The sequence below is a fragment of the Aulonocara sp. 'chitande type north' Nkhata Bay genome, linkage group LG8 (genome assembly GCF_057382095.1).
Source record: "Aulonocara sp. 'chitande type north' Nkhata Bay isolate Kocher_YH1m ecotype deep benthic linkage group LG8, A_spYH_male_GT1.1, whole genome shotgun sequence".
Classification (NCBI taxonomy): Eukaryota; Metazoa; Chordata; class Actinopteri; order Cichliformes; family Cichlidae; genus Aulonocara; species Aulonocara sp. 'chitande type north' Nkhata Bay.
In genome coordinates this window covers 8,194,749-8,465,475 of record NC_141351.1, presented here as the reverse complement: position 1 = coordinate 8,465,475, position 270,727 = coordinate 8,194,749, and the positions used below count along the sequence as shown (strand labels likewise).

The following is a 270,727-nucleotide window of genomic DNA, read 5'->3' as shown; positions in this document are numbered from 1 at the left end:
AATTCTCCGTTGGTGTTCACTTGTTTTTGATGTCCTTGCGGTCCTCGTGGGAGATTACAGAGAGTGTGTGTGCGCACTCAAGTGTAGCTACTGTGTCCTTGTGAACGTATACCTCGGTATTTGTGTGAGTGTGTGCATAAGTGTGTGCATGCATGGTTCACCCCGTGCGTGCAGAGCTGTCCAGAGTGGTGTGCTCAGCAGTCGTGCTCGGCTGCACACTAACACGATGTGACAGGGTAGAAATACCAGTACCGACCGTGCTCTCGCCCACCCACCGTCTCACACACACACACACACACACACACACACACACGATCTCCATCCCGTCACCATCCACTTCCTCCCCCCCTTCCATCTCCCACTTTCTCCACCGCACCGTGCCCGCACCCCATTGGCTGTCTACTTTCGTCACTCCATGTCTTCTGCTCGGAGACAGAACCATGAGCCATCCATGCTTTTCCCTCCCCCTTCATTTCACCTCACCCCCGAAAAACCGCGCTCCCCATTTGGCTGCCTACTAGCAGCATTATGCGGGGCCCTACTCTAATATCAGTGTGTGACATGGTATGAAATGGGACACGTTACGCAATGTCCCATTATGCAATGCAAAATTTTCATGTGTTCATCCACCCACCCTCTTGAGATGGGTCCTTTTTCTCCACTTTGCTTTCGCTCTCTCGTTCTTTCAATATCTCCTTACCGGTTGGTTGGCTTCCTTAACGGTGAACCAAGGTGACAGTCCCAGTAGGGGACAAAACTCATTTGACATTTGCAGTTGTCACAATTTGAACCCTGACCTCTGCTCCTTTGCAGCTGGCGGGCTCAAGCTGATAGGACAAGGAGAAATTTAAATACCATGCGACCATCTTCTCATCTTAGAGTCCCGGTGTCAAAGAACACAGAGACATCTTTCTTATAACCTTCAGGCTATGGCTGATTTATCATGCAGCACCTCGACTCATATTTATACCATTACACATTTTCACGCTTGGATACAGCTGGATAAAAGGCTACTCTCTGGCCACTAAGCAGCTCCACTGGAGCATTTCAGTGCCTTGCTCAAGGACATTTCTGCTTTACTTTTCAAGCTTGGAGTAGGCTCTAACGGGTGTCATTAGAATACACAAAAAGCTAGATTAAGGTCATTTTCTCCCCTCTGATGGTACAGTATGGTACTATACTTACGAAGTCAGGGAAAAACACTCACATAAATAGCTCCTCTCTGACTGGTATACAATTTTTCATCAGTGATTTATTACATCTGTATAAAAATAGAAAAAAAATATTTTCCCTACACCTTTTCCCCAACTTACACACTCCACCCAAACTCCCAATTCGCAAACCCCCACCATGACCGGCCAAAAAGCAAAAGCAGCTCAGGTACCTGCCGACCAGCACAGATACAAATCAATAATGTTTTACAAAAGGAAATACATATATCATCAAGTACGGAAACATCAACAAAATTCATGCGCATGCATGAAATAGCCAAAAAAATAAATTTAAACTCATGTCCATAGGTGGAGATGAGTCAAGATTGCAGGTTTTATTATATATTTCTTGTTTCAGTTTGTCATACTGGAAGCAGCCTCAACAATTTTATATGCTGCAGAAATGTTTCACCTGGATAAGTGCAGTTGTATTATGTAAACCAATCAAAGGAGCTTGCAAAGAAAAGCGTCTGGACTTCTTTAAGTTACTTCTTCAGCTTCTTCAGTTCTAAGGTCAAATGGTGGAGAGTCCCAGATATAAACCTAGTGGGAGTAACCCCCCACAGAGGGACAAAAGGACCCCCTGATGATCCTCTAATCGCCTAAGCCAAGGTGTGAAACTGGGTGTGGGTCCCAGCCAGAGTTTCGGGTGAGCTCATTGTGAAACCTGGCCCCACCTTATCATGCGAATTCCTGAGATCAGATGGCCCAGGATGTGAGTGGGCGTTAAGGCGTCTGGGAAGGGAACTCAAAACTGGATTATAGATGGCAGAGAGTTGGTGTCGTAAACCCCCGCCTCTGTTCAAAGATGGTCGCTCACAGTGGACATAGATGGCTTCTTTCACTCCTCTTTCAAACCATCTGTCCTCTCTGTCCAAAATGTGAACATTGGCGTCCTCGAAAGAGTGTCCTTTATCCTTAAGATGCAGATGGACTGCTGAGTCTTGTCCTGTGGAGGTGGCTCTTCTGTGTTGTGCCATGCGCTTGTGAAGTGGCTGTTTGGTCTCTCCAATGTAGAGGTCTGGGCATTCCTCGCTGCACTGTACAGCATACACTATATTGTTAAGTCTGTGTTTTGGCGTTTTGTCTTTCGGGTGAACTAGTTTTCGTCTGAGCGTGTTGCTGGGTCTGAAATGCACCGGGATGTCATGCTTGGAGAAAACCCTCCTGAGTTTTTCTGATACACCGGCTACATAGGGGATGACAATGTTGTTGCGTCTGTCCTTCTTATCCTCCCTCGCTGGTGTCTGATCTTCTTTTCTGTGCCTCTTTGCTGACTTTAAGAACGCCCATTTAGGATAGCCGCACGTTTTGAGTGCTTCCTTTACATGTGTGTGTCTAAGGTCAGTTCTAAGGTCATTTGACCTTAGAACTGAAGAAGCTTCTCGGATGAGAGGTGAAAAGTCTTCAAGTAACTTAAAGAAGTTCAGACGCTTTTCTTTGCAAGCTCCTTTGACTACGATGACCTGGATGACTGAGAACCTTCACAGACATATGTAAACCAATCATATTTTTTGCTTTTAAAATTGTAATTTGTCAAATAGCTGCAGCTGACAGTATTTTCTACTCACGAACCCCAGTGTGGGTGGGTGTCCCTAACACACCTGTTGTTCAAACCTTCTGTTTGCGAAGGGGAGCCACTAAGAAGAAAGTTAGGTTAAAAGGGAGAGGAGCTAAAAAAGAATTGTTTCAGAGAGAAGATGAACTGAGGGAGGGGGGGTCACACCAAAACCCAGTGTTCATATTTTCAACTGTGAATCATGCAGTGCAACCCCAGAGTCCAAGAATAACAGCAAAAGTGAGCGCAGCAAGTTCAAGATTTTACTGGACTGTGCTTGTGACTGTTTTTTTAAAAGAAAGAGTATCACAGCACAAGATGTTTGGACATCGACCAGTTGGTGGGGGTCTCCAGTCTATCTCTAAACAAAACATAAAGTGTGTGTGTGCAATTCAAACCATATATAGATCACCTCAGGACTGTGATATTATGTCCTCGGTGCCTCATATGACTAACTTTTTCCTTTTGGCAACTAAATCAAAAAGAGTTATGTCAGTATTGTTGCTACTATGATTAATGAGACAATAAGGATCATTTGTGGTAGATTAAGGATTTTGAGAGAATTTAAGATACACAGTGGTGGACTATTGCAGTTTTACAGGCACCTATAGCAAACAAAAGTAAGTGCTTTGCTTGATGTCGGCGAGTAAAAATGGGCACTTTTCACACCACTGCTGATAATAAAGATACTCTGAGAGAGAAGGAAAGGGGGAATTAAGGCCACAGAGGGGACGGCGTTACTCGTCCCTCTTGCTACTTTGACCTTTTATACAAAAGAATCTATATAAAGACTGAACAGCTTCTCTATATTTTTATTCTGCATCATTCTCCAGTTCACCTCTCCTCCTCTTTGTGGGCTTATGTGAACTCTCTCTCTTCCCTCTCTGCCATCTCTCCTCCCCTCTTTCCATCCCGTGTTTTCCTCTATCCTCAGGGAGACAGCTGCATGCACAAGCATTTTGGATCACTGAGCTTCAAGACACCGTTTCTAAAAATTGCTCCATTTTTTTTTTTTTCCACCGAGCATTTTTCTAAAGCGCTGAGCTGATATGATGCTGCGGTTCCTGCCTTGGAATTTGTTCGGTGAGCTAATGGATGAAGTTTTGATGCATTATTGATGCAAAATGATTTCTTTGTGCTTGTCACCGTCCTAAAATCATATTCGGGTTTCAAAAGTGGCTTAAGATGGGCAGCTCTGAGTCGTGCTATCACGTTTTTAGTATGTAAAATTCAAGCGCTAACGGACAGCTTCGCTCTCTCTGTTGCAGATTTATCTACATTAGTGTAAGTTTCACAGCAACGCAGCCCTGAAGGCATCCATCTTGGACGTTCTCCAGTCCACTGAAGGCGTAAGGGCGATGCCTGGTGGAGACTACATTTTGGCTCCCTTCCAGTCCAGTGGGCATGGAGCAGGCCTCAGAGGCTCTTCCCTTTTACACCAGTCTCCCCCCCCTCCTCCCGGTCTCTCTCTCTGCTCCCCACTAACCAATTAGAAGGGATAAATACTTAAGTGGACATGTAAAAGACTGCATGTAGGCTGTGGGAAACAGGAATAAATCAGGATAAAAGGAGTAGCAAAGAAGTGTCATGGGAAAGGAGATTATGGCGAGAAAGGACAGATAGGAAGCGTGTGTGTGTGAAAACAATGAAGCACTGATATAAAAAGCTGAAAATATGACAACGTAGCCGCTTCTGCCCCACTGCGTCTGATTCATCCGTCACACATTCCACACTCGAATGTGTGTTGCCGAATACACAGGCCCGTGATAGATGTTTATGAGCTAATGTCAATTTTCTTCTGTGAATTTACTGTCAGCGGATGATGAATGCACTCAATATCGCTGGTTATTCATCTCATATATTCTCTGAAATGCTCCCATTGCGGCACAGAGTCACAGAGCCACCAATAGGTGTCGTCATTGCCCAGCCTGTTCTCAGGTCAAGCCGGCAGAGAGAAAGGGAGAGAGAGATCGTTCCCTTTCAGACCTATTGTAGCAAGATGTGGGGTAACCGTGCACTGTAGCTCTGTCACGATAAAGACAACAAAGGCAAGCGAGTGTGTCCGCGTAAATTAAAGTGCGCTGATTTATGAATAAATATTTTGCGTGCGGATGCAGAGGCTGCGGTTCTGTCAGTAACACACTGCAGATGAAAGTAGGTGACAGGTTAAGGGCGGTATGTGTACACAGACGCCACGTCATCCACCTTTGTGTGTGAGTGTGTGTTTGTGTTCCTGTCCTTGTGTTGGCCATGCTCCTGTAAGCGACCCACATCAATTCGTAAGGCCTCTGCCCTTTTCCTGAGGCTGCCTGAGAAATGTGATGTGACATGCAGGATGAGTAAGATGGAGTGAGGGGGGAGAGAGGACGAGGAAGAGGAAAAGGGTGATAGGTGAGGATCCAGAAGGTAGATTTTAGGGGACATTTCAAAGCACAAGACTGAGAGATGCACAAAGTCGGGCTGTCAGGGACGCAGACTGACTGCATTCTGACAAACTCCTGCATACTTTAAATAGACAGAGCGAAACAGATTTTTATCAAGTAAATAACCGTGAAGCGAGGTAAACATTAACACTGACAGGACTCCACCGGAGCACTTGAATCAATGCAGAAAGACATTAAAGCATGAATACACTCAACAGCATATTGGTATTACTATTAAGACATGGAAATCTTCAATATCATGTAGTGGGAATTTATCATAACATAGCAGGTTATAATCGACTGTAGTGGATTTTATGGATTACACAGTCTGTCAGTTTATCCACCACTCTGTTCAAAACTCAAATATCCAGTGAATGGCAGTCATGTTAATATTCCAGTGTTTTTGCAGGTTGGGGATTTTCTATCCAGTAGCCCACTCTTGTTCATGACATGCCAAAAAAACTAGCCACAGTTGCTTAAGTTTTGGCTGTACCTTAGCTGTGTCTCAAAATGCATAGTTCCATACCTTTGCTATCATTCTTGAGACTGTAAGTGCATTTTCACCAGCAGGTACCGCTACATGAAGTGTGCTACACCTATCTAAATGGTGCATTCATACGAGTCAAAAACCTGAGTGCGCGCTGTTCTGTATAGACTGTAAATAAAAGATGACTACCGCCACCAGAACATCAACAGTGGCTTAGGGAAGACCCACAGACGGTATAAAACCAGGGGGAAACTGCCAGGTAAGAAAAATGAAGCCAATGTGAAAGTGCCTTCAACATGCATTCCATCTGAAAGCCACCAGATGGCGATAGCTGTGGCTGCAAAAGGACTTGTGGTCCTATGGAAAAATGACTTTCTGACGTCACCTGCGTAAACACATGGTGAAAACGCTAATCTTGAGGCTAAAAAACCATCACACTTTTGCGTAACTTCACCTATTTTTACAATCGCAGGTGTCGCCACCTGCTGGCCATAAGAAAGAATGCAGATTTTATGTAACGTCTGCACCGGCTTTACCTTTTAGATCAACAATCTGTCTGTATTATAGTCTGTGCTGAAACTTTCGTGTCTCGATTATATAGCAGAAGCAACAGGATCACCAACCAATTTTCAGCCAGTAGCAGGAAAATAAATGATCAGCACTGATCATGACAACAGTACCTGCAAGGTAATAGCTACTTAACATCACATACATGTTTTTGTGTGCTGACTTCCTACCTTTACCATAGAGTTATTGAGTATTGATTGATCAGAGCCCTTGCACGTGGTAAATGTTCAAAAAATCCTGCAGCTAGCACAACAATTAGCTAAAACGTAATTTTCTATAAGTGCACAACATCATGTGCTTTTGGAAACTAGAATGTCAAGATTCTTTCTTATACACATGTAAGTACGAAGTGTACTGCTCTACACAGAAGTCTAATGCACGTATCCAGACACAGTTTAGTGCTAATTAGCAAACATTAGCACGGCACATTCATTGTACCGGAATATGAGCTTGAATGTATTGTTATTGTTTTTTATCTCAGTGAGCTGCTGGCCACATCATATTAAGCAACTACAATGGCTTGTGTTGCTGCTGTTTATGTCTGCCTTTAACAGCATCTCTGCACAGTAGGCCACTACCTGGGGGAGGTTGCATCAACTGTACAGGCTCCCTTTTCTGCACTAAACATCAGCAGTTTGTGAGAAGCGTGATGTTAATTAAAAACAAAAATCTGAATTTTACAGCACCGCCAGTGGAAACAATAAAGCCGTGGATATTCATCGGTCTCTGTGGGTTTGAAGTATCTTGTACTGAGCAGACATTTTTGCCTGTATTGGGCAGCAGATGAGAAAGCAATGACAGCGAGAGAGAGAAAATGAGAGAAAGCAAAATCTATTATGTGTGGTAGGCCACCTATGGAGATGAAGACTTCAACTGCTTAGCCCAAAAAATGAAAAAAATCTATGAGATAGAAGGAGGCTGGGTAAAAGAGACACAAGAAGAGACAGGAGGCTAAAATTAAAGGCAGTAAAAGAAGCCAAAATCTCAGGCCCAGAAAGAGAATGCTGCACGTACTGCACATGTGCACGTATGGAAATACCATTGCTACTGAGCCAGCCGATGCAACTCGGAACTTTATTTACAGGCTGGATTGAAAAGTGAATTTACTGTCTATGTAGATTGTGTCTGTCTGTGTGTCTGTCTGTGTGTGTGTGTGTGTGTGTGTGTGTGTGTGTGTGTGTGTGTGTGTGTGTGCGTGGAGATTGATGGGCCTACATGTGAATCCATGTGAATCTACGTGTTGGTGTATGCATGTTCCCCCCCTCCTTTCTTCTGAGTGCTACCAAGATGAGTTTGTTCCATATGTATGTCATCTCCGATCACTCAGTGGAAATGGGGCGGGGTGGCAGTGCATACTCTCCATGCACATTAGTCTATGATGTAGATGGAGATTGTGTATTTCAGAACAGAGGTGATGAAAAAAAAAGGTTCCACTGTTTTGGGAGGAGGTGATAAATTGAGTTGAGAAAGGTGGTTTTTAGGGAGGGAGGGATGGAAACAATATTCTTTTAGTGGTTTCAGCTTCTCTGGAAAGTTATTGGTTTACTGCAAACGCTCATTCCTTCTTCCTTTACTTCCTTTCTTTCTTTCTCCTCTCGCTCCTCTCCATATTTCTCCCTCAGTGTTTCTTTCCCTCTAAAGTTACTCCCCTCCTTCCTTCTCCCTCCGCTCTGCCCCACCCATGTGTACTTTGACACCCAACTCCTGCTCAGCACGGCAGAGGGCTGGCTCCAGCCTACAGTGTCCTAGACCTAAGTCATGTGACGCTGACCTGCTATGTTTTACAAGGCTGCAGGGCAGTGAGGGGGCCTCTGAGGAAAAGGGCTGCGTTCACCAGCGGCAGGAAACAAAGCAAAAGTCGGAGAGGAGAAGGGGAGTGTGTGTCTGTGCGTGTGTGAGTGGGGCGATTGTGTGGGTGGGGGATCAGGAAGCAGTATTTCAAGCGATGGAACTCCGCTATAAAAAGTTTGACATCACGAAGCGTTCAAACGTGCTGCATTGTTGTTGGCCTGAGATGGAAAACCTTTGATCAGAGCAGCTTGATTTTTCTCTTCTTCTTTTTTTCACCTGGTCCACATATATTTCTCAAGTCCAATTGACATGCTAAGATGAGCTCTGGCCTTAATCTCCTCTCTCCTTCACTCCCTATCTCCTTCTCCCTTTCCCCGCATTAAATCTCGCGCATCTGAACCTTTTCTCTCTTCCCTGCCTCTCCAGCTCTCTCATTTATTCCCCCATGAGTTGACCTTCACCATCACTCAGCTCCGCAAAGCCATACGTCTGCTCTCACTTGCTCTGCTGCCTTAATCTACGGCTGTGGATGCAGACGTATCCTGCTGTCCGAGCAACCTACTGCACACAAGTGCACACGTACACATCCAGTCATATGTGCACTCAAAAGGGACTTTGCGCTGTGAAATAAGCACATGAAGGATGACCGTGGATACTTATGAGCATGTATGACTACACAAACGCACACACAGACTCCCTCGCACACATGCATCTGTGTCATTCCTGGGAGACTTTAGCCCATTAAATGAGCACAGCTCGGTCCAGTCTCTCAGATCGCTGCCTTTCCCCCTCTTTGTTCCCCAAATCAGGAACAGCTGTGCTCCTCCACAGTTGTAAGTCACTCACTCAGTGGAAATTTAAAAGCTATTAGCCGAGCCCCTCATTGCTACCCCACCCCGTTGTGTATATGAGTGTGTGCAACTCTTTTTTTTATGTCTCGCTTATCTGGGCGCAGAGACGCAGACACATTTGCCTGCACACTCGTGTGCAAAAGTCAAAACACCCCCTCGGCCCTGCGCGGCGCATTCGAGAAAGCGCTTCTTCGAGTGGCCTCTCTTGTTGAACCTCCGTGCTTTCAAGTAGTCTGAGCAAAGCGCAGACTCATCAGAGGCCGGTGTACTGCGGGATCACGGCGTCATGTGCCTCCCACACCTTGAAAACTTTGCCGTTTTCCAGGCACGAGTAGTTAAGAGGGGAAGGAGGGAGGACGGGGGTCGCATGAGGTCATGTTGTCTTTGAATGTGGAACAACAAAAACAAGGCCCTGCTGAAATAGCTTGCCGCTTGTCCACTTTCTTGGCTTAGCCGAGCGAATTACCGTGCCAGGAAAGAACAACAAGCCCAGAGCCTTTCACGGGAGCGAGCGCTTCAAGCTCGCCGTATAGACGCAGGCACAGCTGCACGCTCGAACACAGCAAGCAGATGTCGGAGGAGACGCAGACAGAGAGATAGAGAGAAGAGGGAAGGAGGAGATAAAGGAAAAAGAAGGGACCGTGACATGGAAAGTAGACTTTCCGATGTCAAAAGTCAAATCTATGGTTCTTTCTGCTGTTTTTCTTTTGTCTCCTCCACCTCCTTGCCTCCCTCCACTATCTCCTGTGGAGATCTCTCATTTCCTGCAGGCCCAATGTTGATTTCATACTGGAGCTCAGGGCTTAGAGTGGGAGTCTGTGAGATGGAGAACATGGAGAGCGTGGGGGTGTTTGGGATCAAGCCAAAAACAACCTTCACCTCCACTTAGCTTTTTTTGCGCGCGTGTGTGTTTTAAGTGAGCAAACATGTAGAGTTTTCTTTTTTGGGGGGGAGAGAAACTTTCAACTTGTTCACACAAGTCAAATAACATTAAGAAAATTTTTTTTGAAATCCCTCTTTATTAAACTAGCATAACAGATATGATACAGTTTTAACCCAGAAGTGCTCACATGACCACTATCTGCCAGATCATGACCTTTGTGGTTGCGAATGACACAGCCTGATAGAGGAAATAGTCTAGGTGAGGGTAAGTGCCAGTTTCTGTGTGGTGTAACTTTGACCTTTTCTAAATTAAGGCAGTTTCCTTTGTCAGCACAAAAGAAAGCATAACGAATCACTTCAGTTTCAGTAATACAAAGAAAAAAAATCATCTCTCAATGGCAGATCATTTGTATCTTATCAGTGGTAACCGAGGAAGAAGTTTCACCACTCTGTCTTGCAGGCATAACACACCAATATGCAATGCACCAATACGCAACACACCAATATGTACGGTTGTACTCACACGCACGGAAGATTGTAACACTCAGATAACTGCGGCACATGGGCAATTTCTGCTCTTCACTTCCTTTCTCTCAATTGTTAGCCTAGATGAGGCCTTCTAGACATGAACAGCTGCAGCCCTCTGCTTTCACTTCCCCTTCTATGAAACCACACATGTATCTGTTACCACAACAAGTTCCCTAAACGTGGCCTCTAATGCCCTCTGTGCCTCCCTCGTGCCAACACATGCACACGTGTGCCTCCGGGTGTACTTACATATATGTATATATAGCAAAACTGACACCACCGTACTTCACGAGGAGGGTGTCCAGCAGGTTATTTTGGCAGTGAGGTTGTCTCTTGTGTTTACTGTTGCAAGCTCGTGATGCTTTCTGACCCCTGGGCAATGGTAAGAATTTTGAAAGAAATCTCCTTTTTTCTTTTTTTTAGAGGTGTTAAGTTGTTTTTGAACTTAGAATGAGGGCGTCACTAACCCTGACTTCCTGTGTGCAGGTCCTTTGGTGGCAGATTTTCACCTCTGTGTGCACAGCCACTGTCTCAATTTGACTAATACATACAAACTCAGTTTGACATACTATCAGTGGCATGGCATCCAAAACACACAGACACACACACACACACACACATATAGCAAGCCAAAAGGAGCAGCATTGCGTGACTGAGGCTTCGCACCTCTCTTTCTCTCTTTCACTCAATGAAAGCATGAAAAAAATCCCTCCCCCGCAGTAATGTGAGAATTGTGTGTGTGTGAGTGTGTGAGCCGCAGCGTATGCGCATGCTTTCAGTGTCTGTCTAGGGCACTGACTAACTATGCCCTTGTTTGGCCTACGTCTTTGTCATTTACATACCCGATGCACTGCATGTGCACACGCATGCAGAAATAGTCTGAGCTCACATCCCCTCTCACACATATTGGCTCCGGGTCTGCCAGCATGCAGCTAGTCAATCAGCATCAGATCAGCAAACCACACCTCACTTTATTATCCTTATCCATATGTGTGTGTGTGTGTTCATTTTTACAGCTCTGTAGACAGTACATTCATTCCAAATACACATTCACATTGTATCCTCAAAACCTGCTCTGCTTTTATTTTTATTTTTTTGTGAATGAACCCACTGACACAATGGCTCAGCTTTTTCATTGTCTCACAGTGTTTTCTCCCGGGAATTTTGGGTAAAGCGATGCAGTGCGAAGGTGTGGGCTGCTAGTAGTGAACAAAAAGCTCTCGGATGAGCTCATTCTCGTGACCGGTCACTCGTGTCATGGAGACGTTCAAGGGCTGATTAGGAAAAAGGACAATATCCAAGAAATGTGTTCCAGTAAGCCGGTCTGTGCGATGTCTGCTGCCAAAACAGCCTCCCATTCTCTTGATCCACTACATCTACAGTATGCGTGGGCTGACAGGCACAGTTTTGTGATGGGAAGGCAGTGGCCAGGTGGCTAATTGAGCTGTTCTCAGGGCAGCCTGTAACAGCGTGCCACTCTGTGCCAAGGTGTTGCCGTTTCCCAGGGCTCAAGAATAGATGCTTTTAGTCTACGTAAAGTGTGTCCAATTACCCTGCCCAATGACACAGAGAAGGCTCACAGTACCGGATGCAAAGCACATTCATCTGGGCTGAAACATGCTGGGTCGAGTGAGTCTATTGTGCCCGATGTGGATTCAAACATCTCCTGTGACTGCAATTGAGTTCAGAAAAAGGAGCCAATAACATATGCATTATCCTACCACACCTGATCATTACCTTGTTGTATTTCCAAATGCTATGCTTAGTTCAATAAAAGCGAGGGTTTTTTTCTTTTTGGTTAGTCATTATAAGCGGTTGCTAGAGGGCAACATCCCTCCATCCATTACTGCATCTTTTTTTCTGCAGAGGGTCACATGAGGCTGGAACAGGTCACATCTGGCATTCATGAAAGGCCTCGCACAACCTCAGCAGCTAACAGTAAGAGGAAGACAGCCAATCAAATCAGCAAATTTCAGATGATCACTTAACCTAACATGCGTGGCTTTGGACTACACCCAGAACTTTCTTGTGTGAGGTGAAAGGTACAAGGTGTGCTATCGTTTTGCTCCGTGTATGTAAAATGATCATTTTCTTTTCTGATTCCTGGTCAGCATGAGCTTTTATAATCCTCCTTCTTTGCTTATAGAGATTTATAAATCATTAGTAATAAGAGCATTTAACTGTTTTGCTCTGTGTACTCCTATAGCTGCTCCAGATATTCAGTTTAGATGTGAATGTGAGTTTTTTCTTGTGAACCTGCATTCAGACCGTCATTTAAATAACCATATTTAATACACATAAGGATGCCAATATGTGTGCTTAGTCATCCTGAATGTAATACTGAGCAATCATAGACATAACAGTACTTGACAGAAAGTTGACTTTTTAGTCGCTCTTTCACAAATGGAGATCGGCCATGTCAACTTCTTCATGCGTCCAAACGCTTAATTTTTGGAAGTGGAAACTAAACATAATGAAAACATGTCGACGTACATTCAGTATTAATAAATACTCGCACTTACAAACCGCAGTGTGCATTTACATATCAAAACAGTCATTTCCAGCCAGTTATGTCTTTGCACATTCACAGTTTTTTTAATAAATATATTCATGTACTTATTTCTTGCAAGCATGCGTAAGTGGGTGAGAGGTGAAGCTGCAGGCAGAGATCCACCGGCTGTGAGGAATCAGTTTCAAGATTGTAAACATCCCCCCCATTAACAAAACCCCTCATGCTTCAGCTTATGGGTGTGCCCCCCCCCGCCCCCGCCACACCACGCCAACCCTCCCGCCCCTTCACCCCCCCCCCCCCCCCCCCCCCTTCCTTTTCGTGTTTCCTGTTGAGCTGGCTAGACTCCTTTGACAGATTTACAACTCCGGGGTCAAAGTTTTCCGACAGCAGCAGATAAATCTTACACCACCAGCCCCCCCCCCCCCCCCCCCCTCCCTGCTTCTCCTTCACCTGATAAAAAGACACTCACTCAAAACAGCCGCCCTGCGCTTCCCCCCACCGCCAGCACACCGCCCACCACCTCTCCCCACATCCTTTCATGTGTAATTTGCCCTTTTTTTTCTCCCACCCCTCCTTTTTTTTCTTTTTTTTTTCTACAGGAAAAAGGCAGCGCACCTTTGTGCATGAACGTGTGTGTGCGAGGGCGCCTGGCTTCATTTGCTCAAAAAGAGGTGTGTGCAAATCCTTTAGCGCATGTGTGTGTGTGTGTGTGTGTGGATGCAGAAGGGTAAGTTCCTTGCAAGTTTTGTGGTTAAGAGAAAGAATGCAGGACATTGTTCTTAAACCATGAAGGCAGGCGTTTCATGTTTCAATTGTCTTTTGGGGGAGGTCTGGTGTTTTGATTTTTTTGGTGGTGGTGGTGGTGGGGTTCCTCTTTGCTTAACTCCTTCTCTTTTCCCGCCATCGGGTTTTTATGTGTTGGCCCTTGTATCATACACACTCTGTTTTGTCTCCTCTCCAGACAGATAAGAGCATGCTTCATTCCACCAGCATGGCAACAGTTCCCTTCCCTCACACATACACTCTCTCCTCCTCGCTCTTATCCCACCCAACTGTAACATTCATTTCTCTTTATTCATCACCCTTTTATCACAATGTCTGTGTCAAACATCTTCCGCTCTGCCAGGGCAGACTGTGGAAAAATGGAGACAAGAAGTGAGACAGAGATACACACAGGTCTAGGGGCCGTGTCTCTCCCACTCCTTTAGTTCCCTCTATGCTCTGATCTCTGCCCCGAGGTCGAAGACAGGATGACCAGAATTTATATTCTATGGCTAAACTTTTCTCTATGTACCGTACTTTACTAATATCTCTTTTGGTATAATGGGATATGTAACTCCCTCCTTTCTTTTTGATAGATCTGCTGCTTGTCAGAAGAAAGTGACTTTAAAACATTCAGTCTGACACAATTCTTCTGTTTCTTAAGACTTCTTAAGAAAAGAAATTAAGCACATTTGTTAATGACCTTAAATTACCTTCAAGCTCCATTTAGCCTTAGCTTTAATCTTGTGTTGTTTTCCTGAGAAAGTGAGGATCCAACTTTTTTTTTTCCCCAAGCACCATGAAAATCAAAATTGATTTTCCTCGAATTTTACCCAGTACAGTAATATCATGTTCTTAGCCTACAACAACAAACGCTCCCCAATCCAATGTTGTGTCAGATCAATGAGCATGATTGATTTGGTGGTGTGCTGACAGTTCTGATCAATGTTAACTTGGATGACAGCCACAGACCGTGCATCACTGTCATTCACAGTATGTGTGTGTATCTTTTATTACTTCCATTATTTTTGAGCTGTTCTATTTTTATGGTGTCATATTATATTTGGCATCAGATTTATTAAGCATATACTGTTTAAAACAAGCCGCAACCTCACAAAGTAACACACGCCGCCAAAAATGAGGACGTCCAAAAAACTGCATTTTCTTTAGTGAGCACTTGGGAGTGACTCCAGAAGACAGTCAGCAAGGACTTAATTGAAAGAAAGTAACTACTTGTTACATTACTTTTCATTACTCTTTAACATGACCTGAAATGAGCTGTGACATAATTATCAGCTAATGATATAAACCCACAGTTCCACAACCCAGTGGAAATCCCTGTCCTAATGAGGACATTAGTATATGATCTTTCTTTTAGTTTTTACTAGTGTTGTCAGCGTTAATCTCGTTAAAATGATGCTAACGCCCCGTGCGTGGGGCTGCACGCCGTCAACGCGTTAGCGTCAACAGTTAGTTCGTTAACAAGTTAGCGCCGTGCAGCCACACGCATGGGGCGATCCACGTTAACTCGCTAACGGAGATTTGTCGCGTTAATACGGTTATGGCGTTAACGTCATTTTAATGAGAGTAACGCTGACAGCACTAGTTTTTACACATGAACATAAGAATAGCAACAAAATTCATAGTTAAAAACCAGCCCATATAAACTTCAAAGCAAGTCATTGTGCTGTACAAACATTTACAGGTATAAATGCAGGCAGCAATGTTGCACGTGTGAATGCTCACCATTGCCTTTGTTGCCTGTCGAAGATCAGGCACTGGCTGCTAGGCTGGGGTTAGCGTGCTTGGTTAGCTTCATGTTAGTGTCACACAGTGGAAATTTGTGTTTTTATGTTTTATCAATCTGTGTATTGGTACATAGTGTTGATTTTATTTGCACGATTTTATTGTGATATTTAAATTGCATGTTTGTTTATTGATATTTATATTGCATGTTTGTTTATTGATATTTATATTGCATGGTTTTATCCTCATATTTACATTATGTATTTTAGTGTTGTTGCACAATATTCTTCTAATCCACTGTGGACTAAGCAGACAATTGTAGGCACCTGTGAGGTGGGGGCGTTCCCCGAGGTGGCCTATCAGCCCGCCAGACTGACCTGTTAAAAGGGATGGTGAGCGCAGAGACAAGAGGAGCGACGCACAAAAGGTGAGCAGGAGAAAACCAAACGCGTGTAAGCCTGCACATGTGTTGGAGGAACTGCTGCCTGACTGTGGGGGGCCACGAGTCATTCGGCGATCCAGTCCCCATGGCAGGAACAGCAACAGTGGGTGGCGATGGCCGCAGTTCACAGCAGGGCAGGGGTGCCCCTCTGCCTGCATCTGGCGGTGCTACGAGGGAGGCTGTGTTCAGGTGTGGAGTGGGGCGGGACTGTGCGGTGACGCGCTGTCAGGAGGAGACATGTCTGCAACAGGAGCCCCCTCCTTGTTCTTCTGGCCGGCGTGGTTTCCACGTATTTTGGAAATTTCATTAGCTTTCTGCTAATACGATGTTGTGCTCCCATCGTATTAGCAGAAAGCTAATGAAATTTCCAAAATACATATAAAAATCAAAAGAGGAAGGATTTTTAATATATCTTTTTGAAAGCCTGGACCTCCCAGAGATTTCTTCCTGTTAAAGGGGAGTTTTTCCTTCTCGCTGTCGCCAAGTGTTTGCTCATAGGTGGTCATTTGATCGTTGAGGTTATCTCTGATATTGTGGGGTGTTTACTTTACAACAAACTAAACTTTATAAAGTGTCTTGAGGCAAGGAAGAAAGAAAGGATCTATGAAATGTAACAAGGGTGGACTGTAGTAAAAGTACCATTTAACTCCAGCTAAAGGATCAGCAGTTCAATGTGGTTGAGTACCATTTAATATCTTGGTCTAATAAACATGCAGTCATAATGCATAATGCAGTCTTACTTGAATATTGTATATTGTATAGCTTTTTTTTGTTATACGTAAAATTGTATTGTATTTATTTAAATTTTTACTTTTTAATTATTTTATTTGCATTTTTCTAATCACTAGGGTTTGAGAGTAACGCAATTTCTATTCTGTGTATGTCCTGCACATGTGGCAGAATTGACAAATAAAGTTGACTTGACTTGACTTGATAATTACGCAGCTATTAGTCTAAAAACAAAGTTTGCTTCCTCTAAAGTAAACACATTTCTGATGCAGTAACGTGAGTAAGCGATGACATGGAGCATGTGATAACTGTGGCTGAACCATATGAATCAACTCAGTCTTGAGAAAAGCAAACGATGTTGAAACAGAACATCTGAAAGAGTGTAAACATTCTCATTGCTGGGACACACCCGGTCCACAGGTCATCCTGTTTCACAAACTGCAAACACACACACACACACACACACACACACACATACACACTCACAGATAGAAATCTATTACTGTGAGGACTCACACTGATATCATGCATTCCTTAACAGAAACTCAAGTCCCAACACTAACACTAATGTAACCATCAAACTGCCTTTGGAGGCTCTATCCCAGACTGAAGTCCAGGAGCAATCTCCTCACTTTCCAAGGTTTGAAAACCCCAAACTGGTCCTCACAAAGATAGACACACACAAACACACATCGCCATCACACACATCACATGCACACACCCACACACACTATCAGATTTGCAGGGAAGCTCATCAAAAATTACAAAACATCACATGCCTTGTGAAACACTCAATGCGCTGCAGCGTACGCTTTGTCAAGCGGTGACCTTGAATACTTAAAAGGCCCCTTGGTGAATGTAACCCCCCCCCCCCTCCCACAGACACACACGCACAAACACAACACACACCACCACCTCCAATAGTCTTCACAGATCACTGCCATGGGAATGAGTGATATGATGGCAGAAGAAGAAGAGAAGGGAAGACTTAACGAGTGACAGAGAGACGAAAAACAGGAGAAAAAAAAGGGAGGAATGGAGATACGGGGACGTGGGGGTGGAGCGGCACCATCTGACTCTCTCCAGGGAAATCTCATCACAGCAGAGCGGGGGGAGGTGACTTTCGACTGGGGGGAAAGATTGGGATGAACAGATCGCGGGGGAGTGGGGGGTGTTTGGGGATTAACAAACGAACAAACCTGTCCTCACTTCTACTCTGCTGTCCCATCATCCTTCTCTGGCATCTGGACGAGCTCTATATTTCTAGCAAAGTCCTCCTGTAACCTCTGTAGAGTTTTTATGGTCAGCGTGTCTTTTCACAAGACCTTTTATTGGATTATAGTTCGCTCCAAAGACTCTCTCCTTTTTCGTTGTTCTGTCCTTCCTCTCTCGATTATGTGCTATGCTAGTCATTTCGCCTCCTATATGTTCCACTCTCCCACATCTTTTTTTTTTTTCCCTCCGTGGCCTAGGCATTCTGTTTGTTCCCATCCTGAGGGATAAGGATGGACAGAGAAGCAAGTAGGACAGAGAGAAAGAGCTAATGTTCTAGTCTGGCTGAATTATTATTTTTTTGGCTTCGCCACCTTGCGTCACTCCGCTGGTGTTAGGTTGGCCATAATATTAAGCGACAGGCCACATGCTTTCCACATGCTTGTGTCCTTAAAACTTGGAAGAAATGTGAGACAACAGAGAGGGAGAAAATATAGAAGGAGGGAGAAATATGCATATAAAAAACAATCAGATGTGCAAATAGTACAATAGGAGATAAGACAGGGTGGGTTAAATTTACGAGGAAACCAAATAAAAAGTAATGACATGCAGCTTTCAAAAACACTGTTGTCTTTGGGTCGACTCCGCCCTCCAGCAGCACAGAGGTCAACTGTTCTATGAGAGATCCGGTGACCTTTGAGAGCAAACTTTGATGTTAACTTTGCATGATTTGTTTGGCTGCTCCACGGCAAACAGAGGGATAGTTGGAAAGGAGGAGAGAGCGAGGGAGAGCGAGGGAGAAAGCAAATGAACTGTACTCCTGAAACTAGGCCAGTCACTGTCTAGAAATGTGGACGTTCCCGTTTCCATCCATTCCCCGGAGTAGCTAGCCTGCCTGCCGTCTGCCTGCCTGCTTGGCCATTTCACCGTCCACTGTGCTGCCTTCACTGAGCTCATGTAGCAGGGTTTTTTTTCAGAGTTTGGGCCATTTCCTGAATTAAAGCTACCAAAACAAAATGTAATTTTCTACAACATATCAGATACAAGTCCACACTCAATAGGTAATTAAAGCTACTTTCGCATGTTTAACCATGAATATTACTATTTTTTTTAAACATTAACACACAGACATGAGTCAAACTGTTGCACTGGTTGACCAGTTCCTTTATCACCACCTGGGACTGTAGCTTATTTTGAGTCAGCTTTTGCTCCAAGTATTACATTCTGCACAGCTGGGGACAGCTGACAAAAGCCGCAAACAAATGCATGATTTAACACCTGTTTGAGTAACATTTGCAAAAACGCTGCTCAAGTGGTCCAGGAAGTTACTAAGCATTAACAAAAAATATGTTTGTGACTTATTTATTTCTGTTTTTTATTATTTAGAAAAATTAAACCTTTGATATTGGTGTTTCATTGAATTTTAGAACATAGCATAATTACAATCACATAAAATAAGCAATTCATTAAACAGAAAAGCCAAAAAGTTGGTTCCAGCTTTTTAAAACATATTCTGGCATTAATGTCTTTGGAATCTGATTTTCTTTAGATGTCTTTTTTTATTTACCTTTGTGATTGACTGACTGACTGATGGGCTAAAGCTGATGTCACACATGAACTCTGGCCAACGTCAAGGAGAATCAGGTCAGGATGTCATCCATCCATCCATATTTCTGACTCCTTATCTAACTGTGGGCTGTGTGTGGGAGGCTTGAGGTTAGCTGAGATGGTGAGAAAGGCAACGTACACGCTGGACAGGTCACTAGTCCATCACAGGGCTAACACAAGGGCGCACACAATCAGATACCTTATCATTCAGACCTACTCCCAAATTAGAATCAACAAGTTACCTAACCTGGGGGCAACCCAATCGGGCACAGAGAGCGTACGTCAACTCCACACGGAAAGGCCCCATCCACTCTGCACCTTCTTCTTCTGCATCCTACACTGTTACATTCCCCGTCACTCTATTCTGGGACTCGTTTTATGTATACGGCTTAAAAGATCCAAGATCAAGTGTCTGATCCAGGATTTGCTGATTCCAGGTTACAGTTGTTTAGTTCTTTGGAGCCACGTGGGAATCACTAATCACTAAACCCTCAAAGACTTAATCGATGTCACTTGGTAGATGAGGGCCAGTGTCAGACAGACAGCATGATCTAAATGGGAAACCATATTATGTTACCTCAATAATACCAAAACATGTTTTTGTACTACTTATTATCAGTGCACTGATCACAGCAAGTTCCTCTCACTTGTGTCAACCACTGTTGGGTGGATTTCTAAAAACAAGGCAGTTTCATATACTCCTGTTTTTATGAAGTAATCCTCCCGTTTAGGTTTTAATCTTACAAGTTTTATCCTGTGAAAACTAATCAAACAACTATCTAACCACAGGATCAAACCACATCTATAAGGTATAGAAGACCTCTGTGATCCTCACAGAGCTTGATTTAGGTGTTGAACTGAAAAGCATTAGGTTGTGCTCATATTGAGCTTCTCTCTCTCACTCTCTGCATGCCTTTTTGCAGCATCTAGAAAGTACATTTCCCCTAATATTCTGGAGACTAATTCTTTGCCCACGATTAGATCAAAAGGTTGGGACCTCTGGCTGGTGCGGACTGTTTCGTAACCCTGCTGCTGCTACCAAACCTCTTATATCACCGCTTATCTTTTTTTTTGAGTTGAGCAACGCCAGCTTGCAGGAGGAACTGGGAGCCATGTGCAGGGAGGATCCAGGCGCAACCATAAAACCGGCGTGCCGACATCTGCCAGCCTATCTTCGCCTTCGTTCCGCCTGGCAGTGCCAGCCCATTAGCATCATGTAGCTCATGGCGCTAATCCAGCCAGGACAATGCGACCTTAATCTTTTCACCTGTAACCCAGCTCCTGACACATCTGGCACATCTCCGGATTCAACAGCAATGTCTGCCTCTGCTGTTCTTATGTGCCCTACAGTGACTATAATAATCCCCTACTGGTTGCACATCACAGCATCACCATGGATTGGCGCTTATTAAACTGCGCTCCCTGATCAGCTCAGGCATGTTGGGGATCAAAACGAAACATGGCGATCTTTAAGAGTGATTAAACGCTCACCGCGTTACCATCCATAAACCCATCCTACCATCAGTCTAAGCTTCACTGCTTACAGATTATGTTTAGATTCAACCTCTTAATGAAGCTTTCTGGTTGCACAAAAAAGGCAGGATTCTGCTGCAGAACATTTTTCCTGCTCATGCAGAACACATCCATCATTTATTTTGCCACATTGCCAGCAACCTCACTGCGAAGGCCGCTTTCCAGTTCTGTTACAGTAGCAATTGTACTAATAAATTATCTGCTGAGAGGGGAAGTTTCTATTTATAAGGTAAATTAGATTGTTGCGCCACCAAACTCCCCCCTGCCCGGCAATGTCCTGCCAGCTTTTGTTCATATACTGTAAATACATCAAGATCCGAAGTACCCATGTGGTTTCATTTTTTTAAAGGGGGTTGGGTTTGAAATGCTCTCCATGTAATGCTGAAAAAGTAGCTTAAAATGCAGCCTTCATTGTAGAGATACACAAGAAACTACACTTCCTCTTCCCTCCCTGCTTGCAACAGACACACAGACAAACCACACTGCCACTGCCAGAGACAAAAGACAACAGGAAAAAGCAAAACTGCCATTTTTGTGATTCATTTCAAGGGCATTAGTAGCGGCACTCTCCTTTGACCATAAAACTCCACAACTGAGCATAGTTTGTTGTTGTTTTTTAAATTAGCTTGACAGTTAATCTTTGTTTTATATTCACGATCATGTTAAAGAGAAAAAAGTCTCATATTTGGGAATACCACTTTCTACCAGTTGGTAAAAGGAACAACTTTTCCTATATTCTATAATGAACTGCAGTCCTTGCAGCCATCATACTGCTGCAGCTCTGTGGCAGCCATTGTGTTTTTTTCTTCCAGAGAGATCAAGGGAAGGAGTTTTCCTTCTCTGCCTCATTTAGATCAGATCAGCAGTAGGTTTCTTGTGGATCACAGGGGGGGCATTTGAGGATTATGGTCACTACTCACAGGCTGTTTCTGTCAGTATCAGTGCACCCACTCTTGTCTTTGCAGGCCTGGGAAAGGCTGCAGGAGTCACAGATGAGCAACATCTGATCCCGAGTGATCATTATAAGTGGGTATCATTTCCCATTTGCGTGCCTGCGTGCGATGAGTCATAGTGACAGTGAGTCAGAGTGCCAATATAGACACTGAAACTAGTGACTGAAATGTCTGAAGCGCCAAGATAATTATCTCAATGTAAAAATATAGCGCTCGAAAGGAAACGGCAGCCCTGAAAACCGCGCCTCTTCATCTTTAACGATCAGCAAACTCGAACCCTTGACTTTTGGAGAATTTTGCAACGAGGGCAGTGAAAGTACGTAATGCGTGATAAAATCTACTCTTAAACCCCCTTTCATCTCATAAACGCAGACCTTCCATTTCTGCTCATCACGCGGGAAAATCTTCTTGTCAAACATATTATAATTTATCTAGTCATAACATTTTTTCGGTGTGTGTTTACGCTATCGTTTTACCTAGAAATCAAGCAGAACTGCGCTCCTATTTGAACTGCATGTGACTGCCTCTTTACACAATCCTCAGGGGCACATTAGTACGATGGTGACTTACACAGGAAACCCAAAAAAGAGATACAGCAGAGGATTTGGGTGGTGATAAATGTCTTAACCTCAAACTTCCGTCGCCAAGCTCGTGTTGTTTTTCTCTTTCGCGATGTGCTTGATGCCCAGATTAGCAGCTGAGGACACATTTGCTTTTCTGCGTAGTTCTCTTCCATTTCTAGGCAAACTCCTCCCAAGAGCCACTGTAGGGTGTGCTTTTAGAAAAGAAAAGAAAAAAAAACAACAAAAAAAACCCTTTATTTACTCTCCAGCAGAGAGTTCACTTTACCCCCTCTGAGACAGCCTCCTGCTCAGCCATGCATTACAACCCCCAGTTCTCATCACTTCCAGGTTTCCTTTGTTGTTTCCCGGTTTTTGTCACAGCATGACATTCTAATCAATAAGCAATTAAAAAAGGCAACGTGGCAGAGGCCTTACATTGCTTATAGTTCCAATGTTCGTTTGGTTCTCTCTCAGGGGCACAATGCACAGGTGAGACCACTGGTGTGTGTGCCTGGCAAGCACGAAAGCTACAAAAGCAGCTCAAAGTCTTTGGTAGCTTTTATATCTGCCACTGCAGGTACGGTATTGGAGCATTTTTTTTATTGACTCTGCTGTCGCATTTGCCATTTTCCTGACATTTCGATGAGTTGCCTATGCAAGCTCCGTGAATAACATTTAAAGTCCCCAGCTTATGATTAAAGGAGGGGAAAAGACGAGCCAGCTCAAGGTCAGTCGATACTCGTAGTAATCTTAACCAGGAAGAGTGGTTGAAGCCACCCATCCTGTGGTTTATGAAGGATTTACGAATAGCGCCTGTGACTGTCACACCGTTTCAAAGCATCTGATGTTTGGCTGCAGCAACCAGAGATGTTTACATCATCATTTAACGCTGTTGCACTGCATCGCCTAACACCCCCCCCCCCCCCACCCCCCCCAATTACAGCTGTGCTTGCCCTAAGATACACACAAACCTGACGAGCATATCGATTGTGTCACTGACGGTTTACACCGTCTTGTCTGCTAGGGTAGTGGGAGTGAGATGTGTTTATAGGGTTTGGGCTTTTTTTCAAGCTCCCGGCATTTTTTTCCCTACTTCTGTTCTTGGCATTGTTTTCGAGCATGTGTGTGGCCTGTTTAATCACACTACTGTCACCTCATTCTTTAGTTCTTTGACCTGATAGCAGGCAGATGCGGCAGATGTCACCCATCAGCCACGTCCAGCCCATTCTACCCGTCACCTCTGATATGATAAACCTGCCCGCCAGCTTTCCTGGAGAGCACAGTGGTGTTATGAGTGGACTGCGTGTGTACGAGTGTGTATTTGTGTGTGTTGCGAATGAAGAAATAGGGCTTTTCATCTTAATCAGCGCTATTTGAAGTTTATTAAAGTTACCATGTATGAAAATCAAGAGCATGTGTGTTTTTGGATTCGACCCTTCCCGAGTTAAAACGAGTAGCACGCTGTGCCTGCGTTTGTTCTGTGTGTGTGTTACAAGCAAGGAAAACACACAAACGTGTGCGTGTGTTTTGCATTAATGCAAAGAAATTAAAAAAAGGAGGAGAGAAAAAAAATCACCATCACTAAAGTCCAAAAACTCCCACTTCTCCCACTTTCTGCCTCTCTCACACCTCTCCCCCTTTCTCTAACACTCTTCCCTTTTTACAGGCTGCCATTTCCACTAAATTAGTGCCCAGGGTTTTAATTGCAGTTTATGAAGCTCATTTATTGGCTCGGGAGTCTGTGTTTGTGTGATGTGGCATCCAGCAAGGCAGGCCAGTCTTATCCAAGCCTCCCTGTGGTTTTTTTGCTTTTCTTTTTTTTTAACCTCCTTCTCTGTTGTTTTCTTTCCCCCCCTCTTCCTTTCTTTTTTCCTTTTTTCTTCTTCTTCTTTTTTTTTTGTTACACCAGAATGTTGTTGGGCTTAACCGTACATGCAGCTGTTTTTATAGAGAATTAGCACTTCTCTACCCAGCACTGGCTGTGTGGCTCCACACTGGAAGTGCTGCCTTTAAATCAGCCCTCCCCTTTAAAACCGCTCAGGCACGTGCCAAGAACCACACATTTAGCATACAGAAGCTAGCGTTCCTTATGAGTGTAATCAAAGCAATAAGCATTGAATTATATTATGCTGTTAAAGCGTAGCAACAAATGTAGTACTTTCTTTAAAACTGATGTACAAGCAGTTGGTCGCAGGACTGTAAATCGTCACAAAAGAGAGCGCTCATTTGTTTCATGGCCTGTGACTAGCTTTCTGTCTTTAAATTTCTGTTTCATATCCCCTTTCTCTTGCTTTCTTCCTCCACATCATCCCCTCTATGGCATTGCAGTGACACCCTGGAGGCTAATTAAGCCTTAATTACATTTGTTGGAATTGATTTGTGATTTAGTCTTTCCTCTGTTGTTCCAGCTCATTGGCCCCCATAGAAAAGTCATTAATGCACCATTATTTTCACGGGCGGTCTAATTAAAGGGACATACTCTCTGGGTTTCTTCTGATGAGATGCTAAGAAGGGGAACATGTTGGCGACTGGCACCCTGGTGATCCAAAATAGAAGACCCAGTGGGAGGGCATGTAACACAACACTATGTGTGAGAATTAAGATGCTGCGTAGACAGAGGTTGCCAGGTAGTCAGTTTGGGAATTCATGTTGCTTGACATGGTGTTATTACAAGACATGGTGGGTTCAGATGCTTCAGAGGTGAAGGTATAAAACTGTGTTTTTAATTAAAGCTCTGCCAGCCTTAACCTCTTAACACTGATCTGCCAGTCTGAATACAGGAAACCCTTGCACTGTAGACTGCATCTGAATCAGTTTTGTCAAGCTACACCTTTGAAACTGCAAGGTTTCACAATTTAACCTTTGTGAATTATTTCTAGGTACTAATACCATCAAAGTAATCGTTGCTTTTTTGAAGGAAATGGCAGAAATACAGTTTCCTACCTTTTCTGTTGATGTACACCTGTTGAAGCGTGCTGCTCACTTATATTGCAGTAAGGGTATAATGAACGCTCCACCTTGAAAGGCACACTCTATAAAAACAACAAGCAGAGCTTAGCGAAACAGCTAGCCCACCTCAGTTATAAACTCTATAAAACAAATAGCTACCACCGCATCACCTGCTGGTTTTTAAAGTTTTGAAGCCCAAGGATTGGCATTTTACCATCGCCATCTTGTTTATAAAAAACGTACGTGATGAGGACTTGCTCATTGGCTAATGGCTTGTTAAATAAGTTGGTAGCCAAAATGCTAAAGATTTAAAGCATGTCTGCAGTGGGTTAATCTTCCATCCTGGATCCTTAAAACAATTTGTGACAGAAAACTATTGGTTGGCAGGAACTGTACAGATAACTTCATTATTATGGCGGTCGCCATCTTGTTTTTGCTTTTCAAACAGCACATGACCATTTTAAACTAGCTAGCTAGTCATCACACTAGCTAGATATCTAGCTAGCCTAGTTAACAAGGTGCCTATATTTACTGAGCTATTGCAGTAGATGCTACAGTTGATTAGAGTATGCTATAGTACAACCAAAAAAAAAAAAAAAACAGGACCAAAAGGCTTTCACCTGTCAAGCAAAGTGGCCACACCCCAATAAAACTGAATGTGATTGGTCTGCAGAGATCAAAACCAAAATGGGTACCAACCTGCTAATTTCTGCTTCTCTAATGGGCATGTTAACAAGTGGGGGTGACCAGCTGATTGTCACAGGTTTTTGACATCCAGCATTTGCGTCGAATTCTTCCTGCATCACACTACACCCTCTGCTCATGAACGGTAACAGCTTTTGATTTCAAGCAATTGAAATGACAGGTACACAAAATACAGCTGTATGACTCACATCATATCGTAAGGCCAATCCCTTCTGGGGAAATTGACCCCAGGCCTATTTGGTCCTAATAGCTGCACTGAGTAAGTGCATAGAGCTGCTTGCAACACAGCATGGCCAAAAAAGCAAAAGCACGTTTGACTCTGTTTCAAAAATAAAAAGCAAAATACGGAGTTGGCAATTGTTTGTGATTCTTTTAAAACATTGGTCTTTCCTTGGGGAGGCTTGTGGGAGGGATGCACAAAAATGGGCGGGGGGTTGCGGTGCATTCACATGTGGAAGCTCAAAGCAGTAACAATCTTTCCCAGCCTGCTCTGGCCTCATATGGCCTATAGTATCCTGCTAAGAGCCTCAAAGCACAGGCCTATTCTTTCTCTATCTCCCGCTCTCTGTCTGACTGCTCCCCTTTCTTCCTTTGCTTGCTCACCAATGTGCTGCCAGAGTGACTGCCTGCCACTCTCCTCTGTCCTCAATTTTAGTGCAATTCTATCAGTTGTCTGCATGTACCCCTTCTGTCTGTTATGATTGTGTATAATGGGCCTCAGTCCAGCGTGCTGGCTGGCAGGCAGACGGGCGTGTTGGACAACTGCTTCACAGTTGGCTGGGCTGGTGAGCGAGGGGGAAGTACAGAGGGAAGGAGCGAGAGCAAAGGAAAGAAAGAGAGAAAAGGGTGGAGGGAGGGAACATCAGAGCTGGAGATAGAGCGAGAACTGGGAAAGGGGTCACTTGAGTTTGTTGCTCATAGGATATCAAGCAGCTCTCTCTCTCTCCACCCCGTTTAGTAGTCTGGCTTTTCTGCTACCTCCCTCTCTATCTCTACCAAAACTGCCATCTTTGGGAGTGTTACTATAACAACAATGTTCTTCATAAAACAATCCAGCAGCCCTGTTTTGAGTCCTGGCTTAATCGCGCAATATAAAACACTGAAGATGAAGTTCAGCCGAAGCATTAAGTAAGCTTAAGCTTGCATTTCTTTTATCTGGCACTGTCAGCGCTCGGTGGAATATATTAAATGACTAAGAGATGTTTATCTTTTTTTTTCCAGGTTACTTTGCAAGAGAAAAGGGCAAAGAATGCATTCTGTTGAGCTTGCACTCGGAAGTTAACTGTATCAGGAGTGTGAATTTTCCCTTCTTAAAGGTGTTTTCCTTTGTTTTGCTTTGTTTTGGTTTTTTGCCAGGTTCCTGTGTTTGCTGAGTTGTCTGGAAAAAAAAAGAAAAGAAAGACAGAAAGAAAGAAAGAAAGAAAAGAAAGCAGCGCTCTCGCATTCTTTATTCTTGGTTAATGCACCATAAGAGAACTTCCATTTTTAGCCTCGCAGCAAATTATATTAAGCTACAGTTCAGTGAGCCCTAATGCTTTGAAAGTAACAAAAATTGACAGAAAAGGATAAGAGTTGCGCGATATTGCTCAGACTTTCTCCTGGCAAGGCGTCTTCTCTGCTTCATCTGGGCCACCAATCGAGAGAAGAATGGGTTAAACCTGTCTGCGGCCCACATCTGGGAATCATTTGAAACATTCCTCAAGGCTTACCACATGTTTTCAGATGGACTAAATCCTGCGAAAGGCTCGCCTGTCAGAGGTTTGCAAAAAAAAAAATTACAAAAAAAAAATCATCTTGTATTTGCCAGGAAGAGAAAAAATGAGACAGAGAAAATTAAAAGGCTTTTCTCTCTCTCTCCAGGTAAGATAAGGTAGGGAGGTGGATGAGTGGGTGGGTGGGTGGGATACCTGTGTTTTTGCTGTGCAAAGGGGAGCTCTCTCCCTGAGTCCTATTGCATGTTGGTGGCATGTTATTTGAACATGTTCTGAGTGAAAGCTGTTTCTTAACAGCCATTTGTAGTTCAAAAGAGGCTTTGAGGCTTGGCTAACTGTTTCCATGCGGCTGATACCATCTACCCTGCACTCTCTCTCTTTTTTTTTTAACCCCCCTCGTTTCCATTTCTTCTTTATTCTTCACAGTCTAGCACCATAAAGTGAACCAACGTGAAAGCCATGCAGCCTTTCAGCACGCCTGTCCAGACACACTTACAGACACGAGTGGCACATCAAGCTTCTGGCGGAGTAGCAGTAGAGTGTTCGAGTGGTGTGATATCTTCATCTTACTGCGATATATCCATAAAGCCTCTTTTATTAAGCCTGATCAAGTAGCCTTAAGCCTCACCCCGAGGTGCTTTTTTATGGTGCCTGCTTGATGGTTTTACCATTATACTCCGCTATGAATGACAAGCTAATAAACAGGAGTTGCAAAGTGATGAATGGATAGGAATGGAAAATTCCAACAAATCTGGTTTTTAAAAGAGGGCAAAAAGGGATACAGTGATTGACCACCGAGCTTTGACATCCTTCACAGTTTTCCAGCTGCAGGCTATCTCCCGAAGTATACCCAAGAAGAACTGCCAGACTGCTTCCCTTTTTCATGCCAGCCTCCTCCTCTCAGGTTGCCTTAGTGCATTAGACACCCCACTGTAATTGCCCACTGACATTTGGAGAGCTGGAAATGTTTCTCTTGGGTGTAGGTGACACCCTACACAGAGGGGGTGTGGGGTCTCTGACACCCTCTTCTTCTTTTTTTTTCTCTTTTTTTTTTTTCTGTGAACCAGGATGTGACATGTGGTATGTGGCCCCACGCTGGGGTTGAGCACATTGATCAGGCTGGCTAATGTTACCACACTTTGCAAATAGCACTGGACTTTCACGCTGGACAGTAAATAGGCAGAAACCGAGCACCTGCTAAAGGGCTCACACGGCGCCTTGTAAAAAGCAACATGAAAGGGACTCTCTGTTATAGTCATGTAACAACAACCATTAACACGGACTGTTTTATATTATTGTTTCTTGGGGGGAAATGGCAGGACTAAGAGTATAAATAACCCTGAGGCCTTCTGAAAGCATCTTAAAGTGTGTCTGACTTAAGTTATTCAGTGGGTGCTAATATTTTGTTGGAGTAAAGGTATAGTCTGATGACCACAGAAGGTTTATTCTGTTAATCAATGAAATGAACATATGGGCTGATAAGCTGTCTGTGTGATAAATAAGTAGTATTCGGCCTTAGCTTTGAAAGCATAGAAATAAAGGGATATTGGCTTCTTTCTGTCTAAATGTAAAATAATTACTTTCTCACATGTAGCAAACATTGGGAGATACTCAGACACATTCTGACTTGCAGTTCGCCTGTGCCAAACATTTACATCCGACTTCACATACAAGTCGGTTGAGTAATGCCTGGAAAGATTCTGTGTTTCAGTGCATATGTGAATCAAAGTGTCTTTACCTCTGTCTGCTATTTAGAGGACTGAAGACTTTTGTTTGCCTTTCCTATTCTGTTTCTGGTGCCTTAAGAGCGCTGCTCTCTGGTGACTCCTAACCCTCAAGAGCTGCTCGAGTTTTGGAGTGAGCTTCTCCAACCTGCATGTGCTGTGTGCGTGCTGTATTTAATCCTTCAAGCCATTGTCAGGCTTGTCTGTTACTCTTTGCTGCTCTTTGAAAAAAGCGAAAGCGGCATTAAAATCTCTGTATTTTTCAGCAATGTCAACATTTTCTGCCTGTAGCTGAACAAAAAGTTAGCGCAAGTGCCTTAAAGGTACTGTCAAGCCAGACAGTATGAGAGCTTTGTATGAGGGCATGTTAAAGGCTGATTAAACGAAGCATGCAGCACACGGCGTTTCACTTTGCTTAACATGTTCTGATGGCTCTACGGTAGATGCGGAAATACAGTCTATATCACTATTACAGAGCAGAGGCTAGCTCTGCTAGACAGCGCTGGACTGGGGAACCGTTAAGATTCAGCTCCAGTAACTTCCATTTTAAAGCTGGCTACAAGCAGAGGATGCAGCTGGGCTAAGGAGACCCTAGAGGCCTCACTATCCAACCTAGAGATATGTAGAGGAAACACAAAGCTTCACAATACAAATCCCCACACTGCAGTTGGGTAAATGAGTCTGAGTCTATCCAGTCTAGATGAACACATGCATGCTGGGGCCAAGTTTCACCTGTCAGGAAGCGGTGAAATAAGACAGCTCCATCTCTACAGCCATTCTCCTATGACAGCAACAACTTCCACCAGAGCATACTTTTAGGATTTGACGACTCCCTCATTCCACGCTTACTCGCATGCCTGCGTGTCCCGTGTCACAACCAGCACCCCCCCCCAGCAATGCATTCCTCACTTGTGTGGTGATGTGTGACAACTGACACAGTTTAGTGACACTCACAGCTTTTGTATAGGAAAGCCTTAAAGGCAGCAGGGGAGAACAAGGAGGATACTGACGCTTGCTCTCTCTCTGTAGCAGTGTCAGTGCTCTGAGGGAAAGATGAAAAGCAACTGAGAAGATACCACAGAGGGAAAATATGTCACTAGCTCTCTTGTGGCCTTTTGCCCAGTCATAAGGGACAAGGGCTTTCACATCTGCCACCTGTCACAAAATGTTGCTTTCTGGGTTGGAAAGCATTCGAATGCAGCCACCATGTCTGAGAGACGGAGGAGGACCTGTCCTTTTTCCTGGAATACAGTTTATGTGTAAAGTGTATACAGACTGGATTACCCAGTCTGTATACACTCACCAGTGCTACAGCTGATGACGGCATATCCACACAAATCTGTTTGCGTTTTGTTCAAGCAGTTAGCCATCGCTTCTGATTACTTTTAACAGTACGCCTTCAAAGACACAGGTAAAAGTAAAACAGTAGTGGTTCTGGGAAGGCAGATCTAAATGTTGGTCCCCACAGTGAACCTTTTTATCGAAGCAAGTGCTTTGTGGTTTTTCTTTGGACATCGATTGCTTTTTCACTCTTTTTCAGTCCAGTCCTTGTACCTGACCATTTTTGGAATGTTGGTTTGTCTGTTTGTTTGTTAACCCACCTAACAGGGACCTGTGAACTATTCAAGCAAAAAAACAAAACAAAGCAAAAATAGTACGTAAAACTCTCTGTAAAACATGGTGGAGGCTGTGTCACAGTTTGGAGTTGCTTTTCAGCCAGTGGAATCGGAGATTCTGTCAAAATTGTTGGAGTTGTGAATGCAGAAATGTACAGTCAGATTTGGATCCACAATGTCATCTGGAAAACATCTGCTTCAGTTTTCAGCACACCAATGGTCCCAAACATACTAGCAATGCAGTAAAAGCATACCTGGATAGAAAAACACATGGAACACTCTCAGCCATAGACTGGCCTCCCCAAAGTCCGGAGCTCAACACTACTGAAGCAGAGAATAGCAATATTGAAGGAGCACAGAGAGTGTAGTAGAATTTAGGTGATCCTACCAAATATGATCAAATTTGTCAGAAAAACACTCAGTTTTTGCTTCATATTCTGTATTTACTTGTATGTTTGCACATGTTGTTGAGTAATCCCTTTATCCATTTCCCAAATTATGGGTGGCTCAAGGCTTTTGCACAGTACCGTATAATATGCATAACAGCTCTTTAAACATAGACAAATGTAAGGTGCGTGTTACAAAATTAAAATGCAGACTAACCGAACACATGGCTGTTAAACAGATGCATAATTATGCTTGAAAGCCACTGACAGCGCGGCCCCTCTTTATGCGCTCAGGTGGAGCATTCCTCTGAGTGGAGGATTAAACAGAAGAAGCCGACTGCCCAAATGCGGTGTGACAAAAGGGAACAGCACAACCTGCGATGGAAGATATTTTAGAGGCTTTAATGGTGTTCTCAGCATGACACCGAGACATAGTCACGCAACGGCGGCGGGATCGTTTAAAATTTTATGCTGATAATACATATTTGAACAAAAATCAGAAAGACTGCACAGCTTTCCCGTCCCACCGCGATGATATGGAATTTTTTAAAGTGTCGAAATCATTTTAAGTTGAAGCTGTTTTGTCAAAAAAAAAAGTAAATAAAATATAATAAAAATTCATGTCTGTACTGTGTGCTTGGTTTCATTGTTTAGATACAGAGAATGATAGAAAACTGTGTTTTTATTTATTTTTAACGGAGCATAAACGAGCTGCAAGAAACGCATTAAAAATGCAACCAAAACAAAGTGAGTGCTCCTTCTTGTTGCCTCGCTTGGTTGCAGCAGCGCGCGGAGCACATCTGGAGAGAAACAGGACATCCACTTTTTCGATGACAGGCCCCATAAGAGAAAGGGGGCGGGGTCAGGGCTGGTGTTGGATTTCACAGCCAGAGAACGTGACTGCCATGGTTGCTTCTGCGAACGTCGTTTCGAACTTGCTTGCTCTCTGAACGCCACTCGCCGACTTCTTACCCGCTGTTTGCCCGGTGGGGGTTAACTCACTCAGCGCTCGTGAGGGCCACCGTTTTTTGGAGATTTTGAGAAGTCGGCGGAAAACTTTCAAAAAAAAAGAAAAGAAAAGAAAAAAGAGAGTACAACCCGCGTTAGAAATACAGCGGCGCGACTGAACTTCCAGCAGCAGTCCGAGGCGAGCAGCAGCGGCAGGAGGAGGAGTCAACAGGTCCCAGGTATTACCATACACTTGTCATTGACAGCTAGACAACATTTGACAGCATGTGTCCAGCTCTCGGGTCTCCTTCGGGGGGTTAGCCAGGCACCGTAGTAACCTGTCCGCTTTACACCTGGAGGACTTTGAACGCGTCACGAGTCGGCACGGTCATTAAATGCACGGGTGTGACAGTTTTTTGTTTGTTTGTTTGTTTTAACGCCGTTCATTGTCAGAAGCGTACTGGACAGCCTGACCATAAAACTCCCTGTCAAGTTGGCGTTCTCATGGCCAATTAAGCAAAAAAAATAAAAAATAAACCATAGGTGTGTTTAACCGAGCGACGTTATAGTGTGCGAATCCGACGCTTCTTAGGTCGGCTAGCATGTCAGAGCTAACGCGTCTTTGCCTAGGTGGAGGTTGGAAAGACACCGGGTCACATTTAAGTGCTGACAGCTTCCTTTACTTAATTAGCAGAGCCGTTTCGGTGTCCACCTAGCTTGGCTGTTGAGAAAGTGGGGATTTACGGATTAAAAGAGGAGGAGGGGAAAACCCTGTAATGTGTGTCTGGATGTCTCTGTTACCCTCTCAGAGAAAAGCTAGTGTTTTTGGCAGCGTCGGGACAGCGGAATGTGGGGAGATAGTATTTCATTTCACATGGTGCGTTATGCACATTTCGCTCACCATTGTTTGGCTGTGGGCTACTTCAGGCTGGAGGTAAACTTTGCTCCAGTGCATAATTAATACCGAGCCACTTCCTCGGTGTGCAGACTAGAGGCACCAGCCACTGCTTGCAATACTTTCAAGGTGCTCTGAAACTGAGCTGCATACCTGCTGACCCGAGAAGGGGGGAAAAAAGTACTGTAACAAAAACAGCCACATGCTTTTTTTCTGTTGCTTTTCTTTATAGCCTTAAGGTACATTGGCAAACTGACAGATATCTCCCCCAATTTGTTAACACTCTCGATTATCTGCTGTCAAGATAATGTGGCGATTTAAGGCGTCTGCATCACCTCAAATTAAATGTCAGGAGTCTTTAAGTATACCCTGCAGCATCAAAATCCTGCAGTGTTGTCTTGTAAAATGTTGTCTTATAAACCACAGATTACAGTGTTCTGTACCCTCTGTTGATAGCGGTACTTTGTAGAGATGTTTCCCTGTGTTTGAATGAACCCTCATTTCCTGTGTAGGATTTGTTGAGTGATTTATTTATTTAAGCTATGACTCTCTAGATCTTCTCTGCTGGCTGCAGAGCAGGGCAGACTGATTGTTTTCAGGGGGAAGCGATCGCAGGGTGGCACTGAAAGGAAAAAAGATACCCGACCTTTCCTGTGACATTCAGAGCAAGATGCATTAGGGTAAGAGTCACTCACTGGGAAATCTGGGGTGTTTGAGGGTTTTCCCACCCTGTCACCTCCTGTCTTGGTGTGATTCACAGTTAAATGCTGTGCCCTCACCACGGTTTGGCAAGGCTTGGCCTGAATACAAGATTATTCTTTCCTACCCAGTAAGCTGTCACTCTGATGAAAATTTTTGATAATAACCTTCAGACATTTTGCATAAAATTGTTGTGTTTGCTGTCTAGCCATCTTGTGGTACCTGATCTGATGTCACGCATGCTCATCATTGTGTTCTAAAAATACAGTTCCCGATAAGCTGCGGGGTTATATGAAAGGCATGATACTGGCACTCGCGAGCAGATCTCATAGTAGTGTTTTAATTGAGCGAGGTTCAGAGAAAGGGTTTCCTGCAGTCACACGCCATTTTCATGCTAGTAAGATTTTAAAGGTTGTTTTTTTTTTTGGGTTTTTTTTTTTTTTTTTGTTCTCAGAAGGTCTATTAAAGATCTAAAGACCTAGTCATACTGCCCACTGTCGCATTTGTTAGTAAAAAAAGTGACAGGAGTGGTTTCTGTGATGCAGTCAGAACTTCTGTGACAAGTGTTGGCGGAAAGCAGCGACTCTTCTCGTGTGAACCGTGCCAGTCAAAGGCCTCGTGTGCCCTAAATGTATCATCATGTCAGCAGAGGCAGTGGCACACTCAGTTTGCCACCTCACCTCCCCCACGCCCTCGGCGTGTCCCTCTGCTTCCTCTATAGTTTGTAGACTCAACTCAAACACTAGAAAGGGTTTTTTTGTCTCTCTCTCTCTCTTTTTGTTGTTGTTGGTTTGGCATGGCAGTGGTGAGTCAGTAGCTCCTTGCTCTATGAGTTTGGTTACATGTGATGACAGTTTTTCTCATCATACATGGAACTAGTGAATTCAGCAGATGATACGTGGTGAGTTATTAACGGTTGTTTGGATTGTTCTTGATGAGAGGAATTTATTTGAAGGTTTGTTTTAGTTTTTGGGGTTTTCTTTTTTTTTTTTGCACAATTCACACATTTATATACTAATATGTATATGTGGTGTAATATTATATCACTATAATAAGGCTTGTGTATTGAATTAATGCATTTTTAGTGACCTCCTTTTGGACTTAAGTATGTTTTTCTTTTCTTCTTTTACCGTTATAAGGATGGCGTCTGCCAGGTGCTTTGATTGTAGTAGTCTTGCTGGCCACAGTAGCCTGCTACCCTGTCGATGATGTGCCAGGCTGACTCACGAGGTTATGACTGTACAGTACGAAGTCAGCATGTGCTGACAGATGAACCAAGTTCACTGCAACTAGAGGTGTCACCCAGTGCTTTTTGAATGGTAAACACCTCTACCCCAGTCGCACCAACGCCCTGTCAGATTTTGATTGCTAGATGTTTTGTTAGTGAAAACCACACAGCAGAAATAAGAGTTCGACTTGCTGTAAATAGGAAAAACTGATGTGAAGATTGGGGTTTGTTTCTTTTTTTGTCTTTTATTTCTTAGAATCTATTTGGTGTGCACAGGTGTTTGACTACTGATGCTGCCGTAAAGAGTAGTAAGCAGCAAACATGCTTCTACAAATGGAGTCCAGTGGAACCGCACAGTGTGGCTTTACACTAATAAAACCAGCCTTGACCCAAATGAAACGGGCCCACGGTCTGTCAGAATAAGTAGAAATAAATTAGGATATTACTGTGGTTTTTCTGTGGTGCCCAATGACGTAGTCGTTGCCTTTGGGACTGGGGCGAGTGTGGGAAAAGCAGGAGAGAAGAAGGGTGGGAGGAGAGTGTAGCTGAAGCCGAGTGGGATTTTTTTTTTTTTTTTTTTTGGAGGGGGAGTGGAGCCGCTGTGATGTGGGAGCTCCGCTCATGTTGGCCGGCGGCAGTTAGACAGGCCTGCTTTTGCATACTGATTCCAATTCTGTAGCTCTCCACATAGCAAACTAGCGTGCCTGGTGCTGCCAGTCACGTGAGGGTTAACTCCCCCTTCCTTTTTATGCTGCCTTCCTTTTATTCCTTTTTTTAATGGCTTTGATGGTATTAAATAATCTTTACGTGTCAGAGTGCACAGCTCCCAGTGTTCATGTTGGGAGAGCAAGAGAGCAATTAGGTCAGAGTGGTAGAATAACTTGGTATCATCTCAGTCTTAAAGCGGCAGGCTGCCTCGCTTCCATTTGTTCTTTATATTCACCTCAACCCTTCGGAGCAACATTTTCAAAGAGGTCCAAGGCCAGCTGGGTTATCAAAGCACTCAGAGAAAGAACTTTGTGTCTCTCTGTTGTATAGTCTCTTAATAAAACGTCCCAGAATGGATCATCGGTTGTTATTTTAGGTTCCTCGCTATGTTAATTTGCCTGAAGAATGAGGCCACGATTGTCTCCTTTTTTTCCTAATGAGGCTGAGCTAAAGACCCATATAACCTATTATCCAGGTTATTGATTTAGAATCTGTTTCGAGCTGCACATTGTTTTGATAGACCTTGAAACCATTGATGTTTTACTGCAGAATTGAAGCGCTGATCCCCTTCCCCACTTCAAGATCACATAAAATAATACTACACTGAGGGGGTTGTATTTATGGTTGACATGGCTTGACTGATCTTTGTTGTAAAGTTTCCCACAGCTTATTTTGCATGTTTGAGATTGCATTTCTACCAGCTGGCATGTGGATGTTTCTGGCCTGTGTCGCAGTGTTTCATTGCACTTGTCACAAAATTTCATACTATTTTCCACACTCATTTTGTACCTTGGCTTTTTGCAGAAGTGTCTCTGCCCAGTCGGACAGTCCCCCAGCGTGACGGCTGACATTTCCAGTGAAAGAGACCTATTGTTGCTTCTTAATCCCCCTCCACCCTCCTCTCCATAAAACAATGGTATCAATTGCTTCCACTGAGTACATCCACAGTTCTGAGTGAGAGACAGCCTGGCTGGGCCTGTTAGCTAGCCTGCCAACCGTCCTCCCAGGCAGCCCGGGCGACCTCTTCATTCCCAGCGATAGCTCGGTGTTTGAGCCCGCAGACTGCTCCTGCACTAATATTACCTCTGCATGTGAACTGGCTCTTGATTGCGACTGCACTGCCACCTTCTAAATGCACAAATAATAGCTCGGGTATATATTTATTTTCCCGCGGAGACGGCGGAGCAGACCGATGGCTTCGACACACCCCCGTCCCCCACCTTCTTAATGAACGGTCTTCATTCTATTTTCCTTCATTTTCCCGAGGACACTGCCATTAACTTTGACAGATGATATGTTCTTTTAGCGAAACGGTGATCCTGAACGCACCGTCACTGGAAATTGGATTTGCACACCCACCCCTTTTGCTCCTTGCGTTTTCTCCATCTCTCCTTTTTCTCTGCTTTTTCTTTCTCTCTCCGTCAGCACTGAGGGACATGCTGTTAATATTCCTTTTAGAGCTACGCTGTACAGCTGAGCTGCCAAGTTAACCTTCTGCTGTCATGAGTCAGACAGCTAGCTAGATAGCCAGTGTCACTTACACAGATGTCTGACCGACCAATCTGTCCTTAAGTGCTTCTTGATAATATGCGTATTTCTCTGTGCCAAGTGTGAATGTGCAGTCAGTCATAGCATTCAGTTTTCATGTCCACTTTGCTGACACCGATGTAATTTGAATGTATTTGTTAGTTAAATATTTCCAAAAAGGTGTGTAAGAGAAAATGCAGATTTAGTCTCATCTTCTGCCTTGATTTGTTACACTGATATTTTAGTTCTTACTTGGAGGATAACGTTTGGCTGGTCTGCTCCCCATTTAAAAAAAACAAACAAACAAACGTCTCTCTAAGTGAGGCGGTTGACAGCTCCCGCGTCCTTCCCGAGAAGTAGCATTGGCTAATGTTAAACCACTGCACAAACCAAGGCATCTTCACACTGATTTTAGTGGAACAAATCCTCTCTATTGTGCCTCCTGTGTGGGCGTATGTGGCCGTCAACAGTGTATTACCCAGATGCCGTGGTTGCAGCTGCTTGCACATTAGCTCAAGTTGCTATAGGCCACATTTATCAGTGTGAGGAGAACAGAGCGGTGGTGAGATAATGGTCCTGAACAAGATGATACCGCGCTCGCTGCTGCTAGCACGAATAGGCAGCTCCTGTAAGTGGCTCGGCACATAGCATCGTTATCGTACTGCTCTGCTGTCTTGGCTTGTGCCCAACGAGTCTGTGAAGCTAGTGAGCCGCTGCTACTTGTTCTGTCTCCCTGGTCTGTCATCTCAATGCAGCCAGCCCCGATGAAGAGCCATCACACCAAATCATCGTCGTGCTGGAACGTTGCAGCACAGAGCCCATTAGATGACAGGATTTCTGCGTTTGCAGCTGGAGAAGGTGATGGAAAGCCAGAAATACCCAAAAAGAATGTAGAAAAGAATTTTTAAAACCAATTACATTTACTTTTCTGTAGCTTTGTTGTGCCCCAATCAATTTTTCCAATAAAAACAGCAAAACAATGTTTATTTTGGCAGTTTAGACATGAACAAACTTGATGTACAGTACAACTAAAGGAGGTGTAGCAGAAATGCACCCTGTCTGTTAAACTAGGCTGTCAGGTTTGCAGATTTCTTTTTCTTTTTTTACCGAGGCACCATAACCTGTGGCCTGAAATGATACACTTTCAGCCAATGAGACTGCGAGACGCTATCGTTAACGGCGGATCCTTTTGATTGGTTTTGTACTTCATTTCATGTCAACATAATTCACTTTTTTTTTTTTTCTTTTTGTGTCGCAGTAATAATTCTGTAATATGGCGCACCACACAGCATATGGCTGCCATTTATGATCAACTGCCTCGGTAAGGAGGTGACTGGAATATGCAAATGGGAGCATGCTAATGGAATAGTAATGTAATGAAGTATGTTGTATATTGCCAGTAATGAGCTCTGGTTATTGAGTGTTGATGGCTTTTTCTCAGCCAGCCTTTGTTGTTACACAAGATGCAGTTTTGGGTTTTTTTTGGTTTGTTGTTCAGGACAAAAACGCACATCATCACCCCAAAAAGCACAAACAAACACCCCCCCACCCCACCAAAAGAATTTTGACAAACACAGCCGGACGTAATTACACATTACTATTTATTTATTTATTTGTTTGTTTTTTATTGATTTGGCATTGTGTGAAAAGCATATTGATAAATATTTGGAGTACTTGCCCGCTGAAACTCTGAAACTAAATTGGGCAGAACTGAGACAGATGCGGTGCAGTAAATTAAACAAGCAATCTTCTCTGTTGGGTGACAGCACAATGGTGATTAGGGTTTCATGTGAGCTGCCCTACATTATTTATGGCTGTGCTGTGGGCTGCCTGCAGTTGAATAGACCCACAGTCCATTGACTGGGCATATTATGGGAGGCTGACTCGAAGCAAGGGGGGGGGAGTTAAAAATGGCTTTATTTCCTCTCGAGGAGGTCCATTTTCATCTCAATGAAGGTGGAAGCCCCAAGCGTGTTGTTTCCAGGCCTTGTGCGTGTAAAGTGTGTTGACTCTGTTCCAGCAGGCTTCTCTGCATCACTCTTCTTCATGTTTCAGAGTGATATCCACAGAACCTCACATTTGTACGTATTCGTAATCTGTCACTGCCTGCTCAATTTTGTTGCCAATTCATACGCTGACTTTTATCATTGAATTCATCCACATCTGTTTGGACCCGAACTTTATAGTTTGGTGCCTTTGCTTTGCATTGTGACATGCATGCTTCTTGTGGCATGGAGGTCTGAACAGGATGTAGACATACTGAGGTTTGAGTGCAGGTTTTAGCCAACTGTTGACCTTTTTAGAGGTGCTTTCCACGTTCAAACACTCTTTTGTTATGGTGAGAGTATATTTACTCATCGCCCACTAGTTACATTCTTGTGCTTGTAAGATCTTATGAGAATCTTGAGGGAATTTCTTCAAATTTAGCACAAAAACTCTGTTTGATTTTTATTTTTTTAAAGGGAAAGTCGCTCTGACCTCCCATCCCATCCCTGTCATTCTTGTCATTTCAATAATTGCAATTAAATCTGGCGTAAACATCTACTTGGTCTCAAGAATAAACTGATTAGTGTTTGGTGGTCAAAGTTCAAGTTCACTGTGACCTCAAATGTTTTTCACAATTTTCTAAGTCATGTGCTTAGTAGTAACTAGTAAATCACTCAAATGCCCAGAGGAAACGGAGGGACCGATGACGTTTTATAACCAAATGTTCATTAAATGTTATTCGGTGCCCTTATAACAGAAGCAGGGATGATTCTAAACTGCAGCTTGACTTGGTTGCCAGAGGCATTCAAGTGTGAGGCTGTAATTCTAGCTGATATCCAAAAGGGGCTTTTGTTAATACTTCACGCTTTATTTGGTAACACTCCTTTGGTTCACTCACTGCAACGCCCTGATAAAGAAAGCTACTTTTGGCTGTTCCCTTATTCACGAGGGATCGCCACAGCGGGGCGCTCCGCATGTTTGATTTGGCACATTTTTACGCCAGATGCCCTTCCTGACGCAACCCCAGAGGGATTTATGTCCCCTCCCGGAATCAAACCACCGGGCTTTCGTTTGCATCGTGATTGTGTAAAGCACTACATTATGAAGACACTTTACTGCAGTGCCCTGTGGTGTTTAGAGCAGAGGTGGGCAATTAGTTTCCCCAAGAGGGTCATGTGAGAAACTGGGACTGTTGTGGACTGCTGCACAAATAAGCTGGATTTAATTCTGCTTGTAAAATTATTGTTGTGGCCCTCCACAACAGTCCCACCCCTGCTTTAGAAAATTAAGGAGGGCAATGGATTGGTGAGATTTAGCATATTTTAAAAAATGGCCTCATTCTTCATCCCACAGATAACTCTGCAACAAACTTAGAATGCTTTAGGTTTGATACACTCACAAACTATTTTTTGAGTTGTGTGTTTTATTCCTGGATTAGGTTATTTGTAAATTAAAGCATTACTACATCTAGGGCTGCTCAATTAATCGAATTTTAATCACGATTACGATCTGGGCTTTCAACGATCATTAAAAATGACTGAGCCGATTATTAGCCCCTCCCTCATTTATCCGCGACACCTTAAAGGCCGGTCCGTGAAAATATTGTCGGGCATAAACCGTCCGTGGCGCAAAAAAGGTTGGAGACCGCTGATTAAGAGGACCCGAGGGAAGCTCGGAAAGCTAAGCAGAAGTTATTTGGAGAGGAGAGTGACTGCTGTTGGTTGAAAAGAGAGTTTAAAAAAAAAACTTCAGTGGTGTTGCACACTATTTTATATTATTTTTTTAAAGTCATTGTTAACCCTTTAAAGCCGGTCAGAGCAGCACGCTCCGTTTTGCGTAACTATTTTTAAATCCCTGTAGAATCTGAACCGTGTAAGCTAGCGCAATAATTTGTTTTGCATATGAAACCGGAGGAGTTGTACTTACATCTGATGCCATCAGCTTGTCCTCGGTCACGGTTTCGTTCCACATATAGCTTTGCAAAAATTGCATAAAAAGCGCTTGCAGGAACAAAAACATAATATTCCAGAAACACGCTTCGCCGTTCCTATCAGCTGTTCGTAACACTTCCCACAGTGAAATGATGCACCTGCTGTTTTCTTTGCAAATTTGCATCATAGGATTGTTTTTTGTTTTTCCTGCAGTATATAAAAATTGCTGTATCTCCAAAATAAAACTATGAAGACACTCAAAATAAATTTCCTGTTGTTGTAAACTATTTTTTGCAACTTTTTTTGTATTTAAAGTTTTGAGGGATAAACCTCTTAAATTTCTCCAAGTAGAAATATATGTAAATGTAACGGAGCCGGAAGGCTGATTTTATTTCCACAGTGTCGTTTTTTAAAGGAAGGAAACCTTCCTCCAAACGGACAGAGCAGTGGAGCCGCCAAGGGAAAGCACACGATTAAAAAACTGTATAATTAAAATATAATTTATTATATTTAAATAGTTAAAAATGCAAAATGAATTAAACCAACCTTGGCCAAGGGGTAACATAATAAAAAGCAATAAAACACAACATCAACAGTCCAGTGGCATCCGCCACGATATAAAAGTCCAAACGGTGCAGAAACCAACAGGATTGTCGCCGTCCTGTCGGCCTCTTCATTCTGATGCCAACTAGAAAAAGGAGAGGGGGCCAGCGGCAGTCACCATTCTTAAATTCCACTGGAGGTTCGTCTTAGACGGGATGAATCGGGACCTACCCCAGATGGGCAGAGCTCCCAACTCCGCCCACCACTGTGTTGTGCTTCACACGCGTAGCCATAGACTCGCCGTCCCGGGGACATAAGGCGCCATCCCGCTGCCTCTCTATCCCCTGCCGTGGGCCTCTCTCGGCGAGGAGCTACCTCCCGTCAACACCAGCACAGACCTCTCCGCTCAGCTCCGATCACTCCCTCCAGTGCGCGGTCGTCCGCGATCTCTGGTCTCGTTCTCCTTTGCCGCACGCCTTAGCCAGCTGCCTATAGCCGGGCCTCTGTGCCGCTCTGCGCGGCCGTCGCCCACACCTGTTACCATGCCATGTCTCTCCTCCTTTCAAGCCTTCTCTCAAGCTTTTTCTCCCCCGCTGCTCTATGGTCTGCCAGGCCCTCTTATTGGCCTCTCTGGGATCTCTCGCAGGTGTGATCAGTTTACTATCAGGTAGGGGCGGAGTCTTTCCAGGACAATTTGACAGTATAACGAAAACATGCAACAACATAACCACTGCACAAAACATGACCAATACATGCAATATAAAAACTAAGTAAATACACTTCATATTAAAATATTAAAAAGGTAAAACAACAAAACATGCAAAACTTAAATAACTTGTCCCTTTCCACCCCGTGACATAAACAAAACAAAAGCGATTTTCAATTTTTTTTGTAGTTTATTGCACTTTTTTGCAATTAATGTAGTTACTATGGACTTAATGCATACATATTAGTAAAATATGGGCTATAACAGTTGTATAGCAACTTGAAATGCTCCCACAAATGGCACTACAGCATGTAAAAAAAATAATATAAGCTCTGGTGGACTTGGTTCTATAGTAGGTCTTAAAGGGTTAAATAAATATCGTCAAATAATCGTGATCTCAATTTCAGTGAAAATAATCGTGATTATCATTTTTGCCATAATCGAGCAGCCCTAACTACATCACTGATAACCGTGAATCTTTCTAGTGCAATACTATGTTTTTCCCCCCATCCAAGCGGCACCTCTTAATAACAACAAGTCTGTTTATTGATAAATGTTCCACAAAGAGACAAATATGTAAAATCCAAAAGAGTGGGGGCAAATCCAGGCACAACAGGATGCTGTTGTTAATACATAAAAAGGATCCACAGAGTCGAGAAAGAAAAATTGCAAAAGAACCCAGGGACGTTGGTGTTGAATGGTTCCTGCTGATACCTTGTGATGTTATGTATTTCTAGCTGCTAACCTAAGACCCCTGCAGCAAACACTAGCTTCAGATGTCAACAAAATGATTGTTGCCACACTCAAGGACTCGAATCATGAGCTAGACTTGACTCAAAGATTGCTTTGTTTGACCTCATAAAAAGGGATATTGCAGTTGTCTTTTCATGTGGAAGTCTTACACAAATTTCATCATGTGCCATTTACACAAACACACTTAATATCTGCATCCCATTTGCATTTGCCAGTTACAGGGTAATGACATCGTGTATGATGGCTCACTGGTATACCCTGCTGGGACTCTTGAAGTTATCATTAATAGTAACACTGTGGCTTTTCCTATCTTGATATGTAAAAGGCTGGCTGTGGAGAAATAAAACCGCTCAGACTGTGAGTTTGAGGAAAAGAGTCAGAAGGAGAGCGCAAACTGTTCACTGTCAAACCATCACTGTCGGCACAGAAGTGACTGTTAAAGTTCAACAGCGAATATGGACAGTGGTGGAAAGCAAGAATGTGAGAAATGATGAGAAAACTACTTGCAGAACACTTGGAACTCTGCCCGTTGTCACACCTTTGCACATGTGAGAAGACTGCCTTTTCACTTTTCTCTGTTTTTGACACTTAACGTTTGGCTGTTTAACTTGATTAATTAACATAACCGTTTAAAGAAATTGCTAAATTATAGTGGAGACAGTAGAATGTATATATAATTTTGTCTTCAGTTGGCAGGTCAGCAGCTCAATTGCTGACAAAGTAGAAACGGGTGTGCACTGCTGCAAGTGTTAGGAAAAGTGAAAAATGGGTTTACGTTGTGTAGTTTTTGTTAGACTCAGAATGGAGTTTCAAAGTCAACCTCGTTGAAAATTGTATATGACAATGGGGTCATTTTTCTCTCTCTCTGACTCTAAAACCTTTTTGGGAGGAACTAAAAATTCCTCTTTTGGAGGAAGAACCCTGTATAAAGATAACAGTAATTATCGTTTTGGTTTCTCTTCATCCCTTGTAGACATGCACTCTTTTGCATTAATCAAAGGTCTCCTGAACGTCAGCTTTGTCTAACAGCAATCTCTTGTAGTATTTAGACATCACTTTAAACAGAGCACTAGCCTGAGCTGCATGCAGTCACATTAACTGATAGGCATGAATGATTGCAGCTGACTCTTGTTTCTGTTGTGCGTCTTTTGTGAGTTCTTCAGTTACCTGAGGGGGAAAAAAGGACTATTGATTTGGATCCCTGTTTCTAATTTGCGATAAGAACAAAACATTTGTTAGGACACGTTTTTGCTTTTCCCACTCTAGCAAAAAGGATGTCTCCCTGAGCCTGATGGGATATCTGTCACTCACTTTAGGGCACACACACACTCAACACACCACTGTTTAAAAATATGGATCCACATCTTCTAGCATGCGAGATACTGGCAGAACAGCAACAGCAGAAAGACGCTTGTATGTCACAATATGTATTTTTACAAAGTTAAAATGATCGGATGATGGAGAAATCCTGGAAATGTCTCCTTACTTTAAAGTTGAAACGCTCGAGAGCTTTGATGGAGAAAGTGTTGCAGTTGACAAGATGTAGTTTGTGTTAGCGTATGAAAATTGCTGTGCGTTGGCGTTGCGGTCTATGAAAATGAACCACCATCCCTAACTTGTATTTTCAATGTGCATTTCTCTTCCAGTAGCCTCATTGTAGATGCTCTGCCCATGCACAAGTTATGAAATGGCCAACAAGAAGGCCATGTTTGTTTTAATCCTGAAATTAGCTGTCATCTCCACTTGATGAATGCCCGTTGCGTGAGTGTGCCCTAATTGTCCATTTGCACAACGTTGTCTTCGTTCTCGGTTGGCCTATGGCCCAGGGTACCCACTACAACTGTTGTCCACTTGTCCAGAGCACCAAAACAATACCAAGCTGCCGTGATCCTTCAGAGAGCCACTGTCGAGGAGCCCCCTGGGGGTGGGGTGCTTTCTGATAGGTCTGTGCCAAATCTAGTCCAACACTCAATTGCTTCTTTGTCATTTTTCTCCATGTGAATGTCATTGTGGTTGAGTTGTGGCTCCATGGATTCCCTGCGTTCAGGACTTAGACAGCGCTCCTTGCTTCCCCCTCAACCACAAGCCCTTCATCGTGGAAACCATTGTTGTCCTATCAAATGAAGCTTGTTTTTCAGCTTCTCTCATGAAGCGTGAAATACAAGCTTTTATATTAGCTTTGGCAGGTATTTAAACTTCTGATCTGATCCAGGCTGTGCTCATTAAATCGTCAGAGTGATGTAATGTTTCAGTGGCGCTACTGTGTGCCAGCATGGCATGTTTTTCCACTTAGGGATTCCAGGATTTGTCTCTGTCATAAACACAGGGCATCTGGTTGCCAGTAGTGTGAGCTTCATTGGAGTTAGGGCATTGAAATGTGAAGAAGAGAAGCTGCCTGGTTTTTCATTTAGCAGCTTGGGTAAGTATGATAAATGTTACTTATCACCTATTGACCCCATGAGGTCAAGCCTTTGCCCTGTCACCCATCATCCTCCTCCTTCCCGCTGTCTTCTAGCTGCCCCTGAAACCCTGTGGATAGCCTTTATCTGCTCAGGCAACATTTTTCTCTCCAATACTGCTTGACCGCCATACAGATACCAAGGCAACACAGCTATTCACTTTCCGTGTTTGCAGTCAAGTGTGAGATGTTTTCCTCCTCCTGATTTATCTTTCCAAAGATATCTATTATTTGTCCTGTGGCCTCTGAAATACATTCATGATTAGATATGCAAAGCCTGAACAGATAGCTCCACTCCCAGTGTTCTCAGCTTTAGTTTTGACCCGCACACACCTAAATCCCTGCCATTTTTGGGACATAGCTGGAGAGATAAGCAAATGGAAGAAAGTGTGAGATTATCATTGAAATAATCTTCTGAAATCAATTCAACTGAAATATCAAGGACAATGGGCTTATGTGCATGCACACATACTCGTGGGGTTTCTGTTTGTTTCATGCTTCCCCCCCCCCCCCCCCCCCCCCACTGGCAGTGTAAAGAATTGCACAGGAGCTTTTGTTCTTTTGAAAATCCACCTGATAATGTTGGGAGCTGGCTCCTTGCCTGAGCTGGTTGGATTTTAAAAAAGACAAAAAGGGAGAAAAAAGCTCTGTCTCCAGTGACCACTCCAGCATTGCACATCCTACATAGTGGCCCAGATTTTTTGCGGTCCCTCAGTAAAACAGCTCTTGTTTTTTGGGGGAGCTTTGGAAGTGGATGGCGAATGTCTATTTCAAAGGGTAACCCTCAGAAGGTGAAAAGTGCAACACAGGTAGGAATAACAATGAGTGCAGCTTAATAACGGCACCATTGTGACGCCAGGCTTTCTGGGTTCACAGATAGGCCATTGCACCATCCTTTCCCCCCCTTCGTGCTTAAACGTTCCACATGAGACTGATTGAGCCGTTTCGTCCTGCTAAGCTGCGTGAAGAGTGCTACTTTTATAATGGAAGAATACTGCTAAATCAAGGCTTGACAAATCTGCTTTCTCCATGTCCTCACATTGAGGGTTGGCGGATTAGGTGCTAATTTTAGTGCCACTTATTTCTTCAGCTGCTTTTAAGAATTAGTTCCAAATAACAGAAAAAAAGTGTGGAGCAAAAAATTGGGAGGGGAGGGAATTGTCTATTGTCAGAGGAAGCAAGGCTGTGGAAAACGGATTGTCTAGTGGCAGTGAGGGCTCTTTGCATAAGAGGTGAAATTTACATACAAATCTCCAGTTACAAAAACAAAAAACTCAATTTGTGGCAGTTGAGTAGAGGGGCAGCTGTTAACAGAAATCTTTGAGGAGTATTTCAGTCCCACCACACTGTGCCTCGAGTGACTCCATGAGATCACAAAGTCAGTTGGTGTTTTGAAAAAAGCCCAGACCATAAAAAATTCAGCACAGCTTTTTTCACCTTCTCTTTCCATAACAGACCCTTAGATCCAGGCTGTGTACGATTAAAGTGTGCGCTGTTAGTTAGAAGTCTGCCGTGCATTTGTTTAGCACTTGGTTGTCACCCTGCAAGTCAGCAGCAGTTAGTTCATCTACAAACAAATGTACTTTTCTGGACTTATTTCACAAATGCCCTGTTAGTTTGAACCTTTCCATCGCGCACTTGTTTGGCTATTGTGTCACATCGTCAATACCAAGCAACCATCAATACCCCACTGGAGGCAGTTGCATTTAAAACAACGGAGGACACAGCATTGGTGTGCATTCAGCACTTTTGAATAGGCGTCAGCTTATTGATTCTCCTTCAAGGTCTGCATCAATTCCTCTCTGCCCGCTCTTTTCTTGTTTGTGACAGCGGAGAGCAAATGCGTTGTGTTGAATTGGGAGGTAAGGGGGTGGGGGCACCCGTAAAAGGTTTGTGGCAGCTTCCACTCAGATCTGCTGCTCTTGGAGAGTAGCCCTTGACGTCGGTGACAGTATTTGGGTGTGATTATGTAATCCATCAGGGTATTACCATAAAGTGGAGTGGGGAGGGCTATCGAGGGGCTAGAAGGTAGCAGTGGCGCTGCTGCTGCTACTGCTGATCATCGTCTAGCAACTGCCCAAGGGCAGGAATGTTTTGTGTGCCGATGTGTCCGACAGGTGGCTAGGAGACGCTAATTGATTAATGATCAGGGTGATATATGAGCCCCTACGGCCAACCTTAACATAAAGGCTCAGAGCACCGGTGTCGCCCTAAATCATTTCCAACCAGGCCAGTAAACCCCAAACAGTTCCCTCATTAGCATATGAAAGACCAATCGGGAGGGAGACTGTGCCTTCTCAGCCCTTTGTAGACCGCCTATTGTCAACATCCTGAGTCTGAATTAACAGGCCAGCATTTTATGCCAGATGAATAATGACAACAAAGATGATTTTATAATAAGGGTCACTCAGCACTAATGAATGGTTAACATCACCACAATCTCAGCCTTTGTTATTGTTTGGACTTTATCCCTCCTTTTTTTTCTGTCTGTGCATGGCTTTGACCTGGGCAGCACTCACCTAAACTGATTTTGCTCATTAGAAGAGTGTTTCCTGCACTGCGTGAGATTTAGGTTCCCTTTATTTCACTACAGTTGGTAAAATATTGATGTGAAACTCGACTGAAGAAATGCGCTGCATTTTCAAAGTGTGTTACAGAAAATCTGAATCCCATATAGAGGTGAAATGATTTGCATTCTTGCTTCATGTGTGTTTTTCTTCTCTGCATCATGGAGTTGACATATTTTCCATTCAAGCAGTGTCAGATTCTTCCTGAATGATTGAACGTTAGTGGAATTCACCTGTCCCCAGATGGTCATATTTTGCACTTGGTGTTCCATATAACGCTGTCAGACTGGATTAGTCTCAATCTCTCTCTCTCACTTCCTCAGTCTCTTCCTCTCTTCCTCTCGGTCTCACTCCCTCTGGTTATTTACCATTCCACAGGGGGCCTTGCGTGACCCTCTTCATTGTTTTCTTTGGATGGCTCTGAAGGACAATAGCAGTCTGGAGCCTTGGCCTGCAATCAGTATGTGTGTGAATCTGCATCTTTCCATTGGGAGTTGTGTCCTCTTGTGTCAACAGAGGTTATGCGATCTATGTGTCACTGAAGGGGCTTTCCACCGCTCAGAGTCAGAGCCTCAAGAACAGGGGGTGTGTGTGTGTGTGTGTGTGTGTGCATAGGCAGCCAGCCGGTGGAATTTTATAGGACCAAGCAAGTTAAAACAACACATTGTGTCTGTTTTAATGTGAGCTCATGACCCTCGCTGCAGGGCTGTCATTCCCAAGTAAGCACACGCTTGGAGACTGCTGGTCGTACTCAAAATCAGAGATTCTATTTGTACTGATAGTCTACGCAGGGGCGATGCTGTCACAGTGAATAAGTGAACATCCAAGGGCCGATGATAATTTTACTCGAGACTTGGACTGCTTCCCATCAAACCTTTTTAAACCTTGAACGGTTGAGCAACCCTGAGCATAGTTACAGTTGCTGAGATGCTGGGCTGTACACTCAGGATGGGTGATCCCACTGAATTATTATTTTAGACTCCTTGCGAGCTCCTGAGCACTCAAGACCTCCTATGTGTGGCGATATCAGCTTTGGTTTGAAACCACGCGTCAACAGTGACGACACCATGTTCTTCTTTGTGTTTAAGGTGAGCGTCTACAGCGACTTGCTTTCACCCATCAGCAAGGATAAAGATGCGATTACCTTGGGCTCATCCTGTCCACTCCACTCTCATCAGTGCAGGCTGGAGGCTCAGACAGACACACACACATACACAAACTCTGTCCTTGTTTCATCTTTCTAGAAATTATGCTGCTCTTCCTCTACAGGACCAGTAGGAACACATGATTTAGATACCATTCATATTCATAAACAGGAAGTAAGGGTGTGTTTAAAAAAACAAAACAAAACAGGAAATGGCACAAGGAGCTTCTGCACAAACCAACTGATGGGTAGAGGGTGGAATGGGTAATGAAACTACTTTTTTGTTATTCACAATCCACCTCAAAATGAATAACATATTTTGATATATGTGTCCATATCCTGTAGTTCTGGAAAGTGTAAGTATTGCATGTAGGGATGTACAGATTTATCACACTTGGGTGATATCTGCGTAGTCATATCAGCCTACAAACAAGATAGCAATCAATAGTGTAAGTGTTGAGCCTTTATCTGTTGTGTTATGTCACCTTTGTGCTCGCTAATTGCTTTTTACACTGCTAAAACATTATTTGGTTAAAACTAAAAAGTCTAAGGTAAAGACAAGTTCATAGGAAAAAACATCTAAAAATGAAGCTGGCTTCGAAATGCTCGTAGTCCTTTCACTTTGCCACATCTTTGACATGTGCACATGCAGGAGGAAGGTGAGCGTGTAGTAAAAGGATGTGAGCAATATTTCTTTGACCATAGAAATTGTAGACAAGCATTTGATGTTAGTTTGTAAATTTGCTTCCTGATTAACCCCAAATTAAGGTGTCTCTGAGAGCCATTTGTAATTGAGTTGTATGCAAATGAAGCCATTCTTTATAATAACCCCAAATCTTTATTTGTGTAAAAAAAATAAATAAATAAATTTTAAAAATTCTATATTTAAAGCTCTGTTGTTTCACTGTCCCTGGTAGCTTGTGATAACAAATTACTGCAAAATTCATTTGCTGCCAATAAAAGGCCACTTCTTCCTCAAGGGATGGTGTTTCCCTGTTTTCTTTAGTTTTTTTCTCCAGCAGTATCTTGACCCTTCTAAAGAGCGACTATTAGCCTGGCTGTCAGAAAAGCTCTGTTGTGCCACAGCTTGCTGTTAACTAAGTGTAAGGAACTTGCTTTCTCACTGTGACAAGTGAAGTGAAATATACCCAAACAGACCACAGTTTTAAATGTCATTGGTTTCTCTTGCTTTTGGAAAACCCTGTCCTGGTCCACAGTTCTACATTTTATTGGAGCCGGATTTGCTACCCCCCCCCCCCCCTTCAGAAAGAGAGAGGATAAGCTCACTGCTTTTGACGTGAGCCAATTTTCTATTCAAATATGATTGACCGTGATTGTGTAGTTTGGCATTTACGTTGCATCCACGAAAGTGCCTTTTAACATTTACTAACCGCCATTCTGTAATTTCCAGCTAGTTGTTTTTGGTTTGAAAACAATACCACAAAGCGTTTTCCATGCTTTCTCCAGCACAAAGGTGCCATTTATCAGATAGCCTAAGTACCATGTGACTCTTTCAATGTAGATCTGTGACTAGACCTGTTAGTAAACACTTGTAATATTTGAGCAGTTTGCATAAACAAAATGGAAGCATTCATACACTTGCTGAAAACCAGAGTCATTAGATCGTTGTCTGTAGCAGCCATTCATCTGCACAGCATCGGCTAAGCTGCTCTACTATGAAAAGATGACACGCCACTTCAGATTTGTCTCTGTCTTGGCAATGAAGGCGCCTCTGTGTCCCTATTTGTGCATCAGGCTGAGGGGATTTCTAGGCCGCCACCTGATTCACATTGCTGTAATTGAGTTGTGGCCATAAGCACTACTGTGCCTGCCTAGGCCCTAGGTAATTCACACACCACAAAAGCACTGTTTTACTCCACTTTTCACATGATGTCTGGGGTACAAATGCAGCAAGTGAGAAAGTACAATCTATTGGAAAAGGGTGGGGAGATCATAGGGAGAACGAGAGGGGGGAAAAAGTGTGTAAGAGTTTTCATGTAGTAAAGCAGCTCTGCGCCAGAAAGCCAGGGAGTCACTGAGTCTGCAGCACGTGGATAAAGGACCACAAAGCTCTTGATTTCAAATCTCTCTCTCTCTCTCTGTTTTTTTTTTTTTTTTTTCTCTCTCTCAGAGCTTAGGAGCCACAATCGATTCAAGGACGGCGAGATTGACGTTTTTGGGGTAAGCCCGAATTTGTCACTGCTTTTGACTCCGGGTAATTTTGGTTTTCCACATTTAACACTTTGTGTGTACCAATTTTTTTCGCACGCATGTCTCTATATAAGCGTTGCTCTTTGCCATATTAATGTCGTGGAGAGGTCGACTCTGTTGTCATTTGTTTTTCCCATGACACATGGTCTGCATTTCGCTGGCTGGGTAAAGTTCAAGCTTGTGGACAGCTGACTTTTTAAAGTCTTTCCAATCATTTTCACACACCCTTGCACAGACTCACACACACACTGTGCGTCTGTTTGGAGGGGGTGCTGTGTCTTGTGCCCTGCGCGCTGCTAGCATTAGGATGAGCACTGTTGCATCAGAGCTGGAGTTGGCAGCGGGGAGATTTGCCCTGTCATATTAAAGTGACAAAGACCAAACACAAACAGCCGTTCATCATTCGCTATATTGGCTTGAAGTGCACAGACCATTGCTGTGTGAATATAGATTCATTTTGGTTCTTTGTATTAGACTGGCAGCTAAATGAATACTGCTATTAGTTTATTCTTATCCCTTCTGTCATTTCATACTGTTTTGACAAATTCTTTTCATCGTAGTGAAAGAATTTTCACTATGATGAAAACAGCAATACTGCGATCTTTCAGCAAATCAAAGATCGCAGTTTGTCCTCCTCAGTCTGGTTTTGTCCTGTTTGTACAGACTTGTTTTACTCCTCTGTCCTGTCCCGTCTTGTCCCATTCTGTCCTGTTTTTAAACCGGCTCTTCCTGGCCTTGGGAGAAAGGTAATCTCTTCCTCTCAGACATGCACCTGCCCTCATACCAGCCTCTGAGCAAAAGCAAACTGAATGCTGTGTGTACCAGTATGCCAGCCAATACCCAGAAAAATGCAGACTCTCTCTGCAGATCACTTCCGTCATGGCATACCCACACAACAGAGATATGCTTTGTGGACAGACGCACACCCACAGAAGACGTCCGTGTGTTGTGTTTTTAGCTTTTGTAAGGTAGACACAAAAAAGGTACAAATTGAAGCTGTTCAGTTTTTTGTTTATTGCCTTCATCATGTTAACTTCATCACATTTTGTGGAAATCACACAGTTAAGCCATTACTCTGTGACTTGGCAGAGGATAGTTGCAGCCATTTTGGACTGGGGTTTTCATCTCAATGTAAAACTATACTGAAGCTCCCCTCCCCTTCCCCCTCTGCTGCCCTCCCTCCCTTCATAATTTAGATCCAGTCTCATAAGTGGGTTGGGAAAAGGCCCCGGCAGTTGATGTGGAACACATGCCTTTAATGATTCACACTCTGTGCGGTAGGTCGGTGGTGGTTGCCGAGCCCGCTGCCTCTCCCTCCGTCTAGAGTAGGAGTCCTGTATTTTTCACAGTGTTGTTCCCTTTTTTTCTTTTTTTTTACTCCATACATGGAAACTTAAGGGAAGTTGAAGTGCATAGCTATACACTGTTATTTACATGTAATGGTTCTTCTTAGTCTCACTCAGAGGCTGGACACAGTTGGATCTGTGTTTACCTGCCAGGCTATAACACTTTCTGTATCTTCTTTTTTTCCTTGTTGATGAAACTTCATGGAGTGAACTGCTGACTCCAGTGGCTCTAATGGTAATTTCTCTCCTGTCATTGTGGTAAATCTGGCTATAAGTTTTGGTGCGATTATGTTGCTGTTCCAATTTTTCACTATCGAATAACCGATCTAAATCGTCGGCTAAACTACTTCGAGCTCAGTTAATGTGTTGTGCTGCCAAGCTCATTTACTGTAAGGCGTTTGACTAGCAAGACATTGCGTGGCATGTTACTTCCTCACCAAGGACAAAATAGCAGAAGTGATGCTCAATACTCCAACCACAGTGACAAATTTGAGCAATTTCACAGCGTTAATCCCATTCAAACAAATGCAGATGCCAGCTTCTGGCTGCACAGTCAAAAGTTAGTGAAACATGCCAGCACGTGGCCATCCAGGCTAACGTAAATGGCTTCCTGGGGTTTTTTGTTGTTGTTTTAAAAATTTCTTTTACTTTCACCCTCTGCTCTCAATCTCAGCCTACATCTTTCCATCCATACTTCCATCTTTTGTACCCCCCCCGCCCCGCCCTAACTCTTCCTGTGTCGCACCATCGTGGGTCCCACATCTAGTTTTGGTGCCTTGTCTCACTACTCCTTTCATCACCTGCTCATGGGAACACACTGCGTCACCTACCACACAGTGGACATTACACATGTATGATACAGAGACAAAAAATAGCTCATTCCTTTTTATCCAGAAAGAAACTTGGTGAGATCTGCCGTGCTTAAATGAAAGTTTCCAACACTTGCTGACCGCGCCGGTCAAATTAGGCTGCTCGTGCGTTGGCTATGTCACTCTAAAGCTCTGTATTAATGTGCTAAAGTGTTGCAGTTATTGATTCACTGGAAGCGGTACATCATATTTTTGTAATGATTTGGGAAAATGTGCATGCGTCGTTGGAAGTCGCAGTGCTCTTTTGCATTAGTGGGAGAGTAATTTCGTTTTAGCTCTTTTTCCCACAAGTGCTTGGATTAATGCCCACGAGTTTACCAATCCTGTTTACTATGTTTTTATGTGGTGGTGCTCAGTTTTTACAATACCCATTATCCACGAGCCTAACAAAGTGCCACTCATAAAGTGTTGCTTTAATGAAACTATGCTTTGTGCTGTTTTATGCACTGTGTTTTGCGAAAATTGGTGTTAATCTGTTTGGGGCTCATAAATTAAGCCTTTTGTTAGAACATGTTTTATGAAGTTTGTTGCTCTCAGAGCTGCTTTTGGAACAACAGATGGAGTGTTTGAAGTGTGTGTGAGCGCTAAAATTGATGAAGAGACCTCCCTGGATTTGAGTATTGCTACAAATCACTACTCGATACTGGATGCAGAAACCCCCAGTCATTCTATGCGAGAGGGCGTAGCTAACAGTACTGAGTAGTCTGCAGTTCCTCTTTGGGGCGCCTCCTGACAGGAACTTGGCAGCAAGGAAACATAAACAAATTCCCTGTGGTGGGCTGGCAGGCTGGGCGGCGCGGTCCCCCCCCCCCCATTACCATACATGCACAGCAAAGCGCAACCCAGCTCAGGCTAGCATGCTCAGCTCAGAACCCACAAGCTGTGAGAAATAGATCTTAAAGGGACAGGTGCTGCTGGCTTTCCATCATAGGGCACAGGGCCACTCTGTATTTGCAGTCTGTTTTCATTGTGTTGTTCTAGACTGACAGCGGTGTGTGTTACTCCTCCTGCACAAACCCCTGACAGATCCAGAAAAACACCTTTCATGCTTAGGGGAGGGGAACTGTAGCCAGGGGTCCCCGAATTTGTGCTGAGTGAGCAAAAAGCCAAAGCAAGGATGATGTAATGATGGCAGCGATGGCGGTTGGGGGAGATCGAAGCGAATGCAGTTGTTGCAATCTGGAATGAAAGAGAGAGGGAACACGATGGCTAAAGTAGTCATAACGTATACCCAAACAGTTGCACAACCAAAAAATGCATTGTGTTGCACATGTTGTATTTATGCATTTGTGTGCAGAAAAAAACTCAGATGTCTGCAGTTTTCTCTTTCTTTTTCACTCACCCTCTTCAAACACAGTAGTGTATTGTGCAGCCTGACCTGGTCCCTGTCCAAAGGCAAAGAGAACCCAGATTGCTGAAACAGAGGGGCCACTAGTAACAGGCTGGCCAGGCTGTAGTTGTTATAGCCCGCTGTGGCCTTCCAAACCAACAGGGACTTCTGGCTGAGGCCAGAAACTGTGTGTGTGTGTGTGTGTGTGTGTGTGTGTGTGTGTGTGTGTACACTTGAGTATTCTTTTTGATCAACCACAGAGGAGGTTTTTGGACAAGACTTGCAGGAGCCGACATGGCACCTCAGCGCAGTTTCAGAAGTACTGGTAAAGGCATTTGCCTGACTTTTAATAGTCCTTCTCCATAACATCATCCAAATGCACTATTTTCAACCGTCCTTTAAGGGCGGTGCTCCTGGAGCAGGCGAGTAGGAGGAGAAGACCCTTCGCCTCCTTCAGTTCTCACTAGGAGGATTAAATGCCTCGGTGGTTTCAGTCATCTGCTTCAGCAGCTCGTCTGTGTGCTCTCACATGTGATTAGCACCTGTAATAATGTGGAATAGTGGCACACTAAAGTACTTCAACAGGCTGGATTTTCTGTCTGTCTTGGGGTGGGCATTAAATGAAATATGTTCAATGTATTCTGCATGGGATATACTAGATGGCTGTATCCTTAACACTAGTACAAAGGGTTTTTGTTTGCAGGTTTGTTTTTTTTAAAAACAGATTCTCTAGTTCTTTCCTGTCGATCTCTCTTTCACACACACAGGCACAAAAAGAAAATCACATTTCCCCTGCATATCTAGGCGAGTGTGTACGTAGCTGGACAGTCGGGCTTTTCCCTCATGTTGAAACATGTGTCAGCGTTTACAACTTTAATGAGATGATTAAGTGAGACTATCATTCTGGTCATGAAAAGAAAAGAAACAAAACAAAACACAAAGAGTGAATTCTAAGAGGTAATCTTATGTTCTCTCCAGAGCTTTTCTCACATAATCTTGGGGCAGTGTCTGCAGAATCAAGTTGGGACACTATCCAAGTTGTCTTTTCTCAGGTGTAGCTCCAGCCACAATCTCACTACTGGAAATGCTCCATTAATGTGCACTGTTGTCACAGATCGGCACAGTCGGACTTCATGTAGAGTTGCTGTGGAACTGTAAGGCTAAAGACTGCTGATTGTCTGTCTCTGACATTTGTGTTTTCACCTCTTAAGTCTGGCTGGTTATGTCTAGAAAAATTCAGAGTTGCATTGCTCAAGTTTGATGTCAGCAAAAAGAAACTATTGTGATTAAGTTGACATGCTAGCTTGAAGTGTCTCACTGATATAGGGAAGCACACCTCTCAGTCTGCGGTCTGTCTGCGTCTTGCTTGCGTGCCAACCACTTCCAGGGCTGAGCTTTTTTAAATTTTTTGTGACTCTGTGCCTGACAAGTGAGAGTGAAAGATAATTATTTATTCTACTCATAAACACCAATGAGCAGCAATGCTCATAAACAGCAGCTCACATGTACAAAGTTAAAACTGTGATTTTTTTTTTTTTTTTTCTTTCAGCACCAAGCTCTGAGAGGACAAGCTCAATTGCACAAGATTTTATAATGATGAATGATGACCTTAGTTTCTTTTGTAATGTTTTAATTAGACCTTTAGACTAACACATGATAGAACCCAGTCAATTGACATTGATTACTGCATTATGTATTTGTTTTAAATGTTGATTAGCGGGACATATTGGTCAGTATTGTGTGCATTTTTTCAAAGTATTCATCCAGACGCTAGAATAAATGCAACAAGGTGGGACGATCGAAGGGGAAAGTCAGGTGTGACTATGACATGTGGTTGACAGGTCACAGCTGAAGTCACATCTGTTTGTGCTCACAGAACATTATTGTAATGCAGCTGAACTGAAAACAAAGCTGTTTTCATTCCAATACCTTCCTGTTTTTGTTGTAATATGACTGATATGAAAGGTCGCCCACTGAAGCTAATGTAAAGCAGCCTTTATATTTTTAGACCCTTTTTCAGACTACTTCTCTTCAGTCCTGATTTTATAACAAAGAAGCTGTCTGATTGAAATCAGCACTGACTCACAGTGTTGGCTGCTCTGCTGCTCTGTTTCACCTGTATTTACAAGCAAAATTACCAAGTTTCTTGTTGTCACCTCATTGATGGTTCATAGTCAGTAGTGTATTTGTAGGACTTATGTGAAATCTGTTTAGTAAAAGTCACAATCAAGTGTGTAGTTTAAAAAAAAAAAAAAAAAAAATGTAGATGCACACTCATTCAGCTGTACATAGCAAACACCGATGGGCCCCTCTGAGCCAGGAAAGACCTTATATCTAAAACTATTTGGGAGTATAAAGTTGTGGTCACAGTGGTTATTTTCAGCTCAGTGAGTGGCAATAATGGCTTAAGCATTAATTTTTTTTTTTTTAAATTTGTACTGCATGCATATCAACCCTTTCCACGAGTAATTTCACCTGCGTGCAATTGCGGTGGGCCAGTTGCACAGCTGAAATGACTGGTAGAGTAAACCTTTATGCAAAATCATTGTGGACTTCTTAAGAACATGTAAAAACAGGAAGTGTCGGCGATTATGTCACTGCCACATATTTTGTGGAAGTAACAATGCTGTCGTTTTCCCCTATTGCTCGCGCGCATTCATGTGCGAGAATAGAACAGTCAGTGCTCTCTGCAAACAGCAGAGCTGGGGGGAGGAGGGGGGGGAGTGGAGGACGAGGAGGGGCTGACAGAAAGTCTTAGGATCAAGCTGTTCCACTGACAGAGCACTGTGCAGGCTGAACTGGTGACAGTGCACTGCACAGGGAGAGACTGTTTAAAGGAATGTGGAGGAAATGGAGAAGATGGCACCAAAAGTGAGTTCAAGTTCCCCCTCCTCCCTCACAGGAAGACTATATGAGAACAGTGAAACTTGGAGATTAAGAAAAGGTCTCTTGGAATAGTTTGGGTGTGCATGCACATGTATAGTATGTAAAGCTCTTCTGTTGTGTGTGCGTATGTCCCAGTACTCACGGGGAGTAAGTACATTCTCACACCGATGAGGTGAAAAAGACAGCATCAAGACCCTCAGATGTATCTTCTCCCCCGTTGCACTCTCTTATGTCCCACTAGGCACATCTCTGTAACGGCCCTTTATCGATCCCAATGCCTCCTTGTTTGCACTCAATCCACATCGATCGGCACCTCGCAGGGTCTCAGAGGGCTGCTACACAGCCTGTTGCCGTGACACACTGTGCGTCTATACTGTGTGTGCATGTGTGTAAAACAGTGCGTGTTTGTTTACTAGAAAAGAAGCCCTGCCTTCATATGTCTGGAGTGCGTAGGGCTGTGAGTGTCCGTCCAGTCTTTCTGTCAAGCCTTCCTGGGCTCTGTTAATGTGGCTGGAGACCTTCAGTAAAATCGCTCCGCTGTAGCATGGAGTGAAGGCCTCGCTGTCATTAAATCGTGAACGATTCAGGGCTCCATGTCCAAAACCTTGCAGCATGAAGACCTAAGCAGCCGGCATAAAAAGACGCACTTAGTAACTCTGCAGTCTTGAAAAAAGAAAGAGATAAAAATGACTCGCATGTTTTTCTTTCTTTCTTTCTTTTTTTAAGAAAACCCTGATTAATCAGTCAAGCCACATGAAAACTTTGCTTGTTATTGTTGCTACTTGATTGATTGAAGTCCTGGATCTGGGTCAAGCACTCCCCCCCACCACACACACACACACACACACACACACACACACACACACACACACACACACACACACACACACACACACACACACACACACCTTTTTCTCTCTCTCTCCTCTCTCCCTTGTTTTTTAACCCTCTCTGCCTTTTTTCTACCTAAATAAGAGCCAACCCCCCACGTCTCTTCCCTTTGTCTCTCATCTGGTCTTCTGTTTTTGTTAAAGGACAGTTGATTAATGGTGCCACAGACAAAGCCCATAGTCTGCTCTCAGCATGGCCTCAGATAGGGCTTCGCTCTAGGTAAACCAAAACACGTGTGCTCCGGACAGCCACTGGAAACCCCCGAGGAGTGAGCGAGAGAATAGGAGGGACCGAAGACTTTAACGACAGCACTCACTGATGTATTGTATACAGTGATGTAGGCCTTTCCTGCACACTCCAGATTTATCGAGATGAAGGAGTTGTGTTTAATATATACAGTCCCGGGCGGACATGTTCTGGGTGTTGCCTTTTACACTGCCTGTCGGTAACTAAGATTTAGTCGCACTACGCTGGCCTCTGTGTGTGTTCATTAAAGTATATACTTATCCTGCTAAGGTCTACCTCCCCTGGTGGGAAAGTGCACGTATTTACTGATCTTAATGTAGCAAAGAGTCATTTCAACACCTGAGTATTGTTTCTTGCCTGCAGGCTCCTCGGGAATGAGTGCTGTGCCCGTGACAGTCTTATAGATGAGAATTGCCTTATTGAATGATAACTGAGCATATTATCCCTGTGACTGCGCTGAGGTTTTTATCGTTAGTTGTCTTCGTAATGGCAGGGCCTGACACTCGGTGTTTGTGCCGCATTGGTATGGTCTAATTGGCTGCGCCTGCTGCCAAAGTTAAACATGTTTTCACTGGAATTATTACCTAGTAGGTATATTGGCTAATAACTCTTATGTGTTCAGTTATACTATATGGTACTGACACACTGAGCAATTCTACTCCATTTATATTCAGACCCTTTTTATACACTGTAAGCCAATAAAGACAAAGCATTCCGCGCTATTGTTTCTTTAATCTTCCTATATATATATATATATATATATATATATTTAGTTGTATTTGCGGCTATTATGGCTTTTGTGGCTCTATAGGTTGTGTTGATGCTGAATTCTGCTTTGCTTCTGAGAATTGCACAGAACAGCATGTGCTCCAAAAAGGCAGGGAGGTTTTACTCAGAAACCAATCGAAGAACTGTGGTAAGTTATCATCCTGTCTTGGCGAGAGTCTGCATTCATAATGACTGGAAACCAAAACATAATTGAAAATAAATTTGTATTAATCAACAAGCCTTATTATAAATTGGCCACGGGCTGATATTAGGCACAGTGATTCAGCTGACTCACAATTTAAGTATGTTGGAAAAAAGCAAAGGTTTAATAACCGTTGGCTATGCGTCAAACACATGTAAGAATAGCTTAGCTGGTCAGCAAGGTCGCTATCCAACAGCAACACCAGCAGCTCTTTGTCAAACTGTGTATACCTTATGTAGAGGAAAGGTGAAGCTCTCCCAATGAGCGTGTAGCCCTCCTCCACTGCTTTTCACCCAGACGATGTACGCATGCCAGCTTCCTGTCTTTTCCAGCTCTCATACAGAATGATCCCAAAGCCTTCCTGTGGGTCTCAGAGGGATTAGCCGTGGCATGTGGACCGCTGGAAGTGGTGACAGGCTGTTCAAGCAGATTTGTTCTATAGAACCAGAAGATTTTTGTCACAGATGAGATGAGCATGTTGGGGCAGTTGGCAAATGCAATATTTACATCCCGTTGGAGACTTGTATGGTATGGGAAGTGGAGAACATGATAAATAAATAAACTGGCGTGTTTTCAGAAGGCTGATGAGAAAATCCATTTTGGACTTTTCACAATAAACACAGGGACTGAGGCAGCGTGTTCCTTTTCCACAAGAAAGTGACTTCACTTTCGTGGGTGTCTCTGGCAGTCCTGCAGTAGAAATGTATTTTTAAACTTTTAAACTAGGTGAATTGAAACTCTGTTCATCCATACTTAGAAGCTTAAGATTTTTTCCTGATAAAAAGAAACTGCAAAGTCAACTAAATTCATGAGTGGCGACCTAAAAGCCACCCCACATCCATTTTTTTTTTTTTTTTTTTACAGAAATAAAGCAGAGTTTATTAAAGTGGTCCAGGTAAAATGCCATCTGTTGAGACTGAAACCTGCTGAGGGGTTCGAATCAGCGCGTTCACCTGTTGTAGGGAATCTGAAGCCAAGTGGCCCATCTTCACTTTATTAGACTGAGCGTCTGTTAGTAATTTATCCTCTGCTTTCTCTGGAAGCAAAACCAAAAGGCTCAGCTGTGGCTGTCTGTCCAGATTTCTTGTCACTGGACATTCAAGCCGTTTCCCATTTTGGACTGCAAGTTATTTACTCACTTACACCCTTCCCCAACACAGCCACACACACCCTGCAATGTGCACCTGCCCGGATGAGCAGATGATGCTGTAGTGCTAGAGGCAAAGTTAGGGAAGCACGGCCGTGTGTGTGTGTGTGGGGGTTTTTTGTTTTGTTTTGGTTTTTTTTTATTTTTCTTTTCTTTTCCCCCCTCCCATCTTTTTGGATTTTTTCCCTCTGTCATTACCTTTTCTGTTACTGTACTAAGACAATGTGTACCCTGTACCAAATGTACTCTTTCTCCCTAGCTCTATCCCCAGGGAGTGCCTGTTCTTTTTATATTTTAGTGAGTTTTTCGCCCCCCCCCCTTCCTGCTCATCATCACTTGCTGCACTATGGTGTTAAATTTGGTTATGTATGCACCCCATGTCTTTGATCTCCCCCTGCACTCCTGCGTTGTGTACATTGCATAACCACCCGCCGCTAGAGGTTCACCTCAACTCCCCCTCCCCCCGATCTCTTTTCTCTCTCACACCCTCGTTCCTCTTTTTTCCTCACGCCCCTTGCTCTCCCCCTCCATCTTCCTCTTTCTTCTTTGGCAGCAATCCAGGTCATCACCTCTTCCCTTCTTCTCCTTTCTATGATCCCGAACCTGGAAAATCAGTTGGTTGCTCTCACTCTCTCTGTGTCTCTTTTTCTCACTCCCTTCTTGCCATTGTTGTTCCACTCCTCTTCCCTCGCTCACCCTTTATTTCCCATCCTCACTCTCTTCCCTCTACTCATTTCACTCTCCCTGCCTCCTGCTCTCCACTCTCCCAGTGGTCTCATTAGGCATGAAGGAGGCTGCCTGTTGTGTGTATGTGTGTTCTCTTAGGCAAAGTCTCACTTGACTGAGCATGCCACTTGTACTAGCGGGGGCCTGGGCTCCATTATTACCACAAAGCTGTCACAAACAGTATATAAAGTAGCCTCCTGTTGCCGAGTTGTGGGTGAACACAGGGCATTCTCCTAACAACAGCAGCTACCACTGCTGTGCCTTGCTGGAACGATAGAGAAGCTGCTTTTTGCTTTAGCAGGCGAAACAGACGTGCATTATACAGATATAGAAAATAGGAAATGTATACAAAATAAATACACACACACACACACCTACACGTCACCTTTCTATTTGGTCGGCACATGCTGCTCCTGAGACTTAAAACCACATACCAAACACATCTGTCTCTTCTGTCTAATGACATCCCACCTATGTGGTCCAACCTTCTGGGATGTCCTCTTCCTCTACTGAGTGAATGATTATATATATATGTGTGTGTGTGTGTCCACCACTGTTTTGCTAGTATCTAGTTACAGGGATGCAGGAATGGGCCTCTGTGCTGCCTTGCTGGCAGGCCTGACCCCAGCAGGTCAACGTCCATTACCACATGAAACCTAAATGTCAAGCACGGCCCCCTGCTGTAGCCATTTGTCTTTCTCTGTAGACCCATCAGCCTAGATACACACAAGCATGCAAAGACGCTCACCTGCTGAAGAATCCTCAAAATGTCTCATTGTAACCATTTCCTTTTCTGTGGCTATATTTAAATACACACTTTGCACATTTCTTTGTATTAAAGGACTGATGCCTAGCAACAGGGGATATTGTTATTACATTGCTTTTGATAATCACCCGGATATAATTTCTTCCTACATGTTTGAAGCGTTGACTGACAGCCTGACAACATCCTGTTTTTTATCCAAGAGCTGTTTAGTTTGACCTTTTCTGAGAATGGAGTGACTTCAGTTGATGATGGACAGTCAATGAACAACACTTTCTTTTTGCTTTAAAAAATATGCAGTTTACATGTTCGTTTTCAGCTTTTAACCATTAAACACGGTAGTCTAAACTAGTGATGTTCCTGAGACATATGGTAGCTTCTTTATGCTGCGCGTAATGTTCAGTTGATTCTTGCCACACCTGCTAAAAAGCAAGGCCAGCAAGTGGCAAAAGTGTCCAAAGCATTAAAGGGAAAAAGCCATTCCTTATTTCTCACTACCTGAGCGATCCATCGACAGTTCTGTTACATCAGGCGAATGATTCATTCGCCATTTGTACGTTTATCTCTGAGGCTGTTAAGCATCAAACACCACCTCATTTGTTCCCATTGAAGTGATTTGAGTTCTTTAACCACCGGTCAGTGAGGAAATAGCATTTTCCCCTGGTACACAGTGATGAGCTCTGTAGCAGTCATTATCAGAAAGCACTCTGGCCAACTCCATCCCCCCCCCCAACACACACACACACACATTAGTGAGCAGCAGCCATCCATTTTTTGCAGATAAAGGACAGAGAGAAAGCTACAGTGACTGTACGTACACACTCGTGCACACATATAAACATATGACTTGTTTACAGGAAGCTGTCAGCCATGCGTCCGTATGATAAATAAACAGAGAAGCATCTACTTTTTAATGATGGCACATACAGGCCTACACGCCGACTATTGATGGAAAGATTGAAAGTGTTCTCAAGGGCCTTTCCAACATGACAAATAGGTCTGGATTTTTTTCCCCCCTCCATTGCCTGCTCTTTTATTTATCTTGTGCAGGAGTTTGAAGATGCAAGCGATGCCAAGCACATTTATAAAGAGCAGTGACCAACAGGGAAAACATTCAGAGCATGAATGAAAAGAATTTGATAATAAACAGAGAGAAAGCCACAAAGAGTAAAAATGTGCTTTCCTTCAGGAGACCAGAGGACATGCACAAAGTATAGTTCAAAATTTAGAAAAAAAAGAGGGTTGTTTTTTAAGGTTTTTGTCAAACCTGAGGCATAACTGCTCACCACCTCCTGCCAATGTCATCTCAGGATACCAAAAACAGCAAAGCCACCTGCATTAGCAGGCTGCCCCTGCCGTGCAGAAGATGCTCCGCTGCTCGCTTTGATAAATGTTTCATTGTTTATGCTCTTTCTTCTGCGTCTCAGTTTCTCTCTCCTCCTCTCCATCCTACATCTAGTCGGGTGAATGTTTTCAGAGACCGGCGGGCTTTCTGTTTTTTCTTTTTTTTTTTTTTTTGTCAAGTGTTGTTTCAGTGTTAGTCGAGCGTTTGATGTCTTTCTCGATTGTTGTTCATCTGCCTCCCTGGGCCGAGATCACAGGCAACATTTATTAATCTGCAGGTTCACACTCACAGCTAAGGGACTGCTAGCAGCAGGTCCACCACATGCCTTCTTTCCTTTTTCTCTTTTTTTCTCTTAAAACTATACACTGCCCCCCCCCACCTTTTTTTTTTTTTTTTTTTAACTATTAGCAAATGACCTACTTCATGAATCTAAACTTAGCTGCACTCAACCCCGAGTCAAGGGAGCGATTTGATTGTGAGTTTAGCTCGTGAAGGGAGGGCGGTGTTATCTGTGCTCCACAAAGACACAGGGTTAATTGATGCACGCCAGTGTCACTGTGGTGATTGCTTGCCTTTTTGCCTTGTTGGCTTTTTAAGTTGATTTTTAACCCCATTATCTGATAAGCCGTATGTGGCAGGTTGGGGAGTATTTGTGTGTGTGTGTGTGTGTGTGTGTGTGTGTGTGTGTGTGTGTGTGTGTGAGAGTCCTAGTTGCCTCACAAAGATGAAGAGCTCTCTCTTTACCTAAGGGGAATGGGGTTTGACAGTACTGTAGCGCCCCCACCCTCCCTCCATCCTTCTATTGAAACCCCCTCCACCCCTCCCCTCACACACCATCCCCCGCTGCTGATAAATGTGTTTTTCTTAAAGGAAGAAGGTGGTTGGTTTAGAGGAGTCTCTTTTAATGTAGCTTTTTTCCCCTGTGTGTGTGTGTGTGTGTGTGTGTGTGTGTGTGTGTGTGTGTGTGTGTGTGTGTGTGTGTGTGTGTGTGCGTGTGCGCACGGGAGGGGGGGTGCTTGCTAATGCAGTGCAGGGCCATACAGCAGGGCTACAGGCAGGCAGACTCGGAGGCAGGCCTGCAACCTCGACCTCAGCATCATTTGTTTGGACGAGGGCCGTCAGCGGCTGTCACGCGGCCCATGATGAAGTGTCAGTCGGTAATTGTCCCCGCGAAGCATCCACATCTCAGGGGGTGATGGTGGAGGGAGGGAGGACGGGAGAGCTGGGAGCTGACAGAGAGAGAAATGACACCCGGGGCTCCTCCCATTCTCTCTCTTTCTCCTTCCTTCCTTCCTATTCACTCCTCTTTTCTTTCTTGGCTTTCTCTGCACTCTACCTAAAGCTGCACCTCATAGGAAGGTCTGCTGTGTGCTTGGCTCAGACCACTGGCACCCATGGAGCTTCGTCTGGGCTCCAGTAGCAACATAATAGATGCATCATATATAGATTTGTGGGAGTATGAACTAAAATCACCCAGAACTGAATGGTGTACCTTTGTGGATACACATTACTGAGAAAGTATATTTTTAAAACCACTCTGCAGCTGCTGCTCATCATTTAGTCTTCCATTAAAAAAAAAAAAGAAAAAAAGTTCTTATCTTTCCCACATTCATCTCCGTATTGCCTTGAGCTTTTAATGGGCCTGATACTTGACTAAGAGGCCTCTTGAAGGCTCTTTGGTGGAAACATTGTTCTCCTTCACTGATCATCTTGAAAATAAGTATATATTTTCTAGCTATTGTCATTTTTGGTAATTAGATTCAGTAGAGGGCTTATATTGATTGTTCAATGTCTCCATGTAATGAAAAGCTTTTACAGGACGTGTACACAGTAGCTATTTATAGTGCAATCCATAATGTGTTGCCTTATGTCATGGGCCCTAATGCACAGCAGCCAGGCTCCTGTGCATAAATTGCCGGCAGAAGTTTGAAGATAGAGCCTTGTATGAGTGCGTCGTGATAGACAAAAGGGAGATGGAGAGGAAGGAGATATTAAAGGACAGACAAAAGCTCTTATGAAAGAAAGAAGGGGCCACAGGAGGAGAGAGGATCCCACGTGGAGAAGATGAATAGAGGCTGCATACTGAAAGATGGGCAAGGCATGTAATGGAAATGCGGAAAGAGGTGAAAAGAGGCGAGAATATGGAGGAAACCACCTTGAGATATGAGCCCTGCATTTCCACTTTCTTCCTTCTCCCATAGGACTTTGAACCACCACCGCTATCATCTCCACCTCTGTGATGGTAGGATGAAAGCTGCGATGTATGGTAGATCAGTGATGGGGTTCCTTATGGAGGAACAAGCAGAGTGAAGAGGAAAGATGAATATAAAGGACAAGGACAACAAAAGCATATGAAGAAAGGAGAGAAGAAGTGTGTGAAGGAGCATGACATAAGAGGGAAAAGTGTCAAATTAATAACAGGGTTTAGAAGGGAGACTCCGTTTTTGGCACCCGGCTTCTTATGACACCCTGAGGACAGCAGGTGAATTATAAGGAGGCAGATGGGAGGCATCCCAGCCTTTTCCCTCTGTCTGTCTGTTGGCTGCAGGTGGAACACAGCCTGCCACTCCTGCTGTCTAAATGAGGAGGTGCTCTCCTCCTTCTCCTCCTCTCCTCTGTGTCTCTCCCTTATACACACTGCTTCTGTCTTTCTTTCCTTTAATGGGGCACTGGCCTGGGGCGCCGAACCTGCTCCCTCTGGAGCAACACACATACAGCGTGCACACACACTGATCATGCATTACAGAGACTCCTGCATGCCCTTGCACATGGTGCGATACACACACACAGAAATGGAGAAGCAGGGGAAACCACAGCCCCCCAAATTATGCCCCAGTCTGCGAGATGATGAATCTGGTTGGTGATTAGTTAGTAGAGGAGGGAGGCACACTGCATAGGCCCTTTAATGGGCCATAATTTGGGAAGATAACTGTATTGTCCTATCTCTCTTGACATTTAAATCTAATCAGACCCTGCTGGTTAGCACTTTGGTCCAAGACAAGAGGGAGCCTGGGAGGGATAAAAGACAGCAGAGAAGCATTGGTCCATAGTGGGTCATTGATCCCTGTAGGGCAAGGCTAAGCAATTAGAAAACAAGACCAAGTGAAACATTATTTCATGCATTCCCTCATTTATGTGTTTATTACTTTTGCTTTGTTTTGTTTAACTATCACCACACAGAACGCTGAATTCAGTATATTCTAAGGGATGTATATAAAGTTCCTTTTCCTTCCATACGCACATGATTATGTGTACACAAGCACCACTAGTGAGCCACTCCAAGGCCTCTTTTGTGCTCTTTATTACCACAGATGAGATGCTCAGTTTGATTAAGACTTCTCTTTTATCCTCTTCATTAGCAGAGGAAAGCCACGGTAGCAGCCGTGGCCCATGTAAAGAGGGGCATGAATTAGAATCCACTTATTCCATAGACTGCCACTAATTCCACTCAATGGCGTTTAATGGCAGGGAGTAATAGGAAAAGGGTGTTTCTAATTGTGTCTTTGGATAGGGCCGCGTGTGCTGAACAGCTGTTTTGGTGAAGTAGGCTCCTCAAAGAGGCCGAAGTCCAGCGACAGCATTGGAGGGCCCGCACAACTCCGTTCGATCGAGCTCACCAGCAATAAATGCTCGTAGACGAGCCAATTTCCTCTGGCGGAGCATCCTGCAGAGTGGAGGAGCTGGGCCTCAGTCAATGAGAACCACCTGGTGCTGAGGGAATGTGATTAGGCTTGGCACTGCTGTGAGCGAAGAGCTGTTTTGTTAAGGCGGATTGAGATGCAGGAAGGGGGGGAATCTCGCCTGAGTTTGGTTTACTGGAGAAATATTGACATTAGGTTTTTGTCAGAGCGAGATCTGAGACACAATGTTGTTTTGTTGGTGCGCAATTAGAGGGAATTATTTTGGTGGCAGCATGTGTTTTACGTTTTGATCTTGGTACCGATTGTCGACTCGGTTGGAGCGTGGGACACGCCACAACAATGGGGTTGTGGGTTCAGAATAGTTGCGCAAGTGGCTAACCATACGGAAGATTAACGCTTTTTTTCTGCACTGATGGGAATTTTATTGCAACCTCAAAAATGTCTGGAAATCCACAGAGAATGGCGATATTCTTTGCATGGCAAGATGTAGCTGTCGCATGGCCCACCCATGCTACAGCTACAACGAATGGCATTCATTGGACTTTGTCACAGTGCATCACTATAACAAATAAGCCTTCAGAATAGCCTTCTTCTATTTAAGCTAGCCTCAGATAGATGATCACAAATTTTCCTTGTGTTGTTGGGTTGTTTATTAGAGGTGGGAATCACCATACAACTCACGATACGATAATATCACAATACGATACGATATTATTGCAATTTTTAAAAATATTTTGCGATATTCAAATTCTGTACATAAAGGTAAACTTTATCAATATTAATTTTATCTAATATCAAAGTCTCACACTCAGTCTTTCTCTCATTTCAGTCAGTTTTATTGTTGACAAACTGAACGGTTTGTATTACAGTCTAGTCCAACTTAACTGAATGCAACCATCTGGTACAATTATAGCTATTCTGAACCATGCAATTTATGAAAACTATGCAGCCCATTCAGCAACTGAAGAATTTGAAAGTAAATTAAAACAAAATATAATTTTACATTAAATAAAAAAAGTTTTAAACTTAATTAAAAATGTCTTAAATTAAAATAAGTAAACTGTCATGTTTATTGCTGCCAAAAAAAAAAGTTAAACACATTTGGACAGTGAAGGAATGTCAGGGTTCTTGCTCAGAAAAAGGGATCAACGTGCTCTGAAGTCAGAGCATGTTCCAGTCCACGAAAAAATTGTTTGTAACAAAATATCGATTTCTGCTGTCGATACATTATTAGCAAACAAAATATCACAATACTACACGGTATCGATTTTTTCCCCCACCCCTATTGTTTATGATCATTAGTGATGACTTAGACCTTACAAGGTTTAATAAAAATTTTCTTGCTGTGGCCAGCTATCATCACATCCCTGAGTTTATCTGGCTTACCTGGAGGTGTGTTCTAAAACAGTCTGCCTGTGTTTCTTGTTTTTGCTGACTTTTTGTTTGTTGTTGTTGTTTTTTTGTTGTTGTTGTTTTTTTGTTTTTTTTAATCATGTGACCATATTCTTAGCTCTCAGCAATAAATTGTGTGACTACTGTGTTATTATTACCCACAGAAATGGCAGCCAAAACTATGAAGAGGGCTGTACCTCCGGGCTGCTGCACCATTCATCTGAAGCCTTGTTCCTTTTGATGCGTATTTAATTTATTTGACCTTTTAATTTAACCAGACATGTCGGACCTTTCCCAAGATTCGGTTTTCACTTGTAAGAAACCGTCGCTGTGTGTGTGTGTGTGTGGTGCGCTTTTTGTGCGCCTTCCCGCAGGGGTTATCACAGTTGAGTGAATGTTGGCTTGCGGACAGTAGCTCTGATCACATTTGATGATGGAAACGCATACCACTGAGGATTGTCTTTGTGTCTCTGTGTGTGTGTGTGTGTGTTTGTGTTTGTGTGTGTGTGTGTGTGTGTGTGTGTGTGTGTATACAAAGCAGATTGTGGAGGTGATGATAGTCCTGCCAGTGTCTGTAGAGGGTATTAATCTCACTGTTTATGCATGTTTGTCTTTTATCTTTTCTTCTGCTGAGTCTTCAGCTCTACATTCCCAGCGTTGATGTTTTTCCACCTCAAACCATTTTTTCCTCTTAATACATCTGTTTGTGTGTTTGTTTTTTAAAGAAATCTCAGTGTCATCCCTTTTTCCTCCATTTTTTTTCTTTATGGCCTGTTCGCTCATCCTCCTCTGCTGTTGCCCTCGTTGCCCCTCTTTCTGTTCATCTTTTAATCTCCACTCATCTCTCCCCAGTCTGGATCTTGGCATTTAGGCCTCTAATTGAGCTGGCATCCCTTGAATACTTCATGGAAAAGAACAACAGAGAATCCCACCATTGTTTTCTGTACCCTGTGTTCAGACACAGAAGGCAGGGCCAGTCTGTCTGAGTAAGAGAGAGAGCATTTACAATGGAGGGGGGGGGCAAATAAAAAAAAATGTAAAGATTTTTCAGTTTCATAAATGTGCATTGCCCGAATTGACTGTCTGTACATTTAGGAGTTGATTGCATGAAGACAGCTGACAATTTTTTACCAATATAAGAGTCAGTGTGACAGAGTAGTTCATGGCATGCAACCATAAATGCACCAGCCTCGAGAATACAGTCAGTCATGATTAAGAAATTAAACCTGGAACTTATCCTCTTACACTTTCTGTCTTGCTTACCCTGAAGAAATCTCCTCCTCCTCCTCTCAGCTGAGCACACCCCTCGTTCCAGAAGAGAGAAATGAAGCACTGGTCTACTCCTTTTTCCAGAATGTGTTTGACAGCTTCTCCAAGCTCTCCACTAACAAATCCCAGCACACACTTGCATGGAGACACACATTCACAAATGTTTTGGAGCAAATCCCGTGTGTGTGTGTGTGTGTGTGTGTGTGTGTGTGTGTGTGTGAGAGAGAAAGGAGAAAGTGAGAAACTAAAAGAGAGTTCGCACAGCAACCTTAATCTATTTCTATCTTCAACTTAGTTTGCTTCTTCAGGTGAGAGGTAGATGAGGAAAGTGTGTGTGAGAGAGAGAGAGGGAGAATGAGAAAGAAGTGTTCTCTAGTTGCAGACTGAAAGAGGACCCACTGCAGGATGCCCTTCAGGCAACTAACACACAGAGAAGAAACTGAAATATGAAACAGTGGCAGCACATACAGTATAAGATAGAGAGCCCACATTCATACACACACTGACAACTACACCAAACTCCCCCTGTGTGTGTGTGTGTGTGTGTGAGTGTGTGTGTGTGTGTGTACATGTCTTTGTTCTGTCTGGCTGTCCTCTTGGCACGTAAATCATAATGGATCTCATTATCCAGCTGGGTCGGCTTGGTGGGGCCTGTCTGGCAGGAGATGATAGCTGGATGGCTGAAGGGCTTCCATAACACATACACGCGCGCACACACACACACACACATACACAGGCACATACTCAGCTTTATCCATATATGCATGCCATTTAGCTTGGATAGCTTCTGTGGGAGCATATATGTTTCATTTTCACTCAAATAACATCAACAGACGGACACACACACAGACACACGCACACGCACGTTTATAGCCCATCCAGACACAATGGACATTAGCGGCTCAGCTTGCCGTCAGACAGAAGGCGAAGTGATGCAGAGCAGAGGGAGGGACGGATGAAAAATGGAACTTATCCTCTTACTCCCTCTCTCTTGTCATCCTCTCCCCACCTTCTTTCACCCCCCTCTTCTTTCCTTCTTTCTTCCTGCTTATATCCTATCCGTCACTTGTTTGGAGGACACAGCAGATGTCGGTTTGTCCCTCGAGGTGAGCGGGCGCTTGTGCTGCCATATTTTTCCTCCTTATCGTGGTACAGTTTCCCACACAGACTGCAAGAGAGGCATGAATCACACGTGCACGCCACGCTGGTTTTGAGTTGGGGAGTGGTGTGTGGGTGGGTGTAGTGGGGGGGGGGTAATAATGTTTTGTTCCAGTAAATCACATGTTTCGTGAGTCTTGTACACAAACGCATACGCACGCTGGTGCCATTTGGTATCCGAGCAGTGCTCAGAGTTATGCTGTGAATACAGGCGGAGCAGTTGGTTGCTCGTAACACGGTTAGGGCCTACACCATTTGTCTGGACATGACCATTACCCAAGCCAATTACTGGCTGGTGTACCGGCGACTCGCCAACAACCTAATGTTTTCCCGTCATGGCTGCCCCCACCGGCCCGAAACCCCTTCCTTTGCAAACACACACACGCAAGCAGAAGGAGGGGGGGTAGAGAGGAAGGATGGAGAGCCTGAGGCAAAAAAACCCCACCCCATCGACTTGACTGACTGATACACCTAATAAACTTTCATTTAAGCTAATGTTCCTCTTTTTTTCCTCCCCTCATCTTCTCACCATCCCTCCCCCTCTCTCTTTTCTTACTTTTTTTTTCTCCTCATTGCTACTCTCCTCCTTTCCTCCTCTGTTTTTCAATTTTTCTGTCTGTGCGCCAGAAGAAGGGCCTCTCCGAGCAATCGATGCAGGCAGTCCACCAACCGGAAGCCCAGTTGGCCGAACAGCACACCACTCAATCAGTCTGAACAGCGACACCCAGGGTTTCTGGCAACCAACTGAGGTAGACGCACTCTCGCTATATATACAGCAGTAGATCCTGAACTGAGCTCATTTGATAAATCATGTACATATCCTGCAACAGCAGTAAATGTCATGCACCAAGTTTTATATATCGAAACGAAGCCAAATGAATCAACAGCAATACATCAAACATTCACACTCATCTCTTAAATAGCGCAGACATGCCAGAGTGTTTTGGAACGGGGACTCTTTGCCACCGCCAGCCCATATATCTTTGAATACTCTAGGTGATATGCTAATTTAACTTTCAGACAAAACAGCTGTTTGTTTTCCTTCTATTTATAGGCTTTGTCTGAGACCACAGCTGGCTCAGTATGTACATGTGTGGTTTTCCCTGTACTGGTTACTGTGTCAGTATGTGTTGACAGTGGACACGCTCTGTACAACCACACTGTTTGTAGTTGCTTTACTTTCACTCGTGTGTGTGTGTGTGTGTGTGTGTGTGTGTGTGTGTGTGACTGAATTGTAAATTTTATGTGAGGTTTCATTGCATTCATGGCATTGTGTATTTTTTGCTAACCTTAATATATGTAAGTGGTGTATTTGTTCTTAGTTAATCTGTTGTAAGTGTGCAGTACAAAGGGGTTTCTGCTCTTTGTCTCAATTTGTGTCGAGTTGGGAAAAGGCAGGAATTTCCCCCCCTTTTTTTTCCCTTAAAAATAGTACCTTGCTCTTTTCTCCATTTGTTTGATTAACGAGAGCTGCATACTCCCATCATAATAAGAAACTATAGCTTTTGCTCACAGAAGTAAGTAGTTATTTTTAGGGCTGCAGTTTATGATTTCATAAGCTCCTTTCAGACACGCGCTCCTTTTCATTCATCTGACAGCATCTCGGCGCATCGGCTTCGTGTCTGTTACAGCTTTTACAGAAAGGAAAAGCTGTGACAAGCATGCTAGTTTTGAACCTGTAGCACATGGTTACCCTTGAGACTTGGTGACCTAAACAGCCTAGCTAAATCTAAATCAGAAATGTAATGTTCTGTGCTTCGATCTGCTGATATTTTATTTAGATTTTCAAATATTTCTTCACCTCAGGTTTTGGATGGATCAGAGCGAATATTATTACTGCCTTAATATAAAGAACAGTAATCACAGCCTTTAATATAAGGACTCAGATATGTCAACAGGATTCCTGGGTGCAGATTGCTGAAACTGTCGGATTGAACGTGAGTGAATGTATGAAGAAGAAGAGAAACTTAAGGGGGAAACATCTTTTCCCTGAAGGAGGAAGAAGTCTCAGGGTTTTATTTGTTTTTATAATGCCTGGCCCTGCATAAAACACCGAGACATGACCACAAGGTTATTAACTGCACGCGTGGCTCAGCTACGGAGTCTATATCGTAGTCTCGTATGATTCAGCTCTTGAGGTTGAATGAAATGTTCCTATTAATGAAGAGGCATGCACAAGTTTAGAACTGAGTGTACTTTTTCTGCATCTTTGGGGAAGTACACATACAGAACTCTCCAAAGTAACTTTTCATGTATGTTGACTTTCCTGTCATTACAGATTAAATTGCCTATAAAACACTACTTAAGAGTAAATTATTTACCTGAGCGAATAAAAAGTCTGCGGCAGCACAGATTAACATGACTCAGCAGTAACAGCTACAGCATGAGTTAGTTTGGGTAGCTGCTTTTGGTCTCACTGCCAAGTTTATTTCATACCTGCAGCTATAGGAATTCATTAGTTTCCAAAGATAGAGTTGCATGCAGTACTTGCACCTGCTGTTCTACTTTAAATCTTAGAGAGTTTAAATTTCAGTGTCAAAAAGGAAACTAGAACAAAATGATTACTGATTAATACCCATCTGAATCTGATAATAACTGTTTATCCAAGATTGTGTAGTTTAATATTGGCTGGAGTATCTAAAAATGTCACATCCTAAGCTTCACTAATTGAAATAATTAAGGCAGTTACGTTAGGTCACTAACCAAAGTAAACCATAGCAGCTCAGTGTCTTCAGATGCCATAGGTATTAACAAGGAGAAGAAGAAGAAACTCCTGTGCACACATGATGTCAGCAGGCAGACAGTGCACTGGTGTTAATGACACTCTCTGGTCTGCTTCTTTCAAGGACCTTCACTAACTCTTGATACATTAGTGTTTTCTCCGCTGAGTGCTTACCAGTGTGAAGTAGAATTGCTTTATTTCCCTCCTTTACCCATTGACCTGCAGGTTCTATCACTTTGTTGTATGCTTTATGTATCCTCTGCTTTCTCTTATTTAAGTGTTTAAAGGGAGCAGAGACTTTACCGCTACTTCTTCAATGTGTGGGTGGTTTTCCTCCAGATTTTGACATCGAGATTTCTGCCTTGCAACCTATACGATTAGCCAAGCCGCATTTCTGCAACATGCACAGACTTCAAGACTTCAAAGAACTCACCCCACCCAGCTCTATATGATGCAGCGCTGCTGTCTCCTCATCCATCCGAAAGTGTAGGCTCGGTATGCTTTGTAGCTGGAGGTGTGCTACTGTAGGCGAGATAGACAGTCTTTGTATTTTTATTTTTTTTTAATAAGTTGGGCAATAACAATAAATCCTACAGGCTAATCACACACTCACCAATAACCCGCCCTCCCCCACTGAATGCAGAGCGATGCAGCATTACTCTGCCGCCGCCTTCAATTACGCCATTCATCATGCATCTTATCTGGCCGCCGGTTTGATTGAGTGTGCAATGGGAGGCACTGCAAACCCTGCATTCTCTATACCTCCGTGTGTGTGTGTTTATGTGTTGGGGGTGTTGACAGGAATGGAAAACTGCATTTGGGGGGGTGTGGGCACATGCGAGTGTATATAGGATTTATTGGGATGTATGATCGTGCGTAGAAATGTGTGAGTGAGAGCACGGCAGATCTACAGAAGTGTATAAATCAAACCGGATGATCGTCCTCCCACTCTGATCCACTCTGTCTCAGCAAGTGCATTCCTCTTTTTTTCCCTTTTTTTTCATTTCTACTGTCCCTTTGCTTCCTTCCATCTCTCTCGGTCCTTTTTTCCCTTCCAGCTCCTCCTCCTCCCCCTCCTCTTCTCCGTCTTCTTCTCTGTAACAGATTTGTCTGGGGGCCCCTGTCTAATCTCCAGCAGTGCCGGGTGTTGGGAGACGGGCGACAAATTTTAATAAGCAACTGGGCGCTGTAATTTAGCGGCCTGGGAGGGAGATTAAGCTGATTGATGCTGGGCTCGCCTAATGGTCCAGCCTACGGCTCCCAGCCCAAATTGGTGGTAATGAAAGTTTTGTGCAAATTGAGATGGAAGAAAATAAGGCATCCTCTCATCTTCCCTCACTCTCTCTCTATCTTCATTCATTCTTTGTATTCCTCTCTCAGTTTCTAGCTCCCTGTTCATTTTCTCCTCTGCTCTCAATCTTTTTGACAAGGTGCGTCTTTCCCTCTGTCTCCCTCCATCAAGCCCTCTCTTTCCTCCCCTCCTTTTATTCTTTATCTGTTTCACTTTCTCTCTTTCAAGCTGTCCTTCATATCCTCCGCCATCATTCATGCCTTCTTGGCTCTTTGTCTTTCTTATCCTCTTTCATGCTCATTGCTTGCTCTGCCTCTTTACCAAAATCGATTTGTCCCTCATCTGCTGTCTCTCTCTCTCTATATTTCGCTCTACGCTGTCAGTAGTTTTTCTCAGGCACGCTTAACTCCGTTCAGTATGTTTTTATTTATTTCACTCACAGGCTCATTTGCTCCCTCCCTCCTCTCTTGGCTGTAGAAGGAGTTTGTGTGCCCTTGTGGTTTGCAGCTGGTGCAGGAGGTGTTGTCTGCATCGCTCCTGTGTTGTCAGGTCAAATTCATCTAGATCTGCAGAGAGTTGTCAGAAGAGGGCCTGATGGCTGTCTAATATTTTCTTTCTTTTTTTTTCCTCCTCTGCTTTTTCTTCTTCGGCCCTCCAAATTACTTACAGCTGGACCGTCACTCTGACGGGCTTCATCTGCCTTGCATTATTAGGCTGTGGAGACACTTTACAGGGTATGGCGAATGTGTGTCTGTGTCCAGCACCTTGTCCTACTGGCAAACTGTGTTTCATTCAATGTGTTTGTCAGATTGTTTTATGATACTTCAGTTCCAAATCATATCAAGCAAATCTCAGTTTAGTTCCGGCAGAACTGGTTGTCTGAGGGTTGAATTTGTTATAAATAAATGCATTTTCTGCTCTCTATTTATATAAGAGTGGTAACGTGTAACAGCGGTTTTGTTTTAAATAGGATTCGAAGCAGTGAGGGTTTCTATGGCATCAGGGATGAAAGAGCCCCCCCCCCCCCCCCCCCCCCCCACAGAAGCAGAAACTTCATAAAGTTAATGTACAAAGATGCAGTGCCACGGATCTCTGTGTTGTGTGGGGAAGGAGCATGGGAGTGAGCTCACTGCACTAAGGATGTTACCTTAAAATGACTTCTGTATGGGTGTTTGTATGAGGCACAGGAAACTAGGGTTTCATAAGTCTTGCATGAGCAAATCAGTGTCCTTACTAAATCTTCAACTTTCTCTGGCCACCACTCCCTTAAGCGAGAGAAACAGAGAGAGGGAGAGAAAACTGTATGCATACTGAATGAAGGGAAGCTGAGAGTGGCCTCGGGGAAAATGAAAACAGCAGCTATTAGCATGAAGTGATGGTGGTGGGTGGGGGGAAGGCAGCGCTAATCCACTGGTACTGGAACACTGCGGTACTGTATGTAGCATTAGATATTTTTGCTGTTATGAAATCCCCCCCTGAGGATGGATGTGATGTTGTAAACTCACACGGGATTTCTGGCCCTCGAGGACTTAAGCGTATGATGTGTTTACATGTACTGCATACGTTTGTGTATAGATGTTTGTGTAATTTATTGAGGTTGTGCAGACATGTGACTACCTGGTTGTGAGGGGAGAAATGAGTATTACCCAACTGGTTGTGAGTAGTTGCTGGAGGTTGATGGCAGTCGCTGGGAAAGTGATTGCTAAAGACCCAGTCACACAGGCCTACAGGCCGGGTCATGACCCCTTGGCTACCACATGTTAGTAAGAAAAATGTGTATTCCTCAACTGTTTGGCAAAAATCTCTGTAATTGCTTTGGTTACTAGCATATTGCTGCAGTTATGGTTTGAATGGCAGACTTGTCTATAAACATTGTCCAGTTACTCTCTGAGTAGGGAAACAAAGACAATTGTGCCTTTTGAAAAACCACAAAACTTTTAATTTGAAGGTAAAGCTTCTCCGTTTTTGGTTTGTGTTGCAGTTTTTTATTGTTTTATCAGAAATAGTGTGATTTCTTTTTTTCTTTTTTTTTTCATTTGTTTTTTTTTCTTTTTTTTACTTATTTTTGCATGTTTCATTTTGATAGTAATTACATTTTAATTATTGTTTAGCACTTTTGTGTCTTTTAAAGCAATATATAAATAAACTTCACTTACTTAATGCCGTAACCAGTAAGGAAATACACATTTTTTTTGCTAACAACTAGTGGCTGTTAGCATGTCCAATATGTTGGACAACTTTTAAGCAATGTGTACACAACATCGCGTGAGAAATCTCAATACACTCACTGATTTCCTTGTGTGCATGTGTGTCTGGGTGTGTGTGGGTGTTAGCCAGTTCCCGTTGCCTAACAATGTAACTAACGACTGTCTCACTTTTCTGTCCCATCTTCTCTTAACTTCTACTCGCTGTATCTTTTTTTTCAAAGGGTGAGGCTGTTGATGTCCTCCTCCTCCTTTCTTGCTGCCCCTTTAAGTTATGGGTCACTCTATCATTAAAAGCATCGCTTCTCTCTAAAGAAGCTCGCGTGTATTATTCAAACTTGATCACGAACCCTCACATCATTAAATAAGGGACCAAGCTGAGTTCTCTCTATCACTCAATGGGAGATAGGTAGGAGGTAATAGCACAACATAGTTTCAGAGTTTCCCTGCATACAGCATGTATGGTGTCAAAGTAAGTATTCCCTCCTTTGTTTTCCTTGAAGGCCCCCTATTAAGTGTATTTCCTAACTCGTGTTGCACAACGAGCACGCTTTAGCAATATCCTGGACAAATACGAACAAGAAGAGCATTTATTTCAAGCCCACTCTGCCCTCCAACCGAGGCTCAGAGAAAAATTTTCAAGGCAACCAGAACGACACTTTGCAGCTACAAAGAAGCAAAGTGGGGCAGCGAAGCCTGTAAATATGTGGCAACTTTCTCTGAAGTTTATCTTGGCAAAGGGCAGCCCTTGTTGATGGCTCGCAGAAGTATGTGGTTGGAATTCCAGACAACACAGTATAATCACCACTTTCCAAGTCTGCCTAAATACAGTGTGGTCAAAGATTAGACATGGCCCACCTCCACAGGAGCTGTTAAGGCTTTTCTAAAGTTCACGCTTGGCTTGCCAGCATGGTTTGTTAAGAGTTGATTGTTAATTTTCCTTTGGGGGACAGAGATAGAGGAAGTTTTGACGGACAACACGAAATGCGGCTTAAACCGTAAACTGACAGGAGTTTTTAGTTCCTGTTTTGCTTTGTACACTGGTTGCTTGTTTTAAAAATTTTGGTGGTTATGCATGCAGTGATTTGGCACCGGTTAGCACTTGCTTTAGTTTTTATGGAGGTCAGTATGTCGTGCTGTTTCTTGGAGAGACTGTAAGACATGGGCATTTTAATAACTACACCCTTGATATAGCAGAAACAATGGGAAATGCAACGCTGCTCCTGCTATTTTCTCTTTTCTTTGCCTCACTGTGTTTAGATTTAGGCACAGTATGTTTGAGGGTTATGACTGCAAATTATCTACCTCCCTCGATGCAGGCTAGTGGAAGGGCAGTAATGCAAGAAACTGAGAGCATATGAACAGTTTCTGTTTGCTGAATGCTCTCCTCCCACCTCATAGTTTCATGGTGGATGATGCTGGGAGGTATTAAATGAGCTGACTGAACGGTTTGAAATGCCCTTTTATAAGATAGTGGGATGTGCCTGATGGTATGGGCTGCAGGGAAGGATTTTCTTTCTTTTTTTGTGGGGGGGGTTCATTTGTTTTCCTGGCTGGTTGCAAAAGATGTGAAGCAAGGTAAGGGAAAATGAGAGGGGGAGGAAAGGAGAAGGGCGAGGTGCTGATGGGAAATAGACGAATGGCGTGCCAGTGTCAGAAGTGGTCATGTGCTGAGGAAAGACTAGGGGAGAATGAGAGGGAGGATGGAAGGAGGGCTTGACTGATTAACCTGTTTACCTCCATGAAAATGCTCCGGGCGCCACTCTGATTAAAGTTCAGTCTTCCATCTATCATCGCCGTGGCCGGCTTGAACCTTCAGAGCTGCCGATACCAAACACTGTCAAAACGATCGAGCCTCCAACCCGCACCACCTCCACACTCCTCCAGCAACAAGCCTATTGCTCTCAGTCAGCAGCATAATTTGCATCTTATACTTGTCACTTCTTCACTTGTCAGTAAACCTTCAGTTAATCTTCTCTCTGTCACTCTTTCTTCCTCACCTGCTGAGTTTGTATGTGTGTCTGCCTTTTTATCTACTCCTTCCAGTGTGCTTCTGAGCTTCTTCCTCTGAAGACTCCCCGGGAATGGTCCTTGTGTGTCTTAGCCCGTTTCCTCCGACGATGTGCTTTCCCAACTCGAGGCTTTTAGCACCTCCAGCATAATACGATTACACCCGTTTGGGGACAGGATATTGTTAACGGCTTTCTATAAATATCCTTTCCAGTCCAGTCACAGTAGCACAGCAGCACTACAAGCGGACCTGATGCAGCGATGGGCAGAGGCGGGGGCTGCACACGGTGTTCTGGCCACTCAAGCACAAATGTTAGCCCTTTAAAAGCTTTTTGCACTGTCCTAAGACCAGACGGAAAAGTAGAAGACAGGGGTTGACAATTAGATTTGAGTATGGGCCATAATGGCTTCCTTGCAAGTGCATACGGGTGCATCGATGCAGTAATGACTGTCTGAAAGAGACTTTATTCTCTACGGAAAAAACAACATCCTCAGCCAAACAACAATAATTTGTTGTAATTTTGATCATCCGAGGAAGAAGGAAGTTGGGTAAAGTTTTGAAATAGCCTCAAAGTAACTCAGAGACCATAATGGGGATAATAAGAGTGAACATCCCATTCAGTAAGATTATTACTAGATTGTTATCTGGCAGTAATTTGGGTTTTTTGATAGTTCAGACCCAAACATGCTTCATCAACATCAGCCTACCCAGCAAAGCTTGTTGGAAAGACGTCGATGATGACTTTTTCGGCCATGTAAACATCTCTGAAGTTTGTTAAAAAGCAGGAAGGAACTCTTCCTTCTCTACAGCATAGCAGCTCAATCCTTGATTATACTTCCCCTGTCCACAAGTCTGCTCTGGTCCATTTGGGTCAAAGTGACAACAATTTCATCTTCAGGTGGTGAGGACAGGGTTTGCACGTATGTCCGCGTCCCTGCCTGTTTTTTTTTTTTTGTTTTTTGTGACCACATGGACTTGCCCATGGAAAATTTCCCTTACAATACACCAACGATGGATGCGCCCCAGGTGGCGAACTTCAAGCGGACTTCAAAGCGGAATAACAGGAATGACTATCCAGCCTTTGGCTCTCTAGCAGTCCGTGTCCATAGCGGTGTATAATCAAGGCTTAAGTCGAGCAGCAGCTTCAAGCCCAGAGCTTCTAGCTTTGAGGTGACATTGTAAACTGCTGCATCCCTCTGATACCTTAGCATATGAAAGTTAATTTTTGACTGTCTGCAGCTTCCACTTTTGAATCAATTTTAAGCTGATTTTTAGCCGTCTTGGATGTGTACAAGCCACGTACAGCTCTAAACACGAATTGGTCCCTGTTTGTAATGAAGTTGGAAAATCTTTCAAATTGTTAATAAAAGCCCCGAAAAGGCAACTTTAAATGTTGAACTTTTTTCATCGTGCATTCCGATATAGAGGGATGTCTTTTTAATGACCAAACATATCTCAGAAAACAACATAAATGAAAGTTTAAGTTTCCAAAAACTGTGCAAAAGGTATAAATATCTAAAATCTCTTTCTTGAAGATATAAGACTCTTTATTCTCTTATTTTTACCAGAGCCAGACTGCTGCTTTCCATCAGAAGAGTTTCCACAAATAATATAAACTCACAATGTTTGAGTTTACAAGAGTAAATATCCCTGCAGGGCATCAGTGATATAGTAAACCCGGTATTGCTTATGAATAATATAAAAAGAAAAACAAACAAATGTTTTTTTATACTAGACCGCATCTCCATACTACCCGTCCTGTGGTGTGGAGTCAGTCACAGTGGTAACTAATATAATATATATATTTTTCATTTTGCTTTAAATTTTTAACTGTTACATTTTCATACTGATTCAGTTAAAATGATGTGATTTTTGGATTGTTTACAATCAGCAGTTTCCCAGTAGATACAGCTTTGTTACAAATACATGAACTGTATTGTTTTTAACTTTTTAAGAGTGTAATTAATGCAAAATTTAGACGTTAAACAAAAGCTGGAAAAAAAAAACACCAAACAGTAACAAACAAATAATAATCCGTCCCAGTTCAGATCCTGTCGTATTCCAAGAAAACCGTGAAAATGGATTCATTCACAGATTGCAGGGAAGTATTAAAGTATTAAAAACCTCGATTTCACTCTCTCCAGTGTTCATGGGCTGCTTTTCCTCTCGCTTCTCTGCAGGATGTGGCGGAAAATTAGGTCAGTGTGTTTGATCGCGCTTTCACCCGTTCCCAGGCAGTCATCCCAACAATTTTATTGTATAAAACACTTCTTTGTTTCCCGCTGCTCATTCTCCGTTTCTTCCCTTCGGCCTCTCTCACGTTCTGTCTCTCCTGCTGTCAGTGAAAATTGACTGAAAACACATGGGCATCAGCTTGCCCAGTTATGCCTCAGCACACAACAATACTTGGCGTTGTTCAAACCAAACAGCAAAATATAAGCAGCTTTCACCAAAACTATGCTTCTTGCTTTGGATTTTCCAAATGCAAATGGTTGCATTTGTTTGGGATTTTTAGCTGCTTGGATTGTATGGGGAGGATTTATTGTATGCATTTCACAAAGATATCAAAGATAGTAGGACATTGTTCTTAATTCTGAGCTGATCAGTGAATATGAGCATGTACATAGAGTGTTCAGAAAACCAGCTTAGAGAGTGTTATTGCTAACCCTGGGGGCAACAGGAAAGGTCTGAGGTGATTTCTCTTCAGCCCAGACAGCCTATATGGTGTTACAGCAGCCGGTGATGGACTGATTTAATCCCACTGATGCTGCTCGTAAGACACAGGAAGAGGCAAAGTTACGCGTGCATGCACACACACACCCACACCAAGTCACCCTTTAGTCATAAATGTGGTCATAATGGAGATTGTGCATGTGTGTTTGTGCGTGAGGGAGACAGAGAGAGGTCAGCAGGGCTAACCAGTCCCCTGGCTGTTCTCAAGGTTAATGTAAGACTGACAGCAGCCACCGTTAGCAACCTTCAGATGGTTTCCACCTCCTATGTGGAGAGATGATTCATCCTGGTGGCAGCAGTGCATTAAGATGTAACCGCTTACTCCCAGGTGTCACTCACCCTTTTAGACAAGAGCCTACATCATAATTTTACATTTCCTATTAACTCGTATTATCTGCGCTCAACCACAATGGTCCATTAAAGGGAATAGATGCTGCCGTTACTGCCTCATTCGCACATGTCACTCAGCTCTTGCTATATGTCGTTATTTCATGTCACGCCACTGTCTGTTAATTGAAATACCACAGGCATTGTCTGTAAGGTCCATTACTGGGGTGGGGGTTAGGGGCGAGAGTCGTTCCTAAGTGTCGGCGCGGCTTTAGGCGCGAGCTCGTTAATTTATGTTTGACTTATAAGTGCACGGAGAGGTGGGGGCGGAGGGGAGGTGGGGGTAAATGTAACCAAGAAGAAATGCGCACCGGCATGTCGAAGTCTCATCCAAGCCATTGAAAACTCATTTACATGTTAATGCAAAGTCATTAAGCAGATGCTCCTATCTAGTGCTGGTTGATGTTTACCGTCTTACTCAAGGACACTTTGGAGAGTTGTGTTGCAGAGTGAATGAAAAGAAAAAGTCTTAAAAGTTTTCAGTTTTCATTGTTTTAAGTTAAAACATTTCGTTTTTTTGTTTTTTGTTAATGATATGTTTTTAATGCAGATTCATTATATCCGATTAGCACAGCAGAAGTTTGTGCAAATTAGCGAGCAGCTTCTGCAAGGCTGAAAAGTGCAAACTGAAATGAATTTTTAAGCTTAACTTAAGAGGGAGTTATTGGTTGGAGGTACTGACGAGGATTAAATCCATGCAGCATGCAGGATTTTGCAAATAGCAGTACCAAATGGGGAAGGTTGGTGGTGATGTTCGTATGAAGAGTGATGATGTTGTTGCCTTGGTGTCAAGCGAATGTCAATCAGTCAATTAGCCAATCAATAGTCATCTTGCGAGCGCCTGAGGACACTGGGGGAAGATCTTCCTGAAACACTTGAATCAATTAGTTTTTCACCTGGGCCACAGGCTGTCACTGGGGTGTGTGATCCACTTATATCCACGTGTTTATGTTCTTTCTTTGATGCAGTTTTACAGCATTCATCCTTATTATGTGGGATTTTGTGAAGAAGTCAGTGCCTCCCTCTATTTTCTTCTTTTTTCTTTTCCACATGCTCGGATGCCAAGGCATCAGTTTGCAGTGCCATGGGAAAAAGAAAAATGATTAAATTCAGTTTTCCCCCTCATTCCTCATCCCTCATCCCTTTCAGTCCTCCTCCTCCTCGTCTCTCCATTTCTCCCTTAATGGAAAGCAGCATTCCTTGGCTGCCGTCAGCAGCTATAGCCATCCACACTATAACGCAGTTAATAGATAGGCCTGGCAGCTTATGGAGTCCATGCATTTTTAAATGTGAGTTTTATGACTCCTGAAGAGGAGGCAAGGAAAGAGAGCCAGGCATATGCTTGATGTTTTTATGTGTGAGAAGGAAAATGGAGGACAGAGGCATTAGAAAAGATTAGTATCATAATCTTGCTCGTGCTCGCTTTCACTGTTTCTCTCTCCTGCAAGGTTGTTTGTATCTGTCGTCTTTATGTTTCTGCATTGTTTGGCGGGGGGAGGGGGGCATTAGTTATATAGCTATACAGTGTGTGCATTTGGGTTGTATATGTTCCTAATCTCGCAGCTTTGAGTGGGCCAAAGGTCATTCTAGAAATGCCATTCTCATTTAGACAGTGTTGGGTTAGTGATGGATGTGTCCTAGAGAGGTCATATCAGGATGACCTGCACTTTATAGGGCTTAATCTGTGTATGGACTGACCCACAAACCCCTGCCTCTACTCTTCTTGTCATATAAGCATGAAAACACATGTGCAAATGCTTTAAGTGATTGCAGTGTGCCCCACATAGTGCAACTGTAGGCCTGGTTGTTTTGCAGATGGCCCTGGTGCTAGGCTATGGAGATTTTCATTTCCCCTCAAGAGGTAAAAACTGCCTGCATGGAGTGTCATTGTGGTATGAAACGTGCACAAAAACACAATGGGCAGCATTGTCATGGAAGGCTGGTGATCCTATACTGTAGCATGCATTTGACATGGAAATTTCAACCCAAGTCTGCACTTTAAACATAAAATGACATCACTAAGTGATCAGTGTAAGGTGAAAAAAGAAAAAAAAAAAAAAGCCGTGCCCTCATTCATTTGAATGGAGCCAGTGTGTCGATGCAGAGGGGCTGCCAACAAAGGGGTCTCGGACAAAATGACTCAGGGTTGTCTGGCACCCGCCCTAACTTTTGCTCCAGTGTAATGTGATGTCATCTGGCAGAGGCTTCTGTAGGCCAGAAAAGCACACATGGATGTTAGATGACTATGTTTGCTATATTTCTTTCTCTCTGTTTACCTTGCAATCACCAGAATGGAAGACAAAGCAGCTGAGGATGAGATTATTGTGCAAGCCTGCCTGTAAGAATTGTCAGACTATTGTGCAATGTTTTAGTGTCTGATAAACCTCCTGCTGGGGTTGCTAGAGTCATGTCGACTTTTCGATACCTTATATAAGGTATAAGATGAGAAAATGTGGTTCATCAGTATTGCTTGCTGTTGGGTTACATAACCTCTCTGGGCTAGTGTTTACAGTTCTCCACTTACATTCTCAGTGCAATCCTGTTCCTAATCTCCCTCCCAGTGTGCAATCAAACCACGCCACACTTGCAAGTTCTCCTGTGACAGCACTTGTCCACATTTCGGTTTTCATGGAAACTGATTTTTGGGTTTTTTTCCCCCCAAACTGGCTATCATTGTGAGTCATGCTTGGTGGTCACCTCTTCTCCTCTGCTCTCTGTTTCACCAGGTGAGTGTGGTAATGTCGGGGAGGGCTGGGGTTGCGGGTAGAACAGATAACAGGAAAAATGGGTGGAGTGAAGGAAACTGCGCTCAATCTGATAACAACTTATTGTCAGTGCAGTCAAAACAATGAAAACGAGTTTTTATCGACGTACTGCTGTTAACTTTAGGGAAACGCTCAGAACTCATAAGTAACTGGTTGTCGGTCAAGATCTGAAGCATTCCAGTCCTGTTTGGCTCAACTTGAGACTCATGAATCGGTTCAAAATCAGCACATTTGAATCATATTTATCTGAGTGTGGTTATTGTTTGGCAACAAGAATAATAGAAGTGTAGCCGCTGCATGTTTTTATGTGACTTTCTTATAAATTATTAATGAAAAATACCTTTATTTATGTGAGCTAATGATGAGCAGCAGCAGCGTGAACAAGTAAACTAGATGCAGATATCTGACCTTGACCTAAAACTCTGGGTTTGCTGATGTGGTATAAAGTCTGATCTGTTATCAGTGGCCTGCACTATGGCCTTTTTTACTGTTTTACTGTAAGTGTGAAAAACAAATGACTATACCCACACACACACGCACAGTTCTAAACACTATGCGGGATCATTCAAGTAATTGAAAAAAGCTGTCTGTAAACAAGACTCAACAAGCCTGGTGGAAATACAGGACACTTAGTTTGGTGAGTCAAACTGGCTTTTTGCCATGCATGCACGTGGACACACACACACACTCGCCTTGTATATGCACACTACTTGATATCAACTAATCGCACACTTTCACAATAGTGACTGCAGCACACAGAAACACACACTCAGACACTCCTGTGCAGAATTGTGGTCACGCATGAGTGCGTTTAATGTCACACATTTGCACATTGGGATAGGAAAGTGTTAATTTGGTCAGAGTCATTTTTACTTGTACTATACTTAAAATGCTGATTATTTTTTACACCTCAACAGACCAGAATTTTTTATTATTTTTTTTAAATAAAATATCTACCTATTAATCCTGGTATTGTCTGCGAAGCTGCTGCAGGAGCAACAGACTGTTAAAGGGGGCACACCCGCTCGGAGGAACAGATCTTGTTTGATCCTCCAGTGGGCAAGCAAGCAGTATAAACAGGAAGGGGCCCTGTGCTTTAGTGCGTCATTTGCTCTCGTGTCATTGGATGTTCTGTGTTGAAATGTGCTGGAGTGTTTCACATAACATTGTTAGCCCGATATCCTGGATAGGTACACTAAGGTGACGGAGACAAAAAAGTACCAGCACAGTGGATTGAAACATCCTCTTGAGGCAGCACAGTGATGCGGATGCCTTGGCGACGGTGCACGTGTCTTTGAAGTGTTTCGACTGTAGATATACTATAGACACGTGTGTATGTCAGCGGGTGGTGGGTGTTGACTGTTCTTCTTCTTCTCAGAAATATAGACTTAATTTGTGTGAAGCCTCTTCCACTACCTGGAACAGGTTTGAAACTAGGCAAAGGAAGCCACTACACTCTCTTGCTCTCATTGTCACATACACGCTAATGTACTTGCTTACACATAGATTTGAGCTCTGCTGCTTTCCCCTTTCCAAAACAGCATTTTGTGTTGTTACCATTCAGCAGAAAAATGCACTCTGCTCTTAAAATGATTCTGACTATACAAATGGCATGACTCACTTATACTCTGAATAGGATCCGGCCAGTTTAATCCAAATTCCCGGAAAGGCTATTCACGGAAATTTATGAAAGCACTGCACTTATCTTAAAAAAATAAAAAAATAAAACACACTATATCTGTGTGTGGCACGGATTTAAAATAGTGTAGTTATTTGTGCGTCCACGTGTCCTTCAAAGAGCGCACGTTTTGTCAGATAAAAGATGCAAGTGACAGAGCTTAGAAGAAGGGATCGGCAGGACAGTTACCACATGGTTTGTGAGGCATGACTGAATGGATGGAAGCAGTGTGCGACTGTTGGGAAAGAATAACATGCACTGCAGACCCCAGACCGCAGGAGGCATGACTCCCTCACCACGAGGAAACCTCAGGGCTTTCTGCTCCGTGTTCTGTTTGCTCTTTCTTCTCTCCTCATTTAGTTGTCCGCATGGTGTCTTCTCCTCTCAGATGCGCAATTGCCATATTGTGTTCTTCCTTCCATTTTTCACTTCCTCTTCCAGTTCTTCTCCCTCTCTGTCTAAATTTACTCACTTCCTGTGTCTCCCACTTCAGAGCACCTTTAGCCGTCCTTCTTGCTCTCTTCGATGGTGTGTTACCCCCACCATCACCACCGCCACACCCCTCTCGCTTGGCTCCCTTCCCTGTTTTCTTCCCAACTCTCCTTCGCTCACCTCTCCACTCTTCATATTTCATATTAGGCAATCCTTTCCATGGAGCCAGCTGTGTAAACAATAGGGACCAACCCTCCATGTTTTCTTAGAACGAGAGAAAAATGGCGGAAAAACCTGGACACAAGGAGCTCGCCACACGCCGTCCACACGGATGATCTATGGCCCTTTGTCTCTCCGACCTCCTTTGAGCTCAAGTGGGATTTTCTGGGCAGCGATGTTGGTTTTTGTGTGTGTGAGGTTTGAGTTTGAAGCGTACAGGACGGTGTTTATGCAGGTATGGGAGCTTTCTGTTACCATAGCCCCTGCAAATATCAACAAAGTTGAAACTACAGTGAGTCACTCAAATGCAAACAGTCGAGTCATCCGCTGATAAATATGCCTGCAGTTTTAGTTTTGACAGCAACTGCGTTCTCGCTGCGTATATTTCAGCGTTCTAATCTTCAGACGCTCACTTCTCCTCTGACTCATGCCTAGTTTTCATATCGATTAACAGAATGTGATGCGAGTTTACGTCGCATGGCCTACCCATATTTAGCAGAAGCACTGGCCCATCTTACTCTTCTATCTATAGCTCCGTAATCTGTCTACACATACTGTCAGCAGCCTATTTTTAAATCAGTGTTCCCAGAAGTTGCCACTGTTCCAGGGATTCAACCCGCTTCATCTTATTTAAAGGGTAGCTTGGCAAGCAACTTTAGTTGTAGGTTTTAGTGACTTTGGTTGACACAGTTAGAGAATGTGTGTGTGTGTGTCTGCATCTGTCAGGGTTTGTCTGTGCGTATGCGAGCTTTGGCTGTGAGTCTGCATGCATACACGCAGGTGGGCAGATGGTCCAGTTCTGCACGGACAGCCACAGCCGCGCTCATTTTGCGTGAAGAAAACAGGCCACCGTCTTACCCTGACAAGCGCTCAGCTCGTCTCTGGGTTTTATTTTTTGGTTTTTTTTCCAGGTGCAGTGCTTGCTGGCATTTGAGATAATTAAAGGCTGACCTTTCTGAGGTGAGGCAGAAATGTCACGCAGCCTGCTCCACTGACAAGTGGATTCACCCCACAGGGAGCCTCGGTCAAAACAGCGGAGGATTCTCACCACCTTTAGAAGTGCACTTAGCACCCTTTAGCTTTCTCGCGCCACACCTTCTGACCATCATCATCGAGAAGTAGCTTCCACCTCCTGCTCACTCTCCCACAATGCATCAGCAAGCTGCGATTCTGACCGTCTCAAAACTATGCAGGTGGAAGAAGCAGCGAGGTGGATGTAATCATTTACCCTTTCAGCTACTGTATATAAAAGTAGCAGTACTCTTCTGTGTGGTGGTTTGGCCAAAAAACATGAATTACTGACGACAGCACTTCAAATAATGCATCACAGGTTTTTTTGGGGGGATTTTGGATGAAAGGGCCACTCATTTAGCATTTTCTGTTTGAATTAAATTCTTTTATTATTTATATAGTATCAAAACGCGTCAGCTTCCTTGCCACCTTCCTTGGACGAGGTGAGAGCACTGTGAGAAAAACTAGAAGCTAGAAACAACAAATAACTTGCAGATCAGAAACTTACAGCTTCAGAGCTTAGCAAACAGGTACCGCATGGGAGAGAAGAAGAGACAAAATTCACGATGTGCAGTAGAGGTATATTAATGCACGATTACAGCTCCCCAGTGGGAAGTCCACCCAAAAGCCCAGCGCTATAACAGCTTAACTAAGGATCAGTATGGCTCAGGGTCACCTGATTGAGCCCTAACTATGTTTTAAGCCTAATCTTAATAGTAGAGAGTTGAGCGGGTTCATGTGTCTTGATCCAAAACTGGGTGCTGGTTCTGCGTGAGAGTAACCTGATAGTTAAAAGCTCTGTATCCTATTGTACTTCCAGGAAGCACGATTTAGCCTGCGCTTTGAGAACAGGGTGTTCTATTGTTATAACAGGTTATTAGAGTAATAGGTAAATGGAAACAGAGCATGTCTCATTACACTTTTGTCCCATTGAAGCCTTTTTATTAGACATTTTAAAGTGCTTTAGAATTAGAAGTAGGGTGATTAGAGCCAGCAGTCTTCCCGGATTATGTTTACACTGGGAACAATCACAGACTTCTTAGTGTGGTCAGAGAAAAAAAAAAGAGAATGTTCTTAAGATACACAGTAAATGAGCAGCCTTCATTAATAATGTAAGTGTGTTAATGTAGGGTCTTTTAAAATGTTCTATCTGAGTTTATTTTGCCAGAATAGACTTGAGAGTGATTCCACGTGTAACCTGTTTCTGTTTACATCATAATCAGCCAGCACCCACCCCTTTCACTGGACCTCACCAAACACGCAGTCTGCTCTTTATGCAAAACCCCTCCCATCTGAGCTGGTCATATACAGTAAATGCAGTGTACTGTAGAAACTCCCCCGGGGCACAAAGATGTGCAAATGGGATTTAGCACTCAGACAAACCTCAATAATCACATGCCACACAGGCTGTACACATGAGCACACACACCGCTCCCTTATACCCACGCACTTGTTGATATATTACATAAGCATGTGTTTTTTCTTGTACACCCCTGTATGTAGTCTTCACTGTCTGAAACAAGCTCTTACAGCTCCTCTCCCTTTTAAGCCAGCTTTCTCCTGATTGGCTGCTCCTCACAAACAGAAGGTTTAAAAAGGAAACTGGAGGGGCTGCTGTGTACACAGCTAGAGCTGTGTGTCTGATATTTTTCCTCTTAACTTCATACAGAGCTTGGAATAGAAAAACTGCCTGTGCTTTGGATTCACAGGAATTGCTGTCGCTGACCTCATTAGTGGAAACTTTAGTTTAATATGAGCATTATCTACAGTAATGGTGTTTATATGACAGCAAGTAAGTGACATTTGAAAAAGTATAATATGTACACAGTCATATCTTCACACATGCTTGTTTGCACTCCCACCTGACGTGCATATCCACCCACGCTGCTATCCTCATGAAAATTTTACTGCATTGTGCTTGAGTGACTTCCGTTACATGTGCCACTGCAAAGCCATACACATTTTTTGTTTAGGCCTTCACTGTTAAACAATGAAGTGCGGTGCTGTAGGGGAAGTACCTAAAGGCGGTTACAAATGTAAAAGCATATATGTAGCAGTATTTCTGTCTGCACGTGCAACAAATCAGCCGCATTTCACTGACATGCATGCAGCAAAGTGTTCAGAAGGTAGCAGGTGTTGTTGCGAGTAATTGAGCTGATGCAGTGTTTATGGCTGTAGAGTATTTGCTTTTGTAACCTGTTCTTTCTATGACTGGTAAAATCCCCACAATGCACTGCATACGTTTAGAATTTAGTTAAAAGAGCACTTACGGTAATCACAGGTTTGTTCTAAGATGGGTTGATCCTTTATAATTATGCTTTGTGTGGCATTATCATAACATGTGGCCCATCTTCACTAAACTCACTGGTATCTTTGCTGTGTCCATGTGCTAAGTCTTGGGGTAAAAAAAGAAAGGAAACAAAAAAATGGTGTCTGTGTTACGCTCTAACTCTGAACTCCTTGAACTTGAATACATCTATGTTTATCCACTCAACAGAATCTCACTATACGTCATGTATTCGCATTGACCATCTCCCTTGGTTGCGTCTCTGTGTTCGCTGTCCGCCCGGACCTCGTGCTGCCATTTGCTGGCTTTTCTGATTAATTCAGTGTTTTCCAACACATCCAATTACATTCTCTCATGACCTCTAACCCTTTCTTCCCTCTGCCTGCTACATGCCAAACATAGTTAAGACCAAGTGACCCAGAATGTTTGTTTATTTTTCCTTCTACTGTAAGTGATCACATACTGTACATTCCCCCTGGAGCTGGCCTCCATGCTAGATCTTGCCTGTGTGCGTTTGAGCATTTTAAAATGAGTTTGGCAGATATGGGCGAGGAAATCTTAGAAAATCTTTAAGAAGATGTACATTAATGGGCTGAGCTCTAGGCCCACAGTCTCTGTGGATTTGTCTTGGCTTTGCTATTGCATTACTGTTTGATGTTAGACTTTTGCACTCTGTCCATAACTGTTTTTATTCCACATCTGTCCACATTTCTGCTGTATTAATGTAGCAGATGGGTGAGTTAATTTTTTTATGTGCCATACAGAAAAATTTGGTTTCAGTCTGAGATCTTGAGCAAATACACAATAAAAGAGCAGAAACTGTACAGCATTAGGCACACGACTGTTCCCCTTCTATCTTCATCATATCGATGACCTCTCTGTGTTAGGCATATCATGCACATAAATCACTGCCTAACCCACCTGCCACAGAGATTCAAGAGCTGCCTGACAGAGGGGTGGAGGAGATCAGATTGGGTGAAGTGGAGCGAATATATGCTCGTATTCAGATGTTTTAAGATGAAGTGTGTGTTATTTAACATGCTAGCCACTGCAAACACAGAGCTCACAGCTGTTTGCGAGAGTTGTGATATGTATGTCGACAGCTTTACCTGACTGTGGTATGTGCACCTCTCACAGCAGATTAGACAGGTTTTCAGGTGAGTCTCAGTTCCTCATGTAGTGGTGTGTGTGTGTGTGTGTTTGTTTGATCTCTTTTCCCTGTGATTGTTCTGTCCTGGCAGAGGGGATTACCCAGGTAGTCAGCTACGTTCTGCCTCCAACTGTTGACGCTTGCAAGTATGCACGGATGAGTGGAAAAATGACTGATTGTATAATGCCTTTGAAACGTTTCAGCTGCGACAATCAGTCTTTGTTTACATGCATCAGAAAATGCTTTTCTTTAGCTCTCAGCATCAGACATGTGGGCTTCGTTCAGGAAACGCTCCAATGCTCACAAACAGCGCAACATGTAAATTGTTTTTGGGATTAGCAAATACGGGGATTTAGATTATTGTTATTAGGGGTTGTTAAGTAACAAAGACAACAAAATTCACTGGTTGTATGTATTGTGTGACTTGTATGGTTAGATATGTCACATATGAGCTGGCTGTTTTGTAGTTTCCTGACCTGAACTTTATTCCCAATTTTGAGAGTAGGATGCTTTCTGTTGTTGGCAGTTTACATTCTCTAAACAGTCCAACCTAACTATGAATCAAAACACAAGTGAGCAGAAGCTTTGGCTGCCTTTAGCTCAGCCTACGCTGTTATTATCCCTGACGAAATGTAACCAAAGCCAGTCATTCTGCAGCCATGTTTATTTACTGTAACATCAGCAAAAAGGAAATGCACAACAGAGTCGGTGCAGGTGAACAGTAACATGAGGTCCTGCTTATCATTTAGTATGACTTTTTATGGCACCCATATGAGGCAGTGTAATGATAATGGTGAATGAAGTGGCCCATTTCCAGTCTATGGGTCTCCCATTGTCCCGGTGAGTTGCAGTTCCTCATTTAAAGTATCGGTTCAACGTTTGTGGCCTCCTTAGTTTATTAGATTAAAAAAATATATGGCATTGCATCACTTCAGTGTGCACTTTCAGCAATGCTGTTGCATTTTACGCGATTGCAGCAAGGTTCAATGCAGAATGTATCAAGCCAGTGTTTCGTAATGCGTATTGTTGTGTTGTAGTCTGAACCAGATGCAATATCCTGATGGAGATTGTTACTATGTGACTCTTAACTATTTTTTTTAGGTCAACAGGGGCTTTAAAAGCAAATAAAACTATACCTAGCTCCCATGGGCTGTAAAGGCTTTCAGGCTCTCATGTGCTCATCTCCTGACCACCATACACACCAGCTCATTGTGACAGAATGACTGCATAGCACTTTGGCCTTGGAAGTCCAAGGCCATGTAGTCTGTAGTGAATAAACTCACATATGTTTGTAAAAATCAAAGAATCACGTGACTAAATATGTTAAGTGAAAAAAACGACTAAATAAAAACTTTCCAATTCTTAAAACTTAAACCCCCTGTTGAGTGTTTAAAACGTTCATGTAACTGTTCATGTTCACAAACCAACTACGTTGTATACAAATACACAGAAGAAGAAACAGCACTTTTATTTGAAGTAAATAGTTGAATCAATCGCCATCTAAATGGCACTAAGATCAAATGTAGTATGATGATGATGATACAGACAGTGGGGGAACATGACAAGTAACATCAGAGTTATCTATACCAAAGTTATATGGTCTATTTTTTCACCTCATTATGTCGTCCCCCCCCCTTTCCTAAATTTGTTATTAATCTGTACATCTGTGCATGCCTCTCCTGTCATATATCCCAGCGCTTTCTGTACACCACACAAGTGGAAACAGGCACACGAACACGTCTGACTTAACCCTTCTCTCTTTACAGGAGTTCATCCATGATGTCGCGGTGTAATTCATGCTAGAGTGCTACATTCCTGCTTCATGCAAAGACACATTCCACATGCTTCTTTTCTTTCTGTGAGGCATCTGTGTGGTTCGAGTTGTTTTACTGCGCCGCATCACATCCACTGACTCATAAAAAGGTCATTATGGTTTAAAAAAACAAAACAAAAAAAGTTTGCTCATTTTATGATGAGCTGTTTGGGATAAATGGCTTTTCTCATATCCCTGTGTATATTGTGATGCTAATGTACCATTCTATGATAATTGTTCTCCGGGTGTGTAGATGTCAGCGCGCTCTTGCCTGCTCACGCTTTCCGTGGTGATTACAGGTCTGTTTGTTCACGTCTCGCTCGTAATTTGGAAGCGAACTCTGCAGCAGGAGTCTCGAGCGGTTCCCAGAAATGCCGCCTTGGGTCTCACCTCTGGCTTCTGCAACTGGTGTAATTAGCAAAGTTTTCTTTTGCGGCACTCTCTTCATTTATGTTTTGGCTCGCCTCCCACAGTATTTGTACTCTGTCACTGTTAATGAGCGAGTGTGTGAGCGCACAAAGCTGAGAGGAGACATCACACACCCACTGCTCGCATCGCAATTTTAACACTCCATTAGATAATTAAGGCGGATGGGGTGTTTTTGTAACGTTTCAGATGAGACATTACCATTAATTAGTGTCAAAAGAAAAGCACTGTTTTGCTCAAACACTTAAGTACAAAGGGAAGTGATCTCTTTACCTTGCCACTGAAGCACTAAATGATCTCCTTTTCTCTCTCTCTCTCCTTTTCTTTTTTTTTTTTCTTAGACAGAGGCTCTGCAACTGCGAACAGGGGGCCCATTCAGGGAGAAGAGCTTTCTCCTGGCATCATGTGATCTGCACTTTTCCTAGGAGCGCTCTGCAGTTGAAGAGTGGAATGACGTCCCCGTGAAAGCATCACAACCACTAGCACCCCCATCACCGCCATTGCCGCTCCTGACTGTTGCCATCAAAGTGCACCTCTTCTTGACTCAACTTGCCTCCTGTCTTTCTCTGCCTTCATCTTCGAGATAAGGAATGGCCGCGTTACTTCCCAACGCCTCTTGCAAATAAGACCGTTTCACAATCCCAGAGAAAGGAAGGATAAAACGCTCCACATTCCTCCTTTATACTTCGGCCCCATTTTTCTTTTTTTATCTTTTGTGTCCTTAGTAACTCAGCCCTTAACACACACACAGACACACTCACCCACATACATTCGCTAAACCCAATAGGATTTTGCGGCCATTTTCAGGGCAACCTTGTGAACCTTAAGGAGATATTTTCTTTTTTCTTTTTTTTGCAAACTTTGCCTGTTGGAATATCTTCTTACCCAGCATCCTTATGGGGGATTAAATCCTTACAGGAATCCATACTGACTCCTGACTGTGGCGCTGTTGCCTCTCAGTGAGGGTTTTTTCTTTACCCCAGTGAGGTCTTTTCGTGACTTGTAGGTGGACTGAGCCATCATGGCTGGGAAGGGCAACCCGGTGCCGGGCCCCCACCTCAACGGCTTCCCCGTGCCCACCTACTCCTACTTCTTCCCCCACATGTTGGGGAGCCTGTCGCCTCCAGCCCTGCCGGGACTGCCTCTCAGTGGATACAGCACCCCCTCACCAGCCAGTGAGTAGAGTTTGAGCAACTTTTCAGTTTTCTCTGCGTTGGTTCGCATTTTGCATGTGGAAGTGTTTGATGCTCTGGCTGTTGTGCAGGTTTTGAGTGACAGGAGGTATGGAGATTTACTTTCCTTTGTGCGTGTGTCCTGGTTTCTCTGCGCCGCTGTGGCTCACAGTTTCCGGTACAGCTCGCCTGCTGTGTGTATTTGCGTACATACTCGTATGCTGGTAAAAAACACTTTCATCTCGTCCTGTTTAGATCATTCTTGTTTGAAAGGTGTGTAAGTGTGTGTTGGTAAACAGACACACACACACACCCACATGCCCATGTCGCCTCCAGCGCTGTCCTTAATTTACAAACCCACACACACGCATTGCAACGTCAACATAGATCACAAGGAAATGAGGCAGGACAGCCAGAAAGGAGCATTGTTCATTTGGGGAACACACATTTGGCAAGTGTTCCGAAAGTAAATCTCGGAAATACTGCCGCAGACAGCGTTCTTCTTATAACTTCTTTATTCAATCCATCAAAAGCTTCAGAGCGAACTGGCAGTGTTGCTTATTAAAGTAGGACTTGGTGGAAAAAGTACTTGTTCAGAAGTAAATTAAAGTGTTAGTGGTTTATTAATTCAGAAAATGGAATGGGAAATATGGTTAATTGTGAACAGTGGTAGGAAATAGAACTTCTAATGTTGAAGATTTTACAATCTTCATCATTTTTTTTTTCTCCAAACTAGTTATGTTATGTTATAGCTGTTTTTTCCACAGCTTTGGATTCAGTATTTGGACTCAGTCAGGCTCAGTCAGGGGGAACAGTGTTGGTGGGTTAGTTAGCGGTTTGTGGGTGTCAGTTAGGATAAGATATTTGTGCATGTGTCCATATGTGCGTGCAGGCTTTTCTGGCATTCAGAGGTTTCTCCTTAGTTTCACCACATTATGGTGGTGCTGTGATTGGCACTGATAGGATGAAGGTCCTGCATTCAAATCTGCTGTTATATTATATTGAAAGCTAGTTCTAATTTGGCAATAGGTGTGAATGCCCTCTGATAGACGGGTCCAGGGTTTATCCCATCTCTCACCCTGTGACAGATAGGATAGCCTCTAGCCAAAGATGCTGGCGTATAACTGCAGGAAGAAATTGTTTGTTTTTTTGGGTAAAAATTGGAACGCAAAGGTTAGCTGTGACTGAACTTTCAATACAATGTGAAAGAAGACTGAAAATGAAGATTGAAAAATGCTAGAATCAGTCACCATATATCATTGGGCAGCCATTGTGTCATTTAATCTTTAAGAATACATCACATTTTTCAAAGGTCATCCAAAGAATTTTCTCAGAGCATACTGAAGTATTTCGACCTTCAGTCTAAGACAAATACGCTGAAATAAAACAAAGTACAGGGAGAGCTGGCAGCTTTCAGAGTCTCACAGTGTTGTTGTTCTTCAGTTATGCTAATCTCCAGTAAAGGTTGAAATGACTGCAGTGGTTTGACAGATTTATCATTTATCTTAAGAAAGTCAGATTTATGCACTCTGTACAGTTTGTATACTTGATCTGCAAAGTAACTTGCAACTACAGATCACAATATTGTGAATTATAGATGATTATAGGTTGGTGGAATTACAAAGGTAATAGATATGTATGGTAAATGGACCACCACCACTGTTTACAGAACAGTAATGCGCTTGGACAATCTCTTAATGTGCTAACGTAGAGGGAGCAACAGAAACAATAACTGAAGCAATGAAGTCGGTCAGTTTGTGTGCATTAGTGTGGACAAAGCTGTCAAACCCTGTGCTCACTCGCACAGGTTCAGAGGGGGTCAGCGTATTGACTTTCTATCTGCTGGAGCTTGTGTTGGCAGTCAGGGTGGAGGGAAGTAAAGAACAGGCCGTGCCCAGCCCAGTCACTCCCACTTCCCCAATACCAGATACCACACCTCACCACATAAACTGGAGCGCTCGTCAGATTCCTCTTTTTTTCTTTTCTTTTTTTTTTTAAAACGCTCTTTGCAAGCGTGCGTGCGTGTGTACATTCCTGCATGTGCGTCTATGCACGTCCGCGTGTGTATCCCTTGTCCCAGTGTTTGCCATGTGGGGCGGCAAGATTTCTTCCGTTTTGCCTGGACAAACATTTCCTGTCAGTAAACACTGGAGAGCCAGGGACACCACAGTTTCCTGACGTGCATGAGTACACATTCGCACATGCACACACGGACAACATAAACACAATCTTTGCCCTTCATGCTGGCTCACTTTCTCACTCGTGCTCTGCCACGCATGTAGATAACTGCAGGCATAATTCACACATGCTCATGCTTTTCTTTCTTTTTCCTTTCCTTCCTTCCTCACCCATGCACACACTCGCGTAGCACACATAAACATCAACACACACACACACACACACACACACACACACACCCACACACCAGCTAAGCTCCCATTCAGTACTGAGCACTGAGGAAAGAAGAGGGGTTGCTGAGGAAGACGGAGAGAGTATTTGGAGCTTGAATGCAGGAGGAGAGGAGGGATTTAGAAACTCTTCACCTAAATGCTAATAATTACACGCATGTATGTTTACACTCATACATGTTTGAGCAAATAATGTGCTTTTTCCCCCTTTTAACTGGAAAGTTGCTTACAGCTGGCCAGATGAATAGCTTTGACCTTGTTAAAATTTTCAAGGTCAAGCTTTGTAGTTGTTAACACAGAGCTCAGTTATGTTTTAAAGCTTCATTATGTTCGCAGCTGGGAATGAACGACAGCTGTAAACAGAATGAAAATCATATCTGATGATTAGCTTGTTTCTAGATCGTCCACAGACATGACTTTGGGGTGCAGGGATTTTTTTTATTAGTGCAAATGCTTAGCTGCTGTTCTTATCACCTTTGTGGCAAATAATTAGCATATTTTATAACATTATTATTTGAATCCTCGTGCATTATTTTCCACACATAGGGTCAGATTGGCCCTTGATTTAAATCAAACACACAAACTGAATTATTAACGTTTGCGACATTGTGGTAATATTGAATGCTGAAAGAAAGCATGCTTATTTTCTGCGCTTGGTATTGAAATGGACTGACTGAACCGGCTAGCCCCGGCCTCCTTTCTCATCTTGTTTCCTAACCAAGACATGTCATTCAGTTAACTCTCCAAAGAGGAGCCCTACTGGTGGTCTAGACCAATTGCAACATTTATGAACAGCAGGCTGGCGGCAGTTCTAGCTCTGCTCTGAAGACCTTTTTGGAAATGTTCTGCCACTCTATCTACAAACTGGAGCAAATGAAGTAGATGGTAATCCTTGCAGAAGAGCAAGGATTGTCGTCGTCAGCTGTAGTCGAAAGATCCTGCAGTTAGAGTCTTTCTGAGAAACTCACTGGATAAGCAGCTGATTAATATCACTCTGCAATGTTTTGTTTCCCAAAGTATTTATGAGTCAATATTTGTAGAAGAACACAGTGTGACGAGAAGCTGATTGCTACCACCTGTTTGCATCCTTAATGTGTTTTTGGTCCAGAAACACCTGCATTTTTCTTTTTGTTCAATTGCGCTCTAATCGCTGATGTAAAAGACCGTCATTAGAAATTCTTGAAATGAATAATGGTGAATAAACAGTCATGAATCCAGGACTTGGCATATGGTTTAAAGCGGAAATCATTTACAATCAAAAGCTTTTCGAGTACTTTCACTTAAAAAAAAAAAAAATTCTGTCTTTTCTTTCTGCTTTCCTCCCTCTCTTCACACTCCTCCGCCTCCCCTTCCTCAGAGTCGGACATCACTGAGAAAGGGGAGGCTAACTCTGCCAGTCAGCTCTGGTCTGTTGTGGGTTTTTTTTTTTAGTAAACCACAACAGGCCAATTATTTGGACCAAGCACAGCAGGAGGGTTAATCTCAGTTTACAGCTCATCTCTCTCTCCCTCTGTCTTCAGATCCTGCCTCCTGGGTTACGTCTTCACATCACATTATCTGAAAATCATCAGGTTAGGTTACGCACTGGAGCAGATCAGTTTCAGATATTGATAATACATTTATAGCCTGCAGCTTTATTAGTTAACGGAATATTATGACTATGGATTGATCCCAGTCACGCAACCAGGAACTTGCACGTTGCTGTATTGAACAGTATGTGCTCATTACATGCACGCTCAAACATAGGCACATACAGCACACCTCTCATTAGTGTTTTTGATTAAATTCCTCTCACTGCAGGCCTGTATGAATATGGAAGTATCCGGCATTAACACCTGCAACTATCGATCCAGTCATTATCATTTAAGCCTTCTGCTGTCTGTCACCAAGCTCACTAACACTGTACTATTACATTAGCGCAGTGTTATGAGTGATTATAATGAATGGAGCCAGCTTCCTACCTGCTGCCGCGATGGACTAATTGGCTTTTCCCCACAGAGCTCTCTTGTTTCAGCAGCCACAGTAATTGCTTGGTACAGGAGCATTTCCTAGGATGGCTAACCCGCACCAGCACCATCTCGTTTGACTTATTAGAGGGTGAAATGGCATTTATGAATGTACTTTGGGGCCAGTAGGAGAAATACTAAAGGATATTTTCAGACCTCAAGGAAGGTTATATGTGTGTGTGTGTGTGTGTGTTTTACCCATCCCATTAAGCAGCCCGTTGCGGAATGTACAAACCACGAGCAAATATGGATATGGTAATACTGGGCTGTGTGTGTTGGTTTCTGGGACAGACAGGTGGTTCCTCTCTGCGATGGTGGTCTGCAGGAATCAGAGGGCCGTGTCAGTGCACTCCATGGGTGGCAAACACAAACGCACACAAGCACACACTTTCACACACACATAGCTTGTGTGGAAGGGATAAGTGTAATGACAGTGAGAATCACCTTTTCTATCAGGTTACCAGGTGCCAGCTATTTAGCTCCTTCGGATAGACACACACAAAGACTCTTACATAGAATCAGTACCTCTGGAGAGCTGCTTGTCATTATTGGAAAGTCATTTGAGGGGTGCCAATACTCTGACGGTGGAGACGCGGGCTTATTAAACATGGTGTGTAAAACACATCCAGCATGTCAGCAAAGCACTTGTTCACCCCAGCTTAATGACCTTGTTAATTAACTGCTCAACACTTGGAGGTTGAAAAATGAGCACAAGGACTATCCTATTCTTAAGTTTTCAAAGAAGCAATAGTCTCTGAAGGTACTTTGGGAGTAGTTAGACTAATTCAGCGGGCTTTATGGGTTATTAATATTACCTTTTTTTTTTTAAAGAAAAAAAGCCATTTTCACTTTGCTTTTGTTGAGTAACAACACATTTAATGTATAACAAACTTTGTGCTACCTTGTAACGTATGATAAATTAGTGATCAATGGCATCTAAATATAGGTTCAATGAGGCGTTATAGGCCTATCCTAGTATCAAGAGCATGCACAAGATCAAAAATATCAATGGCTTTTATTGGCAGCTGCCATAATCTACTACTGATGTTTCTGTATATGATCGTGTGTTAGGGAATTCACCGAATGAGAGTGGCCTCCTTATTGTGTGTATCAAAATGAGCTTCTGGGCTTTGTTCATTAGGATTGCAAGGACAGGAGTGCAACAAAAGAGTGCCCATTTTAGGAGGGAAATAAAGGGCAAAAAGGAGCAAGTGGAGTTTGTTTTGTTTTATTTCTGTCTAAAAAGGAAAAATATGAAAGGCAGGAAATCAGTGTTGCTAGCTTGCACGTGTGCTAGGAGTAAGAGCCACAGGCACACATACTTTTGGCAGCAACCTTGTCTTGTACAACCATCGTGCACCAGAACACCTGCGAGTTTAGCCAACGGGTACGCACTAGGAAACCCATCACCCTCGCTGTTAGTGCGCTTGCCTTTCCATGTGTTCGTCCTTCCTCGCTCCCCCCACCCCCGTTCTTTTTTCTTTTTTTTCTTTTTTTTTTTTTTTCTGGCTCCTGCTCGTCGTCTTTCAAACCCCTCTTCAACATTTCTCTCCCCTCCTTCCATTACACCTTTCTGCACTCCCTTTTCTTTCTTCATACCTGCACTCCACCCTCCTCTTCATTCACCACATTTTTACTCCTATCCCCCTTTCTTCCCACCCTCCTTTTCTCCACCTTAGGACTTGACAGAGCTATCATTACCATGCCACCTATTTACTCGCAGGCTGTTATTTTCCATTTGCTTTGAGCGGACCTGGGGCCAAATCCCTGCCCACAATACTTGATCCTAACCACAGGATTTATCCCCGAGTAGCTTGGCAAGTGCGGTCCACTCCCCAAGCTCCCCCCCTTCTTTTTATTTTCTTGTCCTCTCTCCTTCCTTTTTCTTTTGCTTGCTCTCTTATTCTGTCTTTCTTTCTACAGGTTTTTCTCTTCCACGGTTGCTTATGCAAATACAGGCCCTTCTTTTCAAAGAGCTGTCTACCAGTAATCCGATGGATGGCTCCATTTTCCCAGTGCTGCACACACAGACAAACACACATGGATTGCATACAGTGTTAGGATACAAGGACACATGCTATCTCTCATAAACATTCGCTCCAGTTGCCGCATTCATGCACTCATGCATGCAGATCCACATACGCATACAGTGACACAAGCAGGGAGAACCCCCCTCCTCTGCAGCACGAGTGTTATATTTTGAGTAGCTGTAGTAGGGCCATAACAACTTCAAAACCAGCAGGCTGTCACCAGCAGCCATGCAGCACTCAGTTGGGTAAACACTGGCATAATCTAAATCTCTCTGTGATGCTTTAGTGCAAGGATCTTTATTTCTGCTCTCTTCAAAGGCCCCTGAAGGAAGTCAAGACAAGGGTAAAGAGATAAGAAGTCCCTCTTTTTTCCCCTCCCTCCTTTTTCTCTCTATTCTTCTATCCTTTCCCTCAACCTACTCTTTCAATGACCCCCTTCTCTTTCCTTTTATCTCTCCTCCCCACCCTTTCCACACATGCGCACACATATATCTCTATCTTCTTATGCCCTTTTTGCAAAACGCATAGCGCACAGCCATAATTCACACTGCTGCATACATTCAAATGTCAACGACTCTCTCTCTCACAGGCATCATTCCTCTATTGTCCTTTCATAAGCGGTAGGAATGACGGCATCTGTAAAATATAGGACAGTTACCTAATAGAGGAGACGAGAGAGGGAAGAAAAGGAGAGTGGCAAGGAAAGGTGGCGAGAGGTTGTGCAGGTCTGCCCCGCACCGCTCAGAAAGTGATTGAATTATCAAGCAGGGCTTTTGCTTGTTGTCCAAGAGGGTTTCAGAGGGGAAAGCCCTTTTCTCAGCAGCTAATGCGCTTTTTCAGCCTGGCACAATGGCTAACTGTGTTGTGGAGAGGGGCTAAGAGAGCTCTGTTCGCCCAGAGCTCATGGGGCCACCAGCTCTCTCTTGGCACTTCTCTAAGGGGCCTCTGGCCACACTTAACCTCATGGCTGTCTGCTAGCATTAACACATAACCTCTTCAGAGTGGAAAGATAATGCACTTGTGACAACATTAGCACATTACAGTCCTAAGTGTACCACGGGTTGGCTAATGCAGAATGAATTGTGCTGTCTTTAGATACTCATTAGCATTCCAGAGGTTTGTGGAAACGCATGCTTAATGATCTCTCGACCTTCCGTGTCCTCCTGGGGTGCCAGCAGCTTGTTTTTCCAGTTATGTCCTTTTTAAAAAATGACTTTGACTTATAGATCGCAACCCCTTTTCTGGAGTCAGATACTGGAATAGGAACGCAAGGTAAAAGTTGTCAAGCTGTGACTGCAGCTCTTTTTTTTTTTTTTAAACAGAGAACATTATGACCTGGTGTCATTTCTAATAGTAACAATAAATCACAGGTTATATGTTATTAAAATTAAATTGCACAGTACCTTTTACAGTGTTTACCACATACCACACCCTGTGTCTTTAAGCCCTGTGTTAGGAAAAGAAGCAGATATTCAGGACTGTAATTATTGCTGGTGTATAGAGGGGAAAGAAACACAAGCATATGTGCTCCAGACGGGATTAAAATCAGCGATCAGCACATGCAATATTAAAATCAACAAATCTCTCTTACAGAAATAAATTCCAGCTGCATGAGGCACAGATGTTGGGTGTGAATTCATAAATCCTTCGGGGTCTGCAGGTTATCCAGTAAAATTAAAGGTTGTCTTATATTTGGCCCTTTTTGTTCTCCCTGTTTGGTAAATGGTAAATGGCCTGTATTTATATAGCGCTTTACTAGTCCCTAAGGACCCCAAAGCGCTTTACATATCCAGTCATCCACACACACATTCACACACTGGTGATGGCAAGCTACATTGTAACCACAGCGACCCTGGGGCGCACTGACGGAGGCGAGGCTGCCGGACACTGGCACCATCGGGCCCTCTGACCACCACCAGTAGGCAACGGGTGAAGTGTGTTACCCAAGGACACAACGACCGAGACTGTCCAAGCCGGGGCTCGAACCGGCAACCTTCCGATTACAAGGCGAACTCTTGAGCCACGACCGCCCCATCGTTGAACTCACAGCAAAGAGCTGAGGAGTGCTTCTTCTTTTGAATATGATATTAAATCAAATTCTTTAAGTTAGTTTAACACTGAGCAATCTTTTTTTTTTTTTTTACTGATCAAGCAATTTATATCTAATTCAAACAGAAGATGTTCAGTCACACAGATATTTAAGCGTCGTCTAACCCAACTAATGGGTTTATATTGTAACTCGTTATATAAGACAGTGCAAATTACTTCTAAACCTGCAAATTATGGTGTGATGGGCCATACATTTTTGTGCTGTGGTCTCAATGCTCCATTTTTCGTTCTCATTTTCCTTTTACCTCTCGCTCTTTTGCCTTCATTTTTCATCTCTCTGATCTCTCTTTTCATTCCCTGCGTCGTTTTCTTTTCATCCATAGAAAACAGCTGTTCAGCAGGTAGCCTGTGATTAGTGCTACGAGGCACCTGAAACTTGCCCTGGCGTTTGACAGCCCTTTCAGGCCTCACACTCCTTTTATCATCGTGGTCCAGTCTTCCTTCATTTCACAGAGACATTATGCGAGTGCGCTAAGCGGACGGAGAGGATGTGATTAGTGACACCGCTTTGAAATGGCCTTCTAAACAACTGGTGTGCATTATGCCTTGATTAGTCCCTTAATTTGATCTCATGCAACAAACAGATGTTCGCTCAGTCTCACAGTCATACCAGCCACAAAATTGTCTGCCAGGATTGTAACAGAAGCCTGTTTTGCACAATAACTCTCACTGCCATAACCTAATTATTCTGAGCAATGCCACAAAACATGAACCGGCAACTATAAAACATGCAACACAGGGACACCAGTCAACCCGACATGCAGAGCACTGAGTGGATTAGACTGTGCAGGGTTTTCAGTGCAGTTTGATTTGATGGACTTCCACAGCAGTCACAATGATCAGTTACTGCCAAGTTAAAAATATCAGGTATCAGTTTGGATGGATTGTAGCACTTCTTTTTCTTTTAATCTTCTAATTCTTGCAAACAGGGATGTTTGGTGGCACACGGTTTTATGGATCTTGTCTCTTTTAGTTGTTTAAGCTTGCACAATACACATCTTGACCAAGCACCAACACCACAAAATTACACAAAAGCAGCCAAGTCTTTTAATCAGCTGCTTGGTTTGTGTATACTGTGTGCTGAAGAAAAATCTGAAACAGAGAAACTATGTCCCACAGCAATGCAATCAGGGAAGATTATGGTTTGTCATCTGAAATACTCATCTGAGCATTAGATGCCAAGCAGGCTGTAGTTCAACAGTGATCAGCCTGTTTTATGTTTGTAGAAGTGTTTTTGTCTCATCACACAGCGGTTGGTCATGTGTTCACAAGTAAAATGCTTTCCACCCGCCTTAAAGCATATGATGTGGTGTAAAGATAGAAGCAAAGATGCATAGACTTTTAGTAAACACTTAATTTTCATCCACCGTATAACTCACTTCTCCCTTCGGAATTTACTTTAAAATCCAATTATTAACATATAAATCTCCACACGGACAAGCCCTCGCTTATAAAGCAGAGATTCTGAGACGTCATCACTGCAGCCGGCTTCTCTGGTCTTCTAACCAGGGTCTTCAAAATGTCCCAGAGGCAATCATGTTTTTGAAGCTATAGCACCCAAACTTTGGTATGGCCTGTGAGATCTCTGATTTGTTTTAAACGACTGCTGAAAACACATTAAGCTATTATAGGTTAGCTTAACTCTTAATCTTCTCCCCTGTGTTTTGGGCCGTAGTTTACAACCATTTGCTTGTAAAGAATCATCTTGCGTGTTCAAACATGTACAAGTATACATTTTCAAACATACGGACACATAAATAACGACATAATTTGTGGCTATATTCATATTCTGAAGTTGTAACTCTGTTTTCAAAAGTCCTATACAAATAATAATTTTTAATTCTATTGATGTGTTTTCTATATATGTATAATTGGCTAATATGATATATCAGCCTGTGGTTGTAGCATATGTCTTATAAAAAAAACATTTTAGGATGTGTTAGATCTATAAAGTACAAATTTAAAGTTATGGATATTCCACTTTATGCATTCTTCTTTTGGCCTGTGTTGGTCATCGTCTGCAGGATCACAACAAAGAGAAATAAATTCAAGACAAAAACACTATGATCCTTCACATATGATTTATCCATTCAGTATCAACTATGAATATCTAAAGCAGCACTTCTCAAAGAGAGGGGGCCAATACTCAAAGATAAAGATTTAGAGTGACACTATATACCTGGAGCCCAAGACCTTGCTCTTTGACCTGAAGATGCCTCTAATAGATTCTTTGAAAGAAAGCTCGAGGGCTAAAGAGAAAGATGGTTAGAGGGAGAGAGCGAATGAAGGTAGTGAAGGCTCCCTGCAGGCATCTTAAATCACAGCAGGCCCAGACTTCACCAAGAATCAGGAGCAGATTCACGCTTTCCACAGATGCCCACCGACTCTTTCACATACCTCCAGCAATATACAGGTGGTGCACGATCTGCAATGAGAAAGTATCCCCATGTAGACAAACGTTTAGCTTCCTCATTCTCCAAACCCCTATAAACTGAGCCGCTGTGTTTCAGTTTCTCAGACGCCTGTACAGCGGTGCAGATGCAGTTTTAGTTACATCAGCTGTTTATGAACTTGTGATTGGAATGTAGGTATGACTCTGTTTACTGTAAACACGGAGAAAGCCTGAAACGGAGTGACGGAGAGATCAGGTTGTGCCACAGATGGGTTTTTGCTGATTCAATATTTACTCATCAAACAGAACTATTTCCTGTAAGCACTTCATGTCAGGCCAAAATCACTCTGTCTCTCAGCACCACCTCTCGCTTTATCTCCTTTTCTCCCCCCCACCCTTGGAGCAGGCTTTCATGTCGCTCCCTTTCATCGTTGTAAACTTTTGCGGGATTTGTTTTCCCTCCCCGGTTTGCTTTTGTTTGTCCGTCTTTCCCAGCGTCTTCTTTCTCAAGCATCAGATTCCTTTTCTCCTTTTTTTCCCCCTGACTGTTGCAAACCTTTCACAGCAACTGTCTTTAAAGAAAAAAAAAATAGGACATGCTAATCAAGCCGTGTACACAGAGAGTACACAGTGAGTGAGCTGGTTTGACCTGGGGAATTATGTTGCTTTAAATAATACACTAACTGATGTTCCCACGGGCGTGTGCAAGACAAGTGAGTGTGTTTTAGCATTTGATTAAGTCCGGGAAACGTCCACACCTTTTCTTAATTTTGTGTGTTTGAGTTTGCCTTTCTTTTGTCCCCGTGGGCTTGGCCGCTCATACATGAATGGCGCAAAGACAGCGAGTATTTGAACGTCTTTCTGAAGTGCATTAGCCCTGACAGATGTGCCGTCAAAGCCGGAGTCTCTTTAAAACCTTTTGAAAAATAGCCTTTATGTCAAAAGCAGATCGCTTGGACTTAAAGTACACATGGAAAGTAGTGGCGGAGCTTCGGGGGGGGAAAGGTTTTCAGGGCGATATTTTTAAGTCTTTATCGTGAAGGTAGTCATCTGTCTGTCGACACATTGGCGTGGCTGTTTGAACTGTGTGCCCAGGAGCTGACGTAGTTTTCCCCTGTGTCACCTTTACGTGCACATCTGTCCATTTCTTACTTTACTTCCCACCCGAGATTTGCACATTTGGACCATTCTACTGGAGCCTAATAGACTTCTCCTAAATGGGCCGCGAACAGGAATATTCATTGAGATATCTGAATTACTCACAGACCTCTTCCCCCATATTTTTCTTCCTTTTTTTTTCTGGTTAAGTAACATGCTAATCAGTGACATTTAGAGACGCTGGTAGGTAGATTTGTTACTTATGGTCTAAATTAGGGTAGCAGTTTCCCTCGTCTTCATCTTTTTACAAGTGTTTGCTTTTGTAGGAATTTGCTTGTGTTTCTAACATTTTGGCTCCTTCATTGGACGCCCTTTGTCAGGACTACTTCAAGTGTTGTGTTACAGGACTTTGAGAAGGCAATGGATACACACAGACACACACACACACACAGAAAGGAGAGAGGGAATTTCACTCCTCCTCTCACAGACTTCAAAGCTAGCTGCCCCTTGAGAAACTTCAAACGCCGTGGGGGCCATTAAAAGACAAAAATTATTTTCTGTAAGGTCGTGATTTATTTGATTGAAAAATGAAACCACTAACCCAAAAGACATTATTTTTTCCTTTCCAGGGCCTGCTTTACCAGGCCCAACCTAAATTGCTACCAGGTGGGAATCCTCTTAAGAGCAGAAACGCTCAACCCGAAGAGCCCAGGCTTTCTTGCTTTCTCTTGTCTCCCAGCCTCCACTTTTTCTCCATATCTCATTTTGTGCCTGCCTCTGTCTGTCCCCTTCTCCATTTTTCTTCATTAACGCCAAGCTGATTAAATACACACACACACACACACACTCCAACATGTCTGACTTTATGCTGTTATATTTCTTGTGGTGTAAGTGAAGGCTTAGCCCCGAGCACTAGAAAACAGCACTTCGCGACTATCAGTCATTGAAGAAAAGATAAGAGGTGGAGAAGGAGCCCAGTGAGTCTGGGAGAGATGGAGCAGTGGTGAAATTTAAGCATGTGAGAGAGTGATGGAGTTGAAAGAGGGGTGAAAATATAGGTGAAAAGTTGGATGGAATGAATTAAGGAAGTGGGGGTGTTTGTATAAAATAACGATGGGGACCAACAGAGGGAGAACGTTGTGAATGATAGATGCAAATTTAAAAAACAGGTAGATGAGATAAAATGTGAAATATTGTCCTTGGCCTTTGTGCAGTAAATTTGCAGTTTTGCATGCCACTGGAAGTTTTTATTCAAACTCAAATGTAATCGTACAGCTCGTGCGTCTCCTGGTGCTCATAGATAAATACATCGTTGTGTTCGAACACAAGTGCTTGAGGTTTTCTTTCAGAGTCGTGTCCTTCTTTCTTCATGATTCCTTCCATTTTGACCAAATTCCCGATTCTAGATGATCTGAAGCATCCCCCAGCATAATACTCCCACCACCATGGTTCACTGTGGGGACAGTGTTCTTTGAGTCGTACAGCTCTCCCTTCTTTCTCCAAACGTCTTTGAGGTCAAAGAGGTCTAGTTTTCTCTCATCTGAACAAATGACAGGCTTCCACTATGCATCCTTCTCCAAGTTGTCCTTAGCATACTTCAATCTAGCTTGAAGGTATCTCTTCTGCAAAAGCTGAGGAGGGTTTTTTGGGTTTTTTTGGTCTGCAACCTCGCAGTCCATTCCTGCAGGGTTCTGATGATAGTCTTCTTTGAGACTACAATTCCCGACTTGGCTAAGTCATTCACTGGTGTCTTGGCAGTTGTTCTGGGGTCTTTAGACACGTCTCTCACTAGTTTTCTTTCCAGAGTCTTTGAAATTTTTCACTTCCTACCTCTGCCAGGCTTGTTCTGTACTGTGTGGCTCTCTTTGAATTTCTTGATGAAGTGACAGCTCAAACCCTTGCTGAAGTTTTTATGCTGTGTGTAAATTGGCAGGTAGCCCTCAGTTTTAACTTTAGCATTACGACCTTAAAGCAGCTCGTTGCACAACAGTGGTTTGTGCTATGGCTCAAGAAAAAGGTCAGTTTCTCAGGGGCCTAATAATATTATATGTAATTTTTTTTCTAAAATAATCTTTTTAATAATTTAATATAATATAAAAACGAATATGTCACATTTCATAGTGAGGCTAATACTTGTGTCCTCATCTGCATAGTTGAAGTGTCTTACTATGCTCTGTATGATGTCAGTGAGAGCGGTTATCCTTAATATAGTGTGAGGTGTACAGGTCTGATTGGGAGTCCCACCCACCTGCTGTTTAACTAGCCCTTAAAAACAAGAATGGCTTTTAAGGTTGAGGAGCTAAAATGGCTTGTTTTTAGGCAGTGATCTTAGCGGCTGTAACCAGGCTGTACCATTGGATATCGGCTCAATAAATTTATCTTACTAGTAGATTTTGAGGAAATGCACACTAATCAGTGCAAGCGTGATGCGTAAGTGCATCACACTTGCACGTACTAAATGCATCAGGCTCTTGCCGCAGACGGAAGGGGTGAGAGTTCTTGTTTTCTTTGCGAGGCAGTTGGGGTTTGTGATTTTGTGAATTTTGGTCTTAGCTTTGTTTATGTGCGTACGTTTGTGTGAGAAACATAAAAGGCAAAAAATGTGTTTTTCTTACAGGCTGCCATTTTCACCAGCTGTCTTGCGGCTTGAGCGTTTTGGCCGCTCAGCACATGAATCACTCATTTCGAGTATGCCTGTGTGTTGCTGAGCGTATTTCATCCTTTCATGTGGACGTTCCCACTGTTTATGAGTGTGTTTATGAGTGTGTGTGTGTGTGTGTGTGTGTGTGTGTGCGCCACTGATGAAATTGCATCTCCTCCTCCAACCCCCACCTCCTCTTCTTCTCCCTCTTCCTAATGTTATCTCACTTCCTCTGGGCCTCTGACAAACCCACCAAACAGGGAGAAAATAGAGCGCTTTATTGGGACGCCTGTCAGGACTCCCCCTGGATTTATGGCCAACAGACAGCGTTTATCACTCAGCTGAGAGAGGCAGAGTAAAAAGAGCTGGGGGGGAAGAAGCGGGGAGCGAAAAGAAAAACAGGGTAGAGAAACACTGATCCTGTCCGCTATTTGCATACAGAACCACTCCGACTGACTGGAACCGTTTCTGGAAAAGGGATCATTAAATGATTATGCTGTTAACATCTTGAACACATTCACAGGGCAAAGCAGAGCCACTGAAGATGTTTGTTGAATTTATTATGTAAACTGTTCAAGACTGTTGAAAACTAATTGCACATCTTTGCATGTTTGCAAAGGGCAAAGCCAGTGGAGTAAACATGATTTCCATTGTGTTGATTGATCAACAGCGGATGGTGACAAGGTGCTAAAAGGTAGCGCAGACATGAATGTTTTTGCGTGTAATTAGCATCTGAAGGCTCTTATTATTGCGTCAGAACGCCCGGGGAGACTTTTGCGATTGCATTTTCTTGCTGTTTTAAGTGTTGACTGTGTGTTTACATCTGCAGTTAGGAGTGTCCTTGTGTTGGAGCCCTCCAGGACAACATAGCGGAACAGATTATGTGCTCTTTTATTTTTCCTTCCTCACTGTCTTATTGTTTTATTATTATGACAGCTTTTAACCCTTTAGTTCTGCACTGTTAGAGAGCTAAAGTTAGAAACTTGTCCTCTGTTCTGAATCACTGTTAAATTCAGGATGTAGCCACAAACTTGGCTTTTGATGGGGAAAGTATAATGCCAGTAGAAGAATAGCTGTTAAATTCACTGGTCAATTTGTTCAATATGCTCTCAAGTCATTGGTCTGGGAAGCACTGGTGTAACCTATGAGGAGAAAACTGCCAAATCCATGGAAAAACATCCATCCTATAATAGAAACACATTAAACCACTACTATTAACAGACATGTACTCAGAGCAATGTTGAGGTATCCCAACAAAGACACGCATGGGATCTTTCTTTTAGTGTTTATGCATGAACATAGGGCGGACAACGCAATCAAAGCAATTCCACAGTGATTATACTGAAGAAACATGAACAGGTAGGAACAAAGCCTGCAAGCCTGACTGCTCATCAGTTTGTTACCTGCTGAAGTTCAGGGTCTGGCAGCAGCTTTAATGTTACTTTGGGTCCTTGGCTAGCTTTGCGTTAGCACGCTGTCTGTGCAGATGCGTGCAAAGAGACAAAGTTGTGTTTGCAGTATAATGCAGTCATTTCTGTCCTGGATGCACTTTACCATTGCACATTTATCTCTTTGGGCAATAATAGTCAAAGTAATCTCCATATCTTCGCTGTAGATGACTCACGCCATTTGCCTTCTCCCACACATGAACTGAAGTAGGCTGACTGTAGTGCAAGAATAACTGAAGAACCTTTGTAACACAAGTAACGACGTAATTATAACTAATGTAATTACTGAAATTGGAATAATAAAGGGTTATATTACTGCATTACAGAAAAATGTAGGGTGATTACAGTAGAGTATAGTAACACTGATTCTGAGTCCTCTACAAACTAATTGACAGCAGGTCAATGCAGTCACTGATGTGGCTGCATTTTGTCAAAATATAATATAAACCTACATAATCAATCAAGTGGGGACAACATGCTATTAATTCATAAGAGTGTGCAACTTATAACGTGTGGTGAGGTTGGAGAAGAGTTAGGAAAGTGTGGATAGGTTACCTGACTTGGGCTTTGTGATAACTTGTCAGCTCACAAAGCTGTTGGACGCATGAATGGGAACATCTGCACTGGTGCTCTTTAGTTAAAAATAAACCATATGATGTCAGGTCTCACATCACTGCACTGACTAGTCAGAAGTGGTGGTGGTCAGAGGGCCCGGTGGCGCCAGTGTCCGGCAGCCTCGCCTCTCAGTGCGCCCCAGGGCAGCTGTGGCTACAATGTAGCTTGCCATTGCCAGTGTGTGAATGTGTGTGTGAATGGGTGGATGACTGAATGTAGTGTAAAGCGCTTTGGGGTCCTTAGGGACTAGTAAAGCGCTATACAAATGCAGGCCATTTACCATTTACCTTCAGTGTCTGTGGACAGTTCTTCACTTTAGTTCAACTCAACAAAACAAGAACAAGGGAAGCAAAGCTGTGGTCTTTTTTACAGAGCTGAATTCTCAGAGTGAGGGAGAGACCACTAAAAAAAAAACACAAAACAAAGCAACCAATGATGGATCCGGTTTGCTGTGGCTGATTGAAGTAATCTAGAGATTATGTGCATATTTTTCCTAGTGCCAGGTCGAGCAGTTGGAAAATGGATAAAATTGATTTTCTTTGGTAGACACCAAATGCTAAAATTTTTGTTCATCCAGTTTGTTCTGTTGCAGAAACAAAGCAGGTGTGGAAGGATGGTGCGCTGTCATAAGAACAAACCCGTCTTGACAGGAAGTACAGTCTGTACTCTACATTACAATATTCTCGCTCACTTTTAAGAGTCTTTGTTGAAGAGCAGCACAAACACTCGGTTAACAAGACTAAATTGTTTTTCTTGCAGTAAACACAAAGTTTTTACTATGCTACATGGAACTTGCTACATGACGGTAAACCTAACAGTGCATAGTGGGTCGCACATGAGCACATACAGGTGTACCTGTCATTCTTGTACATGCTAAGTAGCATATAGTGGAGACGCACGTCAGTCCACAGCTACACAAGGGTGCAACATAATGATGCCATTACAGTGATATTGTCGACAACCTGAGGCATGATTGGCAGAATGTATTTATAGAGAAATCTCAGGAGAAAGTTCGCAGCCCTTAATCATCTGCCTCCCTCGAAATTCTCTCACCATCGTCTGTCTCTGTCTGCTGAGAGGATGAATTAGGGTTGACAAAGCCTCTGTACAGGCTTTTAGTGAAGGGGAAAGAAAAGGGAGGGAGGGGGAGAAGTGGGTTAACGGAGTCATTAACACATGATGATTTAAGTGGTTTGATTTAGTGCCGTGCTACATTTTTCTGGCATCTTGGGCTATCCTCCTGTGGATTGGAGAGGAAAGAATTTTCTTTTCCCTTGCAACATCCTTCCTGCCCCCCAGGAGTTCCCCTCAGTGTGCTGCTATGCAGCCTTCTCCTCTTCCTTTTCTAACACGGCTCCTCCTCTTTTATCATCGTCCTTCCACCTTCAATCCAGCCTCTCACTTTCTTTCTCTCTTTCTCCTATCTCCTCCCCAGTGTCCGTGTGTTTTAAGATTTAATGCCCCAAACAAGCTTTCTGTGTCAGCCCACTGAGAGTGTCAGCAGGGGCGCTCTGTTCCCCCTTCTGTTTCTGCTGTGAGAATGGCTCTCAGAGCTGCTTAGACACAGGCATTCACTCATGGGGTGCTTGTGTTTTTGGCGCAAAAATACTCACTCTCAGACAGGCGCTCATGTGGTCTCACTTAAGACTTTTATCACACACACTGGCCCTTAGATGGGTGCCACATCTGGTCCAATCGGTTTGCATCTCATCCCAGCCTAGAAGGCACTGTAGGAGTGTCAGGTGTGTGTGTGTGTGTGTGTGTGTGTGTGTGTGTGTGTGTGTGCGCGTGCGTCAGGCCACATACTGTCCTACCAATCACATTTCACCAATCCAGTGGTCCCTCTTTTCATGAAGGCGGGGTCTGACCTGCCTGGCCATTCAGAATTGGATTATGCAGCATCATGATTAGATTTGACCTTTGATACACACACTCTCACTGTCACTTACACACACACACACACACACACACACACACACACACACACACACACACACACACACACACACACACAAAAGGACACGCATTCACACTCCCATTGTGTCTGTAAGCAACTTTATTACCTACACACACACGCACGCGCACACTCATGCACATACTAGGCTAACACGATCTAGGGGAGGAGGTATAGCACAAATCTCCTTCAACATCTCCTCTTTCTCATTTTCTCTCACATTCTTCTCTTTTCATTTTTATTTTTTTTCCCCTCCCCACAACCCTTAATAAGAAGGAACCCCCCCCCCCCCCATCCCTCCCTCTTTCTACCCTGCGGGCTGTCCCACTTCACTAACGTGGTGAATAATTAATGCCGGCAGGCCGAGTTGATTAAAATAACACATCAGGTCCCCTTCATTGAGAAGACTCATCGCTCCGTCATGATGTTGCTGGTACTGTGGCTGAAACCACATCACAGGAGGGAGTTATTCTTCACATTAACACTGATTGAGATTTTATGGATGGACGGGCATATGTGAAACATTGTGGTTTGCCGGTGTTTGGTTATTTATAGAGGTAGAAAAACGATTTAATAGCGCAAATTCAGTGATTTTTATAATTGATGAACGGTCAAATGGCTTTTTGCGTGATTGTTTATAATACATCTCGTGGGTTTAAAAAGTAAAGCATGGAATCTCCTCTCTTGTCCACTGTCCTTTTGTTCCTCCTTTTATAAAGTTTTCAATTAAAGCAGATGACACAGGTCACAGGTGACACATGATGCATGTTTGTGTTTGCTAACTGCGTCTTTGCTTTTCTACTTGCTGTCTGCTTGGATGCTCTCAACCTGCCTTTTTCGCTGTGGGTCTAATAACTTTTTGTCTGAGTTATCTTTTCACAGAATACAAATAAAAACAAAGTTTTCATGTATTAGTGCGTTCATAGCTTTAATAAGCTGTGTTCACGTTTCAAATGCTGTCTCGTACAGACAGAGGCTGCTTGCGGAGTGTCTGTGTATGTGTGTGACATTACTGAGTGGGTGCTGAAGTGGGCTTGTTTACCATCCTTGGCTGCTCTGAACTGTGAGAGGCTGACTGGCCAAACACTCCTAATGAGCTCCTTCTCAGCTCTCTTACACACACACACACACACACACACACACACACACACACACACACACACACACACACACACACACACACACACACACACACACACACATCTCTGATCCACTCTACTCTAAAGCATCATTGCAGCCACTGGGGGTCATTGTTCCCCAAAGCTCCTTCTCAAACTCTGCTGTTGTTCCAGCGTGTGCGAGTACATGTGCGTGTAGTTGTGCGTGCAGCCCGTGCCGATGTTAGCTCACCACGAGTTCATCACTCGTTTAATACATCACAACAAGTGAGGTTGAGAAACAGCTGAATAAAAGAGGGGGGATTGGGGTTGCTGCTCACTTTCACTGATTTATTCATCTGTGACCTTGTTCTTCATAAAGTACATTTTCGATTCTTGCAAGCAAGCAACTTTACTTTTTATATTCTCGGTGGTGCCTCTTTTTGCTCCCCCCCCCCCCCCCCCCCCTTAGTCTTTGCTTTAAATCGCCCTGCCTTCATCTGTGTGTTTTCTCTCATTGAGATGCAGCAACTCACTGATCTCTTCCCCTCATTACCTATTTTTCTCAGTCTTTCATGCTTCTGTCTTTTGTTCTCCTATTGCTCTCTCTTGCTCTAGTTAGCATTTTCTCTCAGAATTTTATTGGTGCTGGCTCTCTTTGATGTTTTTTTTTTCTTTCTTTCTCCTTCTGTCAATAGATAAAAGTTATCCAAATTTAACCATTTACATTTGAGATTCGCTTTAAGACTCTTGTTGGTTGTTTTCGTCTCCTTAGTGTTAAATTAGCTGTCTTAACTCTGCGACGTACCTGACCCCAAAGGGATTTCACCTCTACAGGTGAGTTGGAAGTCCCTACTAACTATTAATGGGATTTCTGTTTGACCATTAACCTCCAAGGGCGATCCTGCAAAGTACACAGCAAGCCCATGATGACTGCTGGATTAATGCCTGATCCCTGGATATACTAGAGCTTGCTGGGTCTAGAAACCAATCGTGCAACTTCCCCAGTCCTATTTAGTGCAGCGCACGAGGGCACACACACAAACATCCAGATTTGGAGACTCGAGCACACACACTCACACCCGCAAATAGCTGGCGAGGAAGCTAAATGACACCAAGTGACCGCGTGGTGTTTTTACAATCAGCTTTGTCTGGATTGTAGCTCAGACAGTGCCACTCTCCCCCCATCTCTCTCATCACAAAGACCGGCTGTTTTACAAGGGTCTGGCTGTAGTAAAAGCCAAGGGTTGCAGGGGGGCACAGAAGGCTGTCAGGGTGGATGTAAATTACACAAATAAAACCCCACACTGTCACAGAGCTTCCCCCGAGAGAGAGACAGACAGAGACAGAAACAGGGAAGGAGGGGGTAGGATGCTTGCTATAAAGCGGGACAGACGGAAGAGAAGACAGGAAAAGGCAATGGTCAGATTACAGTGTACAACAACTGGCAAAGGTATTTTAAGAAAGAGTTGGAAAAACCTTTTTGGTAACAGTCATTTAGCACTCGGATAGAACTGTGCACGAGCCTCGCCGACACAGTCCCCCACACTTATGACATCCATCTTCCTCTTCTGCTCCATATCACCTCCTCCCATCCTTCCCTTAGCAACCCTCCCTTCCTCGTTGCAGGATTTGGCTCATCTCCTGTGCATTTTGGATAAGAGTTCATTTTTGCTGGATAAAGACATGCAACCGTGAGTGTAGGCACACCGACGAATGTCACGCTTGCACCTCTCCCCGTCGACTTTCGTCTTTGCGCCAGGAGAAGCACTATGACCAGTTGCGTTCAGTAGGAATCTGGGTGTGCTTTGTAACAGGCAGGCATTATTTTGTATCTTGGCAACATTAACAGTAAAAGGAAACCCGATTATAACCTGTTTCCTCTCTTGCTGCTGCATTCACATTAGCCCACCATTCAGCTTCGCACAAACAAACAGAGAAAGGAAAAATGTGTGTTTTGTTAACTTAATGACTTCGTCTAAGAACACCAAAAAGCCCGTTAAGATGATCAACAACTAATCCTCGAAATATATTCCATTTTAAATCATATGTGGAGTAACTCACGATCTGAAACTGTCTTGATTCCACGCAGCAAAAGTGGTCTCGCAATTCAGTGTTCCCGTGATACTTTACAGATTATACGGGATTTATGTTCGGTACGTTGCAGCGTCTGTTTAAATTCGTCTGTTCAGTCCATTAGCTCGCTGATTTGCTTTCCCTGCTGTCTGCCATTTTCCCGCCGTAAGTTTCTTCTTCTCCTCTGTTCACCCTACCCTCGTTCATTTGATAAGCTTCACCGCAAGGAGTCATAAAGTAGTGATTTGAAATAAATTTGGTGGCGAAATTTGCCCAAAGCGGCTGAATGTTTTAATAAAAACCCAGATTTTTTTTAACTCTAATGTGTTAGTAATTGTATCCAAAGAGCAAACTGTTTGACATATTACCCTATCAATATTTTGTCCCACTTCTAATATCTGAGAAAGCTGGATAAAAGGAAAGGGGGAAAAAAAGAAGATGCAATTTCATCTTCATCAATAATCACAGTGACTATTAAAAATTACTGCAAACTCATTTTGTAGATTTTCTTCACAGGATTTCTACTCCTATTCTGCCACAAGTATTAAAAGTAATGTTCTTGTTGCCACACTGTACTTACTGAACCAAAAAAAGAACCCCCGCCCACAACCCCAACTCTTACTTTCTTTTGTTAGCTACTCAGTCGGCGTAACCACCAGGAGCAGCATACGAGGCACAGCTGGATCCTCGGTCGCTGCCAGCCTCGGCCTCTGACGACTGCACAACAAGCTTAGTATGGTCCTGTGACCAGTAAACCTCATGGCAGCAGGGCAGTGGCAGACGGCAAAGCACTTAAGTTGATTATATAGAGATGTACATTGCCTCAGGGAGCTAAGGAGATACTTGTGATGCTCGAGAAGAGAGTAATTGGAGGGAGAAATAAGTTAATATAGGATATGCAGAGTGAAGGAGAAGAGAGGAAGGATCCTGTTAATGTAAGTTCCAAGAATGGAACAAACTGGATAATGAAGCATAATAACAGGCATGTCAACAAATATACAAGTATGTTCAGAAAGGTTGTTCTTATTGAGAATTGTAGGGGTAATTTTGTATGATGGAATAAAAAACATAGATTTACTGGAGAATGTTTTTTCAAATTATACTTGCTTAATAAAAGCTTCAAAAGCCCTTCAACCCAACTGCTCTTACGCTGTATGGGGAGAGAATAAACACAGTGCAGAACGGAACTTAGGAAAATAAAAACCCCCAAACCTTGAGCTCTATAGAAAAGAGACACTTTTATGTTTCTGGCTACAATAGGTCTAATTGTCTTTTATTATTAGATGAGTGAGATTTGAAAAAGTAAAACTCAGTTTTACTTCTGGCCAATCAGAACTGTAAATGGAAGAGTTATAAGAATAACAGTTCTAAAAACGTTCGTCCTTTTCTCTCCCAAATTCGACGGAACTGAAAGGACGCTCAAGTAGTCCTTAAGTGCAGTCATTGTACTTTTGGATGTGCTTTCTAAAAATGGATATTTTTTTTTCTTGCCAAAAAAGTACTATATTTAACAAGCAAAGCTAGTACTGCTTTTGTTACCATGCCAACATTTTTTTCTTTCTTTTTTCTTCAGTCTCAGGTTTCTAATCAACCAAAATACAAACAAGAGTTTTAATCCCACTGATTTTTAGACCATGAGATGTTTGGCTTAAAGAACTGCAGTGACTGCAACATCCATATATCCATATAGCTTAATAATGCTTAAACAGTGCACCGTATTCATTCTGTTGCCTGGTTTTTAAAGCAAGCGATCCAGATCTTCATGTCTTTATGTTGACACTTCATTCTTATCACTTTTTGCTCGAGCAGTTTTAAGCTGGTGGTTGAAAGCGTCAGGTGTTTGCCATTTTGTTTCCTGTTGCCTGTGTAAAAGTGGAGCAAAGTTGAGAGCAGCGTCATGAAGGTGATTTGAGTGTCACATGAATGCCACACTGATCTTTGTCTAATTATTCTTTCATGGGGTTGTTCAGTTGCGTTAGATGGTTTCAAATCAGAAGTGTAATTTGAGTTGAATGTTATTTTAAGTGCATTTATAAAAAGGCATTTTGTTATCTAAAAAATAATAATAATAATGTGTACACACCAGAAATGTCTGAACAGGACTGAAAACAGGAAAAAAAAGAAAGAAATTACAGCAGGGAATAAAATCTGTATCTTTATATATATTATTTATAATTATTATATTAACACCTACAGTTTTAACAGAGCCTTGAGCCTGCGTTCCTTTTCTGTAAACAACAGGTAAGTGGAGTGTGCACTGTGTGCATGCAGGTATGTGGCTGTGAATGGTCGGTGTATGCAATACGGGTGCTTACAGACACAACAAAAGTGTGTGAATGTGTGTCCTTTTGAGTGTGCATGTCTGTCTGTGTGAGTGAGAGCTACATGCGTTTGTGTGTGTGTTAGCCATATTGTGTGGTTGTGCTTTGGAACAACAAAAATACCCTTGATGATGTGTCCCACTCAGCTCTTTTGCCAGATGACTGGGTTTTGGGCACACACAGAGAGGATGGTGTCCATTGTTATCGGTTTGCTGGAATGAACGTGCACCTGCGTGGTGCTGATGGTGGAATTTGCTCCGTGTGTGTGTGTGTGTGTGTGTGTGTGTGTGTGTTAATGGTATGCTTTAACATCTTGCTTTAGTTCGTTTTAAAAACGAAAATAAAATAACCTTTTAATTCATTCATGACTCATTTTAGAGTAATGAAAAAGTTATCAAAATTCCACTGAAGTGGTTTGGAAAACTGATAAAATCTGCTTGGTCTGTGACTTTTGCACATACTCACAAGTATGTGCGTGTTGCTTAGTGGTTGGTGACCTGGCACGCTGAAGTCACCTATTGTTTGCACATATCTATTGATTCAGTCTCTTTAATTATCCACATACACCCGACTTTCTGTCCATTTACATCCTATGTACATCTGCATCCAACTCTTTGTGCGTTCACATGCAAACAGCACGCAGATCATTTGACCATTACTCGGTATCTGAACTGTGGCAGTGACACGTACGTGGCCGTCACTGGTGTCACACTCTGCCAAAGCCATGTTTAGCCCGCGCTGCTCTGGCTGACTGCCTGCATTTAATTGGATTTAAAATCTCCTCACATACAAAATCTTGAATAATCAGGCCCTGTCACAGCTTAAAGACCTTATTATACTAACAGAGCACTTTGCTCTCAGACTGCAGGCTTACTTGTGGCTCCTAGAGTTTTCAAAAGTAGAACTGGAGATAGAGACTTGCAGGGCCCTGTTCTGTGAAACCAGCTCCAAGTTTAGATTTGGTAGACAGACTTACTTCTCTACTTTTAAGAGTAGAATTAAAACTTTTCTTTTTGATAAAGTTTATAAAGTTGGGGCTGGATCAGTTAAACCTGAATCCTCTGCTACTCCTGCTGGAATAGGCTTAGGCTGCCACTCAGTGTGTTATGGGCTTCTTTATACATCTCTTTTCACTCTGTGTGTATACACTACTGCTGTATTTAATTATTAACAATTATTAAATTCTGGCTCTCTCCCATCTGTGCCTTTTGTTCTATCTCTCGCTCCACATCCTGGCCTTCTCCCCCAACCGGTTGAAGCAGATGGCTGCCCCTCCCTGAGCCTGGTTCTGCCAGAGGTTTGTTCCGGTTAAAACGGAGTTTTTCCTTCCCACTGTACCCGCATGCTTGCTGATAGGGTTTCTGTGGTTACTGGGGTTTCATTCTAATATTATCGGATCTTAACTTACAATATAAAATGCCTTGAAGTGACTGTTGTTGTGAATTAATGGTACAAAAGTAATTGAATTGAAGATTAAATTCCGAGGTGTAGCAATTATCTCGGATCCAGGTCTGCAGGGTACTTTGTGCATGTGCGTGTTTAAAATGGAGAAAGAGAGAAGCTAGCTGGTCAACGTGCTTAATCGCTTATGAATTAGTTTTTGTAAATGCATAGAGTATGTGTGGAGTGATATTTAGTTTATAAATTTATGTTTGTATATACGTTTGTGCACCACTTTGTGAAGCTGTGTACATTTTCAGGCATATGGATGCACATACATGCTCTGCGGTGGACTGATCGCGCATACACCTGTCTGATCAAAAGCTCAAACAGGCTTGAGAGCGTGCGTGAGCTCATTTGACTGCTATACGTGTACGGCACTCTCATGCTCCTTCGTACCAACAGGGTTATTTTATGTGAATTTTATTTAGGACAGATGAATGTCAGCAGATCCATTATCCTTTATCTGAACTCCCTAGAGGAGAGGGTGAGATGGGGCGGGATACAGATGGTTCGACGGATAGGACGTTAGTGTCCTGTGACACTCTCGTTAACTGTCACTTTTTGTCCTTTATGAATTATTCACACTATATTTTTTTCTTCACTTCATACTCGCGATCTCCTCCACCATCTACACACTCAGACACACACACACAGAAATATACACATACATATGTGCGGAACTGTCAAAAAACACATTTCTCTGTTTTTTCCCCCCAATACAATAGTTCAGTATAAACAGAAAGCCCCAACTCCATAGGGATATGCTTTTCTCTGCTTGTGTTTTTGTGTTGTTTTGGATTTTACGGTCCCATGTGGATACCAATTTGCATAGTTCTCTGGCTGTGCATAGATAATTCTGGGAATTCAACCACCACAGAGCATATAGAAATGCACTTGCTTGGACTCCTCATAGCCTGAGGCTGGTGCCGCTGTGTGTAATGCTGGTTGATTGAAAAGGGTAACAACGGCACAGTTCACCAAAAAGAGAAATAAGCAAACAATGGCTTCAGTGAATAGTTCCGATTGTTTTTGTTTGTTTGTTTTCTGTTGTTGTCTCACTTCACTTCTCAGACGTTTTCCAGATATTTAACTTTTTGCCTTTTCAAGTCACTGCGGACTAAGAACACTATCATACTGAGGCCTGACCTTGAGAATGGATGTAGCACGAGTGATGCGCAAAGGATTTTGAGCTGTTTATTGGGACATCTCGGGCAGAGAGCTGTGGACACATTGGATAAACACTCATTGACACAAGTGCATTGACAAGTGCTCTTGGAGGCTGGGATATACGTGCAGATGTAGAAACAATAACACTGAACAGTGCGCAACAGTGCAGTATGATAGAAATTGAACCGGAGGATACGCAAATGACACAATGACTAAACCACCGTCAGAGTACATTTGGCAACTCTTACAACACAAACTCTGCTCACGCACAAAAAAATGTGTTTGAGTATTAGAAATATGGATGTCAACCATTTTGAAATAGAGGGAAGTTGCTTGATAGCGGGGAAGTGTAGAAACCATCGGTCTTTACTGTCAGCGCTTGTATCTTTTTGACATCACTTACTATATTTTGCCGTCACCACTGTTGTAACAATTATCAGGACTTGTTTCAAAATCTGTTACAAAATGCTTTCGGGTTATCCACACAGGAGATCACAGCTACACTTTGCCCTGATGAGCCGAGCAGCAACACTTCAGGAATCAGTTTAGTCGTTAAGGGCAGAAGATTGATACCACTGTGGAGAAGCAGGAGGAGGGGAGAGGATGGAGGACATGGAGCGGCACCTCCCATGACAGATGCTTGGTTGAATTAGACCCACCACTCACACAATCCAAAGACATAGCAGCAGTGTGAGATTATTTACTCTGAACTCCTTACCATCTTCAATTGAACAGATATATATTAATATTTTTAAGGGTTAAAATGTGGAAGAGGCAACCGTTAGCATCCAGGCCTCAGAGAGCCATACAGCATCGGTGCATACATAGTTAGATTTAGATACAGATGATCACAGAGGTGGAAAAAAATATAATGAATGATTTTGAAACAGCACAGGTTAATAACAAACTTTTTTTTTTAGGCTTATACCATAAGTTTTTTTACCCCCCCCCCCCCCCCCCCCCTTCATTTATTACTTTATTCAATAAGAACACTTTTCAATCAATCTTGTCTCGATCGTGACCTTTATCTGCTTTAAAAGCTGTATTGATGAAGATAATGTTGCAGACCACGATGCTGTATGGAGAGAAAGGGGAGGGGAAGAGCATGATGAATGATCCGTCCATGGAGAGAGGGAGATAGAAAGAACCGGGCTGTTTGCCAAGTAGGTTAAAGGTTTTGCTGTCGATGTCTGCTCGGTTACATGGAAACTGTTCCAGATAAACACACAAATGTGGAGCGCGCACACCTTTGGTCAAATACAGTCTAGACAACCCAACGCTCGACCGTGTGCTAACAGAAATATACGCCATCTTCTTCTTTTCTTTTTTTTCCCTTCTGTTTTTTTTTTTTTTACATTTCCAACTGATTTATATTAAGTTCAATCTGTATGATTTGTATTTACATGCTACCATATCACCATACCACAATACAAGTCACCAGAGAACCTTTTACACAGACCTTTTGCTCTAAAAATGCGGACGCAGCACGCTCCAAATCAAGCGAGACGCAGCCTGCGCACCATCTCGTCTGGCCCACAATGTCCTGAAAGGAAAGCAAAACAACTGCCCCAAAATCAATAAGATGGAGCATTATGCTACGAGATCCTGAGACGAATGCGTGCAGTGGGTATACTGCTGTTTAACTCGATTTCAGTGTAATGTGCTTCTGCAGTGACCTTGACTGATTTAAAGAAAAAAATGGTGACGTGACACCTACACAGGTCCACACTTTGCATAGTGTGGTCTCCCTACACGTGAAAGACTAAAACCTAAGTAATCTGTGAGAAAGCAAAGATGTACCTAGTTTATTTAACAACAGCAAAGTTGACAAGCGTGCCTGTGATGTCTCTCCAGGTTATACAATAATAACAAAAACCGAATAGAATGAGTGGAATACAGCAAACGAGTTGATCCGGAGAGAGGGTAGCGAAGTGAATATTGACAGGTTCTGGTGGATGATTTTGTTAGCTGCTGATGAGCTCTGACACGACAGGCCTCCCAGCAGCCTCTGGCACTCCTGTTCTCACCTCCACACATGAGCAAGCTCATCTGTGAACTCCCCCTCCACCTTTTTACACATTTAACTATGCCACTTTTTTTTCCCCCGATTAAACATGCAAACACTGATACACACACACCACACACACTGAAGCTCACACACAGACAGATGCACAAGGATCTACACTTTCTTACATCGTCACTGAAGCTTAGCCTTTACTTTTTTTTTGTAAGTCAGGGCTGTTGGCAGCTAAGATGGAAAGACGGGAGACTGCAGAGAGAGAGAAAGAGAGAGAGAAGGGGGGTAGAATAGGGCTCTCCATCATGCTGTCAGTAAGGTGCAGCTTTAGCCTTAGCAAGGAATATAGAGTGTTTTTAAAAGGTGCTGCGAGGTGCAGCAAAGATGAGTCGGATAAATGACTTCTCTTTTTTATTCAAAGAGCCCAGTGAAGCCCACAGGGTTGCTCCGTGTGGGTGGGTGTGTGTGTGTGGGGGGGGGGGGGGGGGGGAGGAAGGGAGGGGAGAAAAGGAGTGTGTGTATGAAGTGGAGAAAGTGTCACAATGTGCATGCTTGAAAATGTGTGCAAAACTCAGACTTGTGTGACGGCCGGCTGATGTTTTTGTTACTTTCTGACATTATAACTTATTATGGGGTTTTTTTTTGTTTTGTTTTCTCTTGGCTGTTGCTCTCCACCCTTTTAAACCACTGACTGGGAAAAGTAATGTAGTGTAGCCGGGGCATGTAAGGTGGAACAATGGCTCAAAAATATTGAATAAGGAGTGAAAGGGAGCTGGGGTTTGAATGACAATGGGTCAGAGCTGGCGGTGAGGACAGATGATGTGGGGTGGGGGGAAGATGGTCCAGATTGATGACAGATCTCTGCTGGTTAAATATTATCAGGCTGCTTTTTTTTCTTTTTTTTTAATCTATCAACACCCCCTCCTCCTGTCCTGGTATCACACAGAGAATAGCAAGATGTGGTCAGCTAATGATCTGCCCTTCTGAGCCATTCACTTTTTGTATTAGCCTATTTACTTACTTTAGAGACACTCCCCCCTCTCTATGGGTTCACAACACAGATGGTTTGGGTAGCCATAGCGACTGCCATTGGATGCCATCAGTCCAAAGCCAGTCTGTGCTCTTCTTCTTCTTCTCCTTTTTTTTTTTTTTTTTTTTTTTAATCACAGGCAGGCCCAACTGCAAAGGCAGCTCATTTCAAGAAAATTTTCTTCAGCGTGAATGAATAGAAAGAAATTAGCAGTGCCTCTACCCTGACTTTCTCACAGATCTGTTCATTTTTTAAAAAAGGTTCCTCTTCTCTATTACGGTCACATTTCACTAGGATTGCAATGATATGCGCAACCGAGTGAAGCAAAAGCACAAAAGTTTCTCTGTGCTGCCAGATGCAAATGCATTTTTTTAAACATATGATAAGCCATGTGATGTTAGTTTTGCTTTCACTAGTTCCCTTTTTTTCCCCCACCTCAATGTTTGTGCACCTAAATGCCAAGGGTAGGACGAGCCAATGTCTGAGGGCAAAAGGTTTTCCACTGATATCTGTTTCACATGCCAGTTGTGTGAGAATGACGCAGCTCTATTCTACTCCCTGGGGCTACGATGAGTAAACCTTTTGACTGCAGTAACAACCCCACATACAGTGAATATCTTTGAAGCTGACCCGTATGTGTACCTCTGGGATTTGTGGCTAAATGTGGCTGCCTTTCATCCAGTTAACTCCTCTGTTTCTTACACATACATACATACACACACACACACACACACACACACACACACACACACACACATATACATATATATATATATATATATATATATATATATATATATATATAAAAATAAAATCAGGGAAAGGAGTATAGCTGCTCCGTCTACTTTCACTGCACCCCATTCTTTTGAAACGCTGATGACTCCCTCTCTGCTCATTGCTCTGCTCACTTCTCATCTAATGTGCCGGAGTCATCCATTCCATTAACCCTCCTCCTTCTTGCCTTCCCAAGTTAGAATGAGGCAGATCCCCAACCCCCCATCCCCTCTTTCTCTCTCCCCCCACCTCTCTGTAAAAGGCAGGCCAGCAGGGGCCGTGGCGGTGATGACGGCAAGGGGCATTTTTCATGCTCTGAGCCGCTCTCCCGAGGGCCTTTGTTGTCCCCACCGGCTCCCAACTTTGCTGGGTAAGCTGAGGATTTCACACGTTTCATCAACATCCAAATTAGATCGGCACTTTTTGAACATTTCATATCATTTGGCAGAGTTGTGCACAGACACCGACATGCATACAAGCATTAGAAAACAGGTTGCAGCGAGAAAGGGTGCCCAGAAGAGAGAGAGGGCAGTCAACTTTTATGAGAGAGCGAGCACAGGATTAGAGCTGTATCGCAAATAACTCCCAGCCCACTCCACACACTGCAGACTGTGGTTTCAGTGAGTGTTGACTACACATTTGGCCTGCAGTTGTCCAACCTTTTGTGCAGGTCGTGGCACACATTCAGCCTTTGTGCAACAAGCACAACAATTGGTGTGCCCTGTCTGTACTGGTGTTAGGGGCACTGCTGAAGCGGAGGTCAGTCACCGAGGCATCATAATGCTTTGGGCTGGGCACAACAAGAATGAGGGCAATCCACTTAAAGTGAACCACTAACCCCCTCCCACCACCACCACCTCCCATATCCCCTCCAGGCCACCACGAGCATCACACTTCTGAATAGAAAACAGGAAATTGGTCCTCTGTAGCACTTCAAATCCTGAAGTGTGAGAGAGAAGGCACCAAGAGGGAGTGGGGAAAATACTTAGATCTCTAAAAGAAAGAGATGAAATGCTTTCAACCAGAAAAGCAGACAGCATGGTCATAATCAAAAACTTGAAAGAGATGCAGAACATGCTTACTTCTCCCCCCCATTTTATCAGCACATCTCTAGTTTTTGAGAGCTCTGATTTAAGACCACGAGATGGAAAACCTGGATTCAGGAAATGCAGACATGGATAAATGAGTGTAGCTTGAGTTGTAATTGCATCAGTAATGTCAGTTTCTGAGTGAGCTTTGGCAGAGCAGAGAGATTATTCTTCCAGCTTCCTGCTTCCTTGCCTTTTGACTCTCCCTCTGCGCTTTCTTGCAAGAGCTCATCTCCTTTCTGTAACTTCCTTATAATATACTTCGCCTGCTTCTCACAGTTTAGTTAATTAGTCAGCAGCTGCAGGTAAAATATGAGTATAGAAGGATGTCATCCAGGAACGTGTATGCAAAAGCAAAAGCAAGGGATGCATTGCAGGGAGCACTGTCAAAATGAGCTAAACATTAAATTTGCAATTAATTTCCAATCTGTGTAATTGATTACTGTAATTAACACAGCCGTCAGCTTTGAGAGTGAAGTTATTGGAACTAGCCGAGGTGGAACTAACCAATGGCAATCAACTAAAGCGCTGGGCTGTAAACATCTGAAGTTTTTCACTTTCGGGAGTCTATGGGGACTGGGACTTGCTTCAACTCTGTTGGCTTCACTTTTCAGCCCTGGAGGTTGATAGCTTGGTAGCAACGTGTCGGGACCAGTCCAGACAATATACCATACGGGTATGATGACTCTGCTGACAGGCGCACATAATTTCAAATCAGGATAATGATTATCAAGTCTCAGTCAAGGTTTGGTTACAGTTTGTTTTCTCTGCAATGGTTTCTCTGTGATTAATCATGGTTAATGTGTGAATAAACACTTTTTTTGTAATTGATAATCAACAAAACTTATAAATTTGCCAACAAAACTTCAGGAGGAATTTGACCATATTTTCTTTCCCCTTGTTTTTCTCATTTTCTTGCTCTCTTTGTTGTTCCTTGTTTCTGTGCTTTATTCTCTCTTCTTCTTGTCCTTTTTTTTCTCTAAATAGAATTAGCCAGTATCCGTCTGAATGCACTAAAACATCTCCCCGTCTCTGACATCTAATGGAGGCCATTCCAAGTCTTGGATGACTGATATTGAGATATCCTTCCTCCAGGGTAACATCCATAGCAATTTTCTCTTGATTTGCTGAGTGATGGACTTGGTGCAAAGCAACATAGACCTAATGATCGTTGAGGAGATGGCTCTCTAACTCAAGGCTGTAGAGTGTGGACAATTACAAGCTATACAATAAGCTACGTCGCTTACCTCTTCTCTCTCTCTCTTTCTCGTTCTCTTCCTCTGCTGAAGTATTTCCAGAATGCCGCCGGCCACGATGGATTTATGAGTCGGCCATACTTTGGTAAACACCGATGGTGGGCAGCTTTGTCCTCCCCCCTCTGTGATATAGTGAAGGTCCCCCATAAAAAATGGGAAAACCAGGTTACGGCCACCATAGAGCTGGGCTGAACAATAAAAGGCTTTATGGGCAGATATATGCCTGTACCATAAATGCTGGAATCTGCTGTCGGAAGGACATTAAAGGGATAATGACTGGGGGGGGCTAAGAGGGTCCTTTTAGAAAAGACACTCTTTCTCACACACACACACACACACACACACACACACACACACACACACACACACAGGATGGCAAAGCACCAAGGCTGAGATCTATAGACCAGTTTAACTTTAGGTCAAGGTTTGTGTGCGTTCATGCGTACGCATGCGTGTGTATGTGTTTCCATTAGATTGACAGAGGGAGGTGGAAGTGATACAGTTGTTCATTGATAACTGGAGCTTGTTCTCACATTGGAGGGTCGGGCCCTTATTACGCACTGGCTCAATGTCAGGGAGCACAGCTGCTGGGTTTGGCTGGTGCTGCCTGTACAGGCTGCACAAAACCAGCTGTGCAAACAAACACACACACGGAAACTGTAAAGGCAGTAAGGGGAACGGAGTGGTAACAGACGGGCCACGGAGGTTCAGGTAGACTTGAAAGCAAACATGCGTAAACCCACACAGGTATGCACGCCAAAGATGTGATTCTAGTTGGAGAGTGACAGGAGGAAGTGGTTGCCAGGGCTATGCTAGTGATAGGGGTGGGGTGGGATTACGGTGCTGATCAGTCGTGGGATAATGCTGACATACAGAGAGCCCGTTTTGTCTCACAGTGTGACAGAGACCTGAACAGACTCGATCACTATCTTGCCGTCTCAAATTAGGACACATTTCAACTCCTTAAAGTGCTTCTTCTCTGAATTCTCCACCGCTGTGCTGCTTTATTAGGCCGCTGGGAAGATTTAAGAAAGATAGAAACCTTTGCCGAGGCTTGCCCCAACTTCTTTATCGTCTGGGCATTAGCCATCTGCTGGCACATGTGCAGGAGTGCTTTGGGGGAGGTGAGCCATGAGTGCCTGTGTTTGTGTAGTAGCCACTAAGGCAGACAGGAACTCTAAAATTAGGCCCAGGCCATTCTAACTGGAACATTTCTGGCCTTATCGTGTCAAGAGATGGCTATTACCCAAGCCGACTGTTGTCTGAGCGATACGGCAGGTCTGGTTGGTTTTTCTTTCTTTATTTATTTTTTTGTTTGTTTTGCCTGTTTAGTGTCTCTAGGCAGCCAGAGCTCAGCAGACTTTTCCATGACATTGAGACAATTTGATTCTGTTTTGATTTGACCATCATGTCCAATAAAGAGCACATTGTGCAGGATGTGTTCGTTAGTCACAGAGGACAGAAATGATCTCCAGAGTGAAGGTAGCAACACAAGAGCCAAGGGCTGATTGCAGATGTAAGTGGATCGTCTCCAGAAACAGAAATTCTCACTCATGCTCTAAAGAAGGATACTGCTGAGTCCACTTTGTGCACTTACACAGGACTTGTGCTCCCCCCCACTATTGCTGTGCGCCATAATCCAAATGACAAAACAACCTATTGTTTGTTCTAACCTGTCTGCCCATCTCCTTGGGGAAGGAATGGCAAGGCGTGCACTTTTTACAGCTTCCTAGTGCCCCTGATTGGACTCAGAAAGAAGGAAAGTGGGGGCAGTAAAAATAGTTTGACACCCTCAAGGTCCAGCCAGCAATCTCCTCTTCTCTCTTAGCCCATAAAACTCTTTGAATTCTCTCCTAAACCCCCCCACCCCCACCCCCCATTTCTCTCTCTATTTCTTCACCAGACTCTCACTTGCAGCTTTGCTTCAGATCAAGGTTGTTATGTTTGCCGCTCGTGGTGTCTCCCTATTATTTTCAGTTGCATAACTCTTTCTGCAAGGCCCCTGCGTCTGAATGCAGCTTTGATCAGGTCCGTGCATCGGTTTGGAGTCGGCACTTCACGCACCCTCACTTTGAAGCCCGAGCGACGAATCTGAGACTGGGTCCTCAGCGTCAACTTAGGGGATCGAGGCACAATCTCATTCTCTCTGGCTTTCCAGTGCCAAAGTACTTTTCCATGTTCTCAGGAGTGTGGCGCTTGTTGATGCTGGAACAAGAATAGCCACTTGAACTGGTGTGTGTTGATGTGGGCTGAAACCTGTGTGTGTGTGTGCGTGCCTCTCGTCCCTCTCCCTCTTTAACTTACCACTCTTACTTCTGCTGTTGTGGTACCAGCCATCAAGTGTATGTCCTGGCTCTTATATTTTGACTTTCATGTGAGAGTGACATATTACATATTATTACTGGGAATAAAAACCAGTCCTAATTTTTCCACTAATGCAGTGTAACACACTCAATTCTCCAACTGTGTACTCAGAGGAGTCCGCTGTTCCAATATCACCTTCTCCTGTGAAAATTGCCACGTATTTACTCTTAGCCACTTGGATATATTCAGTTCTTTTTTTTTCTTTTTTGACTTAATGGAGTTCCTCTTTTCGCTACAAATAAAAAGCTGTGGGAAAAGGACTGTATGTCAGCCTAATCTTGTATTCTCCCCTCTCTTAATAAGTAATGATCAGCAGTCTGTTATCTCTCAGCTTGTTTTATGCAATCATGGGGTATTACCCAGGGATGAATGCTCCCTCTTCAGAGAGGAAAACAGAGCCTGGAAAATTAGCATTTTCTGACAACCATTACTCACTGGGCTAATCCTGTCAAGGAATGTGTGGCTGCGCTATCAATGCAGACGAGGGGTCGCCATGGCCCAGGCCTGCACATCGGCTCTTATCAGGCAGGGTAAACACACTAGGGGCCTGCATTAAATAAGTGTCACAGTCACTGGAGGCGGAGCAAGCCGAGCCCCCCTGCCAGTGTGCAGATAATCCCTTTCAAAAAAAAAAAACAAAAAAAAAACATGCTGGTCAGACCCAGCTGTGGCCTGTGGCTCAGGTGTAGGGAAAGTGGGGGAGGAGAGGTATTGTCTCGGCTGTGGTGTAGGTTACAATACAAGCCACTCAGGGTTTTTTGGCCGTGCTTGTGTTTGCGCAGATACATTTCACAAGATCGGGTATCAGATGTTCACTGTCCACCCAGGCAGTTTTGGAAAAGCTTTGCGTCCACATCGAGATACCAAAACAGCTCGGAAAGTGTCCTCCTATGTTCTCGACTTTGTCAGGGACGTCCCACTGAGTTATGAAACAGGCAGAATTTGCTCTGTGTGTTTCGAACGTTACATTTCTGCTTTTACATTGTTAAGGTTAAAAAAACCCCCCACACAGTTTGTATATTGGTGCCTGGCCTTAATCTCTACTATTATGCATGCACAGACAATTTGGGCCAGCAGCTGTCCTCCAGATCACATGACAATCACAAAATTACAGGCTGGGATTTCTGAAGCACATAAGGGGAAAAAGGCAAAACATGAGAAGTTTGGATGCACTCACGGGGCTACAAACTTCATTGCCACTATATTTTATCAGCACTGATATTAGCGTCAGCTGACTGTTCAAACTGCTTTTATAGTGTGAGTTTTTGCTATGCCTCATGGATGACACAGCTGCAGGGTTTGCTTAATAAGCTGGAACAATGTTACCTGGAATGTTGCGGTATAAAGGCAGCAACTCTGAAAACAACTTCCTGGACTTCTTCTCGCTGTAACTAAACTGTGAGGGAGGAAAGAAAAAGTTAAGCGCCCTGCTACTATGACTGGGTGACTTTGGCACTTTTTATCCTTGTGTGTGCTGTGTGAACCGAGGCGCCTCTCTGGGCAGCACCAGAGGAAAAGTGTAATAGTGTTACACTGGGTATACAAGGTGGGAAACCTTGAATAATGTGGGGATGAGAGCAAGCCAGAGATCCGAGTCAGCCAGTGGGTCACCAGAAGGTGAGGCTGCCTACTTGCCTGGGTTCAGGAAAAGTTCAGCCGCATAGCATTAGGCAAATTAGGGAGACCGCGGCCGGGGGAGAAGAAAATCGGGAGGGTTAGGGACTGATGAGGGGAAAGGGTCAAATTAGTTGGAAGGAGGAGCCCAGTAAAGAGTGAGAACATAAACGGGGACTTCCAGGAAAAAGAAAAAAAGAAACAAGAGAGTTAGATTGTGATATAGCAGCCGCTGTGTGCACAATCACTCTGTAAAGACACGCAAGACTAATTACTGAGCTTATATAACTTAATCATGTCCTCAAATACTATCCTATTTAAAGCCCTCGCTGCTCAGTTTGACGGCGGCCGGCGGGCTCACCCCCCAAAAAGAAACACTCCCGCAGTGCCCGTGTTTCGGGAGAGGGAGATCCGTCGTGACGTCCCTGAAGGGGTTAAAGAAGGGGCGGAGCAACGCATGAAAGGCACCGAGGGGAAGCAGGAGAGAGAGGGGGGGGGGGAGGAGATAGAGAAAGAGCCGAGTGGAGGTGGAGCCAAAGCTCTCAGCTGCTGTGCCTTGTCACATTTCTGCAGAACATGATAGCCGCACGGTTTGGTGTGGGAATGGTTTTAGGCTTCTCTTCCCCGAATACAAAACAAGGCGGCGCTGCGCGTTTTAACGGGAGCCTGGATGTTGGAGAGCAGGGTCTGACGGAGGGAAGCGGCCGCTCGTTGTAGTGCAACAGAGTCTGCGAGGCTGGGGGGAGGAGGAGGAGGAGGGGGGACTGGTTCGTTTTACGGAGCTGACAGGAGTCCACCCACGACGGGCGCAAACGGGACGACGGGCGCAAACGGGACAACCGACCGTAACCCAAAAGGACAAACTGCAACTCTGCGGAATTCCCTCTCCTAATATTTGCGCCTGCAACACATTCCCAAATCTCCCTGCGCTGTCCACGCAGACTTTGGAGATTTGTGTTGTATTTATTTAAAGATTTGTTTGGACTGGGGGTTGGATTTATTCTTTGTCGTGTGGATACAGCCTCATATGTTGCTCTGTTTGAGCAGCGCCGTAAAGACAGACACCTTCTGTTGAAGTTATTCGGCTCGTCCCCGATTTTTTTCTTCTTCTTTTTTCCTTTTATTGTATTTCTGTTGTCGAGTTTCTTACCTCGGACACAACGCAGACTGCTCTTTGAGATTATGTTTTCATATCCGATCAGGCGCATTCGGACACCGATTCATCCATCGGTCTGGTTTTCGATCTTCACATTGCCGTGAGAAGATGCCAAATGTTCCGATGTCCCTGCTGTGTTTGGATTTACCACTTTCCCCTCGATTTTAATGCAGTTTCCCCCCCTCCGTTCGGCACCGCTGCTGGTGGCGAGCTGAAAACCAACCCCTCACAAACAATTCGGGTATTTTGTTTTTGTTTTTTGCCCTCTTGCTAATATTTCCCCCCTGCCGTCGCCCTGCTTCATATGATGTATGAGAGTGTGGACGTTGTGGGACTGAATCCCAGCCCGAACCCGTTTTTAATGATGGATTACTACAACCAGAGCAGAGGATGCTTGATCCCGGAGAAAGGACTGATGCCCGGGGCGCCCCATCCGTACAGCACGTCCATCAGGAACCAGCACTGGAACGGCTCCAATCACTGTAGGTGCTTTTTTTTTTTTTTTTTTTTAAACACCCCCCCCTCCCCTTCATCTCACTAATTGGTGAAGTTGAACCCTCCCTGTTAGTGTGTGTGCATAATAATCACTATATTTCCTATTTTGCGCTTCCCAGCACACGCCGGTCGCATGTGAAACGATCATTTGAAGGCCTTTTTATTCTGGAGTTACCACTTCCATTATTTAAACCCCATAATATGTGCTCAACAGCGCTGCACGTTATCACAATCAGTAAGCCGTCAATGCTGCAACAGGCCTATATATATTTGACCCACTTTCGTCTCTCTCGTTTCTTTCTGAGCGTTCACTCAGGTTTGGGGTTTTTCCCTCCTTCTCTTTCCTGCCAGTCTGTTTGCGCTCTGATCCAGGCCACGCTACCCGAAGCTTTTGCGTTCCTGAAATCTGCACTTAATGCAAACCAGGTTTGTGCAAGCGATGCCAGCGTTAATCAGATCAAACTTTCATGCCAGTGTTATCCCCTGGTCCTCTGGTAATCTGGGAAGCTGTACCCACAGGCCAAAGTTCCTCAGCAGCAGCACCATGGCCTTCACCAGACAACTGTATCTGTTAAATGTTGAAAGCCTTGCACTCATTTATTTATATTTAATAAATAATTTGAAGTGATGTTCTCGCATAACTTTATTTTTAAAAAACAATATTTCAGTTAGTATGATTTTATGTGTAGACTCCTGTGCTAGGTAGTGAGGATAGCAGTCTTTATAAATGACAGGTTTATTGTGCTTTTATATCAGTGAGATTTAGTTTAGATTGATGATACGTTCATGCGTTTGCTGCATGATCTCCTTGGGTCAGTATCCGCCAGCAGCCGTGGGAGATTTAATTTTGCTGATAGCATATCTGCTGCAGATATGAGAGAGAGAGAGTTTTATTGCAGCAACAAAGTATAGCAAGAGCTGCTTCCCATTCTTTACCTCAGTAGAGCCAGGCTGCATAAAGCGTGAGCAGGCCCTTTTTATAAAGGGATAGCTCTGTTGTCTTTCACTGGTGAAGGAGCTAAAAAAAAAAGGCAGGAATCTCCACGGGCTCTTAAGGACCAATTTCCTCCTTGTCTCAAGACTATAGAAACGCACGACAAAGGGAAATTTAGACAGGAATTTCTAATGTTTGGCAGCAACAACAAAAGACAAGCAGCCATAACTATTTTGTACGTGCTGTAATCTTTTCTTCATCTTTCTCATCTCATTATTTGTTTTGAAAAAGATCTCTCCCGAGTAAAGAGGCGAAGCCTGTACATTTTTTTTTTTCTAAACAGATATTCAAAGAGCCTGATAGTATTTATTGAACCGGTCCATTAAAACAGCTCTAGTGGTGGCATTGATTCAAACCATGTGAGCTCGTCTGAGGGGAGACTGTGGGGGTTTGGCCCAGGAAAAGACCTCTGATCCTTTACTCGACTCCACATTGTTTTGCTCAATGGAGGAATTGCAGGGGGAGAGTGAGAGTGTGTGTGGGTGAGGGGTAGCATATCTGCTCTTTGCCTTACTGCTTGAATGTAATAAAAAATTTAGTGCACAACCAGAGAACATTGACGGGAGGGTGTAGAGCAGAGAGGCGCAACATCCGTAAGTGTCATCACGTGGCTCAGAGGCTTATTGGATCATAGGGCTAGAAAACAACCCAGACAACAGCGCGAGATTTCCTCGTCACTCCCCGCTCTCACGCAGGAATCCAAATGAGCCAGATTCAAAAAAATCACAAGACAATCCCATAAACATCTGTTTGCTTTTTTGTTTTTTGAAGTTCACAGAGAGTAGTGTCATGGTATGTTCCTCTGCACTTTTCCTGGTAGGTCTTACCATTTTTCTTTTTCTTTTTACCCCCTCTGTGCTTTTCTTTTTTGGTCCTCTGTTTTTTCAACCCCTCCACATTGGATCTAACTATTCATTACAGGCTTCACAGAAGAGCTTTCTGGCTCTAAGCATGCACTCAGTGACATCTTTGCTAAAGTGAATCTAGCCTAAAACGGCCTTCTGGACCCACTAAGTGAGTGGGTATAAATCCACATCATATGGGTGCTTCATCCCAGTATTATTGGTTCTTTAACAAGGCCATATTATGCTTTTGAGCCTACTCCCTTCCCTTTAGTGATATTAGTGATAGTGATATTCCTTCAAATTGCTTCTTTTGTGCATTTAAACGTTATAAAGTCCAAAGCACACACCAATGGGGTGTAATTAAGTCGTACAGGACTTGCTGTTGCTCAGCTTGGATTTACTGACATTCAGATTTACTCCTCATTTTCTTACTTGTATCACCAATATATATTTGAATTATACCTGTCTAGCTTAAGTCATGGAATCAGCAGCTTCTTCCATTGTTATTCATCTGTTGGAGCCCCTTCATGCACTTCATTAGACATGGCTGTTTTGAATCTGTAATGCTATGGTTAAATGACAGATGATCACATCTCTATAACTGTTTGTTCTAGAGACAATATTAATGATTTTTGGAAAGAAGAGAAGTCAGGTTTTGCCGGGATATTCGGTGTATCACGGTAACACAATTCAGTTGTAAGTACTGCTTTTTGAATACAGACAGAAAAACCAGCCCTGCCTAGATTTTCATATCCCCTCAATCATTTTGGGCTAGAGAGAAAAGAAAGATGAGCATTATTTTGTCATTTTACAGTCAGAATTACACAGCAAGTATGATACTTTGATGATAAAGGGTTAAGGCCTACAACAGCATTCGTAGAGTAGAGGTTATGATACATAACCAATGTTCAGTGCTCTTTTGCCAGGCTAGCTAACTAATCATAGGAGACTGGTCTTTTCCCGAGGGGATCCTTAAAGAGACTGAAAGGTGCAATATGAGAAAGATTATGTTTCCATTTTACATCAGTTGATATAATCCAGCACACTATGAGCCTGTAAAACGAGTTCTTAAAAGATGGTGTGTATTAAGAGGTTTGACTGTTTACATGTAGCCTCTGTTTATCACCAGGTTGCCCAGTCATAGGCATTGTGTGCTGTTTGTATTTTGGTTCTACTTGGAAGAAGGCTCTGAATGGCTCAGGTGAAAAGTGTGTGGCCTTGCAGATTAAATCCACTTGATTTTTCACTGAGTCACAGTCAGAATCCTTACAGCGGTTATAGGCTCATGCACGAAAGAATGCACGCGGCTTTGTTCACATGACTGTCACACACTAAAAACTGGGGATATGGTGGAAAGGGGGGATTGCACGGTAGGCTCAAATGCTCTGCAGCCCATGGGCGTCTTGCTCTTTGGGGTATATTTTTCTCAGGCTGTCTATAGTGTAAAAGAATCAGTCACTGCATAGAGCATATGTGAGATGGAGAGCAAAGCATTCTTTGTCATGTTTGTCTTCTGATGATGAAAGATGATGAAAGTGCGCTTACATGAACAGTATGTGTCTTAATCTGAGTTGTTTGATATTTAGTCCTTAAGTCCTTGTCCCCCCCTTTTTTTTTCTGGCTGTAAGAGCAGTTTTTTGAATTTGCATGTTATTAAGTTTCAGATTTACAGGCAAGTCCATTTAGTTTTTTCTGAGTCTGCAGTATCAGACAGCACCACAAAAAGCACCCGTAATTGTTTGTGTTGTGAAGCAACACTGAAACACGGAAAGTGGGTGATGTGTTTGGACTTTGTGCAGGAGAACAGATTGTGTCAGCCTTACGAAAGAAATGCAAATATCACTTCCTGCACCTTTTCTTTCTATGTGCATTTTTTTTTTTATAGTGCATGCTAGAAACTGGAAAAACATGAACAACAGAAAATAAACGGTGAGTCGGGTCACTAAGCAGAACTGGCTAGAGTACTGTCGGTTTCTGGCACAGAAGTGTGTGTGTGGGGGGGTTCTATCCTACAAGGGGAAGATCATAAAGTACAAATTTTATTTTCTTGGAACAATCAAGGATTTCTTGGCAAAGCTACTTTAATAACATTACAGCTTGTGACTGTTTATATAAGGCAGGAATGCAAATTCCAGGCCTTAGTATTCCTGAATGACCATGCCCTTTATGCGACTGTGGGGTCCCTGAGTCTTATGTTTTTTGCTTGTACACAAATGTGTCTTGGTGCCATCATGAACATCAGGATTTTATTGTGGGGCTTTATTGGTCCGGACTTGATGGGACTGGCAGAAATGATGCACAGCTCTGAGACAAGGTCATCTGTTCTTCTGGAGAAGGAAAGCGTTAGGCAGTCTCCTCATTTTGCCACATCTATCTAAACCCGATCAACCAAAGGTGATTGCGATTTAGTAGCCTGCATACCTGGGACATCACAGAGCGGGGAGATGTGTGTGGGTGAAAGAGTGCAATCTGATTGTCCACTGGAATACGCTTGCTCTCACCTTCAGGGTAACATCAATAACAAATTGTGTCATCAAGGTATGTTTGCAATGGCAGAGGAGTGACCGGAGTTCAGCATTGCTCCTGCCATTCTCCTGGGAAAGGCTGCAGGGCAGCATTTCACAACCTGCCATCACTTGCTCCCAAAAACGGCACCTTGCCACCTACCTGTGGAGCAGTCGTTGCCCTTTTAATGCAATTCAACAGTTACTTACAACAGTCGCTGCAGTAAGTTTACCAAGAGCAACAAAGATGCGTGTTTTTGTTTGTTTAAATGCCCGTTGGCTCAGTCACTCCACAAAGTGTAATGACTGGGTGTGGTCCCTCACCTTGAACAGAGTGGCAGAATAACCGGCTTTTTACTTCCAAACACTGCTATAGCTGGCTCGCAACTTTGATGTTGTCTTGCAGGTGGCGCGACGTAATGCCTTGCTATTGCATATCGAGTACATCACGGGTTCAGCATATTCTTGTCTGGGCATTTCATTTTTTCTTTTCCTTTGTGCACACATGAACGCACGCTCAAACCAACTGATGGGCCTCAGCTTGTTTGCGGAGAGAATTAGCCGGAGGCAAAAGTCAGAGTGTACTGTACACCAGTTTGGTTTGCCGCTAAATCCCCAAACAAGGGTTGGTGTACACTGCAAAGCTGACTTTGATGAACAAAGCAGTGCAGACAGAAAAGATCCAGGCAGTGTCATTGATTCATCAGGGCTTAAAGGAGGCAGCTGATTGCAGCCGTTGCGACAACAGGGCTGTAATCTCGCTATCAATAATTACATTCTCCCTGGTGTCAGCACCGTTACACACACGCACGGGGCTGGGAGGGACATCAAAACTGTTCAGGTTAAAGGGGGATTCTGCCCTCTAAAATATTCATTGCTTCTTCATTTAAATCAATTCTGCTCTTCAGGGGCAGTCAAGCGTCAACTGTCAGAAATTGAGCTGGGCCTGTTGTAATCACTTCTTTACTTATCTCTACAGATGGCTTGTTCGCAATGTGCTCTGCATGGCTAGCTCACCGGCACTGTCTCCCTCTTCCCCTCTCTCTCCCTGCGCTTCCCATCTCTTCCCCATCTCCATGTTTTATCCCCACCCTCCCACAATGGAACACACATAAATTCATCAGGGTATTGAACCACGGACATTTATCATCCCAGAATTCATCTGCGAGGCATTTTCATTCCTAAAGTGTGTCCTTTCTCACACTTTATCTTCCTCCCTGTTTCCCATCTCGTGGTGGCATTCTCCGCATGGCAAGCCTGAGCCGGGCAGTCAGTGTGGCGATTAATCTTTAATGCTTCCCTGCCCTAATTTTTCCTCATATTTTACAAGATTTCCTGCCCTCCAACCTTCTTTTTTTTTCAGCATCCTCTATATATAGAGTGATTACATGGAATGTTGCCTTGTTTCATCAGTTGCAGAGGACCGCTGCATGCCTCTGCCTCTCTTGTGCAGTCAGCCAGGCTCTCTCAGGCCACTAGCTCCAGGCCAGAGCACAGGACTGCTTGCTTCCCACCAGCACACTCATCCTCAGTTTTTGCCTCTGGGGATCTGTGTTAGCATCACATGGATGACAACCGTGCACACCTCAAGTAGTTCACACACAAACGCACACTTGCACATGCACCGCAGTGGAATGCCCGCCTATTTTGAGAGCGGGACAGCGAGAGGGGGGGGGGGAAATAGGTTAGAGGTTAGTGTGCTAAAAATACAAAAGCCTGGCACTTTCACACGAGCGGGACAAAAAAATAGCACCGTGTTGCTGCCGTCTCAGTTGGTGTTGTTAACTGAAAACGAATGCTCTGTCACAGCTCGTGTTTGCGTTGAATGCAAGGGGGGAAAAAAATCCTGAATCAAACCTGCCCTTATTTATCAGCTGCAACAGCATGACTGCCATTGTTTTCACCTAGTGAGTCTGTGTGCTCCCCGGTGACACTTGCTGTAGCAGAGACTGCCTTTTAAAGGCTGTTTTTATAGGGCAGGTGTTCACATGTCCCTTCAGTCTGTGGGCAGAGTTTCTCAACACTGTAGCATTTCAACTGTGCAATATGCAGCCGTGAAACTTTGCACATGTGTATTTGAGATTAGAATGAAGGTCAAGTTCAAACACCTGTGCGATCCGACCCACAAGTGCAGTGTGTAAAGGGTGTGGGAATGATAGCTTTACACCGCCGTCCCACATTGTTTTTAATTTGTAATCTATTTCATAAATCCTCAGGTGACCCATCCTCATCCTCATTTGGGCTGTCAATATAAAATATTTGGTCTGAGAACGCATCTCAGCAGGTGTGATCCCATCACAAAATGTTCCGCAGTTATTTTGTGCACATCAAAACAAAATCCCCTTGGTTTCAACTATGCTTTTATTAAGCCAGCAGGCCAGCTCCTAACATAGCAAACGGTCTCGGTGTTTCTGATGATCTCATTGTAGTTAATAACTGGAGTCTGTTTTCTGGTTTATATTTAACCTGCTATCTCCGTTTCTAACAAGCCCCGCAGGAACATACAGAGTCGGAGGAAGATGAGACCTGTTCATATGTCTTGTCTTGATTTATGAAAGCACCTTTCTAAATAACATCAGATGTCCATGTTGCGTAGCATTTCCTCTGTGGTTCTCTCTCATATCATCCCAGCCAAAGGTCTGCTCAGCATGACTCAGGACTGTCTGGACACCAGTCTCCTCTCTTTCCCACAGCCCCTCTGAATCGCTTCATATTCATTATGTGTCTGGCTGCAGCTCGGCCTCTGACATTTGACTCTTAAAGACCCACCTGGGACCAGGATGAAATAGACTGCCAGCAGTGTGGTCGAGGTGGGAAGGAAGAGTATAGAGCTGGATAGTGATGGATAGGACAGCATGTCCGACTGAAGGGGGCAGACTGGCTCGGGTTACATGCCACTTGTTCCCCCGTAACCACGTTTGATATGTTTGTGCTCTCTGTGAGCCAAGAGATGCATCCTAGCTGAGCGGCTCCAAACCAGTGCGGGTTATGAAAGGTGACGAGTGCAGACTGAAACAACTCGATCCTGTTTGTTACGAGTGGAGTTGCTGTGTTCTCAAAAGGGAGGTGGTATTGTCTTTTTAAAGATACGTCTAACCTTTGCTGTGACCTGCTCTCTCTTATCTGGGCTATTGTTATTGATGTACCCTGGCTGATAGTAAGGAGAGAGCGTTTCTAGGCCCATATCATGTTAATTAAATGGTTATGTCAGATGCCGAGGTCCTTTCTTTGTTCCGGGGAAAAATAATGTGCCGGAATTCCTTGCTGCTTGTTCATTTTGCTGTGAGTGGAGTTAAGTCAACAACCCTCAGGATGACACGCACTCTCTTCTCTGGTTAAAAATCAGACACAAATGATTCTCTTTTCCTTATCCTTTCCTTATTTTTTTTTTCTTCAAAAAAATAGTCCTGTTTTCATGGATATCCTTTCAGTTTAAGGCTGGGCTTACGGGGAAATATGCAGCCATGCAGCTCAGAGGGTGTATTCTGTTATTCCATGAGATTTTTAACAGTAACCTGTAGAAGGCTTTTTATAGTTGGCTGAAAAGATGAAGGAAACGGAGAAAAGTGTATGAAGAAATACATTTGCTCCACTAGGTTTGCCCAAAGATATGATGGAGCTCACTAAATAATTCAGTTGGTGTTCCAGTGTTGGACTTTTGCTTTGTTTTGACCATAGTCTAACAACCTTCAAATAATATTTTCTGTGCTCCCAGTGATAGCATTGTGATCAAAGAGAAGTCCTCTTTGTGCTTTGCCAAGGAGCTCCTACACTTCTGATTTTAGATAGCCCTTCCCCTCCTCTCGGTCTCTGCTTGAGCCCCGGAGCTGACTAATGGAAAAGGTGACAACATTTTGAACTGGAGTTGTCAAGCAGCTCTGCATGGTGCTCTGTTGCAAGTAGTTACCAGTCCCCCCACCCCCTTGTAGCGGCACTGTTCAGTGGCACCGCCGTGACGTGACACCCCGCTTTGCCCTCGCGCCATACGTGGGAAACCTTTGCACAGCGCTGCTGCCACTGTGGCAGTTCCACAATAGAGCCAGATTATTGTGTCTGGGCTGTCAGCACCTCTCAGCTGAAAGAAATTGAGATGGAGGTAAGGGGAGGGAGGAAAAAGAGATCTCAGGCGCAGGGAAAAGGAGGGGGAGGTGGGCAGGGGCTGGCATTTTCAAACAGTAATCTCTGTGGAGCCTTTCAGGGGGTTTAATGTCATTTTTTTTGGTCTCTGGATTTTTGGCCTTTTCTCCTTCTGAACAAAAAGCAGCAGAGAACAAATGGCAAAGGAGGAAGAGGGGCAAACGAGTAAAGGGATAAAACTGGGAGAGGGAAAGAGAAGGGGAGATTCTTGGCACGGTGACTCATCTTATTAGTGTTCTAGTGCGACTGATAGAGACTTGGCCTGCATCCATTAGCTGCCAACAGGCCAGTGTTGGGGAACTGAGTTTGGTACAGAATGACCTATATCCCCGTCCTATTTACCACGTTACAGCACATTACGCCTTATCTTGCCCATCTCTTTAGTCACTAACTTTCTTTCCTTTCATTTAGTTTCAAGTGTCATCATGACACAAAACGCCCTCCTGTGATCTTCCTAATGTGTGCGAGCCAGTTGGCCAGCATTGTCACAATGTTTGTCAAAACTTAGCCATTTCATTTATATTCCTGTTAAAAACTGCTGCAGATAAGTGGAAAATAAAATGTTAATAAAAAACCTGCTAGTACTTTAGAAAAACAACTTTTGCACGCTGTCTAGATGTTTGTCCAAATTTGCTCCCTTTGGCTACAGGCAGGAGTGGCAACACTAATCTTCCCTGTCCTGTCTGAATTATAACGCAGTAACGCAGCGATTAGACACACACCTACACCCTGCTGCAGGGGTAACCAGTTAGGTTGTGAGAGAGAGAGAGGGGGGGGCTTTCCTGGCTGTACGCCGTGCACGTCTTATCAACCTGCAAACCTCCTTGATGGCTGCACATATCCTTGAAGCTAACGAGAGAAAAAGTCAGCTCTCATATACATTCACTAAAACCTTTCATGGCTGTAATCCCCAACTCCAAGAAGAGGTGCATGGGAATCTTGGTCAGCTGACTTTAAAGAGAAGAAGAAGTGAAGGAGGAGCTATCGCAAGGTTAAAGTCTAACCCCCACCCCTTCTCCTAAAGCCTGCTGGGATTCTCCTTGGGCTTGACATACCCAACCCCACCTGCCCTCGCTGCTCAGTGGGACGCTTCATCACAGGCTTCCCCTGAGCTGGCCTACTTGGGTCTGTTTGATCTCATTGTGGAAGAGGCAAGCTTGCTCGTTGCCTGGCAGGCAGAGAGAACTCCTTGATGCTCGGGGTAGAGGAGGTGGAGCAGGCTTCAGTGGAGAGGCTTAATAACTGTATTAACATCACGGGCTCCCCCAGGACGCACACCTACACAGCAGGGGGGGAGGGTGGGCGGGCGGGCAGCTCTGTAAATCTGCTTTCTCTTGCTTTTAAAACTATGGCCTAATTTTCTCTCTGCACTCACTCTCGTTTGAGTTCAGTGTGATTTATAAATGAGTTGATTTTGTTTTGTTTTTTTCTTTTTAAAGCATAAGAATAAACACACAGTATGTTCTACTCATCCTTCGGGCCGTGAATCTTTTTCTTTCTATGCAGCTCTCATCTTCTCATCATCCCTATGCTAAACCACTTCCCCTAATTCTCCACTTCCTCATTTTGTCCTCTCGCCTGTCTTTTATCTAATGATTATGAAACACCCTGCTGCTGCTTTTTATTACTGATTAACATTATTGTTTCTCTGAACATCCCTCTCATCACATTGGAAAAAAATTTGCCATTCAGATATATGATAACAAAGAACGCTGAATTAAAAGTACTGCTGTCTTTCCTCACCTGCGTGCGCCGCTATTCATGACAGTACACCTTATCTCTTTAATTATACATTGGAAACTGTTGAATAATTGACGGGCCCCACTTAGCTTAATGGACAGAGTTAACTGGGAGTGGCATACATTGCTATTGCAGTGGAACTGGGTCGCAGCAAAACGAGACCCAGTCGCCCCCGAGGGTCATAATGAAGCCCAGGTCACAGGGCTGGCAGAGGCAGCAGTTGAATCGGCAAAGGCCAGCTGGGGTTAACTGAACCCTGGGGGGGGGGAAGGACAGGAGGGAGAGGTGGAAGCTTTAACACCAGGCTAATCCAAGCGCTTGGCTTGGAGCACAACTGTACTCATGTTTTCACTTTTAAACTAGTTTGACAATAATGGTGACCTCACAAAACTTATAAACTAGATTGTTTTTTTTTTTGAAAGTCAGTTTCAGTTTTGTTACTGTTTCTTAAAAAAAAGAAGGAAAAAAGGGAAGTTGAGGAAGATGTAGTTACTTGATGTTCTATGATAAAGGCTTCCATTTCTAAGAGGCAATGTCGTCTGACAAAAAACAGTCCCACTGACTGGTGGGCAGCCATATCACAGGAAATGGTGTGTGGTTTATGTGTGTCTGTGCTGTGATCAAATGGTTCCCCCAGGTTATATTGAAAGGTCAGGGATCCATGCAGGAAATTAGTGTCTGCAGAGACAGAGACAGCACCCACAGAGAGGGGAAGAGAAGGGAAGAGCACGACCCATACCCGAGGAAGCTAAACATGTCCTCCATTAAATTCTAGTAACATCCCACTGCACTCCCTTAATGACTCTGCCTGCTGTCAGCAGCCATTTGTCCTAAACACAGAGCAAACCTAATGTCCCAGCGCTATTGACATGCACCTCTGCTTTTGGGTTTTTTGTTTTTTATTGCGATGGCACTGACATCAAATGCAATTGAATGTGCCTCCTGCTGCCTCCCAGTTTTACCCCTCACTCTGCCCACATCTTCGCCGAGGAGCCCCACCGACACTGTGCACCAGACATTTGAATAAAACGCCTGTCATCACTCATCATTAGGGGGCATGAGCAGGAGAAGATTTGGCTGGCTGTGCAGCCTTTAGGGGAACTTTTGTTATAAGCTGCTATCTCGTCTTTGGATTTACTCGCATTGCTTTATGCAGAATGGCTCTGTCAAATGTGCGGCCTCGTCAGGCAATGATATAGGCTCCAAATCTCTGTATATGAAGGATGGGCAGCCGCACTAAATTGCATTTAGCTTGTTTTCCTCTGCGTCTGGCAATTCTGCATATGTCAGCTGTCTCCGAGGGGTCTTTAGGCCACTCTAACCACTTTGCCGATCTAGTAAAAAAAAAAAAGCCCTTGGGTCATAGCATCTTTGACTTCTTTAACAGACTAGTGACAGGATAATGGCACGCCTGCTGCATCATCTTGTCCAGACTCTTGCAGATGCCTCCATTTACATGCACAATGCCCTTTTAACTCTAAAGCTGACATTGGTACTTTTAGCTAATTTATGAAGGGAACCATGGTCATTATGTTTGCAGTCTATGTTAAAGGAATGCACATTAACCTGCTGAGGCTTGAAGGCAGATGTAAGGTTTAACTAGAACCTGTAACTCATGTTGACAAGTAAATGAAGTGACAAACCTAAAAGGATTCTTAATTTTGGGGAGAAATGGCGTGATGAAGAGGTACTTTTTTAAAGCATTTTTTATTGCCTCATAACCAATATTTGCCTTCTGACCTCTGCTGTGTTGTTTTGAAACAGGCCAAAATTAGAAAGTGTGTTTTTCATTTACTTAACTAGCACACAAATGAAATAGTGGATTTTTGCATATATAGATGTAGAGATTTCAATGTTGTAAATTTAAAATTTGGCCCTGCTGAAATTGGCTCAAGTTGTGTGCGCTCGAGGTATTCTGTAGGTTTTGTTGGGTTCTGTTTTCTGCCCTGTGGGTCGCTGCTCGCCCTGAGCACACGCTGTCACCCACTTGAGTCCTGCACACGCTTATTTGCGACCTCAAGCCCACTTCCAATGTCACTATCCTGCTCTGAAGTTGAGAAGATCGGACCCTTGTAATCTATTCCCCTGTGATTGACTATTGTATTCTCCAGAGAGAGGAGGAGGAGAAAGGGAGAACATGGGCTGAGAGAAGCGATTTAACATGACAAAGCCTGTCCCTGGTGATCCTCTCTTCTCTCCAGATCCTCGTGATCCTCTTCTTTTTTCCCCCCTCTTGATCCTTGTCCCCCCTTTTTTATCTACCTCTTCGAGGCCTCTCCTTGTCCACTTTAGCCCTCTAATGCAAATAGCCCTTTTCTCCCTCCCATATTTACGACCCGCTTCCTCCACTGTTGAATATGCGCTTAAGAACGGAGGACTTTGAATGCTGCCAGCCACATTGGATTAGTGAGTGTCAATGGGCAGATAACCTCTCTGTTAGCAAGTGAAGTGCAAACACTAGAGCACAAGTATTCATGAAGGCCTTTTGGCCTTCAAACACCAGGAGAGGCAATGTGTGTGGCACTCCTGCCAATAAAGATGAATAGGGCCCGGTTAATGTGTGTGAACGTAATTCATTTCCTTTATCAAATGCACTTTCCAGCATTTTCTAGTGTGTCGTTGTTTTTAAATGCTAAAGGCAGAAATGTGTTCATGATCTCCACTCTAACTGAAATCATCTGTCTCGCATCACTCAACTGTAATTTTCGAAAAAGACGTGCAGTGTTCACAAACTCACCCTCTCTCTAAACCATTGTTCCTTCCTCCCCAGCACCCGTCTCTCTCCATGATTACTTTAAGGTCACAGGAATATTTCCAGGCCCCTGACCCTCCAACTCTGCTTGTAATGCCACTGACCTTGAGGCTTTTATGGGAATAGAGGGAATTGAAGCTTATGTTGCACTCTTTCTAAGTGGCTCTGCAAAACTGCATCACCCAGATGAGTAAATGCTAACCTTCAAGGCTTTTTTTTTTTTTTTTTTTTTTTTGTCAGACCACACACTGAGTCTGTATTGGGTGGCCCAGGATTAGTATTGTTTTGGCACCCTCCTGGCTCACAGTGTGCATGAGTACAGTTTGTTGTCTTAGGGGGGAAAAAGCCCAAAAACATGTACACAGTCATCTGCTCATGCATAGTTCTATAATTAACCAATGCAGGCACTCTGTAACAGAGAGGCTTAATGTGTCATGAAGTCGTTTTTAAAGTCAGAGTGGTAACATTAAAGAGCAGTTTGCAAAGGGCCGGGGTTTTACTTGCATGTGTTCCTGTTATGATCCGATGATGACCTTGATCTTGAGTTGTACTGAAGTAACCCAGCTGTATGTTACTCCAGAAACGCTGCGTAAATTCCCTTTTATAATGGCTGACAAAGGAAGGTTACACTGTGGTTACACCTTCTGCTTTTTCTTACTTTGAACTAAACGTCTAAAAGCAAACATGCCAGCATGCGGAGCTTTTATCTGGGTCCTGCTTTTGAAATGTTTGTCTCACGTGTCACCATCCTCCCTTGGTCCTGTCGCTCATCTCGTCTTTTTTCTTCAGATGTTCTCTCCTCCCGCTTCCCTGCCTCCCCTCTTCTCTCCCTTAATGTAGGTCAGTCATTATACTCAGCTCTATACAGCTGCTAAATGTGTGTGATCAGCTTTTTAAAGTAACTCCATGTTCAATGGCAGATCCATTGTGGGCATCATGTGGATTAATGGCTCTCTAATCAAGAGCTTATATTCTTGCACTCACTATCACGGAGTCTCCACTATAGTTCGACAGGCTACTAAAATGTGCTGCTTTTCCAGAGCACATCCTGGTATCCTCTGGCTTACAGGGGCTGCCTTTTGCCCCCTTGTGCTCACCACCATGTCCCACACCATCAGCTCATGCCAGATATCTCCAGTCAGCCCGGGGCGAGTGCCAATTCACATAGTCCCAGTGTCAGTCAGCAGGCATGGACAGCTGCTGGGTAGAGTTACACCGCATCACTCGTGGTTGCAAGGGAGCGTTGTTGTCAGGGATCTTGTGGTTCTCTCCAGCTAGATGGCAGTCTTTGGATGCCTTCTGATGTGTTTGTCTTTTTGTTTTTCTTTCAGTTGGGTCCCTAAATGTTGGAGTGTTTTATTGCATTTATGAAATGTGTTTTAGAATTAGCTGTACCAAAAGCCAGCATGTGGCAGCAGCAGCAGCGGGACATAGCAGCTACTGAGGTTAACACGAAGTCTCCGTTAAAAAGTCTAGCACCCGTAGAGCTCACCTTTGCCATATGCTGAATCACTCATTTCTCTGCTCTTTCCCTCCCCCCACGATCCAGTTTGTCCACACATGTTCTCAGTTCGTTCTCCATTTGTGATAGGAAAACCTGGCGTGTTGTTATTTCAGAGTCCTGGCAGCACAGAGTGGGAAGTTTTCTTGGGCCCCTTGGAGAAGGATTTTGGGAACATAATGGGGGCCACTGCGCTGATAAAAACCAGGCCTCGCCTTGACAAGAAGATGCTGGTGTTCACACGCACAGGCTCCAAGACACATACAGAATATGACACAGTATACATGTTTGGAGAGGCAGATCCACATTTACATAAGTGCCAGATACAGTTTGACTGCATTTATAAATATAAACTTATTTGCTGCTTCACATCAGTTGTCTTAAAATGCAGAGATAGTTTTCCAGTGTTAGAACTGGAGCGCTTCCTGGAAATGTGAGCATTTGCTGGTGCACATTTACAATTTCATCGACCCCAAACTTGTAAAGGAGTAAACAAATTTTTTTGTAATGCTAATGCAGTCACGAAAAGGATCATAATTGGTGATGAGTGGTCTCTGGTTAAGATCTAATGACAGAACAAGCAGCGGTCTTTGTGAAAGAACCTTCTGTATCTCCAAAGAACGCTTATCAGATCAGGAGTGCAACCAGGAACATTGTTTTCTTCAAAATTCCCAAAGTTCTGTATCGTAAATTCACCCTATTATTGGCGGTGTCATGTGAATTTCTTTCATCATCTTGTTGTATCTGAGAAACATTTGACTACCTTAAATTTAACCAAAAATGTCTTGTCCCCTTCTCAGAATTGAAATTTAACCCAGCATTCAGACATATTGAGGATATCCAGTGAAAGTTGCACCAGCAGGTGGTCAGAATAGGACTTCCTATGAGAGATCCAAGCATAACATCTGCACTGAGAGCTGTGTTTGCTGCACGAGGATACCTTAAAGGGGACAACCGCCAATTTAAAATCCTTTAACTTTTGCTCTTTTCATACAAGACTTTTTGATTAACTACATTTTTGTTAGTTATTTCCCTTAATAAAGCAGAAAATAAAAGTGCATCTCACTGTTACATTTATGCATGCAGACACTCCTGCTCGTCCAGGTGTGAAGATAAATTACCCATGCTAAACCCAACCTGCTGTTTTCCCCACTCCTGGTCCAAGACAAACATCACCATTTCCTGGTGTTGAGGAGAGATCGTAGTAACAGGCAAGAAAGACTCCCTACTCGGGAACCGCCTTGCCCTTCGGCCTCTGCTCGGGCCCTCATTTATCACTCGCATACGTGTGTGTTTTTCTTGCAGTCTAGATGGGATGGGACTATTTTGGCGGCTTGGGGTGTTTGGGCCCCAATTTGGTGCGTTATCCATCAAAAACAATTTTGTCTTGAGTCAGTGAAGTCTTCAAAACATGGTGCACAATAAAAACTTAAGCTGTCACATCAATTTCTGCTCTCTCTGCAGAATCTGGATATCTGCAATGGTTGCAAAATACTAGTCTGTCATTTCCCTGAAATGTAGACCACAGTGCACTCACTTAAGTGGAAGTGATGTTACATCTGCTGCAGAAAATGATATAATCAGGCTAAACTTGTCAGTTTGAGCTTCCCTTCCTTTGCATTAAGGGCAGTGTGATGTCCGATGCTTTATTTGAAATATATATGTGAATCATGTGACCTTCAAACAGGGCTTGGAATCAGTTGTTGTTGCACAACTCCGGAAATATGTGGTCGCTATTATGCTCAGAAAGCCTGGAGACCCGCTAGTGACAGAGTCCTGTAACTTCACGTGTTCCTCTGTCACTTTGTCCTCCTCTCGTCACCTCGCTCTGCCCCCTCTCTGTACGTTGAGATGGTAGAATGAAGGTTTTACATGCAGCAGCTTAGGTGGAGCACATCCAGGGAAGTAAGGCAATCCCCAATAATCTCCCTAACCCAGCTTCATATGAGCACTGATTGTGAGCAGTCTGCTCGTCTTACCTATGAGTCTTTGTCTTTGCATGTTTAGGTGGCACACTCACATTGTTCAAACTAAGCTGTAATCATGAGCCATTTTGATTTAAAAGATATTGCTCGAAGGAACTTCACATGAGAGCGCAAATGTCTCAATATCTCAGGCTGATCACAGGTTAAATGGTCTTTACACCAACTGCCCCCAGTACAGAGTCCGTGCGATGTCTGATTATGCTGATTTTCTGCTTTAGGGCAGCACAGGTAATTGTCAGGTGATTTCACAGTCAGCAGCCTGTTGTTATCTATGCTTGTAGTGTGAACACATCCAAAGCAGGTTATCTCCTGCTGAGGGCTAAAGCGAATGGACCGCTTGTGTCCTCGCCCCATTCTCCCATCGTTACCAGCAGTTTGTATGAAAACAGCTGTGGAGACATGATTACCATTGCTAGCCCTCCACCAGGAAAACTTCAGTTATATATTGTTGATTATTTTGTGTGTTGACAAGCAGAAATTTGAATATGACTGCTGCTCAAAGCTCTGGGACTCACATTTGGCAAGGATGAACTGGAAAAATTCACTTAGCGGAGGAGGCTTTGCGCTCCACTCCTGCCCGATGTTAACCTCCCCGGGCTCTCCTGTTTGTGAGCGTGTGTTTTCGCTTACGCCTGTCGGCCTCGCCACCAGTTTCCTCCCCCTTCTCCCATCTAATAACTGTTCGCACTCTGTGTTTGAACACAAACACACCCTACTGGTCGTCTCCTTACAGCTGTGTGTGTGTGTGTGTGTGTCCTCAGTAATCTGTGTGAAAGCGGCGAATGGAACCCCAGTCCATTTTCAGCAGAGAGCTGTTATGACGCTTTGTTAGAGAATGGCAGGATTTCCCCGTAAGCAAGGAAGCGGTCCCATTTCCCCCTTCAGTAATTGAAGAGTGCTGACAAATCATTCCTGTACATGTGTAAGTTTTTTTTTTTTTTTTTTTGTCTGTTATGCTTACACGCATTCCTTACATTGAAAAACAGAAATAAAGTCTGAATATTTGGTAAAAGTCAAACACCGTGCATGAATGATGCCCTTCTCTGCTCGCTTGCTGCTCTGTTACAGCGCTTAGGTTGCTGCTTTTCGTTTTTGTGGACAGTCATGATACATTGGCTTACAACTCCCTAGGCTTTCTCTATCCACAGGGCTGTTCCATCGGCCATCCCACCTCATTATTTTAAGCAGACTTCAAAGCGAGTCCTAATGCAGCAGCCTGTGGCATGGTGGTCTGTCTGATGTCTCTTCTCCAGCACACACTGTACAGAAACACAAATGGAAGTCTATATGTCGTACGTAGCGTACAGATGGCCGGCATGTGTCTGTACATGTGCATGTCTGTGTGTCCAGATAATCTAATGGAACCCAGAGAGCGCAATAGTCTGACTGAATAGGGTTCAGCTAAGTGGAGGACCCCGATGAAGCCCTGTCTCTTTCTCCATCCCTTTTTTTTTCTCCTTCCTCTTCTGCAATAGTCTTTACTACAGTTCAGCCAGCCAGCCAACCAGCCAGCCTGCTAATGTACTTAGCTTCTCCCTAATGATGGTGAAATCTCATTAATATGCCTCACAGCTGGCCCCAGTAACCAGTGGGGATGAAGGTAATCAAATCTCAGAGGACTAACCTAGAGCTGAACCTCAAGAACTGCTCGGCAGCACTGGGCCGAGACGGCCTGGTGTCTGGAGGCTTGATAATAGCCAGTGGGGTTTGTGTATGTGTGAGAGCATGTATGCCTCTTGGTCTTGATGCCTTTGAAGTGCTGATGTTAGCCAGGCTATCTTGTGTCAGTATTACATCTAAGGATAGTTTATCATAAGAATAAATTTCATTTCATTCTCGTGCATATTTGTCCATTTAAGTCTAGTGTTGCGGTAATTGCTTATGGAGGATGTGGCTGGGAGGCCTCGGCTTCGCTCTAAGTGCACTTGTGGCTCATGATGTATGCAAAGTGAATTTGAAGAGCAGCATTACAGACCACTCACACTTGAACTTAATTAAATCAAAAATGCTTTGGCTCTGAGTTCGAGAACACCGCACTACATTAAGCTATTAAGACATCTGGGGGTAGCTTGCACGTACGTGCACATTCACATGCACGCACATGTGTATAAGAGTTGTCTGGGAATCAAAGGAGATGTGTAACTAAATTAAATCAAGGTGCTTGGACATACTGGTCATTCAGAATTGGTTTTATTAGATAACTCTGTTCTTTTTGTGTTTGGCTCCTCGCTACAATTTCTAACCAAAGAATGCTTCAAACTTTTCATTGGTAGCCGCCGTTCGTAACTCTCAGACACGGTCACGAGTCAGCGGTCAGACAAAGCTTCCTTTAAGGGAAGTTCTGCAGTTCCAAGTCATCGCCATGTCAAGTTTGGTTTTCGCTGGTTACACCTGGCAGTCTGTGTCGCTTATTCCCGCTGCTGGGACTCGTCTGACAAAATTCCAGGCTGCTGCAGACTTTCATTCACCCTTGTGTCTGCTTAACAACTGTTGCAACCATATGGTTTGTGTTTCAGTTCCCCACCGAAGCACAATAGATTTCTTATCAGTAACTCCTACCGACATCCCCTAAGGTTATTGTCTGCTCTTTGTTGCTCTGCCTTGGTTAAAGGAGTGATACTCTAGCTGAAGTTAACAGCGGTGACTTGGCTCTGGAAGGGGCTCGGATCTGGAAACCTTAAAAGACACACACATCCCCAGTGTTAATGTGTTTCAAGGATATTGAGGGAAGCTCTCCAGGCGAGCGTGAGTCAGTTTTTCCACTGCTTGTGCGTATGATATTTGCAGATCATACAAAAGGCAGGCTTGTAAGATGGGTGGTGTTGATCAGAGCTTGGATGCAGGCTGGTGTTGAATAATGCATGGGTGAGAGCTGCTTAAGGACTAAATAGCTCTGTCCTCTCTTCTGAGCTCCTCTGCCTCGCTGTCCACAGGCCTGCCATTGTTTTGCTCCATGCCTCAGCTTGACAAGGCTCCAGAAGCCAGCCATTGTATTTAATTACAGTCGCCAGCCCTCTCACAGACTCTTATCCCTGTGTCCCAGATTTCCATGGGTGCTCTCATTAAGCGAGTGTACATTCTGTGTGTTTGTTTTCGACTGTTGGGTCTTTTTTAAATGGCCGTTAGAGACCCTTTAGCCTGCTTTAAATGTAAGCATAGATGTGATTTTTGTGTGTGTGTGTGTGTGTGTGTGCTTGTGGGTGGCACATCTGTTTGTCTATGTGTTTCTAATGATGGCAGCTTTAATGTGGATGAATAGTTCTGTGGTCACCCTAATAATGCAGGGCTGTAATCAGTCCACATCAAGAGGCGCAGAAGAGCGCGCAAAACTGTGAATGTTTTTTTTCTTTTCCCTTCTATCCGTAATGAGAAAAGATGCGGTGTTATGTAAGGCCTGCTCTATTTAAGTTTAATTTGTTTGACATGAGTGTGGTGACTACATGGCCCAGTGGCATGGGCAAAGATGGCTCATAATGACACCAATAAAACGGCAATATGCAAACAAAGGGCAGGCCGTCTCCCTGCCCACAATCTGTCGTCCTTGTCATGTTCATTCAGACTGAATCCTTCACGTCCTTCGGACAAAATTACCTCCTGTATTTGTAATTTCTTTTCTGGATATGTCCACACATGTTCTCTTGGATGTATTATTCCTGCCCTCTATTCTCTGTTATGTTTATAATTGGATTGAATGCCTGGATTGAAGTGCAAACAGAAGTTTGTGTAATATAGTTAAGTCTAGGGTGGTGCTTTTTCTTTCCATACCACCTGCCGATTTAGTGCAAATATTTTATTTTTTTCATGGTTGAGCTGCAGCTTGAGTTTTCTCATCTGACGCATAAATCTTTAAAGATGCGGCGATGAGGACACTGATTCCGCTTTCAAGATTAATTTCAGTGATCATTACACAACACTAACTTGTATAACCAAACAGATGCGTTCCCTTTGTATTACCAAAAAAAATGAATGACGAGATATTTGATAACTGAAGCTTAATTCATGATGAAGCGTAGGAGGGTGAATTCAGTGGCCTCACAGTCAGAGCAAAGAAGCTACCCTGATGTCTGGTGGTACATCTTTTTTTTTTTCTTTTTCGATTTTTATTATTTATTTATTTTATTTTTAATTGCTTGCCAGATGGCGCCAGGATGAACCGGCTATGGCAGGGTATTGTAGCGTCTCTTAGTACCCTTTAGGCTCTGCATACACGTTACCTCTTTGATATCAGTGATGATAGATGCTGGTGAGGTTCTGGTCCAGTTAAATCACCTGCTGCTCTGGATAAGATTCCAGTTTGATGCTTTCTGTAATGAGCTCAAGTGAAGTGAAAGATCAATCTAGAGCTGATAACTCTGCTCTTTATGTGTGTACGCATTGAGCAAGAAGCCAGTCGTGTCCTTTATCACGCTTTTTTATACTTTTGAGTCTGAGAGTATGTTTTAAACCACTACAGTGCCCATGTCTGGCTTATATGAATTGTTATGATCAAGATAAAATGAAAGCTTAATTTGACGCGCATCTTAAAATCTGGCAAATCTTGTAAACTTTGCTGCGCAGTGAGACAGCCTCCACCCCCTCTCTCCATCTACGATGCCTGCAGGCAGTGAATCCATCAGCAGCGGGTGTGAGATGGATACAGCTGATTTTGGCATTGATTATCCTTCCCAGGCTTCTGTGTTTGTCAATTAAAATGATCACTTCAGGTCCGAATTTTACCAATAAAATATGATCGAAAGCAGGTTGGAGCTGGACCTTCTTGCTTTGACTTTAGTCCCGTTCTTTGTATCCAAGCACAACTAAACGGGTGATCACACGAGTTCAACTAAATGGGGAATCGTGAGTCAGATTGAAGATTTCTTTTGATTTCAAATAGTCTCTTGGACAGATATACCACCTGCTGATGACTCTGAAGCTTCAGGGAGGAGTAAAGCTGATGTCTGTAGGCAGTTCATCTGTTTTGTATTTTTGTCTTTTGCTTTATTACTCAAACAACACAGTTTTCTTCCCTAAAACTAGATTTGTTGTTCCTCCTTTTATCTCCACCCTTCATTATCCAAAAAGATCATTTTCATTCCCCATATCCCCCCTCTGCTCACTCCATAAAACTTTTTTTTTTGCTTTTAAAAATAATGAAAACCACTATCTCCCCCCTCTGAGCCACATATTTCCCCCCTTAAATCACATTGACCAATTTACACCAAGAGCTTTAAAGGTCGCCGTCGGTGCGAAAGTGGCATACGACATCTGGGCCTCATAAACGACGCCTCTCGCTATGCTAGGCCTTATTAAGTGTCACCGTTAGCTGATGCAAAGTGAGCTTTATTACTTTGAAGCTTAGCTGTTCCGACACCTGAAACCCGCTCGGACACGCAGTATGTTTTTTTTTTTGTTTGTTTTTTTCTTTCTCTCTCTCTCCTGATGGCAGAGATAACAAGCAGGCTTTGGAGGGACTAGATTTTGGTGTAGTGTGATTGTGTCTGTTACCCTTTTCCAGGAAACAGGAACATATAAGGGTATCAGATTTATTGTGATTGTTCTGAATATAATCTTCTCTTGCACCATCTGCTCTGTTCGCGTAGAGACTGGCAAGTAGACACCTGCACAGAGACAGTATAAAAGGATAGTTGTGTGTGCATGTGGGGGGCGGGCAGGCAGGCAGGCATTCTTTTGTTATTTTGCCCACTGTGCAGTGCAGGCACCATGCAAGCGCAGGGTTTGTCTGAAGTGTAGTCACGTGGAGTGTGTTGCTGAGCCAACCCCCTCTGATAATATACTGTACACGGCTTGTTTACACACAAGCACTGAGGTGCTGGTAACTCCTAAGCCTCTTGCCAACGCACACTCTCTCTCTCTGTTAAGCTGATGATGCTGGGTGGAGCAATGTGGGTTAAAAGGGTGCACACCTGCATGTCATGAACCTGAACCTGCTTTGAGTGCCATAGCATGGGATTCTAAAGCTCCAGTCTGCTCCATCACTCGTGTGTTTGTGGCTTATTTTCTGGCTTCATTTATAAGTTACAGGGTGAAGGTCTTTGCTGTGAATGTGTGTTGTTATATCTAATGGAAGCGCTGTGTTTTGTAATACACAAAACATTGAGGCCAGTGAAGGGAGGTTACTTCTGTATAATCCTTGGTCGCTTTGTTTACCATGTACATGCACAAATGATATGACAGGATACATGCTGTTTGTATGTGTGTGTCATTCACTCAAACAGAGACTCCGCCGCACACAGTTATGCAATTTATAAAGTGGTGCTTATTCTTTGTGACAAATAAATAAGGGTGCAGAGCGATCGTCTTGCCTCTTCAGTGTGTCTCCCTTTTATAGCCGAACTGGCCCTCGGTCCACGTTTCTGTATTCCTGCCTCAATGAGCTCGGTGTAGTGGTTCATGAATCTATTATCCACCTGCTGCTGGTTCTGTTTAGAGTAGCACATCAAGCTCGCAGCTGATAACCAATGTGGAAGGAGGATTACCTTCGCCACCTGCAGTCCCAAGTCTGTGGAGTTGGAGTACTTCCGACTGCTGGACGAGGCGCCAGTGAAGCAGCTAAATGTTGTGGATAACGGTCACTAAAGCAACCTGGTCAGCGTGCCGACCAGAGATAGCTGGTCAGAAGTGACTGAACTTTCAAAATAAGAATGAAGGGACTTTTTTTTTTTTTTTTTAGAAATGCTACAATAAGACACCAAATGTACTTTGGAATAACTTGATACACCTTACTGCTCTTTGGTTTGTCATTTCAACCTTTACTTAGTAATTAACCTCATGTTTACCTGTGTGATATTAAATAAGCTTGTGTGGGGTAGTGGAGTTTCAAAGACCTGTCTTGGTTGGTGAGAATCAGCTTGTTTCTCTTGACTAGTACAGCGTGTACCCTTAATCCTTTTTATATTTTGAAGCACTTAAAAAGAGCACGAAATTTAAAAGGCACAACTCGAGGCCGCCTGGAGAAAACCTGCCTTTGAACCCTGCTTGCGATGTAACCCCCTGTGTAATGTCCAAACAGAGGCAGAGAAACCACGTATTCAGCTGTAAATAAGAATGTTGTAGAGGGGTGGATTCATTTGTGCTCCCTCTGTGTGTGCAAGAGTGTTTGTTCTTTGAAGGCATCTTTCCTGTGGCTGATCTGAAAACACTTGAAACTGAGAGCGTTCCCCCTTCATGTTGTTTGCACTGGATTGTTTAAGATCTGTGTGAGTGTCTACACGAGATTATGCGTTTATCCCACTCATTGATTATTGCTAGTGTGCCGGAGCTCCATCTGGCAGCGTCCACTAACCTTTTTCTCTTGTTGCTCTTTCCTCTCCACAGCAATAGAGACCCAGAGTACCAGCTCAGAGGAGATAGTGCCAAGCCCGCCCTCGCCTCCCCCTCCACCCCGCGTCTACAAGCCCTGCTTTGTGTGCCAGGACAAGTCCTCAGGGTACCACTATGGTGTCAGCGCCTGTGAGGGTTGCAAGGTGAGACTCCCGGCCTTCCTCTGAATCTGCCAAGCAAGCAAGATATTTGTCAATCTTATTGCTTTCATGTGATTTCCACTGGAAAGAAAAAAGAAAAAACTTTTTATAGCTCATATGATAAAAATGATGAATCACATCATTTTGAGTATTTCACACCCCCTGTTTTTTCTCTTCTTCTTCTTCTGTTGACTTTAGATGTCTTTGAATGCATGTTGAGAATTATCACTGACATTATCACTGAGCTGTCTAATCAAGAATATGGAAACTCAGGCCTTTACACGTATATGATAAATGTGCCTCTTATCATGAACAAAATGTGAAATTTTGTCATCTAGTCATCGTTTTTTTTTTTTTTCTTTCTTTTTGAGTGTTGCTGCTCCTCGTATCGCCTTCTTGCTGACGTGTCTGCATCGGTTGTCCATTATCAATACAGCCATGTTGCACAGGTGCAGAAGAGGCCTCATAAGGCCCATCTGTTCTGTTATCAGTTGATAGCTGCTGTGTGCACGTGTACACGCTCTCCTGTTAGTGTGAGCACACAGACTTCTTTATCTCACGGCTCCCAAGGCAAGGAGCCAGAGTTGTGTAAGCTCGGAGGAGGATAGAGATGAGGAGCAGGGATCTGTGCAATCTAATGTAATGTTACTGCCAGGTGCATACCTTATATCTGCACGGTGTGTGCATTTCACAAACCCAACGTGCTGTTAATATTTTCTGTTTACGCTCTGGTCGTCTTCTAGCTATCAAAAAAAGCGAAAGTCTTCGCCTTTAAAACATGCTGTATGTTTGGCACAGGCAGGGTGGTGTACTAGTTGTGACCAATGGCTCCTCGGCCAGTGTGTATTTGTTTCCATACATGCACGGATAGTAGCCTAATGAAAGGAAACGGGTACTGAAAAAAGAAAAGTCCACATTAAAGGACACACACTCAGGCGGGATGTAGAAATGCAGACGCTACCATTCAAAGACTGAGAGGCCTAAGCTGGTTGAGAGCGAGAGAGCAGACTGTGCTCTGGAAGGCATGAAGAAGCAAAAAGAAAAAAGAGGAGAGAGAGAGAAGCTGGGATGGCTGGAGGGGCAGCCGATTAGGGCACAGGGGCCACAGCTGAACTCACTGACACCAAAAGTAAAAGATGGTCAGCGCCCCAGAGCACAGGGGGAAGGGATAAAGTAAGGAAAAGAATGCACAAAGGGAGGAGAGCACAGGAAAGTTGGGAGTGTGATACAAAGTACACCCGGCTTTCCAGCAGGTTAATACTTGGCAGAGTAAATAAATTGGGCCAACAACAATGCTGCTTATTGTGCTTCTCCATCCACTTTCCAAGGAAAATCCTGGTAGTTTGACGATTAACAAGTAGCATTTTTAACTGCTGGTTTAACAAAAGACAGCAGTTTCCAGCCACCACTTTGGTCAAGATGAAATTTAGTTTTTGCATGTCCTTACGTGTGATAAGTAGTAATGGAAATATATGTAAGTATAATATTGGCAGAGCTGTCAGTCTTTGTTTCATGTTTACAGCAGAAGATGTTCAGTGTCTGAATGCACGAGAATGGTGATGTTGTAGTTGCTCTTCTTGATATTTTTACTATTCACCGCTTTTGTAATTATCATGTATGAACTCGAGTATCTGAATATGTATTTATTTTACTGTTTTAAGTTTTGGAAGCAAAGGAGGGTCAGAAGTGTCATAACTGTGTGCTGCCATATCCGAATATGTGAAAACATGTATGAATCCATTTAAATACGTGAATGTCTAAAATATATTTGAAATAATTTCATTTAGAATCGGCATGTGCATGACATTTTGTGAGTGGTGTCAGATTATAATAGCAAACAGTTTGAACAACAGGATGATGCTTAGCATTACACCAGCAGTGAACTGCACACATGTTGTTGTCAGGTTTCCCTTCATCTGTCAGTTTTGCACCTTTACCAGTGTCAGGTGCCAGTTTATTTTCAAGGAGCTGAAAGAGGCTTTGAAAACATCATTTATTGCAAAGATTTCTTTGTTTTCTTGGTACGAAGGAAAGCATGTGCGATCAGTCTAATTTTTATATTAAACGTCAGGAACTGCTGGATTTCATATTTGGTGCATGCCTAGTTTTCACCCCCACAGATGTGCAGATAATGGTGATGCACAGCTACTTAAGTATGCTGTATTTAGTAAGCTTGTTACCTGCTACAGTTAGTTATGGTAAATGGCCTGTATTTATATAGCGCTTTACTAGTCCCTAAGGACCCCAAAGCGCTTTACATATCCAGTCATCCACCCATTCACACACACATTCACACACTGGTGATGGCAAGCTACATTGTTATTTATACATTGTTAGTTATACATTCATCATCTTCAGTTAAGGGCCACAGGGGCTGGAAGCTATCCCAGCTGTCATAAGACAGGTGGCAGGGGTACACCTTGGACGAGTACAGGGAAAACCCGGGCATGTCGAGAGCATGCAAGCTCCAAACCAAAACCAAAAAACACAGTTGATGGGTGTTGTTTTTTTTCTTCCCAGAACCATCATGCTGGGATTTGATGATGCTAACGACCTCAGTGGCTAAGGGTTATCCTGTGAAACTATCATTAAGAAGGAATGACCAATTCAGGAATATACAATTTGGTTTTTATTTTTAAATTAGCAAGTTGGGATTTCTAGACATTTAATGCATTTTAGTTGTCTGTGGCACAGAGAGTGGATATCAGGTTTGGTTCAAAGCTGAGTGGGCGTATCCATTTTCCCCCCTCTGATTGTTGGCATGTAATGAGCTCTGACTTTGATCTCAAAAGATGCACTGCAACAATGCGGCTATTCCAAGTCTTAATCTGCTTTTAATGTTTTCACTTAACATGTATCCCCATTGTCTCACAGGCAATAATTAAGCAGGGTTATAAGATACATAATGAGGCTAAATCACACCTCATTCTAGTGTGTGTGTGTGTGTGTGTGTGTGTGTGTGTCTCTACTGATTTTGAACACACCTTGTGTCACCTCAGGCAGTTTTATCTGCATTAATCTGAGAGGTTTTTGATATAAAAATGGAAAATATAAAGCAGTTTCTTTCACATATTCAGATGGCAGTGTTAAAAAACAACTGTAAAATTCACACTACAACATTCTGAAGTGTGGATAGTCTTTTTTTTAAATAATATTATTATTCCTTAACGAACTGAATCGGTTATTATACACTTCCTTTGGTTGGTTAAAAACTCTAAACGGTGTATTAAGCACATGATGAAGACATCTTTAGTGGTTGGAGTGTTGCTCTTTCTGACTGTAGAGCAGTTGTGTCAGAACCAATATTGCAATCAGCCTTTGAAGGCTTTCATGCACTGGAGATATAACTGATATTTTAGTCAGTCATGAGATATTCTGCACAAAATAAGTTGTTTCAGATGAAAAGCAGTAACGTACTAGATAGGTTTCACTGTCAGTTTTCGACGGCCTCTCTCCCCCTGCAACACCTCCACTATATACAAATTCTGCTCTTTCATCTCTTCGCATTCAGGTCATAAAATTTTTATCTAGAAAACCACGAGCAAATTTGGCATGCATGCCTTCTCAGCTGAATAGGTGTGTTACTGTGAATGGTAGATTATTAACCAGATAGAGAATGCATGAATAATGAGCGGCTCTACTCAGTCAATCAGATATATTGAGTAGATACAGGGAGGGAGCCACTGTTAGACTGAGGCAGAGGTGGGGGAGGGAGCAGTTAATTGGGCGCTTCTTTGCATTACCAAACAGGCAGGCAATAAAAACATAAACCTCTGTGCTCCATTCAAATAATGTCATTGCCCTAACAGCACAACAATTCATCAGGTTAGTAACATGTTGTCATAATCGCACTAAAACTCCTAAAACCTCATTAGTTCGACAGCCGCTGTCACCTGCTGGTCCCATCCCTCTTCACAAACCGCTGCCTTCCTCACTCAGTAGCTGCAGTAATAATTTGAAAAGTTCACCATGCCTTCACCGCATCTCTCACTTCAGAGGAGATGACTTGGCATAGCATACTCAATAATTCAACACTACAGGCGTGAGAATGTATACGGTGTCTCATCTGAGACTGGGGTAAGTTGACGGTTAGCAGCGTCTGCTTTACTGCAGCATGCCAAACTACAAAGGCGTTTCCTGGGGGCTGCAGTGAACGGAGGAAGCAGGAGCGGGGGGGGTATCGAGCTCTGCTGCTTGGAGACAGCTCATTCTCTTGTTTAAGTTCTACCGCTCGCAAACACTTACTAGAATTGCACTTCTCTTTTTTTTTTCCCCCCCTGCAGATATTAACACTTAAACATTAAATATGCATGCCCACCCCCTCATGTTTATGTTTTTGTCTTTGAGGCATGCCAGTGCAAAGCAGGCATTCTTTCTTCCTGGTATGCACTGCAGTGCAAGGGAAGTGGCTATTTCCCCCAAAAAAACAACAACAAAAAAAACCCCAACCTCCCCGTGATGAATGTCCCCTATTTGGTGTTTTTCTTTTTGTTAAACAAAGCCTTTATTAGTGTGCGAGCTGTTGCAATAGTTGTTTCGTAATAGGAGCAAGAGCACAGGCCTGCATATACACACGTCCATGACCGCAGTAGGAGGTTGGGAACGCGTTCCTAATCCAGGCGCAGTGTGATATTCGTGTCAGAGAAGATTCCTGTGCTTCCCTGTGAACTCACCAACTCTAGGCACTCCTTACATCCCACTTAGTAAAGCATTTCCTCACACACGTGCACAGAGCGGAACGTGATCGCAAGCACACGAAGCTCTTAACCAGGTAGACAGCAGGGAATTTAGGAGCACATGACACTCGCAATCACAAATGCACTAGGAACCATTCACTCGTCCTTTTCGTGCCTCCCTCCCTTCTCCCTCCTCTTGCCGCCCTCATCTCCACTGAACTCTGCAGGGTGGCTGACAGGCCTGCTGAGGGCTCTTGTCGCCGGGCGGATTAAGCGGTGATACAAAAAGAGGCTTAAGAGCCACAGGAAGCAATGACTCCTAAAAGGAGGAGTTGGAGGGGGTGGTGGTGGTGGTGGTGGTGGCAGGAACAATCGACTGCCCCACGAGCCAGCAGCAACAGCCAATCAGGAGGTGCTGCAAGCGGGCACCTGAGCCTCTGCATTATCTGCAGGCAGTGGTCAATCCTCTGATGACCCTGGGGTCAGGGTCGGGGCACTATTGGATCAAAGAGGAGATGATACTCGCCCAAACAAAGACTGGAGAATTATCCCTCAGCTTCAGCAGCTATAAATAAGCTACAATCCTTGTTCTTTTTCACTTGATTGTTTGCTCAGGTTGCACTGTGAGATAACAGCTCTTTTCCAGGGTGGCGGCTGGGGGTGAGAGGGGGTTGGAAATATCTGAAAGCAGCAGAAAATGCATTGTTTATTTGCTGGAAGCATTGCAATAAAATGCACATTTTATTGGAAATTGTGTTTTTCACCCCCCCCCCCCCTTTTTTTTTTCTTTTTTTTTTTTTTTCTCAAATTAAAAAAAAAAACCCTGACATGTTGCAGCACAGATGTGAGGCGCTTACAAAGTCAGGGGAAAAAAGGGTTTGACGAGGTGACCTGAGCACCAAATGGCTTTCTTTTCTAGCCAGAGATGGAGGCCATCATACGTAATCACAAGTATCGCCCACACCTGTAAAGTGCCTTGTTGAAACAGATGACAAATGTGACAAACTGCGCACAGTTCCCCTATCAGGAGCCTGAATGACTCTGTGGCGGGAGGACAGGAGATGTAGAAAGAGGCCGGTGATCCGGGAAGGACAAATTGCGGGCTTAGATCCATCAGCCATCTGTCAGTTAGCAAAGCTAATCCCTCTGCGTGGGATGGGGCTCCCTGGCAGCTCCTCTACCCCACTCCACCCCAGCTCCCTCTCGCTCGCCCCAGCTGGTCCCACCCACAAAACATGACCCACCTCGTCGCATCAATACTGACACTGACCTGTATTACATTTGTCCAGAGACCTGCTTGCTGAGTACTCACTCAATTGGGCTTAATTTGCATTAACCTCTCTTTATCTTTCTGACATGATAGGGATGTTTAAGCAGTGAGGCTGCACGGGTGAACATTGATTTTTATTGCATAGGCATATTAAGGAATATATAGGTTGGGATGCACTACTTTTCAATGCATGTGAGATGGTCTGGGTTCTCTCAGGTTGAACTTTGCACTGCTTTTTACCTTTTCTTTTTTTTTTGTATTTAAATTTTTAGGGAGTTAAAAATGATCTTACCACATTCTTGGTGTGCATGTCGTATAAATCGGATATTTTTTTGCTCGTGCTTGTGCAATCAAAAACTAGTTTGTGGTCCACAGAAATCTCCCATTTCAGCCTACTGACCAAAAATGAGTTCATTATCCTTTTTTCCCCTCATCTCCCATGGAGCTGGATTACATTTTATTTCTTACACAACACTTTTAGCCTATAGTCAGTCTCTCTCTTTCACTCTCTCCCTCTCGCTCTCGCTCTCTCTCTCTCTCTAATTATATGCACTTGGCCTGGATCTAGAATTGCTTATTTCTGGCTCTCTAAACTAGGCCATGGTTATGTGACACCCAATAACCCTGTGCCTTTTACCCCAAAAGCCTCTGGACTTGGAAAAACCTCCCGAATCGTTTATTGTTTAGGTTTCTCATTTGAGCTTTCTCCGAGCAGGTGGGCAGCCTCATAAGTTGGTGACAGTTCACTGACCATTATCTCTGTAGTGATTACACACAGATTACGCCACTGCTGGACTTGGCTGTTGTTTGCCTTTTATTTGCAGATGTTTCTAAGTATTCAGCATGGTCTCTTTTTGCTTCTTATTTCTAAATTGTTTGCTTAATGTGAACTGGACAAAAGGCGAATGCCATAACAAACGCGCAATTTGGACGAGGAAGCCTAAACACATGTAGTATGCAAAATTGCTTATAATTTTACTACTAACTGCTCCATTTCCTATGGCAGTCATATTTCTACCAATGATTCCACCGACACAACCCTCCCCTTGTCTCTTCAATACCTTACACGTTTGTCTCTCTGTCATGCAGGGCTTCTTTCGGCGAAGCATTCAGAAAAACATGGTGTACACTTGTCACCGGGAGAAGAACTGCATCATCAACAAAGTCACCCGCAACCGCTGCCAGTACTGTCGGTTGCAGAAGTGCCTGGAAGTTGGGATGTCGAAGGAGTGTGAGTAAAAACGTGATCATTTTTACCCAGAGTGCCCTGCCCTCACAGGGCATTTAGGGACAAGCACAGATCTCATCACCGCTCTTTAATCCCAGGGTTTTTGACATGATTGTGGCCACTGCAGGAAGTCTTAAGTCGCAGCGTTTGTTGACATTTGCTCCTTTGCTAACATTGCGTAAGAATTCATCCCCATCCTCCAGCACAATCTGACAACACATGTCATAATCTACTCGATAGGTGGAGTCTTATCAAGATTATCAAAAGAAATTAAAGCACAAAGCTGTTCCGATTTTTCCATTTGAAAAGAGTATCCACCGAATGTGCGAGCGGCAGAGATGCAGTCGTGATGCAGACTGGCATTAGCAGTCAGGGTGTCTCCAGGCTTGGCAGGCCTCTGTGATGAATATGTTCTCACCTGCCGAGAGTGAAAGAGCAGGCGTCTGCTCCAATCATTGCACCCCCGGGGGCTGTGTGAACACACACATACACGCATGCAGTCAGACTTGATAAAGTAATTGGGAGAGGTGTGACCACAGAGGCCAGCAGGGTTTTTACCTCAACCAGATCACATGACACACACACATACACACACACACACATACTTACTTCCCAGCAGAAAAGAGAGGGAGAGTGCTTGTGTGTAGGCGGGGGATGCTTTTATATTCTGATAAACACTTTTTAATGGTCTGAAACTGGGCATGTGTCGATTTGAAAATCATAATAAAAATCACGTGATCAGAAAGTGCAGCATGCCTCCTTCCTGTTTAAACACTCTTGCGTACAGCTTTCCTTGCTCAGTCTCTCTGCGCCTCCTGTCTTCCCGGAGCTATTTACCTCGTCTCTCTGCTGCAGAAAGTGCAGGGAGCGCTCCCCACGCCACAGCACTGTGGCTTACAGTAAAAGAAGTTATCCTCTGAGCTCCTTACCTTTGAATGGGGCCATTAATCATGGTTAGAAAGATCACAGCAGCCAGTTCTTTTACACACACAGGCACCGAGGCACCCAACACACAACAGACTGGAGTTGGAGAGCCATCTAGTGGTGACTGTATAGTACTGGATAAGAGAGAGAACAGGCGGGGGAGGGCTTTTCTGAAGTAGACTCAAGGGAAGGATGTATGATTGTTATAAGTTTATAGTTTTCCAGGCTCCTTTTGTTGAGCTGCTTTTGGTTTTTACTTGAATACTTTTTTTCCGGAGTGTGTTCATGTTCTGCAGGTTTCATATCACACAGTGCTGACTTTGGCCAGTGGAACTGGTCTGGTGTGGCGAGGCGGGAGGGACTGGCCATCTGGGGCCAGCAGGGACTCTCTCTTCGCCTCTGACACAGACAGGAGAACGGGCACGCTCATCAAAGTGCACTGTTCACCATAATTCCATGCGCACGTATGCCTAAATTATGCGCATACAAGGTGACAAACACAAGCTGGTAGGAATAAAAAGCCCGTAACAGAAATACACTCCGACAGCTTCGCTTGGAACGGCATACACTTCCCTGTCAAACACACACGCAGAAGGTGGACCCCCCGCTAGTGCCGGGGGACGTCTGGGTGACCTTGTGTCTGCTGGCAGACAGCTCCAGATGACAGTGCCATGCCTGCTGCCAGGTGGCAGTGGCACACAAGACAGAGCCGGGAGGAGCGGGGAGGGCGTTGGCAGCAAGCGGAGGGTTACAAGGGAAACACCTGTAAAGGCTAGTGCCAGCTTCAACATGACGGTGTGTGGTTGAAGCGGACAGCTACGAGCAACAGCTGTTCCAAGGGATTGCAAAAGCTGCAACATTGTTCTCTAAATTTTGTGAGAAATATGTACATTCTCAAGAAGAAAGGGGGGGAAGGGACAAGAAGCAGAAGTTTCAAGTAAAAGGCTGTATTTATAGCAAATCAGTTCCACTTTTTAACTGTTGTTATATAATCACAGTTCACTACCATGTTGCGTTCATGTTGGAGTCCTCTCAACAGTATCCCACCTTTTTCTCCCAAAGTAATCACCCTTTCCTCGAGGAAGGTGTTATTCAGCGATAGAAAAAGTAATAAAAGCAAAATAAGATGAAGCGCAGAATGATGGAGAATGGTGCGAAGAGGGGATAACATCAACCAGAGAGGCAGGATAGCGACGAAAGATGAAGGCAGAGAGAGGGAGAGAAGTGTACTGAACCCAGTGTGAGCAAGAATGAAAATCTAGAGTTGAGAGAGCCGAGGGGGGAGTCGGGGGAGGAAGGGAGGAGTGAGGCTGGAGGACAGAGAAAGAGAGAGAAAGAGGGGGGAAAGTTTCATCACTGTCGACGGTGGCTCTGCGCTGCGAGCAGCAGGAGCAGGGGTAACATTGACATTTTTATCTTTCCATTGAATTTAATCTGTGTGATGGACGAGCTGCCAGAGCTTTAATTTTCCTCACACGAATTATCCCTGTCTGCCCACCTCCCTCTGTCTTGTACACAGACACAAACACGCGGGCACAAAAAACCCCCGCATACACACCTGTGGCACCGAAATTGTCTAAGTTGCACGTGCGCAGCCGAAATCCACTACGAGAGGGAATGATTGAGTGATGGCTGGGCGTGCACGCCGACGCAGTATTCTGTGCACGCTGCACACCGGCTCATGTAAATCCTTTTTATGCAACGAGCGCGCAACTGTGGACAATCCATGATGCAAGTCCCTCCATTAGCATTCATATTCTCATAATACATTTTTTAGATTCATGGCTGGTTGACACACAAGTTGACACACAAACATCAAATGTACATTTGTATCTACACACATCCACACGCGGATGATGATGATGATGATGATGATGATAATAAATACTTTTAAAAAAGAAAAGCAAGGCAAGGCAGTATTTCTTTCATTTGCACTCCCCTGCCAGAGGCCTCCTTCCCCCCAAGTTATTGCATGTGGCAATTCGCCATGACAGATCGCCAGTCGTGCCTAATAGTTCTTTAATGACTTCATTAAATTGTGTTGTGCGGCTTATGATTGTGCTGCCGATTTGTCAGCGAGGGTAATGTCTGGGCACTAGGGATGCCCCACTTTTATTTGTGAATTAATTGGACATTGAGTGCGTTGCAGCCCTCCACCCCTCCCCTCATTGCACACAGGACACAGAATCCCAATCAGCTCCACAAACAGGGCTGGCCCAAATATCTTCAGCAGCTTACTACAGTGTTATGCAACCTAAGATGAGGGCTTGTTAAACAGGGTGTTCCTTCCCTAACTAAGTCATAATTAGCTCATTAAAGTAAATGGGAATGAAAAAAACATTTTGTTTTCCGTGTTTATACCCACATAGTTTATGAAGCGGTCTCATCACAGCATACTCTTCTTCATCGGCCTTTCTTTGCTGCAGAGCTTTCTGTGCAAGTACCAGTGCATGCTGGAAAATAATGCATTACCACGATCGCAGCGGGGTCTTCTTCACTTCTTGTTGTGGTGAGCGGTGCTTAGCAATAACATAATGCCAGATCAGACTTCCAGCCCCCGCCCTCCTCCTCGCCTTCTTGTTCTCCCAGGCAGGGAGGCCTGTCTGTGGGCTGATGAATGAGCAGCAGCACAGAGTAGTGCTCCCCCCCCCCCTCTCCTTGGCCCTGGTCCAGGCCCCCTCTGTCAAAAGACACTGATCTCCCATCAGCCCGAGCGCTCTTGCCCTTAATGGTCAAGGTTGGTATTAAGACAAGGAAAATCTGATCTCAGGTTAGTGGTTGGGGGAGGCGGGGAGGGGGGGTGCAGGTACCTTGAGGGGAGGTAGAGATTGGAGAAGTGATAGAGTTGGAAAGGTGGATGATTTAAAGCATTTTGAAAATGAGAGAGGGCGTGCATTGGCTGAGAATGAGACGCACTGAGAGGATGACTAGGAAAGCGAGAACGTGTTGTATAACCAGGAGAGGGAGAGAGATGTGAGAGGGAGAGAAAAAGCTGGAAGGTTTTTCTCTCTCCCTCTCCCTCTCTCTCTCCCCAGTATGGTCTCCGCAGCCGAGCCCTTTTAAAACCATTAGAGGCAGGATATTTGTCATATTATGTTATTAGATTAGCTGGGACCTCTAATGAAAGCTGTGGCAATTTGTCAGCCTTATGGATAGCTCCATCCCCCACCACTATTTATCAACTAGCACCCCATCACACCCAACACACCCCCACCCCAGCCTCAGCGCACACACGTATACACAACATAGTCGAAGCAAAACCGCATCCAAACGTAGATGGGAGAAATGGATCGAGCTCATAATGGGATTCCAATGCTAAACACCCCTCCTAGTGTTTTTTGTCATTTGGGGTGAGCACACCACTCGCAGCCAGAGCGCCCGAAGGGAAACGACAGAGGATTATTTCAAGGTTTTTTTTGTTTTGTTTTTTTTCCCCTTCTCTCCCTCTCCATCACCATAGCCCATCCTGGATGGAGCTGTCTCACAACATTTATCTTACAGTATCGGATAAGAAAAGATGTGTTTGCTGCCGCTGTTTGCTGCACACTGAGGATCGGTTCCTGCTTATAACTCGCCTCAGTTTTACCTCGATCTGCAGTCAGGGGTTACTGATAAAGGAATGCGTGCAGACTGTAATTAGCTCCATGAACTGTACGCTACACTTGAAATAGCTCTGAAATGCTGCTGCATGAACCGCTGTGTTTAAAGAGGAAAAAGAATACAAGATTAAATGTAAAGTTTGCCAAGACTTAGTTTTGTCGAAAGGGTTCGAGATGCATACTAATCTCTCTGTTCCTTCCGTCCCTTTAGCGGTGAGGAACGACCGGAACAAGAAGAAAAAGGATGAGAAGAAGCAGGAGTGCACAGAGAGCTACGTGCTGAGTCCTGACACGGAGCAGATGATCGACAGGGTTCGCAAGGCACACCAGGATACTTTCCCCTCCCTCTGCCAGCTGGGCAAATACACTACGGTCAGTGGCATGAGACTGACAGTCTGTGTGTCCTTATGTTCATTCACCTTTTTCAAGTGTGAGAGTTTTGTTTTTTTCTTTGCCTTTGAAATAAAATTGATCTGCAAATATTTTCTTCCTTTATTCGTACAGACTAACAGCTCAGAACGACGTGTGTCCTTGGACGTAGACCTGTGGGACAAGTTCAGTGAGCTGTCCACTAAGTGCATCATCAAGACAGTGGAGTTTGCCAAGCAGCTGCCCGGCTTCACGACGCTCACCATCGCCGACCAGATCACTCTGCTCAAAGCTGCCTGTCTGGACATCCTGGTACGAATAACGCACACACAAAAAACATCTACCTTAGATGTTTTCAATGAATAAAACTGGAAGTTCGGTTTTAATTTTTTTTTCACAAACCGAGTCTGTCTGCTGTCCACAGATACTGCGGATCTGCACACGCTACACACCAGAGCAAGACACGATGACTTTCTCAGATGGACTTACGCTAAACCGAAACCAGATGCACAACGCTGGCTTCGGTCCCCTCACTGATCTGGTTTTTGCCTTCGCCAACCAGCTCCTTCCTCTGGAGATGGATGATGCAGAGACGGGGCTGCTTAGTGCCATCTGTTTGCTGTGTGGAGGTACGGCAGGTCTTTAAAAAAAGGCCCTTAAAGCTTGCTTGGGTCATGTTTGTGTCAGAAACAGCAGCGGGGTAGCAATGCTGCACTCTTTTCCTTAGCACCATCTAGTGGCCACTGTGGTTCTAACAGTCAGAGAGTATTGGCTGACCCTTTTCTCTGTGCTTTCTTTTTTTTGTTTGTTTGTTTTGTTTACAGATCGACAGGACTTGGAAGAGGCAGACAAGGTGGACATCCTGCAGGAACCCCTTCTGGAGGCGCTGAAGATTTATGTAAGGAAGAGGAGGCCACACAAACCGCACATGTTCCCCAAGATGCTGATGAAGATCACTGATCTTAGAAGCATCAGTGCTAAAGGTCTGTAGTTCCCTTGTGTTTCTACATATATAGTGCTACAGTGATTACTCAGGTGTACAATTGATCATTTCTACTTTTTCTTTTGTATATTCCATTTTTGAATGAATGAATGAATGAGTATGTTTTACCAGAACTTACACTGATAGCTTACATTTTTCCATCTTGCAGGAGCTGAGCGTGTCATCACGCTGAAGATGGAGATCCCCGGCTCCATGCCACCTCTCATCCAGGAGATGCTGGAGAACTCAGAAGGTCTGGAAAGCGGAGCCGCAGGCGGACGACCCAGCGGCGCCCCCCCAGGCAGCTGCAGCCCCAGCCTGTCCCCCAGCTCTGCCCAAAGCAGTCCAGCTACACAATCGCCGTAGTCACGGCCCACGTTTTCATTTTCATTTTTTCTTTGTGTTGCGCTCTGTCTCCTCCCATTAATGTTCTGAAGAGGAGGGGTGAAGGAGGTGGGTCTTCTTGACACCTAACTGCTGAACACAGGAGACCAGCAGAGCCAACCACCTCCTCTCCGACAACAAAAATCCCAATTTCCTGATCCGCTTTCCCCTCTCTCTGGATTTCTATCCAGACATGAGGGGAGATGAGGCTGGACAGGCTGGGGTAACCGGATGCCTCCAACATACCACACCGTAAATACTGCTGATGACTCTTCCTCCTTCTCCCTCCCTTCTCCACCTTTTTTTTTTCTTTTCTTTTTTCTTTTTGAAAAGACTAACGGAGATGAGGTGTGGATGAACCCGAGAGCGGTTGGAGCACAATGGAACAAATATAAGGACGAGAACAATGAACACAGACTGACTTGACAAACACCAGACACTTTGTTTTTTTTTTTTTTTTGTTTTCTTTTCTTTTCGTTGTTGTTGTTGTTGTGCTCTGAGGCAGACTACAACTGAACTTTTGGGACTTGTCAAAAGAACCCACTCCTCAAAGACTCTGGGTCTTTTCCTCTTTTCCAGTTTCATGAAAAAATAACAGATTTCGTACAAAAAAAAAGATATATAAATATATAGAGAAAAATTAAGGACCTATTGCGATCGACATGTCCAGAACAGGATGGCAGGTTGAAATGAGGACATGTTTTCTGAGCTGAGATTAGAAATTGTTGTACTCCTTCACTGTTTGAATCTTTTTCATACCCATCGAGTATTGAGGAAAAATGCTTTGGTTTCACATTTGTATATTCTAATTGACGGGGGGAAGAAAAATAAGATTATTTTTTTCCCTTTCCAGTCTACACAAGCAAACACACACAAATGTGCACAGAAAACAAGTCGCAATGATTATCACCTACTATTCCAGGTCGGATTTGTTTTCCTTTTTTTTTTTTTTCTTCCAAGAGATTGGGGGGGAAATGATTGTATGAACTCAGTTGTATGATATGGTCACAGGTCCTTTCAAGAAATCAAATTAATGAAGATTCATTATTAAGGTGTATTTTAAGTAGCCTTTTGAGTTTGTGTATATAAGCTGTATTCATTTCTTTAAAACTATGAAGAGTTTTAGGGTTCACCTGATCGATTTTTTTTTTTTTTTTTTTTTAAAGAATACCGTTTTATGTGTTTTTAGGTTTGTGATTCAAGAAAAGACGTTTTGAGCACATTTTACTGAAGGAAGTTCTTTCATGTTTCGTGTCCTACTTTAAAAAAACAAAACAAAAACATGGCAGACCCATCACAAATCACTGGCTCTAAAGGTTTTGGCTTCACGAACAGTTTTGCCCCCCCGACCCCACTTTTCTTTCTTTTTTTTCTTTTTTTTTTTTTTTATGTACAGTAGGTAAGAAAGTAGCACTCCTGTCGGGGCATAGCTTTTTTTTGTGTGTTTGGCCATGTAGCAGAAAGAGAAGGCGGCGTTTGAGGAAATGGTTTAGACGCCTTCTGTGGCCTGACGGGCTCAAACAAGCGGCGGCGGCTCTGCTTCAAAGAGAGTTGAAATGTGAACAATGGTGTACATACACTCTGTATTAAACACAAGTAAATCTCAGTGCTCTCTCTCAGTGCATCAATTTGTAGTCAATAGGAGAAGACTAGACTCTAGTTGATCCCCCTCCTCTACCTCTGCCCTGTCAGCGATCAGGCAAGGCGAGGTCCCAAATGTGATGTTTGTCAGCTAACTCCCCGCCCCTCACCTCCACCTTGGCAACCTGTGGTAGAAACAATATGTGACTTAACTGAATCCAGAGCAACCTCGTGCCCTGTGACACCAAAAACGCCTTCACCATTGCTACACGTCACCCAGACCATCATTACTGTACGCGCACCAATGTCTCAGGAAGGAATCATTTTTGTGTGCTTGGCCTGTCATTTGTATATGTTCTGTGCTGCAACCCCCTCCCTCTCCGGTAACAGATGCACATACACACACACACACCTCTGCTACTGAGCCCTTCAGATTTTTCTTCACTCACTTTTGTTTGGCCTGGCAAAACCAGGACTTGTGCCGAGAGACACTGACCCCTGACCGCTCATTTTTCCAACATCCGTAGGATGCCAGTGTGGACTCTCTCCGAGTCGTTCACATGTCCTCTTTTCTTTCTTTTTTTTCTCTTTTTTTTTTTTTTCTTGTACGGTCAAAGCTGCTTTCGTCATTTTAGGACTTAACCTGTCCAGAACGGTGCACAAATTTTCCCTCCACAGCGAATCTGGAATAGCAACAGACACACCGTCAGTTTGAAAAGTATGGAATATGTTGCAATTTTGTCAAGATTATCAAGCGACTTTGGAAAAAAACAAAAAAAACCAAAACAAAACGAGAAAAAAGATTTAGAAAAAATAATAAAACCAACATTTAATAATTAAACGTTTGTGTTGTTCATATGGTGGTCTTTTCAATTCTTTTCTTTACAGCATCACACTCATTAGCTTTTCATTCATTTACACTGGTGAACCATCCACACGCAGTCACTGACTTTAATTATGCTTTCTGGAAGGTTTGGGGCCACTATTAACAGCCAGGAGCTGTGTTGCATGAATATATAACAGAGAAGCTTTATGACCACAATGAAAACCTCCATTACAGTAATGTCAGAGTAAAACATTATCCAGCACTGCAAATTTGTAAGCTGTAAAAATACTTTCTCTTGAAATGGTTTGGGTATTTTTTCTTTTTCAAATCGAAGCAACTCAGTGCATTTAGGTATGCAAATATAGTCAAGATGTCCTAATAAGGTCAACACAGAGAAGAGTGATTTAAGTGTCTTTTAATGTGGCCTGGTCATTGGTGCCAGGTGGGCTGGTCTGAGTATTTCAGCAACTGCTGATCTGCTGGGATTTACTCACATAACCATCTCTAGGGTTTACAGAGGATGATCAAAAAAAGGAAGCTATCCAGTGAGCAGCAGTTCTCTGTGAAAATATGACAATGTTGATGACAGAGGAGAATGGCAAAGCTGCTTTGAAAGGATAGGAAGCCAACAGCAACTCAAATAAACACTTGTTATAACCAAAGTATGGAGAAGAGCATCTCTGAAAGCACAGCATAGCAAATCCTGAAGCCAATGGGCTCGAACAGCAGAAGACCACACCTTGTTCTATCAGCTAAGAACAGGAAATTGAAAATACAATTTTCCATGGGCTCACCAAAACTGAATGGAAAAAGATTGGAATAATGTTTCCTGGTCTGATGAGTCTCCTTCAGCATTTAACATAAACAGCATGAAAGCATGGATCCATCTTTTCAGGCTGGTGTTGATAATGGTGTAATAGTATGAGGATATTTTCTTTTTTGGCCCCTTTAATCCCGAAATAGTATTGTTTAAATGCCACAACCTACCTGGGTGTTGTTGCTGACCACATCTATCCCTCCAGTGGCTGCTTCCAGCAGGATAACGCACCATGTCACAGATCACAAATCTTCTGAAACTGCTTTTCAGAATGAGTTCACTGTACTCAAATGGTCTCCACAGTCACCAGGTGGTAGAACAAGAGATTGTCATCATAGATGTGCAAACGACACATCGCCATCAACTATGTGATGCTGTCATGTCAGTATGGTCAGAAAATATCAGAGGAATTTTTCCAGCACCTTGAAAGAAAAGGGGTTGAACGCAGTAGTAGCAAGCTATTCTTAAAAACAAACAAAAAAACTGGCTGATGAATCTATATGCAGATAGTGGAAAATAGATGCGTGCAGCATATCAGAATATACTAACTGGAAAAGAAACCAGTGTCAAGATAAAGATACCAGTACAGAAAACATTGTAAACAATACAGTAAATGTTCTTCAATAAATATCCCAAGTTAGCCAGTAAGCTATCCAGTAAATGTGTGAGAAATGTCTATTGTGAACCTACAGAACTTGCGGCCGCTGCGTCGGGTCTCGCCGTCAGCCACGAACACGCTGACCTCCACCAGGTTTGGATTGGTGAACACTAGATCGCTGAGTAATAAAACTTTTATTTTAAGGGATTTATTTATGACCCAAGGACTGAATTTCCTCTGTATAACTGAGACATGGTTGAGGGCCGGTGAGTCCAGCGCTTTCACAGATCTCTTACCTGATGGCTGCTGCTTTTTAAACTCTCCTCGAATATCAGGCAGAGGAGGAGGAGTAACGGTTGTTTTTAAGAAGCAGTATAAATGTAAACCACTGCCATTATCAACCTCAGCTAGGTCGCTCTCACACAGTGCTCTGTGCTGTGGTTTACAGACCCCCAAAATACAATAAGAACTTCCTTAAATGACTTTTCTGATCTGTTGGCTGAAATTATGCCCAAATATGATCATGTCCTTATTATTGGGGACTTCAATATTCATGTGTGCTGCCCTGACAAGCCAATGGCAAAGGACTTTTTAAATCTTATTGACTCTTTTGATCTTGTGCAACCTGTGTCTGTGCCTACACAAAAATATGGGCACACGTTGGATCTTGTTTTAACTCACAATTTACCTGTCTCTAACTTAGAGGTTTGTGATGTTGTATGGTCAGACCATAGGCCTGTCCTGTTTGAGGTTTTCCTTCCTTGTACTAAAGTTAATCTTCCTCCTGTTGCTGCTAGGAGCTGTCGTATTTTTAACCCTTCCTCTGCTGGACAGTTCTCTATTGTTTTTAATCAGAACGGCGGCCTTCCTGATTTCATATGCAATGATACAGAAGAGCTGAGTATGTGGTTTTACTCTGTCTGCCAAACTGCTTTAGATTCAGTGGCCCCCTTTAAGCTTAGGCAAGTAAAAGCCAAACCTGAACCCTGGCTGAATGAAGACACCCGGGCTGCCAGAAGAAAGTGTAGGAGAGCTGAACGTAAATGGAAGAAGGATCAACTTCAGGTGTCATACCAAATGTTACAAGATTACTGGAATTCTTACCAGAAAACTGTAAAAGATGCTAAGAGGAAACATTTTGCTGCTATTATTCAGGCAAATTGTCGTAAGCCTCATGTCTTATTTAAGACTATTGACATGGTCCTTCATGCTCCACAGACTGCTGGTGTCGAGTCTTCTCAGGAAATTTGTGAAAACTTCCTACACTTTTTTATTGATAAAGTGCTATCTGTCAAAGCGCAGACTTCCCAGTCCGTTCTCGACCCTTCTACCCCTGTCCCTAGTTCTGCTGTCTTTGACAGGTTCGAGCCAGTTTCCTTGCTCTGCCTGCAGGAGTTGGTTGCTCACATGAAGCCCTCAGGTTCCCCTTATGATGCTCTCCCTCCTCGATTTTTCAAAGAGGTTTTTCTCACTATAGCATCAGCTGTACAATCCATTGTAAATAGTAGTCTGTCCTCTGGTGTTGTACCTGTCAATCTCAAACATGCAGTGATTCAGCCTCTACTCAAGAAACCTGCTCTTGATCCTGATATTATTGCGAATTACAGACCTATTTCCAAACTGCCTTTTATCTCAAAGATTCTTGAAAAGGTCGTTTACAAGCAATTAATGTCCTTCCTAGAAGAACACGGTATTTTAGAAGTTTTCCAATCTGGTTTTAAAGCTTTACATAGTACCGAATCTGCCCTTTTAAGAGTTTTTAATGATGTGTTTTTGGCAAATGACTCAGGTGACTGTGTTATTATCGTGCTGTTAGATTTAACTGCTGCTTTTGATACAGTGGATCATAATATTTTAATTTCCCGTTTAGAGCAGTTGGTGGGTATGCGGAGTACCGCACTGCAGTGGCTCAGATCCTATTTGGCAGCTCCTTAAGATACCGAAAACCAAGTATAAATTTAAAGGTGATCGTGCTTTTGCTGTAGTTGCTCCAAAGTTGTGGAATGATCTACCCTTGCATGTTAGGCAGGCCTCTTCTCTCTCTGAATTTAAAAGTCTTCTTAAAACATATTTATTCGCTGAAGACTTTGGCATTGATTAGAGGGGTTGACTCAATTTGTTTTAACATGTTTCAATTTATTTTAGTTTTTTAGTTATTTATTTTATCTTATCTCATTTTAATTTTCTTTACTTATGCTATTAGCATGTACAGCACTTTGTGAACTCTGGTTTTATGTTAAAGTGCTTTATAAATAAAGGTGGTATGGTATGGTATTGTGTAGACTGTATTTCTCACCATTGTGGAGCTGCTGTGAATGAAAAAGGTAAGTACTAGTAACTTTTTATTTTTGTATTTATTTGCATCAAAGTGGACTGAATATGCTGCTGAGCTTTAAATAGCCTACTTGGGCGCTTAGAGTGCTGCTTCGAGAAGTTTACTCTGCGCTACTAGCCCCACCCATTTTACGAAACGATGACGTCTGAGCCAATCACGATGCTTCGCGCGGAATTTCAAATATTTTCAAATGCCCATCCATTCACCGATGTGATATTGTTCCGCCAAATTTGTAAACAAAATAGTCCCTTTTGTCTAAACGCGAGTTCAATTTGATCAGAGCAAATACACAGTGCATGACAAACCTAGTATGACAAATATTACACGCATTTCATTACAAAACACAAGTGAAGTCAAGTTTTAGTGGGGCGACCGAGTGCGTTTAAGTCTGGCGGATTGATATCACAACACTTCCCTGGACCAGGCGACGGACAACAAGGGACCGCTGTTGAAGGTTGCTTACGTTAGGTAGTCGTCGGCATGGCAGATTGTCGTTTTAACTTTAGGCTGATATGATCGTGTAGTTAAAGTCCTCCTTGTATCCTTGTCTATGTTTATGGATTTCCCAGGATTTCACGCATCTGCAAAGTGACTTTCAGGTGAGGATACGATAGTCCTAAACGACCGTTATATTAGAGTTTAATAAGTCGTGTAACACAAGTGGCGACCCGACATTAAGTTTTTTTTAACGGTGGCGTTATAACGATACACGTTTTTTCTTTTTTTAACTAGAGAATGTAGTAAATGATAAAAAAACAATCAAACTTACAGCTAGCTATGTATTTCTGGCAAGACGAAAACTACAGTCGAGGCCACCATGCACGTGGGATACTGGGAAAACGTTTGCTAGCGCTTTACTGAGGAACAACGGTCCTGCTGGTTTGTAATAGAAATACAAAACAAATCTAGGATTAGATTAATCCTACATAGAGTTAAAAAGAAGTGTAGAATAAACTAAAACTACCTAAAATGTCATAAACCAAATTAAAAAAAATAGCTAAATGTCATCGTTAGGTATGAATACAATGTTGCCGCCTAGTAAATGTCTTTCCTCGGCTTGGAACGACATTTAAATGCTATTTAACATTTAAAGTTTGATTGTCTAATGTGGATTTGACTGTGCCTTTCGCTGCTGACACTTGTGTTTCGTAATGTTCCCAGGTAACGTTGGGAAAATGCCGTTGCACGGTAAGATTGTCGTGATTAAGCGGAGTGGAGGAGATGGGACTGAATTTCCTCTGACTGCAGCATGTTTATTTGGAAGGTTGGTAGAGTTGGCCTTTGTTTACCTTCTGTTTTAATCCCACTTACAGTAGTGTTCATACATGTAAGACACCCTCGTGTACTACAGAAAACGCATACACTTCATCAATGTTTCTCATGTTGCGATTGTGATGGGCTATAAAAACTTTACTGTTAAGCTGTTGAAGTGAAGAAACTATGTTTGTTCTCATATACAGTAGACTTTACATTGTTAGATCAAAGCTCTCAAGAAAATCCACATCAGTTTTGCACCATCTGACCGGCTGTAGCTCAGGGAGGTAGAGCTGGTCACTTACTGATCGGAAGGTTGGTGGTTCGATCCCTGGCTCCTCCAGTCTGCATGTCAAGTATCCTTGGGCAAGATACTAACCCGAACTTGCTCTCCGATGGGTCCATCGGAGTATGAATGTCGTTAGAAAGCACTATGTATAAATAAAGTGCTTGTGAGAATGGGTATGATTGGGTGAATGAGGCATGTTGTATAGAGCGCTTTGAGTACTCCGTGAGAGTAGAAAAGCGCTCTATAAGAATCAGTCTTTCTTCATGAGCCTTTAAAGATCAGCTCCCAGTTACATGTAAATATGAAGAGGTTCCACTTATCATGCAGCTGAATGCCTTCTGCTTGTGACCTTACAGGAAGCCTGACTGTGATATTCGTATTCAGCTTCCTCAAGTCTCCAAGGAGCACTGCCGGATTGACTTGAATGAGAATAAAGAGGTAAGAAAATACAAGGAGCGCGACTGCTTTAATGGCCTTAGTTTGCCGATATTTAAAAAATGATTGCTGTGGGGAATGTTTGCTTAGATGCTGTGTAATCATGTAGTTGTGCTTCTGCTTTGAAATGTTTTCATTGTTCATGTGGTGTTTCTCTCTCGCTCTGTCTTTCTGCCAGGTCATTTTGACCAATTTAAGCTCAGCAAATCCAACGCTTGTCAATGGCGAGGTTTTGCAGCAGTCTGAGCGCTTGAAGCATGGAGATGTTATAACCATTATCGACCGTTCTTTCAGGTGAGTGTGGTCTGAAAGAAACATTTTAACAACCTTTTTTCATAAGCCGTTAGACAAACGCTGAGGTAAAGGGCATTCAAGTTGCGTGTGTTGTTGGAACAGAAGTCTAATCTCTGAAATGCAACCTGCAAAAAGTCAAGGATGTGAGGAACCCGCTGAAACCGAATGTAATGCCCAACAATAGAGATTGACAGACCACGTGACTTTCGCGCATTGCATGCCGGTAACTCGTGGCAAAACAATCCAAATACCTGCATCAAATGCAAGCATTTGCAGCACCGCAAAACGTTCATTCTTCGGTTCCAATAAATTCTTGCTTTTTCTTTGCCCCCCAAAAAGGTATGTACAAAACGAAGGAGAACAATGCCGGTCCGTGCAAAGACAGACTTAATGAAAAGTCAAAGAAAAGGTACGAGGAAAAAAATCAAACCAGTGAAAGTGTTAGACCCTTACGAGCACACAGAGGGACAAAATACGTTAGCGTGTTGCCCAACTTCACCACGCTCATATTTATAATTATACGGTTCTTTGAGTGAGTGCATACACTCGTGAAGTTTAGTAACTTCAGGTCACTGCAACAAGCCCAGGTACAGTTTACCGACGGATGGGTGCAGGACCTTGAAATGCACCGTGTAGAAAGTAAAGACCATCGTACATATCAAAAGTTTACCAGTGTCACAAATTGTCTTCATAAATACACATTCGCTAACAGTTTATTAATAGGACCTTTGAGCTCAACGGTAATTAATTAGTAGAAGAAATAATTTCTGGTTCATTACAGAAATGTAGCAGTGACAATAATATTGTATGCTGTAATCGTACTGGGCAATTAGTGATACAAAACAACAGTTTTGTCCTGTGAATAAAAGTATATGTTTTTGTCAGTGTACCATGGTAATAACAGAAGCGAAACACAATATTGTGTCAGGACAATTTACTATTTATGCACAATAAATAAAGGAGCATAGCGCGACAATTTCTGTTCAGCGCCAGACTTGCTTGTAACCTATATCACCAATTATGTGATAAAAATGACGCATTAACTACAACAGCAGACTGACCTTTGTGGAAATGCTTGGAGCAGACTAACCTGTGAGCTGGAGTGTTCTGGGACGTTATATTTTGTCTTTGAATGGCTGCAATCCAGTCGCCTCTTTGTTACTTCGGAAACATGGCTCGAACAATTTCTCTTCAACGACGTAATCCGATAACAACCGATCTCTTTACCCGTCGGCTTTCCGTGGCTGTCATGCGACCGGCTATTGCAGTTAATAATACAACAGCTTCCTGCCATTTTTTGTGTTTCTTTTTATCGCTGTATAACTGATTTCAATTGAAAGCCTGCATGCGCTAGTACCTCTTGCCACGAGTTCCCAGAATTTGCGGTTTTACCCCTGAGTGACGTCACATTTTCAATCTCTATACTAATATGAAATCTGTGTTGGCCGTTTCAGTTAACATGGTATTGGTTTGTTGGTTATTATTGCTAAATGCAAATTCAGGTGAGCAGCACTGGAGTTAATTTATTGTTTTTCATGTAGAGATAAAAATGAGATAATCTATCTTGTAGAAAAGTGGTGGGTAATTGGAATCTTCTGATGTGTTTAACATATTTTAAGAGCTCATAGATTATACTGCTTGCAGTGGAAATGAAACAGTCCTGTACTTAGTGTCTCCATGTTAGCATTGTCATGGTCACCCTAAAGGGCGTCTTCTATGTCTTTGCTTTTGATTATTTCAGGTTTGAGTATCCTCCGGCACAAACGCCAAAGAAGAGGTCTGCCATTGGAGGCAAACCTGAAACCCTCAAGGTAATTTTATTTATTTATTTTCCTTTTAAACCACTCTATTTCAGCCTTCCACAACTCTCTTAAAAAAGTTATTACCTTTCTAATAAATTGGATTGTTTTACTAATGGGGGCGTCTTATTCTTAGGTTCTTCAAGACCAGCAAGTGGGTGACACCCCTATTGTGGAAAAAGGAGAAAAGAGATTCTCTGAAGTGTCATCAGGTGTGATTTCTATTTAGAAACAGTCGTTTTTAGCAATGTAGCTATGTGAAGCAGCGTACACTTACTAAATATGTCTGAAAATAAGCAGACCCATGTAACCAAAGCTGTAAATGGTCTTGCAGAACAAGCACCTAAACAGCCACTGACTGATTTGTTTTATTATTTTTTTAAGATACTTGTCTTAAAGATGGAGCCAGCCATGACAATATTCAGCGTTCCTTGGAGAAAACCGGAGAGTTGGAGTCCAAGGCAGATGATAGCCTGCTACAAGGCAAGAGCAACTCCCCCTTCAGCGACCTGTATCAAATGATCAAAAAATCTCTGGATGTCAAGACCCCTCGGAAATCTTGTGCCAGTCAGCTTGCAACGCCTTCCTCAAAGGTCGCCTCTCCAAAACCCAATTCGGTCAGAAAAGGTAGTGCCATTTTCACTGAGAGAAAAAGCACTCCTAAGAAAAGTGAAGTTCTAGCTGGACCTGGAAGTACAAACGGGGGAACCCCAGCGTCTGTGAGGAAGCAAGCGAAGGTTCCAGCTGCTGAGACGGCTGAACCCAGAGCAGAAAAGGCTGAAAATGGCAGCGTGATTGAAACGGCTTCACCTCGGAAAAGAAATGGCGCAACTCCTCAGAAGTTTACTGTAAATGAGGTTATTGAGCAAATTACAGCTGAAACACCCAAGTCGCCTGCGAGGAGGAGGAGTAAGGAAATGTCACCTGGCAAAACTCCAGTGACCAAGAACCAAGAAGAAAAAACAAAGGCATCACCCAGGAATTCAGCTGGAAAAGGTTTTCCTGCTCAAAATTGAATTATAATATTTCTGGGTGTGGCTGTATAATTGATATTGTACACTTCTGGTAGCTTGATACTAATGTACGAGCATATTTTGTTTTCATAGGAAAAGAAGTGTCCAAAAAACGCAAGAGTGGAGAACTCGGAGAAGACGTGCCCAAACAGCAAGCGAAGAGGAAACGCGTTTCCTTTGGAGGTTACCTGAGCCCAGAGCTGTTTGACAAACGGTTGCCTCCTGACTCTCCATTACGCAAGGGGGCTACCCCACGGAGGAGCTTGTCTCTCTTGAGACCCAAGCAGTCACTGCTTAGACGAGCATCCGTCATCGGCTTGCTAAAAGTAAGAATGGGCAGTTTAAAGTGACAGTATACTTGGAATGTTAAACACTTATTTAAAACATATTGTTTTCCATAGGAGGGCAGCCCACGTGCAAAAAGTCCTGCAAAAACAAAAACACCATCACCTAAGAAATCACCGAGCAAGAAAATGGCTTCTCCTAAGACTCCAACTTCTGGGAAGAAGTCTCCCAAATCCAGATCACCATCACCCAAGGCAGCATCTCCCGCGAAGAAGTCGCCCAAGTCCAGGTCCCCGTCTCCCGCGAAGAAGTCGCCCAAGTCCAGGTCCCCGTCTCCCGCGAAGAAGTCGCCCAAGTCACCCAAGTCCAGGTCCCCGTCTCCCGCGAAGAAGTCGCCCAAGTCCAGGTCCCCGTCTCCCGCGAAGAAGTCGCCCAAGTCCAGGTCCCCGTCTCCTGCAAAGTCGCCCAAGTCCAGGTCCCCGTCTCCCGCGAAGAAGTCGCCCAAGTCACCCAAGTCCGGGTCCCCATCTCCCGCAAAGAAGTCGCCCAAGTCCAGGTCCCCGTCTCCCGCGAAGAAGTCGCCCAAGTCCAGGTCCCCGTCTCCCGCGAAGAAGTCGCCCAAGTCCAGGTCCCCGTCTCCCGCGAAGAAGTCGCCCAAGTCACCCAAGTCCGGGTCCCCATCTCCTGCGAAGAAGTCGCCCAAGTCCGGGTCCCCGTCTCCCGCGAAGAAGTCGCCCAAGTCCAGGTCCCCGTCTCCCGCGAAGAAGTCGCCCAAGTCCAGGTCCCCGTCTCCCGCGAAGAAGTCGCCCAAGTCACCCAAGTCCAGGTCCCCGTCTCCCAAAGCAGCTTCTCCTACCAATAAATCACCCAAATCTAGATCTGCTTTTCCTAAAGCAACCGCGAATAAATCACCAAAATCCAAGAGCCCATCTCCTGCAAGAGGAAGATCTCCTTCTAAAGTGGAAACTCCTAAAACCAATGAACAGCAGAAAACTCAACGCAGGGCTTCAGCCCCAGGGCAGATTCCCCACGAGCAAGTTCCTGCTGGAAAAAGAAGGGCAACTGTGGGTTTGCCTGGTACTTCTCTGGAAAGTGTCCCTACTGTCGTCCTTACACCAGCTAAAACTCCCACTAATTCAGGAGTTCAGACCCCCACAGTCAAGGGGCGATTTTCTGTGTCACAAATTAGTACACCCTCTCCAATAGTTGAAGCCGACAAGGTCACTGACCAGGTTCTTTTGCCCACCGTCACCCCTAAAACACACAAGGGAAGGAAAAGCACCTCGCAGAAGACTCCAGGTGCTGCGAAGAGTGCAGTAAAGATGCACAGAAGAAGTGGCATTTCAAGAGCATCTATAAAAGGTATGATAAGTGCTGAAATGTTTGATAGCTGGTTTCAACTCTTGGTTTTTGTTCCCAGCACTAGAAATCTGTCAGTTCCAGTCAGAATGAAGGTCATTAGTGGGAGTAGCTGAAAGCTACTTGTTTTACTCATTTTCTTTTTATCATCTTTAAAAATGTAAATTTAATTTAATCTTTCAAAGCTGTTTATAATTAATTAATGCAGTTGTTGTGGAAAAAGAAATCTGATGATCACGATGAGAATGAGAAGATTAATTTTGTGTGTTTTCTTTCTTTCTTTTTTCTCTCATGTCCATCCAGTCTCCAATCCTTGGGCGCACATTGTGAAATTTGGTCAACCTAAGGCTCAAGTTGTTGCTCCACTTAAAAAAACCATTGGCCAAAAGCCTAAGAAGAGAGCAGTGCCCAAACCACAGGTACATATTGTACCAAGTACAGTTATGTTTTATGTTTATGCGTCTGTTGTTCTGAATCTTTATAATGATCTTTATCAAATCTACTTGTCTTTCCAAAACACCAATCAGACACCTGCCAGAAATCTGAAGGGCTACGTGAGCACTGGACATGCAGACTCGCCCGCCACCATTGTTGTTGGTAGAGCACACAGACAGACCGTTGTGCAGCCAACTGGTGCTGCACCAAGAGTGGTCACCAATGTTGCACTCTTCAAAAAGAACATGAAAATGGATGAAGACTTGACTGGTAAGCACCTCTCCTTCATCCGCAGCAGGTGGTGAAACTTGTGGCCAATTTCAGTTTTGTGCCTTCTTACATTGTGCTGTTTGATTTCAGGTATTTCTGAAATGTTTAAAACTCCTGTAAACGAAAGGAAGCGGAAGTCTTTAATCGATGATAACAGCGTCACAAAGACACCAGCTGGAGGTCAGAGCGCATCTGTGATGGAGCCATCTGTGCTGAGCACACCAGAGGAACCAGGTAAGCTGTGTATTTGTGGTGTTTTGATTGATTGATTGGTAGTGAATCTTGAGTTCTGCATAGTCCAAATAAGCTGGCTGGGACATTAAATTGTTATAAAGGAAAACAAAAATATGACTTATTTACAGGTGAGATGATAGTATCTCCGCTGAGTGTTACATCTGCAGTAAAAGGCAGAAGATACAACAATGAGGCAGTCCAACGCCTCCTTGATGAAGATCAAGACGCCACCTTCATCGGCCAGATTCAGTCAGAGTCAAGTGAACGGCAGAATGCAGATTTGCAGGTGTCCACTGTAACAACTCCCAAACTGAGGCCAGAATTACCAGATTCTCTGACCGGAGTTAAGAGGATCATGAAAACGCCAAAACAGAAGGCTGAGCCTGTTGAAGATTTGAGAGGGAAGCTGTTGAAAACTCCAAAACAGAAGCCTGAAAAACAGGAGTGCCTCACTGGAGTCAAGAGGATCATGAAGACTCCGAGACAGAAAGCCGAACCTTTAGAGGACATCAGAGGGAATCTTCTGAAGACTCCCAAACAGAAGCCTGAACAGCAAGAGTGCTTCACTGGGGTTAAGAGAATATTTAGAACTCCAAAGGAGAAGGCTGAACCGCTTGAAGACCTTCAAGGGAAGATTCTGAAGACCCCCGAAGTCCCAGAAGCTGGTGATGCCAGTTTGGGTGGTGGTAAGGAGCTTCTGCAGACGCCAGCACAGTTGCAAGAATCTGACGCAAAAGGCATGAAAACTCCAAAAAGCTCTCCAGTGGTTCACCTCACTGGAGTCAAGAGAGTGATGAAGACACCTGTGGAGAAAGGTGCTCCTGTCGAAGATGTGGTTGGCGTGAAGAGGCTCATGAGAACTCCCAGACAGAAAGGCGAACCTGTTGAGGCGAATTTCGGGCTCAAGAGACTCATGAAGTCGCCAAGGCTGAGGGGTAATGCTCCAGTGGAGGACTTCGAGGGACTTCAAGAACTTATGGAGGAGCCACTGACTGAGCCCACAGTACAACCAGAGGCAAAGGAGGTAATGCATTCAGTATTCATACAAAATACATGCCCACCAAAAAAGTCTGAACATCTGTCTGTTACTGAGTTAACTCTTATCAATGCCATTGCCTCTAATCCCTGGTTTTAGAAAGTTGTTTGGTGTGCATGGTTTAGTTTTCTAACAAGACCTCATTGTCCAAATTGGTTTTGTTCTATTTTTAGCAGGGTGAAGCTCAGATGTCTCTCGACAGCAGTGCAAACGTGGTAAAAGGTGGGTTAGGTTAACTAAAACTGTTAAATGTTTGTTCTTGGGAGCGTGGACTTGAAAAGGGTTTGATCAGTGTGACTTTCTTTTGTAATGTTGTCAAAACATAGCCTCCACACAGATTCAGTGTTAAACTGTTTCTTTCCCCCCTCTCTCTCTCTCCTTTTGGATGATGATGATGATGATGATAATAAAACATCAGATGCCATGGAAACGGTCTCTCAGGCAGATGCAGTACTTCTTGAGGAAGCTGAGGTGAAGACTGCTGTGAATGCAGATCCTGCACATGAGAAGAAATCTGTACGAGGCAGAAGGGCAAAAACGGTGGAATCTAAAGCAGCTGAGGATAAACAGGAAGAGCCTGTAATCCCTGCTCCATCCAGAGGAAGAAGAGGAAAGAAAACTGAAGCTACAGCACCACCTGCTGTTAGACAGACAAGAGGCAGAAATGCGAAGACAGCTGTTGAGCTGTCAGCAGAAGAGAATCACCTTCCTTCTCCCAAAGTTGCTCCTAAGCCAAAAAGGGGTAGAAGTGCACAGCAGTCTTCTGATGAGCCTGAAGTTGCTGCTGAAGCTGAGCGTGTTCAGAGCCACCCACTTGATGTTGAGGAGAAAGCAAATGAAAGTGCTGTGCCCAAGCGAGGAAGAAGAGCTAAGCAACCCAAAAAGTCACAGCAACGAAATGCAACTGAGGATGTTCCCCAAGATACACCAGGTATAACACTTTAGATTATTTAGTGCCTTCTCTTAGGAAGTATAACTAATAACTGAGCATGTTGCATTATGTTATTTCATTTTTATCATATGTATGTTTATAATTTATGTATAATTTTCTCCCCCTTGTTTTATCTTGCTCTTGTTTAAATTAGATGCAAATGTAGCCTGCAGTGACCAGCCTGAGGTGTTGCCAGGCAGAGCTGATGAAAACAAATCTGATGCCATGGAAACTGTTGTCCAAGCACGTCAAGCTGAAAGCTTACTTCACGTGCAGACACCAGCTTCAGTTCAGAAGAAATCTGTCCGAGGCAGAAGAGCAAAACAGGCCGAATCTGAAGAACTTGAAGATAAAAAAGAGGCAGCTGAAATTGCTGAAGATCCCATTGTGCCTACTCCAGCGAGAGGAGAAAGAAGAGGGAAGAAAATGGAAGCTGTAGCGCCACCTGCAGCTAGACACACAAAAAGAGGCAGAAATGCAAAGTCTCAGGAGAGCACCTCTGAGACCTCCGCTGATGCCAGTGCCCAAGCGTCTCTGATAAACACCAGTCTGTCTGCACTCCAGACAGAAGAAGCTGTTGTTAAGCCAGTCAGAGGGAGGAGAGCAAAACAAACACCTGTTAAGCCAGCTCAACCAGAGCCTGAAACGGTTGAAACAGCAAGTGGGGAACAGAGCCAAGTGGAAAACTCTGAGCCTCAGAAGACCACTCTTCCCACTGCTGGAAAACCACGAAGAGGGAGAAAGGCAAGACAGGATACCGCTGAACAGAATGAGGTGACAGAAGAGGTGGTCAAGCAGGCAGCAGTGGAGACGAATGAGCAGTCTCAGCCTCCAGCCAGAGTAAAGAGGGGCAGAAATGCCAAACAGGATGAAGAAAAGATGAATGAGCCTGCTAAAAAAATAAAACTAACAAGAAAGTCTGAGGAGGCCCAAACGGAATTAACAGAAGCCCAAACTGTTAAAATGGTCATTTCAGAAACAACAGAACCAGCCCAGATAAGCGAACAGGCCAGTGTGGCCACGAAGCCCAGAAGAGGAGGGCGGAAAGCAAAACAAGACACAGAGAGTGTGGAATCCATTGAGGTCCAAGAGGTCCCTGTTCTCAGCACAGAAAATAAACCCAAACGAGGCAGGAGGGGAAAACCAGCTGCCGAAGAAACTAAAGCCACTGCCGAAAGTCCTGAACACAAGCCGAAGGCTGAGGAGGCGAAAAACGCTGAGCCACTTTCCTCGTCTATGAAAACTAGCAGGTCAAGGGGAGTGAGGGCTTCTGCTAAATGTGAGACTTCACAAGCCATTCCAGTCAAGAGAGCCCGCAGAGGTACAACTGTTTCTCCTGAGGAGGTCAGCACAGAATCCACAGTTTTGGTTTCCGAGCCTGCTCCCACGTCAGTGGAACCAGCAAGAAAGGGAAGACGGGGAGCATTCAAGTCCACAACAGAAGAGCCTACGACGACTACTGATCAGAAGAATCCTGAAGCTGTTGAGAGCAACGCAAAGATGCCCAAAAGATGCGTTAAGTGGAAATCACACTTGGAAGTCTTTGAGATTCCAAAGGCGACACCTGTAAAAGCAGCGCGAGGTAAGAAGTCTAAAGCTGCAGACCAAGTCAACAGTGAAAGCAAAAATGTGTCAAATGATGCCAACAAAATTGAAGAGGAGGATCTCTCAGATAAAGCTGTTGACAGTAGACCTGTTAAGAGAGTCGGACGAGGGGCGAAGACTGCTGCCAAAGTGGAACCTGCAAACAACCCAGAGAAAAACGTTGAAGCCAAAACGCAGCCTAAAACCCGCAGAGGAAGATCAGCAAACAAATAGATGTATTTGTACACATCAGTACCTTTTTAATGATAATCTATTTTTGTACTTGTGGCTTTTTTTCTCTCTCTCTCTCTTTTTTTTTTAAGATTGTAATGCTTTGTAGTCCATAGTTTTATAGTGAAAAAGCTTTGCCTGAGTTCAGCAGGGAATCTTTGTTTTTAATCATTTGGTGTCAAGCTGTATTGTTCTTCACTGATTCTGCAAATACTTTATGGTTCAAAAATTGGTTATTAAATTTTTTTCTATATTGGAAAATGTGTGGAAATTTGTTTTTATTTTATTAAAAAATGTTTAAATCACAATTTTTGAATGCATCTACATATTGGGTTCAGCTGGTAAATAGATGATCAGGTTAGAAGTAAACAGTTTATAACTCAAATAGTTATTAGTGTAATAGAATTAGTGATAAAGAAAATAATAGTATGTTTAGCCTGTTATCATAGTGGGCTTTGTGACAATGTTTTAATTAAATGTGTCCTGAGACCTCTGCTGTAACTACCTCAGAGGTTGTAATTTAAGCTCTATTCTGCAGTAGGTTTACAGTTCACCTTAAGTGAAAGGCTTTAAAGGTTTCAAGCTGAAATAAATTGGCTTTAAAATGATGCATTTTATAATTCTACTTTAGAGACCTCAAGTGAAATTGGACAAATTTTAAAATATTTCTTTTTTTTTTTAAATTAATGTTAGCGTTTCTCTATGGCCTCAATGCCACCCCTTTATAAATAAACTTCCATAGACTATGCCTGCTACAGTGAGTGCTCTAGTTCAAAAGCTAAGAGGAACTGTATGATTAAAAACATGGGAGCAACCCGGACGGAGTTTGGTGACGGACTGAAAGCAAACGCGGAGTCGACGCTGGAGGGAGATTTGAGGCGCGTGGAAGGTTGTTGGCCTCAAACTTGGCTAGCGATTTTTGTGCTTCCTGCGTTTGTCGTTATAACTTATTCTTTACATCATGTCAGAGGACATTGACATAAAAACAACGCCGAGAGGGTTTCAGTGCACCCTGTGCAACGTCAATTTATCCAACTGTAAGTAACGGAAGCTAACTCAACCATATACGAGTCTGTTGAAGTGCTGTGAATGTAATAGTTTCTTTAATTTACAGATAACTAATAAAACTGCGGCTACAGTTTGAACGTTGCAGTCATTTCCGTCATAAGTTTAATGAGTGTTACCGCACTTTGCAAATTACACATACATTACTAAGTTATGTCTGCTTTATTTTCCGTAGCTTTAAAGTTTAACATTACTCAGAAAATTCGTAATTTTTTCTACAACACTGCAAAAGTCTTGATCCGAAGGATTATAGTTTCCTTCCAAGCAGCCAGACGTTCTTGCCATGTTGTAAAGTGTTGTTGCGCACTAGTTCTCCAGCCTCAAGGTTTTGTTTGTTTTGTTTTGTTTTTTTGACATGGACTGTTTTTCACTCATTTACAGTCCAGTCGTTTTACCTGACCATATTCAGAGTAATCTTTTGGTTATTATGCCGGTTAACGCATACCTTTGGCTCATTCAAAAATAAAAAAATAAACCATCTTTAAATTGTATATTTGGGCATTTTGTTACTAGCAGCATGCTGCAAAAATATATATTTTGTTCACATTTCTTTAGTTGAGTCTATGAAAACTGCCAAAGATAACACAATTTAAAAGGCACAAAATAATAAACAAGATGATTCTTAAAAAGCTATTAACCAGCACAGTGTGTCCTTAAAAAATGTCAGGCTTAAAAAAACACCCACTTATCTGTAGCAGATGTTCAATGTCTCAAAGTTAAAAAAATAAAATAAAATAAAAATACAGCAAACACTTGGCACAGGACCTGAGAGATGCATCTGCCCCGTTCCAGAGCCCGTACCTGAACTTTATTGAAGCATTATTTTTGTCCTGCAGCGGCAAGTTTGGATCAGCATCTGAAAGGGAAGAAGCATCAGACACTGAGTGGCGTGCGCGCCACTAGAAAGACCCAGGAAGACCACAGCGTGTTCGTTGGTGGCATCAATCCTGAGATCTCCCAAACTGACTTAGCGGAGTATTTTCAGCAGTTTGGGTCAGTCGCAGATGTCATCATTGACAAAGACAAGGTCAGACAACTATACCCGATCCAGATGTGCACAGTCTTAAAGCAACCCCAAATTACTGCATTTCTATTAAAGCACGACTTTATCCCTTTGCGCTCACAGGGTGTGTATGCCATCGTGCAATTCAGCGAGACAGACAGCATCCAAGCAGCTCTGTCCTGTATTGAGCATAAGCTGAAAGGCCTGAAGCTGCGCGTCAAACCTCGGGAAAAGAAGAATTTCAAGTTGATTCCCAAGAAGAAGAACGATCCCGAGAACCTCCAACAAGTTCTTGACTGCCTTAAACCCGACTTGTGTCAGTTGGTGTCTGTAAGCATCCTCTTTTAAACTTTGCTAAAATGTGTGTGTCTTTAAAAAATGACAAATACACTTGTTTGGTGCTTGTGGAGCAATGAAACTCTCGACTCTGCTAATAGACAAGTTTAGTGTAATCGAAAATATGCAGCTTTGAGAATAGACTAGACGAGCTTATAACATATATGTTTGTTAACAAAGGGACTACGGTGTTGCCCTTTGTTCCCCTCTAGGTGAACGCCCAGATGCAGCATGTTGTTGAGCAATTTCAGCTGGGAGAAAATGAAAAGAATGCCCGAAGCTTGCTGGTTCAACTCATGCAGGAGATTTTTGTAGAGTTTTTCCCAGGTGATCTTTGTAAATACCCGTACACAGGTCTTGCATGCATATTGGTGAGGGGAAAAGAGCAGAAGGAAATGTTTTTCTAACTTTTGTGGCCATATGTTGGGTGGTTTGCAGACAGCCAGATTCTCCCATTTGGTTCATCTGTCAACACGTTTGGCATCCATTCATGTGACCTGGACCTGTTCTTAGACCTAGAACACACCAAGGTGTTCCAGGCTCATGCCAAGTCAACCACAGAACAGGTTCGATGCGCACATTTGGTCACATAATATCACACATGTAGCTCGATAAAGAAGACGCCTTTGGTGAGATTCCCTCTTTCTTCAGCCAGGGGAAGGCGTGTCAGACGATGGGCGGTCTGAGGACTCTATACTGTCTGATATCGACCTGTCCACAGCCGCTCCAGCTGAGGTTCTCGACCTCGTGGCGATGATCCTGAAACGCTGCGTCCCCAGCGTGCATAAAGTCCACGTGGTCAGCAGCGCTCGTCTCCCCGTTGTCAAATTCCATCACCGTGAGCTTAACCTGCAGGGGGACATCACCATTAATAACAGGTTGGTGAGCGAATGCAATATTGTGCAGCATCTGCTGTCTTCAGCTCTGTTTTTATTTTATCTGTGAGCGTAACAGCTGTTTTTCCTCACTAGACTAGCAGTAAGAAACACCCGCTTCCTCCAGCTGTGCTCAGGGATTGATGAAAGGCTGAGGCCTCTTGTGTACACGATCCGGTACTGGGCCAAGCAGAAGCAGCTTGCCGGTAAGACGCAGCAACTTAAAACAAGATCATTGAAACGGATGCCCGTGTTTCAGTTTCCTCTGTATTTTAGGTGGTTATTTCATTTTCTGGTCAACAGATGTCAGTAGAACTTCACTGCCTCTTAGATCACTGATGCGAGAAGAGTGATTTTACAATTTTATTACCTTGTTATGATGAAATAAGACGACACAAACAGCTTTTTTTCTTGTATTGCCAGTGTCGACTCATATTAAAATCTTAATGAATGTTGCTCACTGACACTACTAATTGCCTTTCTGGTGATTACCTTTACTCTTGAGCCATGGTTCTTCTATTCCAGTTGTCACAGCAGCACAACAGTTATTCGGGTTTATTAGTGAACTGTAATGATGTTATGGCTGCGTGAGTCACCGTCAGTCCGAGTGCGTAAACAAACGGGTGACAAAACCCCCCAAAAAAACTTGTGGCTGTGTTCTGATTCGTTTCTTCTTCTTAGTAATGCTGTCACATTGTGGTGTGTAGGTAATCCCAGTGGTGCCGGTCCCCTTCTGAACAACTACGCTCTCACGCTGCTGATCATCTTCTTCTTGCAAAACTGTGAGCCTGCTGTCCTCCCTACAGTGGATCAGCTCAAAGACTTGGCCTGTAAGTGCTGCATCGCTTCTACACTTCACACAAGGACATTTTTGTATACTTAACCAACTAAATACAGTACTGTGCAAAAGTTTTGAGCCACCCCTCATTTCTTTATATTTTGCTTCCAAGGAGCCAGACTTGCTAATCATTTTTAAAGTGGTTTTGAGCAATAGTTCTCTGGGCTTTCTTAAGGTCTTTCAAAGCTCTTCCTTGGGCATTGGCTGCTTTTTTTAAATCCTCTTCAATCCAGTTGTTGTGCCTGACAAATATCAGAGGAATGTTTCTTTGTTTATTAAGTCACTTAGAACTGAGCTGTGAGTCATCCAAGGATGAAAAAGGCACCTAATTCAAAGCAAGAACCTGTGTTGTGTCTACACATAACAAGCAACTAAGCAATTTTTAAATTTAGGCACTTTGTTACTAGCAGCCTGTCACAAAAACACATAATCTGTTCTCTTTTTATTTAGTTGAATCTATGAAAAATGCCAAAGATAACACTGTTTAATAGGAACAAAAATGAACAGAATATTAATTTTAAAGCCTGGTTTATCTCTGCACAGTGTTTGCTTAGAAAATGAGCAGACTGGACAAGGGGGGGCAAAAGAAGAAGTGGAAGGCCTAAAAAACTATCTATAGCGGATGAACAGTATCTGAAGTCGTTAAGAAAAAAATCCAGCAAAGTTCTGACACAGGATGTGAGAGATGCACCTGACCAGTTAATCTGCCTACTGTTCACTGAAGCCTCATGAGAAATGGTCTCAGTAGAAGGGTGGCTGTCAAGAAGCCATTATTAAGAAGGAGGCACAGGGAGAAAGAACTGGGCTGAAAACCAGTGGCAATGGGTCTGATGGAGTGATGAATCCAAATGAAAAATTTTGGTTAATATCATCATTAATATGCACGGAGGTTGGTAGAGGTAGAACAGTGAGTATTTAGTGATCGTCAGAGGTGGCCAGTTAATTTACCCAAGGGTCCACATGAGGTGCTTTGGTGGGTGCACCAATAAGCTGAACTCAGTTCTGCTCAGTGTTAATTTTATGTGATTTTCTGGGAAATCACAAAGCTGGTCCTGACGGCTGCATACCTAGATTTGTACAGCTCAGTGAAAAAGGCTTTTTTGCAGCTTGGCTAACAAAGCTTTAGATATCTGTTCTGCTCATTCAAGTTCTTATATTTCTTTCTTCAAACTGTAGTAATTAAACAGCAATCTGCTTTCCCCAAGCTGAACACGCGGCTTTACCTCTGACTTAAGTAAAAAAAAAACTACTTGTCTTTTTCTCAGTCTATTTTTGTTTTGTTTTTTGTAGCTAACAGACATTTTTTGGGACTAGCAAACACACCTCGTAAATGTTAGTTCCAATGTATATGTCCTTCAAGAAGCTTGGAGAACGATTCCTGAAGAATGCTTCAGGAAGAGAAAAAATATATTCTCGTGTATATATTTCCATTTTGATGTTCGGGGGGTTTTTGTCCTAGGGAGAGTCAAACTGTTCATGGCTCCTTCAGCGGCTCACGACCCCTTAAGATTTCTTTTTGTACCAAAACACAGGTTAAGAACATTGAGACAATCTTTGACAAAAATGAGAAATTTGACAAAGGAATAGATCAAGAGCTCAGAAACAAAATCCTTCTGATCTGGAAAGGATTATGCATGTCTTTGTTACACATAAACTGGACTACTGTAATGAACTATATGCTGAAGTTAATCAATCATCCCTTGCCTGTTTACTATTAGTCCAAAACGCTGCAGCTGCTGATTACTGAGTAGGACGAAAAAGCGAGGTCACGTTCCTCCAGCGGTGGCAGCTTTGGCTCTGGTGCATTACAGAGTCCAGTATAAAGTGGCACAGTTTGTTGTCTCGTGTTGGATACGCTCCCTGGAGATCTTTAAGGTTTGCTTCTCAATCACTCTGTGGTTGAAGTTTATTTCCAGAGAAGGCATCTCCAGCTGCCTCTCTCTTCCCGCTCCACCACAACCACCCACACATGCAGGGCCTTGGAGTAGGGGTATGTCACCAGGGTGCAGAGGAGGCTACCCCCCCCTCTGTCCCCTTCTGGCTGCCTCTGCCTCAATTTTATCCCACAACTTAGACATTCACATTATTCACACTCTCATTACACATACATATAGGATCTTGGGGGTGGGCACAATCACGGAGTCCAAATTACCATCAGGGTGTACACCTCACCCCTGGCGTCGTTGCCCACCTCTCAATTTTAAATACACTTAGACATTGAGGGCTAGCAGGAGGGACTATGCGCTTACCTGCTGCTCTCTGGCAGGTAGCTCCATGCCCTCCTGGGTTTTAATTGCACCTTAGAACACACATGCATCAACACTACAATGAGCGGGTGGAGGGAGGTTTGGAGTCTTCTCCCACCCCCATTCTCTGCGGCCTGCTGGAGCGGGAGGGCTAGGTGGAGTTGGCCGTCCGACTGCGGTCTGGAGTGTGGGGCCTCCCTGCTGCTACGGAGTCGGGGTGGTCTGCCTCTCCCCACCGCAGGGAAAAGGGTAACACCACCTGGGTCTGGGTGCAGTTCCCCCCTCCAGGGGCAAGGGTACCTAGACCCGGTTTGTAGAGTACGCTTGGGGAGTGTGATCGTGTGTACAGCGTCTCTTTATGTCTGTCTCCACGTTGGTTGAGTGTGGAGTAAGTGCATATGAGAGCATGAGGGAATGGATGTTTGTATATGTGTGTGCCTGTATGTCTGTGTCTATATGTCAGGTTGGGTATCAGACGCCACCTCTCTGGGGACACCTCAGGCCCTCCAAGGTTTGGAGGCCTATCTCCACCCACCACCACTTCCCCTGCCGGTGGCGGACTCCCTCAGGTGTCGGTGCGTTGGTGGTTCCTTGTGTCTGGGGGTGGGCGTCCAGGTACACACCGGCTCACTCCTTGGCGGCCGCTTATCGGGGCCTGGAGCCTGGGGCTCGCTCGGGCCCCTTTGGGGGTGGGGTGCCCCCGGCCTCTCGGCCTGGGGCTCGGTCACTCAGGCACAGCTGGCGGCCGGCGGAGCTCACGGGCGCGTCACTGCAACTCCCCCTGGCTTCTGCTCCGCGGCTGCTGAGTGAGCCCTCATCTGGGACTCTCCTCAGCTCTTACTGGGACAGTGGCGCGGCTGCCCCTCTGTTGGTCTTCCATGGTTTCTTGTGTTGGGGGGCCTCTGGATGTCTGGAGTTTTGATCTCCTCCATACCTGCTTCACACCCTGGAGGACGGGGCTGTGGCCCCCCCACACTCCCTAGCAGATCGTTACATGGAGAAACCTTTGGAATACAAGCACGCTGATCCACACAGGTATGCACACGGGTGTTCACTGCTCGTAGACCCAAATTACACCTTTCTTGGCTGCTACTTCGAAGCACATCTGTCCTGCGTGCTGCACAACAACATTGAATATTTAGTATTTACTGCTGTTTACACTTAGCTAGATTAATGCGATGGTGTTGTGTTTAGTATGTTGCTTTGTTTTTTTTGTTTTTTTGTCTTTTTTTGCTTGTTTTCTATTCTTCTCTCAACAGGTGATCCAGGAGATTTTTATTTTTTTTCTCCCCCCCTTTCTCACTGTCCCTCTCCCCTTCTGTTTTTCCTTTCCTTCCTCTTTCTTTCTCCCTTTCCTCCTTTCCTATCTCTCACTCATGTCTGTCCCGTCTGTAACATCTGAAAATAAAATATAATAAATAATAAAAACAAAGATCGACCAAATGGACCAATACGGCAATGCCACGATGATCCATTTGGCAAAGTAAATCCATTGGGTATCCTTGTTGGTCTTCAGACAACAATTCTGATGGCTAAAGAACCAAATGGGACAGGCGGAGAAAAAAAAAAAAAGAAGTTGCAGTTGCACCAAAAATTATGGGATGACCTCCCAAATGACCTCAGACAAATATGTGGCTGTTTTTAAATCTAAAATAAAGACACAGCTTTTCTGTTATGCTTTTGGAAACTTTGCCGGACCTCTGTTTGGATGATTGATTACTGTTTGGTTTTTCATGTAAACCCTGTGAATGCGTGTCTGTTTATTCGAATTTATTTTAGTGTAAAGCACTTTGGTGTCAAATATGCTATATAAATAAATTTTTCTTCCTTAAACTACTGTTTAGTTTGAATTCCCTCAACTCTCATCACTTGCACTGAGGAACAAATCTGAGTGTATGAGCACCGAGAGTTACCTGACCCTACTTTTACAATTAACTGTTTAATTTAAAGAAAAACTTTAATAAAAAACAAAATACTTCTTAATATATTTTGTCTTGCAGACAGACTAAAATGACCGTTTCTATTAAAGGTAACTTAGATAATGTATACTGTGACTTTAGCTTATGTATTAACTGTTTAACCTGTGTTAATAATTATTAACTTGATTGCAGGTGAGGAGGAAGAGTGTGTGATTGAAGGCTGGAACTGCACCTTCCCCAGTCAGCCAATTGCTGTTCCCCCCAGCAAGAACACTCAGCAGCTCTGTAAGTTAAAGTTAAAATGTAAAGAAAGAAATGTGTTAGTCAGAGATTTGCTCGCTCTAAACAAATCGTTTCTCTGTCCAGGTACCCTGCTGGCTGCCTTCTTCTCCTTTTATGCCAAGTTTGATTTTGCAAGTAGTGTTATATCTGTTAGGGAGGGCCGTTCATTTCCAATCACAGATTTCCTCAGTCAGAATAAAGAGGACGATGCTTTGCAAGAGGACCAGTCCACCAAGGCCCATCAGCAACGTCCCAAACTTGGCCCCCTAAACCTCTTAGACCCCTTTGAGCTTTCCCACAATGTAGCAGGAAACCTGAATGAACGGTGTCAGCGCAGCTTTCAGAGGGAGTGCCAAGAGGCTGAGAAGTACTGCCGCAGCCTGCAGTATCAGCGAAAATCTACTAAGGGGAAACCGTGGGGCCTGGTGCGCTTATTTAGCCCACATGGGGAAGCGACACCGTGCAAAACAGAGCAGCTGACCATCAGTATCCCGTTCAAGTCGGCCTCGCTCCCAGAACGACTGCGCGACGAACTGCACGCAGCGGGAGACGGTTTCCGGCTGCTGTGGTTTCAGAGAGTTTGCTCTGCTGTGGAGGAAGTACTGAAAAACATTCTCAAGTGTCACCTCGCTCCCTCTAAAGATGCTGTATTTGGCGAGGACTCGTCCATTTCTGCTGAGGAAATGGAAACTACACAAGCTTCTGTCACATCGTCACTCAGTGACAGCTTTGACGGTGCTGAAGCCCAAATCGAAGCCAGCCCTCTGGGTACAGTTGTTATCGGTGGCAAGAGGCCGCTGTCTTCTGACAGTGATGCTTCGGTGTCGCCGCAAGGCAAAAAGCCAAGAATGGCGAGACGAGGGAAGCCTGAGCTCCTGGCATGGATGTGCATGCAAAAACACGTAGTGTGGGCGGGCAGGAGGAAAGTGAAACGGGAGCTGATCAAAGATGCTGACTCGAGGCCAGAGGGCAGCTGTGTGGAGCTGGAGTCCCAGGTTACGGCTTTCATCATTGAAAAAGAGCCAGAGCTCAAGGAAGCCCTGGAGTTTAATGTTCAGCCCCAGATGCTGGGAGGAACAGAAAGCACAAGGGCAGTGCTCAAGTTAGAGCCGAGCAGCGACAAGACAGGAGTGTTTCAAGACTTCTTTCATTTCCTGGAAGCTTTCTTACCCAAGATGGTAGAGACATTGTTAGAAAAAGAAGAGGCTAGTGCTTAAAAGGCAATATGTTTCCCTAAATGAAAGATTTTTTTTGTATTAGTTATGAAAAAAAGATGCAGTAAATGCTGTGTAAATGAATCATTAAAAAAAGGGACAAACAGCTGTCTATTATATGTTTTTAATGGTTTTCATTCATACTGTACGTTTGTACTTCTGAGTTCTTGAATATTTCACATTTGAGGTTCTGATTGGCCCATTTTTAAGTTTAACGTGACTTAGTTTTACTGTCTTATTTTTAAAGTCATTCTGTTTGGTTTAACAGCTCCACATCTTGTTTTCAGCTGAATAAAGTCCTTTTGTAAAAACTCTTCCTCTCAACACTTTCTTTTACATAAAGAGTTGTAAAGTGTAACAAATTTGCAAAAATAGAGTTGTTTGTTTCACGGTTTTCCAGAAAGAAGCCGTTGGGCGAAGCTTTCTTTTTTTCTGTTTCCCTCGTCGGCTCTGTGCTCATATGACTTAGACAGATGAGAGTAATTATTCAGGCAGGCAGTCTTCTTTATTACAGCAGGACAAGGTGGAGCTGAGGGATGCACAGAGCTCCCATGTGCTGATTAACATCATTCATCTCACTTTTATAGGGAAATACAGATGGTCTGCTTGTGAGATAGGCCTATGGAGATAGCTGTGATGATAAAGAGTGTTGAGATGAGATAGTACATGTTAATCTGACGCTGGTTCACATTAATGACAGGATGTTTATTGTTGCCACATTATTACAGAGGAAACTGTAACGTATGACCCAGCCGGTTAGGATATTTGTGATCCCTCACGATTCACAGTGTATTTTGGGTCTGACTGCTATTTAAAAAAAGGAAACTTGTGGTAATGTGCAGTTTTGGTTTGATTTTTGGCCCATATTTCACAATCCTCCCCTCCTTCCTTTACATTTTGTAAGCAAAATAATGGAAATTGACTTATTAAAATGTGCAAACATCTGTGTTTCTGAGTAAATAAAGAAAAAACAGTAATTCTAATGAGGTCAAAAGTTAACATTTGGTGTTACCACCTTTATTCTTCAATGCATCCTGAACACTCTTACTTCTTGTCATATTTTTTAAAAATCGTCTTCAGGATTAGTTCTCCAGATGTCTTGAAGGACTTTCAAAGCTCTTCTTTGGATGTTGGCTGCCTTTTGTTCTCACTGCTTCAGTAATGTTAAGGCTCAGGCAGGTTCTGTGACAGGTCTTTGCTGATGTTTTTCTAATTCCAAAGGATATGACTTTCACATACTCGTCATCTGTTGCAGTTAGTTTTTATATATATCAACTTTCATGTTAACAGCTCTTTTGGAATCACCTTGCTGGAACAAAAATACTATTTCATGTCAGGTAAACTATCTTTGGGATTTGTCATAGATTTGACTAAAGACGTGTGTTTTTATGACAGGCTGGTAGGAATAAAGTGCCTACAAATACGAGTTAAAATTGGTTATTTGCTAAGTTGTCTGTTATGTGTAATCACAGCATCGGTTCTTGCCTTTTTTCTGCTTGAATCATCAGTGTTGCTAAGTGGCCTAACAACAAACAAACAAATATTCCTCTGAAAATGGTCAGGGGCAAGGACTGGACTGAAAAAGAGCTCGAGAATACCTGGAGTCCTTTGGTGAGATGGTGAACCAACAACTGGAAGGGCTGCCATTAAATTCAGCACACAAATGCATGACCAGAGCTTTAATTGCCATTAAACATAAACTGCGCCATCATCAGGGCGCAATTTATGTTTTTACAATATTTATGACTGCCGCCAGTACTCGTAAGAGCTATGAGTGGAAAAAGTGAGTCTTAGCCTGGTGTGCCGTGTATCCTTTAAAACAAAATAAACATGGGGTCCTCGGGCTGTACAAACTGTACAACCCGAGGACTAAACAAGCTGAAGACCTAACCCTAACCCGGTTAATCTGGAGATGGATCTTTGCAAAGACTCCATCTCCAGATTAACCGGACATGAAAGTCTTGTTATTAAGAAAGACAAAGTAATATAGCAAAAACCGGACATAGGAAATGTGAAACACACCCAGCACATCAATTGATCCCTTTATTGTTCACTTTAGGCTCATAAAACTACAATAAACAGTAAAACTTACCAAATATGCATCTGCACAGCGCTGTATCTTTAAATGACCTTGGTTTGTCCTTGGTTTTTTCCCCTGCTCAGTTGAGTACCGAGGCCAGCTCGTTTGTAATGGCATAAGCCATTACACGGTGGACTCGCACCTCCAGTGTGGTCCCTCCAACCAATCAAGGCAAAGCGTCTCACCTATAGACACATTTTAAGAGATGGAATTAGCGTGTCTCATGTCTTAAATGTGTATGCAAGTGCTTGTGTGTATAATCAAAATGCCGTCGTTATGTATTTAAATCACATCTGACAGCTATTACACTTTATAGTTACAAAGTGTACATAACCTTTATATACTTATTGCCTTATTTGCCTCTTGTGATTGAAGAGCTGCCTCTGCATTGTTTAGCTCCTCAATGTTGTGCAAGGGCAAATCCAGAGGTGGCCACCTCTTTGCCTCGCTATGCCTTTGTGACAGCCAGCGAGAGGAATTTTCCATCCATTTGTCCCGTCATCGTCAAGGAGACGCCGTTTGAAGTCCTTAGGGAAATTTCCTTAAATTTGACACAAATGGTCACATGGGACTCAAGCATGATTCGATTTTATGATCAGTGGTCACAAAATCAACTGTGATGATTGACATAATTCCAGAATTCATACCCAGTACTTTAAAAACAACAACAACAAAAAAACCCCCCAAAATACCCTACCCTTTATTCCCAAAGTCAGACGTAGGCTCCAAACCCTCTGATGCTGTAGTCGGTAAGTGGTTAAGAAAATAGATGGATGTCTTTGTAGATTTATTTTCAAGTTTCTTTGTGTCTTTGTTTTTTTGTTTTTTAAGCTGAAACAATTACTGTTGTTGTCTGTGGTTTATTCTTGATGGCGCTATCTTTCACCGGCTCTCCAGGCTACTCCAATATCACCGCTTGTTTTCAAAGGCTCTGCTGGTAAACAAAGACTCACGCACACACGTGCACGCACACACACTTTAAAGCCTGAGATTTAAAGTGATTGATTGCAAAACTGCCAGGGTATTTGCTGCTGGTCAGAGTCAAGAAAAAAAACATTACTAGTTGTGGCCACACTCATACAAGCCATTTGCCTCAAGTTTCCATTCACCGAGGAAGGCAATCTGTTGTAAAAACCTTTCCTTCAAATTGGCAACGCAACAAGCGAGGACTGACGCAGCTCAAAAGTTTATATAATATATTTCTTTTTGTTACATTACACGTCTGTAAAGATACTGCCAATGCACAAAAGTGCACGAGATTGCGTGCATTGTGTTCCTTGCAAAAGTGAGGTTTTCATAGTGACTCACTGTATACATGACACACTCCATATGTGCACCTTTTGGGTCATACAAATCCTATTTAAGATATATTATCCACATTATTAACTGATTCACATAGGCATACATGTTAGCTGTTACTTTGGGAATGGAGCCCAAAGTCAATAAATCCAATTTCCTTATTTGCATTTGCATTGGAGTCACATTTGAGCACCACGGCAACTAGTTATCATCATGTCATTGACACAGAACGCCAACTCTGTAACAGAATAGCTCAAAGTGTCCTGCAGCAGCTGATTTAGCACCAGGAATGCTTAATTGAAAGCCAAACTGGACAAACTCACTTACAGGCATCACATTTCGGCTTTTCTACACTATTTATATCAAACGTGATTGTTAGTTTTTGTTTTTATCAGGTCCAACTAATTCCAGCAGGAGAAATTAAAAATTCATCCCAGACAAGTACCTGGATCTCAGGAGGTTAAGGGTTAAAGAATAATAAGAACAGTAGCAGGGATTTGATGAAGGATGTGGGATGGGTGGTTCTCCCACTGTAGATTAAAAGCTTACTTGGAGACTATCATCACCATATTGAATTAAACGAAGTCAGTGCAGTTGTTGAGATACATTATTATGAAAGAGTCCAGAGATCTTGTTAGGAACCATCTCAAATCAAGAATACGGGATGGATATAGAGATATTTTCATTACTGGCAACCATGAATTTCGGGGCACTGAATAGTTTTCTTGACTTCCCATCTGAGCTACACCATCCTCTTTATCAGTGAGATTTGGAGGTCTGGAAATGTTATCTTTGGCTACTTTACAACATTTATTAAGAGCACAACTCACCAATTAAATGTTAAAACTGCACATTTTAATTTTTTTTATCACTCCTAGCTAAAGTCTGTCTTTAACCCTGTCTAAGAATCCAGTCACCTGTAGAGTAACTCATCGTGTCACCCCTCCCACTACCTCAAGGAAGTCCTGGCCTACGCTTACTGATAATTGGCTGACATGAGTGGGTCACCAGTAATGCAGCTCACCTGGGCCTTCCAGGCTTTAAAAGCTGGCCCAGATGAACTGCTCAGTCTCTTCCTCTCCACCTGGCATCCACCTGCTTGGATGTTTGTGTCTTGGTTAGTTTATGTTCAAAAAATGGTCCTTCATTCAAGTAAACCTACTCTGAGCCACTTTGCGACGCCCTTATATAATTTGACTCGTATTATGCACGCCTTATTTCGCGCTTAAGCAAGTCATACATTAACTGAAATGTCTGCACTCTTGTCCGGCCATTTAACCGAGACTTTGCATTAGAATTTCTTATAATGGGAAATGGAACTTGAGAAAAATAGCTGAGGCGAATATGATGATCAGTGAGAGGGGATATTCTTAATACAGTCATCTCAGGCAGGCAGCTCTGGCAGTAGCAGGAAATGAGCACGGGTCCCCTTTAAGAAACAGCTCAATAACAGTAATCATGATAACAGTTTGCATTAATTAAAGGCCTTTTAAGGCATCCAAGGAGCACATGTAACCTTTGTGAATTAAAAATGGACACACAACACGTGCATTCATAGACAACAATGAGTCTCTTTGTTGCTTGATTAGTTATTGATGACCAACTAGTTCCATGAAACTCATTTGGTGTAATTACTAAAAGAATTGACTTTGGTAGGTGTGCACCGTGCCTGTTAGGCTCCAGGGCGCATTCTTCATTTAGATTCTCCCATGTTTTGAGTAATTGCCAAGTCCATCGTGAAGATATCCCAAATCAATCCCCCACAGATTCAAAATCCCCACAGCTTACAGGAAATATCAAATATCTCCATGAGCTGCTTTGCAATCACATCTAGTATGATCTCCTTTTTTCTTACACCTCACATTATAGAGCGTGACAGATTTTCAGGGGACAGGTTGGGCACCTAAATAACACAATGGCTTCCTTAATTTGTAATATATTTGAGGACATTCACCGAATTAAATCATCAGCCCCACTTGAGCTGTCTAACCTGTGTGTCATCGCCCATCTGACTGCCGCTGCCAGCTCGTTCATACACGTATCCGTTGGCGGGATATTGATGTAATGCGTCAGCTCTGCTTCCCAAAACAGACAAATGGTCACGATGAATGCTGCAGCTGGCGGAGAAAGCCCCTGGAGGGGAGAAAGGAAATAATACGAGGTATCACTGGTTTGGAAACCAAATGAGAAAATGTGAAGCCCTGACTTGTGCACCTGTTATTTGACCCTGCTGTGGCGAAGAAGCTCATTTTATGTGTGTGTGCACATGTGTCATCGACAGACAGACAGTAAGTATGTACCGTGAAAGAGAAATGTGTGCTATGTTTGGCCTCCCATCTACAGCGCCCCTCATAGACCCCTTTCGAGCCACTTATGTGCTCTTGAATTATTGCCCTTTGCTGGTGGGCAGCCCCGTTTTGTCTCCCGAGGTGTGCAAACAGACCTGGCTGTCTGAAAAGCACTCTGCTCATATTAGCTGCTACCCCGTTCGGGAGATAAGGCAAAATAAAAAGGGCCTAATCATTTCCCCCTTACTGTCTGCAAAGGCAGGAAGGAGTCAGACATTCTCCAGGCAGATTGCTCTTACACCACAATGGACTCCCTGCATGTATGTGTGTGTGTGTGTTCTTATTTGGACTGGGAACTAGCTTGTGTAATGCAAATGGAAATGGAGGTGGGTTTACTATCTAAAGTAAAGACAGACTTACAGGAGAAAAGCTTTTAGGGCTACGTTTGGAGAATGCAGGTAAATGCCTACAGTAAGTAGATTTGCTTAAGTTTTGCTAAGCTAAAGAAGTCTTTCATTTTAAATGTAATACCTAATGCTGTAACACACATCAGCGGCACCAATATCACTAAAGAAAAGTTGGTAAAACTGAACAAGACAAGAGAGAAAAAGTTTTTTGAAATCAGTGGCACCCCTGCAGGTGCTATTATCTTGGCCTTGATGGCAATCCAAACACTTCACCTCTATGCAGGAGCCCAAACTGCTCTTCAGAAGTGCATTAGCTGGGGCTTATTCGACTGTGAAAACTTCACTGTCTGCCCTTTCTCTTATCAGGGGCCTGTTACATTCTTGGTGTTTACTGACAAACATTGCACCAAGCTAATGAGTTTGCCTTATGCATATTGTTGTTTCTTGCCATTGACTTTTATGGGCTTTTGAGAGAGTGCAAAGAGGTTGACCACTGGAGTAGAAATAATAGGATAGCCACTGTTATCTTGGGGAAATGGGTGCTTACAATGAACAGGACAAATATCGGTCATCTTGAATAGTAGACTACTTATTTATTATTTGATCAGTGTAATTTAAGCAGCCTATCCAAGCCCGTCGGGTTAAAAGCTAAGATTTACCAATTTAAATTCCATTTTTGCTATTTTGCGTCAATTTCAGCATCGTTGGTTGTATAAAACACAATTGCCCCTCGCTATCGGTTTGAATTATTGTACAATAATTGCTTAGAAATGGTCAGCGCAATCAACGGGCAATACCACAATCCACTTACAACCTTTATGGCAGGGGAACATCCACTTTAATTTCTTGTTTATTGTCCAAAGCTTTGCAGAGGCTGTCAGGTGGAATTTATGCCTGCGTCAACTTGTTTTTTTGACAAGGGCTTAGGGACAGACAAAGGAAAAACCTTTGTTTTTTACAACTCTATAAAACACAGGAGAGAAGAGTTTTCATGACTTCCCTCGGGAGCCGAGTAGGACAAACATGCTCTTATGTTCTACTCTATGATGACAGCATCTCTGATTCATGTATTATCTCACAAGAGCCTTTAAAATGTTACTGCAAATGTTGACTTTTTGATGTATGTATTGTAGTTGTGCTGTAGTTTTGCTTTTCTTGCATTCTGAGGATGATTTGAAAGCATTCTCTGGAGAATTACCTAACGTAATATCTATGTGGCATTGCACATCTGTGTCATGTTTATCCCCGTGTTTAATCCTAACTAATATCATATAATAAGATTCGGGCAAAATGCATGAAAAAAACCAAACAGATTTATGATTGTTTGCTGACTTTGTGAATTTCAAGCTAACCTTTGGGTTGCAAAATCAACAAGGAGTTGCAAGTATCCCCTACAGCTTAATTCATACACAACAATTCAAAAGTGAAAAAATGCAGAGAAACAAAAAACATTTACCATCTGCACACCTCCATCTTGTGCAGCTTGCACACAAACCTCAACAAAGGCACTGCAGGATGCCTTCAGGCATCATGAAGTGAACAGCGAATTGTGAAGATCCAAGATACGCTGGAGCTGCTTCACGGGTCACACACGTGAGCGTTTAACAGTCAGCCTCAGCACTCAGTACCTGAAAGGTATCTTGTAAACACAGTGTTTCGGACAGAGTGACATGACATCCATGCATCACGAAGGTTATGTTATTATTTTCGATGTTTGGTTGGTTCTCCAACACCTCATTAAATCATTTAATTCAAGCATTCACTGAAAATGAAGCACACTGCTGCCACTTACACGTGAGTGCAATGGCCCAAACACTCATGTGTGGCCTATGACCCCTACCCTAACAAAGGTTTTATGGCCATTTGAATAATGCATGCTGCGGTGATTATTCAAAGCAAGCTAAGCATTTTCAGACTAATAATTACACAAGTTAGGACAATTCTAGAAGTCTCTTTTCTTAAAGTAAAGCAGAAATTTCCACAAATCTTTTTTTTTTTAAATTTGAAGTTTGGCTTCCCAACTCTTATAAGCATGCCATTACTACTTTGTCTAGTCAAATTAAACTCCCAGGTGCCAAAAAAAAGTTTATTAAAAAATAAAAGCAAATAAAAGATCAACTGATATAAACTTTCTGATACTGACAGAATCAGTTACTAAAGATCTTGTGCTCGGCTCAAAAATTATTTTGGGAAATAGACAACAATGTCCGCAAATTAACAATAATATGCCAGGATTTAGAAAGCTTTGATATTTATGAGATTTGTGGTGTTATTGATTTTGATTTTTTTAAACATGCTATTTAAAAAGAGAGAGAGAGAGAGAGAGAGTAGGGGGGAACTCTGGTTTGATGTTAAAGAATTTTCTTTCTTAACCAAGAAAGAAAGTGAAGGGAACTAAAAATGTATGCAGCAGGATTTATAGTTGCATTGCTGCATCATAGAATGAATTCATTCACATAAATGCAAAGAAATACAGAAAGTCTTCCGCTATGGGAACGAGGCAGTGTAACAAAATAACAGTTCACTGAGTAATCGTGAAATAAAGCAGGACTATGTGAGAACAGTGATAGGCTACCGAGTTAATATGTAATGTGTGTTAAAATGTTTTCTCTCACATGTTAAACATTATATATCTCACTTCTATTAACACCATGCTATGGTTTCTAAAGAGCAGTTTGTGCTCTTTTCTATATTGTTGCCCTGATGCGCTGTTCGTGGTGCTGAACACACACTGGCTAATCCAACAGTAAAATCAGCGTCTTTTCCCCATAAACCCAATAAAACTTCAGAATTCAGATAAAAGCCAAATATCGGAACCCAGGCACATAAGTTTAGTCTGAGTTTTTTTTTTTTCGTGGGGGACATAATTACCCCATTTACACACGGCCACTAAAGCCGGGGGGTGTGGTTAATCGTTAACTCGGTGCGCATCAGATGTCCATCCAGATCATATAAAAACCGTGAACTGAGAGGAGAGAAACAAGAGAGGTGCACTGCCGAGGTGACAGTCAGATCATCAGGAGACAAATCAGACAGTAAGTTATTTCTTACTCTGTTTCTCTGTTGCGTCTTGATTTTTAACTTCACCACAAACAGACACACACACTTCGAAACTTATTGGCACTTTGCGTACTTTCATATAACCTTTGTAATACTCTCTATTCCTGTGAAACAGAGCCTTAGCAGATTTTGCCTTTGATGTGATCGTTCCTTGCTGTTTCTCCTCTCTCCTCAGATGGCCAACACGCTCAGATCGTGGATGATGCTCGCAGCGCTCGTCGTCTGCATCCTGGTGTGTCTGAGCAGTTTTGCGGACGCCTACCCTCCCAAACCAGAGAGCCCCGGGAGCGACGCCTCACCGGAGGACTGGGCCAAATATCACGCAGCCGTCAGGCACTATGTCAACCTCATCACCAGACAGAGGTGAGTCTCTAAAAGAAAGTTAGAGGAGTAGCGAAAACCCGGGTGTGCATCAGGTTGTTTTCTTAAATAAGCTAATATGTCAGATGGAAAAGGTGAGAAAGAAGAGAAGAAGGCTAATAGATGCTGGATAAACTTGTAGGGATGTGGTACCTCTTCATGCTCTGGTTGGATCAGATACAAAGTCTGTCTCCTTTGATGTGAGGGATTAAAGTCTTGGGCTCAAGGACAGGTTTGCAAGGTTTGCCAAATGGGGCATGGAAGCCCTCCCGTTGTGACATGACTCAGTCACGTAAGGTTTGTTCAATACTTTAAATCAAGGCTTTTCAGATGCTGGTGAAGAGTCCAGCTATTTTTCTTTTTCTGCAATCCAGACAGACTGTGATGCTTCTGTTGATACTCCAGATCTTTTAATACACATTCTGGAACACCACAGATTTTTATTCATTTTCCTTGTTTCCTGACAGGTGAAAGTCAAAGCTGAGTCATAAATATTCAAAATTAGATTTTTACATGTCTGGGTGCTTAGGTTTAGTAGATGGATGCTGAGTATAGTCAATAATGTCATTAAAGGTAATTAAAAGAGCTGAATCTACTATTGAACTCAAAGGGCTTAACAATGCAGCCTCTCCTACCTCAAATAAAAGCAGGTTTGCTCTTCAGCGGCCAGGCATTGATTTTCAGTAAAGAGACTTCAGTACTATAGTCAGAGCTGACTGGTATGTTTGCCTTGTTGTACAGTGGGCAGTGAACCTGAAAATCCTCCTTTGCACTCAGACAGCTGCAGAACTGATATGCAGACTGCAGAGACCAAAGAAAGAACAAGCTCTCAGAGACTCAACATGCAGCATTCAGCTGACCTGCCTGGTTCTTATGTTGAAAGTCATAGTGAGGCTCATGGTATCATACCAGAGCACTTGATGAAATGCTAATGCTTAAGAGCAGAGAGAGTTATCACGTGAGTAATAACCTCTAATATTTAGTCGTACTTGTTAAATATGCTGGTGTGGACTTTCTTCAGGTATGGGAAGAGATCAGCCCCTGAGGAGGCGGTGGCCTGGCTGCTGTATGGAGGAAATTCAAACCAAGACACTGAGCCACGGTGAGTAACATGGCATGATGCCTAGAAGAATTTTTTTTAATGTGAAAAAATTGAAATAGGTGTATCAAATTTACTAGGCAGGCTAATAACCAATATTGAATAAGAGCCCCATTACCAGAAAGCAACAGTTAATTAATACTCAGACTAAACCGACTATATTATTGAACTATGAGAAATCTTTTAGCGCTTTTGCAAACCACTTATTAAGATGCAAAAAAAGTTCAAGTAATGTAACCATTTTTTAAAACTATCTCTCTTTTCTTAACAGCTCTGACTACGTTGACCAGTGGTAAACACACAATCCCACACTACCAAAACATCCTCAAGAAGCAACCTGCTTGGGATCCAGTGATGCCATATGTTTAATTATATGATAAGCATGTATGTCTATTTGCTTCACTATGTTTGTTTGCCCTTCTAAGTACATGTAATAATTCTTCTCCCAAATGTGTAAATAATTTGTATCGAAATCAAATTTACAATAAACACCTCTGTGAATTTAAAGTATTACACCGACCAACGTGTGCTTTTGTAATCCTGCATTGTTATTATTATCATTATTATTATTAGTTGTAATAGTGGTGGTAGTAATAGGAGGATGGGAGTAAGAGTATTTGTAGCAGCTGCACTGTAACTGCAATGACTTTGATTGCCGCTAGGTGTCACTATATAACTAGAAAACGCACATTTCCAAGTTCTGCTCTCCTATTGCTGCTCGTGCATGGGTTCACATCGACGGCAGTGGACAGGCTTTAACTTCACACAGGGGCACGAGCCCAAAACACGCGTTTGCCATCACAAAGCCTTCTTGGACGTCCTTTGGAGGGGAAACAAGACCGGTGCTTAATATCCGGCAGCCTACTGGCTTTTAATCAATGGATCCATTTCTATTAGCACGCGAGCCCTTTTATGTGCTGTCTCGTTAAAGATAGCAGTTTGTGTGGGTAGCTGCTGGTTTTGTGAAAGTGACTGCACAGAGGGGGGAAAAAGGCTGCCGAGCTCCAGCAACTGTCAGTCTGATATCTCACACCTTCTTCGTCTTCTTCCTGCATCTCATATCGAGAGGGCGTCCGGATAAAGGTGACCGGGCAGGTGAGCACCTCATCCTGTGGTTTATTATTATTTTTCACGCGGTGTTTAGTTTTTAGCGGCAGTGGGTAGTATTAATACCGTTAATCGAAGCAAAGCCTTTCCCAGCGGCATAGTCTACCTTCCCCACTCGCCAGGTGTCTACTGTTACAGGCTACGTTCAGTCTTCATTACCCCGTTCTTGTCATTAAAGCTACCCTACCCTCTACAAAGAAGTCCAGCTATTTCACTCCTTGTCTTTATGAGCGCTTCCGAGGAGGAGAGACCGTGCTGCCATTAGGAATTCCTGTTAAAATCCAGGTAATGTCGTGGAGTCGTTTCTCGAGGTTACGCCCATTCGCTTGAGGAGGCGGGGGGGGGCTAATGCAATTTTTATTGAGCTAGCCTAATTGGCCTCAGGCTACACGCTATTTGCTTCTGTGTAAAGTCAGAACAGGCAAACAGTATTGCTCTGTATGGCAACCCTAGGCAGAATTATTGTCTTTTTTTGTACAATGAAATGATTTGTTGGGAACATTGGTAACATACTGGATTCGATGCTATTGCGCATGCCCGTATAGTGGGGATAAGTGCAGGTGTTTGAGCGCGTGAGGACTACCCAACTAACAATACGCCTGATTTGTAAATAAAGAGCAATAAGAGAGAAGATAGACAATAAAAGGTTCATTTGGGCATAGAGCCGCAAAGTAATCTATAATGTGAAATATTTTCGTTATATTAGTCTAAAAAGTACTGCTAGTGTCTTCAATTTAAAAACATTAAAGTGACCTTTGTTTCTGATTTAGCCTGCACATTATTATTATTATTATTATTATTATTATTATTATTATTATTATTATTCCTTTAAGTAGAGGCAATGACCATTGCTATTTATTTTACCTCTAAATTAAAATGTAGCAAAATATATAACTACCCCATTGTGTTTAATGATTTTGCCTAAAAGTGTGCCTTCTTTAAAATGTATCTCAGATTGTTCTTCAACAATTTGTAGCTAACAGAGTTTGTCTGATTTATAGATTAGAGGCGTTTTGGTTTGTTTTGATGACAATAAGATTGGATATCCAAAAATTTGACCAAGGTTTTTATTTATTAATCAGCGTTTTACGACATTAATGTTTAAAGATGCACTCACTGAAACAAGCATGCATTTGACCGATGTTTATCTTTTGTCCTATGTCCTTTGCCGTATCATCCCTCATACCTGTATGTCAGCTTGCCTCATGTTTCCTGAGATTTCTGGTGTTTGGGGTCCCTGCTCTGCAAATATTTGGACTTTCTGTATTCACTTTGAGCTGACAGCTTTAAATTTGATTTGAGTCTTTGTTTCCTGAGTCCTGCATTTGGATCCATAATCTACTAAAGAGCTTTTTTACTGGGATTAAAGAAACTTCTGCCTTCTTATCAGTTTTATTTTGGAAGTGTGAGGTTTACCATAAATTTCCCAGCTTTGGGGATTGACTAGAAGACTGGCAGTTGTGGCTCCACTTCGACAGAAAGATTTCCAAAGGAGTTCTTTAATCATTTAGCAGCTTTGCTTTAAACTTTTATTTATTTTTTTGTTGTTTATATAAAGTGAGAATGTCTCCCGCAAGAAAAATGTGAATAAATGTAGCTCTAGGCATTGATTTAGATCAGGAGAAAAATGTCCGCATGCCATAGCCTCGATTTAGTGCATAAACAAACTCTAATCCTTTTGTATTACTCAAACTTTCAGGAGGATTCAAAGAGCTACGTGTGAGTCACAACCAAATACAATAAAAAGTTATTTTATGATACATACAGAATACTCTTAGTCAAACCACCTTCAATGATTCTCAACTGTGACTCTGTTCAGCTTACTGCTTTCACAGCCCCAGTGGTGAATTACTGCATCAACTAGGAATTCTAATCAATTGTAGCAGGCTAAAAGAAAGGCCCCATCCACGCTTGATTCCACAGGGAGATTAATGAGTCGTGGTTCACATAGCCTCAGCATCTTTTCCCAACCTCTATTCATAAGAAATGACCTGCTCATTACTCTCTACCTGCCACCTCAGCCCCTCCGGCACCAGGCGGCAACTTGCAAAGCTTTAAAAGGGAGCCAAAGTGAAAGTGCCAAAACCTACAGTCACTAGAATCACCACTTGAGGGTGGCTGTAAGAGTGAATCCCTATGGACCCCCCGTGTAAATGCCTAATTTAACAACAGAAATAAACATGTTCACATCTCGGTAAAAAAAAGGTGGACTAGTCGTCTGCTAGGCTACCTGTACTAGACCTCTCTTTTGGAGGACAGAATGGTAGTGCAATGTTCAATTTGAAAGGGTTTTTCTATCAGAACATAATAAAAAGTCATCTGTTCTTTTGCAGGTCCAAATACAACCTCGTGAACAACACATGACATAAAACACATCATTACTTATTTAGCAAAACTGAATACATCCTTCCTGCTTCCATAGGAATTAATGGCATAAATACCAGTCAGGTGCTGCCTTTGATTAAGTAATAATCAGTAAGTTTGATCATCTTTATAAAAGCAAAGGTGTTTGCAGTTTGGCTGGTCTAGAGCATTCAGGTGTGTTTTACCATAAATGCAAGGAAGAAAGATATCAGGCAGTATGTTAGAAAAGCAATGGTTGTCTTCTTGATAAAGAATTTGAAATTTATAATTCTACACATGGAGCAAATTCAGAATAATTGCCAATCTTCCTAGGCATAGCCATCCCAACAAATTCACCTGAAGGTCAGATACTGCAATGCTCAGAGAAACTGCAAGGACCAACCAACTAAGCACTGGAGGTCAGATAGATGTCCAGATCATGTCTATATTGGGTACGGCGGTCCAAACTAAGTCTACAATTTCGACGTCCAGCCATGACCCAACTTAGACGTCAATATGACGTTCAACATTTGAACTTTGTTCTGCATTCCTTCACACATAACTGTTACTGAACAAAAAACATGGCCTCCACCCGCTGGAAACATGTGGCTACATAGTCTATAGAAGCAAAAATAACTTAACCCGCACATGGAGATCGTACGAACGACAACACTAGACGTCCCCTTCAGTGGACCAAAATTAGACGTGCAAAAATGACATATAAAAGATGTCACTACAACGTCACATTGGGGAAGAGTGGGCCAAAATTCCTCCATAATGATGTGAGAGACTGATAAAGTCATGCGGAGAATGATTACTTCACATTATTTTGCTAAAAGTGGTTCTACAAGCTCTTGAATCATGGGGTGTACTTAGTTTTATCACACTCTGCTTCTGCATTTAGATTTCTCTTAGGAAAGAGTGTACTTCCTTTTTCACATGACTGTACCCGTTGGCTGTGTTTACTAAAGCTGTTTTCACACTACTGTTGATGAAGCAACTAGTCATTTTTAATGAAAGCTGCTGAAATGAAGAGACAAACCGAAACATTACAAAGCTGGCGTCAGATGTTGTTAGCGTACTCCAGAGCTGTACTAAAAGTATCTGTATTGCGCTGTAATTTTAATATTTTTACGCATGCCATACTGTATTGTGTTATACTTGATAAATGCTGATATTAGTCAGGCTAATGTAAGTTATTTTGTGTAAAACATTTGGGTTCAATGAAACGCCCACAATTATATTCCATCACGACAAAAAGAAAAAGTGATCCTTTAATGAAATCCAGCCAGGGTGCTGATTGTTAAAGCTCCCCCTGGGTAGCTCACAGCACTTTGCCTAAGCCCTTTAGCCTTTCACTGATACATACATGACATTTAAGTCTAATTACAATCTCTGTCACCAGAGAGAAAAGGAAGACTCGTAACACTTAAACCACAGGTTTTCAAATGATATGCAGTGATTGCACTCAATTGTAGTCATGTTGCTTTAAAATAGAAAATTGGTTGTTTTTTGGGGGGTTTTGTGCAAAGCAGCATAAAGCCAAATACAAAGCAAAAGACAGAGGAGATAATGAACTTAATTGAACTATTTGAGAATCACAAACTGTCTCGTGGCAGAAATGGCCATGGGGTCTGAAAGCTGTTAGCTGATTGTTAATCATTTACCATCTACAATTAGATTTTTAAAGCCCCGTTAAGATAAAGTTTCATTATCAACCTCAATCTCTTCAACGGAAAACTACATCTGGTGTCCTTTTCCATGTTGTTTCTTCATGCAGCCAAACTGTTGTGCACTGGGTGTATTAGTATGCATGTGGGGAGCAGAGAACACTTTTATTTTGAATCACTCAACAATGATTTAAACTGGTTTTCAGTTTAACTTTTCCTTCAAAAGACCTCCACACACTATCATGATATGTATCAGTATTTGTAAGTTGAAAGTTAATATGATCACCAGAAGGTGATGTTAAGGACACTTCTTCCATTTCTTTCAGGAAAGAATGAACATACCAATGTTCTCCTAGAAGATTTCATGAGACCTGCTAAGCTATAATATGTTTTTTCTGTAAGAATAATCAAAATGAATCTATGTCGGTGAGAGAACTTAAAAGTTTTAAAGTATGCTTGTTTGAAGTTGTATTGCAGTGCTTTTAGCAGCAGATGTTACAACTTCATCACATCTTAAGGAGTCAGCACATAAAGCCACTACCGTGTGATAGCATATCAGTAGTGGAAAGTGAAGATAGAGCACTGGCCAGAATTTAATTAAACATATATCAGGTCATATTTGTTGCTTTGCAAGTAATTCATTTATACTTGCTACTTTATACAAATAATTTAAATAATGCATATAGCTTAATTGTTGTTTATAAGCTTGAATGTATCTTGTTGAAATCAGATTACATACTAATAATTATTTTCATACCTATATCTCGTATTCTTACAGCTCCCTGCTTTAGTTTACTTTATTTATTATTTTTATCTTGGCTGCCTGTCGTAGGCCGGGGGAAACAACATTTTGATCCTGTGTATGTTCTGTGCAGAATTGACAATAAAGTTGACTTTGAGTTTTCCATTTTTCTATGCGTACTTATTGGTCTGGTTTGTAATGATCATAAAATGAGCGTTGGCGTGTGCTCATCATTAGGTTTATTTATAGCATAATAATGTCATAAGCTAGGGTCATGGCCGGTTGTGTCATTAATGTTATATTGATTACTTTTACATGTACAAACTGATAAAGAAAGAACATCATGAAATGCAAAATGATGGGAAAGCTTGAAATATCACTTTGCTACACACTTGTAGCACTTGTATCCTGTCAAAAGGTGCTGATCATCATCTTATTAGTCATTAGACTCCCACGTTAGGAAGGTGTGGTTGGGTAATATGGTCAGTGCTGTGACACAGTGATTCCTCAGCTCAAACACTTGTATTTGGTGGTGAATGCGATTAATTTGTTCTGGATAGGATTGAAACTCTCATTATTGTGAAGCATAGTCAAACAATGATTACAAAACTGCTTTCTTCAGTACGTCAAACATTGAAATAATGTGTGAGTTTTGATGGATCATGAGTCAGAAGAGCTACTACGTCACTGACATTTTGGTTTTTATTAAACAGACTGCTGCTCCTGGTATTCCAATGCTAGCATTACACAGTAGTGGAAATATATGGAAGGCTGAAGTTATTTCAAGATTGCAAAATATCAGATATTTTTATTAGCTCCAAAATATGTGATGTCATTGTGCCTTTAAAGTGTGATTTGTACATTATAAAGCACATATAATACACTGACTCTATGTGGAAAACACAGAAACATACACATATTAGTGAAATTGCACTTATGTTTTTTTAAAGACAAGCAGGGCTTTTCATCGTCTGTTTTTTAGATGAATGGCCCATTAACGTTCCGAGAATGTGCTTGTTTTTATTTACACTAAAAGATAGGGAACATTGTTGGAGTTTATTATTACTGTTACTATTATTAGCCCACTTTAAATCAAGTTTGACTTCATATGAAGCAATAACCTTGAGTTTAATATTCCTCTGGAGAGTTATTTTGGGGTAAACTGTGCCTCCTATATAAATAAATGAGAAAAGACCCATAACTTTTGTTTTGTCCAGCGAAATCCAGCTAAATATATTTAAGTTGTGTGGTGACTTTGTCCAAAAAGCAGGCTTAAATATCCTATTTTTTCCTCATCTGGTTCATCCCAACAGTTTACTTAACTAATCTCATGCTAATTCACATTAGATATACAATAAAAATAACAGTACAGCCACCTAAAGTTTTTTACAGTCTACTTTTTAGTTGTTTTTTGAACAGATCAATAGTAAAATCTAAACTAAAAAGCCCCAAAGATAACCAAAAGCTCCTTCTCTTTTATGACACATGGTACTACATATCCTTGAATTGAGATGTCTATTCGAAAGATATAATGCTGCTAAGGTATGACATTCAATTGTCCCGATTGACTACATATTTTACAAAGTTTAAAGAAATATCTCCAGACTTTTACAAATGTATTTGTTTTTTCTTTCAGTATAAATGTCATTCTTCCTGTTAGAAGGTCAAGTATAATTTGTGTTTTGTGAAACATGGCTGATAATATTTTATCCCCAGCACAATGTTATTAGCTTTTTGCATTTAAAAGACAATTTTCAATGATGTCCAGTTTTTAATTACCGTTGTCTTTCTGTATACAAAGCAAGCAGAGGTAGCACTGGGTCTAATTAACACTTTTTTTTTTTTACATTGCTCCCCTCCTAGAATGTTTCAATTAGAGATGTAACAACTGTCGTTTTCTTGGCTGATTCCAGCTTCTGATGTTTATTTATTTATTTATTTATTTTGTACACATGACCTGCCAATAGCAATTTCTGCCAATTTCATTTTTCTTTGTAAGAGCTATAACTGACCGGATAGGCAACCCCCCCCCCAAAAGAAAAGAAAAGAAATTAAAGAAATGATTAAACTTAACAATCTTCTTAAACTGCTGTAGGTTACAGGAACTTCTCTTGCTTAAACAACTGGAAAAAAGCGCTCTGCTAATGAAAAAAGATACCAATAACTAAATAAATATAAGCTGCTGTACGCCCACCTTTACCTGACATATTTTACCCTATCAAACAAAAGCAGGTCCAACTGATTTATATAACAAAACAGCTGTCGGGTACATACATTATTTTTCAGTATGCTTATAACTTCATTAGATAACATGTCACCAATACTTTTCTCTTTTTCACTCATAATTATTTTGATCCTTTGCTCATACCGAGGCTCTTGGCTAGCTTTAGCCACTTCTTTGTTCATGTCTTTAAAATGACCATGTTCAGTTGTGCAAAAGCTTGTCTCATTAGGTTTCTGTATTTCAGGTCCCCCCACAGTTTACTTTGGTCAAGTTTGTGTCACGGTGAGGCTCTATCATGCTAGTGACATTTTAGCGTGTGGGTGCGAGTATGCATGCCGTGATTTCCGTGTGCTGCATGCGCACGTGTTGTGTAGACATGAAACAGACTTTTAATTGTAATTATAGGAAGCCGACTGGCTGCCCGCCTGTCTGGGAAAACTGACCGATCCAGTCCCTGGCCGGTTGATCGGTGCATTTCTCATTCGAATCCATTAACCTGCATCTTTACAACAGCAACAAGAAACATAGATATCTTCTGTCACTAAACAACTGACTGTTGTGAAGCCCAGCTGCATGCATGTGTGAGTGCGACAACATGATTGACTCAAACAGTATGTTTCTTTGTTTGGCTGGCTCTTTGTAGTAATGGCTGTTATGTAATTGTCCCATAGATTTATTTGTGGTTTGTTTTGGTGTCATGTGTCCTTTACAAGCTTAATTTTGGCTGGTGAGATCTGTCAAAATGTATTTCCAGGCTGTTGTGTGAATACTTTTGAAATATAAAGCTAATCTGAAATCATTTCCACAGACAAAGAGCAAAGCTGAGTTGAAGTGTAGCTCAAACACTGTAATAGACCCAATTTTAGCTCCAACTTATTATTATTTTACGCATTTTCCCTTGTTGCCATGGCAAAGCACCGGGGAACAGAAAAAGAGCTGCTCACGGTTGTCTTGGATACGACAGTTTTCCCTTGTAAAGTAATGAGAGGAGCTGAACCTGTGGGAGCACAGGGTTATTTTTAGGCGTGACGCCAGCCTGCATGTGTGGATTAAGACTTGTTTGGTTGCTGGTGCTTGTGTGCTCGCATGTGTATCTGTATGTGCGAGCATGTGTGCAGGCTTTAATGCAGCCTCACTGTGAGAACACCTCAAGGCGTTTTACACTTGGCGTACAAACACCTGAGCCGCTGCTTGTGTCATTGCTCCAGGCCAAAGTGTCCTGGAGCGTGCAATTTCAGGAAAATTGGACGCAGGCTTTCTTTGCAGTTGTATGCCATATATCTGCAAGCACTACCTTAAAGGAAATGGAGTTAATAATAAATTTATCACAGTGCATTGGGTTCACACAAGTGTAGGCTTACAGTCTGCGCAACAAAGAATTCCCTGAATGCAGAATTAAGAATTCCCTTCAACTCTAGGGATATTTTTAACTGACCTTTGCCCTTTTTATTCTGTGTTGCAGCAATCTCCAGAATAATGTTGTTCCACTGGAAATGTTGAGTAAGCTATATTAAAATGAATATAATTTTTTGTGTACGTCGACCACAAGAACCAAACCTGCTGCTGGCCTCTTGTTTTGGTGAACTGACAGTTGATGTAGAGATGATAGCAGGCCGGCAAATGTGATGTCATGACAGCTGCTCTCTTCCTGCAATACAGTGAGCAAGATGGAGATCTGCATGAGCGTGTGTGTGTGAGCTGACTAATGCGGACCCAGCGGGAAAAACCACTCAGAGAGCAGAGATAGTTTAGATGCTGCGATACAGTATTACAGTGGAGACACACTGACCCACAAGCTGCATGCAGGGTCTCTTGTAGCTTGTAGTAGAAAGGCAGTTAGCGAGAAATGCTAATTTTGAACAACTTCACCCTTAATGTTATTTTTGAGAAATACCTATTTTATCCTTGATTGTAGAGCTTGATTACTGGTTACATGTAACAGGCTATTCTCTCTGAAAATGGCACCAATTACCAAGAAAATGCCTTGGCTGGTTATGACCGCACCATCATTGACTCTCGACTAATTTACCCTATTAATATTACAAAAGGCAGAATAGCACAGTAAAAAGCTCAAAGGGTTCGGTTCTCTTCCCGGCATCCTGTCCTTCCAACCCTCCTGGTGTGTTGGTATCTTGCATGGCCAAGGTCTGCTGCAGTCGGCTTTGACTTCTTAGCTGCTGTGTGGTCTTTGCATACTTTTAACAAGTGCCGTCATTTCTCAGTGCAAACATGGGATGCCTCGGATAAGCTTGGGGGGCTTGGTATGTGGTATTAAGGACCTGATCCACTCGGATCAGAGTTTTGCAAAAGCCATGAGTTCTTTAGCATCTAAGAATGTGTTTTACTGTTACACTTTTAGAAACACGGCCTGTAGGTGTTCCCATCAGAAGTGCAAAGTATAAAAAAAATTACAAAAATTAAAAAACAAGTGAGAAAAAAAAGGGAAATTTAACCATCTAAATAAAAGATTCAGGGGAAAAAATGATCAATTACAAATCCCAGTAAACGAAACAGGATACACAGGCTGGTTAATTAATATCTCACCCCCAAATGTCACATTTTAGTCGATAACAGAGAGGGACTCTCAACCATATTTCAATTTAATAATTAATTGGTGGACACAGGCTTTTCAGTTAAATGCCATTAGAAAGGACAGTGTAAAGCTTCTGGTAGTGATGTTAACTTTCGGTTGTGTGAATATTGGGACCCCAGTAGCTGAAAATATTGAGATTTCTAACCTGTGTTTGACATTGTAAAGGGGGTGTATTTAAACCTAACTGACAGCAGAACTCAGCAGAAAACTAAGTAAAAATAAAAAATTCAAAACTTCTAATGAGGTGGAAATGAATGAATTATTCAGAAGAGAAATAAGCTAGAACAGTGGAACCCCGACTTACGAAATTAATTCGTTCCCGAGAGTCAAAGATTTCGTAAGTCGAAGCACCCATCGCGCCTTTTGAGTGAACGATAGACTATAGGCTAATTGCTAACTGCAACAACAATACGTCGTTCAAGTGGAACAGCGAAGTGCAAATACGAAAGCCAAGGGGTTGTCACATGATTCGGAAGGCATTGTGGGCATTGTGGGCATTCTGGGCTCAGCCAATCAGAGCCAGCGGATTTTGTTACACAGGCATTTTGTTGTAACTCGGGCAGAAATATTGCCGTTAAGTGCCTTCGTAACTTGAGTTTTTCGTTAAATGGGGTATTCATAAGTCGGGGTTCCATTGTTTAACCTTTAATTTAAGGTTAAACAATGTTTACAGTTATAGTGAAGGGAATTTGTGGATTTGAGTTATATCAGTTATTATTGGGACAATTATCGGGCAGGCATTATACTTGTTTAGTGCTGACTTAATATATTTTTTATATTTTTTCACTTTTCAAAATGATTCTTTTCAATTGTGTTCCTCAGGGTTTAAGAGGTATGAGTGAGGGGATCCACCTTCCTCTTGATTCTTTAGTATCACTACTTGCAGGTCTAAGTAGGGCAGATCTTAAAGTTTGTAACTTTTTTTGTGATGGCAAGACAAAAGAGGGTCTGATAAAGAGGTAACACAAGGTAACACAGATTAAGCATAACATTCTGACCACAAACAGTTAATAACACTGATTAACTTTTCATCATGGAACCTTTTAGCGGGTCGGTATGTTAGAAAGTGAAAATTTTGTCCTCGAAGTTGATGTGTTAGAAACAGGAAAACAGTGACGAATTTAACGAGTTTGAAAAGCGCCAAATTGTGATGGCTAGGCGTCTGGGTCAGACCATCTCCAAAACTGCAGCTCTTGTGGGGTGTTTCTGGTCTGCAGTGGTCCAAGGAAGGTACATAGCATACTCACTATGCCTTCTAATGATACTGCCTAGGGGAAGCATGTATAGTGTAAACAGAATTGGTCCTAGCACCGAACCCTGTGTAACTCCATAATTAACCTCAGTGTGTGAAGAGGACTCTCCATTTACATGTACAAATTGGAGTCTATTAGACAGATATGATACAAACCACTGCAGCACAGTACCTGTAATACCTACAGCATGTTCTAATCGCTCTAATAGGATATTATGGTCAACAGTATCAAACGCTGCACTAAGGTTTTTAGAGGGAGATTCAGCTGTGTGCTAAATCTGCAGCTATGAAATCATCCAATCACAGAATAGATATGATACATTGGAGCTTCTTCCTTAATACTGTCATCAACAATATTCATATGAATCACAAATCCAGAGAACAGTCCTTTTAGTGAGCAAAAGAATAGATTTGTTTCTCACCGAGTCAATAAAAATAGCTTAATACTTTAAATACAAAATGTAATAACTTTGTGATGAGATTGATTTGTAGGTTTAAATTTGTGATACTACTTGAAGAAGGGTTATATAGCGATATAAAAACTATAAAAGGGAGGAATAATGTCAGATTTGAAATAGATTATCAAGCTACGTCTTTCAGTGGTTAATTTGAAAGTATTTCAGAATAAGGCTTTTTATTGTCTTCTTTTCATATTAAACCACAAAATTGTGGTTTAATATGAAAAAACACAAAACTTAACATAATTGCTAAGTAATTGAGCAGACTGCTAAATGAATTGGTATATTCAGATAAAATTGATGTCATACGAAAAAATTATTTTTTGTACTCTGTGACGATTATTGAAGATCCTTTTTTTCATCCAGCCCTTGTGTACTGCTCCTCAGATCAAATACTGCCCTCCAGTTATATTCAATCCACAAAGAGGAATGAGACAAGACCTTTGTCCGTGCAGTCAAGCAATCTAATGAGAATATTTTCCATCTGTGGTTCATTATTATGTAAATTACTTTCAAATATACAGTTTTGGACACTTCTGGTATCATTACACGTTAGAATTAAGTTAAAATACACCCAGGAACAATTACTAACCGCAAAAAAATAAAAACTGCAAAAGCTTTTCTCTAAAGGCCAGTTACATTCAGTTGGGTTTTATTATTCCAGATGTGATATGATATGGCATGTCTGGGGACAAAGAGAAGTAGATTCATTACATAAGGCAAGTATATATGGCCAAAGACCACAGACAGAATCAAAACACGCGGCCCAGTGGAACCAGTCGAACTAATAAAAGCATAATGATATTCAGCAGTTTGGTATCATTAGTATATCCAAACAAATCACTCTGACACTTATTCAGATGGAAGAGGTAGGTGTGGTGGTAACACAGTAATCCCAAGCTCCCTATATTTTGGTAGATCATAGTTTTTATTGCAGCGTATGCCTTCGAAGTAGGCCAAAAAGCACAGTGGGGTCACATTAATAGTTAATAAGCTGAATTTTCAATCTGTGCCCTGGGATATGTTGATAAAATGCTGAGGCACAAAACTGCAGACGATATCTGAGCAAATATGATTTGGGAATATTTTGATCTCAGTGCAGAGAATGAAATGAGTAAGATTAGATACCGCTGGGCTTAAAGACATCTTTATGTTTGTGCTCACTGACAACTGATGGGCTACAAGAAACTGCTCTGAGTATCTTTGTTATTGGAAATTTCAACCTAAGGGGAAGTTAAAAAATATCATTTGCTCAGTAGTGGTAAAAGATAAAAGTTTTTAGCTCATCCAGCTGAAGGACAAATGAGCGAGGCATCCAACATCCGTCTGTTCGTCCATCCATAGTTGACAGGAATCGCAACTCCTCTTTGAGTATGGGTCTGATTTTAGTAGACTGATCTGGTATTATTCTGGTATTTATTTATGCACACACACAAAAAGGTAGACGTAGCCACTGTGACATTACTACCTCAGCATCAGCATTATGGCCACACTGTCTTGGGTCTTTGGTACCAGAACTGATTAGATTTAGATGGCATTGCTCCAAGGACCTTATGGATGCATCTCACAGATTCAGATACTGATTACAAATAAAATAGAGACTGCAGACTTCTCAGACTGACTGTTAGTGCAGTCAGTGATGTACACAGATCCAAAAGGCACCAAACCCCAAACCCAGTTCAGAGGTCCAGTTTGGTCATTTGAGTTAGTTTGGGTGAAGCCTATCAGAGAGCTGAAAACTTCCTGGAAGCTGCTGCTTGAATTTATTTTTATTTTTTTGTAACCCTGACAGAAAACATTCATAATGTAGCATTTTTTTGAAAATAAGCATCATCCCATCCACGTGACAATAAGGCTAACATGGGATTTTTATGTTGCCAGACACAGACATTTACCCTGCGGTGACATTGCTCGCTTTTGACCACTACAGCATTTATTCCACTAAGGATAGCTATTGTCATGACAACCAGGAATTAGCATCCTTGAATAGTGCTGCCTGTCTCCTATCAGCAACGCTCTCTTCTTCCTCACCATTGTTCCCTCTCTCTTTAACTCCCTTGCATACGTTTTAGTTTCCTCCTGCCTTTTCTCCTCCGCTTACATTTTCAGTTTCTCTATAGACACGATTCCCATTCATTGTTCTGCTGAGTTTATGTTCCCCCTCATTCGCCATGTCATTTATTTACTTTTCACTGTTTGTATTTTCACAAATTCTCCATGACTTGAGGAGCCAATTTTAGATCCCAGAACAATAGATCGTTAATCCTGCAGTCTTCTGCCTGCGACGCTTGTTACGTTTTCATGACGATAAATGGATCAATTAGAGTCAGCAGAGATCCTCACTAAGCTAGTGATAACTGGCCTTGCTGAACCCACTTACAAAGTCTTTCCAACTGTTGCTAATGGTATTCCCAACAGATACAATGGCTAAAATTGTTTAGATGTTACCAGGGCAACTAGCTGTTCTGTTTTTAGGTCTTAATAAAGTTAAATACCAATTACCCTGTGTGGGAGCTTGTTAGTGTGAATGTTTAGTCCATTGACTGCGCTTGTGCCAGAAAGGGATTTGTACACTAAGTCTTCTCCCGATCACTCAGTGTTGAGCTTCAACCTAACAACACAACTTTACCCTCCGTCGCTTATTTCATTCCTAATTCTAACCCAGCAGTGGGATAGATAAAGGTTTTCGTTTTTTAATGCATCTACCTTCTCGTTTTGCACTCTCTTTTTTTATTGCAGTTGACCTAACAAGTCTTGTGGAGGATACTCAGAAGAACCAGTTTCTAAAATGCCCGTGGCCACATCCAGCTCTGACTCGGGTAAGTGTCTCGGTCTCGCTGTGAAGATTGCGCATGCTTGCGTGCGTGTGTGAGTGAGTGAGTGAGATATTGAGAGGAAGAGATTGGTTAGTGATTATTCTTTCAGTCAGTACTTGTATCTCATCTCCAGAGTACTAATGTGACTTAATGAGCTGGCTAACCGAGCGGTAAAACGCCAGTTCTAGATCAGTCATGCTTTAAAGGATTTGCCAAATGCATGAGAGCTGAGTAGTATACATCGGTGTATACATAACTGTGCAAGTTTTCAGATGAACACACATTTGACACATAAAGTGACTTTTTTTTATTAAAGATTGTCACTGAAATAGCAGGACGTGGAAGAGATTAACCTCCAAGTGTCGTGTAAGGGTCTTACTTACTTTGGCAGTTAGCTTTTTTTCTGGTCAGCTTTTTTGAACTCTGTAGATCTGTAGTTAGTCGGTGGCTGCTACAATACAATACAGTCATTCATTGGACACTTTATTAGTTACTAGGAATGTCACGATATCAGAAACCAATACCTGTATAACCACATGATTCTCAATATCCAATTTAATAACACATAATGTTTAAGTACATGGGTTGACCATTTTAAAGTCCTTTATTAAAAGGTTGTATTAAAACGTGACAGGGTGGCAGATCATTTATTTAAAATGTTAACATTATACTTGGTTGACTGATGAAATCTTACGATGGTTGCAGATTAAGCAACTAATGTTACAATTATGTTATGTTTTTATTAGCATACAATGTTAGCCATTGCTAACATTTTAGCCTGAAGTAAAGTTGATTTACAATACGAGTGCCAGCTGCATGAAATGAAATGTTAATGCATATTTCAGTAGAACTTAAGGATAACACTTTAGCTATTGTTACTGTGACAGTTGCTGAGCTTTAGTTTTTTTGAACAGATCTGGATCTTTGCTTTGGTGAATTGAGAGTGTTTCCTCCTTTGGTAGGAAAAAGACCACAGAATGGTTCGCGTATTGTCTTTTGCGCAGCAATCATCATGGCTTGTCAGAGCAGAGCTACCGCAGCTGCACTACCATGGACAAGGAAATATCATGGCGCTTTCAGAATTTTGAGATTTGAATTTTACCCTAATTATTGATTTTGGTGACATCATCCATTAGATACACCTGTCTTTTACTGGGTTAGACCCCCTTTTGCCTCCAGAACCGCCTTAAATCTTCATGGCATAGAGTCAACGCAGTGTTGAACACATTTCTCAGAGACTTTGGGTTATGATAGCATCACACAGCATCACTGCAGATTTGTCACCTACCATCAAACCACATCCCAAAAGTGCTTGATTTGAGCAGAGTAAAGTAATGCATGATCCCACTGGAAGTGGAAATGGTCAGCAACAATAGTCAGGTAGGGTGTGGCCTAAAACCAATGCTCAACTGGTACTAAGTGGCTCAGAATGTGCTGGAAAATGTCCTCCACACTATTACACCAGCTGGACCAGGCAGAATCACTGATACAAAGCAGGATGGATTCATGCTTTTATGTTGTTTACGTCAAATTTCAACCTTATCATCCAGATGTTGCCCTTGTGAATTGTAGCTTCCTTTTGTCTTATCTGAGAATAGTAGTACCTGGAGTGGTCTTCTGTAGCCCATCTGCTTTAAGGTTCAGAGATGCTCTTCTGCGTACCTTGGTTGTAACAAGTGGTTATTTGAGTTACTGTTGCTTTTCTATCCAGCTCTGAAGCTGTCTATAGTTATCAAGCTGAATCCAGAATAGTAATTTGTGACTGTTTGTGATTAACATAACAAAAGTAGGCATTGTATCCTGTGCAAATGCTTCCACAGAGAAGTGCTGGACTGCAAGGCAAATTTGGCATCACGTGTTTAAAATTGTTCCATTTATATGAAAGTAAATCTGTAATATTCTGACATCAGTCAAAGTATGTTTTCTTGTTTAAACGAGAAAATGTTTTTGCATTAAACAGTAAACTGCCACATAGCCATGTCTCCATGTATTTCCTTTTCACTCATCGCTGAAGATAGAAACTCGTGAAAAGGAGAAAAATACATGCATATAACTAAAAAAGGTATATTTATATTTGTAAATAAAACTGTATTTAAGACACTTCACCAGAGTGGTGGAGTAAAAGAAAATGTGTATTTTGTGATGTGAATCACAAATAGAAGAAAAACTTCTGAAGGAAAAAAGACAAAAAGAATGTGACAGAGTTAAAAAAAAAGAAAAAGAAACAGCTGGGCTACAAAAAGGAGGGGAAAAGTGTATAGAAGTTCACACAAGGGAAGCAGACTGTTATACACAGCCACCGCTCATGAGAAATGATCAATAATTTAAAAAAATGTTAAGAATAAAGTTAGTACTCAAAATTAGTTGCGGTGAGGTTTTTAATGGGTAAATTGTATTTGTAAATTTAAAAAAATTGTTGTGTTGTTTGGAGTAATGTGGGTATGCCTGCACATTTACACATGCACACACATGCACATACTGATATATGTGTGGGAAAAGGTGTTTTTTTGTGCGTACACATCATTTTTACATCCAGCCCCACATGTCTGGGAAAGTCACTCCAGTGTTTTTTAACGTGGGGCCAAATCTCAAATCCACAGCCTCAAAGTTATTTGTTATATATGATAGTAAATTCCAGCAGTCAGCTGCCAGAAAAGGAGAGGAAGAGAGAAAGAAAGAGAAGCATTTATACCAAGAATGTGTGTTGAGTCTTTTGTGTAATAGGCTGAGACTGGGATGAGTGGCATTTTTAGTAACACGCAGTCGATTGTTTCTCTAAACCAATTTATGTCTTTTTTTACATTTAAAAAGCAGCATTTCCAGCAGGGATATATTTTGTTCAGACGTGGAGAAGGGTGAGAGAAGGGTCAGGTTTTATTTGAAACTTTGTTTTTTTTTTAAAATTTATGTCAGCGAAGTAGCTCAGATATAAATTTCCTAATTAGATAATTTCATTTGTATTATATTTTAAAAAGTCAAGTCTGTGATTGTTCCTCTGATAATAGTAATGGCAAGCAGTAACAAAATACACAAGTGCGCTCCCTAAGCGCCACCTCTTTGACCACACCTCCTTCTTACAAGCCAACCCTCTGCTACTCTCTCCCCCCACTTGACCCCCATGGGGAAACCTAGACAAGCAAATTTCCTGGCTCCTCTTTACCCTCCTCTTAAGGAAAGCATCACACTTCCCTCCTCTCTTTCTCCTCTCGCGTCCCCCCACCTTCTTTCTTTCCACATGCACCCAGCCCTCCCTCGTCTCCGTTCATTCATGCTGAGGAGAAGACGCTCGGCCAGGCATAGCTTATACACATTCACGTCAAGAGCAGGTGGAGAGGGAGGGAGGGGAAGAGCGGCGAGGTGCCGTTAGCGAGGAGTCATTTTGGCGGAAAGAGGAGGGAATCAGGGAGCGATAAGGAGAGAGAGGGAGAGGAAGATCTCTCAGACTGCCTCTGATACAGTATTGGGTGTGTTACTGAGAGAGTGTGTGTGTCCTGTAGTGAGGTGTTCTTCACTATGGCTGGCAGCCTGTTTGGAAGGCTCTCCCTGGAGGAGGGGGACTCAGCCAACTCCCTAGAGGGCCTGGATATCAAGCTGGAGGGAGAAGGTAAGAACACAGGAACTTGCCTGCCGCGAAGCAATATAGGGATTGTTTACAGCAGTTCAGGTGTGTGTGCTGCTACTAGTTAGGCTGTAATCAGCAACCAATTCAGTGTTATAATGTTGGTGGTTGAGGACCAGTTGGTGTTTGAATTCATACTGTACCTGCTCCTGATGTGCTGCTTCATGTCTCCAGATTGTGATGACGATGAGCAGAGACAGAATGGGACCCAGGGCAGCATGCGATTTAGACGAATCCCAGGCAGCAGAATGCAAAGACATTTATTCACTAGAACACATCATTTCAACACAGAGTCCGTTTTTTTCTTTTCTCTTTTAATTTACAGAGATTGTGAAAGGAGGAGCTTTAAACTGAGAGAGACCAGTTTAGATGCCACAATAAAAAAAGAAAAAAAAAAAAACTCAGTGTAAAAGCTAATTTGTTGTACTGGATGATAGTGGCCAGACAATGTTTGCTAGCACAGCATTGAGTGACAAGTACCACACAACCCATTTATAATACATGGAATTCATTAATACTGGATAAAGTTGTATACCACATAATAATATGTTGCGAGTGTGTGTTCGTATCTATTCACGTGGGTCCCTGTGGTCCATGCATGGGCTGCCTGTCTTGGCTAAACAGTGGATATCAGGTGAGGGGGATAAGAACTGAAACAAGTATTTGATGCTGTCATGTTAAATTAGCAGCATCATTACATCATTGCCAAGTCTAATTTGTGTCACACAGTATACTGTCTTGCAAGATATCCTCGGCTTTTCAGTGTGTAGCTTGACAGCGATGACAGCCGTAATGAATCATATTTTCAGTCAATGCATTTGCATCCTGTCTATCAGTGCACAGTGAATGAGACACAGAGAAGGAGGATAAAGAGAGAGACCTCCAGTGCATTGTACATTCATGGTGAGTAAGTGGGTGTGGGGGGGGGGGGGGGGGGGGGGGGTCATTCATATGCAGCGGTGTTCTGATCAGAGACAGCACGCTTGGAAGTGTCACACTCACAACCTTCAGATAACTCTCCGGCTCTTTCACTTCCACCCTTTCTCCACACACACACACACTCCACACATCTGCAGAACAGTACACAAACTCTCACACTATTGGAGGAATATTCTGCGTGCCTACCGGTCTAATGAAGCAGTGTTCAAACACAGATGATGGATTATTGAGTACAGTGTGTTGGTAAGATTACACTGTCAAAGATAATCGCCGGGTTTCAACAGAAAGGGACAATTTAATACGGTTGTGGCGGAGAGTATTCGATAATGTGGTGACACTGGCAATTATTTCATCCGTATCACACTCAGATGATCTCGGTTTGCTCTTTCATTAACTGTTGCCAAAGAAAACAGATGTACGGTTTGACTCAAACTGCTTGCCTGCGTACAGCGAGATACATTCATAAAGTTATTAGGGTTAGTTACAGTGAGAACGTAAGACAAAATCATCTCTTTTGAGTGGGGTGCCCTCGGCCCTGGGGCTCGGTCACTCTGGCACAGCTGGCTGCCGGCAGAGCTCACGGGCACGTCACTGCAACCCCCTCTGGCTTCTGCTCCGCGGCTGCTGAGTGACCCCTCATCTGGGACTCTCCTCAGCTCTTTCCGGGAGAGTGGCACGGTTGCCCCTCTGTTGGTCTCTTGTGCTCTGAGTGTCTCTGGATGTCTGGAGCCTGGATCTCCTCCATTTGCTGCTTCATGCCCTGGAGGACGGGGCTATGGCTCCCCACACCCTCTAGCAGATCATTACACGAAGGAACCTTTTGAATACAAGCGCGCTCACGCTCACAGGTGTACACACGGGTGCTCACAGACACAAACGACGCCCTTTTTGGCTGCTACCTCAAAGCACACTGTGCGCTGTCGATCTTACGTGCTGCACAATAATATTCAATATTTAGTATTTACTGTTATATTCACATAGGTCATCACGATGATGTTGTTTATTATATTGCTCTTTTTTTTTTTTTTTTTTGCTTGTTTTCTCTTTTTTCTTTCTCAACAGGTGATCCAGGTGATTGATGTATGTATTTTCTGTCTGTTTGTTTCGTTTGCTTTTGTTTTTTGCCCTTTATCACCGTTCCTCTTCCCCGCTGTTTTTCTCTCCCTACCTCTCTTTCTTTCTCCCTTTTCTTTCCCCCAGTCATGTCTGTCCCGTGTGTAGCAAGTGAAAATAAAATAAAATATAGACAATAATTCTGATTGCAAAAGAACCAAACGGGACGGGGGGGACGTAACACAAAATCATCTTTTTGTTGACAGTTTCTGTGGTAATGGGGGGTGGAGGAGGGGCTGCTGTCCAATTGCAAAATGTCAACAAATATCACAAGTGTTGTCTCCACTGGTGACCTTCATACAGCTAATAAGGCGATCTGACCTGCATCCATAGCATGCCAGCTTGTAGCAAGCATCACCATGGTGATAGGGAGGCTGCTTAAAAGTCCCTCATCCTGCTGATTGGCTATCTGGGACCTAGAGAGAGAAGGTCATGATTACTTCCACTGGAAGGATTGCCTTTTATAGGACTTTTACCTACACTGTTATAGCTGTTAGATCACTTACAATTTTTTTTTAAGTCAAGCAAGGATAATATACAGCCATTATCAAGCTGATAACAATGCATAACATAGCAATTGCCTTGAAAAAATGAACATCATTTAGTGAAATATCTCTGTAAAATAACCCCTGACATTTCTGCTTTTTTTCATTGGAGCTATTACAGTTAAGATTTTTTAGCAATGAGGTTAGGCAGGAGTCCCAGTGATGGTGCAGACAACACTGTGATCTGTAGTGGAAGTAGAAAACAGGTAGAAGGGCGTATGGGAGAAAAGAGGAGTAGAAGTCAGTTGAAGCAAGACAGAATACATGTGTGTTAATGAGAATGAGGCTGATGGCAAGCTGAAGATGCAAGGAGTAGAGGTAATAAAGGTGGATGAGTTTAAATAGTTGAGGGCAACCATCCAAAGCAACAGACAGTGTGTAAGGTTTACGAATTGGTAGTGAGACCTGCTATGATGTATGGTTTGGAGACAGTGGCACTGAAAAAACAGGAAGCTGATGTAGAGATGGGATAGCTGATGTTAAAGGTTTTTGCCAAAAGTGACCAGAATGGGGAAGTTTACAAAAAACTACTTATTTGAGATTGATGAAACAATCCACTTATATTTTTATACAGTTATGTTTCTGTAGGGCACTCCTTTTTGTTGTTGTGCATCACTTAATCTCTACTCCATGACCAGGTTTTGTGGGCATGCACGCACTGGATCTGACTCACTGCTCTTTTAATCTGGGGAAAGTAGATATTAACCATACGCGTGCTGCGTTTGCATCCTGTTTTAAACCACTCTGTCATGCAAAAACCAGAGTCAGAATCACAAGTTGGAATTTCTGACACTTGTTAAAACACACAAAAACCCACACACAGGCACACGGTCCCTGCAGCATTATTTATATAAAACATTTAATGCTTCATGTAATTCCTTCATGTAATTCAGCTGCTTCACTTAATCTCATCCTGAGCAGAGGCCTTATCAGCAGGAAGTGACAACACCTGTGGGTGCTGATTATTTTCCCACTACCTTCATTTCACATTGTGATGTTTAAGTCCAAAACTTAGAACTGTGTATTATGTGTGCAGCCACATTAATGTAGTGGAGTTATTATTATGTTTTTAACGAGGAGATCTAATTATTTACAGGCAAATCTCTACAAGTAGCACACAAACAAACGCACCCATGCTGATTGACCATGCAAGTAAATTACACAATTGTTGTGCACACACGTGCTCCAGACGACATTATTACACCTCCTCATTACGAACCCGTTTTCTTTTTCAGTGAGACTCCACGAGGAGGATGTTGACTTAATAATTCAGAGTTGAGTGCGCGTGCCCCAACTGTGTGCTCATTCTGTTTGCTTTAGTTGTAGTTTGTACGCTCTGTGTTGTTGTTCCTGAAGGAATCTCATCAGACTGATTGCACTCAGAGGGCTTCAAGCTGCAACACTGTGTCATGTTGGAAATATTCATGAATCCCATTGCACTGGGATAAATTCATAGAATGCTTCGGCCTTAACGATTCATCAGTTCTAGCACGTACACACCGCATGGAATATATTCCAATCCAATATCATTCTCCACCAGTGTCTTAAACATTTATCTTTTGCTACCTGAGGGATTGATAGTTAATTATATTTAGCTGGAGAGCTGGGAACTGAATCAAATCTAAAAGCAACATAAAAGTATTTAATAATGTCTTTCAAGGCCAAATAGTATTTTCTTTTTTATAGAGGTGACTTCCAGCAACTTGCAGCGACTTCTAGCAGCTCTTCCAGGAGACAATGAGAATATCAATGAGCTTCTTCAGGAATCTGTCTGTGTTTCACGGGACAAAGCCGGTGTTGTTACTGGCTGTGCAAACTGAGAACCTAAACATTTACCTCATCCAGTGCAAGTGCCCTGATTTGTCACTGCCAGGCATTTGCCAATACGGACTTTAAGTGTCCTTTTAAAAGCTATACTGAATTTCAATCCACATTTGAAATTAAAAAAGCCCATATTTTGAAGTAGAATTAACCCTGTGAGGTCTTAGTCATTACCCTTAACTCTATTCTATTAAAAATATTGTTGCTTGTTTTCTTTTCTTGGCTGTCAGGGGTCTAAGAGGTGATCAGTCTTATAAAAAGACACAGGACTAGGGTTAGGGCGACCGTGGTTCAGGGGGTTGGGAAGCTCATCTTGTAACCTTATCCTTATGTATCTTGTAAGGTTGCTGGTTTGAACCCCAGCTTTGTCTGTCCTCGTCGTTGTGTCCTTGAGCAAGACACTTCACCCTACCGCCTACTGGTGTTGGCCTGAAGGGCTGATGGCACGATATGGCAGCCCAGGGCAGCTGTGGCTACAACTGTGGTTTGCCTCACACCAGTGTGTGAATGTGGAAGCGTTTTGAGTCTCCAGAAAAGTGCTATATAGATGCAATCCATTATTATTATTATTAGTTGCTGATGATGCCTTAAATATCACATCTACTATTTGCTAGAAAAAAATAACCTACTTGCTTGCTCATTACCTGTTGCCAAAAGAGCTCCTTTAACTGACTTTTATTCATCTGGCTCTGCATTCTAAAACACATTGTGTATCTCAGGCGTATTAAGCAGACCAGACTGTTTTTACAGCTAGAAACAACTGGGAGTAAAGAGTCAGCTGCACACTGTACTCCTCTGTGAGTACTGTAATACCCCGTGAGGATTCCACATAGTGAAACAACAACACATCTGCATCTCCCACAAATTTTCCTTCCTTTTTTTTTTTTCCACCCTCCCGCAGTCCCTCTGTGTACCCTCTCCCTGCTGCTCCATAGCAACAGAATAACCTTCACTGAGAGGTCCTTGCACCCTGCTGTGCTCCAAACGCAAACAATAACAGCCCAGATTGTTTGGCTGCGTCCGTGACATTGGGTTTAATTGTAACTCTCCTTGGAGGTGAGCAGGCGCTCGGATGAGGCTTTAACAGACAAAAGCACCTTTAATTTAGTTTCCTTTAATTACACGTCCCCTGCTGTAGCAGAGGCAGGCAAGCGGTATCTTGGCAATCTTTGTTGAGAGGCGGTTGCAGGGAGCCACCACAGCATGTTATAATTTTCAATTTTTTGGCTGCTAACTACTGTAGACTGGGTTTTCATCTAAACCTATATTAAAAATCAGCCATCACTCCATTTTAACTTCCTTAAAATGTTCAGGTTTTCTCATAATATTCTGCTTCTTCAGGAGTTTATCCATAAATCCAGCAAATGTAAAATAGTGAAATGCTCCAAAGAGAAAATCTGCTCAAGCGTGAAGCTTTTTTTCCCTGGAAGAGTAGATTGAGTAGAGGGCATAATGTGCTTGTAGCTGGTTAAGTCTGTTGGCACACCTGAGTCCCCCTTTGTGCTTTTAAGCCCTCACCTGCTAAATGAAAGCTCCGTAATGGTATCAAGTTCCAGTGTGTGGTAGAGGCAATTTGGATTCAGCGAAGCGAAAAATAACTTTCGCCTGAGTTCTCACCTGTAAAGGCCCCCAGAACGGACAAAAAAAAAAAAGGCACATAGCATATTAATACACAAATGTCGACACGCAACTTCAATCTGAAATGAGTCGTGAGCAGAAGAGAGATGCATTCAGTAATACGCTGCAGCTCTATGGCAGGTTTTTGCAAGGCAGGACTGCTGTGACAGTGGTGGTGTACAAGATGAAACATTCCACCTGAATGCTAAACAGGAAGTTGTTTGAAAGAGAAGCTTGCAGTATAAAAAGAAGCCAATGAATACTTTATCTTAAGCTGAGTACAGACTAAACGACTGTCAGGCCTGTTGTGAATGCAATTTGGACTCATTGACGGATTGAGTGTCTAATTTATGTGGGTTTTTTTGTTTCTTCCACAGAAGTAGCTGGAGCTTTTATTTACCTCACCTGCAGAAAGTATCAAGGCCTTTATTTGAAGGGGGCTTTTATTAAAGACTTTAATTTATAATTCCTTCTGTTTGAGCCTAATATGTACAACTTCTCATATTGATGTGCTCCCATTTCCCTGTTAATAGTACAGCACTACACTGTTAACACAAAACAAACTCCTACCAGGCCCTGTGGTCATTTAGCATTACAGTGAACATTTATTAACAAGGACTTTATTGTGATAGATCTGCTGGATCTCGTGTTGCTTCAGTAGACCTGTTGGGTCGTGCACCAGAGGAAAGACCAATCAAGCTGTTACCCAGTGACTACAGTGACAACACTACTACACTACATTGTTATAGCACTATAATTTATTACGCGAACACTGTTAATGTCACTTGTAGGAAGGGGGAAAGAAAAAAACTAGGGTCAAACATTTGTAACTAGAAGCAGATTTTGCAGTTCATTCAAGAAAAATTGCCGTACTTTGAACATGTGTTCTGTATATAAGAGGAGCACTGAGAGATTTTTGAAGACCTGTGAAGAAAATCACATAAAACACAAAGGAACACAAAATGAAAAGAGGAAAAAACAACATAAAAGCCACTGTGATTTAAAAAAATATGGATTTCACCACGTGGGTGGCTGATTCTTCTGGGTGGGTGAAATTTATCTCTGTGGACACGTCTCTGTGATATTTGCTTTGATGCACACCATGAAAAATAGGGGAAGCAGTGCTTATTACATTATAGTGCTTGTTATACATCATGAATTATGTGCATAAACTTGGACATAGAAGAAAGGCAACGATACCCAAAGAGGACAAGTTGGATTTTTAATAATTTCTCTGAATAATAGATGTATTCCAGTAATACTCCGCAGTGTGATTATTAAACGTTGGCCCTTTTCACACTTTCTGATGGTTCCTTTGTGCCTAAATGTGAGTCAAAACCATTTCCAGTTTGTGATATTTTTGTGACTTTGTGTAAAATCTTTGACACGCTTTGGTAAAGCAGCTGTCTGTTTTATCAGGATGGTTAGAGTGGCTGATGTGTAAGTGTATTAAAACAGCCAGTGACAAGTTGGATGAGAGCTAGAAAAGATGATAAAAAAGATGGAAGTGAAACATGTGACTAAAAGAAATAAAAATCCTCACACGTGTCTGGGCGCAGCAGAGATGAACTAAGATTGGGGAAAGGGCCGATGTGACAGCAACAATTGCGTACAGTTGCAATGATTAAAGAGAATTATGCAGGACCTGTAAACCAGGCCTGCTGGTGTGATATTCTCTGCCAGACGCAAACTTGGCAACTCTCCTGCTGGAGCAGAGCTGGTGTTAGAGGGAAAAAGGGAAGAGAAAAAAGACTCCACTGCGGAAGACTTGTGAAATTATTAATTTAATTTACTTGTGAAATTGTTGGGCAAGAGGACGGATGGACTGTGTAATCTTTGAGGTGGTCTTCCGTTGTCTTCTTTTCTTCCTTTCTACCTTTTATTTCTCGCTATAGGCAGAGACAAGAACAGCTTGCTCTCAATGTGTTTGTTAGTATTTCAAGTGTGCATTTAATAATACTTAACAGAAGTAGACCAAAAATAGGTTTGTGGCTACTCTCTAAATATCTCAAATCTGTCACTGTTAAGCCATTTGCCAGTTTTATTTGGAAAAATATGGAACTAAGTTGAATGAATTAGCGAACATGCTGAGCTTCACTTCACTAAAATGAAACTAGGACACCTAAATTTTTATGGTTAATGATCAATAAAAAGTGTGCAGTGAAGCCAGAACCAAGCATTGAAGCATTAAAAATAAAATTAAATAGCATTAAGTAAGTTAATAAAATTATTTAAGACTCTTGTTATTGTGTAATGTCAATGGAGCAGCTGCATGCATTGTTATCAGGCTTTCAGGGGGGCAACAAAAATGTGAAGTTTTCTATTATGTGATATTTCCTGGCTCACTGATAAATGTATTTACTGTTTTATGTTGGTTTATTTTTTATTACACGTGTTTGTGTTGTAGCTCTTTTTGCTCTCACAGCTCAGAAGGTGGAAAATCAAATCAAAAATCAATTTTATTTTAGGACAGATTTAATGTGGTGTTAATGTCTGCAGAGTTCTGTTATATGGTGTGGCATATATTGTAAAATTATATATTTAACAAAAGTATGGCTGTTAGTTATACAAGAATAAATCGATGCGTTTTATGCCAATTAATTGCATTGTTGCTGCTGTTGTTAACAACAAAATTCGATTTACTTTAGAATTTATGAGCTCTCGTTTTAGATAGCTGTATTAGCTCTCTCATTATTTTACTTGTTTGTTTATTTTTAGCCTGATCATTCGATTGGTGGAGCTATTATATCAGCTGATGTTAACTATGGGAGATATATCAGTATCTGCGTTCATAACAGCCAGTAAACAAAAATTAAAAACGTGAAGAAACACCCTTCAATCGTGTAATTACTGTTGATGTGGCATTGTTTGTCCACTAGAGGGCACTCTGCAACTTCCCTGTTAATGACAGGCATTTGAAATGCCATAAACACAACTGCCAGCTGGTGCTAGCAGATCATCCGCAACTTATTGTGACAATAAAACAAGATTTCTTTTAAGTTGCATTGTCCTATTCTCCTAGTAAGCACATACATAACAAATGTTAGGGATCTGTTAAATGTGTCTGGAAGAAAAACATAGTGACTGATAAGTTGAATTTTTAAATAACCAGTCTTAAAAATGCTGTATTAGTTGGGCTCTGGTTTTTTAATTCAACAGAGTAAGAACACGCTCAGTCTTCTACCTTTTCCAGGAAACTGGGACACAGACTTTTAACACAAAAGGAAATAGCCGCCCTGTTATTTGATCAGTCACATCTTAATATGAGCCTTTGAGGTGGTGAGAGCTTTGAAGTCAGCCATGCTGGATATGTGCAGGGACACTGCTCTGCCAGTATCTCGAACATTAAGAACCGGTGTTGGGTTGACACAAAGGCCTTAGTGTCTGTTTACCAACTTAGACCATTTCTGTTCCCTGTTAGCGAAAATACCCACTCTTCTGGCAGCCATGTCTGCTGTGATTAATGCTTCCCAGTAGGAGTCAGAGTGTAAGTCGAAAGCAATGCTTTAAGGATAGACTGAACCTTCTCTGACCGCCATCGAATTGTTGATGTCTCATTGCGGCTGCTGATTGATTGGTTAGGGTTTAGCAGTCTGAGTTTACATCACAGAGAGAGAGGAGCATTCATGCATTCATGTTTCTCACTGAAGCTTCTCCACGAGCCAGAAAGTTCATTTCAAAACGAGACCGCTGAGTTATGGCTTATTAAAATCTATTCTTATCCAAGTTGTAAAACAGTGTTCTGATGGAAAAAAATGTTTATTCGCTGAGCAACTTCAGCAGCTGTGTTGTTGTATAGCTGGAGCGAGTTAGTGTGTGAATGTGTGTGTGCGTGTGCGAACTTATGTGTAGGAGAGAGGGAAGGAGGAAGTCGGGAGTTGTGGGAGAAAGATACTGCCACTTGTGACAGACTTAAGAGCAGAGTGACTGACAGAGGTGAAATTGCTTGGGAAAGGATGTGAGGCTGCTCCTCCTTTCCCTCCTCCCCTCCTCCCTTCTGCTCACTTTCCCTCCAGACTTCTTTCACTCGCGAATGAAGTATGAGCTACTGTATATGTGCTCCCTTTGTCTTTGAGGTGAGCTGTTCAGTCTGTTTCCCATGGGTAGCAGTGGAAGGTAGCACAGTAGTAGAGTGAGATAAACTCTGTTTTCTTTTTTTTGTGTGTTTTCTCTCTTTTTCCTTTTTTTGATGTTTGTATAGCCATGCATCAGGCCCTGGACACACTGAGTGACAGCACAAGTTCCACAACTGCCAATGACCTGGACCTCATCTTCCTCAAAGGCATCATGGAGAGCCCAGTGGTGAGAATGACTTCAATAAATAAATACATAAATAAGTGTGTGAAATGTGTGTGTGTGGCGTGGATGTGTTCTGCGGCTCTGCTGCAGAGGAGTTGTGAGGCAGTGGATTTGTGATGAAACTCTTAGCTCAGAACAGGTGATAAGAATTAATGGCCAAGTGGCGCTCCCTGACGCAGCACTGACCTACCTGCATTTTGTGTTGATCACAGATAGGCTTTATCGAGTGAGCCGTGACACTTGCACGGAAGATGAACACATCCAGTTGGTGCCTAAAAGCTGCTGGGAAGTGGTTTTCCACTACCATTACCATTGTGCCCATTACCATTAATGGAGGTCCCATATGACCGCATTGGCATGGACCTCATCGGGGCATTTCACTGGTGGATATCACTTTGTATTAGTTCTGGTGGATTATGCAACGTGATATCCCAAAGCAGTGCTGCTGCAGACCATTTATGCAAACAGTGTGGCACAGGTGCTGTTTCAGGTCATCTCTCGAGTCAGCATCCCGAAAAGATACTGACTGACCATGGCACATCGTTCATGTCTCGAAAGTAAAAGAACTGTATGAATTACTGGGCATTAAATCAGTTCGGACTGGCGTCTACCACCTTCAGACTGACGGGCTGGTGGATTGGCTGAATAAGACTTTAAAATTCATGATTCGTAAGTTCATTCATGAGGATGAGGATGGTGTAGCCCCATAGTCTATAGGGTTCTGTGTTGACTACCACAGAGGAATCAAGTGTCACGGTTTGACACTTATTCCATGCCCTGGGTCGACGAGCTCCTGGACTGGTTAGGCACTGCTCCCTTTTTCAGACACTGGATTTAACCAAGGCCTACTGGCAGATTCCCTTGTCTCCAGAGTCCAAGGAAAAGACAGCATGTTCCAATCCGTACAGTTTGTACCATTTTGCCACACTTCCAATTTTCTTTTTTTTCGAGTCCCAGACACTTTCCAGTGACTTATGGGCCGGGTGCTGCATCCACACGCTGCATATGCTGCGGCCTACCTGAATGATCCATCATCCATAGTTACACCTGGGTGGAGCATGTGCAGTGGATGGCTGGGGTCCTGGAGTGTCTGAGGCAGGGGCTCATTGCCAACCCGAAGTGCGCAGTTGGATGTATGTAGGTACAGTATTTGGGGTACCACTTGGGGGTGGGGGTTAGTCGGCTCGGCCGGATGGCTCCCCGGCCTCAGTCGGGAAGTGGTGGAACAGTGGCTTCAGTGGGAAGTGCCAGAAGACTGACAGAGCAGCTGGGACATATTTTGGTGATCAGTCGTGCTAATTCAGTTGCAACCTGGGACCGCTGTGCCAGTAACAAGTTGGGTGAAAAATTGTACAGAGCAATCTTGAAAAGTTGCATATATAACACAACGAGTAACTAACAGTGTGTACGTGTGGGTCATTCGTGTCACAGTGTGTATGTCTGTGTGATGTGGTAACATTGGGGACGTATTTTAAGTTAGATGCAAGTTTGTTTTAGAGAAAAATCACCAATATTGTAAGGATGCATATTTATAATTTTGAGTTCAGTAACACAGAATAAAATGTTAAAACTTCTGTGTTAGAAGTTTATTTCTGTATAGTCATTAGCCTGCCTTTAAACATATCTTAATTCTTTGTAGAACAGATTCAACAAGGTGCTGGAAACATTCCTGAGAGATTTTGGTCACATGATATTCACATGATAGCTGCACATAGTTGCTGCATATCTGTTGGGGGTACGTCCATGATGTGAATTTCCCATTCCATCACATCCCAAATGTGCTATGTTGAACTGAGATCTGGCGACTGTGGTATACATTGAACTCATTGTCATGTTCTTAAAAGCCATTCTTCTCTGACTTCTGGCATCAACAAAGCATTTACGCCCAGAGAACTGCCGCTCGCTTCCTCTCTTTTAGACCATTCTCTGTGAACCCCAGAGATGGCTGGGAATGTTGGGAAAATCCCAGTAGATCAGCACTTTCTGACCTCTCTGGCAACAGCAACCACGCCACATTTCGAGTCACTTAAAATCAGCTTTCTTTCCCATTTTGATGCTCAGGTTGAACTTCAGCAGTTTCTACATGCCTCAATGCACAGAGTTGCTGCCAAGTCTTTGTGTTTTCTCTTAAATTTTCACATCCTATGAAAAGCTTTAACACTGTTACATTAAAAGTCATTTTTGCCATGTTCTTTTTTTTTTTTGGTTACTAAGCTACCTGGGTATTGGAGTTAAGTCTTTAAAATATCGTCAGTACATTTTTGAAATGACTATTCAACCAGATCCAAACTCTGTTATTTTAACTAAGCTTAAAATAACAGAGTTTGTCAGTTTATTAGCACAGAGATTGATTCTTCTGAATTAGACGAGCCAGGTAAGCATCTAAAACTTAAGAAATTAAGATTCACTGTGCATGGCTTTTCTGATTAATCTCAGAAAAACTGGAAACTTTTGTGGACTACATTAAAAGCTAAGCTTTAATAACCACCCACAATTCTATTCTGAATATTATTTCAAATTGATTTATTATTGGACGCCTGTCCAGGGTGTACCCTGCTTCTCGCAATCTGGTAGCTGGGATAGGCTCGAGCTCCTCCCTCGCAACTTTAATAACAATAAACGGAAGAGAAGGGACGGATGGATTTACTAACATGTTTTAATTTGACTTTTCATGGGAGTTTTAGAATTCCTATCCGGTTGTTCAGTCTGACGTCACTAGCCGTGTCTGGGTCTAAACTCCGCTGCAGGTCCATATATCAAACGATCACTGTGGCATTCCTGAGAGTTGAAAAACTGTCTAAAGTCTTTCATCTTTAATAAAATGATCAGCGTTCTGCTCTACCAGGTGTAACAATTGAGTTTAACATCCAGGCATCCATGAAAATGGAATTTATGACATTTAACGGAGTTAGAAGTTAGCAGGGAGTTAGCTCGCTAGCTTCTATCTAAATACAATATAGCATGTCCTGACTGCGGGGCTTTGGAAACAAATTAAAACGTACAGCTCTGTTATCACTTCCAGCATAAATGAAGACAGAAAACTAAACAGCAGTAACGTTTGTAGGGTTACTGAAGTTGGGCTAGCTGGTATTTAATGATGTGCTGCGTGACCGCTAGCGACACAGCTACGTTAGCATAATATAAACAAGCTAACTTTTTTTTCCACTCGATAAAAGTTACCGTGAGTGTTCTCGGTGGTCAGGAACAAATGTAATCGCATGGCAGGATGCTGTAAAAGGACCAAACTTCAGCCAGGAGAACAACTGAGATAATCCATCCACAATACGAGGTTAGTCATTCATATACTGCTGCATGGGCTGGGCTGTAGTTACACCCTAAGGTTTTAAAAACTGAGCTTAAATAAATGATTAGCGGTAATAAAAGCCGAGGGAGGTCAACAGTGATCACTGACTGTTTTAGGAGCTTTTTGAGATCAAATAGAAGAAAATACATAACATTAAACATGTTAACAACACAAAAGCCATATTAAACGCAGACTACTTTAGACCCGGAAGTAGGATTCGTCGCGTCATCACTGAACAACCGGATTGCAAGAAGACTAGAAAAAAAAACTTTGTACCTGCCTACTTGTTTAAATTTTACCTCTTCACGAAGCACACATAGCCTCTCTTTATTGCTTAGCAGTATTATTAGCATGTTTTTTTTTTTTAAATTTGGGGTTTACAACTTCTCTCAGTGGTTTGAAGTGCTTGAAGTTTAATTCAGAAAGCTAGAATAAACATTAATATTTTGAGGAATTTGCCCCCCTTACTGGAGACAAATGAGAACAAGCTACTGGCCATTAAAGTTTGTTTGCCTCATAAACACTCCCATTAATAGAGATTGGGAGAGCCAGCTGAGCATGCTCAGCAGGGGCAGGAACCAATTTTGTTGATGCTGTGCAAACTTAAACCCAGCTAACGCACACCTCTGGCTTATGTCACTGCTGTTGGCACAGGTGGAGCTTGTTTCTAGGCGTTTCATTGTTGCAGCAGGTTGAATGGATTCCAGAAAATATGCAAAAATACACAAAAAGGTTAAATGTGTCTCTGCACATAACAAAAAATAACAGATAAACATATATTTCTTTTTTTTTTAGAAGTATTAGCATTCCTATTCTTTCAAACCTGTCAGTCATTTAAACAACACACATGAAGGGAACAGCCCACGTATTCTTGATTTATTCAGTGCAGATGGCAGTAGCAACTCTAATGATCACTAAAAACATGAAGTAGATTAGATTAGACATAGATTTAAAATGTATTTATTTATTCAAAAAGCTGTGCTCATAAGAGATGAGACATGTTCCTTATAACTCTCTTTATATTTACTGCATTGAAAATGACTCACTTGCACATTTTGCATAGGCTTGACAAGCTCTCTGTACATTATAATGCCTGTGTGGTTTTCACACACAGAATGTTTTGATGCCTTCTTCTTTCACTGCGAAATGTGACAAAAATATGACTGTGGAATTGGTTGTATCCAGCCTTGGTTTGAGCTGCTGCTCTACTAAACAATCTGCTAGACTTAGCGTTCAGCGTTCATCAGTTTTTAATGAGACTTCCAAAATCTAAAATGTAAAAGGAGAACCTTACACCTTGTGATACTCGCTACTAAAGTATTACAGCAAAGAAGAAACAAGGATGAAAAAGGCTGCCATGCCACTGAAACATCTTTGATTTACTCTACATGCACTCTTCTTTTTTTGTCATCAGTGAAAATAAACATGTTCAGTTTATACAGATTGCGTTTGGATTAAAGAGAGAGAAAATCAGTGTAGTCGTGCCTACAACATCATCCTTTTGTCCAAGAAAATTCAGACATGACTGGCAGTCTTTTTTTTTTTTTTTTTTTGTCTAGACTGGTAAAATATTTACTGTATCAATAATAGAGCAGGTGCCATCAACAATTCAGTAACTGGATATTTTTCCATAGGCCTGATTTTAGTGACAGTCAGCTGTTTCTCTACGATGCCTTAGTGTGGATCCTTGCATTTCTTCAATCATCACGATGTATACTTGCACATGGGCTGCATGGCTGAATAACCGAGCTGATTTCTCAAAAACTATAAAGTAGTACTCTCCATGCACATGATGAGAGATGCAATTTCTTAGCTGTCCTCATGCAAAACCAGCCCTAGGTCATTCTTATTCAAATGGAGGTACAGGGTATAGCTTTTTGAAGTGAATGGAGCTGAGTGGAAGAGCTGAGTGGTGCCAGACAGTTTTTTTTTCGCAGTTTCATCTCACTACGTCTTCCCCTCCCACTTCTTGCCAAGAGCAGAATTTTTCTCATCCCTTTTTAAAAACCTGGACTTTTTTCCCCAAGCAACAGGAGGATAAGGAAAAAGCTTCCCGTTGTGCACTGCAAAGACATGCAAGGAAAAAGTGTATGTAATTTAAAGTATAGACAGAGAGTTAATTTTTCCTTATATTTGTGCTGCTAAGAGTAAAGTTGAAGTTGTTTCTCTGTCCAGGGAGATGCTCCTTGCATCCTTTCTCTCTCTGTGTCCCTTTCTGTTGCTTCGTTTTTGGTATGCTTTGAGGCATGTTTGTGTGTGTGAGTGCGTGGCAAGAGCATGACCCTGCTATTTGTGCCGAGTGTCTTAGAGACATACAGTCCCAGTGTATTGATGAGCATCCTCATAAAAGATTCATCTGATGCAAGCTGTGAGTCTTGGTGAAGGATTTAAGAAGGATTTCCTGGACGGTGGATTCCCTTTGACTCGTGGTGGATCTATAAACACTTAACGAGCTTTTGCTTGATGTGCTGAGAGACCGAGAAAATGCTAACAGAGAGACGGGGACGATAGAGCGAGTGTTCATGTGTGCACGCTTATGGCACGGTGGCTGCAGTTATGCTAATTGCACAGAACAATGCAATCAGCACAACCCACAGTTCTATAAAGAATCAGAATCATGATTACAGGACATTTAGCAGATATTGATAAGAGGAGCTGAAGCTCGAATATTCAGTTGCAGCGCTTCATTATTATCAGTTTTGTGGTACTGACTCAGCACCTGGCTCTCTATCTAACAGAGTAGTCGGAACTATTAAAGTAGTTAGGGCGACTAAATGAGCCGACGCTTGCTTTGACACTTTCAGCTTTGTACCTCGTGCTATTTAATCTAATTTCTAAGCCGTCACATGCCGCCTGTTCAGACTATTAATGAGACTGCGGCGTCTTGGTAAAACAATGCCACGTGGCTCTGAAATAATGAACCTTGGTACTACTCACAATGGCTTCTGCAAAGTATCTTTCTATAATACAGCAAATCTCTGGCTCTGTGGTTATCCATGACCTCCTGCACCATCAACTTGGCACACAGTGATATATATTGGGACCCTGAAGGTTCTAATCTATATTAGATATTAAGGCATCATTGTGTTGCCCAGCAACCAACCACTAACAGGCTAAATTGACCAATTTTTAGGATCTTTGCACCTGTAACACCTTATAAAATTTTTTTATATTTGAATGATATATGTGATTTAATATGGTGCAATCACATTGCCTGGCAACCACCTAACAACAGATTAATGTAAATGGACCAAACAGTGCTATAGCATGGGATTATTTTAAAATAAGGTCCTCATGTCTCACAAACCTGGCATTCAGTTTATGTTTATTTCTATAGCTGACATAGAGGTCCTGTTGAATTACAGCTGATATCTTAGGCAAAGGCAAGGAAATTGTCTCATGCAGCTTGTAAAATGGCAAAAATGAGAGAGTGAATTTTTACAGACTAATATAATTGTAACACTGCTGCGCCAGCTTTGTTAACTGGTTGTCTTTAGAGCACCAGTGCTCATTAGCCTTGATTGCTGAAAAGCCTAGATAAAGAGTTGTACTACTGGTTACTAGGGGTGGGAGAAAATGTGGATACTTATCAGAGTCTCGGTACACTTCAGCCAAATATGAATATTTTTATTTTAACATGGGCTTGCTCTAAACGGATTATCCATCCATCCATCCATCCTCGAGGATTAACACAGATGGCCAATTTAGAAATATTTGACTTAGAGTCATAAGAGTCCTGACCTACTATGGTGGTGCTTATTAAATGTATGAAGGTCAAATAAAGCGATGCTAACTCACTTGCAGTTGAAGAAAAAGAAAAAGGAGAAACTCTTTTCCTCAGATTACTTTTTATACCCCTCAGCTATAAAAGGCTGGCAGGGTATTGTTGGCCACTGGCTGGGTGGGCAGGCGGCGTTGACACCCAAGTTTGTGAATGTGATAGACGAGGTGAAGTAGGAACTTTAAGTTATTAAGTTACTTAGTTGTTATTTAGTTACTTTTTAAAATAAGCAGTCTGTTACTGTAACCATGCCACTGCATTTTCTTCTTACTTGTTACTTCCGTCCATGACTTCTAGGCATTCTGCTGAGCTCGTGGATATGGTTGCGTTAGCAGGCTTGTTAAGGTCAGTTAGTGAGGTGGCAGAGAGTTTTCATGTGGCAGTATTTGCATCATTTTATGCCAGAGGGATAAAATGTTGCTGCTGTTGCTGCATCTCTGAAACTGCAGCGAATAGCTTTTAGGTCAGCTTGAGTTGTCACTCTGAGGGGAATTAATAGTCCTGCGTGCTGGGCATGTGATTGAAGAGGTGCTGCCAATGACAGCTCGCTCTGCAGGTTAAGTCAGGATTTCCAGAAGTAGATGAATGGTAGGATGGACACTGTAACACATAGGTAAGGTCATGGCAATGTTTTCTTTAAAATTTATTTTATTTTATGTGGAAGTTTTCTTGCGTACTCTTATCATTAGGTAATACTATAATCTAAGAGATTGCTTTTTAACTGTGCTGAAATTACTTCTAAAAGGAATGCCACTCATCACCAGAGAATAAATGTGTTATTACTGCAGTTTTCAGAGTAGATGTTTTTCTTCACTTACACAGATCTGTTTTTTTTTGTGTCAATCGCATTGTGTGTATACCAGTTATTCCTACTTCTACTCTCTGCTCATACTATGTTGTTCCTTAAGGTTAGAAAAGAGCTGCGTGCTTGCTCGAATGCCTGAAGATAAAACCTTGTATCCCTCTGTGTGTAGTACCGTGTAGTTAAGTACACAGATTTATGTGTTTGACTGAATATCTGTGGATCTGTTTGTGCGTTTACGTGTAAGTTTCTTGTCCCCCGGCATGGATCCTTCATCTCATCCTCAGCAAACAAACATTTTAGCTGCCAGGGTAGTAGTCAGTCCCACCACACAAATACTCTGTGGGATTGCCTAACAATATGAATCTACAAGCACAGCACCGGTTAGTGTGCAGTTGCCAATTGTGTCACTGTAAATGATTGCATTTGCATTTGGTTTTTGAAAAACAGTCTGCATGTAATTAAGTTCTGTAGCAACTGAATGGTTTGCAGAGCATAGCACGGTGTACCATAGAGAGGTTTAACCTAGAGTCAAGAGTCACATGATAAGTTTGCTCACTCAGAGCCAGAGGTGTGGAGACCTTGTGTACGTCTATCTTTAGCAGCAGGGGAGCGGAAAGTGAAAAATGAATGCTCCCTGAAATATTGATGTCTCACATCATACCTTGAAAAACCTGCAGGGTACATGTTTCTGCTCAACTTGGTGCCTGTAGTTATTTATTTTTATTTTTGTATCATCAAGTCACCATTTATGAACACAGGCTGTGCGCTTGTCTCTGCAGGAGCTTGGATTGAGGTTACTTGGTTTTGTTTTGTTTGCTATTGTGCTCTTTGCTACTTCTGCTTTGCTAAATTTGTTGTAACTTGACAAGCTACTTTGCTGCACTCATTAAAAATAAAATAAAGTAGGAGATTGTGTAGTTTTGCTCCATCAGTGGAAAATACACACAACACGTAATAGGAGAGACAGGTAATGGACTGAGATTGGAAGGATAGCCTGGAGTAACATCTGTCTTATATTAATCGAATCCTAGGCTCATGAGCGATTTGAGGAACCCAAGCTTGAAGCTGTGCGTGAGAACAATGTGGAGCTGGTCCAGGACATCCTCAAAGAGCTGAGCCCGCTCGCGAACAGAAGCCAGGCAGCTGATGAACTTGTTCGCATCCTGAAGGAACCCCACTTCCAGGTCTGGAAAACACGACACATCCCTCACATCAAATTTTAATTTGAATAAACCAGCACTTGTCTAGCTTTTTAAGCTTCGTGAAACATGATTTCCCTTACTGGAGCTGCAGTACTTTGTTGCTCTGATGGCAGAGCCTCACTGATGAGAGCAAGACGAGATAATTTTTTGCAGTTTATGTAATGTGTATTACGTCTTCATGTGTGATTACATCACCTGTCGGTATGTTCACAGTCCCTCCTGGAGACTCATGATTCTGTGGCATCCAAAAACTATGAGACTCCACCACCGAGCCCCTGTTCATTCATGGACGCAGCCCTCAACAACCAGCCGGTTCCTCCAGACGCAGTCAGGATGGTCGGCATCCGTAAGGTGTCTGGTGAGCACCTGGTAAGTCTGCTCAGTAAAGAAAACCTGCAAAGTGTAATCATTAAGGCTGGATTGAGCCTGACTATAAACTGTAAGCAGATAAAACACCCCAGAGAAGTGGAGGATTTATGCTTTGGGTGGAGCATATGCACTCAGTATAATGAGATTTTTCTCTACCATTGTTAAAAAGAGACAAAAGTCAGATTTATGCGGCATTGTAGCGCTAAATTAGTGTGATTTATGTCCACGGTGAGCAGGCACATACGGATAATTTGATGATAACTTTGCCAGATGCCCTATTGTCTCACTTTCTGCACACAAACTCTCTGCCATCTTTCTCGGATCAACCAATCACGGGTCAGAGGTGACGAGACATTAGTTTAAGATAAAAAAGAAAAATAAGGTGCAATAATAGTGATTCAATGTTAAAGCAAGAAGCCTGAAATATATCTCTTTAAGCCTAAATGTCTTTCTAATATAACAGTAGATATGTTTGCATCTGTTGGCTTCCTAATTTCAGCTCAAGTGATTTTACCATTGGCTTCATCCCTCACAATTAAATTAAACACTCACCCCCACTCGTCTCTTAAACCACTTTACAGTGGAGGACATTGCCAGGCTGTCCCCCTGGGTCTCCTTCTCTAGTTAGCCCGCATGAAAAATAATTATTACACTGAGACTCTGTACATGTGCACAGGGAGTGACTTTTCGAGTAGAGAGCGGCGAGCTGGTGATTGCCAGGATCCTCCACGGTGGCATGATTGACCAGCAAGGTCTGCTTCATGTTGGCGACATCATCAAGGAGGTGAATGGCAAAGAGGTCGGCAACGACCCCAAAGTCCTCCAGGAAATGCTGAAGGACGCAAGCGGCAGCGTTGTACTGAAGATCCTGCCCAGCTACCAGGAGCCGCACACACCTAGACAGGTCGGTCATTTTTAGGAGTGTTTACAAAGCAAACCCGATTCAAAGCTTTGCTTCAAATCAAGTTAAATCTGTGCAGTTAAAACTTGTTCTGCAAACTCTGCTGCATCATAGCTGTTGCTCTTTGATCACACATGAAAGATCCCCAAAATACCTAAATGGCACAAACTGGAGCTGGAAATAAATATAAAAAGGACACTTTAATGGAACTTTCTGTGCTCGAAATGCTTTGATCTTCCACATTTAAGCTTCTGTTTTTGTTAAAGTAGAATACATTGTGGAATAAATATTGCATAAAAAGATTCAATTGATTTAAAAGTATACAGTCATTTTCATCAGTAAGCACCACTTAATGTCCTCCCTGGCATCCACCCTGCTATCTATAACCTTGCACGCTGTGCCAGGAATCATTATGTAATACCATAATGGGACTTTTTAGATAACACTGGCTATTTAGCTTTAATATGTGCATTACAGCTTTGTCACTTATCCAAATGCAGAGCAGTTTTCCTGCACCCATGCATAATGGATCTGTAATTGAAATCGTCATGAGCAAGCTAGAGAAAGATCTCACAGGCAGCTTATAACGCAGAGGATCCCCTTCATATGTTTGCCTTTTTTTTCATTATTTCAGATGCCACAGTTGATTGACTATCAAATGTTTGCAGGAAATTGCTTGGTGTAGTGCTTAGTTATTAGTTGATGTCAGTGCTCTCCTCTGGTTATGTTAGCTGATGAGCATTAGCTTTCTAAGAATCAGACTCTGATCAAACTGAAACCCGCTCACCGAGTTTAGTATTGAGGGGAAATTGAAAGGTTATCTTGCCTGGTAAATTTTTGCCAATAGGATGCAAGGATGAGAGGATGCAGTGTACACAACACTGCTACTGATTGGCCTCTGCGAAGAGGAAAAATGCAGTGAATCTTGAGAAGCTGGACTAAATAAATTCTTTATGTCTAACCAACATATACAAGAACATCGTTTATAAGAAAAGAATGGTAAATGGTAAACGGCCTGTATTTGTATAGGTGAAAAAAAATCCAGCTTATATATGAGATTATACTATAAAGATAGTTTGCAGTTAAACTGTTTTTGTGTTCACCACCTACTAGAAATGTATTTTTATAGTCCTTTAGTGTGAAGAAAGCTGTGATTTTACAAAGCTTATGATCTCCTAATTTATTGGTTCAGACATGCATGACAGAATAAACTTTAATATCTTTGGTTTAATTTTCCTCCTGAGGAAAAAGATATATCATGAGGACAAAATTTTAAGACACCTGTTTCTGACTAGATTTGTGTGAAAAAAATGTCTATTTCTGTCTATTTCTTAATTCCGGGATTTAATTAATCAAATACAAGTGATGCTTTGGCCTCAGTGCGTGCATCAGGTTACTGTCACACTAAGACGGGTTTCTCACTCTCATCTTCACACATGCACATTTGTAAAGGACCAATAGTATCACGTTTAAACCACAGATAGCATAAACCAACATGGTGATGTCTGAAACACTCAACTCTATGACTTCAGAAACCAGTGCCTGTCTTTTATACTGTCTGTGAATTAAACTCATTAGGTAAGTTTAATTCCAGGGGTGTGTTTTATTCCAGAACCACGATCTGTTTCTAAACCTAACCTCATTAGTTTTGGTGTAAAAACCAGACCAGCAGCTGAACATGAAAGTAAACAAAACAGCAGGGAGTAAAAGCAAAACAAAACAAACTCCTTGAAAAGACTACGGCCAACAAATCACCATCCCTCCCTTATACACTCTAATGTGTCAAGGCACTGACTTCAAAAGACACCTTGTGCGTATCTTTACGATGGTAGCAGAACCTTACAGAACAGAAGTATTTCACACATTAGGATGATAGCACCCTGCACCAAAAGACAGCGTTCAGTCTGGCAAAATTGCTGAAAGAGGGCCTTCATGTATAAGAGAAATCACCTCCTTTCCATTCAGCACCTCAGAAGAGTCTATCCTCAGGTATAGCTCTTCATGGATTTCAAAAGATGCAGATTTCTTTGTAAGAATACATATCTCCGGCATACATTATGGTCTAAAAGCCTTCGCTTTGTTGAGGGTTTAGTTTTCCTTTTTTCTATGAAAGCTGCCCTACTTAAATACTTAAGAGAAATCTGTGCGCAGGAGACATTAAAGAATGATTGGTTGTGCTCGCACAGTTAAGAGCTGTGTAGGTGGACGCACAGCGTATGTGGTGTCGATGCTACGATTAGAGTTGTACCCAGAAGTCTCAGTGTAATCCAGCTGTCCAGGCCTGGAGCTTGGTTGTAACGCTGGCGACTAAACTCAACTGACAGCTCGCTTTGGCTAAAGGAGAATATGCGTTTGTCCGTCTGTCTGTCGTGTCCTTACAGAGGGAAGGACGCACGCACGCAAAGGCAGTACGGTACAGGATGGCAAAGCCCATTTTATGTTCATGCATCAGTTCAGAAAAGAGACGACGTCAAGCGCAGAGGGGGGAGGAGGGGATGGTTGCCATGGCTACAGATTTTGGCTCTCTCTTTATTTCTCTCTCCCTCTTTTTCTCCATGTTTTTTTTTTTTTTTTTTTGTCTCAGTCCATCGACTCCTTGTCCTATCAGTGGGGGTTGGGATAGATGGTTTGGTTTATGAGCTGAATCCTGCAGGCTTGAGCTGTCGGAAGAGCGAGCTGGGAGATAGGGAAGGCTTTACATGGGCTAGGGCTGTTTCATATTGATGGACAGTCGGTCATCCAGACCATCTAAGCCGATCACGTGTACACACAGGAAGCATCACGATTCTATATTCGGTGTAAAAGGTTTGACTGACATGTTCCCTCTCTCTAATGTAATTATTCATTCAGGCCTTTGTGAAGTGTCACTTTGATTACGACCCGTCTCATGATAACCTGATTCCATGTAAGGAGGCGGGGCTTAGCTTCAACAGTGGGGACATTCTGCAGATCTTTAACCAGGAGGACCTCAACTGGTGGCAGGTTAGTACAGCCACATGTGCGTATTTTAGTCACATAAGATGTTTCAATTTGTTAGCCGCTTCATGTGCGTTTCCCCTTCGTAGGCCTGTCATATAGAAGGTGGCAGCGCAGGTCTAATTCCAAGCCAGCTACTTGAGGAGAAGAGGAAGGCTTTTGTGAAGAGAGATCTGGAGCTCGCTACTACAGGTACACCTATTAGCGGTATGCAGCAGAGCAGAGAAGCGCTTCTCATTATGCAGATTCGATACAGGCTCCTCACTGCACAAACACCCCGGCAACAAAGCCAACATCTGTTCCTCTCCATATCATACAAGTGCTTCATCTGGCGCTGTTCGCTCATCCTCCTCTCACCTCTTCAGTCTGCTCCTCAGTCAGAGAGCGCTGATCTGGTAATGAGCATCGGAGTGACTCAGGTGGCCTGATCCAATCTGTTGGTTATTAAGCTGCAGGGTCTGACATTCAAGCGCTACCCCTCCTCGACAAGAAGGCTTGATTGAGGAGCGGTGATAAGACAACGGTCCGTAAAATCTGATCAATAATGATCTCTCCTCTCATGAGACGTGGCGTGAAAAGAGGCCGTGTTTCTTTAGATTTGACTGCTCTGCTCTCCTCTGCTCAGTGGCAACAAAACAGGTGGTGAGTCATAGCCAGCTGCATACCCTTCACTTGTAGAGGAGAGGAAGATGACAGTCCAACTGTACTGCCCTTGGAGCTCAGGAAGGACACAGCTGTCTATCAGCATGTTTTCCACATATACCAGCAGAGAGAGAATGAAACATTTGGAAATTGATACAATAATGTTTATCCACTGATCTATATAGTTGGGACACAATATTTAATAATTAGAACTATAGCTGTTCAGAACAAAGTCACAATTATTTTTTGCCCTACTTTGACAAGGTAAATTTGTCATCAGGATAGTACTGAGTATATGAGTACTCGTGATTCCAAGTATTACTTTCCTTCTAGAAGATACTCTCTCCTATGCCAAATAATCTGCCGCACAGACGGTCAGCAGATAGTGCAGTCACAGGTGTCCCTGGCAGCAGATTGGTTGTATGCAACTAATTAGTATTGGCGCACAGTGCCATCTAGTGGTCTCTGTAAAACCCTCCCATGCTTTACATTTTCATCAGCTCTTGGAGTGTTTTCAGAAGTATTTTGTTAAGTGGTTGAAGGTTTGATGTTGCTTTTCTCTCTGCTCTGTCTCAGGTCCTCTTTGTGCAGGAGTGGTGGGTAAGAAGAAGAAAAAGATGATGTATTTGACCACCAAGAATGCAGGTAACTTTATATGAGCTTTGGGCAAAATGATCCACTACCTTGTGATTTTTTTATTTTATTTTATTTTTTCTTGTCTCAGTTTGACTTATTATTACTTCCTGATCAGAATTTGATCGTCATGAGTTGCGGATCTACGAGGAGGTTGCCAAAGTCCCGCCCTTCAGGAGGAAGACTCTGGTTCTGATCGGAGCTCAGGGTGTCGGCCGTCGTAGCCTGAAGAACAAACTGCTGGTGTCAGATCCCCAACGCTATGGCACCACAATCCCCTGTGAGTAAAGCTATCATCACACGACGCCATACTCACCAGTAAAAGCACAAGCAGGTTTTTGTTGTAGCTGAAGTTGAACCTTTAGTGCAGATCAGTTTAAAAAAAAACCAAGATGTTTCTGTTTATTGCAATGACCCAGTCACCTCTAGAAAACCAAAGGTGGATGAGAGAGATGGCCAGATGTACTCCTTTATGAGCCGCAGCGAAATGGAATGTGACATCAAAAACGGGCGTTTCCTGGAGCACGGCGAGTATGACGGGAACCTGTATGGCACAAAGATCAGCTCCATACACGATGTGATAGAAACAGGAAAGATCTGCATCCTGGATGTTAACCCACAGGTAGAGGAAACAGCTTTACCTTCTTTATTTGGTTACACTTTAATTTATCCAGGATAGAACAGCTTGTGGCTGCTGGATTGCTTTCAGTCTTTTCATCAATGTTTATCCAAGAGGATCTCTTAATGATCTGCATCCACTCAGATAATTATTTTTACACATCTTATTAACTAAGTCAGAGGAAGACGCTGCAGGTGTTTTTTTAATGGGATTCTTAGCTTTTCTATTGGATTTGTTTGAGTGTTTTTGCTCATTTGCGGCAAAGGGATGCAGTGATTGTAAAACATCTGTACTGTTTCTGCTTTTCTCTTAAGGCTATTAAAGTCCTGCGGACATCTGAATTCCTGCCCTACGTTGTGTTCATCGAAGCCCCAGACTTTGAGGTCCTCAAAGCTATGAATAGGTCGGCAATTGAGTCAGGAGTTGTCACAAAACAGTTAACAGTAAGTCTGTGCTTTCATTCGTTCTCTACCAAGATCATTAGAGGCCCACAGTAACAAATGAGATGTAGCTGTTGGCTCTATGGTTTGATGCGACCCCTGTGTTGCTGGAAACAGCTCATATCAGTTACTCTGGTGGAGCATTCAAGATCTGACAACATCTGAACCAAAACATTTGATGTGTTCCGGTAATTTTTTGTGCAATGTAGAAATATATATTTAAACTTGTAGCAAAAGTCTTTGCACATTTCCACCCCAAAACACATGTTATTATTTATTTAGTTAAGTTATTTCTTATTTAAACTGACTTTAATGCTTTCTTTATGTGCTCCTTTGGTGCACTCGCTTCCACTGCCGCTGGTATATTTAAATTGCTCACCTGAAGTCCTGACAGGTTCTAAACATTTGAACTGTGTGTGCTGCAATTTCACTTTGGACCTATAATTTGTTCAGAAAGCAAACATCACACTCTGTATCAAATGAATCCTTCATGTTAACAGAGATCATATCTCAAACCTCAGTCTTCGATTGAGTGTCCGAGCCTGAAGGCAGGTTGCCTGAGGTCAGGAGAAACACACCAAGGACACTTGTCATTTTGTGCGAGCACATTTGTCCTCCAGGGTCAGGTCATCAGTGCAGAGGAAGTATCTGAAGCAGGACATGCAGCAGAAACTGTGGTTCACACTGTTCACACAGCAGGAGTTTTCTTCACAATCATTGGTCATTGCCCACTCTACTCACCAGATTGAGACTCTTGTGACTGTCTGCTCTGACAAAATAAAATTTTAGTTGAAAAGTAGCTGTTTGGACACACCTGCATCACACACCAAAATGGGGAAAAGGTCGTAGCATGATTTCCAGAGAGCACTTTAGAAATAGAAACCTCGCTGGAAGCAGCCCAAAGAGGTGACCTTTAAGGAGAAACCGATCAAATTGACTTGAATCAGGTAGAGTTGTAAAAACTTTATGACCATGACTTGTTGTTGCATGGATTTTTGCAGTTTGAAAAATATATATTGGATTTGCTCGCTGTGGGTCGTGAAAGTTCTCTGGTTTCTTAACATTATGTCCACTCCATTGGTGTCAGTAGCTTTAACAGTGTTTACAATTCTGTCCTTAAAGCACTTCTCCCTGACACACTCCTTTCAGGACTCAGAACTAAAGAGGACGGTGGATGAGAGTGAGCGCATCAAGAGAGCCTATGGACATTACTTTGACCTTTGCATCATAAACGACGGCCTGGAGGCGGCGTTCCGAAGTCTACGGCTTGCGCTGGAGAAACTGTCGACAGAGCACCAGTGGGTGCCTGTCAGCTGGGTTTTCTGAGAGTCACCGAGAGCTCGCCAGCAAGGTGCCAAGGTCACAGGCCAAAGGTTGAGGGACGATACATCACTGGTAGCTCCAGAGGGGGGGTGGGGTGGGTTGTTTCCACATGCAGCTATTGGTGGCAGAGGCGTGTGGTGAAGAAGCGGATACACTGCAGAAGACCAGCCTCATGTAGAGCATTGTTTTTTGTACAAAGTTAGTGTTCCTCTGTTGAGCCTAAGGTCAAGTTGTACTTTATTTGTCAGAACTGGAATAAAGCTCTATTGATGTTTGTAAAGAAGGACTTAGAGGTAATTATGAGGTTCAGTGCAATAGTGCGAGTGAGTGTGCGTGTGTTATCATAAATGTGGATATAGACTTAGAGTAATCCATATGTTTTGCAAGTAACAGTGCTATGTTGGAGGTTTTCCTTGAAGGACATTTAACGTTTTAGCCTTTGAATCTTAAATACTTTATGTAGTGTAATGTTTACATTGGATCGGTAGGACAGATTGGTTAAGGATAAAAGATACCAAATGTCATATTTGTATCAAATTCTCTATATTTTATTTGATCATACAGTATGATTGTATGTGTTCAGAACTGTGCGTAATCTCGTTTGTGTCCACAGATTTGAAAACTGAACAGCAATAGATCATTTTGAAGATACATGCAATACACACGAGATACCCTAATGTGCACACACACACTCTCATATATATATATATATATGTATATGTATACAGAAACAGAGTGAGACCTTCTGCAGTATTCCTGAAGTCTCAGTTTGTTTTATTTGCTTTTCAATGTTGAATACGTTGAACATTTCCTGTCCCGTGCTGGTAAAGCTCTAGTTTGTTTGACAGTTAAAGGATCCAGCCAGTGGATCACAGCGTGTCACTTCTGTCTGCTTGATTCTGTCGGACTTGTATTTGTAGCACTGAGAACACTTAAGCTCTATTAAGAAAAAGAAAGAAAAATACCTGACGAAGTAGCCTACAGTATGCACTGATTGTGTAATGAAGGCGAACGTGTAACCTAACATTGCTGGTTGGCTAGTTGATGGAAGTTTTTTTGTTATTTTGATGTACAAACAGTAAAAATATTTATCAGTGGCTTCGATTTAATGCTTACTTTTGCCTTAACATGGTTGAAAAGCCAAGGAAACGCTATATTTTTTCATCATGTAACATTTCACTTCTATCACTGTACATGTTACTCAGAAAATTAAAAAAAAATTCTGGCAACGTATTCATTGTTTATGTTATTTTTCCTTCAACCTGTACGTACTGTATTGTAATAAAGAGTATATAATGCAACATATAGAAATACATGGTGCTTTTATGGTTCTACCAGGGATCTACTACACTGTAGTCTGAATCTTCCTGTAACGACTATTAAAAATTGAAATAGAGAATATGCATAGTGCATAATCATTTTTAAACTTCAAGTTATATTCAATAAAAGAGAAAACAACACTGTTTTAAATGCATATATGAGACATAATACATTCTGCTGTTGTTGACAGTTCAAGTCGAGTGTAATCTGTGTGACCTCTGAGGATTTGGGTGAGCAGAATTATTGCCCGAGGATGATGGGGTTGGTTGTTGATGTCCAGTTGGTGTTGTCCAGTAATGAGGTGCCAGAGGCAGCATTATTGGATACATGTCATAGGCAGGCGGTGGGCTACTTGGGCAGACACCTATGAGCCTGGGATCAAACTGTAGGAAAGTAGAGTTCAAAGTTAGACTGTCCGTACACAGTTCAGTTTGAATTTATGGCACAGTGTTTAATTGCATTGCCTGTAAAGCTTTTTCCCAGCTTTTCCCAACACTCAGTAAGCTTTAGATTAGTTCAATCACTGGAAACATCTGGAAATGGGAAACGATTGTGTGCAGCCAAGAAGCAGTTCTGTACACAAGCTTGTTTTATGTTTTAGTTTTTGCAGTGATTAAGCCAACATAAATAAACCAGCGGTTCACTGGTGAGTTTAACAGCAACTGCTAAATGAGCCTTATTGCTTTATTTTGCCAGACTCAGACTGTTTTCCCTGCAGTCTTTGTGCTAAGGCTAAGCTAACTGGAAAAGCTTTGTGTTTTCAAAATAAAGATAAAAATTATGTTGGTTTTCTTACTAGTTTGTAGGTTTGAAATTAATAACCAGTGCTGTGTGAAAAGTGTTTTTTCTCTTGAAGACATTGCGGTCCTTTCAAGATAATGCGGGCTGGAATTTAATCATTTCATTAATTTATTTTTTCTGCAATTCAAATCTCTGTAGGACAAATCTGTTTGTTTTTTTCATTTATCATTTGCTCATGCGGGCATATCCATCACATAGATGTGCACCACAAAGGCTTACATGCACTATATGAACAAAGTAATGGGGCACCTAGATATTACATCTCAGCCATGGTCATCCATGCCATTAAGCTCAATTTCATCATGTGCCTCAGCATTCAGCAACTTCCTAAACTTTATATGGTCTGCCATTTGCTGCATAAATTTTTTTGGTTCCCACATGCTTCTACTTTGCATTTGATAAGGGAAACATATAGGTGGGAAAACATTCACATTCACTTGTAATGGTGGCATCTTGGGATGGTGGGATGCCTTGAAAGTTTGGAAAGAAGGCAAGTGGACTTCTTTTTGGTTTGTGAAAAGGCTAACTCAGACAACTAATGGAGAGTCCCAGGTATTTAACCTTGGAGGTAGCCCTGGGGGTCATTGAGCCATGATTAATCATCTGAGTCGTTAGGGTCATATATACTTTGTTTTGCATCGTAACGACTCAGATGATTAATAGTAGGTCAACAACCTCCCAGGCCACCTCCAAGGAGACACACCCCACTAGAGAGTAAATACTCCATCTGCTGTTTTAGAACTGAAGAAGCCTCTTGGATGAAAGGTGAAATGTCTTCACAAATCAAAGAAAAGAAGCCCAGTTTCTTTCTTTTTAGTCACTCAAGACTACCATTAGTAGTCTGTGTGAATCTACACAGGCTTAATAATGGAACTCTAGTTCTGTCTGTTACTTTTTACCAGGTTTCACCACTGGAGACAGATCCATCCTTTAGGCTCATAGCTCAAATCTATGTGCAATGTGAATCAGAACCTAGCTATAGAATTTGGTCACGCACCAGTGAGTATGGTGGTGGGAAATCCACTGTGCTGTAGCGAGGAGGATCATAACGTGTGTCCACTTCTGCCTGATCCGCCGGCAAAGAAATGGGTGATGAAGAATTGGTGTCATCTTGCATCGGTATGGTGACATTAAATTCTGCTCTTTTCTTTTTTGCATGGATATAGAAGCAGAATAGTATACCAGCTACGGCAAGGACTAAGACTGGGAACCTGGGAACACATTCATACCATTTTAAGATTTAATAATCGGCAATCCCCTTTGTTTATAGAGATTTTATCTTGACAAAACAAAACAACTCACATATATTGAAGGATATTCACCGCCTCAGTCATTGCTGGAATTGGGTCCATCTGCAGGCATTACTGCAAGAAAAAAGAAAGCCTTTTAAAGACGTCCAGTGCAGGAAAAGACTTACTGCTTCTCCGTGCTTCTTACTGAATTCAATTCAATATTAGCGACAAAACCCAACAACAGTTGCCTCGAGGCACTTTACTTTGCAAAGTGAACCAGAGAAAACCCCAACAATCATATGACTCCCTATAACTAAGCATTTTGGAGACAGTGGGAAGGAAAAAAGCTCCACACCACAATCCACTCATGTCAAATACAGACTTTCATTAACTGTGATAAATCCTTGAAATAACAATCATTCATGATTTAATCTGTATTTACTTGGTAAAAGAAATACATAAATAAAAAAATGTATAATGTCCGTGCTACTCTACATGATAATAAAACAATAGGAAGGTCTTCCTAACATAAATCATAGAGATAAAGCTAACAAAAAGCATAGCATCATAACGTAATGATGTGTCTCCCTTTACATAATGCTTTATGTGAGCATATAGGAACAGTTACTATATGAGACTTGAAGTACTGACTTTAAGTTGAAGGTCTACCTGTAGTCACTCTATTATTGATGTGTTTGTCAGCAGCCTATAGAAGAAGCAGACAGTATCTCCCTTTGTGCTGCACTGAGTTTTAACAGATCGCACCTGTCATCCCATAAAAATGACACTTAGTACAACTGTAGGTAAAAAAAATAAAAACAAAGTTGATTTTACAGAAGTTTTACATATGACACACCAATATGAAAACTTGATTTTAAGCCTCATTCTAATATTATAGTAGCATGAGCTTACCGTATTTCAAAATGCAAACATACAGAAAGTGTCATGACCTGTCGCTTGTTATAAAAGATAATATGTCACTTAGGGAGGTGCAGTGTGAAGAGCTTTTACTGCAATATGGTCTTTCTTAAAGACACAGCAACACAGGACTGAATAAAACCATTGTAAATTAAAGCTTTTAACCGCCATTTATAAACCTGTCATATCTTATACAGGAATACATATTTTTAATGGTGCAATGCATCGTGGTCATAGTGTTTCCCTTCACATAGCTATCACAGATAATCTAAGATATCCTCATACAATTAATTTATGGTTTCTCATCATTTTTATGCAATAAATAAATAAATGTTAGAAAGACTGTTACTTCTAACACAATACATTTTGCAGTATTGAGAGGAAAATTCTGTTTGCATAGATGATGTTTACCATTTACTAATATCATTCTAACGCCAAAAAACCCACACATGAACAGGTGAGTCTGTAATACTTTGAGTCCTCCATGTCTTATCACTTAAAAGAGTCTAAAAAACAATTTTTTTGTAGATATGTGATATTTACAAATTTGGAAGCACTCAAAATATTTAGATGATTGAAATACCTGAAAATTGTAACTGACCAATATCCTTGCCAGACTGATTGCCCAATCCCTCTGTTGGAATATATTAGTTTTATTTGTAGTGTTTACATGTTAACACCTGTTAAATGACATTATCTGGTTTTCTTTTAATCCCTTTTTCTTGTGGCGGTTGAACTATTAAATGCAAGAGATGTGGACTGTGACATACCAAGTGATGGCCCGTCGTGGCAGATGAACAGGAGCCATTTATCTTAAATATGTCATCTAGGAAGTGACATTCAAAATTTTCTGGGGGAGCAACAGATGTTTAAAAACCCCATTAACCAGAAATCAGTGATGTGAACAACATAAACCTCGCTCAGCAGTAGAATGACAGTTAGTGGTGCCGTGCTAAAATCTCTGGCTTTAGAGACAGCTCCTGCTTATAAAGAAATGTAATCACAATAATGATAATAAAAATTGTAAAATACTATCCAAGAGTAACAAAGTGCATCACTCAAATGCACAATATTGAAAAAATACAAAAGCTTGAAGACCAAAAAAAATTATTTTAACTAAAAATATAAATTAGGGAAATATTTCACATATTCTGAGAATATCTCATTCTAGATAATAATAATAATAATAATAATAATAATAACGTAAATGCATGAGTTTGTTGTGCATTTTTTAATGGGAGCTGTTTTGTCTCTGTCTAAATTTGCTTGGTCGTAACATGTAGGACTTATTCGACTGTAGACCCCTGAGTAACCTGATAAATTACTGCTGAGTGGAGAGCAAAGTGATCACCATCAGAAACAAAAAGCTTAAAATTAGTCAGAAACATTTAAACCACTGTACACCCTGATAGAACAAAGAATGTGTATTAAATATCACTGTATTTAAAGCTGAACGTCAGGTACAAAGGTGGAGCCATGTCAGCTGTTAATAAGATAATTATTAACTTAATTATTAAGATGATGTGTTTTTTTTTCTCAAAGATTTATTTATTGCTTTTCCAACAACATTTTAACCAACAGGAAGACAGACTTCAAATAAAATAGAGGAGGAAATTAATAAAAAGAATTGAGTGTATAATAATGTATGTACATCGTGTATGAACAGTGTTGGGGAAACACATATAGTTACACATACTCTCCCATGTAGATCATTCAGATATTATTCCAGAAAAAAAAATTATATATAGATAAGTAAAATAAAATAAAACAAAGCAAAACAACCCCCCCCCCCCCCCCCCCAAAAAAAGAAATAAATAAATAAAATAAACAGAAAAAACAAGGGGAAGAGACAGTGCTCCATAACACAGTGAGACAATAGGTTTAAGTGCATTATTCCAGGGCTTCGGGCTGAAGTTTAGTCCAAGGGTGTCAAGTTAGTTAGAGAGGCAACAACCTAACGGTTGCAACAATAAGCTGTGTCCTCTTCAGTTCCAGTCCATTTAATAAGATGATGTGTAACTCAAATAGAAACACTCTCAGTACTGTGATGCTGTCTGTGAATATTGCTCTGTCATAATGCCTTGACTTTTATATATGTACGTATATAAATTAAACAGTCATCCTTGGTCTTCCTTTGAAAAACATCAGGTCAGTTTTTTTAAATGTGAATTTGTTGTGAAGCAGGATTATTACAATTAAACAGCAAAAACAAAAAAAAACTACAAGAAAACTTTTCACCAAAACATATTTTACGTGTAAGTGCATTAGTGCATTTGAGCAAATTCGAAATGAACTATGTCAATACAGGATTCTTTCTCCCACAATGTGGAATTACAACATTTAATCTAAAACAGATACCGAATGTCCCGAATGAAACTTATGACCACATACATGCTCATATTTTGGAAAGGATGGAAGAAGGCATAAATGGTTATGGGCTGAGTTAGGGTGATGATGGTGAACTGATGTAGGGTGGTGGTGCTGGTAGTAGTAGTGATGGTAGTGATGGTAGTGGTGGTGGCGGCGCTGGTGACTGGTTGAGGCAGGGTGGTGGGTTGATGTAGGGTGGTGGTGAAGGTGGGTTGATGTAGGGTGGTGGTTCAAGCTGAAAAACAGGACACATTTGATGAAGGAGCGTGCTTATTACTGGATTAAGAATAGACTCAGTGAGCAACATGAGCATCATCATTGTCATCATCATCATCATGACGTCATAAATGCATGAATACTTACTATGTATGGAGGAGGAGGACTGTCATTTCTTAAGTTGTACACAGGAGGCTGAAAATACAGTTCGTAAATGTGAATTACTTCCTCCTCGTCCCGCTGCTGCTCGTCCAGTATAGGGATCGTGTACACAGCGGGAGAATTATTGTGACTAGGTGAGCAGTATTGTCCTGGTTCTCTATTATAAGTTAGGCAACAAAATATGCACACAAGGACGAGGACAATCAACCCAGGAACCCTGGGAAGAGAAAGGCAACGTAATCATTAACTAACATTAATAAAATGAGGTGTTTGTATCAATCTTGCCCTGGAAAGAAATACTTACAAAAAAATAAGCAAGTCCATCAGATTTTTCTTTAAACCTAAGTAAGGTTTAAGAAAAAAGAGCACTTGTCAAAAAATAAATACATTTTCAATCTCATTTTTAACTTTATGAACTTAACTCTTCTTTATGGATGTTATGCAATCAGGTGTTCACTATCTAAGTGTTACTAAGGAGAGGTTCAAAGGTAGATTTTTATCTTCTTCTACTGTCAGACTACAACAAAAAAGAAACCTGGAAATACTTTATATAATATGGCCTACAACTTAAGGTATAATTTCCCTGTAACTACAAGGAATTTAATGTATTTTACTTAAAATTACAATGAAATACATTTACCTACAAATACTTAAAGCTGGGTACAGGAAGCACTCATTTCCTGTATTTAGAAAGTTATGTTTAAACAGTGATGACTTGGCTCTATCATTATATGGTCACATAGGCATGTAAAAGAACAGCTGACTTAGAGAACATCCATCATGCACATCAACATATTGAGTATTAAATAAAAATGTAAAAAGGCAATTCAACGCCCCATGAAATAAGGCGTGAGTATAGTGTTTGCTATTCCACAAAATGACAATGAAATTTTACACTACTTTAAATTACTTATGCAGTACATACATTTATTTACCGTAACATTTATTTACCACATAATTTCTTTGTTTCCTGTAAAAACCTGAGTTGTTGCCCGCCTATTTTATTCTGTTATTCCTACCTTTAAGCATTTGAAGCTTGATATAATTACATTATGATTTAAAATAAAAAACACTGATTTAGTTACAGGAGAATTACACCTTAGTCACAGCACATATTATAAACTCTTGGCGATGGTTGTTTAAGGTAAAGCTAATCAACATTTACGTTAAAACTTCATTTAACACAAACGTTTAATTGTTGCTAACACACTTTATATCACACCTCGGTACAAAATTAAACCTCAACAAAATTTGGATCAAACAAAGTGGAGGACAATTACAAAACATTTATTTTTCATTTTGAATGACATGTAATGACACAGGCTGAGTGTGGCTTCTCCTCGTGATATGGGCCTCGCTAAACAAAATCCATTACTAATAGATTCATCAAATTATTTCCATTTTTAAAATAAAGCTTACCTTCAGCTATATGTAGGTTAAGCAGAATGTTGACTTATATCAATGTACAGCCTTGTTTAAGAAGCAGAAATCACCTAGATTGGAGCTATTGACGCAACTTATCATCAGTTATGCTCTTGCTACACAGTATATTGACAGCTGCGCTGGGCTAAAGTCCACTGCCATTAAAGGTAACAATATGCAGGTGTAATAAGGAAAGGAAATCACATTTTGGGGTGGGGGGGATAAGCAGACAAGGGAGAGCAAGAATCCCTGTTTCAGCTTGTTTTTAAGGAATGCAGTCGAGGTGTTGTTGAGACATGTTGGAGGAATCTGTAGAGCGGCTGTCTGTACCAACAGAACTGCCATTCAACAGGCCGTAAACCACTGCAAGCTCTCAAGCTAAAAAACGAAACAAAATGAATGTTGATCTCACGTCCTTGTTCACAGTCTGAGTAACTGCAAGTAATATGAGAAGTTATTCTACCAAGTACAAGACACACTGTAATGTTACAGTCTTAGGGGAGGTGGGGGCGGCGGTGGCGGCACATTAACAGAGGTGCCAGTGTTGAGATGTGGTGCTGACAGAAGAGGAGGCGGAGGAGGAAGAGGGGAACCTGCAGATACGGGACGAGGTGGCGACGGGAAGGTGCTTGACGGGCTTATAGCTGGTGGAGGGGGAGGTGAAGGGGGAGGCGGGGGGAGATCTGTGAGCGAGGGGAAGGTGGGCGGAGGGGGGAGGTCAGTGTCCATGGAGAAAGAGGGAGGCGGCGGGGGAGCAGGCAGGTCGGGGTCCAAACAGGCTGAAGAGGCCGGAGGAGGAGGAGGCAGGCTGTTGTTGGTGGGGACTGAGGGTGGTGGCACAGCGATGCCGTGACTGGAGCTGTAGACAAGACATAAACACCATGAGCACTACTGATAACCTGACAGCGAAACTGTGTTTTATAATGGAACAGTCCACATTTGTGAAATAAAGACATTTAGAAGAAGTTGGAAACATGAACGCCACTCATGACCATGAAGGAGACTAGTGCTGGTGCACTGGTGCTCACAGAGACCACTCACACCCAGGACCTCACAGTGAACCCAGGACATTACTGCTGTGATGTGACAGTGCTAACGACCCCACAAACATACCACCTTTTTCCATATCATAATAGTTAATTTTCATTAAGTTAAGGGTGTTAATTAAAACAATTATGTCAGTGTTTCCATAAAAAACTAGCCACAAAGAGGAAGGGTCTACGTACAAAGAGGTGTCTGCAGCGCTCTGTATGCTGTCTGCAGTTCCTGCTCTCTTTCTGGGCGCTTCAGTGACCTGTGGAGTGAAGAAAAATGAAGGCCACAGAACTTCTCCACATATAACATGTACCATACCGGGAAAACAGAGATGATTTTTCTATAAAGCTTTCATCTAATAAGAAGGAAGACAAGCCTATCAGATTTTTCTTTACCTGAAAACTGTGTCCTATGTTGTCCAGTGTGAAGTACGAGATTGGCTCCCTTGAGTAGGCTTCCTTAGGCTCCTTGCCTGAAGCTGGTGGGGTCATAGGCTTGGAAAAAGTCTTATTTTTGGGGGTAGTGAACACACCGATCTCTCTCCTGGCCACCTTTTCACAGTGGATAGCTGCATCCTGCAAAGCACAGTGGAAACAGCTTCAGTCAGAAAGATGCAAAAACTCTCAATCACATCACTTGTTCCCCTGAGAACCTCTGACAAAGTTACTCTGTGGCTTTAAGCAGAAACGTTACATTGTAAATGACCAGTTTCACATACATGCAGCTAGCACTGTACTAAAAATATATGGCTATTTACCAGTGACAGCAGGTTGATGGAGGACTCCATGTCTTTAATCTGCCTGGCCTGTAAGTCCAGCAGTCTCAGCACAGAGCTGGCCACATTGTTAATCTGATAGGTCACACTGGCCAGCGACTGGTTCACCAAAACCTTGATCTCTTCAACCGCCTTGGATTGATCTTCTGCCTGAATTGTTTAAAAATTAATTAAAATGAAGATGATGATGATGATTATAAAAGATCTAAACATGCAAACCTATGAAAACTGTTTTGTTTATATAGCCCTTGTGGCCCTTTTTTGGGAGTGGGGGCATTACTCACCTGAACATAATTGTTATCGCAGTAATCTGCCACTCGGTGGAGGTTGCTGCAGTTATCAACAAGGTCCTTCCTGGCAGCCGGCGCCTCTTGTAATATCTGAGTAATAAGTTCCGAACAATTCTTTTCCTCCGTCATTTCTCCCATGGGTGTCGCTGAAAAAAAGCCTCGTAAAACCTTTAAGTGTACTTGTTAGTATCTGATGAAGATGGAAAAAGTTTTCTGGAAAGAGGCAGCCGAGGCTGGGGAATGTGAGGTCGGTGGGGAACGCGGAAAAATACTGCAGGGTACAGAATTTAGAGCAGCTGGTCCCAGGGCAGGGCTAACAAGTGAGGTCTCGACTAGGACTGCTTAAGCAACATCTGTCTCGCGAGAAACAAACAAACAAACAAAAAAACACACCATTTTTTACATTTATTTTTTGGTGGGGTTAATGTTTTACACGTCCCATAGTTTGCTTGATAAAATAATTTAAAATAATTTTGCAGGTTTTAAGGAGCCCGGATGAAAGTCACTTGTATTATTCGTTAAGTCCACTAGAGGTCAGTGTAGTCTAAATAAAATAACTCAAGGTCTGTCGACGGCGGTTGCCCTCTGCAGTGATAACAACGGTGGGGGTGAGGATGATGATCGTCGCTCCACACGTTTGGATGCAATCTGTGGAAAGCAGGTATTTTTTTAATGATAAATTCAGGTAAGTATAACCAGAGAGATGATGACTTTTGTAATTAGGTTCTTACATAATTGCCAAACGCTTCGCCAAGTTTAAATACATTGCATTGTTTTACATATCCTGTATAAACACATTCAATTCCCCAACATCCTTCTTTGAGTTCTGGGTAAAAGTTCACAAGTCCCTGACTCCAGGTTTCCAACAACTTTGCGTTGGTTTACATGCTTATGCCCTTTTTGGGGCCATGCGATAAACCACAAGAAGAACTGACCTTAACTCCAGTTATTTTGAGTTTGATTACAGCCTTTTATCTAAACAGTAAAGAGAGAGAGTATGAATCATCATAATACTGCAAGATATATGTAAAAACCTTATGTTGTCTTGTTCTGATCACCCATTCACTTCAAATTATTTCTGACACGTCACTTGAAATATTTCCTACTACTGGATTCACTGCTTTAACATTTGTAGACGATCCCTAGAGGCATCATAAGAATCCCCTGACTTTCCCCTAGTGGTACCATGAGTTTGACATTTGGACTGTATTTGAATCTTAATCACGATTACCTACCATAGCGCTTGATACAGTTCCCTGGAGTTCATTGAGGAAAGCTGCAGACCAGCTACTGAGTTAATAAAAACAAAAAATTACAGTTAACAAGAAACATCAAGAGGCTGTGGAAAGGTGCGTCTGTACCAGGAGCATTTGCTTTACTGCCACCAACACAGGGATGGTTCTAATTTGACAAAACAGCTCTGTGATAATCGAGCTTTCTTGCTGCTAAGGTCTTGTGAGGAGACCCTGACAGACGTAGTTAGAAACCCTTTTGGATGTGGTTCCATGCAGCTTCAAGCCCTAATCACACTTTTATCCTGAAGTAGGAGCCATCGCAAAATAAATGTATTCTTTCTTTATCATTATTTTAACTGGCATCTGCTTTTTTCAGTCTTTCACAGCACATGAGATTATAAATTGAACTATAAACATTTACGGTACTGAAGTTAAAATGATTAATTGTCCCAGAGATATCTTCTTCTTTTTTTTTATCTGGTTATAAATTTCTTTATCTTTTAACTTGAGCCTAGAATTCAAGTCATGCTTATGTTTGGCTAGTATAATAGATTTTTGCCACAGTGTGTACAGTTATCAGTTTAGCTGATATTACAGAGTTATTAGGAGCAGTGGTGACTGTTAAGACGTTTTTGATAACTTTATTTCTTTATTGGATATTTGTTTCACAAGACTAATACTCAGCGCAATATCAAAGCTATCATATGATTAATGAACTCCATCTTTATCATTTAATTTATTTTAATTTGTCAGACATTTGATCTTATTCCTATCCTTAGCTTGACTTGAGTCTTAAAGGCTATATTTTAATTGATATGTAAATTCCCTCCAAATTTGTTTGATTTTCTGTGTTTCTGCACTCTTTGAAAGGACTTAAAAAAGTAACACAGAAACGTGTTGTCACATGTGCAACACCTTTTGCGTGAATTTTGACGCAACATGTGTAAAAAATGCTTAAAATTACCTTCAAACAACTTTCAAAATAAACACGTGTGTGACAAATCTGACACAACGTGTGTTGTCCCTGAGCTGATGCAACACGTGTTAGCACTTAATGTGTTGTTGTTAATACATCTGTAAGAGTGCAGGACGGGCTTTTTAAGGCTGGCTTTCATAAGCACTATACAAAGAACATTTCTTCCTCTTCTTTTTATTTGGTTATTATATTTGGCAGCGTTTGTGTGCATGCGTGCCATCATTCTGTCTGTAACCACAATAACTTTGAATGATGTTTTGAATGAATTCTGATAAAACGTTTAGGGAAGTAGAGTTAACCATCAAATAAAATTTGCCTTACATCCAGTAAAGTCTACAAGGTCAGCTCATGTATTGGTGGGAAATTGACAAAAAGCCTCAGAAGTTTAGTGTTCATTGGGAATATATAGAAAGCACTGTATGCAGATTTAAAATATGTCCCATTTGACCTCTGACCTGTCTTTAGAAGCCAATAGAATGACCTGAACATAAAGGCATTTGAGGGAATTCTGAAAATCACATTACAATAACAGGTTACAGTCAGGCATAACATTTCAAATATGTGTGCAGTGTTTCTGAATAAGTCTAATTTTTAATAAAATAAAATAGACTGATGATCAAAACCTTTTTTTGCTTGCTAGCATTACTAAACATTTAAACCCATTTACTAAACAGTGAAATGAATGCTACAAATGCATTATATGAACAAAAATACAAATAATAAAAAATAATTATACTTAAAATAATGTCAGGTATAATACAATTGGTTTCAACAGGGCAAATAACAAAGGTCAGATTTTTTAGGCTTTATCTTCAGTTGAGCAGATCTTTCATTTCTTTTGTTTTATTTTTATTGATCGTTTGATGAATGCCAACACCAGTTCTGCAAATTGTGCCTTGTGCTGCAGCAGCACTTTATCTAAGCTCCCCAGTCATGACAAGCAGTAGTGATCCAACACACTATGCCAAGACAAGAAGTTGTGGGCTCACAACATAACATACTACAGAGCAGCCGAGGAAAGGGAAAACACTCTATACTTACCTTTCTGCACTCTCACTGACCTCAGACATTATGTCAACTTAAATGCACAACTGTGGTGTTTTAACCTGTTCATTAATGGTTGTGACTGTGCTTCTTTAGTCCTCTCGGTACTGGAAAAAGAAAAGGTATGTGTGAAGAGTGTTAAGTAATGAACAAGTTTGCTACTTTAGCTTTGACCATCTGATAAGATCTGAACTGTTGCTTTTATCAGTGAACCCCAACCCACTGCAAATGAGTAGTATTCAAATCTAAGTCCAACGTCCATATCGGTCAGGACAGCACAAACTGCTGTTTTATGGTCTTGTTTACACCGTGAAACTATTCAAGTGTGAAGCTGTTTATTTTTTAAAATGGAATTGCTTGTAGTCCCTCAAAATACATCCCATTCACTAGAGGGCATGGAAAAATATATTCTTGGTCATTTTAATTAAATATCAAAGAACCTGGTAGAAGCAAGCCAGGTTCAAATGTGTAGAGCAATGCTGGGACTAATATAACATCAACAAACCCGAAGAAGAAGTCATATAGTTTAGGTTTGTAATAATTGCAAGAAAAGTGAAATCGAGCCTCTTGAACTGAACAAATCTACGGTCCCTGGCGCTGGTTCATGCTGCATACTTATTTGAACAGAAGCAAAAATTTTAAAAATAAATGTTCTGTTGACATTCTATGCCTGGGTGTATTCATGAGGGTTGAAGAAACAGTTTCCATAACATTTAAAAATATTTTCAATTTGACGTTGTTTATATGGAGCAATGTTCTCCTCCGGTGCCTTTTTTTGGGCTATTTTTACTTCTGTTGGCATGTTATCGCTACCAGCT

General features: G+C 42.6%; 6 protein-coding genes across 20 annotated transcripts; 5 read left to right on the top strand and 1 right to left on the bottom strand.

The window, feature by feature from the left end:
* The first annotated feature begins 32,321 nt into the window (after nucleotides 1-32,321).
* Nucleotides 32,322-173,228, top strand: raraa (retinoic acid receptor, alpha a). Of its 2 annotated transcripts, XM_086303188.1 has the most exons (10): nucleotides 32,322-32,637; nucleotides 72,361-72,482; nucleotides 95,204-96,037; nucleotides 158,406-158,554; nucleotides 165,587-165,728; nucleotides 170,460-170,620; nucleotides 170,753-170,929; nucleotides 171,042-171,246; nucleotides 171,442-171,600; nucleotides 171,769-173,228. In XM_086303188.1, exons 3-10 carry the CDS (start codon nucleotides 95,884-95,886, stop codon nucleotides 171,963-171,965), a joined length of 1,344 nt encoding a protein of 447 aa, XP_086159314.1. In that variant the 5' UTR covers nucleotides 32,322-32,637; nucleotides 72,361-72,482; nucleotides 95,204-95,883; the 3' UTR covers nucleotides 171,966-173,228. The 2 variants fall into 2 exon arrangements, with proteins under 2 accessions (XP_086159314.1, XP_086159313.1); XM_086303187.1 differs by lacking the exons at nucleotides 32,322-32,637; nucleotides 72,361-72,482; nucleotides 95,204-96,037 and adding an exon at nucleotides 133,731-134,620.
* A 5,242-nt stretch (nucleotides 173,229-178,470) lies between these two features.
* On the top strand, nucleotides 178,471-189,897 carry mki67 (marker of proliferation Ki-67). 11 transcript variants are annotated; one of them, XM_086303183.1, is made up of 18 exons: nucleotides 178,472-178,739; nucleotides 179,302-179,404; nucleotides 180,040-180,121; nucleotides 180,297-180,412; nucleotides 182,154-182,223; nucleotides 182,348-182,423; nucleotides 182,596-183,207; nucleotides 183,318-183,550; nucleotides 183,626-183,915; nucleotides 183,952-183,984; nucleotides 184,066-184,871; nucleotides 185,172-185,287; nucleotides 185,396-185,573; nucleotides 185,664-185,807; nucleotides 185,936-186,831; nucleotides 187,017-187,065; nucleotides 187,262-187,774; nucleotides 187,929-189,897. In XM_086303183.1, exons 2-18 carry the CDS (start codon nucleotides 179,316-179,318, stop codon nucleotides 189,590-189,592), a joined length of 5,967 nt encoding a protein of 1,988 aa, XP_086159309.1. In that variant the 5' UTR covers nucleotides 178,472-178,739; nucleotides 179,302-179,315; the 3' UTR covers nucleotides 189,593-189,897. The 11 variants fall into 11 exon arrangements, with proteins under 11 accessions (XP_086159302.1, XP_086159309.1, XP_086159308.1 ...); XM_086303182.1 differs by having other exon boundaries at nucleotides 183,626-184,182; nucleotides 184,255-184,290; nucleotides 184,336-184,871; XM_086303177.1 differs by having other exon boundaries at nucleotides 183,952-184,871.
* Nucleotides 189,898-190,299: 402 nt separating this feature from the next.
* Nucleotides 190,300-199,699, top strand: tut1 (terminal uridylyl transferase 1, U6 snRNA-specific). Its single transcript, XM_086303173.1, has 10 exons — nucleotides 190,300-190,626; nucleotides 191,491-191,681; nucleotides 191,781-191,987; nucleotides 192,206-192,320; nucleotides 192,432-192,559; nucleotides 192,645-192,871; nucleotides 192,965-193,074; nucleotides 193,576-193,698; nucleotides 198,064-198,156; nucleotides 198,238-199,699. Exons 1-10 carry the CDS (start codon nucleotides 190,551-190,553, stop codon nucleotides 199,368-199,370), a joined length of 2,403 nt encoding a protein of 800 aa, XP_086159299.1. The 5' UTR covers nucleotides 190,300-190,550; the 3' UTR covers nucleotides 199,371-199,699.
* Nucleotides 199,700-208,405: 8,706 nt separating this feature from the next.
* LOC147323060 (peptide Y) lies at nucleotides 208,406-210,462 on the top strand. Its single transcript, XM_086304746.1, has 4 exons — nucleotides 208,406-208,476; nucleotides 208,677-208,864; nucleotides 209,883-209,963; nucleotides 210,232-210,462. Exons 2-4 carry the CDS (start codon nucleotides 208,677-208,679, stop codon nucleotides 210,254-210,256), a joined length of 294 nt encoding a protein of 97 aa, XP_086160872.1. The 5' UTR covers nucleotides 208,406-208,476; the 3' UTR covers nucleotides 210,257-210,462.
* Nucleotides 210,463-210,690: 228 nt separating this feature from the next.
* On the top strand, nucleotides 210,691-256,195 carry mpp2b (MAGUK p55 scaffold protein 2b). Of its 3 annotated transcripts, XM_086303172.1 has the most exons (14): nucleotides 210,691-211,055; nucleotides 211,246-211,352; nucleotides 225,089-225,168; nucleotides 239,021-239,121; nucleotides 248,040-248,192; nucleotides 248,424-248,579; nucleotides 249,256-249,483; nucleotides 252,331-252,462; nucleotides 252,546-252,648; nucleotides 253,675-253,743; nucleotides 253,850-254,011; nucleotides 254,151-254,353; nucleotides 254,665-254,793; nucleotides 255,940-256,195. In XM_086303172.1, exons 3-14 carry the CDS (start codon nucleotides 225,138-225,140, stop codon nucleotides 256,114-256,116), a joined length of 1,644 nt encoding a protein of 547 aa, XP_086159298.1. In that variant the 5' UTR covers nucleotides 210,691-211,055; nucleotides 211,246-211,352; nucleotides 225,089-225,137; the 3' UTR covers nucleotides 256,117-256,195. The 3 variants fall into 3 exon arrangements, with proteins under 3 accessions (XP_086159298.1, XP_086159297.1, XP_086159296.1); XM_086303171.1 differs by lacking the exon at nucleotides 211,246-211,352; XM_086303170.1 differs by lacking the exons at nucleotides 210,691-211,055; nucleotides 211,246-211,352; nucleotides 225,089-225,168 and adding an exon at nucleotides 227,906-228,769.
* Nucleotides 256,196-262,229: 6,034 nt separating this feature from the next.
* abi3b (ABI family, member 3b) lies at nucleotides 262,230-266,918 on the bottom strand. Of its 2 annotated transcripts, XR_015130831.1 has the most exons (8): nucleotides 266,649-266,918; nucleotides 266,347-266,514; nucleotides 265,985-266,164; nucleotides 265,781-265,848; nucleotides 264,552-265,413; nucleotides 263,437-263,473; nucleotides 263,118-263,349; nucleotides 262,230-262,989 (listed from the first exon to the last, which is right to left on the bottom strand). XR_015130831.1 is itself a non-coding variant. In XM_086304745.1 (5 exons), the coding sequence occupies exons 1-5, from the start codon at nucleotides 266,790-266,792 to the stop codon at nucleotides 265,041-265,043; spliced, it is 933 nt and encodes a 310-aa protein (XP_086160871.1). In that variant the 5' UTR covers nucleotides 266,793-266,918; the 3' UTR covers nucleotides 264,404-265,040. The 2 variants fall into 2 exon arrangements, 1 of the variants encoding a protein (XP_086160871.1); XM_086304745.1 differs by lacking the exons at nucleotides 262,230-262,989; nucleotides 263,118-263,349; nucleotides 263,437-263,473 and having other exon boundaries at nucleotides 264,404-265,413.
* Between the last annotated feature and the right edge of the window lie 3,809 nt (nucleotides 266,919-270,727).

Bases quoted from the DNA above. Each gene is read 5' to 3' on its own strand.
- abi3b (XM_086304745.1), bottom strand. From the start codon at position 266,792: ATGGGAGAAATGACGGAGGAAAAGAATTGTTCGGAACTTATTACTCAG. The intron at 266,515-266,648 runs GTGAGTAATGCC...TAAACAATTCAG, and splicing joins GCGATAACAATTATGTTCAG to GCAGAAGATCAATCCAAGGC. The intron at 266,165-266,346 runs GTAAATAGCCAT...TGTGCTTTGCAG, and splicing joins CCATCAACCTGCTGTCACTG to GATGCAGCTATCCACTGTGA.
- mki67 (XM_086303174.1), top strand. From the start codon at position 179,316: ATGCCGTTGCACGGTAAGATTGTCGTGATTAAGCGGAGTGGAGGAGAT. The intron at 180,413-182,153 runs GTGAGTGTGGTC...TGATTATTTCAG, and splicing joins ATTATCGACCGTTCTTTCAG to GTTTGAGTATCCTCCGGCAC. The intron at 185,808-185,935 runs GTAAGCTGTGTA...ACTTATTTACAG, and splicing joins GAGCACACCAGAGGAACCAG to GTGAGATGATAGTATCTCCG.
- tut1 (XM_086303173.1), top strand. From the start codon at position 190,551: ATGTCAGAGGACATTGACATAAAAACAACGCCGAGAGGGTTTCAGTGC. The intron at 192,872-192,964 runs GTTGGTGAGCGA...TTTCCTCACTAG, and splicing joins GACATCACCATTAATAACAG to ACTAGCAGTAAGAAACACCC. The intron at 198,157-198,237 runs GTAAGTTAAAGT...TTCTCTGTCCAG, and splicing joins CAAGAACACTCAGCAGCTCT to GTACCCTGCTGGCTGCCTTC.
- raraa (XM_086303187.1), top strand. From the start codon at position 134,443: ATGATGTATGAGAGTGTGGACGTTGTGGGACTGAATCCCAGCCCGAAC. The intron at 134,621-158,405 runs GTAGGTGCTTTT...TCCTCTCCACAG, and splicing joins CTGGAACGGCTCCAATCACT to CAATAGAGACCCAGAGTACC. The intron at 170,621-170,752 runs GTCAGTGGCATG...TTATTCGTACAG, and splicing joins AGCTGGGCAAATACACTACG to ACTAACAGCTCAGAACGACG.
- LOC147323060 (XM_086304746.1), top strand. From the start codon at position 208,677: ATGGCCAACACGCTCAGATCGTGGATGATGCTCGCAGCGCTCGTCGTC. The intron at 208,865-209,882 runs GTGAGTCTCTAA...GACTTTCTTCAG, and splicing joins AACCTCATCACCAGACAGAG to GTATGGGAAGAGATCAGCCC. The intron at 209,964-210,231 runs GTGAGTAACATG...TTTTCTTAACAG, and splicing joins AACCAAGACACTGAGCCACG to CTCTGACTACGTTGACCAGT.
- mpp2b (XM_086303170.1), top strand. From the start codon at position 228,679: ATGGCTGGCAGCCTGTTTGGAAGGCTCTCCCTGGAGGAGGGGGACTCA. The intron at 228,770-239,020 runs GTAAGAACACAG...ATGTTTGTATAG, and splicing joins TATCAAGCTGGAGGGAGAAG to CCATGCATCAGGCCCTGGAC. The intron at 254,794-255,939 runs GTAAGTCTGTGC...CACTCCTTTCAG, and splicing joins TTGTCACAAAACAGTTAACA to GACTCAGAACTAAAGAGGAC.